Source organism: Aythya fuligula, chromosome 3 (assembly GCF_009819795.1).
Source record: "Aythya fuligula isolate bAytFul2 chromosome 3, bAytFul2.pri, whole genome shotgun sequence".
NCBI lineage: Eukaryota > Metazoa > Chordata > Aves > Anseriformes > Anatidae > Aythya > Aythya fuligula.
In genome coordinates this window covers 93,140,834-93,385,377 of record NC_045561.1, presented here as the reverse complement: position 1 = coordinate 93,385,377, position 244,544 = coordinate 93,140,834, and the positions used below count along the sequence as shown (strand labels likewise).

The 244,544-nt window shown below is 37.2% G+C and overlaps 2 protein-coding genes across 2 annotated transcripts; both read right to left on the bottom strand.

Annotated features, from left to right (window-relative positions):
* Positions 1-3,818: 3,818 nt before the first annotated feature.
* BMP5 (bone morphogenetic protein 5) lies at positions 3,819-57,797 on the bottom strand. The gene is made up of 7 exons (XM_032183494.1): positions 56,618-57,797; positions 33,941-34,133; positions 28,415-28,563; positions 17,813-18,010; positions 10,189-10,265; positions 8,208-8,318; positions 3,819-4,439 (listed from the first exon to the last, which is right to left on the bottom strand). The coding sequence occupies exons 1-7, from the start codon at positions 57,099-57,101 to the stop codon at positions 4,290-4,292; spliced, it is 1,362 nt and encodes a 453-aa protein (XP_032039385.1). The 5' UTR covers positions 57,102-57,797; the 3' UTR covers positions 3,819-4,289.
* A 66,169-nt stretch (positions 57,798-123,966) lies between these two features.
* On the bottom strand, positions 123,967-240,705 carry COL21A1 (collagen type XXI alpha 1 chain). The gene is made up of 30 exons (XM_032185725.1): positions 240,684-240,705; positions 209,226-209,345; positions 206,676-207,227; positions 201,785-201,953; positions 201,435-201,651; positions 199,458-199,631; positions 196,713-196,790; positions 194,378-194,386; positions 192,852-192,935; positions 190,468-190,530; positions 178,368-178,421; positions 177,086-177,139; positions 174,856-174,909; positions 173,958-174,011; positions 172,575-172,628; positions 172,443-172,496; positions 169,747-169,800; positions 150,399-150,443; positions 149,992-150,045; positions 142,128-142,181; positions 140,789-140,842; positions 139,527-139,598; positions 135,525-135,560; positions 134,764-134,808; positions 132,633-132,665; positions 128,557-128,703; positions 128,408-128,462; positions 127,908-128,108; positions 126,093-126,170; positions 123,967-125,367 (listed from the first exon to the last, which is right to left on the bottom strand). The coding sequence occupies exons 2-30, from the start codon at positions 209,311-209,313 to the stop codon at positions 125,180-125,182; spliced, it is 2,874 nt and encodes a 957-aa protein (XP_032041616.1). The 5' UTR covers positions 209,314-209,345; positions 240,684-240,705; the 3' UTR covers positions 123,967-125,179.
* Between the last annotated feature and the right edge of the window lie 3,839 nt (positions 240,706-244,544).

Genomic DNA, 244,544 nt, shown 5'->3' with positions numbered 1-244,544 from the left:
GAAAAGTTGGTAGAGATTGCAAAGAACATAATTTAAGTCTTGGTTATTAGAATCCTCTGCTTATTCCTGAAACAATTCAGAATCTTATGAGTACAGGCCTAACAGCTTTTTAAAACTACCTTAAGAGTCATCTTTGAGTCAAAGACAATTTTCCATGCAGTTGTTTCAGAAGACAAGGCAGTAAAAAAAAAAAAAAAAAAAAAAAAAAGAATAAATGGAACAGAAAAAATATGCAGTCAGCAATTGAGACAACATTTTCCAGGTAAAATGGATGAGAAAAATTTGATTCCAAAATGGTAGTGTCTGACTTTCCAGCATGATAAAAAATAGGAATTTTAAAACAATATAATGATATTTGAAAAGTGTCATGGGTTGCCATTTCCTGCAGTTGCTCAGAAAAGGTCTATAGTGCAGCCACTGTTGTAAACTCAGTTTGTAGTCTTTGCTCAGAAATTTGTGAATTGTAACCCAAAAGTGTAATTCCTCTATGTTGTCCCTAATGAAAGCCTCAGTTCCAGTGTCTACAGTATAGATGTAACAAACAGCACTCAGGTATGCAGCATTTAATACAATGAGGTCCTGAATTGTCTAACATTTGGCTCCTATCATAATATAAATGCTAACTACTGTTTTACAGTCCTGCAGGTTCCAACATGCAAAATAAACAGCTGCACAGTCCTGTGCAGCTATGAAGGACTGGTTTCTTAGTCCTGAAGATAGCTGAAATTCTCAAAAGGCTCTTTTTATATTAACTATCCAGTCACTCAACACAAATGCAAATGTATCTAAAAACCTAAACAGGCCACTGCAGAAGGAAGAGTCACAGGGTTGGAAAGGACATGTTAGTCAGGATAAACTTTCAACAAGAACAACGAATGATCATCCTTTTTGCTTGAAGACATCCATGCCAACGTTTGTCTGAGAAACCTCTAGTTGTTTCACAGTGATTGGATGCACTGCTATGTTGTCAGCTACCAGCCAGCTTTATATGAATTTATTTTTTGGCTAAAAAAAAAGGGGGGCTAATGGAAACTGAAAGAAGCATGTTATTGACTATCAGTAAACCTCTCCCACCTGTTTCCTAATTAATGATTTAAGATTTTAACCTTTTGGCCAACATCAGGAAAATTTGACCCTATAAATACTTTGTGGAAATGGACTTCCAGAAAAAGGAGAGATGCCCATCAAGTTCCAAACTAGAGAAAGCCTATTAATGTGGGTCCACAGCATAGCACATCAGAGAATTTGCAAATGCTCTACACTTCAGTCAGTCAGAGCTCACCTTGCCATCATTGCACTCACAGGACTTCATCAACATCACAATCACAGGACTATGTGCTTTTAAAGGAAGATTAAATAATTCTTGCTGGAATTAGTCAGCACGTTTCAGTGCTGACTACCACAGGGTGAATACTTCTAAGCCATAGAAATGGTCACTGGTAGCATACTGCAAACATGATTTTGGCCAAGAATGTATAGTAATAATGTTAACATTATGAGTAAATTGAAGATTTAGAAGCTCTGACTCATAACGAAACAATAATTTTCAGAGTCATAGAATCATTTCGGTTGGAAAAGACCTCAAAGATCATCAAGTCCAACCATTAACCACGGACTGCCAAGTCTACCACTAAACCATGTCCCTAAGTACCACATCTACACATTTTTTAAATACCTCCAGGGATGGTGACTCAACCACTTCCCTAGGCAGACTGTTCCAGTGCTTCACAACCCTTTCAGTGAATAATTTTTTCCTAACATCCAACATAAACCTCCCCTGATGCAACTTGAGGCCATTTCCTCTTGTCCATTTCCTTGTTCCTTGGGAGACCAACTCCCACCCCACTACAACCTCTTTTGAGGTAGATGTAAAGAGTGATAAAGCCTCCACTGAGCCTCCTTTTCTCCAAGCTTAACAACCTGAGTTCCTGCAGCCACTCCTCATAAGTCTTGTTTTCTAGACCATTCACCAGCTTCATTGGACTCCAGTACTTCGATGTCCTTCTTGTAGTGAGGGGCCCAAAACTGAACACGGTACTCGAGGTGCAGCCTCATGAGAGCTGAGTACAGGGGGACGATCACTTCCCTAATCCTGCTGGCCACACTCTTTCTTATATGAGCCAGGATGCTGCTGGCCTTCTTGGCCACCTGTACACACTGCTGGCTTGTTTTCCTTTTTTTTATAAGAGACTAGATGAAGCTGGTGTAATTTTGTCATGTGTCAGAAGCAAAATCACAGTAGAACAAGATAGTGTTAGAGGTTTATTATGTCTCAAAATATAGAAATATATTCCAACAGCATATTTTAAAGAATAATATAACAATAATCTTCAGTTTCTTATTCTCAAAATGGTACACCATTATTTAAAAATATATTACTTAATGTACCCCAGACTTAGTTTCCATCAAATTCTATTTAGAATAAATCAAGTTCTAAAAAGCATATCCACCTACCCACTTTATACAGAAACAATTACATTTTTTTGAAGATAACTGAGGAATTTAAATTGTTTTATTTAGCTGTTCCAAAATGGTAATTCAACTGGGGACATAGTATTTTGACATAAACCCTTGTGCATGAACTGCAACTAAACATAGATATGTAGGTAAAGTAAGCATAAAATAGAAATTGAAGTGTAAAATGGAACTGTTGTATCAAGGGGAAAGAACTCCCAAGACTGAAATTAGAACTGTTAATTTTTTAGAAAAATGATTGTATGCATAAAAAGATGTATGTAATATTCCAATAGCAAGATAAATCAGTTTCTGCAAAAAAAGGCAGTTGCACATTTGCATGCATACACAGTCACACACACACTGATTTTATCAGTGTCATAATCTGAGTTTTCTGAAATATGTCTTAAATAACCACTGAAGTCAGAGTTTACATGAATAGATTGTCTAAAGAGAAACTGAAATGTCCTATTCATTTTTTAACAACTCTCTGAGAACTGTTTAAATGAAGTATTTTTAATCAAGGCAATTCATGATAAAAGCATATTATACTTAGCCATTTAATAAAGAGAAAACAGAGTTACTATTTTCCCATTTTGATAACGCAAAAACAAAGGGATGTCCAAATATTTTTAATGTGGTAAATTCAAAATAAGCATATGGGTGGTAGTGGTGGGAATGATGATCTGTAATAAATTGTTCAATTTATAACCCCAGGATTTTATTTGAGGCTGAAAATTTAGGGAGGTTAAAAATTATTTGTATGGATTTAAGAATTTTCAAAGTTGTAATAACTGATGTTAAAAGGAAAGATACCCCATCTTGCATGTTATTATTGAAACCAAACCTGTTAGAAAGAAAGATGGGACCAAAAGTAGGCTGCAAATTACCCAGCAGCTCCTTATGAAAGGTGTTTTTCATCTTTCCTTGTGAACAATCACCATCAGGGTCAAGTATATAGTATCTTGTCTTTGTAATGGTAGCGCTTGTGTGGTTTTTGTTTGATTTGACCTTGTGTTATTATAAGAATATTTGCCATGGTAGTGTGATGTGATAGGTAATAGACTGATGTGATTTGAGGTAAGAATGTTGTAGTTCAATTTTTAGTGTTAACTTGGAAAGTCAGAGAGAGATGATAGAGTCTGTCTCCACAGAATTCCTGAAGCTTTGGGCTTTTTGCAAGCCCTGTGACCCACAAGCCAAGAAGTAACACACTCATCTTGTTAAAGAAAATAGTTACAACAATTATGTGCAATCTCTTCACTTCTATTTTCTATCTACTATTTATTTACTTAAACACTGTTCAACATTTCACTTTTTCTAATGGAGCAGAACTTCTAAAAGAAAAAATACATTTAGCCAAGCAGTTTTGTTTATTTTTTTTTTCTGTGCCTTTTTCTAAATAAATACCCCTCCACAGTTTTCATTGGCACAATATGACCAAATGTATTTTAGTTCCTTTAACAATATGAAGCAGTTACAGAAGTTCTGGAGTTTCTAACTTAAAAAAAATTAATACAAAGGTTTTGCTTTAAAGTATTGAAATGGAATGAAATATGTTCCAGTATGTTCAATTGAAAAAATTAGTTTTTGAAGTTCTACTGCATAGTAAGGTGACCCATAATATAAATGGTTTTGAAATTTTGCTCATACAAAAGAAACTATATACTTTTAAATAAATAAAAGCTACTATATACATTATATTGTACATTTAAATGAGAGATGACATGAAATTGAATAAATTTAGGACTGCCTTTTCATCAGCAAGGCTCATATCTTGACTTTATTACAATACTGAATAAACCCCTCTGCTTTAGATTATTATTTTTTTCCTCCTAGTGGCAGCCACATGAACGCACTACCATATTTCTGTATTTTTTTAAAATAACATTGGAACTGTCATCAAAGTAGAGCACGGAGATTGCATTCAGTTTTGTTGGTGCACAGCATGGCTTTGGTACATGATCAGGGAACATCAAATGAACCTGAAAGACAGATAAATAAATAGCTCATATATCAAACGGAGAGGTACAAGGACAACGTCAGTGCAAGATATGTCTTTGCAATTCAGAGAGTTCTGTGGTTGCAGATTTTCCTCACTTAGCAACTTTAAAGCACAGCTTACCTCCAGAATGTTGCTCTGATTTCAATCATGCAGACAGAGTTATACAATAATAGCAGATGGAGAGATAAATGAGGAGGAGCGGCCAAGACACAAAGTTGGTTTTCAGATGAAATTTAGAAAAGAGTTGAAGCTAGGCTGTAGTTCAGGAAAACACATATGTTAGTGCCATCTCTGCTGAGGATGATGCTTAACATGAAGCACATGCTCATGTCCTTGGTCTCGCTGAGACTCCAGCATATGCTAAAATGCTTTCTCTCAGAGTCTCAGCATGGAGGAAAGTTTGTTACAGGCAGCAAAGGCTATGCAGGCAAAGACTCATACTGAAACACTGTTTTCAGTCTACGAAAAAGTAAGATGTAGGTTTTCAGACAGCATGAGTGTATTTTAAGGTTTTATCTAGGTATTTGTGGATCCAATTCTACTTCCACTGAAGTCAAAATCAATTCATAATGTGTGTGCCAGCTGGATAGAAGGTATGGGGAAAGGACGGAGACAGAGAAGGCTTTCTGTACACTAGGCTGAAATATATCAATGAAAGGTTAAAGAGAAGGAAAACAGTTTTGAACAGCATCCCAGAATGAACAAGATCTAGTGGAAATATCTGAAAATGGGGGAAATACAAGTTCTTTGTACTTGAAAGAAGGTTGGATGTAATATTCTACACATGCTGAAGACTTGGAAACTGGGGAGGCCAGAAAAGAGGGAGTTGTAATAGAGAGGGTAAGAGATTATTAAGGCATGGATGAAGTCTTCAGCAGTAATAGGTTTCATTTGTATGTTAAATCTTTGTAAATCTGTTAGAGCCATCTGTCTTGCAGTGATATAAGCCCAGAGACTCTGCCAGACAACAGAGAACAGTCTATCAGGAAAAGATTTTTACATAACTGTTACCATGAGAAGGTCTTTTGAAATGAGCAATAATAAATCCTGAAGTAGCAATTTAGAAAGGGTTTAGACACACATTTAAAAACAGTTTAACAAATGAATAGCAAAGCGCTGGAGAAAAGAATGATTGTGCCTTGTCTAAGCAGATGTTTGCCCCACCATCAGTGCTGGTTCTGCCAGCCCCTGCTACCCCAGAAAGGAGCCCCTTGGCCCTGCTAGCCCTTCACGACAGTGATGCTCACAGCCTTTTAAAGAGTGAGCATCGTTATTAAGGCAGTAATTCCAAAAGCCTAGAAATCAGTGGGTCTACCTGCTGACCCTCTGACTTGAGTGACCATGAGGTCGGTTCTATGCCAGCACCTTTTCAGTGGCTGATGGGAGGAGAAGAAAGCTAATGTAATTTATTAAGTGCAGTCTATCTTGTATTCATATGCATCTGCGTCTTCTGTCTGCCTTAGCTCAGCCTCAGAAAAAGAAGAGAGAGAGGTACTGGCCCAGCATTTCTCCTATGCTTGTTACAAAAGAAAAGAAAATAAAAATGAGTCAGTAATGTTTGGAGGGGTACCAAGGAACAATCACTCCCCAAACCAAAGAGTGGGCTTTTTTAGAATGGTGTAATCAGTATGGCTGGGAGATGATTACATTTGGATTAGGGTGGGGTGTATGAATAATTGTTTCCCAAGCCATCCCCATGTGCACACCTTGTGTAAATCTGAATTGTGCATAATTTAAACCAGAAAGCATACAACTACTGTTATCTCATCTAATTTATGTGCAGTTAAAATTTAATTAGCCTCATGATTTTTTGGCTGCACAACTGAATGCATATACAGTACATGCAGTGGGAGACACACAATTCCAAAAAGGCCATAAAAAGGAGGGAAAATCTAAGTATCCAATTTAAAAATAAAATAAAATAAAATAAAATAAAATAAAATAAAATAAAATAAAATAAAATAAAATAAAATAAAATAAAATAAAATAAAATAAAATAAAATAAAATAAAATAAAGTAAATAAAAAGTGGAGGATCTACACAAATTTCTTAACCATAGTAAATTAAGCATTTTTGGAAAGATTAGACATACAAGAGAAAATAGCACTGGTCCACTTCTTATTTAAAAGCCCATAATTATAGAAGGGAACTCTAACCTGGGGATTGCACTGATATTGGCAAATTTTCTGGGAAATGTTTACATAACACTAAACTTCTGCTTTGCTGACCTATTTCTTTGCAGTTTGGGACTGCATGTATTCTGTTCTTCATCATCTCCTAGGCACATTACTATATTCCTTGCCAAATAGCATTTGATGTTCCACTTCACCTGAAACTCTTACCACGATTCTTCTGTATATTTCCAGACTCTGACTTTTTCCCTTCTTTTTGTGAATCTTGCTGACTTTAGTTCTGGGATAAAGGAATAATGTCACACTGGTGGTTGGACTTGTAGAAGATGCATAAATGAGATGTTGAATGGAAAGGAAAAGGTCTCAGCACATGCTGAGTTTCTAAGAATGTCCATTTCACTTAAGATAGCAACATTCACAAGAAAAAAAAAAATACTGTCAGAAACAAGCAGGGAAAACCAAACTTTCTTTGCTTGGGGGTTTTGTTTTGTTTTCTTGACTTTTCGTTTTGTTCAGGAGGGTAAAGCTGCACACTTTTCTGAAGAGGAAAAGGCTTTTGAAAAGCAAGTGTTTTTTTTTGTTGTTGTTGTTTGTTTGTTTTTCAAAATCAAAGATCACCAACAAGCAACACAGACTCACCAGGATAGTCAGGTGGTCAAGACACTTTTCTATCATCACTTTAAATCAGAGTGAAGCTTAAACCTGTGTTTCTCTATTTGCAGTCAAGTGCCTTGATGTTTCCAGAAACTCATTAATGATGGAAATCTTCTTTCCTGATTTCATCCCCCCACTGCTTTCTTGTGTATCTAATTTCTCTGTTGCATAATCAGTCTGCTAATAGCAATGATGTTCAGAGACTGTTCTTCAGCTGGCACAAGTGAAAAATCATAACCAGACATCAGACCCATAGCATTGCATTCTAAAGGTCTTGATTTCTGGAGGTGCTGTGTTTTCGAAAACATAGCTGAGCACTTCTGGGCTGGAAGAGGAATGGCCAGCTGCTCCAACTAAGATCATCCTTTTGGCTGCTCTGGCTGGTGCACAGGACTAACTGGCAGAGGCAAAAGGCTGGCTGCAAATCTTTTACATGTACCAGGCAGAGCAACAAATCCAAACACACTTATAAATAAGTTGTATTTGTCAGCCAGGCATAACTGAAGACAATTTCCTACATGCAAATGCATCTGTTTGCAAAGAATCACATTAAATTACATTTTAAAGCTCTCTGCCAACAGTTGACAATAGAGGTCCACAGAGTGGCCAAATGTCAACAATTCTGGAAGGTATATTATGTAGATGTTAACATGGAGCTTCAATAACCTACAAAAAACTCAGGGGGAGCAGGGGCCCCATTTGGTTCCTGTCTACACAATTCTCCAATAATAAGACATGGTCTTTTGATGTATTATTGCTTTTGAAATGCAATGGAAACCTATCGCACAGACCATTCTGGACAGTTCATCTGCTCTCCACTGTAATCATCAAATCATGTTTTTGAAGTGGGTAATTATTTATAGAAATAATCAAGGTTCAATAGTAGTAAGCAGAGGAAGAGACAAGCCCTGTCCCAAGACATGAGTGCAAAATAGACAAGTATAACATAGGCAGAGGCATACCAGTGTCTGAACGATGGCGTGGTTTGTTGCGTTCATGTGGGCATTGAGGGGAAAGGAACACTCTCCATCGCAGTAAAATGCAGCATAGCCCTCTGGTGCAATAATCCAGTCCTAAAACAAGAACAAATAAACCCACTCCTTTTTTTTTGTTGTTTTTTCCTCACTCAGAAAATATAAAACTATATCAAGCTAACTAAGACCTGTCCAAGGACAAAATGAACTTCAGAATGTGGCATGTTAAAATATTTTTTTGCCAAAAAGGAAAAAAGAAAAAAAGAAAAGAAAAAAAGAAAAGCATTTGCTTTGTTCCTGCGAAACTCCAATGACAATTAGATTAAACAGAAATCTGTGCTGAATACCAACTAGTGAGGCTGTAACAGGAATTAAAGGCCCAAACATGTTTGTTAAAATAATTTTCCTCCTAGAGTGAAAATCTTGGATGCTTTTTTGTGTAACAAAATTAATTAAAATTTAGCCTCTTTCTTCATCATATTCAATACCATTAATAGTATAATTTCATGAGACTAATGGTTACTACAGATTACCCAGTTGAATGGCACTGAATCATGTATTTTGAGAATGTCTAGCAACACAAACAGCATAGGGAAAAGATAACATGAGGGAAAATATTTTAAAATGTTAATGAAATCTATAAGTTTAATTTGCTGAATTCTTTTGTTAGGCAAAGATAATGGAGTTGCTGTGGGAAAAAGGGAGAGAAGTAAGTACCTATTTCATGTTTTTTTTTTTCTTTTTCTACCTTGAGATTCCACCCTGAATCTCACAGATCAACTATTATACAGCGTAACTTTGGCTCTCCAACAGAAACTCTGAATTTTTCAAGTGCTTTTTGTGGAAGAAAAAAAAAAAAAAAAAAAAAAAAAAAAGATTTTCTTTCTTGACTGACAGATTTAAGAGCCTTGTGCATTGGGGTGCATATCAGAATTTCACATTTCAAAAATGAAAGAACTTGTGATACCTGACAAAAATAGAGGGACAATGGCTCACTTGTTCAGTAGCCTGAGCCCAAGTCAATATGACAAACCTGCTCTGTCACCATGGACAGGGTACTTATACTCTGCAAACCTGGGAAAAGACTATCTGCCTACTTCTTCAGGCTGCTGTGAGAATACTCATACAACAAAATTCAGACAGGGCCTTGAGAACATATGAGAATCTGAGCTAGATGTCTTAAGGATGAGCTTTAATTAAAAAGCACACTTTTTCTTCTCAAGACTATATAGTCTGTTTTGCTCATGGAGATGCCTTTTGAAATAATTCAGAGAAATGTGAAAGCAGATACCTCTGATTTCTTAGCAGCATATGCAACATTTCTAGGTTATAGGCTTCTGGTGCCCTTCTTGTTCTCTCTTTATAGACTGCTTATTATCTTAAAGAAAACAAACAAACAAAAAACTAGACTGATCTCTGTTTTCTTTTCCTCATCATGCCCTATCTCTGTCTTTGTGACATTTTACTACAAGCACCTTCTTTTTCTTGTTACTATACAACAGGGAGAGTTTGTCCCAGGAATTACATCAATTTAGCATCAGTGTAGGGGCCATTGAGCAGTGATCCAAGCTCTCCTTGCCTATGAACCCCAAAGAAGTGAAATCTCTCTGAGTTTTACACTAGAGAAAGGAGAATTTGGGTGCAAATTTCAGAAGTTTCTTTGCTTGCTGTGGGAATTTTGGTTTTATCTACTGCAGATCTACTCAGATCTTGAGTAATGCTCCAGATTTATCTTTTAGTGAATAAATCCAGATCGTAAAGTCAGTCATCTGCAAAATGTTTGAGAGAATAGCAGCCAAAAAAAAGTAAAGAGATAGTGATAGGGTTGTATTGCAGAATGCATTTAAAGAATTTGTCTCTCATCAGTGAAATACCAATTACCATGAGAAAAACAGACTGTAAATACTGGGAGACAGTAAAATAGATTGTGCCATTTAGTGCTAATAGGAAACAGAATTTATAACCATACCTGCCATCCCAAGTCTCGGAAACTCACATAAAGTTCATGTTTCTTACATGCTTGCTTTTGCTCACTTGTGTTATAATCTATAGGAAGAGAATAAAAATTAATAACTTAAAAAAAAAAAGAAAAACAAAAAACAAAATACATTGCTAGAACTGACAAGATTTAGCTCCTGACCAAATTGTAAAAAGGTACAAGCATACTGTCATTTATCCTCCTAGAGTTGGTAATATTGTCAGTATAAACTAGGAAATTCAGAATCACCAGTATCAGCCTGATGCAATTGTTGTACACAGAAGAAATGACACACTCAGCATTAGGGAAAACAGGTTCACACGATCTGTTTGCTCTCTAGCTATGTAACAAATCCTATAATATTCACATAGGTAATTAAAGGAGGACACTGACAGCCTAAGGTAAACTGAAGTCTCCTGCTTGTTGGCACAAGTTTAATCATCAGGTAAAGAAAGTAGCCCAGTTCAAAAGATAAATTAACAAAGACAAAAATTGTCCTGAAACAACAAAACTTCCAAAATTCTATTATTAGCATGTTTTGCACTCATTTTTAAATCATATTTTCTGGAAACATTTACCAGTCAATGATCGTTAGTTTTAAATCTATTAATACACACAAGTAGAATAGCAGCTGCTCTTTCAAGGTTTGAATGTTTCTGTAGTGTCAGAAATATGTCAGGATCAAAGGACATGCAGAACCTTCCATATGTGCTTCTCCAGAACAATCTTAAGCCTTGAGAAAATGTAGTATTTGTTCCCCACTGCCCCTGAGGAACAGGAAAAGAAGGAGGTGTAGACATGCCTTCACCCCATTAGCAGCCCAGAATTGGTTTAGAGAGCTGTTTGAGTGATGCAATCAGTGACGCATGTGATGGAGCAGGGTTCTGTTTAGAGAATGCTTAAATGTGGTTTTTTTTGACCAAAATAACTATTCTGACAGAAAATAAATAAATAAATAAATAAATAAATAAATAAAATAAAATAAATGAAAAACAAACAAAATCTTCATTTTCAGGAACAGATTTTTTTAAAATAAAGTTTCTTAACACTAAAAAAAAAAATGAAGCTGAAATGGGGTGGTCTCTGTTTAAAAGTTCCAGGAAAATTGAAAGAGTGTTCTTTTTCATTTAAAATGAAAAAGAAAAACACCACACAATTTTCATTGCACCCTGTTATAACATGGAAGAGCTTTCTGTTGACTGAACTTCATGACTTGCCATAGAAACTGTAGAAGAGAGTAGAAGGTTCTTCTAGAATTTGTACTTTGATCTTGCAAGGCTTCTTACAGCTTGATTGAATTAAAAGCTTGCATATATGTTTAGAAATATTAATATTCTCATTAATTAAAGCTCACAATTAAGTACAGTGAAATCATAGAATTTGTAGGCTGCGAAAAGTCTCAGTGATGATTTAGTTCATCTTTCTGCTGTAACATGGAATTGTATATATAGAATATTGCTGACAATTGTTTGCCTAATGTATAGTCCAAAACTTCCAAGGCAGTGAAATATATAGCATTTGAGATAACCTGTTGCAGTGCTTCTCTATCTTTGTAGAAAACTCTTCCAAATAACTGTCCTAAATGATCTTTTCTGTGAATTTACCAATGGCTTCTTGTCAACTGTACCATTGCTTCTCTGAGTTCTTCTCACTTTCTCTGTGACTTTCTGAAGATGTGATAGCCAAAACTGAATACAGTGTGATGTAAAGTAAAACAATTATTTCCTATGACTTCTGGATGATTTTCCAGCTGTAGACCACAGAATGGGAATTTTAAAGCAAAATCACACTGCTGAATGATCAACTTCAGATTCCCTTTGTGATGTAATGCTGCCTAGTCATTTTAGGATTGTTTTGTATTTATATAAATCACCAGCACCATTGCAGAGTCACTATCTGACATTTTGAGTGTTCTGGAGTAGTGACTGGAGAATATTTCTCATGATTCAGAAATGGGAAATGTCACACCCATCTTCAAGAAGGGCAATCAGCCTAACCTCAGTTTCTGGGAAGGCTGTGTATCAAACCCTCCTGGAAGTCACATCAAGGCATATGAAGAACAAGAAGGTGTTTGGGAACAGTCAGCTTGGATTTACGAAGGCCAAACTGTGCCTAAACAACCTGACGGTTTTCTGTGATGAGTTGGCTAACTTTGTGGGCTGGTCAGAACTGGGTGTTCACATTGCTTTTTGGAAGGTTTTTGATATGGTCTCCCATAGTATTCTTATAGCCAAATCGATCAGATATGGTTTGAATGGGTAAAGAATATAACGAGTGGAAACTTGGCTGGACTGCTGGGCTCAGAGGGTTGTGATCAGTGGTACGAAGTCCAGCTGGCAGCTGGCTGCTACGGATGTCCCTCAAGGACCAGTACCAGTGCCAGTACTGTTTAATGTCTTTGTTAGCAACCTGGACAATGGGACAGAGTGTACTCTCAGCAAGTTCACAGAGGACACCAGACCTGGGGAGAGTCATCCATCATTCAAATTACCAATAAAATGTTGGACCAAATCAGATCCAGAATGGACTCAATGAGATATCATTAAAAATACCCATCCAAATTTTCCTTTTATTGGTAACATGCTATTTGAATATCTTTTTCTTTTCTTTTCTTTTCTTTTCTTTTCTTTTCTTTTCTTTTCTTTTCTTTTCTTTTCTTTTCTTTTCTTTTCTTTTCTTTTCTTTTCTTTTCTTTTCTTTTCTTTTCTTTTCTTTTCTTTTCTTTTCTTTTCTTTTCTTTTCTTTTCTTTTCTTTTCTTTTCTTTTCTTATCAAGCTATGTATATATCTTCTGTTGAAAACACCTGGGCCCCAAAATGTTTCCTGAGATGGTGTCAAAAACTGTGCACAGGTTGAGATATATCCATTTGCAGTTTTAAATAACTTGTTGTAATATTGTCATGAGTGTTAAGTTAGGCTACCTTATACCTATAGTATCCCAAACCCCATTTCTTTTTAAAGATGAGTACTACTTTCTTTCCTAGCCTTAGCATTTTCCTAGCATTCTCTTAGAATGAGCTATTTGTCAATGACAGTCATTAAAGATTCAGCTCAGTTCTCCACAGGTAACTAGTTACCTGCTGCCACGTCAGATACCCTCTGTTGCCCGGGGCAGGTAGGGCCAAAGTATATGCCCACATCCTATAGAACTCCTGTATCTTTCTGGAGCAGCCACCGAAAGCAAGGCAGGATACTCTAAGACATGATGAGTTTCCGAAAATCTATATGCTTTCAATAAAACCAAGACCCCTTACTTATCCCTTGTGCTGAATTGCCTGTGTCAGGTATGTTCTGCACTTACATTACAAGTAAGGGAAGTGCAAAGGAAATTTAAGTTCAAAAAAATTTGAACTGTCTTACTCTTTCTTTACAAAGATCTGTATACTGTTTTTCACTAATATCAGCATTTGTAGGAGGTAAATATTGAGCTTTTATGTTTCAGTCATTAATAAGAATTTTAAATTCAGTATATACAATGCAAGTCACATTGAAAAAAACAATCTATGACTGAAAAATGTGGGAAAGATATGCATATGAGACAGTTAGGGAAATCAAAATCTGTTTTTAGACTGCACCAAAGCAGTCAAACTAATGTAAGCTGAAGGTTGTGCTTTTGTAAGTTCTCTCAGTCATGACATTTCCATATTTAAGAATATGTACAGAAGTTTTTGTACCAGAATACAGCAGAAGTGTCTACAGTTAAAGGAGAAAGGCTACATAATAAATATGTGCATCACTGCTGAGACATGTTGTCTTGATATTCTGAATTACTTGAACATAGGTTAACCAGGGGTGGATGCACAGTCACACCACGTTACCTGATATGGTGGTCTGCATTTTATATGAAGACGTGAATCGGTAAACCATCTAATCCACACACCTATGAAGAAAGCTAAACTCAGGCAAATGTGTATTCCTTCCTTGAATTCTATCTTTCATACAAGACAAACATTGTGTCTATTGTAACATTGCATGTAAGTATCAAATGTGACATTTATAACAAGGTTTGGTGCCAAGCATCCAATTTCATATAATGCAGCTTCAAGGCCCATATGCTTATTCTGTCAAGAAGCAAAACTATAGGCCATTATGGGTAATTAAATGTTGTTCCCAACATTATCAGGGACGGCAGTTAGGGTCCAAACCCCTAGGTAGCAGAAGGAGTTATGGAAGGAGGGCAAGAAAATGTAATATTTTTTTAAAAGGATTATTATTTATTTATTTTGGCAGGGAAAATAAAGACATTGAGACATGACTACATCACATGTTCTTCATTAATAAGTGTGACATCAACCAATGAAATACAGGATATGCACAGTTAAGCACTGCTTTTTTTTTTAATCTCATTGCATTATGACCAAAATTTATGTAATTCAGATGTGGTTATCCTCTAGTGCCTGATTATATATGTATCAATATATACTTTTTAGTAATGTTCAAAAAGAAAAAATAAAGTCAGACTTTGTTTCGAGGCAGTTATATGAGGTACTTCGGGAACAAATTGTCTTGTTTTGATTTTATTTTTTTTCATTTTATCTTCAGTTTGACTGCGATAGACTGGATAAGTAATAAACACTTCAATCCTCTGTGCAGGCAGGTGAGGTCTGAATGCTAAGTTTAATTTCTGTGTCTTTGCACTACACTGAGGTCATGTTCTTTTGAAGATTTTAGGAACATAGGGATGCTGGCACCAAATATGCTAACATTTACCCAGCTGGTATAATAATAACTGGTGCATATAGATTTTATTTTCTCTATTTTGTGTTTGTCTATGTCCTCATGAATAATTAAAAAATGTGTGTAATTCAGTGGAAGAACTGAGTTGCCCAGCAGGGTTGTCCTTTTTGATGTCCTGAGAATACAGTAAAGCTAATCAGTGGGGTCCAAAAACATAGAAAAGAAATTAGACAAAAAGCAAAAGACAAAAGGCAACAGGAAGGAAGAAGAAAAAGAAGAAAAAAAAATGGGAAAAAGAAACAGAAAAAGATTAAGAGGGAAAAAAAAAAAAAGAGAGAGAGAGAGAGAGAAATTCAAAATAAAAGGAAGTAAGGACTGGAGTAAATTTGGGGAAAATATAACTGAACACTGTGACTTATAAGTGGCAACACACCTACCTGGCTCTGGCTACCTAGATGAGCATTTGTCACTGTCAAAGTCTGAGTTGGATGCTGTAGAACAAGCTTAGAAACAAGCACCTACATCACACAGTGACTTTTGCCCACCACTGTGTCATTTACTTCCACAGGGCCTTGCATCAGGGAGTAAATGATAATTGAATGTGGCATCACAGACCATTGTGAGGAGGAGGATGGGCAGTAATCTTTGGGATTTTCTTTGATGAAAAATGAGGAGAAGGATTGGAAACCTCTGGAAGCTGTGCAAAACTACGAGACTCAGCCTCCTCCCAGAAGCCTGCTACAATGCAATGCATGCAATGCACTTGTCCAGTTCCGGAAGTTGGAATATAGGAGGAAAAGGGCATAGCTTTTCCCTCATAGCAGGCTGTGCTTGTTTGCTGTGAAGATGCAAAGATATGGGAAATAAGAATGTGTTCTCTCATTCACATCATTTTTTCACATTACAACATCTGGATAGAATCTGCACATATTACCTTTGCAGTCATCAATGTCCTCATTCACAGATTTTAATTATTTTTTTTTTCACTTACAGCATGAAAATTCCCATCACTGATCTTTAAGGGCCCACAAACAAAAGGAGTTTGTTTATGTGTGATATGGGGACTGCTGGTGCAAACTGCAAGGCAACAGCATGAAAGTCAGTTTACTGTGGTGCAGAAGCTAGTCCTACAAGCAGTTTTGTTAAGGAGGACATTGCTATGTGAGGCTGTGGTTACTCATCTACATGTAGCTTTGCCACCTATTCCAGCCTGCCCACATCTTGCCACCCCCATCTCCAGTCACAGGTTGCTGCCTCTGCCTTGATGCAACTGCACATGCAATTGCTTCTTAATCTAATTTTGTTCTAACACTAAGGTTTTCTGAAGCTAACAAGCTTTTGGACAGAAATATGGCATGGATCAACATATACAGTGATGCATATCTATGGTTATGCAGGCTGGGGCCCTAAAGAGGTTAGGAGAAAATTTGTTTCATAATGCACATTTCACTAGAGATATTCTGATTTTTCTTGTTTTACAGCAGTTCTGGAGCAAGACTGGATGCATAAATGAGGCTGACCAGTGTTTTGAGACATACATACAACTCTTCATGAGGCAATTCTCATTCTGATGCAACTTGCTGGCATGTGTTAAGGCTGATTTTTTTTCCCAAGTTAAGCCAGCAGGGAGCTTGTGTTCATCTTCCCTGTTATAATCAAGCAGGCTTAACAAACCTGTTCAGTTTTCATTTCCTCATGGACTAGAAAGAAGGGATTCAATTTGAAGTATGATACTTATATTTAGGTACCTTAAAAGTACTGTGCACTTAGATTAGTTTTTCAATACATATATATACATATAATTCTCAAAATTAGTAGAAATATTTTCCAGAAAATGTTAGAAGACTTTAACTTTTTTTTTTTTTCTGTTTTTGTTCAGAGAGAATATTATTTACCCTGGAGCTAACAGAGAGTATTTTAGATTTAATGCAGTTACAAAGAGCATGTTTAACTGTATTTGAAGAAAACAAAACCAAAAACAACACAAGAAAACCTCACGTTGTACTATTCAGTCCTGAGCCCTTTTATGAAAATAGCAGAAGTGCATTGTATGGTAGCAGGAAAATAGAAGGAACGGTTTCTGCAGAACCAAAGCTGATCAAAATAGTATCATCCAAAAGGCAAATTCATTTCTTTTTCTGAAGTGAATGGATCTAGGGCTAGCATAAGCTAGCAAATTTAACTGATGTGCGTTCTTAAATCACATCTGAGTTACAAGACTTCTGAAGAAGTTTAAATAGATAATAAGGAGAGAATGCTTAGTCAGTATCACTTTATAAGTAATGGATAATAATACCTTTTTGATATAGGGCATGTTTTGTTTTGTTTTGTTTACTAATAAGAAGTTAAAATTGCCTAGTTGGCAACTTTTTTGTTATTTATTTCTTATTGCTCTCCTACAATATTGACTGATGGGATTTAAAAGTTAGTTGTGCAGATGTTATAGTTGTTTGTGTTATAGTTACACAGAACACTAGAAAACCTTTCAATATTCAAAAACAAACAAACAAACAAAGCAATTATAAACAGAGATCCATAGTGCCTTTATAAATGTTAGGAGCTTTACAAAACCTAGGATCTTCAGAAGGAACACGTGCATCCCTCTAAGTCACCTACCTCAGAAATAACTATGTTCCAGATCTGCAAATGAAACTAGAGAAACAGCGGTACATTTTTTTCTACTTACACCTCAAATACAAATAAAATTAAGTCATACATGTAAGTGAACCAACTCACAGAAGGTAGATCATGCTCAGAGCCAGCATAACAAAAGAGGTTTAAGCAAAGCTATGGGGGCAGGCAGAAACAGGGCAGGAACACAGTTTCTGACAGCTCAGCCAATGAGCAATGTCTTGTTAAGCTACTGAGACACCACTGCATTTGAGCAGGTGCCCATAACTCCTGTAAACATGGACTAGTAAATCATAGCTTCGTCTTACCCCCAACACTTGGCATCCTAGAAGACTCCTGATGACTACTAGATTTGTTGCGGTTCTGATTTTTCCTTTTATTGTTGGCTGCTCGGACAGAACGGAAAAGTACTTCGCTCGCCTTGAAGAATGCAACCATGAATGGCTGTTTTGACTGAGGCCCTTGTCTTCCAACCAGGCCAGCAGATTTAACATTGATACTTCGACCTATAAAGCAATGGAAATCACAAGTTATATACATTATGTGAAGTTCTGCCCCTCCTGAAGCCACACTGAGATTTCCACCAGTGACTGAAGGAAGGCAAGGATTTTGCCCATAACCTTGAAGTTACATGAATAGAAATCCTAACCTTCTTTTGTTTAAGAGAACTTAAAGGACAAAAAATTCAACAGTTTACAAAAGTTTCAACAGCTTTACAGGTAGTTTGTCATTGCATGAAAGTACAGTCTCCATACACTGTATATATTATTCAATACATGGATATTTTAATTCAGTCTCATGTATACAATTATAGAAATGAAAAAATAAATGAGTCCCATTAAGATCTATAGGCTATCAAAAGGATAATGTAATGCAGTCATCTAGTTTTTGCATCGCTTGGGTGTCAGATGTGGAAACTTATATCCCCAAAGCAAATACATGGCAAAGAGAAGCGTGGATAATAAATATACCTCTGCTTTAAAAACAAATATTGTACAGTGTTACTCAAACTGATGTCCATTCACTAGTAAAAGTAGGAAGGTGTTCAGTTGCTCAAGAGAACAGGGTTTGAAATATGGACTTTATTGATTTTGGTTCGGTACCCAAGGGATGTGCATATTTCTCTAAAATATTTGTTCAGCCAGGACCATGTGGTAGCCTCACTATACTATAGGATCTAAACCTCAGTAAAAGAAAAGAAAGCAAAACAAGTCACTGAAACTGCATCAGTGACATTTTAGCAAATAAACCCTTGCTCTTAACAGAATTTATTTTGGCAGCATAAACACTTTTGTGCATACGTGTATTATGCAGAGCCCTTCAACCGTCAGAAAACGAGACAGTGTCATGTGAAGCTGTGCAGCTGTGCTGGGTGGGGGACACAGAGGTCCTTTAAATGGGGAGGCGCAGGCACAAGCATCGCCCGCGCTGCGGCATCAGGGCATCGGAGGACTCCTCTAAACTGGCTGGAAGCGTTTGTTGCGTAGACAACAAAGGAGCATCTGCCTCGCTAACCTGCAATACTGTTAGCTTAATCACCCTGAAAGAGAACTTACAAATAAGCCTAGGAATCAACCTTATAGAAATAAGCATATAGGTTTCCTTTTCAAACACAAACGTACAGTGGCTGTACGCCAGAGTCTATATTTCTTAGAAAAACTCTATCACTGGCGTAAATGAAAGAGGCAGTTTGATTTGTGGTTAAAGTAGTTTCCATTCTACTTCCACTGTAACAAATGTATTAATTCAGCTCAGACTTCCTCCTTCTGGCAGCCCTTTTGCAGTAAAAAGAGAAATTAGAAGTTCCAGCCAAATACCATACCTTGAACTGACCCACTTCAATACATAAACACTTTTACAACATGTTTATTCAGGTGTAGCACTTTAAATTGGTTTAAGATGTTTCCAGTGACAGAGAGCCCAGCAAAGGCAGGAGAAGAACTGAGAAAGTTAGCAGTTATGGAGCAGAGTAATTGGCAACATATTCTGAACAATTTTGATAATTACTTTTTTGACTGCAAGGGAAAAATATATTTGTTGAAGCTTCTGATTTCATTTTAAATGACTTTTTAGTCTTGTGTTTCTTTAATTCTTCTTTTCATGTATTTATGTATGTAACTATTAAATAATTCAGTAACATTAATTTCTGTATGTTCAAATATTCTGTTGCAAGTCAGATATGAAAAACTGTACAGACTATTCTCTATTCATTGAACATGGACAAACCAACCTCTTACCACAAAGTTCCAAGTTTCCCCTCATTTCTAGAGGGAATATTTTTTATTATTTTTCTTTATTTTTTGTTCCAATGACTTTCAGAATTTTAATTTTATCTGTAAAAGATTAATACCTTACTGGTGGACATTTTAAGAATACTTTTAGATTTATATACTGAGTGCTGTAAAGATGTGTGTAGGTTTTCTGAATTTAAATCTAGGTTCTCTGAATTTACAATGGTGGATATTGTGTGCGAAGCAAAATATCCTTCAAACCAATGTGAACTCCCTTTAAAATAACTTTTAATATTATTAAGTTTCCTCTGGGTTTCCTTTAGACTTCAGCAATGAGATGACTATTAAGATTCCACAAGTTAGGGCTTACTTACTTATTCAGGGTATAGAGATATACCATAAAAATTAAGCCTGTAACCCACAGCCTTTTTACACACAGAAACAGTTTATGTGACTTTATTCCTTTATTTGTTTGATCTTTTAAGCAGCCAGCCTGAGTTTTTAGGACCCGTTTTTTCAGTTCATGAATAGTATATGCACTGAATCTGCTCCTAGTGAAGTTAAGACAAAAATGTTTATTGGCTTCAATGGGTTCATCATCAAATTTCTCTCTCTTGGTTTATCATATACCTTAGCTTAACTCTGACCTTCAGACGACGAAGCAATCAAAATATACACTGCCCTTGAGACACTAAATTTCTTCTGAGGAGGCTCTCTGAACTGTTTGGTTTTGAAGTTCAAACTATTTTGAAATTCAAACTACATATGTCTCCATTTTAGGTTGCTTCTGTGCAAAAGAAAGTTTGTATTTACAGAACTTCTATTGTCCTTTAGTGAAAACCGCTGAAAAACATCAAGCATTTTGCTATAGCAGGAGCTCAGTCAAAGTCTTGTCATAGTCTTGCAGACCACACCTTTTTCTGTAGCATGGATTTCAGGACACAGTAAGAAAAATCTTACCCTAACCTGAACTGGTCTTTGTAGCAAGAAGCATCCATGGGCTTCACTTTTAGTAAGTGGTTGTAGTTTATCATTTATAGTAACCATTTATAAAACCTTTCTCTTGGCCTCAGTGGCAACTGGAAATTCAGGTCTCTCTACCACAGTTGTTCCCTACTGTGATACTTGAGCAGCATTTCCTAAAGTCACCTGAGTGGCTCAGGTTGACCCCATATCTTCCCTGACGGCTTCACCCAACTGGAAAACCAAAAGAGCAAGGTGTATCTCTACCTCTCTTGAGAATGTCTGAAGAAGAATCAAATATGGTCAAGCATTCTGAAACCGGCTTTATTTTTATACTTCTATCATATCTTTAATCCTAAGGATTTCAAAGATTTATTTTTTTTTTCAGACTGTATAGATGCACACAATGTAAGAAACCAGCAGTTGGTGATGCCCACTTCACTGAACCTAGCCACTGCATTTGAGATACACCTAGCAAAAATAAATAAGTGCAATAGATGGACTTTGTGCAGGGACAATCTAGAGCCGTTGTATTCCTCTTATTCTGGCATGTGCTTTTCAATCCTGCTATGATAATTTATTGTCTCTTTTCCATATTGACAGGTATATTCAGGGACTTAAAACTTGTTTAAAGCATTATGTCCCAAATCTGCTCAACTCCTTACTTCTTATTCATATGATTCTGAGTCCTTGGCAAGATGTGTTTGTTTAACTTGGCATTTAAACTTATTTTTGGCTTTTCTTCTATTTGATAGTAAAGTGCCCTTAGCAGTTTGCATAAAAGGTTGTGTGGAAGTGCTGGTCTGAGTGACTGAACTGAATTAATATTATTTCCTTTTTAACATTCTCTTATAATAAAGGAACATCTGTTTCAAAAATAGCTGTGACATTCAGCTTAAAAGGTACTACCTCAACAATGCTATTAATTTCTTTTTTTTTTTTCTTCTTTTTTTTTTTTCTTTTTTTCTTTTTCTTTTTTAAACCTACAGAATAAGAACAGCACTCAGGATAAACACTCTGGAGCTATTTGTTGTGTCACTCCTTTGAATGGTTTTCTGCTGTCACATGCAGTAACAGCATACACCTCCTTTCATAAACTGATTGAGTCCCATCTTAAAAATTCATTTTCTTCCCCAGCTACTCCAAATGGAAATGCAAGAGCGTTTCAAGCTTTCAATAATAATCTGTCTCACAGTCCTGACTTGGAGAGATCACCTCATTTTTCATGGCATTCTGAATCCTGACTTTTTCTGAGATCGCCAGCATGGATGCCAGTGACAGTGGTAAGATTTGTGACCTGGCTCTCTCTCCTCATGCAATATATATTTTATGTAAGGCATTGAGCAGACACTAATTTTGCAAGAGCTTTCAGCCATTATGTGTTTTGGCCAGATTTACACTGGCAACACAGGACAACGAGTGATTCCAAGATCCATTATTTTGTCCTGAGTCATCGAACTGCAGCAAACCACTCATTTTGTTATGAAAAACAAGCACTTATTTACTTTCAAAAGTGTTCAACAAGCCACAAAACACATTTTACAGATTAACCACTACTTCTAGGTCACAGTAGTTATTTTGGTAATAATTTTACATATTTGTAGATAGAATTATGAAATTCAGTGATGTTGGGAATTCATTTCTGGTCTGTTGAAAAAAATACCAAAACATTCCAATGACACATCTATGGTTTTCTTCTTGTGGGGAGTGATCCCCATGAAGACTGGGGAAGTCCTTTTGGAGAAAGACCCTGAGTATACAAGGTCCAATAATGTCTAACTTGAGCAAACACACTTCTAAGGTTCTGAGTCTGAAAGCTCACTAGGTAGTTTCAAAATTAGATAGAAATTTGCTTGATTTCTCATGCTTGAACAGTGTTCTTGTGAGCAATGGGACTTCATGGAAACAACAGAATTGAGGGAGAGTTTGGCTATCAAAGCTTAAATAAAGATTTATTTAAAAAATGAAAAAAGAAAAGCTAACAACACAAATATGATGGTCCATATATAAGGCATCCACAATCTTCCAACTCTGAAGTATTTTATACTCTCTCTACTGGATTACCTCCATAAACTGTTGCACAAACTTTTCCTTTGGTGGACACATTTATCTACATGGACATAAAATACAGCTTTTGAAACAAGTTTCATGTATTTTATTGACTTGTCTGCTCCCTGGAGGCTTTAAGGAATTCTGAAAAATGGGTGGTCTTGGATGGTCTGCTGTGTCATTTTCCGAGGCTTCGCAGCTTTAGTCAAAACTGAAGTTCCAGCCTTTGTTATTAAAATCTTACATTCTGTTGTTTTTATTCTGTTCAGTTAAATGAATTTTGCATATCTTTTTTTTTTTTTTTGTGTGTTGATTTTGGTATTCATAAAGCTCTTGAAGAAATCACTTGGGATAATTTGTGAACACGTTAGGAACCATGGCATGTTGTATAATGCAGCAGGACCATGTATGCTTACACAAAAAAATCAGATGTAATCATACACAAAAACTCTTAAGTGCTTGATTTATCCTTTGTATTTAGTATATTTAAACGGTGAATTGTCTATGGGAGCCCTAAGGCTTTTCTGAACAGTTAAGAATTTGTTCAGGAAGACCATAAAACAAGGAAAGATTAGATTAATTGGTCATCCACGAAAGTATAAAATGGATAAAAGTACAAAATGGATAAAAAAGTTCTGAATGAAACTAAGCAAAAACTCTTACTATTATTATTCCTAAACTACTGGTTTAGAAACTACTGGTTTAGCTTAGATGCTGATGTATTCTTCATCTGCCTGGGAAGCAGGGCAGGGGGGGAGATGCACAGCCAAACAGCCAGGACCAGTATGCTCCAGTGTGCACTGGTGGCAGGGGCAGGAGCCTCTCTCAAGTAAGTGTGCCCGTACTAACACAGAATGTGTTCACGTTGCTGGCTACAAGCAGATGCATGAAAATGCTGATGGTATTTCTGACCCAGCTGGAAACAGGTTACACCTATTTGCAAAAAGTAAGGGGTGCCCTGGAGCGCTCCCAGGTGCTGGAGCTGGACCATCCGCACTTCTTGGGGCCACCCAAGGTGCTGTTACCATGCTCACGGCCAGTGCCAGCTGTCCCCAGGCTCTCCTGTGGTGGCTGCCATGTGGCCACCCTTTTTCTGGATGCTGAGAGAGTCGTCCCTCTGGCTTGTTTCACACCAGCAGAGCTCAGTGCCCCACAGTATTCCCAAGCATGTTTAATTTACTCATATAACTTTGGCCAAAGTCAGCTCTGAACCAGAACTCATGTAGCTGTACTTAGGCAGTGCTTGAGCCCAAGCTAATAAAACCTGCTGAGGGGCAGGATATATTAGCTTGGGTTCAGTGCTGTGCTAACATGGCTATATGGCTTCCAGATGGCTCAGAATTTAGGCAGAGCTATTGCCTGCCAAAGTCCATATATATATCAATATATATATATATCCTAAATTCCCCCACTGTAAGGACGCTAATGAAGGTGAAATCACTCCTGATGATTTTGCCTTGTAAATACCAGCTCCACCAAAGAACTTAAATGTGACAACCCAGCATCATCCTCTGGTCTACCTGCCAGATACTGTGGTCACATAGGGTAGGTGCCAAGGTTGACTGGGGCAACCTCGGAATGAGATTAGTAACACTGAGTGTTGTAAAGGAGAGGTCAAGGCCAACGTGAAAGTGTGCAGCCAACTGCCTGTAAGAGCCAGGGTGTTGCCACAGTTTGTTATGGGTTAAAAGCAATTTGGCCACCTCCTGCAGTGCATTCCCCAGAAGAGAAGGTGGACATGCTGCCTCTAAAAGCTTCATAGGAGAAAAGGAAAGGACCTTGAAAGTCCCAGGCTGAGATGAGGAGAAGGTAAAAAAAAAAAAAAAAACAACCAAACAACCAACCAAACAAAAAAAAACAGGGATATAGGGTCTCCTAGTGTCTCCCCCATGACACCGAAGAAGCAGCTCCCCAGTCTTTCTTGTAGCATGTAGGAGTAGGAGCCAACGTCCCCTTCCAGGGGACACATGTAGTAGTGTACCCAAGTACGTGCTGGAGAAAGACTTGGCCTTCCCCAGCCTTCACTTGGATCAGGGAACCTATTTTTGTTCAAGTTTCCCTTTGCTCTGAGGAAAAGAATAAAATACCTGAAGTAAGAGTCAGTCAGGGAACTGAAGATTGTTGTTGTCTGCCTACCTCAAACAGCAAGGAAGTCTAAGAAAACCTGCCTTAGGACTACATGATAACAGAAATCACCTTAATCAGCTTGGGTTTTTCAAAGTACCAACTCTGTGATGCACAGGCTGATGGAAAATAAGCTGAGAGCCATGGCAGCAGTCCATGGCAGGAAAACACACAGAAGTACAGGCTACGAAGGCTACCCAGGATGTTATATTGAAGTGTGTATATTTGGGATCTGTTTCTTTTTTTTTTTTTTTTTTTTCTTATGGATCAACAGTAATCATAATTACACGCTTTCTCGCTCTCCCATTTTCTGTAGACAACATTAGGTTCTCCTCAGCACTGACATAAACAGCAAAAAGAAGGCTCCTGCAGATTTGTACTTTTCCATTAGAAGTGATGTGCAAATTGCTAACTTCTAATTATAAAAATGTTAAGTGTTAATACAAAGGTGCTGACTCACTGGAACATGTTTTAAGTCGTAGGACACATATGGTATATATACAGGAAAAGCATCACATGGAGCATTTCAAATCGTTTCTGCATCTGCATTGATTTTATGCTGCAATTCATCTAACACCCGCACTTCCATCAGTGTGAAAATGATCACCTCTCATTTTAAACACCATGGAGAGTTTTGGTGTCAAAAGGAGGGAAATGGCCAAAAGGAGATGCTGTAGAATGCTGAGGAGACTTTAAAAAAGAGAATCAAAAAAAAAAAAAAAAAAAAAAAAGAACCTTAATTTACCACAGCCCCAGGGAAACAGTGCATTATATGTTGACAGCTTCCATATGTGTCATGCAAACCTTTATTCTTACTGTTCAAAATAAAATGTCCCATTAAGAGAAAAAGTCTACATTTCATGTGAAAATGATGCGTATGATACCAAATACTGTCTTAAAGAGAAAAGAAAACACATTCCAATGTCATGTGGCTTTTTGTATTTTTTCAGCATTTTCAAAGGGGGGAAAATATGAATTACAGCAACCAGACATTGTTCCAGAGTTGTTTTTATCACACTGTTATATTAAATAGCTACTTTTTTTTTTTTTATTCCTTACATAGACATTATTATTTTATATGTATCTTCTTCAGGGATCACTAGAGAATTTTATCTCCACAAGTAATTGCTTAAAAAGTCACTGAAAGACAACCATAAGAAAGATTACTATTAATGATAATGATAACAACACAGTAGCACCCTGAAGTCTCAGAAATTACCAGGGTCTTATCACAAATATCTCTCCAGTTATGGGGGCAGACCTCCTATACTTCCCATAAACATAATGGGCAGCTGAAGGCATGTGGAAAGGTACTTCAGACCTGCATGGCCTGAAGTTTCCTTGAGCCAATGGCAGGTTTTTCTATTGCTTTGAATGAGTCCCTGGGTTTTGGTAGGGAAGTGGTTGGAGGAAAGGTGGGTGGGGTTCTCTGGGTTGCAAACAGAGTCCACTACAAACTGAGTCATGTACAAAAATTCATGTTTCATCTGTACACAAACATGTCATTCGACTGCTGGTGTTTCTAATAGCTTCCAGAAGTAACAGCAACCCAATAAAAATAATCAAAGCCTTAAGAGCAAAATTGTAAGAGCATGAAAGGATGATTTTCCTTATGCTAAAATGAAGCGGTATAGCACAGGTCTTCCCAATAGTTTTGAGAATTCTAAATTTTGAGAATTCTCTGGAAGGGCATTCTTCTTGCATGAATAAACTGAAAAGGGAACAGAAAGTGAGGAAAGAGGAGAATTCCCTCCTCACTTGAGCAGCTGTGTTGAGAAATTCAAATAAGTGAGGTGCAGAAGGTAAAGCTGCCTGTGGCTTTGGAATTTAAAATAGAAAATTATCTATCACCTTTCTGATCTTGGGAGTAAGACAGAGGAAATATTTATATAAACTGTTCTTTTACAATTTCTTCAGTGTATTAATCTAAAGGTTTCCTTTTATCCATACAAACTTTCCTGCTGTTTCCTGCTGTTTCCTGAATGAATATAAGGTTGAGGCTAGAACCAACAAATTGCTAGTTCCAGGATTTCTTAATGAGTGCCTTTCATGGGTATTTCATTTTCAAGAATTTCTTTTTTTGAATCTCTGGTGGGGGGGGGGGGGGTGCGTGGGGGGGGAGGACTGTTAAGGATGGAGTTTATTCTGGAACAGCAAAACTGGCTGGGAGCCAGTCCACCTCATTGGATGACTGACGGAGGTGTCACCTCTCCAAAATGTTAAGGTCTTAAAACTGGCCTTAACAAAACCATGCCCATGCACAGCTCATGCTCAGGTGTAGGCCATTTGAAGAGTCGAATGCAGCAGCAATGTGGTCAACTTAGTATCCGTGCCTTCCTTTTCTGCTGACTGTATCTGAACTTTGTGAGCAATGTTAGGTGAAATTGTGCACCCCAGTTCAAGGCTTTTCACAGCACTGTGCCTAAAGGAGGACATCAGAGCCCATGGCAGCCTTTTCCATAACTCTCCAGCAGCCAGAGCACTTGCCAGAAAAGTATGAGGGGCTTTGTTCACAGCCCAGCTGAGCCTGAGGGAGAATGCAGATCAAAAACAATGAGAAAATATAGCCAGAACAAAGAAGAAAAAAAATATATATTAATCCTTACACCAGGGTTTCTTCTGCTACTCATTAACATTATGTCAGCTAAGGTTTAGATTAACTGGCATCATAGATCCCCTGACCTCTGACACAGAAAGCTTTTTGACAAGAAAGAGCCAAATCTGAAAGTTTGCTTGTAAAGTAATACAGATTAAGTGAACCATCACAGAAAAAAGGTATATAATTCTCTTTGTATTAGTTTCTAAATAAGTCTAAGAAAGAACACCTCTAAAAACCGTGTTTTGCACTGAGATGCATTTTCACTTTTTAATAAACTGTATAACTGTGAATAATGTAGTAGTCGAGTAAATTTGTCCTATAAAAAACCCACAGTTATTACTTCAGATTTGTTAGAATTCTTTCTAATTTTCAGCAAATAAATTTTTTCAAGATTTCAAAGTTTTGACCCATTTCAAGGTAAAAAAGTTTTGAGGTTAATGTTTTTTTTGAAGGATAGAAAAACAATTTCCAAATTACCCTATTCTTAACCTCTCTACAGCATTAGTATCAGGGTCTAGGAGGTCATTTCTGAAATATTCAGAGGTTGTTTTATACCTTTCTCCATGCTTCAGCCCAGAAAGATATTTAGAAACTTTATAAACTAAAAATTCCACAAATCTGCTAGAATGTCCTAACTGCATGTAGGTAATCATCAGTGGAAGAACATTAAAATGGAACTTGATTTTTCATGTAAGAACTTTTATCCCAAACTTCATTTAATTTAGCTTGATTCAGTTAGCCTTATAATTGTTATATTCTACAGAATTAAGAACAATAAACAGTTTCCAGACCGTAGCTGCAGCAGGACAAGCCTATGTTCTTCATTTATAAACCCTCCATGGATTGCCACCCAGCAGAGTTAAAAAACACCCATCCAGAAAAGGTTCAGGGCAACAGGATGACAAGAGCATATACGGACTTATGATCTATAGTAAATCTCTTACCGTCCCCAGTTTCAGCGCAGAGCTGCAAGCCCAGATTGTTCTGTGGATTAATCACCCAGTGATTGCTGGTCACAGTAATGTCAAACACAAACCAGCCCACATCAGAAGCTTGAGCCTTTCTTGTGTCTAACAGGAACAAGTCTGCATCCCTAAATTAAAGAAAATAGAAAGTTACGACATCCAAATATTATTACTTTTTGCCCTTAACTTCCTTGCTGACAATAACTTCCTCCAGCCCAAATGAATAATCCTTTGACACATCCTCATCATAACGCAGCATAGCATGTGCTGTAGCCAGCATATAATTGTTAAGTATAATATAGGTATTTCCCCTTACAAGCCTATCTGAAATGACTCTCATCATATGAAAGCTGCAGTTCTGGAAAATCTGAAAAATCTAGCTTCCTGATATAAATACACAAAATATGCAATTGAGACTGTGTATAAAGGATTCATCTTTCAGCACCAGAACGTCTCAGGAATATTAAATTTTATAAACCGTCCAGTGCAAAAGACAAAAAATGTCAAAATCACGTTCCAATTTCAACTAAATTCAAAGGAATAGCATTGCTAAAAAAGTCTGTTATTAATAACATATGACAGCAGTTATATCATATAACGAAACATGAATATATGACAGTTTCATATTAGTACAGATGTTTAGAAAATAAGTCTATATATCAAAGTAGAAATTATATATCGATTCAATAACGTAATTATTACATTTTAACCCTTGATTCCCTGGTATATTCTCAGATTTGTTCCCATGAAATTTTCCAGTAATTCAGAAGGGCTGCTCAGGGGAGTTAGTATAATTGTGTTACTAAATGTTTAGCATGGGTCGTTTATTTGTTCTGTTTTCACATATCTCCTGACACAATTGGTTCCAGAACCACATCTGTATCACAAATAATTTACTGCAATGAACATACTAAAAACAAGATATTTAACTCTCATCAGTTTCATTTTACATGCTTCTACAAAGCAGCACGCATTATTAGAAACTGTTTTCACCATTTAAGCCTTTTAAACTTAAATCTATTGTTAGAGAAACCTATTCCTTTTCTGCCATAAATAGTAATCAAAACAACAATACCAAGAAAAAAGTGTTTTACTTTACATTTTGACTGTCCAAAACAACTAAAGACAGACTTGGCTTGCACGGACCTTAAAGCTGAATTGTTACCTTACAGACAGCATGAATATATGCTTAAAGAAGTAGGAGAGATGGAAACAGTCTTTGTGTATAATAAGTAAATTTAAAATTATGACATTCCTGTCACTGTATTCTTATGCTGCTTAATCACAATGACATGGTAGGAATTTACTGTTTTATCTTGACTAACCACTTTACACGTACTACAAGCCTTTTACACTGAAAAAACATCTTGCTTAGCTCTTGAAACAGTGCTTGTTCAACGCTTAGAAAAATAAGACAAAATGCACTCAGACAAGCATACAACATTTGCTTACATGTGAGAAATATCTACATAATCAGGTCAAAGAGCTCAGCAACAATGAAGGATTTTTTTTTTTTTTTTTTTTTTTTTTTTTTTTTTTTTTTTTTTTTAGGTAAAGGAAATTGAAAGAGCTTTCTTTAAATTTGTCTTTTTGCCTTCCTTTAAGGGATAATCTTTTGCTGGGCTCGTACCGTTTGTGTTCTAATAGAACACTGTGAATGACCACACAAGGAGAAAACATACCTTCTCCCTCTGGAGCTAACATGAAAACAGTCTTACGATTTAAAAGAGCCTGACTCGCTACACTAGCACTGAACAAATTAACAACGTACCACAAGCTCATAAATAGTACTCTCTGGAGTCTTAAATGCCCATTTTTTCTCTAATAAGCAGTTTTATCAGAACTTTAAAACTGAATGGTATAATTCTGAATGCGACAGGCTTTGACATGGTTATTTGTAAATATATTGTGTATCATTCAATAAATTTAATAGAAAACTGTAAAACTGTTTAGAATATAAAGTATTGCAATATTACAGTGCCATAATTTCACATTTGTATTGTCTCCTCCTGGAATACATAATCATTTTCCCATATAGATTCTGTCAGCTCCAAACTTTGCTGTGAATAATATAAAAAGTCCTCAAAAGTCAGTGTGTGCAATATCTAAGTGCCAGCTCAGAATAGGGGACTACTAATGGTGCAGCCCAGAAATCTGTATAAAAGATAGATTTTCTCCTGCAGTGTGGCTTTATTATTCTGTACAGCAGCAGAAATTCACACCACTTTGTCTTGGCATTGATATGTCAATCTTCTTGCCTACCTTCCTGCAAGCAGGATCTAGCTATGGTAATAGCCAGCAGACTGTTCTTACCCATTTACTCAGAAAACAAACTAAAAATAAGTTGTGAGCACCTAGAGAAAAATAGAACTGATTCTTAAGAACAGATGGTGAAATAGAGAAAAAGTCTCCAGATCAGTGCAAATGATTTGGTCCACACAATAGTCATTTACTACAGAAATTCAAAATATTACTCAGGACAATAAGTGTTTTTTCGTTTGTTTGTTGGTTTGTTTGTTTTGTTTTGTTTTGTTTTGTTTTGTTTTGTTTTGTTTTCCAGAATTCGTATAACATCAGGTGAAAACCAGACCCTTCAAAAGTCAGTGACAGCTCAGGGTTCAGTTTTCCACCATTATTTGAAATTTCTCATCACATTTTGTGACATTTTTAATTTTAAAAGTCTCTTTTATTCTGTGAAGAGAAATAAAGCAAACAAACAAACAAAAATCACACTTAAGATGAAAAACAGCTGCAAATTTTGGCTCTAGTGTTTTTTTTTTTTTAAAATCTATTTAAAATTACAACATATGATAAAAAAAGCAAGGCATTATGTTGTAAATAGCATGAAATGCAACAATGAACACATTCAGACAGAATACAGCTGATTGTCTTTACCTTTATGGAGGCTGTTTAAGCTTAGTTGGACCCAAACAGCCCATTGTCTACAACAGAAATGCTACCATAGTCAAGAATCTCAGCAAAGAGGCTACGGTCAGAACGTCTAAGAAGCTCCAGATCTCCTGGGTCATTTAAGCAAGGAAAGGTGGAATAAACCATCTATACGTTCCTTGACAGCCAGCAAAGTTTTTGACTAGATCAAATCATGACTACTATTACTATGTAATTGGCCATCCCCATAACGCTGCTTCACCTCTCGCCTCATTCCAGAAAGCTGCTCTAGTATCTTAATGCCACTTGAGGATTCCCTAATGCAGGAAGAATCCTTCGGGTTTAGTTAAATTAGTGGCTAGCTGCCACCAGATCATGAACAAGGATTTGGCCTGTTGGAGCACATTACTTTCGTCATGAGAAAAGATCAGGGCAGGAGTACATTGGCAGGGCCAAGTAGGAAAGTTTGCTTTGCCATTGGCTGTGCTTTACACTTTTCCTTAGAACAAATAGAAAACTTCAATCTCAAAGACTGTCATTTCAGCAAACTCTGAGTGAATTCAATAAGTATGCTTCAGCAGCCATGCTGCCATAGAGACAGAAAAATGTCTGCAACTATAAAGTCAGCAACACAGAAGCAATAAACCATGACCACGTCTTGCCTAAAGGCATAGCAAAATCTGTAGCAGGTTGTAGGACTCCATCGGATACCCACATTTCCCATTCAGAGAAAAGAAAGGTGGATGGCCAGGGTCAAACTGAGCAGCTCTGTTGTGGTATGACACTAGCAGGGAGTGTGGAGCATGGCAGTTGCACAAAAATTTGCAGCTAAATCTGAAAATTTTGCACCTAAAATCTCATGTACACATGTAGGACAAACTCTTGAAGTCTGAGCCCCAAAGCAAAAACTGAAACTTTATTGCAGAAACCAATAATACAATATTTTTGGGAGCTCTTCTGTCTGGAGTTATAAAGAAGCAAGTAGGAAAATTTCCTAATTTCTAATATGAGCACTAGAGAGGCTGTGATCTTCTCCTACCTCAACACATTTACCTCCATATACCTCCATATAGTCCATGTATAAGTACAGACCAGCAAAATCAGCAATAGGAGGGAAACACTTGACGATTAGACTAAGTCTGAAGTTTCCTTAGTTATACTAGTGAAAAGCAAATATTGCACATGCACCTTTCTGGCATCGTGATTCCATCAGAAGACAAGGGGCTTTTATACTTATAAATGGAAATATATATATATTAATATATATTATATATATTATATATAAAATTATGTTTATAAATAGAAATGGTGCTTTTAGAAATGTGAAGAATTAGAAATGCTTAGAAATGTGAAGATGAGATATTGAAAGAAAGTGCTAGTATTCTGCAATGGTTTAATAGAGACAATTGTCATTTTAACAAGCCAGATGCTATTTAAGTTTCATCTTGCTTCAAAGGATTAAGCTGTTTTCCCTTTTGTGAAATAGAACGGAAATCACTCACTGAGAAAACATAAAAACAAAAAAACAAAACCCATTAAAATGGATTAGAAAATCAACTTTTCCCATTAGTTCTTAAAAATAAAATTAATTCTGTTGAGCTTGAAGGTAAAGAGCTTTCATCACCCTAGCCTTGACCTATACTCTTCAAATGGGTATATTTTTTTCCCTTCCTGTTTCATTCCTTCCTCCAAGAAGCTTCTTTGGGGACCTATATCAACCAAAATTTTGTAAGCTGGACACAGAGGAAAAAAATCCTGCACTAATCTAGTAAGAAAGCAGAAGATACTCTGGAAGGATAAGTGCTTTCCCACCTGTTGGTTCTGCTCCATTGACACAAAATAACTCCCTGTTTATAACCATAACGATTTTATAACTTGGTGTTCAGAGATCTCACCTGGAAGGTACAAGCTCAATGTTCTACTTACAGGGTTCTTACTTAAACTACTAAATAGTTTAGCTACTTTGCCTCAACAAATCTGGTAATTTACTAATTTTTGTAGGTTTTGCACAGTCTTGGAAATATGTCACTTGCACTGTTCTACATACTCAGAATCGGAGATTTGCTCATGTGTGACATATTTGCTCTAATTTTAGTGTTATTGTAAGCACCATGTGTCATCTTAAAGACAGTGCATGACTCCATCTTTTAATCATGTTCTGCAGAACATTAAAAGACATACAAAAAAAGCCACACTCCTTCAAAAGTCAGCAAAGTTGAACACTCTATCTGTCTTTAAGGAGCTAGCTGAGTCTTGGCTTATAGTATGTCAGTGTTGGCAAATGGTGTATTTCCCAAATCCAGACACTTAACTGAGTTTACAAATCCACCATTTGCTCACCAAGAACATGAACCTTCACCTCCCCTGTCCATGGGCAGACTGTTTGATGAGATTGGATATGCAACTCTCCATAAACCTGGAATAAATTACATTTAAGATAAGTTTTATTCTTGCTCAGTATTTGTTGTCGTTGCCTAGGACTTAATGCAACACAAGCCACAGCGATAGCAATAATGCCTTGCCAAGGGTACATTTATGGTCAGTTATCACCTCTCTAATTCAGATAGAAACCTGGGACATTGTTTCAGGCATAACACACTTATGCTGGCAAGGTACCTGTTGGGATACTCCTTGATGATCTGGTATATGCTAATCTGAATTGTTTCATTCTCAAAGCGGCTGTTGCTTCGATCTTTGTATATCCTGAATTCAGCTGCTGTCACTGCTTCTCCATGTGGGATTTGAGTAAGGTCAAACCGAAATTCCTTGTAGTGCCTTCGCTGGTGGGAGAAGTCCTTGTCTCTTTCAACTGTTAGAAAAAGAGTTGAATGCAAATTAAAGAGACAAAGTGAGAGACAACACCCATTTCCCATGCTTAATAGAGTGTTCCCCATGCTTAGGAGTAAACAAACAGGACAATATAAAACTGTGCAAATAATAAAACCACAAGCCCAGACATACTTCCAGTTAAAGGAAATTCCACAAGCTAAGTGTCTTCAGTTCAAAAGGAAAAACCCTCAGTGGCTTTTATAAAAATTCCAGAAGCCAGAGTGGAAAGAATATAAAAAATAATAATAATTAAAAAAAAAAAAAAAAAGAAAGAAAAAGAAAGAAGGCATGTTGTAAAGTAACTAGAAATATGGACAAACTTAAAGCTGCAGAAGGATTTAGGACTTCAGTTTAGTTGTAAGCCCAGCAGCAGTAATGCCAGAGATGTAGGTGACTTTGTAAAACACTAATAGCCACTAATATCCAGGCAGCTGAGAGGAAAGTTGATCATTCCCTCTCAATGTAATAAATCCTGAAGTAGTGCTAAAGTGCACTACAACCACTATATATTCAAGAAGTGGTCGCGTATAAATTAACACATGCTGTAGTCTAATGGCATCAGTGTCATCTTGCTAGTGGTCAGAAGGAGCCGTGAATCAGGGCTGAGAGGTTCTGGCACCCCAACAGCAAAGGCAGGGGTGTTCCTGGCTTGAGGCGCCCCCTCAAACAGGAAGGGTGTGCAGGGCAGCTGCCAGAGTTTCTGACACCACAATTTAAAGAACAAAACAAAACAACTAAACTCATTACTGCTTAATTCAGGATCACACGGAATTTTAAAGTGGAGTGGACAAAGCATTTTAGCTGATTTCACTGTACAACTGATTTTGGGCTAATTCAGATGTTTGCTGCGGTTCTGGCCCTGAGCTGGGAGCCACTCCTGCAAAGAAGTATCTGTTTTGATGTGGCAAGTGAACATACAGGCCATAGTTCAGACATAGATTGTCTGAACATATCAGACAATAGAGAATTGTCTGATAACCATTCTCCAGGACAAATAGTTCGATTTAAGAGATGTGGAAAGGAAAATCATCCATGGTTTTCCCTTCTATGGAGTGTAACATTGACCTGTGAAGAAGCTGTGCCTAGTGCCCCGTGGCAGTGGAGAAATTCTACCTTCCTCCTGAGGTGCATTGCCGGACTGATGGTGGACAAAGCCAAACACTCAGAGCTGGGATTCAATTCAGATAACCAGATAAAGATTTGTGACTGCACCCAGCTGCACTAAACGCTCCATCCTACAACCCTTGCTCTCTTACTGAGTTTTGGCATTAACAGTCCTGAGATCTGAGAGAGGAACAACCTCAGTTCCGAAAATGTGTAGGTATAGATTACTTCATTACATGTATAAACAATAAAATATATGTATTATTACAATAGATGTATATTTATACTTATATATTCATGTTTATGTTTACATCTGCATAAATTTACATACATACACAATGCATTTGTACACAATGTGTTTGTACATATATTTAAGTAGTATGCATGTTATAATGCATATGTAGCCTTACAAAACAGAAATCTGCCAAAAGAAAAACCTGTTTTGGTGTTGCCATATAAAGTTATGGTTATGGACATATTAAAATGAAAGCAACTGAAGCAAAAGTATTTACATTATTTTCAGAGCAGTAGTTAGCAGCTAAGTCACCTGTGGCCACAGAGGTATCCCTTACAGTACACTTCCCTTTCATCCCTGCAAAAATGTAAACTATTCTTGTTTTTATAAGCACAGTTTTTGAAAACATACAAAACTGTGTTGCCTTAAGAATCACCAAAAATAAAATATATAGGCTATAAGAACACTTTATCTTCAGTGAAAATAACTTTCTCTTGGCTGACAAAAGGAAAATTGTCTGCTAACTGCAAGGTTTACTTGGCTCAAGTGTGTATTTGGCTTACGTGGGTTTGCCATCTTACACTACGTAGAAAAAGTAAAGCAGAAAAGAGGCAGAAGCATGTAAACGGGCTGCTCTGTACCTGGAGATGAATGGGCTGCTACTGAAGAGAAACAGGATACGGTCTATTTAGCAGCTCCGCTGCTTGGCTCTAAGCTGTGAGATATATACAGAGATCTAACTTGAGGTTTGGGGTCTGTTTGCCTTTTTTTTTTTTTTTTTAAATGTACATTTCTGAAAGGACTTGGCAGAGATTAGCATATGCAAATGCTCTGAACCAGGGAGGATTTTTCTAGTATGAAGAGTCTGCCACAAGTTTCTAATGTTGTAGCTGAGGATTGCTGGGCTAACGTGGGACAGATATGTCAATAATCTGCAAATGAAAGATATATTAAAGCCAGAATTAATGTAGCAGTAATATATTGGGTTTGTGTTTATTCAACAAGTATTTACCAGCATTCATGGGTAACTAAGCACAACTCACTGTGAGTAAGCACTGGAGAATTAGACTGAGTAAAAGTATTAAATGCCAGTACTCCTGGCCTGAGCTGTTTTTATTTGGGTTTGAGGTTTCTTTTTGTCTACTTTCTTACAAGTACATTCTAATTAATAACATTAGTTTGGAAACAGCAGTTGTCTCCATATACACTGCAGTTTGGACACAAACCTCTACAACACACTGCAATAACACCGACGGGATTCTCTCAGGACCACTCACAACTGCTGGAAGAATACTGATAGCCCTTGTCTGTAGAGCCCCAAATTAATTATTACAGCTAACACAGATATTACTTATCCACATATAACCCAGGAAGAGACAGCACTGCCATCTGAAAGGGACAGAATTTCAGATTTTCCTTAGGCCTAGATTTGCCAGGACAGAATTGGCAGGCAAGGCAGGTCTAGAAGTAGCAAGAGACTCCACAAATAAAGGGTTGTATAAAACAGGCACTAAAATTCATGAAAAACTCTGATTCCAGGGAAGTCCCACCCTCTGCATCGGAGCCAGATTCTCAACCCGTAAATTTCTGTAAGCCAAAGCACAAAACATAAAAACAATTTTTATGAATTTAGACAAGTCAAGATCTTGCATTATATAGCAGACTGGAAAACAAACAAACAAACAAACAAAAAAAACAAAACAAACAATGTTGTGGTATTGTCTAGTGACTTGAATTACAAAATATAAAAGATAAATGTTATTTAATGATACTGAGTATTTTAATACAGAAAATAATATACAAACCTAGATCTCTTCTACATCTAAAAAGTGTCTTGTTAGGAAAGACTTTGAATGCACAGTAAGGTGTCTTATCGGGTCCATTGCACTGCTGAAATGACATGGAGTGCAGAGGAGCACCATGTCTCAAGTATTTTTATTTCAGTGCATTAGCACTGGCAGCCCAAAAAATACAGGTTAAGATTTTTTTAAATATTCTGTTCTTTCAGATCATTCTCATGTCATTCCAGCTCTGCTCAGTTCATCTGCCAAAAAGCTTCTCTGTGGGACAGATCACGGCATCTAAAAAATAGTTGACCAGAATATCAGGAAGTCCTTTTTTAACCATCAGAGGCATATCATTTTTGTAATTAAAAAGAACTAGTATATAGTCAGTTCTGATTACAACAAAACTCTTCATTTGCTGTCATTGATCAGGATTCCTAGCACCAGGTTTTTGAACTGATATTTTTACACCACCTGAAACTAATATATTCAGCACTACGGTTACATCAGACAAATCATAGCTCAGGGGAATATCACAAACACCTGTGTGTGTAAGATAGGAAAGAATGATATTTTCCACCCATGTGGCTCACTGATGAAATACTCACACTGTACTAACACTCAGCCCAATCACAAAAAGACTGAAGGCAAATCTACACCACAGAGATACTTTGGAAAAATTAGTCATCTTTAATATGAAGAGAAAGTATTATTCACAAATTTTCATTAACACAAGTATAAATCACACAGATGGATGTGCAATAAGTAATCAGTATATTATCAATTCAGCTATAAATGTCTGACTGAGCTTAAAAAAATGTAAAAAGTGCTGGCAAGAAGTTTATATCACAGTGTATGAGGGACTATTATACGTGTTCCTTCATTAGCAGTTAGCTCCCCACTGACATGTGTTTTGCTTTTCCTGAAGAGGCTGGTATGTGGTGACATGTATGGAAAGTGAAAGCTTCTTTAGCAAGTGGGGAGCAAACCAAAGCCAGGTTGAAACAGGCTGATTTTACAACATAAGGTCTTAGGATCCCAACTGCATTCACAAATAGTGAAGCTTCCCTAATCAACTTATGTAACTGTTTAACTACTACTTATACATGCCAAAGCATGGTCTTACAGACCATGTAATTATAAGGGGCCATTTACACTAATCTCACTGAATTTCACTGTTTGACTCTGGATTCTTTGTATAAGCACTAAGTAAACCAGTCAGTTTTAATCACTTCAAGGTGATAAAGGTTACAGTAAGCCGATACACTACAAACGACACTCGTTTACATCTTGAATATAATGAAATGATAGTTTATCTACAGTGAACACTTGTGCTTATCTGACAGAAACAGGTCAAAGGTTCCAGGCATTTTCTCCTGAAATTACTCAGTGCTGCCTCTAATGACTGATAATTGAAAGCAGAGGCTGGAAATATCAAATGTGGTAGGTGACAGATAAGCAACAGATTAATGCAAGTACTCTGTTACAGGACACTAAAAGGTCAGAGGCCCTAGGAATTAGCTATTGTGCTACTGTGAAAAGACAGACATCAAATAACTATCTACCTCATTCTTGCTCTGTTCTCCAGCATTCAAATCCTGGAAACCCATTCTCTCTTCTACAATTAGACTACGAGAAATGACAACACTTTTTACAAAATATGGCAAAAAGGTTTTATAGGGTGTATTGACAAAAGAAAAGGTCCGATCCCAGAGCAGAATGAAAGATGCTTTGCTATTATAGATGTCAATATGTTAATGAAATGCATTACAGAGAACTTAAGAACATTCAGTAGAACGTGATTCTCAGTTGAGGAAGGCCAGACTTTTAAAAATATACATTTTAAAGCTTTTTAACTTTGTGTAGGCTTTCAGGCTGTAGAATACAAACATTAAGAAAGTTAAATTAAGCTTATCTCAGGAAGTATATCTTTCATATTTTTATTCCTCAGAACACAAATTCTAATTCAAAGTTTGTTGAAGTAAATGGAAGTCTTTTCTTTCTGTCTGTTGGCTTTTGTATAAGAATTAGTCTTCTAAAAAAGTCTTCAATTGAGTGTACTGTTAAAGATCAAGTATGATGAAAAATACTCTCCAAAAGTGATCATTTAAAAAAATGTGCAGACAAAGGAAATACTTGTCTAAGCAAAGCTACTTTAATTGTAAAAGGTTATAATGCTTTTATAAAATTAAAAGAATCCTGATCAAGACTCGGGAAATTTATTTTGAGTTAGATATCAAAATTCACAAAAATAGTCACCTGCGCTCACAGGAATGTTTCGGACACCAGAGCCTGACACAGTCACTGGAGAGCCACTTCTGTTTTTTAAGGGTCAGCTGCCTTGCATCAGTCCATAATAAGAAAAGACGAGTTTATCTACCTTTCTCTTTTGGTCAACTGCAGCTGCAGTCCATAGGAGTAAGAAACAGTCCTTTCTCAACAAACACTTCAACCCATACCAGCTACTTTCAATGACTACATCTTAACTGCCAGGATATGGAGTAGCTCAGTGGTGGGACATCCTAGGCCACTGCACAAAAACAGGAGTTGGTGGTCAAAATGAAAAAAAAAATAAAATGTATATACATATATATCTCAAATTTTGTTCCTGTATTTGTTTTGCTTTTTTTCTTTTTAATCCATTTATTGATATTAGGCATCTACTGGATAATCATTCATCTGAATTTTTTAACTACAAAGCTTTGCAGTCATATGACCACTTGCTTGTTCTTCTTTTAGTACCAAATCTACTGCATTTCTTTCCAAATTGAGATCCATTTTCATCAGCAGAGCAAGTGAGGGCTAGGGCCCCCACTTCTATTCTGAAGCCTGTAGTAAGGGAAAGTGGGTGATTTAGACTTAATATGTCATTTCCCTTCCCATCTCCCTCTCCATGTTGAAGTGGGAACCAAGACCGCATCCTCTGTTTCCTTGGTGAATGGTCTATTAGGCAAATAAAAGGTGAATGAAGATGTGTGAATACTCATCTGTGTGAAGATCAGTGAATACTCAAAGCCCAAGACCAGTCTTATTGGGATACCTTATATCATAAATGTAGGCATTTGAAGATGGCTGTTCCCAGAATTACCTGTATTCTTGAGCTACATTCCACTCATATCCTATCCTAAGCATCAAACTCATCATCGGAGTCTTAGTCCAAATTCTGATTCTCATCCTCTTCCAAATGAAGCAAAATGATTTCTGCAATCAGTGAGAATTTTGTTTAATTAAGGAGGATAAGTCTTCAAATATCTTACATTTCTCATTGTAGCAGTTCATTAAAAAAACAAACAAACAAACAAAAAAAAAAAAACCTGCTTCATTGCAGTGCTGTATATTTGACTTTCTCTGTATTTATTATTATTAGGCTGGTTGTATTTAAAGTAATTACAGATTTACAGATGTGGTTTTGAAAGAGTGATGTAAATTGGTTTTACAAAATATATACTTTCTTATTAAAACACAAAGGCGAAGGCTTGGTAGGTCATACTCTGAGGCAAGTTTCACTACTGTAAATTTAAAGTTATTTCACTAAAGTCTTTATTTTCAAGCAGTTACTGACATCAATGAGCAACATTTAGCTATTTTGGTTAACTAAATTAGGGATAGTTAGAAAATTATTTGATGAAATACTATGCAGTTAGTGGCAGTTTCAATAAATGAAAAATCATCTATTGTTTATTGAATCCAGACTTCTAATGGTAGAATATCCCTTCCATATTTGCACAGAACTACTGAAATGCATGAATTGCGAAGTAGTTCAAGGCAAGATAAGGTCAATGAGAAAACCTTCAGTGACTGCAGCTGAATCTAGAGCAAGAGTGAAAAGGAGAAAAAAAAAGTGCTTTAATATCCCATGCTAAAATGATAATAAAAAATCTAAATAAATAAATAAATAAATAAATAAAATAAATAAGTTAGGATATTCATGGATCTTAGCCAACTATTTAGTATTACATCTTTTGAGAATGACCAGTAAAGCACTCTTCTATTATTGAATTTTAAGTTCTTAATTTTTTTGTTGTAGTTAATAAGATCTGATAGATTTTTACCAATTAACAACAACAGTAAAAAATTGAAAAAGTAAAAACAGGAAAATAGTTTGAAACCCTGAGTTCTTTTTAAGGTAGACTTTCAAATTATATGATTTTTACATTCTAGAGAGTGGTAGGCAGAGACTAGGCAAATAATGGAAAAATTTACAAAGGCATTGTAAAATATAGGAGAATATGTAAAAATGATAAAATTCTTTTTCATTTTTTCTGGAATTATTTTGAGAATTAGAACTCAGTAGCTAAAAGCTTTCAGCATTTCCCGTGAGCAGGAAAAGATTTCCCAGGAACTATAGCGCAGTGCCTGCCAGCAGCTTTTATAAGCACAGACCTAAACAGACGCCTAGACCAAAGAGGCATAACTGAGCTGCTCTTTCTCAGGCACAATCTCCCAGATGTTCTATACACCATGAGATTACCTATGATGCCTTTCTGTTACTTCACACTATTCAAAATATGGGACAAAATATTTGTTTTAATGAAATTGCTGTTTTTCATTCAATAGCCATTGTTCTGCTGAAAATTTCACTGGTAAACATGTGGTATTCATTCAATTTACTGTTTTCAGTGTCTTCCAAGTCAAATGCACTTGCTCAACAAGTCAAAACAAGTGCTACACTGCAGCTGCTCCAATGATAATTAAATGCTGGAAAGCTTGCAGTTGTTGATACAGAACAAGTGAAAAAGCAGCACCCTGCTTTTCTTATGCTGGCCTGATCCTGGCCAATGCAACAGTAGGAACAAATAACCTGAATAAGAGATTGGGTGATTCCTGCTGTAACACAGTTTGTGGAAGTGAACAGTACTGTGAGAGCCTACATCTGCATATTACCACAAACCAAATTTAAAGGGTAGTTGATAAAGCCATTCTTCAAAATCTATTTTTTTCTTAGTTGCTACAGTATAATGTGCTGCATCTCTTCAACCTCTGGAATGCAAAACTTTGACTTCAGACATTCAGATGCAGCACAAAGCACAACAAATGATACACTACATATATGCCCTTTTTAATTCCAGCAATAGCGGTAGAATGTATCTCAGTTGAATCTTCCATAAATTTAGTGGCTGAAAGTCCAGATGAACACAGCTTCTAGGAATAACATAAGAGGTCTTACTGGGTCTAATTTTGGGCAGTCAACAGTGTGCCAAGAGAGGGAAACATCACAACCAAATGTTTGGGGGAGGCGATGAAGAAAGGATCGTGTGCAGTTTGCTGTTTTGAATGGAACAAGTAGAAGCCTGTGGTTCATCATTGTTTTAAGTCACCCTGTATTGCAAAGACATTTTGATCATAAATACCTATGTTAAAAATGCATGTCCACTAGATTTTTGGTTGTGTTCAGTTTCATCAGGGAAAAACAGATTCTTACTTCCAAAAAATAAATAAATAATAGAACAGATAGAGAAAAGATCACTGCATTATGCAGTTCTGAGCTAATGCATAGATAAATTAACTAATCCTTACTCTACCATGACTGAGATTGTTAATTACTTCTGTATTTTCAAGGATGTCTATTTCTCATGGGCTTTAGCAAAACCAGTATATTTTGATACCTTCTGTCAATAGACTTCTACTTTATCTTGTATGTGATTTTGTTTTTCTCTAATCACAAATTGTCGCAAAGAAAACTAACAATTATTCCCAGGTTTCTGACTGTGTGAGAAAGTCAGGATGTCAGATCAACACAACCTCGAGGTTAACAAATGACATTAAAAAAAATCCCTCTTGGGTTCCGCTGCAACTGAATAGGAACAAAAGTTACACCTCTGGGATCCAATGGTCAGAAAATAGGTGTAAGTTATAACTGTTTTGACACTGTAAAAGTATACAGATGGAACATAACTTCTAAGAAGGGTGAAAGGGCATATATCATCATAGGGCAACTGGCAGGGGAGTAAAAGCTAAACACTAAAGCACATTCTATCTTCCCACATCTTCTTAGTTCCTGTTCACGTTAACCCTCTACTCACTTCCAACCCAACAGTTCCAAGCTACTCCACCATTTACCATTCAAACAGGTTGTCTAATAAGCTCCAGCCACTCCCCACAGTGGAATTTGTCATAAGAGCACCCATGGAAGTTGTTTCTGTGTGTCAAACTGGGTATGACCAAACAGGCTCTGTTTTCTGCTTAGCCTGTACTCACATCTGAGTATTTTAATACTACCCATTCCCATTCAATAATAATAAAAAAATAATCAATAAAAATAGGTCCAGCTGTAATAATGGCAAGGAAGGAAACATTCATGATCATCTCACTCAGAGTCAAGGAATGCCTATTACACATAATAATTTGAAATTCATTTTTATGTGCTGTATTTTATATAGGATACACACTTTTGCAAAAAAAATAGCTGATCTCAGGCCATGTTTCTTGCTAGTTTAGCTCTACTTAAATCAGATTTATACTTCGTGCATATTGGGTTAATCACTGTATTGAATGAATCATCACATTAAAAGTTAGAAATGTGAAGAGATTAGAATTTCATCTTATGTAAGTCATTAGCCTTGTTTTGGAGGTTTGCACTGTGCCTGCTTGCTCTTGGCTAACCGCATACCCTGCCTAGGAGACCCTAAACTCTGGTAAACAGAACTACGGGACCAGAAGCACAGTCCCCAGAAGGTGGGGAGGAAGGGGAAGGGGAAGGGGAAGGGGAAGAAGAGCCAGGAGAGTGGGCAGAGGTGGTGAGCTCTGTCAATTTCATAGGACAGGTTTTAACTGCCAATTTGGGAGCTAGCTGTGATTATAACAGCTCGTTACACTGATTCAGGCTGCACCCTCTCCTCTACAGTTCTGGTGGTCTAATCAGATTATGATTCATTCATTGCAAGGAGAGAACATTTCACCTACAAATAATTCCCCATAATGAATAAGTGCCCTCACTGGGAAGGAAAAAGCACCTGCTTTTTTTTTTTTTTTTTTTTTTTTTTTTTTCCCTGAAAGAAGCTTAAATTAAATCTTAAATTAATGATTATTTCAACCCTCTTTCAGCACAGAAACTCTCTGGCTGTTAGTGAACAACTAAAAGATCTCTGGGCTGGCCATCCAGCATTATACCTACACTGCCAGAGGAAAGGGAAAAAAAGCTCAGATTCGCTATATGTAACATAAGAACACGTGGTGATCCCTCGCAGTAGGTTATTTTGGACAAATGCAGAAAGAAAGATACAGGAGTGTCAAAATTACTTAAAACCAACCAAGCAACCAACCAACCGCAAGACAATTTCCGAAGGAGAAAGAAATAGCACAAAACTTTGAACACATAGAAGTGTTAACTCAGCAATTGTCCATGTAAGATTATAACCCCACTTCCAAAATTACAATAAAATAACAACAACAACAACAACAATAAACCAATTAATAATAATAATAAAGCAGAAACAATTAGTGTCAATGTAGAAGACAAGACTAAGAACCTTTGTGATGACAGAATCCCAGAAAGGCTGAGGTTGGCAGGGACTTCTGGAGGTGACCTGGTCCACCTCTCTTTTCAAGCAGCAACACTCAGGGCAGGCTGCCCAGGCCCATGTCTAGATGGACATACTTCAATACTTGCATTCTCACTGTTATTCCACCTGGGGCTGAATTTCTGATATATATATAGACATAATGTTTTATGGTATATCTACTTATTTCCTGACAAACTACTTACAAAAGCAGTATCCTGGGTGATCGCAGAGTTCTAGGACTACTGCCCTAATCTTTGGTAATAGGCCTAGTTTTTTATAAAGTAATTCAGAACTGTCTGTTGCCTATCTACAAAACTGGAAGCGTTATGGCATCTTCTTTTCAGTTTTGTTTTGATGAGACCACACTCCCTGCCTGAAGACAAGCTGAACCAGCAGATTTTAATGGAGCCCAGTAAATCTCACTGACCAAGGTGACATAACATTAATAAAAGAAGCTTCATTCCTGTATGGCAGCAAATGGTAATGCAAATGTGAGATGAGCAAGTCTGGATTTTTTCTCATAACTTATTCAGGAGCTGTCCCCATTGAGCCCAGCTTTCAGCTCATGTGTGTGCCTGTTTCACTCATTTGATGAACATCAGGTTTCTTCTGTACATACACATTTGCTAGTATCTTTGCCTTTCTAATGAATGCGTGTAAATATAGACTAAGTAGAACACAACAGCTGGGAAACCAAAATGGGGGGAAAATATTGTTAATCCTAATGGCATCAGTCCCTCCATTCTGACCCAGTGAATTGCAGTATGAACTTAAAATACTTGGTATTCACTCCTTAGCATAAACTGTCTCTGGATATGTCATTGTTGGAATATATGGCAATATACATATGTATATATATATTATAAAATATTATTTAGACTGTACTTAATATATATATATAAATCTATCTCCTTGTAAAATGTGGTCTATATACAGCCTCACTAACCATGATTAATAATTTAATGTCTTAAGAAGTGATAAAAAGTACCACTTTTTGAAGAGTCACGTGGTTAAATTAGAAACTGATCTCAAAAACTATAAAATGACATTTATAAAGCAACATGCCAAGGAATCAAAGAAATTTATTCTGAAAAAAATACATAATATTAAATTACTTTAATAAAGAATATTATATTGTGTTACAATGCACGTACCTCCAAAAATTCTGAAAAAAATATATCAAGTATTCTTGAAGTTCATCATATTTAATAGTATGATTTCAGTTATACCTACTACAGGATAACACCAAAAAGAATTTAAACGTTATGATCTTTTGGTTGCCTTACTATGATATTCAGCAAAGTCAGTGTTTTCTTTTTAGTCATATAAGCTTGTAATTTAAATCAAGATATAAAAACATCAATCTGTGTAAATGCTACTGGGTATAGCTGAACTGCGGGTTTAGCCTTTGCCCCCCTGAAAGTCTTGGTACAGATTTTGAGCTTTCGCAATAATTCCGTTTACTTTGTGTTGTGAGAGTCATGGGCAGTACTGTATCAGCCTACAGCTTCTCAGCACAGCACCAAGTAGCTTGTTCTTTTTTTTTATCTAGAATGTGACACATGCTGCATGATAAACCTTTTACAATAAATCCATAATTATGTGTAGTTCACAGACAATTAATTCTTCATGACACTTCATTCTCCAGTAAGTCTAATTATCAGTGTTTTAATAAAATAAGAATGAAGGTACATTCCTTTGCCTTGTGTTTTTTAAAGTCTTGGGTCTAAACTTGTACTTGGTATTCATCAGCACTGTTCTACTGACATTAATAGAGTTGAAATATTAAATCAGTTAAGGATATGTATGTGTATGTATGCTTATATACATCATAGACACCACCTGTGTTTTTATTTTATAGCTTCCACTCTTTTTTGTCTTCATTCATTTTAGGAAATGAATTTAATACAATCTGTTTGTGAAAAGTGAGCTATGAAACAACAACAATAGAGAGAGCATTTTTATCTCATTTTTATATATCATTTTTACTGAGAAGACAAGCAATATGGTAAACCCCAAGTGTTTCAAAAGACATCAACTATAATGACAAGCATTATAAAATATGAAGTGTTTGAAGATGCTTTCTGAATCTTTAGAATACCCATTTTCTAGAACTGCATCTGTTTCTGGGTGTTGATTTGTTTTTATTTTTATTTTTCTGCAACAACAGGAGATAATTGCTGCTTTTTAATGAACCCTTAGACGTTCCCATAAATCATCAACTCACAGAAAATCTTGTACCAAATATTATACAACTCTCAAGCTCATGGGAACTAGCAATTCTAGGGAAGCATAAGGAACTCTGAAGTTTTGGAAAACCACAGGGAGATTGCTTGTGGTGACAGAGGCTCATCTCTTTTATCTCATCATATGTGAACTTCAGCCCTTGCAGTGCTGTTGATAGGTTTCTCACTCCTTCCCTGATCTCTTTAGAAAAAGATCCAAGCTGAGATTCAGAGAGGAGAAGCCCTTCTCAGAATAATGAAAATTGAGGAACTTATTCTGAGAAGTACTAAGGATCAAAATGGAGCAGTTTAATGATCAAATTTTGCAATCAATTGGACAAAGCACAGCACTTATTGACCTAACTAGGAGATTACTCAGCACCTCATACCACTGAATTCTTCTGCTGTTTTAGTCTTCAGCTCTTTGGAGCAGATCCATAAACTCTCCTCCTTATTTCAAAATGTTACGACAGGATGTAATTAAGTACAATTAACAAGGAGGTCAAACGGTCATCTGATAAACACTGGCCCAAACAGGCAGCTTGAAAGGTCAGGGCTGCTAAAACCACATAGTACTGATGGGAAAGAATATTATGATTTAAAGGGGAAAAAATCCCAGTGACTAAAACTGAAGAGATTTACATGCTTGCTATATTACATACACACACTCATGCACACACACTGATATGCATGCACACGTGCCTCAGAGAGGCACCAATCTATGATATGGGAACAAGAGCAAAACTAATCACATGCTCGCTGTTCTTTACACCAGGTCTGAAAAGTCAGATTTGGTGCTTTATTTCTAGTATTTGTTTTTCTCTTTCGTTATTTTGCAAAACCGTCTCTTTTAAGAACAGTAAAAAGTCTTCTTGTCCAGGGCTTATAGAAGCCCTAAGATCCTTACAGAAGGACCTTCCCAAAGCAATGTCCCTGCTGTCTCATCATAAATCACCACAAAGACTACAGCTGTCACGTTGTTGTATACTAGGCTTGCTCATGCTCCATGGTCTTTATTATCCACACTACCACTTACTCCTCTTTAAATCATATTCTTTCACATCAATACTATATGTTTTTATCCACACCCATGCTTTTGATTTCTCTGCTAACTTTTTTTGCAAAGCATGCCACTAGAATCCCATGGCTCCAGACACCAGTGCCATCTGGTACCACCCACCTTCTGCTCCAAAATCAGACTCACAAAACATTTAGCAGCCCTGCTCTTTCATCTCCTGCAGACCAGGTTTGCCTGGACTGAACTTAAAATCTCTACCTCCAAAACTGATGCTATCCATATTGTAAAAGTCCAACACAACACTTTTTTGGGAACTTATTTTGAGGTACCTTACAACTGAATATTTCATCTCTACTTCCCTCTCCTTTTTTAAAACATGGGATATTTTAAATGGGTATACCTAGACAAATTATTATTAATTTATCACTGTGCTGGATCATGGCTAGAGATTTTCAAGAGAAAATGAATTAAGTTTCATAAATTTAACTATAGTCAAATTTATGAGAATTAGAACAACAATAATTTAATTCAATAGGCACAGACTACAAGAGGGATTTTACAAACCAGGTTCTCGTGGGGTCTGAATGGATAATATTGCTAAGCCAGTAGAAAACAAACCTAATAGAAATTTCAGCTGTTCAAGTTCCTGCCACCCCCTGATCCTTCTCCAAAAACAAATTTAGGTGAAATTTTGCTTCTGTAGAGCTACCAGTTGTCAGCTATGGGTATATATCATTTGCCATCACTAGCTGTCTGGTTTAGCTTTCTAGGCTGTGACTCATTAACTGTTGTCTCGATTTGCCCTGCATTACAATGGGAACAAAGAGAAGCTGTAGTCTGGCAAGGTACCACACATGCCATTGAATTATATAATTATATAATAGTGGCTGACCTCAATCTATTGCACGCGAGCAGTTGCTCAAAAAAGAGTTGGAAACTAGAAGTTTAGATTCACCTTTTGGAGCACCTCTTAATAATCATAGGAAGTTTCTGAGTGGGGAGACACACTGTAAAACCTCTCCTTTCTGGTTAGTTTACAGTCATTTTTTTATATTGAAACAAGTTCATAATCCAGTCCCAAACAAAGCAGCTCCTGCAAGGTGTACCCCACCCACCAACTCAAATAATGTAGTTGTCAGGGTTGACAAGTTCTGCCTGCTGTAGCACTTCTGTGTTTTATAGGAAATTTTAACCAGGGGTGTTATTTTAAGAGATGAGCAAATGGGGAAACCCCATGGCCTAACCAATAAAATATGAACTTTAGGTGCAATGGAGCACTCATAAATATGACTCAGAACAAGGGGATTCATTGTTTCTCCCGACCCCTTTTAGCTGCTCCTCTGATCTCAACCTCTCTGTGTGCGTCATGGCAGCCCTCATCCTCTAACCTGCGGTTTTTAAAAGCTAGCTTCTACGTTATTTATGGCTGCCAACCTTAGTAGCCCGTCTGTGTACTCCCTGCACACAGGATGGAGGTGGGGAGGGCTGCGTTTTATTTTGCAGGAATGAAAAGTTTTGCCTGGGGAGGTTGAGGTAGTTGCTCTGCCACGAGGGATCATGAAGAAAAGTGTTCCCTTCACCTGCAAAGCTTGCTGGAAAAGGAGACCCAAACCCCAACTCATTTTCTCTTTGATTCACTCGTCATCCATATTTATCATGTTCTCTCTCATTTTCTCCGCTGTGTGTGTCTCGCTGTCTGTTTTCACCTTCTCCCTACCATTAAACTCCCCTCTTCTGTCCCCCCAAATTCTCTAGCATTATTGGCCTGCACAATGCCCTCAGTGCTGCAATACCGTGCCCCATGTGGGGCTCCCCAGTAACACCAGTGTCTCCCAGCCCATGCCATGTCTGTCCCAAAACTTTCTCAGGCCCACTGGCCGCTGCCTGCTGAGAAGAGGCCTCTACTCCCTCTGTGGCCTGTACTGTGCTCTGCCATTTTCTTCTCATTCCTCCACCTCCCACGCCGTCGCCTGGTCTCACCACTTCTCTTCCTTTAATCCCTTCTCCAGCCAAAAGCCACTGACATAAAATTAAAGTTCAGTGATCCTGCCCAGACGGAGGGGGCTAAAGACAAGGGAAAGGACAAGCAGGAGAGGATGGGGGAAAGTGTGGGAAATAATTATTAAGTCTGGTAGCAGCCAGAGCTCTCCTGAAGCCCTGGGGAGCCTTTCTTTAGCTGGAGGCTGCAATTGGCACTTCATAAACTGTTCATTCTCAGCTATGTGGAAACACCAGACGACACCTAGCATGATCAGACTATAATCAATCAATTTTCTGCAAAACTCTATTAGCCTGTGGGCCTGTGAAAGCAAGCTGAAAGGAACTGCCATGGCTAAAAAGAGAAGAGAAAGGAACTGCCCATCTCGTAATTACCCCCATAACTCAGGCAGTAAGCAGGCAGGTAGCCATGGCGAAATTCCTCGCATAATTTAACATCCAGAGAAAAAAATAACAGAAGCAGTAAGTGTTGGAGACCACATATGTGCCAAAGTTGTCCCGTTATCTAAGCATATAAACTGGGGTTTAGGAGGAGAACCAAGAGGATTTCCATCCAGTCCATGGCAGGCCAATTCCTCCCCTAACATCCTCCACACAGAGGCGTCTCTGCAAGCCGCCCTCCTTCTCTTTCATGGCTAGCCAGAGTCACTCCAAGATTGTGTTTTCCTGGGAAAATATGTACTGTACAATACATACAATCCCCACAACCCCACCCAAAGTCTGTGTTTAGTCTGGAAAGCAGTGCTTTCTAAAGAAGCAGCGGAACTGGGTCAGCCATTCTTCCCAATGGGAAAAATATTATTAACAATATATATTTATACATATGCATGCATATATATAGCTTTTCACCATGCACGTCTAACCATCTGCTAAATCAGTTTCTCTTCAGTTATCTGCAATTTCTTTCAAATCTGTCGGCAAGGAAAGTCAGACAGTTTTATGCCCCAGTTAATGGAGAGCTTGACATTTTTTTGGCTGGGTAAATAGAATAATTTACTTGGATTTAAAGTGTTAACTTTGGCAAAAAAAAAAATTAATTGACAGTTATAAAAACATTATTTGGTAAATGATATTCATGGATAGCACACAAATCTATTTTGAGGTAGAACTATATAGTTCATAAAGTTCATGTAACATGAGAGATTTCAAAGGAAATATAAAATATTTCAATAGAAAACAACAAATGTAGTATAATTCCAAAAATGAATATGGAGAAGAATATTTCTTGCTTGAAATAAAAAAAAAAATCCTAACAATGTGTATCATTACACAAATACTGGTTAAATCTGCCTAATGAATTGTAAGAATTGGGTGAGGATTTTTAGGGAATAAAATGAGTAAAGTCTGTGAGTAAAGCCCTTTTGTTCTATAAATGAATAAATAAATAAATAAAAACATGTTCTGTAAAAAGTTATCTTAATATTTAATTTCAGCATAGAGAATGCTTCCATATTAAAAGTTATTTCTAATGACTGATTGGGTACCAATGTGACAACAAATTATTTCATCTCACTGATTGAGTGACTAGAATTTTATCAAGGGAGGGAAAAATCAGGATTTCAAGATACCAGTGAAGTTAAATCAGACCCACTGGATCTAATTTCCTTTAGATTTTAAATAAAAGAGTGAAAAATACTCTCTTACTGATTTTGGGTTGCCTTTAAATAGCTTCAAGAACACACTCTCATTTTTTCTTGGTATTAATCCAACTCCACAAATAAAGACATGGGGTCTACTTTTTATTTAACAAGTTTTATCTCTGTAATAGCATCTCTCTGTCCACAGCAAGATAATAGCACTATTTCTGTCACTTTACTTAAGGCTGTGTCAATATTTTCATTAGAAGTCTGCATTTTACAGACTAAAACTGTACCATAGCCAAGGAAATTCATGTAAGGTTAAAATTAAGACAGCAAGATATGAAATTGAGTGGAAAAGAAAAAAAAAAAAAAAAAAAAGAATAAGAAAGAAAGAAAGAAAGAAAGAAAGAAAGAAAGAAAGAAAGAAAGAAAGAAAGAAAGAAAGAAAAAGAAAGAAAGAACTCATGAGAGAATTCATTCTTAAGCTTTGAGGGGAGAAGTTAATGATCCTGTGGCCTTTTTGCAAGTATCCTTCAAACCCAACTCCCCTTCCACAATTCCTGACATTTTATGGCTTAGCACTCCATATCCCTCACTGGTGATATGTTAGCTGTGAGGGGAAGCTTGTAGAAACTGAATTAGTTTAATTTAGGAAACTAGCTACTATATACGCTCCAGATCTGATTGCAGTTAGCAATCCTTTCTTTCTCAGATGTAATGCAAATATGTTTGTACAGGTATTCAGTGTGGATTGATATACTGTAGGTTTCTTAAAGCACTTCTATAAAAGTTGTGCTCTACCATGTTAGCATTCTCAGCTGAACACAATGGGTTGTAAATCTTGTGAATTTATGTATTTGCTCAGTGTTTTAAAGAAGAACATAATCTTCAAGGCAGTGTATGACCTTGGGGTAGAGAAACTAAAGAAATATGAACGGCTTTCTGTGCCTTTAATAGGCAACATTCCCCTGGATTTCCCTGTCTGATTTAAGAACTGATCACAGTGGGTGTGATTTTAAATTATTAATTATATTAATTAAGATTGCGGGATCACACTGAGTGTGAAGAAGATAAGGTGTCGTTTGATGGTGCATTAATTACTTTAAAAATCTCCATAATATTGGCATTGTTATCTAAATTAGCATGGGTAGGTCAAAGGCACACATTTTATAGTGATCTTCACATTTGAGTCTCTGGGATTAATTTTAGATGCTAAGAACAAAAAGCTTGACAGAAAAACACAAAACTTTTATATATTTATCCCCTATCATATAGAGTACAGATCAATTCACAGGAAAATATGCAGAAAGAAGTTGAGCTGCTTAGCAAATGCAATATGTTTTGAGAAAAATTTACAGATGTGTTGTAAACAAATGAAACTACAGAACATTTGAATTGAATGAGAAGGAACACTTAAGTCCAGTGGATTTAATGATCACTATGATGCTGATGGAAAATTCAGTCCTTGAAATGCTTGAATGTAGTTTTTTAAAAAGTGCTGCTGTTTCTCCAAGTCTCAGGCATATGTATGTTTTTCATACAATCCCTCTCTTTTGGTGAGAGGTGAGGAGTGGGAATGCTAACATTTATCTTAACAAAGTCCTTCCCCAACTAAATTTTGAGTGAGCAGAAAAGTGAGTAGAGCTACATGAGCATTATTCGTCTGTTCTCTGAGGAAAAGGGTATCCTATATATGTCATTTTGGGAGATCAGCCAAAAAGAAGATGCCAGAACTCTAAACAGTCAGGGATTTGCAACAATATAACAAAATATAACAGGATAAAAAACACCCAGTGAGGAAAACAAAGTCCTGAACTTGTAGGTGATATAATCAGATCTTTGAAAACCCCAGTGTATTTAGTGGAGGATTTATTCTTTGACTGCTGGACCAACCCCAGTTAACTCTTCTGCTACAATCATCAATATTTATGGAGAGCTGCCAATGCACACAGTCTTATACAAAATACAGGACAAGGCATAGTCTCTGTCTTGTCGTATCTTTCAAGAAAGAAAGAGATGGAAATTCTGCTATAAATTCCAGTATAAAGAGCAGGTGTTTACAATTTCAACTTCAGGAGAAGTAAATGCAGTCTTGTTTTTCTCCCTGGTTGCTTGACAGTCTTATAATTGCAGTTCCCTTGATGATTATTTTTTAAATTTGCTTTGGAAAGTGAGGTATTTGCAACTCTGACAGGTTGATTTTTATCAAAATTAGCATGTAAGTTCCTATTTTTAATCTTTAATAGAAAAATATTTTTAAACTTCATTTTTAATCTTACTCAGTCTTTTCAATCTAATGCTTCATTATTCTTATCAAACATCTCAGCTACATATTTCTTGTTTAAATAGATTTGTCTTAAATTATTATAACTGGCTGCAATTATATACAAAAGTTTCAATTAAAAATATCAAGAAGATTAATAAAGCTTTATAATTACACCTTATGTAATTAATGGTGTGCAAGTATGAACATGGTGAATACTATTTCCAGAGCAGATTAATTTGATGCAAGTTGACTGAGGCTTCTAATCTAAAACCAGTTGAGTTATTACTGCACTGCACCAGCATTTATTGATTTTAAGGTACAGTGTTAGTATTCGCTTATCACTGCATATTTTCCCCATTCTACATTAAAAGAGCATGCCCTCATCTGTCACAATCTTATATGGCATAAATCATATTAAATGGTTACCTGTTTCCATGATTTATTTTGTTATTATGTTAATTATACTGAAACATAGGATTGTTTAATAAAAATGTTGAAGCTAATCTATGTCAGTCGTCAATATTTCTTATGCAAGCTACATGGTGGAATATGTGATAAACCACAATAACCAATGTGTATGGAAGGGAATTTGTAGTGAATTAAAGTTTAGCCTCACTAAAAGCTGAGGTATATTTTAATTTTACAGAGGTCAAACAAAAACTGATATTTACTTTTTTTTTTTTTTTTTTTGGTAAGTTAAATGAGTCTATTAATCACAACCACTAGAAAAAAATAACACATCTCACCCCCAGTTTTCACAGCTTAGAAACATAAGATGAAAGATAGACTTCAACTTCTCCAAATGACTTTCTCAAGGCAACACTGCCTTCCAAACCAATTGAGACAAAATATTAGAAACTTCCCAGTCAAAGTAAAGCAGTGGAAACTTGTAATCCTACAGTGAGGAGTTTTATCTGGGAAAATGCAGCGGATTCAGGCCAGTAGATATCTGACACTGACCCTTCAGAGACTTATACTCATGCAGTGCAAGAAGTCCTCCTGCAATCAAAGATGTTTCTTGAAATCAAAGGCTAGTTCCCATGTAAATAGCCATCAGTGCCATTGATGAAATGGTCTGAGACATATTTACAGAGGGTTTTTCTCAGGACACTTGAGGTAAATTTTTACAGGATCAGGGCCTTGTCTAATGCTTAAGAGATCAGAGCATTTATCATTTTTCTTTACAACATTGCCAATTCAAATTCAGTGGACTCCAGCTATTATGAGTGAATCAAGTCGTGCAATGATAACTTAAAAGAAATATACAGATAAGGAGTAACTCTTTCTTAAGGATGAGGCACATATTTTCCAAAAACAGGAATTTCTTTTTCTTCTAGTCTGCTATTTCGGAGCAAGAGCAAAAAGCAAATGAATTTAGAGTTTGGACAAATGTTACTCTTAAGGAAAAAAGATCTCAGAATTAAACACCACCTAATCTGCCAAATAATTAATGAAAAGTAATTTTATTGTTATGCCAACTAACTCTAGGGTATCATTTTCCTAGAGTTTCGAGTTGTTGAGGAATTTAGTGTTTGGAAACATTTTTAATCCTTTTGCAGGGATTAAAGACCTGGTAGACATAAAAGATACAGAGTGTGTGTGATAATCTGAAGGTATTTCAGAACATGTGCCATTGTTTAAAAAGTTTCTACAGAACGTATTATCCTGGAAAGCAAGGTTTTATCAGATTTTGTATGAGCTTACTGAGTAACTTCAAGCTTTCAATTAAATCTCCTGCTATTCAGATCAAACAAGAGATTTTTAGATAGCTTTATGAGTCCTGCAGCATTTAAAATACTTATAAAAATAGTAAATACATTTCATGAATTATTAGCAGCTTTCTTAATGAGATTTAAGTTGCCTTCTATTAAAGAAATCTGTAACTGCTTTTTTAACCACAACATAACTGGTGAGCATGTTTAGTATACTCAGAAGCCAATATAATTTAGTTTTATCAGGTTTTTTGTCTGATTTGAAATAATTTTCAAAAGCATTCCTTGCTTGCACGTTTCTGGTGTTTAATACTCTATTTGTTATTTAATTTATTAATGACAAAAATTGAGAACCATTGCAGACTCTGAGCACCATGGCAGTGTAATAAAACACAGCCTGTGGTTATTAAATAGAAATAACAAAGAAACAGCAACAGATTATTTAAAATCCGGCCATCCAACTGAAAAGATAATAAAAATATGACTCTTACAAACAGAAAAAAAAAAAAAAAAAAAAGCCCTAAATAACCTAAGAAAGTTTTGTTGTTTTTCTTTTTTTTTTTTTTTCCCTAGAAATGGAGTAACTTTTCCCTCTTCATAACATTCCGGGCTTTAAAATATTAACAACTGATGTTTGTTCATGTCTGAGCTTTAAACAAAACAGTAAGGGAAATAACTGAGCAATAGGCATAAGTGTTTGAGTTTTTGAGATTTAAAAAAAAAAAGGAGTTAGTTGGCCTAAGGCTAGAATTTTCATTACATCAATGAAAGAAAGAAAACAGAAGCCAGCAGAGGGGAGTTATAGAAACTGACTTTATATAAACAGTGAGAAAAATCTTTTTCCATGGCCACCTACAACGTAGCTACTTTACCATTAGTACAACTTTTCTTTTGCTAGTGGTGCAGCAGCCAGGGCCCAATCCTGCTCTTTTAGAACAGGTTATGCTCCGGCTGAGAGATTTGCCCCTCTGAGCCCTCCAAGATCAGGCTAACAGTTAGTCAAACAGAGCAGAAACAACAAATAAAAAAATTCGACCTACCTAAATTGACAAAGCTCATGACCATGTCAGCATCATTCAGAAAGTTGGTGTCGTGCAGGCTGGCTAAGGGAGGATTCTGTGTGGTCAGGGGGGTCATGCGAGATAATTGTATTCTCCGTGAATATCCATTTGGAGAGGCAGGGTATCCTTTCCGTATCCCTCTGCTCTCCCCTGCCATGGATCCCTTTAGTGAATACTCCAGCTCCTCAGTATCCTCTTCATTTGTCATGGCATTATACAGGTCCAGCATGAAGAGGGGTGCAGATGAAGCCTGCTTTCCTGGTGAAAATGGTCTGGGTCTGTGAGGTAGACCCAGGATAGAGAGAATCTCTCTCTGAATCTCCCTTCTCTCATGGTTCCGCAGCCTCCTGTAAATAAAACTCGAATGGACATGATTGTCTCCTAAACCTCCCTGTGCGTGACCCACCAGAACCCAGCAATTCCAGAGCAAGCCCACGAAAGCTTTGAGCGCAGTTAGGTTCATCTTTGAAAACAAAAAGAACAAGGAAAAAAAAAATCTTTTCTCCTACTTGTTTTGAGTTCCTATGAGGTCTGCTTTCCCAGAGGCTGAAAAACAAAATTTACCTATTCTTCATGTCAATGTCATCTCTAAACGTAACATCTTTGGTGCTTTCTCTCCCCCCACCCTGTTTAAATATTATGGAATGTGTCAGGTTGCAGTTATTTCTAAGAAAGCTGAAATTCAGACTTCCAATTTTCCACTGTTGTTATCGTTTTTTCTGCATTTATGGAGCAGAAGACCAGTATTTTGTCAGCTGACCTAGGCATTCCTATATAAACCTTAGATAACCAGGTCTTGGGTGGGGAGCTGTATTAGCAAGAGCTGTTCTTCTGACACATTGTAGTTCCCAGAGTTATCTTCCCTTCTTATTCTGAGTTCTTCGTACACCTTGCGCTCTTCCCAAGATAAAATCCTGAGTCACAGATTTGTCTTGATCTGTACCTTGGTGGTGTAACACATATTTGTCCAGCAGCCTGGTGATAACTTTAACATCTTTTGAAGCGCTTGAGTGTTAAGTAATTCTAAAGCATGTACTAATCAAATTAATGTGGTGCCATGAATTTACTTGAAAAAAAAACCTTCTGTAAATCCATTCAACCCTTTTCAGCTTCTCAACTGTTATTTCCAACTCTAGCAGGCACAAATATAACAGCTCTCTTCAAGAGAGATCTAAAGACTAATGTAAGCACAACCCTGCTGGGAAAGAAGAGGCTTCTCATTGTAATTTGAAACGGGTATAGCAAAAAAGTCCTTAACCCTTCTGTTGCCAGACAAAGCTTTAACCCCCCCCCCATAGTCCCCCCCCAGCTTACAGTAATATACCTAACTTGCCTATCGACTGCTTCTTTTCCTGCCAGCTTGCAGAATATCCCAACAAACAATTTTAATTTTAGCAATTTTAGGATATGTAGATAGCTGAAGGCATGGCGTAACGTGGAAGCTCCTGCGAGCCTACTTATGAGTATATAGTTTCATAACCTTGAATATGAAACCCTTATAACAGACAAAAATAGCATCCTATTAATTCAAGAAATGTTTATATTTTAGGTAGGTTTAGCAAACGAAGGTGACCTTTTTAATAAACTCTGCAGGAAATTTTGTCGGTTAGGCTTGATTCACTCTTCTCTAAAAATGACGGGAATGCACTCCGAATGAAAACAAATTTATTCAGCAAGTGAGATTTCAAGTTGTGCATAGCCAACAGTGTAATTAAGGGTTATAGTCACAACTTTCATAAGCTGTAATTTGCAATGATAATTTATTCAAAGTAGATTTTGACTCATAAACTGTTAGACTACATTTCCCAGTAAATATCAAAAGCTGAGATTTAATCCCACAACCTGTTATTAACTGGAGAAAGAAACAGCTTGACTGAAAGAAAAAAGAAATATTAAACAGATTTAAAAACTGCTACACATGCAGTTAAGATTTAGCTTAGGATTTTATGACAGCCAGCAACTTGTATTTTCCTCTCTCTAAAACAAAATCACAGTGTTAAATTTCATACTGCTCAGATTGTTTGTGGTCACATTTTCTCACTCCTAAAATTGCCTCAAGTCTCGGGGAGATTTTCCTTTGAAGGGGGTGGGGGGTGGGAGGAGGACAAAAAAAAGTTAATAAAACACACGACGCTGAGGAAAAAAACAGGTATATAAAATGCATCCTGTCGGGTTTTCCCTTACATGACTCGCACCTACTCAGCAAATCACACAGTCCTTGAGTAAACTTGGGAGTGTGACAGCAGTACAGTCACACCCTAAGAAGCCAGGAACAATTTATCTAGTATATTAAGTACAAATGAGCTTTTCTCATATATTGTGAGTCCTGGTCTACATTTGCAGTCCAGTGCAGCTATCGTTAACATATAGCTGATTCTCTCCCATAAATCAGCACATATAAGACATAGACAATGCTTCTACCAAGGAAGGATTTATCTCATACTAGACCTGCTGAATTAACACTGAAATTAATTAAGCTATTTAGCAAAAGTCCTATTATACTTAGTAGAAAATCAAAATATGCTTTCTATCCTCCTCATTAAGGTTTTTCCTCAAAATCCATTTGTTACAAGAAAACTGTTATTTCAAGTTTTGTTTTGCTTTTACTTGTTCTGCACAGACAGTTGTAATGATACATGGGACTTTACCATACATATGTCTTTTTTGAATCAGCCCATCATGTATTTTGCAACAAGGTTTATTTCTCTTTTCCAGCAATGTATTTCCTTTTTTTCCCTAAGCATTCATAAAAGCCAGTGGATTGATTGCTCAGAGGATTTAAGTCCTCAGCCCATCAGTACGTCCAGCAATAGAAACTTCCTATATTATCCCACTAGAGTGTCTGGCGTTCCACATTTAGTTAATCTTTTCGTATTTAAAAAGCCAAAAATGCCCTCAAGTTTGAGGATGCTTTTATGTTGTAAACATATTTCTACACAGAAACTGAGGAGGAAAACATACAACCAAGTAATCATCTGTTTGATGAAAACAGCTCCTGCTATTCTCAGACAGAGCCACAACCAAAGATGCAAACTAAATACAAAGGATTTATTTTACAGCAACCTCCCCTACACCAAACATCGTTGCCTAGAACGTAAAGATAAAAATATTTTTATTAGTATAAACACAATGTCCTTTTGTAATAAACCTGTGTTCCACAAACAATCATTGTTAATGTGGATATCTCATATATGGGAGATATAGCCAGGTCTAAAACTGAAAGCCTTTGCTAGAGAAATGAAAGGACTCTGTAATAGCTGATAGGTCCCATTTCATATTTCCAGTATGAGTCAATTTACTTCTAAAGAAAAACACCACATACAATTTCAGCATGTCAAGATATTTTATTTGATAATACATAAAAACAGATTGGCACAGATATCTGGATTCAGTTTAGGTTGGGGTTCAGTTTCAAAGTCACCTTAGATCTAGGTTTCAAGTTTTACAACAAAAAATTATTTGAAGTTGTTTGCATAATATTAAAACTTTAAAAAAAATATCATGTTCATGCCATTTTCAGATGCACTCAAATCTAAATAATAGTAGAGGTCAGTATAAAGAATTGACCCAGAATCAAACCCATGGTTTTGAATAAGATGCCCCAGAGATTTCGGGGTCTAAAACTGAAGTTCTGGAATACAAAACACACAAATGGATCAACTTCCTTTTTTTCCCCCAGATGCTCAACCTGGAAGCATCATAAGAAATTAAATGACCAGTGCTCATCCAGTCCTTACAAAAGCAAGAAAATAAACAGGAAAAACAGGACGACTGCACAAGTGAGCTCACATTAGGGACAAACCTTTTTGGTAGAGGAGCATGCAACCTTCAGAGCACCTAGAGGCCAGGGGCTCGGAGTCAAGGAAGCAGCAGAGCACCATGCAGGCAATGCAGGCAGCATGAGGCCGAAAGCAGTTGCACCAATTTCTTAAATAATTTAGCATATATGTACAGAATGAGTGAATTCAGAGCTTATAGCATCTGTACCAACCTAAACACTGTTAGAAAAAATATTATAATGAAAGTCGTGAAACCTGGGGTTACAGATCTCACCGGTCTTGGATTGCAATGGATCATAACACTGCAACAGTGAAAAAAAATAATAAAATTATCCATCAGGCTACTGCAGTCATTAAGGGTGCAGTTGTTTGTATGGGCAGTGCCTACCACTCAAAAATAAAATCAGCAGACCAAAGGCAGCATCCCACTAGATTCTCGCTGTCACATCAACCGTGAGTGATTCAACCCAACAGTAGGTCTCTGTAACTGCCTGCCACATGCAGAACAGAATAGAAGGCTGACCCTCTCAGAGAAATCTGCAGCCTGACTCTGAAGCCTACACATGCAAGTTGAGTGATTGTGCTGGCTCTTTCCCCCTTAAAGACCAGCTAAATTTGGCATTTGTACTGTGCATAAACAGATGACCCGGTGTTAAAAATGTGTAAATCTGTCATTGCTGTCTCTCTGGAAGGTTATTTCTGAAAAAGGTATACAGAGAAAGACGTTTATGAAAAAGTTTCATGCAAGCAGGAAAATTATCAGGAGTTCAAATTACAGATTCCCCAGCAAAAAAGCAAACAAGTCTTCTGTACTTTTCCAGGGACAGAAACATTACACAGACATCCTAGTCAGGCATACCTGTTATACTAGTTGCATCTAAACTGGATTTACAATATTATGGACTGCGTGAGCTATACCTGTGAGACTTTGAACATAAATATGCAGATGTTTGTGTGCTCTAAATGTCCAATCCACAAAACATATACAACATCTTTCACTTTTTCATGTTTAATTTATTGAGTAGAATGTTCTACAGAAGCTGTATTCATACCCTGCAAGCATATCACAGAAAAACAAAGATATTTTTCTGTCAATGAAAGATACGTCTCCTAATGCAAAGGGAATTCCACTTATAATTGACAAAGTGTGAAAATTGGCAGAATTAGCTGCAGAAATTGGCAGTTGGAACATAAATTGATTACGATGCTTGTAAATGTAGTTTATCTATATAGAAGCCTTTATATTTATATATATTTATTTATATTATATATATTTATATATAACTTGGGATGATCTTGCCTTGTTTGCTAATTGATAAACAGGAATAATTTCATGTGCAAAAATACTACTGCTTCTGGAACAGAATTTTTGTTCAATGTAATTACTTTATTAAACTTTGTATCGGGACAGAAAGATAGCTGTTCTGTGCTCTTCAACCACACGGCAATTTCAGGGTAATCACTGGGGCTTTACCTGACATCTGAAATCTTTACATGTATTCCTGAGGACTGTTAAGCATTATATAAAGAGAGGGCTTCTATTTTATGCTGCAGGCAGAATGCATTGCAAAATAAAGCTTGCTACGTACAAGTGTTCAATACTCAGATTATAGAGCAATTTATCCAGTTACCAATCAGCTTCCTGGAGCAAAAGAGTTTTTCATTCAGGATTTCAAAAGCTCAGGCAAAATCACAAATCATCCCAAGAGGTAAGTCATCAAGCATTTTATAGATGGCATTTAATAGAACACTGTTTAAAGTTTACAGAAAGACCTCCAGCTTTAAAGTATAATCATCTGGGAAGTTTGTTCTATTCATAGTACACACACAATGTTGTAAAGCTATCCTCAAGAATAGTCTGTAGAGCTAACAATATACTCTTTAAGGTAAAAAAAAAAAAAAAAGAAAAAAAAGAAAAAAAAAAGTAGAAAAATCATTTTGTTTGAAGACTTACTATGTTCAAGGACTGGGAAAAAAAAAAAAAAAAAAAAAAGAACTTGTTTCACACATACTCTTTGGAATACATGAACCACAAAATATACAATTAATAATATGATCCAACATCAGAGTGCTGTCATTTGCATAATTTACAAACCCAAAGAGCTCCCAGAAATCCCCTCTGGTTTACAATAAGCCTCTAATTAGTTAAAGGGAAAGAAAAAAAAAAAAAGGAAAAAAAAGAAAAAAGGAACTGCACTGAGGCAAACACAAAACACTTGGACAAGAGCAACATTTATAAGTAGCAAAGCGTAGCACTTTTAAAGTAGATTATTCTTGGCTCAGCTTGCAGACTGGTTTTATTGTGCCCCACCTGCACACTGGTACTTTCTAGTCTCATTGTTCTCTGGCTAAAGCATTTCCATTGGCATTTTTTGTTGTTAACATGCTGTCCCCAGCACTTTTTCGGGGAACCTCTTCTGCCTCTTGCTGGCTGCCTTTTTGTTTTCAGCTACAAAGAAGTATAAAAAGTTCCCTCAAGTAGCTGCAATGCACTATTGTTCATTTCTTGAAACACTTTACCTATCTAAATTTAGGATTTATTTCTTCCCTCGAGCATTTTGCCACTAAGCTCTATAGCTGTGGCTTTAGCACCTCTACTGGCAACTGTGTGATGCAGCAGTCTTGCAATCTTTTTGTAACTGCAGTTTTGTTTTTATACCTTTTTTCTGTGCCTTGTTTTACACATGCTACCTCTCTCTTTCCTGTATTTTCTCACGTTATGTCTCCTTACTTTTGGACGTGCTGCTTCTGATGCCACATGGCCTTTCTTTACAGCTTTTAAACTGTAAACCTTTTTCATCTCCATTGCCTTACTCCTTCCCTTCTCTTTACATTTCTTCTCTCCCTCCCCACATATCTGTAGACAGATGTTATTTTCTTCTTTTAAAGTGACTTCCTTTGTTTAGCAATATGCTTCCCCTTTTGTAAGAGATCATCTGGCCTCTCAGGCAGTACAAGAGGAGCTGCTACTCCAGTACTTTCAATTAAGTGAGCGCTACCATGAATCATGCGGTCTTTGAGATAGCAGTCATCTCTTTCTGTTTGAAGAGGATTACGAAAGAAGAAGATATGCATGGGACCACTGCAAGACTACATGCACCCTAAAGTCTGTGGTGTATGCCTGCTGGTCTTTCCATGTGGACTTCTTCAGAAGTGGCGATGCATCAGGGAGATAGCCCAGACCCAGCTAAGGAATTGGCAACAGCCCAGCTACAAAATGTCTTCACACAAACTGTGTTTTCAGGAAAACTGACAATGTCAGAATTAACCAGGAATCAGCAATACAATACCTGAGATTTTGAGAACAGTCCAGTACATTAGAAAACGAGTGTTCTGCTGGCAGTACTTTCATACCAGCTCAGTCAGAAAGGACATTATTTATATCCTTTGTGTTTGTACTGAACCACAAGAACACGAAACAAGTTAGTAACCAAGCTCAACTGTGACAGTCAAGCCTGTGAACACATCAGGGAAAAATTTGAACTCTCCAGGGTTGGGTCTATTCAAATAGACAACGTGCAGAAGCAGCGTGGTGGCAATGGCCATGACACAAGTTTTTAAAATAAAATATTGCCTTCCTGAATTTCTCTCATTAGACCATACTCCCTTCTAGCACATAATGCCTTTATCTTTCAAAATGATTACAATTTGCCACAGCTGATGCATTTTTTTTAAACCCACAGTGGGTAATGGTTGCCAAAATTTACTACTATAAACAGCCTGTTCAAGCCAGCATGTGGTAAGCTGGCAAAGCAAAGGAATAAAGTGAAAAGATAGTCCCTGCTGCTGGCATAGAAAACTCACTTGTTTTCCTTAGTGATTTGTTACAGTGGTTGAGAAAAACTGAAATATTGGACAAAGTATTTACCTACCTTACACTAAAATCTGTATATTGGAGTTGAAAGATCTCTTTAGCTGCTAACCTTTCCTTCACGGACCTGGAGGTTTGAAAACAGGATTTGTATGATGTTAAATAGAATAATGCATGTATCTCATGAGACAGGGTTAGGCAAGAAAAGCATAATTTACATCACAACCTTTGCATCCAAAACTGCAAGATAATCTAAACAGGGAAGAGATATACAAGTGGTCCTTCATTTCTGCTTCCTTAGCTTTGCTACCTTCAGTGCCTCTTAGCATTCAGACCTTTAATTTGGAACAAATGGTATTTCCTGGAGGAATTCTAGTTAAGCCATGTAAATTATAAGACAGCTACAGATGCAGACTGGGACTGCAGAACAGTCTTTTCCTTTGGGGAATAGTTTCACAATGATATTTTCATGTTTTTTTACTATTTGTTGTTCAGTGCTACTCATCAAAAACGTATCTGCCTCTCTACAAACTCAGCCCTGGATCATAAAAATAAACTGGTTTTTATTTATAGCTCAGATTAGGATGATAAACAGGGAACTTCTGCAGTTTATTCAGTTGTTATATTAATAATGCTCAACAGGTATAGCTTACTTCATCATAGCCCAAGTACACAGGTATACGATCTCATTGTCATTTTTCAGAGCAGATGTCCAATATACTGCCTGCTTATTTTTTCTTTCTTTTTCTTTTTTTTTTTTTTTTTTTTTTTTTTTTTTTAATCTTTGGTGATAAAATGTGTACTGGGACAAGTTAATGAGAATTTTCTCTGACTTCCTGACAGGTATTTTCCTCATCATCCTGTGAGCACTTCTAGAAAAAGAACAGGCTGCTAAGAAAGCTTCAGCCTTGGTCTTGTCCACCCAAGACCCATGAGAGGCTGTTGCTTCTGGCTCCAACCATGTCTTCCTCTGGCATAAGAAGGTGCTTCAGGTCTCTGCTGGGAGCTGGAACGCTGAGGTCAGTCTCACGGCTGAAACATTGTCCAACAATTTATTCTGAGGCCCATGGTTAGCTCATTTATGTTTGTTCTCATTTCTTCATTGTAATTCAATGTTAATCGGTTCTCACTATTTCTGTAAAGAATGCTGAAGTTTGTTTTCCTGTATTTATGGATCTTTGAAGAACTAAAATCCTCTGCTTCCAAGCAATGAAGGATACTCTTGATACTGATGAAAAAAAAATATATATATATATATGTTTATACTTCAGGATGGCCTGAAAGCTTCAAAACCGTAAAACTTCTGGCTCATTTACTGCTCTCCTAAAAAAGCAAAAAGATGACCAAACAGATTATTTATATTAAATAAAAAATAAGTAAGTAAAAAACAAAAGCAAAACTTTTTGGTCTAAGAACTTCTTTGCCAAGTTTCAATCTAAAATTATTTTTATGGCTAAGTTATAAATTGCTTAAAAATGGGGTTTATAATGGAAATGGTGACAGACTTAACTATGGCGGCACTAGCAGGCGCCAGCATAATTACAGTCTTCTCAAGACATAACTTATTACAGGCTACGCAGCAGAGCCAGTATTTTGTATTTTAATTAAGAAACCTGGATTTTGTTTGTAGTAATTGACTGTTACGCCGCCCCTCTTGCCAGGACACCCTTGTAAAAGAGACTCTTGCCTGTAGTAGTCTTTCTTTGTTAAATATTTTAAATAAATTTTATACTGTTGACTAGAAGATCGCATGCATTTTATAGGTCATTACTAACTGTCTTTTGGTGACTTCAGATGCTCTATATTTTTTAACGGAGACTTTTGTCCCTCTCATCTGTGACCAAAAAAGGTTTACAGGACCAGAAAACATTTGCAAGCTTAAGTCTCCGACGGCCGCAGTGCTGCGGGACCCGCGCTATCTGCCTCGACCTGCAGCGCTCAGGGTGCAGCTAAGATGGCGGCCACGCCGCCCTGTAGCCCCCGCAGCCTCGCCCCGCAGCGCGGCATGGCGCCGCCTCAGGGGGCGACTTCCGGGGCCCTGCCGCTGCCTGTACTGCGTGTACTGCTTATAGTGCTTGCGCTGCTTGCACTCTCTGCAGTGCCTGCACTGCCCGCACCCGGCGACTTCCGGTTGGGATGGGGCGGGAGGCGCCCGCTCCCTGCTGCCACCTGCTGGGGGCACTGACACGAACACGCCCCGGCTCCCTTCCCTTCCCCTACGGCTGGTGGCACGAACGGGCTCCTCCGTGTCTCACAGAGGGGCTTCACGTTCGGTATAGGCTCGGCTGGAGCGGGTATCGCTCCGTGGCAAACGGCAGCAGCTCTGTACGTGCGCGCTGCCGAGTTGTGACAGGAAAACCGCGCTGGCAGTGAGCTGCTCAGTGACCAAAATTAAGCAGGTCACAACACCACTTACGGCATTTAACCACTTGTGCGATTTAACGTCCTGCAGCATTAAAGCCCCCCCCTTTCTCCCCTCCCCTTCCCCCCGGACACAAATGAGATAGATGGAACTGTGTAACATTTTTACCTGAAAAACAACACACAAACTGAAGCAGTTCTAAATATATTTCTCAACAACTTTTTGCAATGCCTGAATTGCAGTAGGTGCAGTGAAGGCTCGGCTAGAAGCACTGCTCATAGCTCCTTTATTTCTCTCCTTTTGGCCTCAGAACGAGACTATTCCAACAAATGCTATTCAGTCATTTTCCCCCAGGGTCCATCTACCAACTGGAGAGATTATCAAAGTTAATTATGTCACTTCCTTGCTTCTCTCCAACACACTCCCAGGCTAAGAAGAAGAGATAAAGGAGTTACCAGCAGATCTCTCCCTTCTTCCTCCTACAGGAGTTTTGCCTCCTGCCAAGAGGACCTTCAACGAGTCTTTGCTGCCTTTGTATCTTGCAAGTGGAGCATGGGGAGAAAAGCACAGGAGATAATCTACCAGTACAAGCTTTGGAAAAAAAATAAATAAATAAAATTAAAATTAACAAGAAAACAATTGCACTGTCTTGTGATTTTCTTTCAGGTCCTGATACAGCTATTGGTATTACATTACCAAAGAGCTGTAATTATGTCCGAACAGCTGAATGAAAATGGAAATACACTGTTTGTTTTTATTTTGTGTCCTTGGAGAACAAATGCAAAGTGGAGAGAAATTTAAGGGAGAAAAACAGCAAGAAAGTCCATATAAAATGCACAGAAATTATACCATGGGCCTTCCTCCAATATCTATATTTGAGGTTTCAAATATCTCAAGTATCACTCTTCACTAGCTATTTATTAGGTGACATTGATTTCAACTGCGTGAGGAAAAAAGGCTGGAAAGTATGCTTCAGTGATAAAGCTCAGGCTGAAAAACTGGTGAACAAGCAATAATCTAAGGGATGACTGGAAAGATTGGAGGGTCTGAGCCTCGGATGCCTGCAACCAGCCAGGGTCCAGTGAGGTCTCAAAGAACAGAAAAATACAATTGATGCAGTGCTATCACTGTCTGGATGCCGACTCCCACTCTGCATTTAAACATGGGAAAGAGAGAGGAGCTTTTAAGGTGAGATTTCAAACATGGCAGTGAGTCACCTCGCAGACAGTTCCAGTCAGGGGTGTAGTGGGAGGGCAGCAACAGCCACAGCCAAGGTGTCCTGGGAGGATGCACCCAGCGCTGCCTGAGCAGGACTGGAGGTGAGACCAAGGAAGGAGGGTGGGGTACAAACATGGGGATTTGGAAAAGACAGTAGATTTGAGGACTGACGATGAAGAACGTCATGAACTGCTACTGTAGGTTCAGTTCTATAATATTTTTTTTCCCCTTGGGTGTATGCTAAAACACCTCTTGATCCTCGCGTATATTGCACCACGCACAAAATGAGAGGGGCGAACAGGCTGTGTGTGACAATGAGAAAGAAAGAAAACACCAGCCCCATCATCTGACTCCTTTATCCAAACTGACTAGACTGATTGCCTTGACATCATGTTTATCAGTTCCACATGTTTTTGGTTTGGGGGCCTTTTTTTAATTCCCAGCAAAGGATACCTACAAAGGTGAAAGCAGAAACCAGTAGAGTCCATCTCCTTGGAGGGTGTATTTGACCTCAGCAGCTTGTTATTTTCTGCTATAGAAGGGAAGTGAATAAGGCCTCTTTAAAACAGCAAAAAAAATGTGAAAAAGAAGATGCATTTCAGAAATAAAATTACAAAAGAAGGTGTAGCAGGAAAATCAAATTAAAAAGGATAATTCTGTCTTCTATGGTCAAGAGAAGGGCTGTATACACAGGAGTCCTTGAAAACCAAAAGCTTTTCCTCTTCAGGTGTCTGGTAATTTGAACTTGAGTTATTGTCAAGATTTAGTCTATTCAAGAACAGAAGAGAGATAATGAAAAATACCATAGGGAGTGTTTGGTAGAAACCAGAATTACATGTAGGTATCAGTTTCTCAAGAATTATATGCAAACAGGAAACTAATGAAACTAAATCTCTGCCACCAGATATTAATAACAAATAACAAATATATATATATATCAAGTGGAATAAAAGATTAAGGTTCCTATTGGAAATAAAATACTATTTTTTTTGGATTTGTTGGACAGAATTTTCTATACAACATATACAAGAGCTAAGAGCAAAAGCTTCACTTTGTTTGCCTAACAGGAAACCTTTTCTTTCTCATGTCATTGTGTAAATAAAAGGGTCATTAAGTCTGAGGGCTCCCCAGGAGCTGAGCAACAGGATTATGTAGTATCATTAGCAATTGTAAATCAGTGTGCAGGTTCTGCTGCAGCCCTCCATTTGTTCTCCAAACGAAATGTGGAGCATGATTACTCCTCAGCTGGAATTATTCTGGTGACTTCTGTCATAACAGTGGAATGATAGAAAACGTTGGCCAAATCATGCAGTCAGGCAGTGCACCTAATTAAGTCAGTGGGAGATTTTTACTTCATGCTAACTGTGGAAATTGGCCTGGTTTCTTTATCCACTCACAGATCAGGATCCCTGTCTTTGTATGGCACTGGCAGATGGTTTGAACACTGTCCGGCTGTTGAATGTGATAATAGTCCAGTCGACGGTGTACTAACTCTATCCTGCATAGGGATGGCTAGTCCCAACTAGGATTTAAAGGTGTGTATTACAGTGTGAAAGCAAACTCATTCTAGTAAGCAGTAAAATGTACTCTGGCAGAGTTCCAGGAGAACACTTAATCATATGCTTATCAGTTAAAAGGATGACTCAAATACTTCAGATTATGAACACGCTTTTATGCCTTGTTGCATCACACCCAGAATGTCTGCACCATTAGCCTGTATTAATATTAACCAGAGACTGAAAACAGATGAAATGGGAAAGTGGGGTTTATAGTGAACTGAAATTCCAAACACTACAGCACACAACTGCGATATTTTGATCCTACTAATATTTTTCAAATGGTTTGTACAACCACCTGTATAACAGATGAGATCTCTGATTAGAAACTTAAGTCTCTGGTCTTCAGAGGAGTATTAATATATATATGTATTTAACAACTTTGCTTTTAAGTCATCCTAAACCATCCCACTTATATTTAAATTGGTGTAATCAGCATTTCAGCTTCCCAAGATGGATAAGAAAATCCTAAGGTCTTTCCTTTTTTTGAAACTATTTCTTTTTCTTGCTATGGATGACAGAGTATTAAAAAACAATCAGAAACCCTTGTAGTTGCATAACATATTCCCAGCTGTGAATGGGTGATGACCAAGTGAGGTTATCAACAGTGCTACTGATCAGGCTTGAGTCTGGCACATTTTCTTTTTTTCCAACCACATGCACATTTTGCCTTCTGAACCACAGGCATGCCCTGCTTTTACATACTGACCTGCTTCTAATGAATTAATGCAAAAGCCTGAGTTTGTTTTACACAATGCAGTAATAAAGAACGAAATACTTGCTATGAATTATATAAAATAAATTGATTTTCACTTACTGTGTTATTTGATGAAAGATAATAAAGGGAATGCATCAGTTCCAGATAACTTCAGGGATTAAGTCTCAAAAGACAATGATTGCACTCATTTCATTGTATATGCAGAAATGCATACACAAACTAGAAATAATGATAAATATTTGGAAAAATGCTTCAAATGAGAGAGAATCAGAAGTCTGGTAAAGCAGAAGTAGGACAACAAAAAAGGGAAGGACTTCAAGGACTTCTAAATGAGAAGATGATATTGCATAGAAAGTTTTTCATTGCAGCTCAAGAAAATACAAGGGAAGTCTGGTCATCTAAAGAATTGCTCAGTGTAAGCTTCTCAGGAAAAAAAAAAAAAAAGTGATATTTTGACCCAAATCTTTGCAGTTGCTATCACTCTGTTATTATATAATCTTTAGGTTAAAAGTGGATATTTTTTACATCCCTGAAAAAAAGGAAAGTAAGCAATAACTTGTAAAAGCAAGTCCCCATCGTCATTCTTAATGGTAGTATGAGGCAGATACTAAGGAGAGTGAGTTCGCTCTCATGCCCAGCAGACTTATTTATCAAAAGAGCCAAGTAAAAGCAAAGACACCCCCACACAATCTTAATTAGCCCAATAAATGACAAGTGAAAAAATACCAGTTGGTTTTTACATGACATTCATACTTCTGAATAAAGTTTGCACATACACCATCATTTGCATTGCCTATTTTACCTCCCTTTTACAGCAATATGAAATACCTGCCATTTCATTTAGATGATTACTAGCTAACTAGAACAGTTGACACACATTGCCCATTACTTACATCTCTTCTTATTTCACAGAGGTGACTTCAACTTGAAACTGATCTCTGTTTCCTCCTGACTTCACCATTACAATGTCAAATACAGTTTGACAGAAACAATCCAGTTCCCTGCTGGTGACTAAGGTGGAACTTCATATCATTCTGTCTAATGACAAGCTCTGCATGAGTCTCAAAACTACTAATCGTGTAAGCTTAAGATCTGTATAGTCAAAAGAGAGAAATGGGTATGGCCAACACACATTTCATGTCCTAGGCACCGTCACCATTCTCAGGTAGGTACAAGGCACTAGCATTCAGTGACGTACAATTCTGCTAAAAGGACAGCAGTGCTCCCCAAATGCTCTTCAGCTTTTCTGTTTAGCAGGAGGTAGGTGTGGGAATGACTATGTAAAAAGTTGTGGGTGGATTTGCAGTATGCGATTCTTCCTTAAGTATGGAGGAGAGGGAACAAATGAAATACACTGTGACAGCAATCTGCAGTAGCAGAAAGCATCCATCTGACTGAGTTTAACTGATACATCTAGAGGTTGTTTTCAACACAGGTGCAGCATTTATTGGTCACACTACAAATATCTATGTGTACACAATGCATCATTTCTCACTAAAATAACTGTGGTACGATTACAAACTGAATATATATATATATATATATATATATATTTTTTTTTTTTTTTTTTTTTTTTTTTTTTCTAGGTTGGAAGAGACCTCAAGATCATCGAGTCCAACCTCTGACCTAACACTAACAGTCCCCACTAAACCATATCCCTAAGCTCTACATCTAAATGTCTTTTAAAGACTTCCAGGGATGGTGACTCCACCACTTCCCTGGGCAGCCTGTTCCAATGTCTAACAACCCTTTCGGTAAAGAAGTTCTTCCTAAGATCCAACCTAAAACTCCCCTGGCGCAACTTAAGCCCATTCCCCCTCGTCCTGTCACCAGGCACATGGGAGAACAGACCAACCCCCACCTCGCTACAGCCTCCTTTAAGGTACCTGTAGAGAGCGATAAGGTCGCCCCTGAGCCTCCTTTTCTCCAGGCTGAACAAGCCCAGCTCCCTCAGCCGCTCCTCGTAGGACTTGTTCTCCAGGCCCCTCACCAGCTTCGTCGCCCTTCTCTGGACCCGCTCAAGCACCTCGATGTCCTTCTTGTAGCGAGGGGCCCAAAACTGAACACAGTACTCGAGGTGCGGCCTCACCAGAGCTGAGTACAGGGGGACGATCACCTCCCTAGCCCTGCTGGTCACGCTGTTCCTGATACAAGCCAGGATGCCGTTGGCCTTCTTGGCCACCTGAGCACACTGCTGGCTCATATTCAGCCGACTATCCACCATCACTCCCAGGTCCTTCTCTGCCTGGCAGCTCTCCAACCACTCCTCTCCCAGCCTGTAGTTCTGCTTGGGGTTATTGCATCCCAGGTGGAGGACCCGGCACTTGGCCTTGTTGAACTTCATGCAGTTGACCTCAGCCCATCGGTGCAGCCTATCCAGATCCTCCTGCAGAGCCTTCCTATCCTCAAGCAGATCGACACACGCACCTAGGTTGGTGTCATCTGCGAACTTACTGACGTTGCACTCAATATCTAGAAGACAGGATAATACTGAATATTATCAATTGCTCATAAAAGTCACTGACAGTTTGATTAAATTCATTGATCAACCTATTTACCAAATATCTCAGTAATAACACAAATAATAAACGAAATACACATTTCAAATATCTAATATCTATAAATAATGATTTTTAAATCTGGCAGAATGTGGGTTAAATATATTATATGATAAATTTTATTCAGCTCCATTAATAAATTTTCTTAAACAATCTTAATCCTACTTGATGGTCATGCTAGAGTAATATATGGCAGGCAGTGGGGCTTCCCTTAGAGTTTGGTTTTGTATAATAACAGAATTCACCTTTGTGGAGACATACAGATTTACTATAAGGAGACAGCTATATGACAATCTTGATAGAAATGTTGGTCATACTGTGGGCAAATTTAATAAAGAAATAAATCAAATATTAAAATAATTCTCTGAGGAAACTTACTTCATTTGAGGGGAGAAATAAAGGTTCACCGGTAACCATAGTGAGCTCATATTATTGCCATTGTTTTTATAAGTTGTTGCCATGACTTTTTTGACTTTTGGGCTAGATTGGACTTAAAACACAACAGATGGCTACAATTATGTGTCTGTAACTTTTTTTTATTTTTTTTTTTAAGAATAACTAAACAGAGCACAATAAAATAAACAGTGTTATATTCCAAAGTGACTCTCACAGTTTAAGACAACTATACACGGTTATTAAAAAATAAAATAAAAATAAAAATAAATTAAAAACAACAACAACAAACACTAGCTCTCTAAACCCTAAACAATAGGAATAAAGCCTAAATGAAAAAACAGTTTCACAAATACGCTGTACGTATAAGGGACATGATCATGCCTGTAATCTAATTTCTTCAATTAGCAATTTCAGGAGTACTAAAATGAAAGCACATTATAATTTTGTGAATATTTGGGCCAAGGGTGTATTCCTTTCAACAACAAAGCTTCCACTGATTTTTTTCTCAACCAGAAGCGCTAGCTTGGGCTCTTAATAAGATTTTTTTAAATGAGTACAGTTTAATTGCAATATTTATTATCTAGAATTAATGCTAAAGAAGACTTTGAATCAAATGCTTTTTACAAAAATAAATTTATTTAATTACCTCATGCTACTTCAATTTCTTTATCAGTGGACTTAGTAAATGAGAAAAAGAGTTTAACAAGCCAAAGGAAAAAGACTTGTGGAAAGGAAGAGCATACTGGCTAAACAACAGACCACTAAAACAGCAAAACAGTGTGATGTGAGCATCCGTACGTATTTAAGGCTTTGTTATGTAACATGGATTACTTTAACAAAAAGCACATTGAAAAGCATAAGTGGTTTCTGCTACTAAAAAAGTATATCTGGCATGGAAAGTCAGCTAAAACATTGAGCTTTCTAGCTATTTTTCCCCCTCTTTGTTAATTTTTACTTTTAAATGTGACTGTTTATTTAATTCTTCTCTACAACTTTTCAAGCTAAGTCATTTATAATCATGTATTTTAGAGACATGGAAAATCTCCTTGAGACTTCAAGTCTTATTGACAATGCCTTGGTCACGCTCTGCCTGGGTAGGTCAGCAAGGAAACGTCAATGGCATGGGAATGAGCCTTTCAGCTTCTTTCACTGCTAAATTCAACCCATACAGCAGAATTCCACAGTTTAGCTACCTATCTCTGACTAAAGCATAAACTGCTTTTTTCAGAATTCACTACCGTCCATTCAGTGACTACATGACTGTATCTGCAAAATTCATGTGTCAGGCTGAAGATGGGCAACCTGAAATTAATAGCGTTGCTCTCATTAACAACATAGTCCAGCTAAACTTCACAGCCTGTGGATCCTGTGGACACATGAAGAGTAGCAGCAACTTAAACCAGTCTGAAGTCCCCATTCTATGTGCATGTAGAATGAAAAGTAGGAGGGATAACTTGCCTAAGAATAGTCCTTTCAGAGATTGGAGACCTAATGGTCTGACTTTCTAAAAGTTAGAAATTATCTAAGATGTGAAAGCGAAGGTGGACAAGCATGAGAAACTTAGAAAGCATAATAAAAGCACAATAAATAATGCACAGGCGAGATGTCCAGTTCAGCAAAGCCTTCCAGCATACACTGCCCTTTAAACACATGCTGAAATTCACTGAGGCCTGTTCCTTTAAGTAATCTATTGAATCTAGTTGTAGAATAGAGTAAGTAGCAAAAAAAGCCAACAGACATAATATTTTTCAAGATTTATTTCCATGCATTTACCAAATCTCTGCATACCAAACGAGGTAAATTTGCCTTCATGGTGTTCACAACTTTCAAAGCATGATGATATCAAACTCAATTTGCTGTAGCACTCTAATTTTAGCTAGAGCAAAATCCTTAGTAAGTCTAAACATAGACAATTTATTCAGTCTGGCTATATATGCGTATTCAGAATGCCAGGGAAAATTGGAAAACACATTTTCTGTATCACTGAGAGTTGTTTCAGAAGTGTCATGGAAAACTACAAAGAGTGAAGGGAAACAGTGCTGTTTAATGCTGGCTAGACAAAGACTGGGATGGACACTGATTAAGTTTAATCACCAATAAAACCTGGAATTTCTAATTTGACTGACATGTTGTGAGCATTGTTTGTAGAAAAAGCTTTGCTGAACGATTACACTGTACAAAGTAATTTTCTGTGTTCAGAATTACAAAGTATAGCATTTGCTTAATTTGGTTTATTTTCAGTGCGATACTGATTTGTAATGTATGGAATATGTTCTGTTCCCTACTTCAATAGTTCCTTTAAAGTCATCTCTTCATTTTAACTCTGGCTAGTTAAATGTTTCCTAAGAATCTTTATAAGCAGTTGAGGACTACATGAAAAAACACAGAGGATGCCACATGAAAAGGAAAACTCTACTGCAGTTCCTTCAAACCAAATTCCATCAGCTTCTGTTGAAATCATGAACTCACCACTTTCTTTACGGGAGTGAAGCTGACACTCTTGAACCCAAACACTCTCCAGACGTTTGATTTAATAAGATCTGCTGAAGGATGAAACAGTGAGGTCTTAGATTTACCTAACAGGTGGAGAGATATGACCACACCAAAGTGTAAAAGGCAATTGCCAGGATGGTGCAAAGAGTTTGAGTTCAGTCGTGCGGAGCTATTTATATGAGATTTCTCTCTCCTACAAGAATCCTGATGGGGGAGTTTTCTACAACTTGCTCAAACACTTCATGGAAAGGAGATTAGTTTGGCTTTAATTTAACCAACTAAATTGAGTGTTATTACTGGAAACAGCTCTAAGCTTTTCAATTCCCCTAATGAGGTCCAAACTTCTATGGATGCTATCACCTGAGACTACTGTAATATTTTATTTGGATTTAAATCTTTAACTTGGCAGCACTGCTGCGTCTCCGTGGACACCTCTCATTTTAGTTTTATATTCTCCCAAGTGGTTGATTACTTATCCCCGTAACAGGATTCCTTTTCATATCGAGGAAGCTCTGACCTCCATTCCAGCACCGTACTGAAATTTTAGCAGACATGGGGTGTTGTTTTTGTTTGTTTTGTTTTGCTATCAGGACCTAACAATCCATTATATTGGATTTATGTGACAGATTTTTCAAGGCACCTTAATTTGCTGAGCTTCTTTGATTCTTAATGTCATTTGGAACTAATCTCTTCTGCTAACATGAAAGCAAACTAAGAGCCAAGATTTTTATGGGAGACAGGAAACGTATATTTAAAGGAGTGTTGTGTTATCTTTTACAGCAACAACAAAGGGAATATAGACCCAAATTTACCCCCAAATGACATAGTTGATTTTTTAAACTGGTTTCAATTGTAAGTCTTCTTGGAATATTTATATGGTATCCATGAGAGCATTAAAACCTTAGAACCACAACCACAAAGTAGAATTACTGGCTACCCTTGCCTTCTGTCAGAGAAGACCTAACCTGCATTGCATGGAGCTCTAGCAGGTCTCAGATCAGTTGGAAATGGCATCAGGAGAAGCCAGTTCACAGAAGGAACTATTAACACTTCCTTTGTCTAACATTTTCCCTCTGTTTCTATTTAGCAATAGAAGAAAAAAAAAAAAAAAAAAAAAAAAAAAGAGAGAGAGAGAGAGAGAAATAATATTGGCAGTAATTTCAACCAAATTGTTCTTTTTTACGTATAAAAAAAAATAAAATAATTAAAAAAAAAAAAAAAAAAAAACTTTTCATACCTAAGAAAGGATATTTTTAGACTTTGATTAGACTATAATACCATTCTGTGTTACAAATACCTCTGGAAAAAGTTCCCTAAAGCAGTGTGGAGAGAAGAAGCATTATACAGTTCAGAAAACCTTCTTCCAATTCTGGAATAAAATGTTTATTCAGCTTAATTGGTCTCTATTAACTGTTAAGGACAAGCTGATTTCTACAGTGCTCTTAAGATATTGATATAGTAATTGTTTCTTGAGATATACAATTTATGAAAGAGTAGACCCGAAAATGCTAGCTGAGAAGACAAGGATGATGTCATTTAAGAAATAGAGTTAACATAAAGCATTGCTTGTACAAAAGAGAAGAGACATCAGTTAAAATAAGGGAAACAAGTTTGACAATGTTTATATTGCCTGCTTAATAAAAGGATGAAGAAAGGAGTGCAAAGAAGCCAACATCCAAAATAAAGGGAGATCTCTAGTAAGTTAAAAAATAACTTGCTTATATCAGCACTCATATCAGTAAAGTAATACAATGGCCTTGCTCAAACTACACTATAGACACAAAGGTACCGCTTGAAAAAACATTTGTGATCTGTTCATGCTTATACAAGTTAATAATTTAGAATTTTGGGGGTAGCATTAAAGTATTTTCACTCTGGGAACATTTTGTGATGCCAAAGTTGTGGAGGTGACTTCATGTACTGTTAGGAGGTCTCCTTTGTCAAGCAAGAAAGGGTATCTGAAATTAATTTATGCTGAGAATATTCACCCTGTTGACATCCAGCCAGCCCCAGTTGCCTTCTCCAGAACTGCATATCCTATTCTCTTACTTGAGTCAACAGATCAGATACATCTAGCTTAGAAATATATATGTATATCTGAGATAAGTTACCCCACCACACCCACTGGCAACAGCTCATTTTATCTTCAGGGTTTAAAATAGATTAATATGTATTGTGCCTAGGAAAGCTTATACTGGTAGCAGCACACAGCAGCTAAAATAGATGCAGGCATCTGAAATAGAGAGTGATGAGTCCAGCCTGCTTCTCTTTGCCTCTGGCCATAGTCCCGTACGTGCCCTCTCTGGCCAGCAGATGCAGTGCCTAACTAAGCTCTCTGGTCATGTTAGCTGCTAAAACCAAGTGAGGTTATGTTGCCTATGTGCAAGGAGTAATTTTGCAAAAGCCTGTAACAGATTTTCCCATGACTAGCAAAGGTCATACTCTGACTCTAAATTGCCTTTTCATACCCATTCCTAACAGCATAATTTCAAACCCTAACTTCAACGTATCAGACAGCAAGAGTCATTCACAGAAAAGATCCCAGATTTTTTTTAAACATGGAATAACTAACTCATTTTCCCTAGGCTTTCTTGGAAGTGACTGAACCTTCTCAGCCAAAAATTTCCACAAAGTTCAGCCTGAGGCAGAGCCAGGATATAAAGCACTGCCCTGAAGAAGTGTTACAGTTCAGAAAATCATAAGGAGCTGGAAAATGGGGTATAGGACTGGCAATATGAAAAGCATGGGTGATTCTATTAGTCTCTGTAATGCACGGTTTACATAACATCAAGAAAACATTTAAAGTCACCAGAACAAGTTCAGTGAATATAAGCTAATTAAGGCAAACTAACTGAACTCCAAGTGTTTTGTTTGGAAACTTTCTACTGATGCTCAGTAGCTGTTCTGTAGATATAAAACAACAGGGTAAATTAAGGGAGTTAAAGTATTTGACACCTTTTTGCTTTCCACTGAATGTTTCAGAACGTATTATATCACCCTCCACCTGAGAGGTAGCTGTGTTTCTCCAATGTTTCCAGCCAGCAGATGTTATTGACGCCAAACTTGTATGGAAAACATCCACAGTAAACAATGGCATTAGCAACTGCAGTGTTTGTCTGACAGTCAGAGAAGCGCTTTGGGAAAAATAAATCAAAGCATAGATACATATTTACATACATGTGTGTACACTAGAGGGAGGGGGATTTCTATGTATATGTGCAGTGCATATTTGCTGCATTATTCAGTGAAGATTCCAGCTGCTGGAACTGCATATGCTCTAGGAAGAGCTGGCAAAACAAGAACTACTGCTCTGTCACAGTATTGTTCTATAGCCACATTGAATTGAATATCCATGAAGATGTTAGTGAAAACAATTATTTGGTAAAAAGTTTGCCATACAACAACTTAGTATGCTACCTAATATAAAGGATTTAAAATACATATAGTATACTATACTATATATACAGTATCAAAACAAGATACACTTTATAATGGAAACACTCTAGTGATAGTACTTGCTTCAAATTATTTGCACTTTTTCAACTTGTTTTGGTTCAGTCTTCTATGTATTTATTTCATATTGAAATTTCTATGACCCATGTGTGGTTTTGATGCCGCATCAAAGGGAATTTTGTAGTCGAACTTTTATGATTAAATTTTAACATTTATTTGCAATAATTCAGAGACAGTGGGCCTACATATTCAAAGGTACCTGGATAGTATATGATTATGTGTATTTGTAAAAAACTCTGCAATGTTTGGTCAAAAAGAGGATTTAAATCCAGTAATTTTTTTATGAGTTGCTGGATATTCTGGCCCAAAGTATCTTCTGCCATCTAGTGGGCAAAATGTCTCACAAACCTCTTCCACATAATGATGAGTGCTTTCAAATACCTGCTTGTAGATTATTACAATCAGAACACCCAATTTAAAATGCATTTACTCCAGTATATAATGCGGGGAATATCTTACAGTATTTAGTCCAAATAAAACCATAAGGTATCAAAGATCATTACTTTTCCTCTTGGGCTTCAAAGTAATTCAATACCTCACGTAAATACATTGGAACTGTCTAACCTAAGAAGCAATATATTACTGTATTTACAGATACAGTCACAATCCTGACATTGAAGCATACCTCTAAAGCCTGAAAAGCTGTATTGAGTACTTTCATTGGAGGAAAGTGGCAGGACTACAGCGAGCTCCAGTAGTGTTTGTCCATGTTTCCACAGTTGCAGTAAGTGAAATTATGTCTTAAATCCAAACAGACACAGCACAGAAGTGTCTGTGCCTTCTTTGAGGCAATGGGTGGTTGGTGGGTCAGGGTCAATGCACAGCAGTTTCTCTCTGTGACTCCCTCCTCTAATTCTTCCTCTTCTTCAGCAAGGGTCCTACAGTGCCTCTGGGGATGTGCCTGGTCCACCATAGAGCATGTCCTACTCTTCTGACCTTCCTGTTCCCTCTTGTTCCCACTCAGTTTTCTCATCCTCTCTCTCCCCTTGTGCCTCACTCTGTGTTTTTACCCTTCCTTAAATACATTCCCCCAATGCACCGCTGTCTCGGCTGCTGGGCCTAGCCATGCCCTGTGGTAGGGCCCTTGGAGCTGGCTGTGACTAGCACAGGGCAGTCCCAGCCTCACAGAGGCTGCCTCACAGTCCCTGCTGACAAATTCTGGACACCCACATACAACACACCGTGGGGCACAGAGGAGTTGATTAAAATGCATCTGGGTTCTAATTAGTCATTACTTAATGTAAGGTTAACTATGAATTGTTATTTTGCTTTCCCTCCACTAGGATCCCTAGTAAATATAAGCACTGGGGGAAGATTTATTGTTCCTGTCTCAAGCCCACTGTTTTTCAAGGGCCATAACGGTCTAAGCATTTATACTAAATCTAGGCAAAGAAATGTAGGAAAAAAAAAAAAAGTAAAACCAAAAAATAAGAAAAACAAATACTCTCATTGAACTCAGTTCTACTGGGTGATAAAATATTTCTGTCTTGGGTATGAAAGGAGTGATCCAACCCTCTCTTCTGACCATCTGGTGAATTCTAATAATGAAAGAGAATGAAAACACCTAAAACTGTCATTTCTGATCTTTTGTCTTTACATCCCTATATGCACCACAGGTGATCCTTCCAGGAACAATCCTGTTTCAGGTGACCAGGTACAGCTGAGGGCAGGCAGGCACTGGTAGCACACCAGAAGATGGCTTTGGTTGTCATCAAAAGCTAGCAGTTGACATTCAGATGAATATTATCTGCCCTGCATGTCAAATCTCCAAATGGAAAGAAGAGATGAAACAAACTGTTCTGTGTTTACATCTGAACCTCACATTGTGTAGTTCTCCTAACAGAAGACGAAGGGGAGAGGAAGGAAGGGATAGCCAAAGTTGCATTAGCTCTGGTCTCAAAGCTGCTGTCCTGTTGAGTCACCCAGGAAGGTACACTTTCCACTAGGGAGCTTCTCAAGCAATTTACACTTACTGTCATTTACAGATGTAACGTTATAGAAAACACCCAATTTGTTAGTGAAGCTCAAACCTACAGGCTTGTTCAGAGCATACTTACAGCCAAAGGTCAGCACAGAAATATTTGGGAGATTCATCTGGCATGTGAATACCTGCTACAGCTGGTACAACTCATGCTTGATTTAGAGCAGAAACTGAACCACCGATCTTCCACATCCACAGTGAGTGTTTATTACTATTTGCTATTTTTCACTGGCTGAAAAAAAAAAAAAAAAAAAAAAAAAAAAAAAAAAAAAGCTAGACTTTAGCTACCTAAGCAGCTGGCCTGAATTAGGATTTTAACTCCAGAAAAAGAAATATAGATGAGGAGAGATCTAGATCTGGCACAAGCAAAGCAGATTGGGACCAGAGCTGCAATATTAAAGTTCTTAAAAATATAGACCAAGATGAATTTATAGCTAACTCTACTAGCAAAGCACAAAAGGGAATTAAAGTTTAGCACTAAGCCAACAGGAAAAAAATAATCAGTATTCTTTACTTTTTTTATTATTATTATCATGAAGAATTTTATTTGCTTGGAAATCGAAACACAAATAAGCTGAACTACCTTGCCATTCAAAACTGATTACAAATCTTTGCCAGACAAGCACAAATAGCCACTACACACAGATAACATAATGAGGTGACTAGATAAGAAGCTTCTTTCCCCCTGAAAACTATGCAGGATAACATTACAGTACCTTTTTCTTTTATTTTTAAAGAATAAAACAATATATATTCCATGATCTTGAAGTTATTTCCATTTGTGCAACAAGATTCTTTATGGACATGTCTTTTCAATTTTCTATGCCTCCAAGATCATTTTAAAATGTAGGTGTTGAAACCACTTCTCGTGCTGTGAAGCTTCATAATATTTTGAAAATGGATTAAAATTGACCAACAAGAAAAGGGTGGTAACAGAAATCAAAACTTCATGACTTCCTGTCTTAGATTCTGTTCCAGATGAAAAAGCAGTTCAGTGAAAAAACAAAATGCATCAATTTATCCCTTGATTAGGTCACTATGATTACACAGTTATGTTGGAAAAACACAGATTGCCATTTTATTTAAAAATTATAATGTGAATCACAAAATTAGAGATAATGTTGCAAACCATCCTGATTAGGAAGCAGAAATAAAGTTCTATACAAAAACATAAAATTGACATTGTTTCTTGATTCTCTTGACTAACCAGACAGTTTTAGTTTTTTGTTTGTTTGTTTTGTTTTGTTTTAACTTAAACTTATAATTAAACAACTCTAACTTATATCATGTTTTCTTTTTTTGAGTTTTCCTGACTCACCACCAATAGGGTACAAAATTTAGTTTAATAGAGAAAAGTTGTCTTGGAGAGATGGGGACCTAGGGAGTCTTCCCTCTTTCATTGCTTTCTTTCAGGAGGTGCAAACACTCACTGTCTTCCCACACTTGTGCAATTGTATCTTTATATCTTCGTACACAGCAGTGACAAGCTTCCCTTGAAACACTAATCATCCCCAAGCACAATTTAGAAAAATCAAAGCAGCTCTAGTTTTCTGAGATATGTGCTAACATATTTCTTTTTGTTGAAAATTACTGGCTTCTTAGCGGTTACCTTTCTACTGCAAGTTTCAACCTGCCTGCAGTGAGCAACTTCAGAATGAAAAATGGGAAGAGGCTTAAAATGCAATTCACTATAACTGTATTTGAGACAATAAATTTTTTGAAAGGGAAAACAAGAGCCATTTTGTAGTTTTTTATTTGTGTAGTGCTTAGTCTAGCATACATGTAATAAATACTAATAACCACTATAAGCAATAGCATAGACTGACCTTTAAGTTCCACAGGAGTCATAGTGAACAAGAGCTAGGCATAACTGTATTTTTAATTACATTCTCTCTTTAATTACCATTTAATCAAACAAATGTCTTTTATAATACAGCCCACATCCTCTTAAGCAATCAGTGATTTTTTTTTATATATAACCTTACCAAAAAGGTCACTACAAAAGTAAGCCATTAAGTTATCACAGATAAGCCTGGAAGTAATTATGTAAAGCCAAACAAATCCTGACAGATAAATTAAACAAATCAAAGTTCATTGTTAGAAGGACTAGAGCCTGACCCAGTAACCTCATGTGTTTGTTCCTCAGATTCCATGAGAAGAGAAAAGGAGGTCTTCAAAAACCTAAGATAAGATTAGTATTAACCATGTTTATTAGCATGGCAGTCTTTCATGACCAAGGATAGCTGAATCCCATTGTGCTAGACTCTGTAAAGGCACAGGGTAGCAAGTCTACTGTGATAATCAGAAAATCACTCTATCAATTTCCTTAAAATTTACTAAAAATAGAATTAATTGGGAAAAAAAAAGAAAAAAAAAAAAGAAACACAACTTTTTCAAACCTCTCTAGTTGTTGGGTTTTTTTGTTTGTTTATTTGCTTTTTACATAAAAGTTCCAAACTGATCCCACAATTAAATATGAAACAGGGACTGTTTCATCTCTCATCAGACTCAGTGTAATTATTTGGGGGTAAGTCATAGACTGGGCTTGGGGTTGTTGTTTCTCTTTATATGTAAGGAACTCACAATTTATTTATTTTTTTTATTAATTATTTATTTTTTTTTGGGTACTTTACAGTAAAGACAGACACCATGAAAAATATATATATTTTTTGTTTTTCTGGTTGCCTGTATTTCTAGTAGAAAAATTGCTGTATGATGCCTACCTTGTCATAAATATAATATTTGAGGAGCCAGTTTTACCAGCTTTCATAATAAGATGGATTAACCTTGATCAACCTTTTATGCAACAGGCAAATATGTATTCTAAAGAGCTACCAAAAACTCAGAGATGATTTTGTGAGATATGAGACCAAATGAAACTACTCAAAGACTGCTGTTAACCACACCACTTTTGGACATGGATGCAACTTAATCAAACTATAAATTAAGAATCAAACTCTTAATCAATGGAGAATCAATGAAAAATTATCTAAAATCTGTAAAACATGGGCTGAAGATCTGTCCCTCTGTTTTCAAACTTCCCTTTCCACAAGATACCACCAGTAACAACACTGCAACTCAGTGCAATGCATATCCTATTGATATGAGCACAGTTTATTTTTGTAGGATTATGATTACTTTCCTCTCTTAAATCCTAGATAAAATAGGAGAGAAATTTAAGTCATATGGGAACTAATAGTCCCGACATATAACTAGTCTCTATAACAATTTAAATTTATTATTTCTGCTGCATAAGTTCGCAAAGGTTCAGAAATCATTTATTACACAGTTGGCATTGAAAGGTACAATAGGTTTTAATTCATTGAGGTCAGTATGTTGATTCCAGGAAGTAAGTTTCAAATGATGGGAGATTTTTCTGCTCAAGGACATTATATTTCAAATAGTAAAGGCAAAGGAATTCAAAAATTTGTACACCAGATGGCAATGTATTCTTAAAAATGGCTGAGATAACTGTTTCATAGGGATTGTTAGATCACTGCTGCTTATGAGTAGTTTACCTGTAAGACTGTACTGATTAACCTATTACTGGAAATGAGACGAACCAGAAAATCCAATTGCTCCTGTCTGCAGGCCTGACCCTTCATCTGACATTCTCAGCAGAGACCTTCTTTTCAACAGGGTAGAATTTTAATTTCATCTTGACTTTTTAAAGAGCATTTTTCGGTAGTACTTAATCTACTCACTTAAGTTGAGATTTCAGATTTATATGAGCAATTATCTTGTGGACACTTCATATGAGAATTTCTAGAACAGTCAAATGGAAAAGGATTCTTAAAGCAAAGGCCTGTACTAAAAGAGCACTAATGTTCAGCTGCAAGTCAGGAAGTCAATAGGGGTTCACCTGAATATATTCAATCTTGTACTAACCCTTGTCATCTCTAAAAACTGTCAAAGAAAGGTGTCTAGCAGTGTTCAACAGAAAACAAGGCATATGTGAAACCCTAACAATCTCCTTATATATATATACCTGAACACATTTCTTAGATTATACTCTAAGATATATAGATCTAATATAGCTAACTGCTACATAGATCTCATACAGCTAACAGCTAAGCTACACTGACACAAGCTTTGCATGGTGGTAGTATGTTTCACAGTCCTATAAATAGAGGTTTAAGCCTAAAAATCTTTTGAGTCTTTACCACACCTCCGTAATATTTAAAACTGTTTCTCACAGAAATTCCTTTCTTCATCTCTGTGCAGTGAACTGGTTTTAGCCTTGGTCTTTCAGTGTGAAAGAAAACTGAAATGAGTCTTTGGACTTAGGAATGAGAATGACACCCTTCCCCATGAAGAAAAATCCAAACAAATGCTTGTTCCAGGAACTGTAGTTTCATCATCATCAGACATAAACACCCTGTTATATATTCTGCGATCTTTATCTATAAGTAGCACGGACTTGTTTGTCATCAGATATTCAGTGTGGATCCAAAATCTCTTCCAGTTTGCTTTCTACAGTGATGGCTGGAAAACTTCCTGATTGTCTCATCCAATGGTCCCATCTTAGTCACCAGCTTGATGCTGCTTTAAATAAATTTTATTTAATCCAGAATTAATCCTCCTTATCATATCTCTGTTTTGGTGCAATTTCAGATTCATGACTCTCACCAACTTTTATCAGCTTCACTCACCTACACTACAGCTGTGCTTGGCACAAATTTTCACCTTGTCCTGTATCAGTGTTCTATTCAAGGTTAAAACAGAATTCTTGCTCTTTCTTTTGGGGATCACTTATCCTCAGTATGTTATCCTGAGTTATAGCATATTCCACAAGCACAGGTTGTATTGATCTTTCTGAGATTGTGTTACTTTCTGGTTATTTCAGGTCCACCTAAAATATACCTTTTCTACCAAAAAAAAAAAAAAAAAAAAGTCAAAAAACTCTTCATCCACTTAAGAATGCAATGGAAAATTGTAGCCCACATTTATTGGTCTTAGCTTTTGAAACTAAAATCATGAATGTGTACTTAAATATAGGAGTGGACATCACTCTAATTCTTATGGAACAAGATAGGCACAGCCATCTGAGAATCTCTAAAGAACTGAGACAAGCCTCCTTCTGAAACTGCTTTAATGGTAAATGTTGGCCTTCTTTCTTTCGAAAGTGTATACATACCTGTTTTCCAAAATCTCTGAAAAATAGGTGTAACCTGAAAGTAGACGGTCATGGCTATAGGAAGAAAAAAAATATTTCAGGTACTTAAATCTACTTCAGCTGTGAAATGTTCTTGTGGTTGGAAGAGAATACAGTGCACCCCAAAAAGTAAACAGTTCAGAAGATTATAATCTCACCATCAGCTGAAGTACTCAGCCACTAGCAGCAAGTTTGAAAATGTTTAAATACGTAAAGGAGAAGCTATATGAGTAATGGATGTTTTTGATACAGCGGCTGACCTCCTCCCCACAGCAGTACATACAGAGCTGTGTACACCATTTGTTTTGGGTCACTCACAGTTTTGTTGTGGATTTTTATTCTCCAGGTTACCCATGTGATTTACAAACTGTCTCGCTCCTGACATGCCTTCAGTGCTGACCAACCAAGTGTCCTTGCTCCTTGGGAGTTATTTGATGGAGTCAGTCTAGAGATGCTGCAAGAGACCCTATGGATGAGGCCTCAGCAGAGACAGAAAGAATATCTCTGCTTGAAATAGTTCTAGGTCATGTGAAAAAACTCTTCCCTTCAGAGGTAGTCCATTCCAGTAGTAATATACCAAGAACCATTGTTAAGGTTGTGATGAAACCTAATGTTACAAAAAATTAACATATACCTTTAAAAAGAAATCTACACAATCTACGCAGAAAGATCTCCACTATATAAAAATAATTAATAATAATAATAATAATAAAACTGGAAATTTCAAAACACATGTTCATTGTTGTTTTCATCAAATATTAACAAACTTTTTTTTTTTTTTTCTTACTGTGTTTCTCCCTCACATCATTCAATTATTAAAAAAGTGGGCTCAGAAAGTGAGTCATATGAGATACCATCTCAAGTTTTGCTACTGGAAGTACTGATTTTACCTGCTTAGTTTAGTTAATAAATAAATGTGTTTCATCAACATGAAGAAATTTGTCATACAACTGTCAATATAAAATGCATTTAATGAGTACATTCTATGTGCCTGAACAGTGGAAAATACATCTTGTTTTCAGCTAGTGTATACATATGTTGCCCATATGGTTAGAAGTTTTAAGTCTGTCCTTAGCACTTACGAATATTTTCCAATAAATTCTGTTTTTCTCCTTTCTAATGTAAGGTCTTCTTGATTATTTAAAAAATAAATAATAATAATAATAAAAAAAAAAACAATAAATAAAGAAATAAAGAAATAAATATTTGTAAAGTTTCAGTTATACATGCTGTTCTTTCTATGCTACAATATTTTCAAGGGGTTTTGGATACACTTTTGCCTTCAGACATGCAATCAGAAATCTACCAAGCCTCAAGGGAAGCCTGGCTTCTGTTTTCATACAAGAAGGAGATAAATTGTTCATAGATTTGGTTTTAAAGGGATAATGTGCATTGTAATATTTACTTTTCACCTAGGTTATTTTCCAAACAGGGAAATAAGCATCTGTTAACAGAGCTTGAAAAAGCAAGGTGCATGTAGCAAGCATTGTGTGGAAATTCAATGCAATTCCACTGATTGTGAAGAACATATGAGGAGCCCAGGTCAAAGAAACAAAAGCTGGGAATATTATTAACCCAGTCCTAAATCCAGTCCCAGCTCCCAAATGGAGATGCTGGAAAAGAGGTAGGTACCCTTGAGATTCTGCCTAAAGCTTCATTTTATAGTAGACAGCTGCATTGTTAATTAGGGCTTATACCAAAGTAATTGCCAACATCTTCACTAGCAAGCAGTGCTGGTTCTAGAGAACAATATTCAGCAATTTCCATTTAGATCAACCAATGTAACATTTCCAAACTAATGTAAAAAGTCTTTATTTAATACTTATTTCATAAATCAGATATTCAAGAGAGGACACAATATAACACTAAAAAAGACTGTTACTTTTCCATTAAATTTTAAACTATTTAAGGATTACAATGTGATGAGTTCTTGTTTATCTACCTGATACCTCTGACCAGTGCAATTTAAAGGAAAAGATTTGTAAGCATGTTTCTAGGGCCCCTAATGCTTGTCACTTGTAAACAGATGACTTTATTGATGAATGCCTTCCAGCAATAAAACTACTATTCTCCTATGAAGCTGAAAAGGAGAACATTTCACTAGAAATGATTTTACATGTGAAATTTAAGTTAACTGGTATGGACTGAAACTATTACACTCTGACCTCCCAAGTTTGCATAAATCATGGCAGTTGGATTAAGTGCTTGAAAAACATCTAGAATGAAGTGAAATTCCTTGTTGACTGATTCCAACAGTCCACATGAATGCTGTAATTTCCCTTGTTTTCACTTGTACACTATTCTGAATTCCCTTACCACCTGCAAAAGAGTTCACAACACTTCCTTGAAGAGAGGCATGCAGGGAGGAAATTCACATCACCAAACTTCAAGCAAGTACCTTTGTCTTAACTAATATCTGTATACAGCTAATAGAGAGACACAGGCACCTCCAAAGGGCAATTCTGAATTAGAGCCATGAATTCCCTCTGTTGTGGTTTAACCCGGCTGGCAGCTAAACACCACACAGCCGTTCACTCATCCTCCCCCCTCCCTCTCTGGGATGGGTGAGAGAAATGGAAAGTGAAGCCGTGAGTTGAGATAAAGACAGTTTAATAAGACAGGAAAATAATAATAACAATAATAATAATAATAATAGTACAATGATGATAATAGTACTACTAATAATAATATGTACAAACAAGTGATGCACAATGCAATTGCTCACCACCCGCTGACCGATGCCCAGCCTAACCCCGAGCAGTCCGGCCCCCTTCCCCCGGCTAGCCACCCCTATATATTGTTTAGCATGACGTCAGATGGTATGGAATACCCCTTTGGCTAGTTTGGGTCACCTGTCCTGGGTCTGTCCCCTCCCAGCTCTTGCTGCACCCCCAGCCTGCCCATTGGCAGGACAGAGCAAGAAGCTGAGACGCCCTTGGCTTAGTATAAGCACTGCTCTGCAACAATTAAAACATCGGGGTGTTATCAGCACTCTTCTCATCCTAAGCCAAAACATAGCATTCTATCAGCTACTAGGAAGAAAATTAACTCTGTTCTAACTGAAACCAGGACACCCTCCTGTATCAGTGTCTTTATTTGATGAAAGAATCAAATTTAAGCTACTCTTTAAATACCCTTCTTTCTCTTTCTGTCTCACAGAGATTGCTGTTCAACTTAGGTACTTGAGTCAGGCATTTATAATTTGACAACACAGAAGGAGCCACATGTCCACCCAATTAGATAATGTATTGATATAGACTACATATTGCCTTTTCATGGCTTTATTTCAATAAACTTTCATACGTTAGTGACACCATCTTTGTCACCAACATGTAAAGCATAAGCTAGTTTTTCTTTTACAGGTAAGTAGGATGTTTCTGTTGTCACATTTTGGCTGTATTCATTGGTAAAATAAGTGTTCAATATAGTGAAAAATGAAAGAGGAGAGCACATCACACTGCAATCAGTTATGACCCTGTAACAATTTTGATCTGGTCTTCTAGTCAAAACCCAGGTGAAATGAATGACCTTCTTCTACTTCTGCAATGACAACAGTTCTTGAATCTTTCTCTAAAAGATTCTAGGATTGCCCTGTAAATATAAGCCCAAAGAACAAACAACATAATGTAATTCAAAATTAACTCACTATGTTACAGGAAAAACAACAACAACAACATCAACAACAAACACAAAAGCCTTTATTTGTCCTAGTCTTCTTTTGGAATATTGCTGCAAGAACAAGAGGATCTAGCTGCTTTTTTTTTTCCTACTCTTCAGGCACTAATTTCTTTATTAATATGGGGTTATTATTCCCTATATCCTTGTTTTGCTGAATAAGTAAAAAGCCTAAGTTCGAAGCAATCAACAATTCTAATTAAATTAGCATATCTTTGGGGGGGGGGGGGGGCAAGGCTTTTTTTACTAAATGAAACCTTGTTAATAACAAAAGTATCAATCCTAGTGCTCAGGAACACAGCCTGATGCAGCTGCTAGTTCTGAGCTCTTCACTAGAAAAAAATGACCACCAAGTTTGTGACAGGTGAAGTACTTTATGTGGGTTACACAGCAACATTACTGTGTTGCAAACATTAGTGTTTAGTGTACGATATATTAACTGTACATTGTTAAATACAGAGCAATGGAAACTTGCATTTAACCATGCATGGTAAATTTCAGTTTATATTTTAGTTCATTTGCAAAGTAAGGGAAGAGGAAGAGCCTACCATAAACACTTGTCCACTTTGTTAAACATCATCAATAAATGACCCAGCAGTGCAGTTCCTATTTAAGTGCATAATGTTTTTACATATAGACTCATGACAGAACAAAGTCAAATAAACTTGGGGCCACTGCACACTTCTCTTTCCTCCTGTCTCTCTTCTTACTTATGTCCACGTATTACCACATTGGCCTACTGCTGGGAACACCTATTGTCCCGGGCGTGATTGCTTCCCAGAGCAGTAGAGAAATGTGTTATATCACTCAGTGGAGAACGCACTTTGCCCATAACAAGTATTTAAGAACCAACAAAAGGAAGTACTTTTTCACACAACACATAATTACATCTTGGAACTCATTGCCACAGGATGTTGCTAAGGCCAAGAGCGTAAATGGAGTTAAAAAAGAGACTAGACAAATTCATTGAGGAAGGGTCCACCAGTGGCTATTAAAATATGATGGTCCAGATGCTGCCTCTAGCTCAGGAAATCCCTAAGCCATTGTTTGCCAAAAGCTGAGTAAAGAGGAAGGGACGTATAATTCAGAAGATAAGGTTCAGTATTGGTCTGTTATTCTTTGGCCTGGATATTTACAAAAAATTATCAGTACTGTATGACATAGTGACAGTCTTACCCACAAACTTTTGATCTCAAGTTAACCAAAAGATAAGCAGATTTGGCAAAGATCTCATGGAGTTGGTATAGGCAGAGCAAGAGATGACAGATTTTTTAATGCCCCAAAGCTGTAGCATCAGCTCAGTTTCTCTTAAATATATACCCAAGACACAAATATGCAAGACATCCAACTGCATTGTAATAGCTACTTGATATTATAATCTATAAATATTACATAACCTATGAAGAATACTTGCAACGGAATGAGTACTGTAGTGAAGCATATAATCAATGTAAAAGTCATCACAGATTTAAGGTCACATGAAAAGCTAAATAATCCAAAGACTAGAGTTAATCCAGCTGCTGAAATGCAGACAATATGTGCCATGAAATAAATCAAGGAGAAAAAAAAAAGAAAAAAGAAAAAAACACCCTTAAAAACAGTAAGAAACAAAGCTGTTTACATTTGATAATCAAAATATACATTTTGCATTACCATTCATTTCCAGTCACATGTCATAAAGTCACATCTGCACCAAATGTTCTACTCCCTCTCTTTGAACTCCTTTCAAATGTTCCCTTGGTCTTTTTAAAGGGGTGTAAAAACGGACTCAGAAAACTAATTCAAGATCTGTTTTGTTTCTTGCCAAGATTTCCTTCCAGATTATTAAAAGCGCCTCAAAATTTAGCTAAACAAAATAATCGTGTTGGAAAAAAATAAAAATAAAAATTAGTGATTCATTTGAAAAAAACATGGTTCTTGGCAAAAAGGAAAGGGAACTAATAGGAGACAAAAGCAATAACTAAAGCACTTCCTTATAGAAATAAGCATGCACAAATGTCAACACTGATTCCTTACAGTCAGCATACATGATATGATATTGTATTTACTCTGTGCTCTATACAATGTACTTATATATGGCAGACAACTATGGGCAAAACCATTTGAATAAGCCAATGCTGGTTCATGACTTAACCTTTTATCCGGTAAAGCATCTTCATAGCATTCCTCAGAGAACTAGAGAGTCTATAAAAGATAGAAATAAAAATCTGTCTTACTAGAAATTATTGTCCATTGGGGAAACTCTAAATGTGAACACAAAGCTTGAGTATAGAAAGACTACAATGCTTGGCCAGAAAACAGATGTTCCTATGGGATTACTTTTTGGATTGACTGTGACTTCAGTATATTTATTTCTGAATCTGAAAATTTCTAGCCAGTAAGAGTCCAAAACCACAATTTCTTCTTTTAGTATTACATCAGAAGTGTTTTACATACTACCCAACTTACAGTACGTTATAAACGGAAATAAATCAATGAGAAAGCCCCGAAGGCCAAATTTATTACAAATGGCTCAATCCTAAAGCTTTTGCTTGTAGACTCACTGAGTTCAACAAGGCAGTTCATATATTGAAGTGCAAAGGCTCAGAACACCGCAGGGAAAATGAAGAGTGGATAATTGTTTCTAACATATCATTTACATGTTGTGAGCTATTCCCAACTGTCCGTGGGGAAGTCTGCACTGATTCATGGCTTCAGACACAGAGAGGTGAGGAATCTGGATACTAACACAGCATTCATGGAGGAGAGAACACTGAGACTTGCTTTGGGATTGTAATTTTTTCATGTTTACAAAGTAATAGAAGTGGCTGACATCTACATTTGTCTGTTATAAAATCAATTTGTCAATACAAAGAAAATTGTTTGTGAAATGTAATACCAAGAAATGGTGATTTTAATTAAAATAATCGTTCTAGTCCATTGAAGAGTCAATGAGTGTATCACTGTGCACAGACTGCTGCATTCCTGTGCTCATACCAGCTCCCCAGCACCTCTGCACAGCAAAACTTCTAAGGCCACACAATTAGAATGAAATATTTAATTAAACCTTGAGTACATCACTCCTTAACATTCAGCAATGGTAGTACTTAGAGGAAAGCACACATATGTCACTAAGATGAATATCTTCTAAGATTCCTCCATATCATTTTACATTGATTTCAAAAGAACTTTTACTTAAGGCAAAAGCCCATCAATTTCCAGTCCTCTAGCAATCTTATAATTACCTAATGTAAGCCCATTGGAGTCTACTGGAGTCTATCCAACCCCTTTAATATGTCTGGGGATAAAATACATCAACTGAACTGACTAGGTAGTACTGCTAGGGCAGGTTTCTGAGGATTCCAGATGAGTTCCCATCAGTTTCCCACATATCTTCTCCCCAGGCAGTTCTCTGATTAGGGAATAGCAACAGCTATAAGTCTGCTTGCTGACTTTGGATGAGGCAATAAGGCTGTGACTACTGTGCATGTAACATCTGAGTCTAAGGCTTCCTTTTGATGTATTTAAAGGGTAAGAGCTTAATTATTTTCCAGGGGCTTATGTTAAGAGTATAAATGAAGACTAAATATGAATAAGAAGAATAGAAAAAAAAAAAAAACAACTATGGAGAGTAAAAGAATAATAAGAATAAAATATGTAAGTCAGAAATTAACTATGTTTTACCTGATTTTGTTTCTTGTATATTTCTCTAAAATAAAAGAAAGCATCTTTATTTTTTTTCATTAATCCAAATGTTTCAATTCACCTGTCTTTACATAGGCAGCTAGCGCCATTTGGGAACTACAGAAATCTCAAATTTAACAGTCTCAACTTGTGCATGAGGAGGTTTAGGTTGGACATTTGGAAGAATTTCTTCATGGAGAGGATGGTCAAGCATTGGAATGGGCTGCCCAGGGCAGTGGTGAAGTCCCCAGTCCCGGAGTTATTTAAGAGACCTGCGGATGTGGCACTAAGGGACAGGGATTAGTGATGGGACTCAGTAGGTCAGATTAATGGTTGGATTTGGTGATCTTGAAGGTCCTCTCTAGCCTAGATGAAGTTATGTCTAAAGTCATTGTGTAGTTTTGGAAGCAAAGGAGTATTCTTCATTTTGCAATAAATAATGCATTTCAGATAATCAAATTCTGAATTACAATAAAAATAATAATAATAAAATTTTATAGTAAAATTTAAGTAAAATTATCATAAATAGGCAAATCTCATCATATGTACCATTACTTTAAAGACTGACATTGCTGAGAAATATGCTGGGGAAAACCTGAAGTACAGGCCACTTGTACTTTCCAGCATATTAGTACTCAACCTGAAAGATAATGTCTGTTTCCCACAGCAGAGATGATTTTGGAAACTATTCCACCCTCAGGAAATCTTTCAGTTAATTACCCAGGCCCCAGTTGAGGTAAAGACTTGCAATGTATATAATGGGTGTGAACATGTGAATAGCAGGGTAAAGTCTTCACTACTAATGGGGAAAAAATATAAATTACACTTTTTTTTTTTTAGCCTGATGGGATTCCATACAAATATTCAAGTGTCTGTATATTTCTGTGTGCATCTATAAAACTCTCTCAAAATTTGTCCTAACGAGATTAAATGTCACTGAATTTTAGCCTCCTAAAATGTTATGTCCTTTTGAAAGGAAATGCCTACTTTATGATGACCATTCATTTCCACTATGTTTGCATTCATTTTCAGTTTGCATCCCAAAGAGCAACTCAAATAAACATTACAGAATATTGATTGAAAGCATATATGAATTACAATTCCAAATCCTTTAAATCTTTTTATATAAGATATTTTGAAAGAAACAGACTTGTCATTATCTCAGTATAAACTGAAGAAACTGCTGTTATCACATACTGTAATCATCTCTGCAAAAGCCAACATTAATTTTACAAAATTACTAAATAAATATTGCATATACATCTGAGAAGATAATATCTTGCAGGCAAATCACAAAGTAAACAAAGATAAAATTTGCATTAAATACATATATAGCGAGAGAGAGAGATCTGTTTTCTGTTTCTGAATTTAACTGTGCCAAGTCGAAGAGCCCTGATCTTGCAGACTTGCTTGGCAGACAATAATTAAGTTATTATGTATGCATGTACTATCTTTATGATCTTTTATGCATTCTTTGGACCATTGGTGTCTTCCATCTGCACTAGTAGCACCCTCTGGAGTGTACTGGACCCCGCTCTACAGGTCCTTGTGCCTGCTCATACCCAAGCCTGCCCGTCTTACTTACACGAGGCACATCACAGACTTTTACACAAGCTACCTTTTAGACTTCTGGTGTTTGTTCTTTTATTTCAGGAACTCTTCACAGGCTCCACTAAGAAGTCACCCAGTAAAGTACCCACAGGCAACAATACTGTGCAATTGCAAAGTCTCAAATTGTCCATCTCTTTTACTTGTCCATGAGAGCTCTCTCTGAGATGGAAACATTTTAACATACAAAAGGTAAACCATTCCAAATGCTGTGTGTGAGAGAACTACATGATCCTCTTCAAAATAGGTCTCAGACTAACCTGTGTTATGTTATTTCTGGATAATATAGGAGCATCATGAAGAGATTCACATTGACATAGTAGGTATACGATATGTTTGCCCCTTCCTACACGGACAAACAGAGCAATTTAAGATCATAGTATGATCTTATTAGAACATCATCTTTGCCAGAAGACTGACTATTATGTTTCAATGGATCACTGAACTTTGTTAATTTTTTAATGTAGAATGGAAGAAAATTATTCATCTCACTCCTTATTTCATGAAAACTGATAGTATTTTTGTTAATATTTTTTCCTTTTTATTCCCCATTAACTTATGTACTCAGATTCCAGTTATATAAAAACATAAATATATAAATATATACAAATGAATACCTATCTATAAATATATATATGTAATCTTTCTTTATAAAACCAGAAATAAAACTCAGAAATAAATCCACTAAATTTTGGCTGAATCAAAGTAAATTTTATATTAATATTGTCCTAAACTATAAATTATTCTAAGGTTTGAACAAAGTCCAGTTTCCAGAGTACTTAAAACTTGGCCCTAACTTGATGGAACATGACCAAGAATCACCAAAAGACTGACAAAACCTAGGGAACCTGGCCTGGGAATACAACAAAAGCCAAAGCCCGGAGAGGTTCACACTGACAAGCAGTCGGTTTATTTTAATGTCACTGAGACACTGACTGCCCCCTCACACAGTCATTTTCTTTCACAGACTATAACTTGCATACACGATAGAAACATTAATGGAAAAGGATCATTGAATGCTATCATAAAATAAAAAGTTTAATCAAAATAAGGTAAAAGCATTAATGTGATAAAAATAAGGTTTGTTGCAGTTATGATTATTTTGATTAAGAATGAGACATCTTTGGAAATATAAGCAATCTCAGAACATCTGGAATCTGAATTACTTTTCCATGCACAGCACTTTTAATAGAAGTTCTGGTTCTGTCAGTTCCCAAAACTCTTTGTGCACATGCCTGCAACTGACACAGGCACTGATGGTGACACCCAAAGTAGCTGCCAGCTGCAGATCAGGCTACTTAGGCATCTTCATTGTGTGACACAAAGCAGCTGGACACAGAAGTCTTATTTTCCATGGGCATGAGTTCTGTTAATTGGGTTCTTGTATTACTAACCTCTTAATAACTAAGCAGGTGTTGTGGTTCCGCTCGAGTGGGTAGCTGAGCTCCACCACAGCCGCTCTCTCACTCCTCCTCCTCAAAGAGGAATGGGGAGAAAATATGTGAAAAGGGGCTTAAGGGTTGAGATAAGGACGAGAAAATCACACAATAATTATTGTAACGGGCAAAACAGACTCGGCATAAGGAGATAGTAAGATTTATTGCCTATTACTAACAAGTGAGAGAAGTGAGAAAACAAAGGAAAAAGCAAACCAAAAGCACCTTCCCCCCCATCCACCCTCTTCCACCTCCTCCCCCCGAGCGGCGCAGGGGAACGGGGGAATGGGGGTTATGGTCAGTCTACAGCACTTCTTCTCTGCCGCTCCTTCTCGGTCACTCTCGTCCCCTGTGCTGTGGGGTCCCACCCACGGGACGCAGTCCTTGATGAACTGATCCGGCGTGGTCTTCCCACAGGCAGCAGCTCTTCCAGAACTGCTCCAGATATGGGTCCGTACCACGGGGTCCATCCCTCAGGAGAAAACTGCTCCAACCTGGCTCCCCTACGGGCAGCAGCTCCTGCCAGGTCACCTGCTCCTGCGTGGGCTCCTCTCCACGGGCTACAGGTCCGGCCCGGAATCTGCTCCGGCAGGGGTCTTCCACAGGCGGCAGCCTCCATCGGTGCAGGGCCACCTGCTCCACCGTGGTCTCCTCCACGGGCTGCAGCGTGGAACCCTGCTCCACCGTGGTACTCCATGGGCTGCAGGGGGACATCCTGCTTCACCATGGTCCTCACCACAGGCCGCAGGGGACTTCTGCTCCGGTGCCTGGAGCACCTCTCCCCCTCCCTCTACACTGACCTTGGCACCTGCAAGCTGTTTCTCACTCCCAGCTGCTGTCTGGCGCAGCATTTTTTCCCTGTCTTAAATATGCTCTCACAGAGGCGCAAAACAACATCGCTTATTGGCTCAGATCTGGAAAACAATGGGGCCCTTCCCAAACATGGGGCAGCTTCTAGATCTTTCTCACAGAAACCACCCCTATGGCTCCCTGCTACCAAAACCTTGCCACGTAAACCCACTACGGAGGTCATGAAGACACAGTGTAGATTTGGTGACTGGGTCAGACTGTCAACACCTAGCAGTTAAATCACCCTTTGTAATTCTTACATACAAACATAATCATAGACAAGTATATTGATATTAGACTGAGGCAAGGAAATTTTAGGTCATGGAGTAATTCCAGAATGGAAATTTAACCAGACTCTCTGAAGTTAAAGCCATGCACTTGACATAGAATTTCTTTAGGGATACTGAGAAAAGTATACATATAAGGAGTATATGCATATAAGGAGTATACATTTTAGGATAGTTCAGTAGTTGGAAGGATGGGAATGGTCAGAAGTTCCACTAGTTTGGAAAAAGAATGAAGTCATTTTATTATGAGTTATTATCACCAAGTGTATCATCACCTTCACCTTTTCTGCTTTTTAAACAAAGCAGAGCAAATATGTGAAATAATTTTAATGCACAAAGAGATGACAGTGTCTCCTCAGTTTGGACAGAGATTAAAAAAAAAAGAAGATATGATAGAGGTCTATAAAAATATGAAATATGTGGAGAAATTGAATAGAGAAGCACTATTTACTGTTTTTCTTAGTAAGAGAATCAGGGAGTACCCAATTTACTCACCAGGCAGAAAGTTTAAAACAAACAAAGGAAGTCATTTTTCACACATAATTAAAACTCATGCAAAATTAAATTGTGGAATTCATTATCATAGTATGTTGTAGAGGTCAAAAGTCCAAAAGGTTCAAAAAGGCATAAAAGGGCATTCTCATGGAGAATAGATCTATCAGAGACTACTTAATATAATATTCCAGATGAAGTGCAGTTTCATCTTTGGTTTCCTAAAATGCAGGAAAGCTTACAAGCTGTTATAAACTTATTCCAGGGAAATGAGCAAGTTAAGCATATTCTATTTCCATGGAATTTATAGTAAGTGTCTGCTACTGGTCGTTGCAAGGCACAAAATAAAAGGCATAATGGACAATTGCCCTGATTCAATGTGACAGTTCTTATGTTCTTTTTTGCTAGGTATTTATACAAATGAAAAGTAAATACTGAGTGTTTGCCATTTTGACTTGGTAGAACCTTAAAAATAAATTGGATAAAAGGCAATACAGGGTGCACAGTTGTCGTGGTTCCGCTCAAGTGGGCAGCCGAGCTCCACCACAGCCTCTCTCTCACTCCCCCTCCTCAAAGAGGAATGGGGAGAAAATATGTGAAAAGGGCTCAAGGATTGAGATAAGGACGAGAAAATCACGCAATAATTATTGTAACGGGCAAAACAGACTCGGCATAAGGAGATAGTAAGATTTATTGCCTATTACTAACAAGTGAGAGAAGTGAGAAAACAAAGGAAAAAAAAAAAACAAAAGCACCTTCCCCCCCATCCACCCTCTTCCACCTCCTCTCCCCGAGCGGCGCAGGGGAACGGGGAATGGGGGTTATGGTCAGTCTACAGCACTTCTTCTCTGCCGCTCCTTCTCGGTCACTCTCGTCCCCTGTGCTGTGGGGTCCCACCCACGGGACGCAGTCCTTGATGAACTGATCCGGCGTGGTCTTCCCACAGGCAGCAGCTCTTCCAGAACTGCTCCAGATATGGGTCCGTACCACGGGGTCCATCCCTCAGGAGAAAACTGCTCCAACCTGGCTCCCCTACGGGCAGCAGCTCCTGCCAGGTCACCTGCTCCTGCGTGGGCTCCTCTCCACGGGCTACAGGTCCGGCCCGGAATCTGCTCCGGCAGGGGTCTTCCACAGGCGGCAGCCTCCATCGGTGCAGGGCCACCTGCTCCACCGTGGTCTCCTCCACGGGCTGCAGCGTGGAACCCTGCTCCACCGTGGTACTCCATGGGCTGCAGGGGGACATCCTACTTCACCATGGTCCTCACCACAGGCCGCAGGGGACTTCTGCTCCGGCGCCTGGAGCACCTCTCCCCCTCCTTCTACACTGACCTTGGTGTAAGGCTGTTCTCTCACTCCCTTGACTCTCCCGGCTGCTGTGTGGCGCAGCGTTTTTTTTCCCTGTCTTAAATATGCTCTCACAGAGGCGCAAACAACATCGCTTATTGGCTCAGACCTGGAAAACAATGGGGCCCTTCCCAAACATGGGGCAGCTTCTAGATCTTTCTCACAGAAACCACCCCTATAGCCCCCTGCTACCAAAACCTTGCCACGTAAACCCACTACAACAGTTATAGTCATATGCTCCCTAGAGCACCACGACTAGAAGTCTGAAGAGTTCCAGTTCTTCTTTTGGTTAGACTTCCTTTTTGCTTAAGAATAAATGAGGGGAAAACTATATTACTTTTGTATTTCTGAAAAGCAACCTGCACAAGGCACGCTTTTATTAACCTATTTTTCTGCCTAATTCCACATTATCAGCCTCTGAGCATATTTTGTAACCTAGTAGTATGATTTGACAAGTTATCTCTATCACTATGAATTGTATCATCCAAATAATTTTCTTGAAAATCAAGTTTTCCTCAAAGATCCTGATGACATTTATGAAATACTGAAGCATGTAGGAGAGAGCCAAAAAACTGAAGACAGCCACATATTGTTACTACTGAAGAGAATGTTTGCATATATTTATAATTACATGTTTAAGAAAGACGGTATAAGTGAACTTAGAGCACATCATCTTAAAATATGGCTGGAGACTATAATAATGTGTCTTAGTAAGGAAGTTTCCAACTCTTACCATGTTTACAGAAAGAAGTGCCATGTTTTAACATTAGGCAGAAAAGTAAGTTTCCATAGGCAATGACCATAGCAATGAGTAACAAGATGCACTTTGGTAGCCAACACATGTGGTAGTTCTATTAGCTCAGTGTTTTCGAGTAAGAATCCCCAAAGATCAGCTGCACACAGGAGCTGCTTAATTTTGTGTCAGCTACATGTACTTTTTTCCAAGTCAGCAAACTGTGCAAATAATTTGGCTAGATATTAGATGGTTCCTGGCTATTTATAAAGCTTGGAAGAACATAAACTAAGTAGCTTTTTAGTCTGTTTTGCCATCAATGTATTTGAAAATTTAAAGAAAAAAAAAGTTAAGAGGAAAAGTAGCAAAGAATCAAATATATCAAAATAAAATCATCTTCAGTGTGGTAAGTAATAACCAATTATGATGAATAAGATTATTTCCAAGTTTAGAGGACTTGGATGACTACCAGTGTTCAGAGATCCCTTTTGATTCTAACAGACTTAAGACATTCTGTCTTGATCTTTCATGATTAATTTGGAGTATTCTATTCCCAAACTACACTACTGTGTAAATTCTTGCAAACTTGGTAGAATTTGCTTTGGTTAATAATTAGAGATATCAAAAGAAAACCAAAGCTTTTTGCTGCCATGTCTCCAGCAGATAGTTTCCCTGGAAGCATACTAGGTATTTGTTTGGACCACCGTAGTTATTAGTTTCAGAAGTAGGTCTGAGTACCCACCATATTTTAATTTGATGCCATGATGTGATGACAGCACAGCAAAAGTAGATGGGAAATAGCTGTACAGAATTCAATGCAACCCAAAGCACAACTATTTCAACCAGCATTAAACATGGGCATGCCCCAAATTAGTTTGTACAAACTTATAAAATACAGATGTTCGTAACAGATCACATACCCCCAAGGCTGTTTTGATGCACATTTTGTACAGGAATGTGTGGAGTATATTGAACCCTTCTCTTTTATTTATTACTTGCCCAAAACTAGGCTCAGTCTAGCCCTTCTTATTTTCTTCTTCCTTTCCCCTCCCTCAAGAATACCACAACTAGAAAATCAGCTTTGTGTGAAGGCGCTGTGCCCTCCAATAACTCAAAAGGTCCATAAAAAAAGGCTTTACCAATCTATCAGCTCCATTACTTCTGCCTCGATTGGTGCTCTTGATTGGTGCCACTGATGAGTAATTTTTATAATAGTAACTCACCTTTTCTGTTCCTATGTTTTCCTGTTGCTCCTGGGTATCTTTCCTGCATTCATTTCTCTTCCCTTCTACATCATGCCTTTAACATATCCAGTACAGCAGCCTCTTCAGCAAACAAAAGGACTCTATAAAAAAATCTATTAAAATGTACTTTTTGGTTCCAGAAAATTAATAGAAAACAATAGTTTCTGTGATTACAGAAATAGGAAGCACTGTCAACAACTAACAGGGCTTAATAAAAGTGCTGATCTTATAGATCAGTAACTTGATATAATTTCAAAGTTGGATATAAGTTCTAAGTTGGCTCTGCTTTCAGCAAGGGGTCAGACCAGATGACTTCCAGAGGTCCCATCCAATCTAAGTTATTCTGTTTCTATGCCCTGCAAAGAGATTCTGGTTGCTAATATTTGTCAAAACTCCCAAATGAGAGACCCATTTATAATAAACACTAATTTGTATGCATTTCCACAGTCATCATGTAGGAACATACCCCAGGCTTCAATGAGCATTTACCTTTCTGCAACCACCTAAATAAACACATGGAAAAGAGGAAAGTGAAGAGGGAGCTGCAAAGGAAGTTCCTGTCAGAGATACAGAAAGGATAATGAAGATCACGAAAATATGCAAGGACAAAAATGATGCAGTCTTCATGTTTCATTGCAAGAATCTCCTTGGCAGATTTTCCACTTCTTCCATGAAAGCTCTATGCAAACAGGAATTCCAATAAATATAAATATATACTGGTCAGGATTTTTTAAGGACTGGATCTTACATCCACTGAAAGTCATGAGGGAAAAGAAAATAAAAAAATACATTACAAAAGTTGCTATTAGTGGAACCTCTCAAGAACAGTAGAAAAGTTTGAGAAGGAAGTGGGCAGACTGAAACTTGAGGAATATACATTTGTATGAAGCAAATTATAACCTGTCAAAACATAATGCAGGTGTCTTTAGGCCGGCTTAAGGAGGATAGAAACCTCCTATGAAGCAGAAGGGCAAAATCATGCTTGATCTTGATTTTCAGTATGAATACAGACTCTGAAAGTGGGGCCTCACTATCCTTCTGACTTTTTCAATCTGGAAGTATGAAGGCTCTATGGCTTCTCAAGCAGCAAGGAATAAAGTGTGTTTTTGGAGATACCCAAAACAGTACGGGGTGGAAAAGCCTTTTTCTGGGCAACAAATGTAAAAATATTCAAAACATAAGAGCTGGTACTAATGTGAGTCCTAAAACAGAGAGGAGTATACTTCTATACTCCTGTGATTTAGTAATATTCCCAGGCAACTGAGTTAGTGACTTTCCCAGGTAACACAGTCAATTGGTATGGAGTTGACTATGTCCAAGCTGTCTAAAACATGGTGTCTCCATGCAAACGACTTGGAAAGAAAAGTCTGTGGAGTGTTTTCATTTCTGAACTGTACCTGGAAATTATTTGGAAGAACATTAATCATCAAGCCAAGGAGTCTTCCTTTTCTGTGTTCACTAACACAGAAACATTCACTGGCAGCGCTTCACTCTCTAGTAAAGATTCAGCCATATCTTGCCTATTTTTAATACACTTCTGATGTAGATGCTACTTCCAACATAATAATCTTTAGTATTCAGTAGATGGAAACAGACATTTTTAGAAAGGATTAAATTTAACCTAATTTGTGCATTTAGTGCAAGATGAGAAAAATCACATTCTATTTTTGATTATGGGTTACAAGTTCAGATACAAAAGTCTGCAATGTTTTTGTCTATATAGGCACAGAAGAATTCCACACAAAGGAGAAACTATCAATGTGTAGTGAGCAATCCTTGTCTACAAAGGAGAATGACTGTCCTTTTATACTGGATTTTTAAAACAGGCAGAAATGAGTCAAGGATAAGAAGCTGGAAACCAAATCTTGTTAGGGTGACCATTCACTGTATTGATTTCAGACTATTCCTGCAGTCTAAAAATATCATTTTGAATTGCACTCATGTTTTCCCTAACCTCTTCCAGTCAGCTGTCCTCTGCAAACATCTTATTATTCTCCAAAGCTACATATGGGCCGCACATGAGAATTTAGAATGGCAGTAGCCCCAGGGGAGACTGGCTTCACCTCACTGATGTCTCCTTGGGAGCCAGCTACCAACAACATCTTTTTGACTACAGGTCTCCACACAGTTTTATAGCCACCTCACAGTCCACCATACTTCCTAACTTGTTCATGACAGTTCCATGTGGGGCAGACCTAAAGGCTAAAAGTCAAGTTGTATTAAAAATGATACTTCCCTTTGTACATTAGACTACTTGCTCTGTCAAAGAAGGATATTAAATTAGTTTGAGAAGACATTTTATTGACAAGTAAAGTTCTGCATTTTTTTTGTCGGTTCAGTTTTCTCAGTAAATGGGTCCCATGCAAAACTACTTTTTCTTCTATGTTTAATTTCTATATCTCTTGCCAGTTCTAAGGGATTCACTTACCATCTGTGAGTTCCCTGAGATCACAATGATTCAGAAATTTCTTCATCTAGTTTTCACCTTACGTAAACTCTATAGTCTCATGTCATGCTTTACTTATTTATCTAAGCATTCACTTACTGACCTTTCTCCTTTCATGTCCCATATTCTTATTAACATTAATAAGAAGAATTGTGATAAACCATTTAATTTTAGTCAAATGTTATATCAATCTGAGTTTTCTTTTATTGTATCTGGAAAATTTTTTTTGAAACTTCACCTTTATATTTCTACACCTGCACACTTATGCCTCATGCTTATGCCCCTTTTAGAGGACAGAGATATGCCTGTTCCTGCTTTCAGTAGTATTTCTTCAATTTTTCAGTCACTGAAAGTACTTTTTATTCTTTTATCTTACTATGTTTCTACTTTTCCTCTGCATCAGAATAATGTTAAGAATATCTTCAAAGCACAGAAAAAACTTATATTTAGAGTTAAATTTGACATCCCTTAAATATATCATTCAAAGTATTTTAAGCTGCACATTGAAATTGAAAAGAAATATGATGGTTTTATTGTTTAAAGATGTTCTCTGAGACACTCATAATACGTTTCACTTGGATGATAACATTAATACTTTATGTGGACTGTGTAAACACAGAAGCCTTAAAGTACCCCATGAAGAAAATCTTGTTTACTATTTTCATGCTTTCAAGAAGTTTATATAACTTAAAGCATGTTTCCGTGAAGAAATAGAGGGGAAAAAAAAAAAAAAAAGGCAACATGAAATTTCGAACAAACAAACAAGCAAACACAAAACACGATATGGTATGTGACCACCAAAGCCTAGGCAGAAAATTTGCAGAAGGAAAAGTAACTATGGAATTTTCTGAGAAATTCATAGAACAAAAATGAAAACACAGCTACAAGCACAGTGTATATATTCAGCATCCTTGTAGAATGGAAAAATACCTTTCCTCTTCCCCCAGATGTACTTTAACTTTAATTTTATTGAGGGAAATGATTAAACAGGAAGACTTCCTTAAATAAATAAATAAATAAATAAATGTCTAAAAGAATTTGCAAGCATGACTTAAAACAGGAAGTTAGGATCCCAGAAAACGTGAAAAAATATGTGTAGATAAATAGCATAAAAGGGGAAAATAAAAATATTTGAAGTAAGAGAATACAGTTTAAATAATTAAATCAACATCCTATTGGAGGGCAAATGTGTTAAAATTGTAAATTTAAAACCATAGCAAGACAACAAAAAATCATTAATAAGTATACAGATAAGCATGATCATTGGAATATAGAATGCCCAATTTTTCAAAGCTTTTCAAGCAAAACTACACTAAAGCAAAGAAGCCATCATTCATTCAGAAAAAAAAAAAAAAAAAAAAAAAAAAAAAAACCTTCCAGGAGATTAATAACTGGTAATAACTGGTTAAGAGACAGAAAGCTAGGCAGAAATAAATAAATATGCTGAGATGGGAAGAACCTATTCTCAGGTCTTTTAGCTACTCCACATTTTCAAAAGTTTCAGAAGTTTTCAGCAAGTTCTCTGAAAAATGGACTAAATGATGAGTTCACAGATGCTGACATGTTCACAGATGACACATGATAATCAAATCTAAAAAATGACTGAAAAGAGCAATAAAAAATTATCATTAGAATGAGTTACCAGGCAATTAAATTGCCTAAAGATGAAAGCCATTATCCAGCAAATGAAAAGCAAGGGTTGTATGGTGGGGATAATTCTTAAGCATAGATATATGAATTTATCACTCCTCAAAGATCCCATAGTCACTTTGAATACAATTTTGAAAACATTAACTCAAAGCTCAGCTACAGCCAAAAAGTCAAATGATTTGAAATTATTAAAATAGAAAAAAAAATATATCAGAAAACATATTATGGAAAAATACTGTGTCATGCCAAGACATATCACAGAATCACTGAATGGATGAGATCAGAAGGGACCTCTGGAGCAGGCCACCTAAAGGGTGTTATCTAGGACCATGTCCAGACATCATGATTTTCAGGACATAACACAACTAGGAAAAGCTCAGGAAAGGTAGGCAATGAGGATAATATGGAAAGGCTCCTGTATAAGGAACCATTAAGATGATCATGAGCTGAAACACAGATATTTCAGGAAGGATGTGAGAGAAATCTACAAAATTATTAAGGGTACAGAAAAGTTGAGCAGTTTAACTTAAAGATTTTAGAAAACGTAAGTTCCATGAGGAATCCACATCCACCTTGGAGAAAATTGGGAAGCTGGACAAGGGAATGAAATAACTGGGTGAGAAATCAGACACAACTCTTTGCAGTTTCCATCAAAGAAATAATGCATTTTATATTCACACATTTCTCATTTTACCAGAGAGAGAGAATTAAAAAAAAAAAAAAAAAAGGAAAAGAATCTACCCAAACCAACTGTTTTTGATTCCATGTGTATTCTCTCTCTTAATTAAATTCTAACATATTTGTCTATATAATTTCTCAGCTAGTTTTTGTGGTCCATTATTTAACAGAAGTTTTGGCTGAAGCAACAAATAAGGCTTTGGGCCTTCTGCCCGCCTTTTTAAATATGTCCCATTTGTATAAACATAAGCATTTTGTTTGATTGTAGTGGTTTTATCTGTCTTGCCTTTTTTTTCTCTTTACTTTTTTTTTTTTTTTCTTTTCATTCGTATCTTTTTCTCCAAAAGCTTTGTTTGATTTGTCATGAATGAATAAACATACCAGGTTGTCAAACAAAGGAAACATAATGACTTAATAGTTCTTATGGATGGAATTGCAGACAAGAAGAATTTTATAGCAGGATAATTATAAACCTCGGAGTGGAGGGTTTTGTCTTTTATGTGTAGAGTAATTTAGCTCATTTGGGCCTGGGCCCGGGCCCAGGACTGGAACCAGCCAAACCCACAAAACAACTAATTGAATGTTTCAGTCAAATCCTGCTATCCCCAAACCCCCTGTCCCCAGCCAGCCACTGCTGGATTCAGAAAGCAGCTCAGCCCCACCAGTGTCTCACCTTCTCCTTCAAAGTTAACCCAAGCATTTATTGCACTGCTTCTTAAAAGCCAACATGAAGTTGATCTGGTGCCTGATTTCAGCCCTGTCTTCACCATCCATGCATGAGCATACCAAGAATAACTTTGGGTCACAAAACAGCCTCACTGGCAGCATGGTCAAGTATTGGCATCCTTGAGCCTGACCCAGATACCTCCAAACACCTCAGGTGTCTCTGGGGGCACACCAGCCTTTTAAGGTTCCCCACTCTGCCCCAGGAGAGAGGAAGAACATACACATACACCCCTTGACCACATGCACAGTCAGTATGAATTGTCCTGGACTAGGTTGTCCTCTAAGTCCTGCTGGAGCCAGGCCTGCCCCTCACAAGCTCCTTCTGACAGCAGGGTCCCATCTGCAAGACCACCGCAGCAGCATCTGTTGCAACCCAGCCACTAGGCTAAACAGCTAGGAATCGAGAAGGAGTTTCAACTCTCTCCTAGGCTTGAAGACACCCAAATTCCCAGCCAAAACACTAAAACACAAGACTACCCTAGAGTGCTGCCACTCTTGTTTAACTGTGAAGTATGGGAGCACAACACCATGATTTAATTGCAAGTACTGCAGTCACCTCTTATTTCAAAGCCAGCTTCTGCAGACAACGAGCATTCAAATACCTGTAAGCTTCACTGGGAGAGGGGGTAGGATGCCTGTTTTCTAACTCTTCAGTCTAGACCAGGAACCAAATGGTCTCATCAAAGTTTTGGATGAACAGTTTCACAATTAGCTTACTTTATAGGAAAAGGCAATTACTATCGTCTTGGTATATATTAAGAGAAAATATTCACCTGGCTAACTTCAGATATGGCTGACAGGATGGCTTTACTTCTCTCATCAGCACTGAGCAAGGTCCCTTCAGGGCAGAACCCAGGGCCATTCAATTCCCTCTCAGCTCACTCCCAACAGCTATTTATTGGCTCAGGAAATCCAGGTACCTCACCCAGGGCTCTGAAGTCAGCTCTGGAGGCCAATGGTTATATGGAACCTGGCTTAATTCCCTTCCACCCAGTCTTCCAAAAAAACAACCCCTGGTTTCCTTTAGTTGTAGCATCTGATTCATTTAATTATGGACTGAGGTTTATACATGTGCTCAAAGATTCATTCTTATTCCAAAGAATTAGGAAATATTTTGTAATAAATTTGCATCCTCCTCTATTATGAAGTAAAATCAGTTAGAAAACCAGTGTAACTGCTTCATTCAGAAAAGCAAGTATCTCTTCAGACCTGGAATTTACCTTTTTCTCACAGAACAGATACTTGCTGAACTGAGGAACCCAGAAACTACGCGTGCAATATTCCTTCAACTATAATTCAGGGAACACTGTCAGTTCTGTTGTTTCTGAATAGCTTTTAGAACATGCTTTTCCTCTCCAAATTCTGTGTTAATTTTTAGTACAGAAGACTATGCTCCATCATAAACATTGTATTGCTTCCCCCTAATTAGAATTATATCTAAAGGGCACAGAATATGATTAGCCCTTGGAATTGTAAAGTACCGTCTTTTAGCCAACAGGACTTCACACAACTCGACTCAAATGGCCTCTTGTGTTGTTAGCTTTCAAATGAGAAAGATCACAAACCTGATCATGCATATTATCACTGAATATATCTTCTTTAGAACCAAATGACTATTTCCAAATTAGTCAGAAATGTCTGCACTTTAATGAGGTGAACATGTTTTCTCTTATGAACAAAAAGAACACTTGGATGAAGCACAAACACAAGACACTATCTTAGACTTCTGTGTATGACTGAACTTAAAACTTCTTAAAGAGCTTGAGGAATGAGTTTCATGACAGAATATATCATTCTGTATGAATATTCACAGCAAGGTGAACTTTTAGTAAAGTTGAAGCTGAGCTATTTATTCACTGCCTAGAGCACAGCATAGAGTAGACATAGAGATGATGTCCAGCTTTATAGCTAAAAATAGAATTTGTAGGCAACATGTACATGTACTCCTCATGGTACCAAAGTCTCTGGGATGAGAGGTATATTTTCTCTGAGCATATTTTTATACAGAATATCATGTTTCGATCATGGAGGAATTTCTCCCACAACCAGATAAGTTGTGACCACTGCTGGAAGTACGAGAAAGAACTTGGTTTTCTCCCTATTGCATGGAAAATAGCTAGAAAGTTGTTCCTGGCTTTATCTAGGAATGTCATCAAACAAATTTGTGGCTTCTTCAGAGACGTAAATCACTGATGACATTTTTGTTTATCCATCCCATTTTTTTCACTGTGACTGTTGGCTTGTAACAGGAAGGCAGATAGAGACAGCCAAAAAGACAGCATTAAAATATGGTACTAACAGCTGCCTTGGGATGTTTCCCTTTGTCTTAGAAATGTTCCGTTAAAGGAAATTCACTCCTTTAGCTTTCAAGTGACTTGTTAAAGGATGATACCAGTAATTTATGGACTGAATTTTACACTCTTACACACACACACGTGCACAAAGAATAAAAACCAGTGCCGCAAGGCAGCAGCCAATGCACTTCCAAACTGTTTCTCCTAACCTTTTTGATTCTCAGTTGTATCACACAGGCTGTTAGTTTTCTTTAAAAACTAGTGGGTCATATGGTAATAAGTAAAAGTTGGTTGAAGATGAGCACGTTCCTAAAATTAATTGTTTTTTCTGTATTCTTCAATTTCAACACTTGTTTCAGAAACCTTACCCAGAGCCCACTGAATTTCTTCCATCTGTCTGATGAACTTAAAGATGTTTTCTTTGCCAATGAGATCATGTTTCTCAGAACTAAATGATTTGGTTCACCAGGAATCATAGCGACTTCTCTTTCCTCATAAAAGTTTGATTAACTTTGTCTTAGTAGCAATTTCTAAACAAAATATGAAGCAAACAGTAAATGTTTACATTAATGGTTAACATATGAGATCTGTACCTCACGTTCCAGGTCACAGTTATTATATCTGTAACAGCTTGAAGCATTTGGATATATTCTTTTCAGTTCCAGCATTATTATTATTATTATTAATTTCTCCTACTTCTCTGAGTAATCTTTATATTGCCTAGAAGTTCAGGGTTTGTGTTTGTTTGTTTGTTTTTCCTTTAGAAAAGGGTCTGGGACTTAGCTGCACTATCTAAATTGATATTTTCAAAGAAAAGTCTTTTTGTACAAAATACTATGTCCCAGAAGTACCTACAATTAAACATTTTCACATAGAGCAAGGCCTATCCTTGGGAAGAAAATAATTTGCTTGTGATGAGCCCATGATAATTTTGTCCCAGCACAGAAGTTTATAAGTTTGATAAAGTTGTTGTTAAACACTGCTTCCTGTGTACAGCTTTGGGCAATATTTATTCCATTATTTAGAAAGCCACAAATGAGTAAAGCACTTATACATGACTAGTTTGAAGCCTGAATGAAAACACTTCAAGTTCTAACAGCCCTGAGGACTTTACTAATCTGCTTGCATGTACACGTGTGCTTCAAAAATTCAGTGATGCAATGAACAAGCAATAAAGAAAACAAGAAAAGGAAGCAAATTCTGAGGGCTCACCTTTCTGATAGGTCAACTACTACACCCTACCTTTAATGCAACCTTTTCAGTTTTCCTCCATAATCATTGCACATGAAGTTTTTATCAATGGATATATTATTTTAAAGTTTTTCATTCATTTACCATTGTTAGTGCAAATTTCCCTTTTCTCTGCTCATAAGTCAATAGCTACCAGACTTCAGCAATTCAAATGCAGCTCTTTTCTGTGGTTTTCTTTTATTAATACACTTAAATATGCTGCAGAAATTTTCAAGTCCTTAATTTTCTTTAAACAACAACAATAAAAACAAACCCACATAGTTATTTATGTCCTTTTATATTATTTCTCATTTTAACATGATTGTATGTCATTTAAAATCCCAACCTGGCTACGACTCTTTTTACACATATATTTACATTTCTTGATTATGTTTATAGCAGTGACTTATATGTCGTGCTTATTTTCCATTTTAAAAAAGGAATTATAAAGAATATGTATACTCTGATGGACAAAATTTAACCTAGATACTTGAACATTTGATAAAAACAAAGCTTTTTAAAAATAAATAAATAAATAAAGTGCTCCAGCATTGAAATATGGCCTACAATAGTTGAGAGAACAGAACAAACACACTGCCTCTTGCAAGTAATGTGGCACTAATTGGAAGAAACTTAATTACCTGAGCAAAATACAAAAATGCAGTCAGTTTTATAATGAAAAACAAGTTTTTGTTTTCTGGTTTTTAGTATGCTTTTGTTTTGTTCCAACAGTAACTTAAACAGCACAGAAGGCAATTTTGGAAGTGTTTGGAAGTTTTTTTTAATGCCCAGATACAGCTTATTTCCATCTTCCTGGGGGAAAAATAAATAAATAAATAAATAAATAAATTTACATTAAAATAACTCTATCTGTGCTCCTCTTGGTGAGATGTGCTTGATACCCAAACTTCTTAAATGTCTCAGATCAAATTCAACAATGGTTTGAATCCATGCAAACTACAGCTCCCAAGCAGTTCCACTGCTACAAGAGACCTCATTCCAGCTCCTCAGACAGACTGCACACCAGATGAGGTTCAGGCACCCATCAACTAATCTTATACAATACACATAGATATTGTACGTGGGCAACCACGTACAGATACCTTAAAGGAGGCTGTAGCGAGGTGGGGGTTGGTCTATTCTTCCACGTGCCTGGTGACAGGACGAGGGGGAATGGGCTTAAGTTGCGCCAGGGGAGTTTTAGGTTGGATCTTAGGAAGAACTTCTTTACTGAAAGGGTTGTTAGACATTGGAACAGGCTGCCCAGGGAGGTGGTGGAGTCACCATCCCTGGAAGTCTCTAAGAGACGTTTAGATGTAGAGCTTAGGGATATGGTTTAGTGGGGACTGTTAGCATTAGGTCAGAGGTTGGACTGGATGATCTTGAGGTCTCTTCCAACCTAGAAATTCTGTGAACCCTAGGTGGTCACAGCCTGTGTGGCTTTCTGAACCTGAACGGATGTGGAAGGCCTCCCAAAGGCCAGGCTGGGGCACTCTGCATGCAAGGTAAAGATTGACTGTGGAAGACTGAGAGAACACCTGACCCTGTTTGTAATGCGGATCTGAAAGCAGAGAAATCATTCACTGGACTTGGAATTTCTCCCTCAGTTCTAAGTGACTCTAGAAAGACCCTGAAGAACCTATGTGGAGGAGAAAAATAAAATAAAATAAAATAAAATAAAATAAAATAAAATAAAATAAAATAAAATAAAATAAAATAAAATAAAATAAAATAAAAATAATCTCCTTGCTTTTATATGTTCAAGGAAAATAAGTAGATGAGCTTGTCTGAAACCAAAGCACACAAGCACACATCTTTCTTTTGATGATCCAGCATGGCAAATGAACTTGCTGACTGTCAGGGGTATGCTGGAACACCTCCCATAACCATAAAAGAATTCCCATTAGTACACTCACTGTCAAAATGAATTTCCATTTGTCAACACCCAGTGCCCAGGGCTCTCGGGGCACTTTAACAGATGACAATTTGTTTAAACATTTGTTTAAAGCATTTAGGTGGAGGAACATTTTGTTATGTATGCATAAAGTTCTGCAGAATACAAATATTTTTACTGGAAATTGAAATTTCACTTCTTCCAAGCACAGTATTTCTTTACTTGGCGTATGGGCACAACAGATGGAGTAAGTATGACAAATTGCTATAATGCTGGGAAAAAGTTCCTCTCGATTTTGAAGAGTTTGGAACTGGTGTTAAGATTTTCCTGTTTGACCACCTTGGAATCAGTGGTACTTTATACCATTAATGCATACATTGCATAAGCTTGCAAGGAATTAACATTCACAGCATCTTTATTGAGGTATAACAGAGCACTCTTCAGCAGATAGTGAAAGTTTTCTCCTTTCCAGGCATTTTAGTATTACACTTATTTCTGAGCTTGCCCAACAGAGATCTCTAACCTGGGGTGTCCACCAAGGTTATCAATTGTTCCCAGAGTAATAACCTCTGGTTTTGAGGTTAAACTGACTGTTTAATCAGGAGGATAAGAAAAGGAACACATGTCTCAAATAATCTGTATTATATGAAAGGAACTTACATTACCAGAAATGAAAGCACTTCAGGACTAGATTCCTAAAGATTAGCTTATAACCAGTAGAACTTAAAAACCGACTTGTGGAGGAAATGTTCTTAATTTCACAGAAATGTAATATTATAAGTTGATTTAAAAATTGAAAGCACCATCCTTTGCCTACCTCATCAGTACTTCAGGAACTGCAGGAACTGGCACAGAAAAGCAGGGAAGACCCTGCACTGGCTGATGTGATCAGTGACCCCAACAGCCCAGAGGAGAATTCAGTTCCCAGGTGGCCAAGAGTTCGTGCCTCTCTCTCACACACACATACAAACGTAGGAACAACACCATTCTTCATCCAGCTGGCGAATACCTTCCCACTCAGTTTCCACTTTGACAGGAGATCTTTTTTTGAACAAACAAACAAAAACCTTTCACTTGAGAATATTTGCACATCCCTGCTTAGGAGTTTACTTTGGTACAGCTCAGCTAACAAATATTAGTAGAAGGAATTCTACACATATAAAGTAAAACATCTGAGTACTGGAGACAACAGGTGGAAGTATTGGTATACATAAGCATAAGATTTATTCAAAGAGGCACTGAGAATTGCTGGAAGCATGACATACAGTGCTGGGTTTGTTCCAGAACCTTGTGGATCTGTAGGCAGTGTTTATCACAAGAACAGCTATACACAAGGAGCTAACAACTACTAGAGGCTCTTCTCCCAAACAGAGGCAAAGCTTCTGTAATTCTCCACCTGCTCTCCATTGCAGCTCACCTGTTGTTAGGTTACACCCATCTACATCTTATACCTAAAGAACAGTAATACTGTCTTTTGACGCAAGTAGCTCTTTTTCCTCCCTACCATTTACCCTGTTATATTTGTAGATTTGCACCATCTGTTTTGTTACACCAGGTAGGCAAGCCAAAGTCTTTAGATTTGAAGGGTGAAAGAGACTGTCAGGTGTCATAAACTGCACCTAGCTATGTCCCCAGTCATCTTTAATTTAATTAGAAAGACAAACATCAAGGCTCAATTTTCAAGCTGTAGCAGGAGGGATACACAGCAAGCTTTTTTGAACCTCATATGTGCTGCATGCACAGCGTAGGAAGCTGAGTCCAAACAGGCAGGAAGTCTTTTATAGAGAGTAACTAAACTAGTTTTGCTGCCAGGATCTTCCAGCCCTCTTCCAGACCTGTTAACAGCTGCATAGTAAAAAAAAAAAAAAAACAAAAAAACAAAAAAAAAAAAAAAAAAAAAAAAAAACAAAAAAACAAACAAAAAAAAAAAAAAACAACAACAAAAAAGCAATGCTTCTCGGAAGATTTTCACTGTAAGATTTCCACTTTCTCAGAGTTTCTTCCTATTCTTCCTACAATGCAGCTAAAGCTCTTCTGCCATGTAGCACAGGTGAGTCCTGCTAGCAGATCCCTTCGGCACCTGCTACCCATCCTAGGCTCCCTTCCCTCTCACGCAACTCAGCAATCAGGAGAGTCAGAGAGGGGAACAGAGTGGGTAATGATATATGGACACAACTCTCAACAGACAGGTTATGATTCCTGTGAGTATTTCCAGTATTTCACTTTATATTTCAGGAACCAAGGCAATACTTGGCTTCTACACCTTCTACTTACAGGCACACTGGAGGAGAGACTGAAGTAGAAGCAAGACATGGACAGACACAGACAGTAGAGTTTCTTTTAAGAAGAAAACAAAGGTGAGACTATAAAAAGCACTTTTCAGGTAGAGGGGGAAAAAATAAAAAATAATAATAAAAAAAAAAAGAAAAAGAAAAAAGAAAACAAAAGTGAGCAAACAAATTCTTTATCAAATGAAAGAAGTGAAAGAATGTATTGTAGATCCCCTGTGAATGGACAAGTTGCAAGTGAGTGCAAAAGCAGATAGGCCATGGGTATGAGTTACTGAGGGGAGAGAACGAAAGAGAGAAAAAGGCAGTAAAATACATGAAACCTCCATGGATCGCACTTTGCAGGACTTCACCATACACATACCATATGGCCTTTTGTAGTGGGTTTACGTGGCAAGGTTTTGGTAGCAGGGAGCCATAGGGGTGGTTTCTGTGAGAAAGATCTAGAAGCTGCCCCATGTTTGGGAAGGGCCCCATTGTTTTCCAGATCTGAGCCAATAAGCGATGTTGTTTTGCGCCTCTGTGAGAGCATATTTAAGACAGGGAAAAAACGCTGCGCCAGACAGCAGCTGGGAGTGAGAAACAGCTTGCAGGTGCCAAGGTCAGTGTAGAGGGAGGGGGAGAGGTGCTCCAGGCACCGGAGCAGAAGTCCCCTGCGGCCTGTGGTGAGGACCATGGTGAAGCAGGATGTCCCCCTGCAGCCCATGGAGTACCACGGTGGAGCAGGGTTCCACGCTGCAGCCCATGGAAGAGACCACGGTGGAGCAGGTGGCCCTGCACCGACGGAGGCTGCCGCCTGTGGAAGACCCCTGCCGGAGCAGATTCCGGGCCGGACCTGTAGCCCGTGGAGAGGAGCCCACGCAGGAGCAGGTGACCTGGCAGGAGCTGCTGCCCGTAGGGGAGCCAGGTTGGAGCAGTTTTCTCCTGAGGGATGGACCCCGTGGTACGGACCCATATCTGGAGCAGTTCTGGAAGAGCTGCTGCCTGTGGGAAGCCCACGCCGGATCATTTCATCAAGGACTGCATCCCGTGGGTGGGACCCCACAGCACAGGGGACAAGAGTGACCGAGAAGGAGCGGCAGAGAAGAAGTGCTGTAGACTGACCATAACCCCCATTCCCCCGTTCCCCTGCGCCGCTCGGGGGGAGGAGGTGGAAGAGGGTGGATGGGGGGGAAGGTGCTTTTGGTTTGCTTTTTCCTTTGTTTTCTCACTTCTCTCACTTGTTAGTAATAGGCAATAAATCTTACTATCTCCTTATGCCGAGTCTGTTTTGCCCGTTACAATAATTATTGTGTGATTTTCTCGTCCTTATCTCAACCCTTAAGCCCCTTTTCACATATTTTCTCCCCATTCCTCTTTGAGGAGGAGGAGTGAGAGAGCGGCTGTGGTGGAGCTCGGCTGCCCACTCGAGCGGAACCACAACACCTTTAAATCTTAAAAAGAAAAAAAAAATCCCAACCCAAAATGTAAATAGTATCTCCATTTTCTTAGACTTCACACTGTAACAGTATTGACAGCATAACATTTTTAATTTTAAGTGCAATTTATCTCTCTGATTTTAACAGCATTACTGCCTTCTACTCTGCCTAAAAGCTTAATCTCTGAAAGAGGTGGCCTAGGTAACCAAGTGGTCTTTTAGCATTTGCTTTTATTCTAACTATATTCCTATGCCACTGTACTACACAGGAACATGTAACAAGGAGAGGAGACGAGAAGGCTTTGGTTATTCTTTCTTCATTTGTCTCTGGTCAACAGGACATGCATTTTTATGCCAAGTATTCTGTTCCTGGACAGATGTCTGCACAGCATTCCCACAGATATAGAGTCTCTATCTATTCCAGATACCTATATATTTATAACAGTCATACAAAATCCACAGACAGTAAGATAGGCGCTAGTTACCTTTTAGCTATTTCTGTGATTGCTCTATATTCTCTAGAGTGCTCTATAAGGTCAACTAGTTTGCTAATAATCCAGAGTTAAAACTAGATGTTTCTCTCCCAGAGAGTATATTGTTGAAGGCAAACCTTCAACTTAAATACAAAGGCAAGCCTCGTATAATATACATAAAATACACATAAAAATTCTCCAGGTGCGGGCATGTCACAAAGATACTCTTTGTTGTCAAAAACACTTTTAGTATCCCCAGATGCTTAGCTCTGACATTCATTATCTAGATTACTGCTTTCTGCTTTTTCCCATTCTAGCTTGGAACTGAGTTTGGCTGCAATTAGCAGCAACACTCAGCCTGCTAGGGATAGATCTCTCACAGGTCTAGTCATCTGCCGGCTGCTGGAGTCCATTCACAGAGTCTCTACAATACATTCTTTCACTTGTTTCATTTGATAAATAATTTGTTTGCTTGCTTTTTTTTTTTTCTTCTCTCTTTCTTTTTTTTTTTTTTTTCTCTACCCGCAAAGTGCTTTTTATAGTCTCACTTTTGTTTTCTTCTTAAAAATATTTTTGGATGTTCTTCCATCTTTGTTACACTCTACTGTCTGTGTGTCTCTGTCCATGTATTGCTTCTACTTCAGTCTCTCCTCCAGTGCTCCTGTAAGCAGGAGGTGCAGAAGCCAGTCAGTGGCTCCTGGAGTCACGAGAATGTTCACAGCTGTACTACAAGCTCCCTCATCACATACAGCTCCAAGTTAGTTCTTGTCAGCTTCTGATCATAAAATATACATTAAATTTGGGCTTTCTCACTCTGCCCTGTTTGTAAGAAAGTGATGTTAAAGTGGCCAGGGCTAAGCTGATGTCCTGGTTTCAGTTAGAACAGAATTAATTTTCTTCCTAGTAGCTGGTGGAATGCTGTGTTTTGGCTTAGGATGAGAAGAGTGCTGATAACACCCCGATGTTTTAATTGTTGCAGAGCAGTGCTTATACCAAGCCAAGGACACCTCAGACTTTTGCTCTGTCCTGCCAACAGGCAGGCTGGGGGTGCAGTAAGAGCTGGGAGGGGACAGACCCAGGACAGGTGACCCAAACTAGCCAAAGGGGTATTCCATACCATCTGACGTCATGCTAAACAATATATAGGGGTGGCTGGCCGGGGGGAGGGGGCCGGACTGCTCGGGGTTAAGCTGGGCATCGGTCAGCGGGTGGTGAGCAATTGCATTGTGCATCACTTGTTTGTACATATTATTATTAGTAGTACTATTATCATCATTGTATTATTATTATTATTATTATTATTATTATTATTATTATTATTATTATTATTATTTTCCTGTCTTATTAAACTGTCTTTATCTCAACTCACGGGCTTCACTTTCCATTTCTCTCCCCCGTCCCAGAGAGGGAGGGGGGAGGGTGAGCGAACGGCTGCGTGGTGTTTAGCAGCCAGCTGGGTTAAACCACGACAGCTGTCAACTTCTCAACCAGTAAAACATATCATAATGATTCACTAGTGAGTTATTATTAGTGTATTATTTTAAGGTTTATCAAGGTTCTGCCAGTGTACATAATGTGAAGGCATCCTCAAGGCAGTTATGTAATTGTGGGGAAATATGATTAAAAAGAAAAAAAAAAGCTATGCCAAGCATTATAAAATCTACCTTCTTGTGGCAGACCCAGATATTTGTTTTATACATCAAATAAGTTGTGTTTTTTTTTTTTTTTCTTTTTTCCTTTGCTTTATTATCTACTATGCCAAGCCACTAAAGGAGCATTTTAATAGCTGTTTACTTTTGCAGACAGGTACTTTGCAGATACCTCTCGTGGCTGCCTTCCTAGCAGCTCACAGGCATATATGCTTGGTGGTATATGGCAGCTGTGCCCAACAAAGAGCAGTGCGCACAAAGGGGTTATTTATTTGATTTATAATTTAGCAGTGATTTGCTCACAATGCAGATCGTAAATGAATACTGAATTTTGTGTCTCTATAGCTTGGTTAAGAAGAAACTGCCCTTGAGAAAGCTGCCGCCTGCTGGGTGCCTGTGTGTGACAGAAGCTGTGGTACAGAGAGGAGGGAAAAGATTTTCTGAAGTTCAGACCCTTCCTCATGAAGGTGAACTAACCCAGTTCCCCAGTTCAGATGGCTTTGTGTATTCAGTACAAGACCTGTCATAACCCACAAAGCCAGGAGTCTTTTATCAGTTCTAGGCTTAGGATCTTATTTCTAAGAAACATTATAAAAGGACTTATTGCGTAGATAAAAAATCTTTTTAAAGTTTCATAACACAGACACTATTGAGTGCTAGTATTCGCTTGCCAATTTCCAGAGTAGAAGTTAGATAATATTAGGGTGGGACAAGTCTTACGATCTCTTGAAGTCTCAGCCAGAACTTAGGTGCCGGCTGCCAGAGATTCCTGATGCTCAGCATTGGCAGAGTCTTCTTGAGCTCTCACCTCTGGGAGGTCTGTCACTTCATATCCAGAAGTGTTATTTTCACAACATATTTCCTCTCTGTCTCTCACTCTCTCTCTTTTTTTTTTTTTTTTTTTTTTTTTTTTTTTAAGGGGACAGGGAGAAGCACCATTCATTCAAAATATATTATGCTAGTATGGAGGAATAAAGTGAATAACCTTTTTCTTCTCCTTCATCTGATATCCAGGCTACTATACTGCTTATGCCACTATTTTTTCTTCAAGATCTTGTCCATATAAAAGGCAGCATTCACTTGCATATCAGTAAGAGCTTTGTACACCTTGAAGAATCATGAGCTAATTACAAGACAGCTTCTTTTTTATTTTCCTTCACCTCTCAGGTATTATTGTATTTTTCAGCACTTCAAGAAAGTTATTTCTTTGAAACAGTTTCTAAGCATTATTTCCTTTTTTTTTTTTTCCTTTTCATATTTAATAAGTGATTTCAATGTGTCACAGAGATACCATGAGTTTTTTTCATGCTTTACAAAAGGAAAAACTGAAAACAACAAATGGAACACACTCTGGAATTTACGAGGTTCCAGCACAAGAAAGATACTTTTTGCAGACGATATGGACATACGATGCCATAACAGTCACACAGCTAAGTCTTCTGATGAATTCACACCTACCTCTTCTTTAAGTGGAAGAATGCTGTGTACTTTTATCAGCGGCAAGAGGAAACTGTCAAAAAGTGTCAGATGACCAACACGGAGCACTTACATAGTTCTATAAGCCTATGGCAGACAACCAAGGAGTCTCCAACCTGCCAATATACCTTCTGGAGAGCTAGCCTAGTGGCCAGACACCGCTGGAAAAACAGCTTCTAATGCTTCCATCTTTTGCCAAAAAAAGGAAAGAATAACACAATACAATACACTGGGCCATCACCAGAATATTTCTTTGTTACCAAAAAGTACGTTATGCAAATACCATGACTACTAGGAGTGGGAAAATGCTTATAAAGAAAATCTCATGAATCTCATAGTAATGATTTCCCCACTGTAAATTGGACTTAGATCCTCCAGGATACATAGACAACATCCTCTATGAGAAAATCTTGCCTATCAACAGCAAAAAATAGCCCATAAGTATTTTTTTGTATCAATGCAAGTTTTAAACATTTCAAGAGCATCCCAAATAGCAGTGGTCTACAATGGTTTACAGTCACTACTGAATATGGACTCCTCAGATGTGCTTTATCATCTATGTTTTCTCTGCAAAGGAAAATATTACTCTCTTTCCACAAGGGTTTGATTCAATCTGTGTGAACTATAAAAGAGAGATCCGGATAGTGTTCATTGCCAGGCCAGTCAGATGCACTGATAGGAAATTTCATTTTATTGCAACTTGATTTTTCTGAGAAATGTGATTCTGTAGTTCTGAAAGATGCACGTCTAACAATTTTCAGCTCCTCCTCTAAGATACCAATCAACCTTGAAATATGCAGCCTACAACTGAAGCTGACAATGACATCTTGGCTCTGAAGCAGCAGTGACTGTGAGAGTTCAGCTGTTACACCAATTAGACTTTTTTTTGTTGTTGTTGTTCCCTAATTGGAAGACTATAATACCTTTCAATTAAATGAGGAACTGAGAACCATACATACATACAAAATACACCATACAAAAACACATACACATATGCACTCACCAAATAAATATGCACATGGAAGCCATCTGTGACATCTGGTATTTTACTAAATTATGTGTATGTATACAGGGACACATCACTGCATGTGTGCTTACTGCAGACTTCCCTAAGAAGTTTGTAATTCTCAGAGGTGAAAATTTTTGAGCTCCACACACCACTAGGCTTTCATGAAGAAATCCAGATCCGACACTAATACTTCGCTATTCTGCATCTTTACATCCAGGGACATACCACAATATATAAGGGTTAATAGCAACTAATAACTGTAATAAAGTGGTAAATGTTAAATCCATTTTACACACACAGAGATATGATGAGTTGAAGCCACACTCATATTACTGCAGTGAATTGTAGTTAGGCATTAGACCAACAAGGAGTATATATTTTTAACTCCATATCACAGAGTAAGATGCTACAAAAAAAAAAAAGAAGTCCAAAAATTCTTCTTGCATCTTGCCTTCAGCTTAAAAACTAGCCCAAGCTTCAGTTTTAAAGACTATCATCAGGACAGTAAATGTCAGTTCTGAGTATTTCTCATAACTGTTTCCAGATATCTGGTTGTTAGGTGGTGACATGTTTCACACTAAATTTTTTATTCACAGCTTCTGGTTGCAGATCAACACCCTCATGAACCTCATACAGTTTGCATGAACAGTATTTAAGACTCTCCTGTGGATCACTAATCTGATACTACTCAAATTTATACCACTTGTTTAACTTCTTACTTCAGGATTAGTTGAAGACCTGGGAAAAATATTCATATTCTTAGATAAAGAAGATATTCAATCAAGATATGATCTTGAATACATCTACATTTTATTCTATAATCCCTGTACACCAAATGAAGTCAGAAAATTAAAGGATTGTGGATTATCAAGCCAGACAAATTTTGTAAGAATTGTAAGAGGCAATAGTCCAAATCACGTGTTCCTAGGCCTCTCTTTGGGATGCAGGATGCTCGGTAATAGTTTCTGGTTATTAGATTGTATTAGAATTAGAATTAGGTTTTCAAAGTGTTTGTCTTCATTTAAATAACCTACATTGTTACTGGCTTTGAAAAAGGCACCTGAACAGGTTAGATAGTTAGCATTTCCTTTGGAAAATGAAAATTTGTCAAAGCCAAACCCTTTTTGAATATATTTAAGAGGTTCAGCAAACTCAAATTTAGAGCTAAATACCAAAGACACAGCGATACTGAAGCTCAAAGCTAAACAGCTCAACAGGTAAAGCAATCAAATAGATTCAGTTTCAAATCTCCTTTTGCAGATCAAGGGATTTAAGCTGGCTTTTATTTACATTCGGTGAAGCCTCTTAATTACTAAGTTTTGAAAGTCAGTCTTTCTTGTCAAGCATCTTATTATACAGAGTGAAATACCTCCAAATGAGATTTTGCCTTGAAGATGTAACAAAGGCAAGAGATTGTACTCTTCATGCAGCAATGTATAGAAATACTCATGCTAGGTCAGAATGAGCTTTCTTAGATACTAGGAGGAGTAGAAAAATAGTAAACGTCATTCTTTTATTAGTATAGACACAAAATTAAAATATACAGGCTTCCAATTAAAGGAACAATGGAGATAAAGTAAACAACAAGGAACAAGGAGATAAAGTAAATGGGAGGAAATACTGTATGATTTTTATTTATTTCCCAGTATTTCACAGGGAAATACTGGGAAAGGTAAATACTGGATTGCTTCAAGAATGTTGTTGTAGTTGTGATTTTTTTTTTTAATTGATAGTACTGTTTTCCGTATTGACGTTTACTCGAGTAGAAGCATATTAATGAAGACCAGAACAAAAGAAAGGAGGATCAGAACAGAGGAGGGATTAGCTTGGAATTAGGACAGTCATAAAGTAATGCAGTGCTACACTGCATTTCATACACTGAAAAACTAATAAGTACAGCTACTCTAAGCTGAGGTCCCCTCCAATGAGAAATACCTTATCCCATATCCACTGGCTTTCTAAAAGATGCCAACAAAAAAAAAAAAATGTTCCTCCAGCCAAAGATAATACTAGCATAAGAATAAAGTTATATAAAATTGCTATTAATAGATGCAGCCTGGAAAGTACAAAAAGATCTTCAGTCAGAATAGTTTGGGAATAGCCTTCCAATAGAACTAATGGGGTGACAAAACCACCAGCTTTTGAAATCAGGTATGTATTTGATAAATAACCTAGATTACCAAAAAATCAGACTGGTTGAACAAATCAAGGCATTTTTACTGGTCAAATGCATTGTGTTAATTTTTTTCTCACACTTGATAAAACTGAAGTGCTAACATATAGAAGGAAATGTTTTGTGTAGATGAATGGGGAAAAAAAAAAAAAGTGAAATATTCCAAAAATTCTTTTTTTTTTCATGATTTTTCTGAGGTAGAAGAACATATGGGTGGTGTTTTACATTATAATAGAAGCAAACACTAGGATTTCCTACAAGCAAGGAATTCTGTTTTTCTGCTTCACTGCAGTCAGAGGTCCTTTGGACTTGCTCTTTTGTTGTTTTTACTTCATCCCAGGACACCTCCCAAAAGGCTCAGTAATCACAAAACCATACATTTTATTAGAAAAAGGTTTCTTAAACATAGACTTAAATTAACACACAGATTGGACAGCTCAGAAGGGTTCTAAAAAGCATGCTGTGGTCCTGATTCCTTCCTGACCTTGCAATGTGTTTTGCTTCCAGCTCTCAAAAAATAAAAAGCATAAGATTGAATGCAACTGAAAAAGAGGTTTCTAGATTCTTTCTTCCACAAATTCAGTCAATGCTTGTTCACATGAGCAAAGCTCCACAGCGTGTGCCAAGGAACACTTGTTTGGGGAGCAGATTTTATGCACTGCTTCATTTCTCAAGTTGGTATCTTTCAAGGATCATCTTAGAGGTTTTAAAACTATGTTTATGAGAGACTAATGCTTGGACTCCACTATGGCCAAGGCCATGGCTTGGCTAAGCTACTCGCTGCAGCTCTCGCAGGCACCCTTCACAGGCTGAAGCCCTGGGCAGGCAGCAGCCACTGGGCACCATGCAGAAAGACATTGGCAGAGAGGTTCTCCTCCTGGGGATGGTGTTTTATCCAGAGAAAATGGAAGGACACCAAACAAAACAGCATAACTGTGTGGTGGAAATATCCCCACCTGTGATGTAGGCATCACTCTTCTGTGACAGAGGACAAATCTTGCAATCGCTCACCAAACCACCACTAGTTCTATACAAAATTTTATTTGACCTTGAATTTCAAGCATATTACCAATCTGATAGTAGGACAACAGAAAAACAACACATTGGAAAAAGCCACTTATAAAGCATTGGATAAGCTCAGTACAACTTTGCCTTAATTTAAAAAAAGGATTTCAAATTCTCATGGAACTGTGCGTTTGCTGTTTATGTAAAAGCAAGCAATACACCTTATTAGCAAAGCATACAATGAAAGCTACACATAGCTTGCTTAAAATGAAAAAGAATACAGCATAGCAAACATTGCAGCTAGTTAGCCAGCAGTTAGACCTTTCGCCTTGTAAACCTACTTCTTCAATTTGGCAGCTGCAGTCCTTGGGGAGAAACAGCAAAGGGTACCTAACTTAACCCATAATTATGCAGAACTGTTACAATGGGGTTGTGCAAACTTTTTTATTAATTATTTTTTGTCAAAATACAGCTATAAGACAGCTATACCAATATTCCATTTGTTTTATTTTATTTTTAAATATTTTCATATAAACTGAATCACCCGCATGGGATCTTTTTGACCTTCTGTAGCTGAAAGTACCATCTTCAGTAAAACCTTGGTCCTTCTTCAATCAGTAGGAGTTCTACCCTTGCATTTCACCTTGGTTTTAGAAAGGGAGTTACATGGCAAAATACTATACTATTTCTATAACTAGTCCAGATATTTCTCTTAATTTATAAAAATCAAATACATGCTTTTGCTCACACAACACTTGGAGCTATGACAAATGAAAGGTACACAAGCCAATGAAATTCACACACACATGAAGTTAAAGCCAGACACATTCTTTCAAAATCAAATACTGTATCTGTTGGCTGCATGTGAAAATTTTCACAGTAATTTACACCTCACCAATACCATTTAAGGCCTAATCCTGCTGCCAGTGGAGTCTGCAGCTCTTTTGCAAAGGACTTCAGTGGCAGCAGGACTATGGCAGGACACTTAAATACTAAATACCAAATATTATAGTTAATTTTATTCCTATTAAAACTGACGATCTCTTTAAAAACACTCAAGACTCAATTTATGCAAGTTATAAAAAAAAATTATTGGAGTTCCTTTTGTAAAGGATTGCATAACCTTTGGGATCCTTATTTGTAATGTTTGTAATGTCAGAGGTCCTTTTGTTCCTGGGATTATTGCTGGTCACCTTCCTGAGACTTGAAAGACCATTAAAGACAAGCACCATTCCTATTCCTCTAAATTATTATATCACAAATTAGTAGTTTGGCCCCTTTCTAAAGGGATCTCTCCCCACAATTACACTAAAACACAGTGATGGGTCACAAATTCCAGGGGGACCAACTGGTCCTGGCATTCCCGGTGTGCCACGGTCTCCATCTTTACCAGGCTGCCCACGCTCTCCAGGACGTCCTTCCTTACTCATACCCGGGGGACCTTCCGGACCTTAGTGACACACATGCAAAAAATAAATATATTACAGAGTATTTTCATTAAAATGGAAACTAGTATAGACACACAGAAGCCGTGCTCTTTGCTGAAATACCAAGACAAAGAAAGTTTTATTTTCTGAAAAGGATACTTCTTGTCACAAACTACTTATATATATGTATAGCAAAACTGTTATCTTATTAAGATTTAAAATAAAAATAAAAAAGCATGGAGAGCACTAAATAAAATAGTTCTTATAAGGAAATATAAAAATCTGCTTTGGTATGCTTATACTTTATGATATAATCTGGAATTACTGGGGCATGAATCAGAGTCCTCTGATTTTTATTTATTTCCCTAGCTTTGGATCAGGCTCTAAACTCTCTTCCAAATACTCAACTTTGCATGTTGGAAGAATACTTTCCTTCTCTAAGCAATGGTTACAAGTCACATGATTATATAAGGGTTCAGTTTTCAGATAATGTCTGATTTCAAGAGCTGTTTGTTTAGAAAAGGGAATCTCAAGTACCAATCTCTACAAGACATGCCTTATATTAAATAATGTGTTCTATGACAATTTAAAAGGCATGTGTGAGATAGGCTCCAGCCATGGAAGATACATGATAATTAAGGTGTAGAAAAAATGTTCATATTTTCTTAACTATACTGATATTTGTATAAACTTTATTAAAAAAAAAAAATAGCATGCACTGAATCTGCACAAATAAGCTAACTCTCACCTGGAGGTCCCGGGGGGCCTTGGATTCCAGGAACCCCAATTCCTTGATTGCCTTTTGCACCATTTTTCCCTGGCAGCCCTGTGGAGTAGCAAACTCATGTATATCTTTGCACACTAAGAATATTTTTATTAGAACAATCAGAAAGTCAACATTCGATAATATTTATTAAATAAATAAATAAATAAAAAGGATGTAAATATTCATTTCCTTGTAACTTGCATGGTGTACCTGAGTTCTTGATTATCCTCGCTTCCACTAAATTAAGAGCCAATTTAGCAACTAATAAGCAGGTGGCCACTGTGAATTGAGTGAATAGATGATGAGGATTTAAGAAATTCGTTAACTGTATTGCCTTTCCATTGGCAAAGCTTTTAAGTTGCATGAAAACGTGTGAAGTATTCACCACAGTCTCTGTGGGATACACACTATATAGGCAATCTTCTGCAATGTAGCGCAGAATTAAATTTTTACCAAAGAAGTACTCTCTGAGAGGGGCAAAATGCTCTCTTACACCCCTACAGCCCAATGAATTCAACTGCTTCATAAACATAGATATCTATTTTTTCCCTTATTTAACTTTATATTTAACTTTAAGTCTGTAAATAAACCCACAGAAATCAGTTGGACTGCTTGTATGGCTGAGATACCTAAAAGTATAATCATTAGCTTCACTAATATTATTAAAAAGAAACAAAAAAATTTTTTTTTTAAAAAAAAAAAAGGAAGAAAGAAAGAAATAAAAATCCTTATGAGATGAAAAGAAAAAAGGAGGAAAAAAAAAAAAAAAAAAACAGGAAGAGGGGTATAAAGGTGTCATATACCAAAAATCTGTCTACAGGTAGCAGACAGTAAATGATCAGCAAATAAACACAGATATTAAAATAGCTGAAATAAAGAAATTTGGAAGAAAACAAACTAGAAAGCATGGAAAATACACTGAAGTTCATATCTAAACATAGCTGATTAAAAATATTTATATATATATTTATGCAGTTTAAAATATCTACAGGGGACTGCGAAGGAAACAAAGATCTCTGTAAAAAGATCAAAGGAAAGTATAGCAGAACTGAACACCAGTTATCTAGTTGTATTCTTGTGTTTTCTCTTCTTCTGATATGCATACTTCAAAAGCAAAGAAACCTTTGAACCGCGTCCTCAGTGTATCAGCTTTGTGATACAGACCCAGCTATTCCCTTTCTGCACTGTTTTCTGCTTCCAGTTTTGAATGGGGCTGGTGCGAAGTCATAAAGGCCATTAGCATGGTGACATGTTGTTCTGGTTTCAGTTAGGATAGAGTTAATTTTCCTTCTAGTAGATGGTATGGTGCTGTGCTTTGGATTTAGTCTGGGAATAATGTTGATAGCACACCGATGCTTTAGTTGTTGCAGAGCAGTGCTCACACAGAGGACTTTCCAGCTCTTGGTGCTGCCCTGCCAGCGAGGAGGCTGGGGGTGCACCAGGAGCTGGGAGGAGACACATTCAGTACAGCTGGCTCAGGCTGGCCAAAGGGATGTCCCGCACCATGCGGAACAATTAAAATGGGGTGGCTAGTGGGGGTGGGAGGAACTGCTGCTCAAGAATGGTTGGGCATTAGTCAGTGGGTGGTGAGCATTGTGCATCACTTGCTTTGTACATTCTATTATCATCATCACCATGATTATTATTTCTCTTCTTTTTCTGTCCTATTAAACTGTCTTTATCTCAAGCCACAAGCTTTTATATTTTTTTTTCCCCTCCCAATTATCTCTGCCATCCCACTGCAGGGGGGAGGGAGAGCGAATGGCTGTATGAAAATACAACACATGCATACATTACCTCTTGTCCCACGAGCCCCAGGGCGACCTGGGACACCTGTCAGACCTGGAATACCATCATTTCCTGGCAAACCAGGAAATCCTCTTGGACCTTCAGGGCCTCTCGGACCTGGTGGCCCTGGAAGTCCCGGGGAAGCACTTTGGGACTGACAGTGGTTGCAGTTTTGTAGCCTTCCACTCTGAAGGATAGCAGGCAACTGGGCTAGGAGAATTCAAACAAAAAATTACTTAAAGTGTTGTAACAGTTAAATATAAAAATGTTTCCATACACCCACTAAAACAAAAGCAGGTTCCTTTCTTTAGGCAATATGGTACCTTTAGGAAACAAGATGCTAAAGTATGGAGTCTGTGGCATGGAAATGTGTTTCTACAGCAGTATGAAAACCAGTGATAAATCAGAACATACTGATTTTGCTTTCAAGAAAGCATCTTTATAATTACAAGGAAACTTCTTCAGTACTTTAAACAAGGAAAGAGCAGTAAAGAGCCTTTCAAACTTACTTCTCAGTACATCTGAACACACCTGTCGAATAAATTCTTCTGAAAATTCTCGTGCCTAAATTGAACAGAGAAGAGTTATAAAAATGGAGAGCATGCATGTTTGGGGTTCTAAGGTACTCAAAATGACAAGTATGAGGTCCCATACATACAGGTTTTCCATCTGATCCAGGTGGTCCTGGGGGCCCTCTGTCTCCTGGCTGACCTCTGACACCAGGAGGTCCAACCAAACCCTGGACACCGGTTTCTCCCTTTTGTCCATTGATGCCTCGAATGCCTGGATCTCCTTTTTCACCTTTCTGGAACGAGAACCAATGAAAAGCCAATCATATCTTTACATGTCATTTGGAAGCTTTGTAGCACCAAGCAAGCACATTCTGAAAAAAATCTTCACTGACAATCTTCATGAAATTAATATAATCAAGTTGTCATTGAAAATTAATTTGATACTGATTAGATCCATTTCACTAAAATGTATTTTTCACTAAAATGTATTAAGTTTTCAGATTCTTTAACATCTGTTTCAGATACAATAATTTACCAAGGACTTAAATTTCCATCTTAAAGAGACTTATTTGACTTACTAATTGATATAAAACAAAAATCTCTTCTTTATTAACATATAGAAGAAAATACTTAGTTAATTTCTCATGAAAAAGTGAGTAATTCATTACAATACATTAACATCCTTCTCAGAAGGCTGGAAAAATTACAAGTGAAATTTTGGCACCACTGAAGTTCTTGGCAAACCTCCCATGTACTGTAGCAATCAAGACTTTTACCCTACCTTAGTGTATAAGACAGAAGAAAAAATTGTTTGATTTCATTTAGGGTCTTTTGTTTTGTTGTTGGTGCTTTTTATTTTTTTAAACTTCACTTACTCTCTTTATGATTAATAGCTGTAGTCCATTTGCTTCACTGGAAAATGTTAAAATAATACTGTATATCTCTTTATCACAGCAATGGTTCTGTGTATGGGATTACCTACTGCAATAGCTCCCGTGGAGCTCTTTTCCTATGCTGAAGCCAACAAACCTTCAGTAGAATGTAATTTGGTACATGCCCAAGATTAAAGTTAGTAAACTGTCTTTACTCCCTGATGAGTATTTTCCTTCCATTTTTTCACAGCTTCTGCATAGTGTTATCAGTAGCTTTAACATTTTCTTTCTCATTTTCCAACTATTTTGATGGAATTATGGAAACAAGGCAACAAGATCACTATATATGACAAACAAAACTTACTGGAGCAAACAATGCGAGTCTAAGAAGTACTTTGGCATATACATGTAATCTTCACAGATTTACGCTGATTTTTAAATTATGCTTTTAAATTACTTTATATCCTTCTGTACAGTTCTTATCAAAACATTTTACATCAGAAAAGTATATGGTTCACTCAAAGCTTTATGGATTGTTCTGAATTAGTAACAATGCCCAGAGTTTTCCAAATAAATTACTACAGGTAGCTCAGTTCAGATTTGGTGTCTGCTTACTCATTTTTATGCAGGGAGCTAACAGACAGGAATTTCACCGTGCTATGTTTAGATGGTTTATATCTCAATACCATGATATGGTTACTGATACCTAGCTGAGGAAAACAAGTCAATGAAAAAGAAAGTACTCAGAACTGCATACCTGGCATCACAAAAGGACCACAGTCTGTTCAGGTTAACTAAGTTCTTCCACTGAAGTCATTTAGCTTTGCTGTAAACAAAATTTGATGCCAGTGGGGCAGTGAAACCCTACTATGAAAAGCCATCACAGAAAAATATACTCAAGTGACTGGTTATCTGTGCATTTTAAATATTCTTAGTTTTTTGTGTGTGTGTGTGTGTTTTTTTTGGTGTGTTTTGGTGTGTTTTTTTTTTTTTGGGAGCGTGGATTTTTTTTGCTTCCACTATTTTTACAAGACCCACTCAAAAAATAAAAGGCATTAAAAGAAAGGGGGCAGTTTTTCCTCATAACAACCAGACAAGTGAGAAAAAAAACGTGGCAGATGTCAATAAAATGCCTAAGAGACTGCTAGAAAGATGCTCCACCACTAAGGTACCAAGCATGAATTGAACAGCAGTCTATATCCTCCTCCCTTTATAGAAGTTACATGCTAATTCAGAACTGATTTGTTACAGGGTAACTGTATTTTACTTTCTTGTTACTGTCAACTTGAATACTATAGTCAAAGAGATTTGATATTCTAGTTACCACCAGATAGATTTGTACTTGTTCATTTCTATGACATGACTGCAAATGTTTTTACACTTCACAGCTATTTTTAAAATACCCTCACAGGGCCAGCAAGGCTCATATGGAGCACATGTAGCTAGCTGCCTGTGGCTATACCAGAAGCTGTACGTGTTGGGATCTGAAAATAATGTCGTTCATGTAGCCAGTTGTTTGTTTTAATTTCAATTACTTTTACAGCTATGGGTTATGTTTACACAGCAACATCTGACTTGCAAGTTGATTTATTTGGAATTAAATGTTAAAAGGGCTAGAAAGCATTAAGAACCAGTGAACTATTGTGAAAATCGCATCTATTGTAGAAAAAACATCACAGGAAAAAATGCTGCCAAAAAAGCAAATGAAACTGCTGAGGGAACATTTTCTGCAGTGCATCACGGTTTTGTAATGTTCAGCCACATCTCATGTGTGGCCTTGTTTATCGACCCTTGCTATTGGCAAAGAAAATCAATAAAAAGGAAAAAAAAGCTCAGTAAATGCTGAGAATTACAGCCTGAAGAAACTTTTTATTAAATCAGGCTGTAACAAATGACAAAATATTTTATAAAAACAGAAAATAAACTAGTTTTATAGGTCTGATAAGTAAACACCATGACACCACTGTATCTTAATGTACAGTAAGAATATTATTGAAAGGATTTTTCAGAATTTTACCATCATTTAAAACATTTAAAGAGGCTACTGCCTCTTTAAGGTGTTACACAAGTAACACCTTAGCAATTTTGGCTACAATTCAGAAAGCACCTATAAGCAAAACTGCAATTTTAAGTATTTCGTAGAACCACTGTAGCATATAGGACAATTTAAATATTTGATGGCACACGATCTTTGAGGAATATATACAATTATTGATATGCAACACTACTTTAATGAAAAAGGGTTGAACAAAGACAACTCTAGGTATAGCTGGAGCAGGATGATATTAATGAGACAGCATGCAACCTGATTTCACTAAGTATGAATCAAAAATAACTAACAAAATTAATCTTTTAAATACCAACACTCAAAACAATGTGCAAAACAAAGACTGAAAGGTCTGACCATAAATATATCTACAGTAGTCAAAAAAAAAAAAAAAAGAAAAAGAGATGGGACTTCTAAAAATAACCCAGAGACCAAGAGATTTAGTTTCTGCCAGACAAGTTCAAGTGGGCTTCCATTTATGCCCCTCAAGTTTCAGGCTGAGTTGGAAATCATTCCTGTGTAAACGTGGTAGCAGAGAGAAAGAAGTCTGCCTTGCATTTTCTGAGTCAGTCTTAAAGACAGAATCCTCTAATAAATAAATAAAATCTTTTTATATGCTTCACCATTCCTTTTCATTACTTTTATTGAAATAAAGGCACACAAAGAAATCTCACTGGTCAAGTTCAAAATTAAGATAAATAGTTCAGATGTGGAAGCCCTTGTCACAGACTTTTAAGGAAGCTAAAAAATACAGTCTGGGTATCATCACAGTTCAAAAAGTTTTAGACAGATTTCTGATTGACATTAAATGCAACAGTTTGGATCTATAGCTTAAATGCCCCTAATTTGTTGACTGCCAAAATCAGTGAAGGTACATAAGAAGGATCTTCTTTATGTATTGTGCTCCATATTTTTGCATTGGCTGCTGCTGAAGGTAAAATATTGAAAAAGAAGGATCCTTTTGATCTAGTATTTTGTAACTTCTGATTTTCCAAAAGTTAGATTTTTTTTTCCTCCTACTATTTGCCTTCTTCAGCCAGCTCCTTTTCTGACTTTTTTATTCTCTTAAATGTATATTTGGCTTTACTTTTTTAAATTTTGCATTTCATGAAATATGCATTTTGCTGTCTGGTGTCTTTTAACTAATACTTATTTCTGTTCTATTTTCTGATATTTTCAAATAATTTCTGTTGTTTATGTATGTGAGTATGGAAATAAGACTTTAAACATATGTTTTACAGAACACAATTTGCAGAAACAAATATAATAATTTTATAATACTCTTTCATTACAAAATACATACCTCTCCTTGTTCTCCACTCAATCCTTCTATTCCCTTCAGGGATTAATTAAAAAAAAAAAAAAAAAAAAAAAGGAAGAAGCAAGTTGAGCCAAGTTACTTGGAATAAAAAAAATATTTTTTTTCCTTTGCTTTCAATAATTAATCACAAAAGTACAAAAGTTAATTTTTAAAGATTCAGTGATTTCTATTTGTATAAAAAAGCAAATTGTATATAAGAATTAAAAATGTATATCATGGTGAATCAACATTTTAGTAATACCCTTTTGGTATACGGTATTAAAGGAACTTGGAATTGTATCATACATATCATATACCATGTATTTTATTAGTGTAGAAGTAGCATACATAGACTAAACCTTATTTACTCTACAAAAGACAAAAGGAATAAAGTTTTTTGCGCTAGCAAAAGGAAACTTTATTTTGTGCGTGCTTCATACTGTCTTACAAGAGAGAAATCAAGCTCAGAGCCTTTGAATACCAACTGAGTTTAGAAGCCAGATTTTGCATGTTGGCATGTTTGCATGGTTGTGGTGCCTTTTCTGCCAAATGGTTCAATGGTGTTATTGATCATTAAATGCCATACAAGCTGGCAGCTTAGTGCAGGTTTTTTCACTTTGCTGATGGACTCTTATGGACAAGAGAATCTGTATTATATCTTGGAGAAGCCCTGAGGGCTTTAGAAACCTTGGAAGGACCTAATACTGTCTAACAAAATATTTGAATGACTGATTTTTTGGTTGCTGGCCAAACTAGATAAGCGTGGGAAACAATTTTAGACTAGCCCTGTATTATTTTTTCAGTTTTCTCCACATAAAACAAAATAAAATAAAGCAAGAAACAGCTACTCAGCTGTATTGTTCTATCTGAAAAGTAAGTGGGTTTTTTTGTTTGTTTTTTTTTGTTTGTTTTGCCTTATAACTAAAATAATAAGTGACCCATGGAAATGGGTCTATTATTTGTAAAGGTATAGACCAGAAAGTTTAATTTGTAGAATGTCAGAATATGACATTGCTTTTTGTTAAAAACAGACACTGGCCTTTTAGTTTAAACTATTTCATTTAAAAAATTTTTGCTCAGCTTTATTACCAGACTCCTGTCAAGCTACATACCCCTGAGAGTGATAAAACCAAGCTAACATACAATCTAGACCTCCTGCCCATGCTCCACTGGAATCAGCTCCTTCTGGCTAGACAGACAGCTGTATCAATATCGTAATTCTGAAAAAACAGCTGTGACTTCCTTCCAAGTCTAGTTTTAGATACGTACCTCTGACAAATACTTTTCTGTTTAGACATGACATAGATTATGTAGTTAACAAGCATTTATAAATACTAACAGTTATTTTCTGTGGAATAACAAGATAGCCAACTATGACACAATCAGAATACATTGGCTCAGAACTGAAAGAAAAGAGAAATAACTGGGTCTCACTGATTTGCAGCTGAAACAGGAAACACCTGTAATTTATGTGCACAGAACATGTCAATAATGACTCTCATTATTGAGAGTCATTACTATTGGGGGTAATAAACTACATGAAAGTGTAGCATGGTACACACAATCTTAACACTTCAAGCATCACTCTTACAACTTTTCACAAAGGCCACTTTGTGCTGTTATCTGTTTTATATTACTTGTAACTGTTTGATGAAAATTTTCCATAACGAACATTTTCATAAAATAATACAGGAAAATGAACTTCCAGTTCCTGAGCCACAGAAACATAGGCTCCAGGATTTCAACCTCCTTTTCAGAGTGGATCTAGCTAGAGCAGGCTGCCCAATGCTGTGTCCAGCCAGGTTCTGCCACAACCTCTGTAAGCAGCCTGTTCCAGTGTTTGACCCACCCTTGCAGCAAAATGTTTTCCCATTGATCAAATTGGAATTTCCTGCACTGCAATTCAAGTCCATTTCCTCTTGTCCTTCCCTATGCGCATCTTTTCTACTTGTATTGTATTTGTTATATTTAAAATACTTAAGGTGTTTAAGAGGTAACTAACACAACTACGTAATCATGTTCTACATAAATATATTTTACACAATAAAAAAATAAATACTTATGCTGATGAAAATAATCTTAAGAAACAAACATGTATAGCTGTCGTGAACTAGGATTATCATTTTGACAGTACCTGTAAGCCTGGATTTCCTTGTCTTCCTTTCTCTCCTTTTCGTCCCTTCAGAAAAGAAGCATGTTTTCTTAAAATATATATTTATTTGGGAGAAATAATTAAACTATCAAAAATATCACAAAGACAAAAGAACTGGGCCCAATCAATCTAAAATTTACTCTTCAAGAACTCAGAGCAGAACCAGTACAGATAGATAGATACAATATCTGTTCTGAAAACACAGAAGTTAGGATATGAGTAGTGATAGTATCATCACCTTTTCTTGTAGATATTTCCATGAATTTTAGATAAGGATATAAGATTTTAGATTTTAGATAAGGAGGAGGAAAATGCCACTGCTTATAATAGTAGTATAATATAATAGTAGGCAGAGGCCAGGTGGCATTAGTGATTACAAGGATTTATGTGGTGCCATGGTGACTGCAGAAGGCAGGGACAGAGCCTGTCCCAGGATGGCGGGTCCTGTCCCTGTGCTCCAGATCAACAATACAACCAATATGCCCAAGCCTGCGTCATCTCTGGAGCCACACAAGGTCTGCACCAAATACCATCACAGCCTGCTCAGCCCAAAAAACGCATCTGGAGAGTCATACAGGGCATACCAGGTAGTTTTGATTGAGGAAGATTTAGGGTTAAGTGCTTCTACTCTTCTTCAATCAAAATTCTTGTAGAGCTTAATTAAAAAAATAATCCTAATTAACTACTAGCACTTTTATTAAGTGTTATCAGATTATTTTGGCAAAAAAAAAATGTTGATGTACCTGGATACCACTTTCACCCTGGCTTCCTTTGTCCCCCTGTAAAATATTAGAAGATAAGTCTCCATTTAACATGATTCATCTCCAAGAACTGTTGTCTGTTTTAATTTAATGCAGTAAATACAAGGGAAGCATCTAATAGCCTCTATTTGTATTGAATGAAAACAAATGTATCCCCATGTACACAAACACTGAAAAAAAAATACAGAAAGTTATAATAAGAAGAGAATCTGCCATAGAAAGAGCCGTCACAAGGAAAATTAGATGCTCATATAACAAGTTAAATGGCAAACCCAGAAGGAGCTCATCTACTGAGTGTATGGGAGGGGAAAGGACACAGAGGGGAAGGAGGGGCAGTACTTCTGAAGGGTTAAATTTCATTTGGATGCTAACCACTAAGTGTGTTTGCCTTTGCCCACAGAGAATAGAGTATAAATAATTTCTGTAAAGTACTATAAACCCATTGATTGCAGAAGTTATATATGACACGGCAAAAAAATTGTTTTTCTTTCTAATCAGAAAAAAAAATATTATATTTGAATTTAACCAAAACTTTGTAGAGACTAAGTTCCACCCACTTCTTTTGTCTTTGATTGAAATGTTTATAGTAAGTTAACATTTATGTGGGTAACTGGTAACCAGATGGTGCAAATGACACTATCAAAGGCAGGTACCTAGGTTTATCAAGTTGTCTGACCACCATCTAATTGTCAATAGAGAGAATCAGTCAGCTCTTGAAAACAATGCCAATTAATGATAGAGGTATGTAATCCCAGAATGTGCCTCTCTCTCATCAATGACTGAAAAGAAAAAAGTTATGGGAGACCTCTTAAATCAGAGTGCCTATTTAAATAGACACAAAATAAAATGGTGGGCTGAGAATGCAGCATTTCATAAAACAAAAGACAGATCAGGGGAGAGGGGAGGGAGGCAAAACTGCATTAAAAAAAAAAAAAAAAAAAGAGAGAGAATGTTTAGTTAAATGTTAAACAGTAGCATAAAGGAGATTTTGGCCAGGGTAAATATTTTCCTAATTGAAAATCCCACAAGAATGTATTTATGCCAGTTGTTGTATTGTACTTGAATGTAAAGTATTTGGTTTCGCTTCAAGTTTTAAAATGAGCTATAGCTGAAGGGCTTCACTTTTATTGTTGAATGCCCAAACTGCACTGGATAATTCAAGACTGTCATACTTCCAACTTGTAACTCCAGTTAACAAGCAAAACATTTTTCTGACTTCCATCTTCATAAAAAATGGGTAAGAGTTACCTATTGCAAGAACTACCATCTTCACTCTAAAATTTAGAGACTTTCCATAAATTTTAACAAAATCTCCCTTCTTAAAATCAGTGTTAATGTCTTGATCCATGATCCTGAGATACTGAAACCGAGCATATATTGATAATGAAATTAATTAAACTTAATTAAATTATGACACTAGCTCAACACCAGTCACTCTTGGGCTTCAGTGCATTCAGAAAGACTGTATTATGCCAGGAAGTCTTTGCCCTTAAGTGTTCTGGAAAATCATCCTTCAAAAGGGGCTCCTTGACATTGCCAGTACTGCTATACACATGTTATCATTTTTATTTTTGACTAACTGCTTACTTCTATCTGACACCCTACCTGAACTTCCTTTGATTTTAAAGGACCTCCTGTTTATTCTGAAATCTGTAATTCAGATATGTAATGGAGAAATCTTTAATCTTTAAGTTGAGTCTTCAGCATTTCCTGGGGAATAGTACTAGGCTTCCAAAACACGTGTCAGATACATCACTTAGACATACTTCATTTATTTTTATTTAAAAAAACCTTGATACATAAAAATGTAAAGCTATTGTTAAATCTGTTCAAATATAATTTTAATTTAATTTATTAATTTAAATTAATTTTAAAACTTTAAATTTGGACTGCTAGCAAATATGGAAGCATTTTTAGCCTTGACAACTTGTTGCTTAAATAAATACCTAGTCTGAAAGGTTTCATGTAAAGCTTGTTAGTCATAATAAGCTATACCTTAAGGAAACAAGCCTGTTACATATCAGATAACTTACATTGCTCCAAAAAAAAAAAAAAAACAAAACAAAAAAAACCAACAACACAACAGCATAACATTAAAAAAAGCCTTATATTTGTATATGCCAATTAAGAATTTAAAAAAACTAATAAATCTTTACCTGACCTGCCATGTTCTCCCTTAAAAATAGAACAAAATACTGAAAGCAATAGCAGTACTTACTATCTTGCAAAGCAATGAAACATTTATTTTTCAGGACACACATTGTTGCTTTTAAAGTGTCCAGAATAAAGAAATCCTAATCAAAATTTAAACTATAAATATAATGGATACAAATAAGAACTTCAGTTACAATTTGAATTAATTGATTTGCAGCAATAAAGTCAGTAATTTGACTTCAATCAATTTTAAACCACAAGAAAGATCTTTAACCCTGAAATCTCCCAAAATCATGCTTTGAAGATCACAAGAACAGCTGTTCCCAGCTGTTTCAAATATACATCAAGTATTTCCTTCACATCTATTTGCTTAATAGCATATGTAAAGGGTAAATTCTTGGTATTTCTCTCCTTGGTTGAGTTACATAGAAGAAAGGTGCCATCCTGAAAAAAAGAATATCATTTAGAAAACACAACTTTAAGTTCTTTGTTATCCACAGGGCATGAAAACTGATTTTCAATTACTACTAATGTTCAGGTTCTTAAATCCAATTCCACAGACAATGCATAGCTGATTTTTCCTCAAGAGATTCATTTCCCACTCCAGTACATTCTGAGAGTTACAACAAGAGATTCTATAGGTATTTTAAAACTGGAAATATTCTGTAGGCTTTCCAGCTTCCAGTCAAATAAAAAGTTTTGTGTTAATGGCTACGATGAAACTGAGAAGTTTCAAAAACACATAAGATTTTTAGAATAACATCTTATAGAACAAAATCTCAAGGAAAGGACTTATTGTAATGTTAATTACAGGTTTTAACATGCAAAAAAATGTATACTTGAATTTCCAAATGTATCAAAGAACAACATTGCCTATAATCTTTCCAACCAGGGACTCCTTAAAGACTCCTTAATATGTTTGTCAGAAAATCCTATACAGCTACACTTTAAAAATAAAGGTTAATATTCAGAAATTCAAACATAAATAACTAAATTTTATGATGTGTTCACAAAGCAGTTCTTTAGCAATGAAGAATATTAGCAAGAACCATGTCTATAACAGTGTTTGATTGATGGAAGGTTGCGCCAAGCAATGGTGAGATCCTGAAGGCATGATCTACCTGAGAACTCAGTATGCAAGAGGAAAAAATACAGATTCCTGCCTGAAAAGAAGAAATACTTTTCAGCCAGGACAGCAGAAGTAGGATTCATCTAACGTTTGCCATCAAAAATTTAGCTAAGCTAAAGCCTTATCCAGGCTTCAGATATAGTCAATGGTAATAGACAAGTACTTCCAGATTTACCCATTCCCCATACCCATACCCCAGGGAGTTTAGACTCTCTCAGTTAAACATGGAGAAAACCTGGACAAGTTGGCTAGATCAAATAGCTCTTAAGGGCTAAGTGTAATTGAGCTGAATCTGTCCCAGCTGCCTGGGATTAATTGCTCCAGTTCTTAGGAGAGATCCACAAAAGACTTTGCACAATAGAATTTGCAGATATAATGATGTAAGACAATATATTATGAAGTAAATATGGAATCACAGATCATACTATTATGTATTATAATTCATAATGAAAATTTCATTAATATACCTATATCACAGCACTTTATGTTAACAGTTTCTCCCTTTTGGTCATTCTCTCCTCCCTAAAAAATGCTGATGGTTTTTCTAGCAAATGGACCTTCCAATATATACTAAATAGTCTCTAATAATAATTACATATTTAAAGAAAAGGAAAATCATTTTCCTTGATTATGACCACTTATAGAAGAAGCACTTCCAATAGAAGATGGAAGCAATATAAAACCAGAAAAGAACTGCTTACCTTTACACCCTGGGTACCAGGAATGCCTGGGTAGCCTGGTTCACCTGGGGCACCAGGTCCTCCTAGATCTCCCTGAGTAACATAACAGCCCCGTAAGTATCAGTGATATGCTGTGAGTAAAAACATACTGCATGTTTTTTCAAGGTAATGTGATATATTTTGGCTATGATATTTTGAAATTTTATAATTTAGGATGATTGAAATGTTTGGAGTTTTTGTAATGGGATGTTGAACACCCACAAGCCACAAAAGACACTCCTAGTTCTTAGTATTCCAGTACCTATCTTTTGTTGCCTTTTAATACATCTGATGTTGATTTTTCAAAGTTACACAAATAAAACTATCTGAAGTTTGCAATGTTTGCAGGTTTGAATTTCATTAACAGGCTGGAAATTATATAACATTTCAGAACATATTGGTCTTATTTTCATCTCAGTGTAATTTAACCCAACTTTGTTGTCTCTTCAGCTTTAGAAGACTGTAATAGAAGCCAGTGTCATTGTGTACATATGAAGCCCAGAAACAGTAAAAGACTGAAGAAAAGATGAAAGGAAGAAAAAGAACCAATTCCTTTCTGCTCTTCCCCACAAAGTGTTCCCAGCACTATTTTTTTGACTAAAGACAGTTTCTCTTTTTTGATCACTGCCTTCTGTTTTAAATGGCTGCTCTTCTGGTGGGGGCTGAGCTGACCACTTAGAGTCCATCCCAGTCCCATCCTGTTTGTGGATCACAGAGTCTTTTTTGGATTGAGAAGATAAACTCCTTGTAGTGCTGCTTCCCCATCCAAACACATGTTTTAGAGCATCTCTCTGGCATCAAGGTTGCTGGTTCTCCTGAGTCCTGGCTCCAACACAGTACCATAAATTCTCTCATATGTGACCCCTGGCCACAAAGCATTACCAGCACTATAGACAGCAAGCCAGAACTGACAGACCAGTCAAACAGCTGTACCTGCCACAGGGGTCAGCAGATCTGACACTGTAAGTGTTGGTTTAACCCCAAATGCATATGAATTTGAAGGAGACAACCACATGATCTAGCTCAACACAGAATACTGTAAAGCAGGTTTCAATAAGACTGCTGCCTTGTATCCCATAGTCTAATACAAAGTCAATAAGAATAACCTATCAAATGGATTTTGATGTGATTTTATGTTCACTGCTATTCTATTTTGAAACAAAACTGCCTTAATCTTAAGAATTTTATCATGGAAAAGTAAATTAATCTCTGCTTTAACTAAATACTTCCAGATTAATATTTACCTTGGCTCCTGGTGATCCTGGTTTCCCCTGTAGTCCAGGTTCACCTTTATCACCCTATAAAACACAGGAACATGACTGATACATCAATATTTTTTATCAAATATGGTATTATTAGCTAATACAAACAGACGCTAATGGATAGCCAGCTTTTAAAAATAAGGTGTGTGATCAAAAGGCTACACTACTGCTCCTTTACAGGAAACTGGCAGGTTCTCAGGAAGATGAAATACCCGTGACAAAATGGGATCCACCTGCCTGTTCTCAACTGTTCCTTCCCCACCTCCCTCATTTTCCTTGCCTAGTCATACCAGGTTTGTGTATACTGACTTCACATTTCCACCATACTATTTAATAAAATTCTGAAACTCCTTGGACCTGTCTGAGCAAATATGTATATATACTGTAACCAATAGAATTAGGCGTATATTCAGCATAAGGATTTTCATTTAAATCTAAGAACTACAGATTCCTTTATAATGCTTTTCTGTAAGCATGAAGTTTTCCTCTGGAAATGCAACTTATATTCTGAATGAGAGATAAATAAATAATAAAATAATAATAATAATAAAAAAACACACACACACATTTTTCACAAATGGAAATAAGACTTTTTTTTTTTGGATCAATCTTCTTGACCATGGCAAACATTAATGACTATAAAGAATGTTGCCTTCAGTACACAACTTTAAATAAATACATATGTAGTTTTAGATATAAATAATGTATGGGTGGAAGTGAAACTAAATGTAAATACAAAGTTCAGGAAATGGATTCTATATTAATACATTTTCTCTAGGATACACAATTCAATGCTTACTAGCCAAAACTCATTTTGGATTAAACTAAAAGGTTACACTAAAAGATCTAGATTTATAGTATCTATTTTGGTTTCTGAGAGCATGGGTCAAATTAATTCTTGCTGTAGTGCAATCAGTAAAGTTACATCTGAAATAAATTTGGCTCCTCGGGTGGAAAAAGCAGCACGTAACTTTATTTAACACAATTAAAATATAAATAAATGTAACATGGGCAGAGAGTTCTGATGTATACTGAGAATTATCTGGCTCCAAGCATTGCAGAACATTTTCCAGGACAGCAAAGCTGAAACAAAGTCTCATGACCATTTCTGCAGCAGTTCCAAACCTCATGGGATGACAGGCACCATTTACTAAACTATATTAAGCTCTCTTGAGACCAAGCTATCATATAAGGTAATATATGGAAAATCATATAGGTATTCACCAGTATTCAGTATACCAGAAATTTAGCTGCAAAATCTGGGCCTTTTGATAAAGCAGCCATTTATCAAAGTCACAGGTAAATTAACACAAATGCTCACCTTAGGCCCAGGAGCTCCAGGTAGACCAAATGAGCCTTCCGGTCCCATCATGCCCTATTTATTTTTGAAAAAGGCAGAGACATTTCTATAGTAAGCTAGAGGAATAATGTCTTAAATGCAGTGTAAATTAGTATTACTATTATATTTCTACAGCAAAATAAATGGATAGGTGATATGATGTTTTTTATCATAATACTACACAGACTATAGCTCTGGGTTATTTAGGCCTCTTACTGCCTAAGGAAGGGCCACTGTGCAATGGAAAAAAACATTCAGGAAAAAAAAGAACGGTGCTGTCATAAAATATTCCTGAGAGAAAAACTTCTGCAAATTAAAACTCCATCTGTATCATCTAATTTTTAACATAACTTTAAAATGTCCTTAGCTATAATTGAAAGTGACACAAGTTTTAGTTTCCACTTAGGGTTCCCAAAACTTAAGAAAGTATCTGTGGTATTTTAGAATTCTCTCTCTTCTTTCTGACTATGTAACCCTCCAAGGTTGCCATGCCTTGTCTCCTCTTCCAAGCCTTGAGGAGATTTATCTGGATCAGTTAACTTGGGGCCTAACCTTTGCTTTTTAACAGTCTTTGAGACTGAACCATTCATTCAAGACCCCAACAGTCCCTTGGACTCCTCAGGGAAATGTGTTGATGAAGCCATATTTAACTGTCTTTATTCCACACATAAGCTAATAACAAAAGGGTATTAAACCATTAAATTTCTGCATTTCCCCCTTTCACTTTAAAGCTACTCTCAAGTATAATTTAGAAAGGAAATCTTATTTTCAAATCATACTTTCCAAGAAGGAATTCCCATTTATAGTGTTTTCTAAATCTGGTGTCAATATATGTCTTTCTCACCACTTTATCTCACTTCTTTTTTACTCTAGAACTGTGTCAATAAAAAAAAAACACAATATATTATTATTGTTTTATTTGGACTTCCATCTATTCTCTGAAATATGATCTGATGTAAGAATGTACTTAACAAGACACAGCATAAAATACAAGAAATAACACAAAGTCAAACAATTAAATAAGGTCACGTAATCTAATTTACTAGTGATTAAATGTTATCAATTCTTCCAATTGTTATTATTTTCAAGAACTACTCTTATTATTGTTATTTAAATTAATCTTTGCTTTCACATTGCTTTGCAACCACTGTCCATTTAGTACTAAATGTTAGGAACAATTCAGTTCAGTGATAATATCCCAGTCCTTCTTCAGAAGTTGCACGTGATCAAAAATAAATGTGTCTACAGTAATTTGTTACACAGACGGTAATCCAGTTGTGACAAAAAAAAAAAATAAAAAAATTACTTTACTAAGACTAAAAGGATGGCTTTGTTTTTGAAAATACAAGAGAAATTTCAAAATATTTAGAATGGGAAGTAATTTTTGTATGCAGGGTTTTCACCATTCCATCACTTTTCTGTTATTTTGCATGTGCTGCTAACTGAGGCAACAGAGGTTAACTCAGATTTCTATCATGCTGTGTTGTAATAAATTATTGGGCACCAAATTAATATATTAACATCAATAAGCACAACAACTTGCTTTTTGGGCCACAGATACAGGGCTGTGAATACAGAACACAAATGGTATCTATCATGAGCTAGGGAGCTATTGGGCTAGGGAGGTGATCGTCCCCCTGTACTCAGCTCTGGTGAGGCCGCACCTCGAGTACTGTGTTCAGTTTTGGGCCCCTCGCTACAAGAAGGACATCGAGGTGCTTGAGCGGGTGCAGAGAAAGGCGACAAAGCTGGTGAGGGGCCTGGAGAACAAGTCCTACGAGGAGCGGCTGAGGGAGCTGGGCTTGTTCAGCCTGGAGAAAAGGAGGCTCAGGGGAGACCTTATCGCTCTCTATAGGTACCTCAAGGGAGGCTGTAGCGAGGTGGGGGTTGGTCTGTTCTCCCACGTGCCTGGTGACAGGACGAGGGGGAATGGGCTTAAGTTGAGCCAGGGGAGTTTTAGGTTAGATGTTAGGAAGAACTTCTTTACTGAAAGGGTTGTGAGGCATTGGAACAGGCTGCCCAGGGAAGCGGTGGAGTCACCATCCCTGGAAGTCTTCAAAAGACGTTTAGATGTAGAGCTTAGGGATATGGTTTAGTGGGGACTGCTAGCGTTAGGTCAGAGGTTGGACTCGATGATCTTGAGGTCTCTTCCAACCTAGAAATTCTGTGATTCTGTGATTCTATGAGTAAAACTCGAGTAATTATATAATTATTGAGTAACTATTACATTTCTATTTCTCTAATATAAATAATACTATACACAGTATAGTAATAATAACACTATATATATACACCACATATATACTATAGACATCACATAATTTCCAACACTATCCTAACTTTGAAGATTAAATCTGCTTGTGCTTACTTAAAAATCAGAGATGATTCAGTTAATCTAGAATAAGCTATTTTTTGGGTGAATGAAGGTTTACTATAGCCTGTGCCTTTTCTTTCATAATTTTGGAATATAAATTACCATTTCCTCTTTATTTGGAGTGAAGCTTCCACAGTCTGCTTCCACTTACAGCCCAAGAGACAGTGTATTCCCATTAACCTTTTGCTTAGGGCATATGTTTAGAATCAGCTTTGTTATGGACAGTGTAATAAAATATCCATTTCATTTTAGAACTGAACCTTGATTACATCAAGGCTGTCTTAATTTACTTGCATATCAGTCCTGCTTCTTCACATTTTCTCTATTTCCATTTATATAGCAAAATAAGCTTTTATACATTTTCATTTCACTGAATTCAGTTCAGCTTTTTAAAAACAAATTTCATATTATCTACTGACCTTCTGAAATAGAGCTATGTAATGTTTTTTGCATTCCTTGATGGCCACTTTCCTTCCCTGAAAACCCTTGTGAAATTATTTTCTCCCCCTTGGATTCCTGTTCTGTGCTCATTTCTAGCACATTAATTAGTAGAGAAAAGGAAACACAAGTTGAGGAGCACAAGTGGGAAAGGATGAGAAATGGAACTTGGGGATTTCTGGTTCCTCTCACATTGCCTGCTCAGTGTGGCCTTGTGATACAGTTCATGTAACATGCTGTTGAGAACCTACCCCCTGCCAACTCCACGCCAGATTTCTTCTAGTTTATGCCCACACTTGGATTAGTAGTAGTTAAATGTTCATCACAAATGTCTCACATTCATTTTATATTATAAGGGAAAAATAAAACCTAGTGCAAGACTTCCTTTCTTGCACTTTCTTGCACTTGAACTACAGGAGGGTAACTACATGAAATCGGCACTCTGCAAGAAGAAAACTTTCTGATGCAATATAAGAAAGGCTTGAGAACATAATCTGAAAACTGGGGCATGTAAAATTACAAGAGAAAAATATGTCCTGAATAAACAATAATTCAATAACATAAAATGTAGTGTTACTTCCCCATTTTCCAGATCTGACACTATTTATGTGGCAGATAAATTAATAAATTACTGATGTTGGCAATGTAATAGGGATAGTTATTACTGAAGAAGAACTTGTTACTTAAGAATTTTCCCGTTATTAATAGCCCATCCACAAGCTTTCCATCTGTTTTTTTCTGGAACAAACATATTCAGTGTGAGTAATACAAGGAAAATCCCACTATCTTTTCTGGCTAGAATTCCCTAATGCCACATAACATATTCAAATATTCCATGCATCAATTTTCTACTTATTTTATCAGGTGACAAAAGATACATTAAATTGAGTTGTCAGGAAATATTAATATATTATTTTCAAGTCTATCACAGAACCAGATGTTATTTATGTAAAGACAATTTGAAGAAAAAAATAGTGAGTTACTTGAATAAATATGTACATTTTGGAATCCCACATGGTTTTATTACAGCTGCTGATATAGCCTCCCCTCCAGCATTTTGTTCAGCTTCATTTAGAAAGAACTGGAGAAAAAATTTCCAGTGATAGCTAATAAAAATGATTAGAGGAACAGGTGAGACCAAATGAGCACGTATTACCTAGAAGTATTTGAACTTCCCAGTTCAATGCTTCTTCCAAATGTGAACCAAACAACTCCAACAACAGGTTATTAAGGAAGTTTATTCTTTCAAAGAATATCTTCAGGGAGCTGAAAGAGTCTTTTAAGTTCATAAAAAGAAAATTAACCAGTGTACTCATGTTATTCTAAGGGGCTTTTGACAGCTATGATGTAGTGGTCACACCTATGGTGGAGTAGGGAAAAAATCCTGCTGGCTGGATGCTGGGTAGCTGTACATTGCGCAGGAAATTCTGAAGTTATTGGATGACAGAGTACTCCAGAATTTGTAAAACACAAAACTAGATTCAGTCTTCCTCTCCATCTTGGAGTGCATTGGTTTCAACTGATCCTATATTCTATTAAGGAACTTAATCATGACAGAAGAGGTGAGATCATCAATACATTTACAGACATCCATGTCTGTATATGATCTATGTAACATAAACTATAATCTATATTATCTGGAAACCAGAGTCAAGTTTTTCTACACCTAGCATTATTCAGAGGGCAAGTTCAGGGTGCTCTTCTCTGTCTTAATTCTTCCAAATCTTCTTTGATGAAAAACAATAAAGCAAAGTGAGAAGAAGAAAAGAAACACAAAGGAAGATGAGATTTGTGGACCATAGGACCATACTAGGTTGAAAAGTCAATTTACAGCTTAATAGCTTCCTCAGCTTCTTCAAGTGATAGTCTGCATATCCCTTTGAATTCCACATGGCTGCAAGTAATTTTCAGCACAATCACAGCATCCTAAAGGAAAGAGTCCTTTATAGAATCAGTGATCTCCGCATCATTCTGACAAATGCAAAATGAAAACTAAAAGACTACCTCAAAAACAGTGACAGATGAGGTGTCCTTATGTTGGAATAGAGATACACTACTGGACAGACACACAGCAAGCGCTGACGTACAGTGAATAATGATTCCTGTTTTGGATGTGCTCTTGATCAACCCACCCAATTATAAATGAAGTTTAGCACATAATTCAAGTACAATTCAGATACAAGATAAAATATAAATTTTGGATGGATCTGAAAATATTTTCTCTCTGAAAAGTAAAGTTAGAATACTATTTAGGTTTACACATCTGAAGTCCATCTACCTTCTGAGTGGACATACAGGCAAACTTCACAGAAAAATAAATAGAAAACAAATATCCAGTAAAAAATAATTTTCCAACAATGGACATAACATATTTTAAATCAAAGACCCTCTCACCAAATAATCATCTAAACAATTCTGTATAAAACAATTACATCCTAAGAAATTTAGAGCAGAAAAAAAATATAGACTTGCTTTCAGGAAGAGAGCAGTGGGAATTACAGATACTGAAAGGACTAACTGATGTACATAATCAAAAAGATTAAAACACTAAGATATAATCAAAAATAGTAAGGATTGAAAGGAATTGGATTTAGATACACAAAGTACACACTTCATTTAGCCCAATAGGTATATACTGCTCAGCAATAATTGCAGAAGAACAGGATATTGTTAGAAACAGCAATGATCCAGCATCCACGCATGTTGTTGGAGTGTATGGTCTTACCTAAACCACAGCATGAAGAGCTTTTAGAGAGCCACTGTTTGATTTTGCAGACATAAGCAGGGTTTTCTTTAAGTTCAGAATGCGCCCTCTCCTTTCTTCTATTTTTTTTTAATGCTGCATAGTGGCCACTGAAACCCCTTCCTCTTTGGGAATGGATAAAATCAAAACTGATAGCTCATGGTGTAAGAGCAAATTCATTACTGATGAAGCCTTTTCATAAGGAAAGATCTTGCAAAGAGATGTAATAGACAAATTAAGAGATAGAAAAATTATGAAACAGAATGACACAATCTGTTAATGATTGCCAAAATCCAAGAATCTATAGCAGTGTACTCTCACCTGTTGCTAAAATATCAAGAGGCAATGTGATGGCAAGGGCAGCAGAGAGAACAGTTCACAGCTTTCACCCCCAGTTTCAAAACTTCAAATATGCCACTGGACTAACAAATTTGCCATAACCTTGTCTTGTGACATTGATATTGTGACTTCTATGCATAGCTTCCCTATTTAGGGATAAATAGATCTGTGCCATCTATACTTACAGACATCACTCAAAACTGCTCAGTCTTCTGTTTGCTAAATGCCATCCAGTTAATTCCAGTGATTTTTCTGAAGCTCTATCCAGAGCATTTTCCTCTTGCTACTATTCAAATCCCTCAGCTTTGTCCAGTTAATTTTAATCTACTGCTTCCTTTTTCACTCAGATAGACTGAACCATCAAGAGAACTATTGTTCTGAAATTATTTTTTGTAAAAAGTGTTTACATGTTAGTCTTGTGTATTAAAGCAATGTTGTCGAGGTATTCATAAGAATCTGATATTTCTTCTTGGTTCTGATATTGGAAACTTTCGCTGTCACCACAATGAAAATCACAGATTTGGACTCTGTGATGATTTATCTTCAAACATATTTTCTAAGCTAAGTAAGTTAAACTGTATCTTATTGTTTCCCATATAATCATATTTATCTCACTAGTAGCGCTATAGAAATGCTGAAAATTCCTGATTAAATATTTTCACTGAAATGCTTTCTTGCCTTTCTAAGAAAGGGAGGCTGTGTATTCTATTTGGATTGAGTGTCAACAAGCTCATTACATGCAAAACAAGTAACAAATCTCAAGATAAAGCAACAAGGTGAGAGAAATGCAAATTTTCTTCTTCCCATTGCTGACACATTAAATGACACATCAAACACACAAAATAGACCATTAACACATTAAAATAACTGCACATCTTTCAGGAAAGTCAGAAGCATTTTAGTCAGCAAAGAGGATAAAATATATAAAGAACAAAAATATTGAGGTATATTAAGGATGATTAAAAATGGAACCACATAAATATTGTTGAACATTAGTGATGTGGTGATCAGGCTCTTCTCCCTAGCACCAAGTGATGAGTGGAAATGGCCTCAAGTTGTTCCAGGGGAGATATACTTTGGATATTAGGCGAAATTTCTTTACTGAAAGGGTTGTGTGGCATTGGAATTGGCTGCCCAGGGAAGTGGTTGAGTCACCATCCCTGGAGGTCTTCAAGAAACATGTAGATGTAGAACTTAAAAGTATTGTTTAGTGGTGGACTTGTCAGTACTAGGTTAAACGTTGGACTAGATGAGGGGTCTTTTCGAACCTGAATGATTCTATGATTTCAATATAAAAAGATAATTATTTTTAAAGCAGCGTATGTTCAACTAACAAAGAAGATCCTATTAATTAATGAAAGAATTCTGTGATTTCTAAATGATTATAAAGAACACAGAAATCACTCTACTTAAGCAGTAACTAAGGTGTGTTAAGCTGGACTGTCCAAAAAGACTAAATTATTTTCAATTTCCTACATTACAAAATAAAAAATTCTTTTTAAGCATTTTGGGAATTTTGTGACCTCAGCTATTCTCACAGTCCTTGTTGAAACTGAATATTATTAGAAAAACATCCCAATATTCACATTCAAAAATCCACTGCACACTATGACAACATATAATCTAGTCTATAATTTCATAATAAATTGACTTGAGTACCTTCAGAGTTAAATCAAAGTTAAAGTAACTCAGAAAGCAAATTCACACTAATGATAATGTGTTTGATGGATTTGTTTATCAAATGTGCAGTCTGGAAATTATCAATTTGAAAATAAAAGTGTGTGTATATTTTGGGGGATAATTTATAAATTAGACATGATCTGATCCTATTTGCAAATGTGAAAATGCTAGGTTGCTACTATATGTGCTTGTTGGCTCATCAGAGGTAGCAAACAACAGTGTAAGAATTATTGGTACTACCTGTTCATAATAACATGATTCTGCAAACTCACAGTTTCCCCTGGTGACCCTTTTGCTCCTGGTTGACCCGGTGGTCCAATTTCACCCTATATTTTTTGCATAAAGAGAATAGTTGTGTAATTAATATATGTACAATTAACAGTTGTGTTAAATTCCCTTTAATTATGCACATCTGTTTGAGTAGGATTCAAAATATTATGACATTAACTTTGTTACTTTTAAATTATGCATTCCTTCTGGAATAGTAGAAATAAGACCTAATAAAAGATGCCAAACATGCCCTAAGCATTTTGGAATATGCCTCCTTTCATTTGCAGCATGATTTGTTGTCCTAAATATCCCCTGTGAAAACCCTCCTCTCAGTACAGGTTGAACCTTTAGCACAGAAACAGTATATATATGCATAGTTTTTAACTGTGTTTTGATTTATTAACAATACCTTTTGTCCTTTTTCTCCTTGATTTCCAGGGATTCCAGGAATTCCCTGAGGGGAGAGGAGGGAAAGAAAGAGTAAAAAAAAAATGTTTTAATTAAATGGAATATCTTACCGAAATTTATGAATATCTTACCGAAAAAATACTATATAAAAAAAAAAATTAAGAAAAAAAAATATATCCTCATAAATTTAACATTTATTATATAATTAGGGTTCCAAATATGGGCAGAAAATGGAAAATTAAAAAAAAAAAAAAAAGGTATAAGAAAAGAGCTTCAGCTGGATACATGCAAACTATTTCATCTGGGGGTACAGCGAAACAGCAAAGTTCAGCCCCTCCCGGGTGCTTTCTTGCCAGAACTCCACATCTGCCCTGGACAGGCTCATGTACTCCTGGTTGCCCACCAAAGGTTGTAATACTGTACTGAAAACCCTGACATGGGGAAAGAAACCACTACCCATTATTCATAAGATTCCCATATAAAATAGAGCATGCCTTCCTTCTTCCAGCAAAAGTCTTGGCCAACAGGACATCAGGTTTGAGTACCACAAATCCTATTTTTCTATTTAAATTACAGTGATTGTAATTTAACACAAGAGAGAGCTATTATCATATGTGATGTATGCTAGCTTCCACTTTCATAAATACTTGAAGATCTCTATCATTTCCTCACCATCGTTGTTCATTTAACTCTACAGTGTATCTCATACTGGTTTCTTACAGCAATAATTTATGTGAATATAGTTTAGCTTTAAAACAAAACTCAATATATACTTAAAACTGTAATCTATATTCAGTTAATCTATTTTTCCTCTTAGTTAAATCCATTCAAGTTTTTTGTACAGATACTGTTCTTACTTGTACCATTATCAAGCTGCAGCAAGGATTTGGTATATAGACTTTGTGATTTAATCACGTTGAAATTAATATGCTATAGTGAAAACAAGTAGACTGGTCTAGACAACACCAAACAAACACATTCTATGGAAAAAAAAAATCAACATGAGTGTAACAACCAGAATAACTTAATAGTTTCCATATGGACTACATTTGTACAATGCTGGCTTGGAAAAGATAGCTCCATTGCTTTGCAGATTATACCCAGCTTCTCGTTAATAATGAGCCCATCAAGCAGAAGCAGTTCATTAGTCTGTTCGCTTGAGTTAACTATGGTATCCTCAGCATCTTGTAAGTCACCTAAATTCCAATGTATGTATCATTAAAAGAAGAGATCAAAGAATATAATACAAATAACTGGAAAACAAAGCCTCATTCTAAAAATTCTACTCACCTCGCATAATATAAGTCTTCTGGCTAAAATTTTGTCCAAAACCATCTTTTGCGCAAATAAACTGATAGGAAATGGAGTGCATTTATCACCATATTAAGAACCTCTAGACCTGTCTGTGACTTCTCAGTATATTTATTTAACAGTTTATTTCTGTAGCTGTAAAACGTAAAACTAAGCTATAAATATCCATACCAGAATTTCACACAATGATGAAAAAAAAATCTCCCAGTAGGCAGGAATCTTCTTTTACTGAAAGGATGCACCAAAGCTTTCCATGTTTACATTTCTAAGGTACTTGCAGGGCTGAGAGAAGACCATTCCACATACTTATCCAACACAGGGAATGATTTACCATTATATAAGCATGCCTAAGAGAAGAAACAGAATGTTCTGCTGAGCTCTGTTGCACTTTCAGGGCTAAAAGAAATCACTGATACAAGACATTTAACTTTACCTTTATGTCAGTGGCAAAGAAGGACAAAACTCAAAGAACAACTGTAAAACTAAGTCACTGGGCCATTTTTTTATTTTCTCATTGATTTTGCACTACTGAAATGCAAGGAATTTAAGCTCTTATTTCAGTGGGAGACTATCCAGATTCTCAAAATTCTCTTAGGGCTCATTGACATTCACTCAGCTAAGAATGAACCTATCACTTATTTTAATCTGAGTGATTCCCAGATTACATGGGGTGGAGATTTTCACAGTTATTCACCACAAGTCAGTTGGCACAGGAGAAGGAGAATGAAGTGGCTAATTTGTCCTTAAAGAATGAGTTTTTCCCGTAAGGATTATTTTTCTCTATATCTCTGATGGTTCAGCAATTTCAAGGACTAGTTTCTGTAGGTTCAGTTCCAGGATGCTTAAAACAGTAAATTTTGTTTCCTTCTCATTGTCTGCTCCAAATCTATTACCTCCTTTTACATGGATAATCCCTGGTCATGCCAACTAGCACTTTCCCGAAGGGCAAAGTTAAAAAGTAGCTTAGATATCCGGAGTTGCTTCCCTAACTTCTCAGTCAAAAGCCAAACCAAGTTTTGGAAATGTATTAGCATCCTTGTTCCTAAACAGAGATTTCATCCACAGTACAAATCCTCAAAATCTGAGCTTTCTTTTTCTTTCCATCCACCATAAGTAATAAGGCACTTTTAACAGGAAGTTATGCTTAATAGGGTGACATAACTACCAAAGAAACTTTACCGCAACTATCAAAAGATGCATTCTTCTGATCATGAGGTGAAACAATAAGTTTCACTCCATTTGTTAGATGAAAATGTAATTTTTGTGAAGTGCAGATTGTAACTAAAATTATCACAAATGCCTGTGTTTAATCAAAACTTAATATGAAACAGATTCATCATGCAATTTTTCTGCCATTAAGGGAAACACAATGTTTGGAACTACTACAAATGGGAAAATTGCCACCCACAGGGAGTAAGAGAATCAATGCTATGGAATAATTCATGATTCACTGAGCTAGGGAAAAAAATGCCTTCAGGGATTTTTTTTTTTTTTTTTTTACAAAGCTTCTAAGCAACATTTTGAAATATGAAATACAGAAAAGGTTGTAATTCTAGATTTTCTTTTCTTCCTCTTTCCAGAAAACTTATTTTAAATGGTTTGTATTTATCATATATACAGTTACAATACCAATAAACATAGCATTACATTTCTAACCAGAATAACTACAAATCAAAGCATCTACTGAGCTTTTATGCTTTCTATCCTTACACACATTGGACCATCTTATCCTTCAGAGTCAGTTCATTTCTTGAGGTTCTTTTGCCTCAAATTTCATGTAAGGCTTAGTCAATTTGGTATTTAAAAAATAAGCTTATTGCAAGTCTTATCACTGCCTTAGTCAGCTCTTTCAGCATCAGCTGTCTGACTTTCTTAACCATCTTAATTTCCTTCAAATGTCTTAATCTTTCCTCTAAATTTTTCCCTTAAATGGGAAGTGTTCCCCTACCCCTTTATAAGCCTATATAAATAATTTTAGCAAGTGCTATAGACACATGAAATGTAAAGCCAGCAAGATATCCTAGTAAGCCAAACTCATAGGTTTAAAACTTTGGCTTCTCTACTGCAGCCTTATCATGCACTACTAAGTTTGTGCCTAAAAGCTAACACGATCAATCACATATCAGTCTGACAGCTAACTATTTTTTTTTTTAATTTGAGATACATCTGTGTTTCCCTTTTATTCATCCTCCTTTGCCTGATGATAAGTTTCTACAGACACAGCTAGCAAAGCCTCCTGAAAGTCTTCACTAAGATTTTTGACTAAGAATCACAATAAAAGTAACTGTAAACTAGGATATCCAAGGGTAAAATGAGTTCTGGGTGTCCTTTCCATGTGGGAAATACCACTGCTTAGCCATTGGTCTCCCTGCTTTACCGCAGAGTGAAGTTTGCCCGGACATGGAACTAAATCCCTTGATGCAGTCTTCCTCAGTAGCAGCCTCCACAGCTGGGAATTCCAGATGCGTAAAAGCAAGAATTTGTTTCAATTATGATGATGAGCTTAAACAATTCTGTATAAATACTCTATGCTATCCCAGTTTTAGCAATTTAAATAAATCTTCCATTATTTGATAATATCTGGCAGATATAACGGATTTAACTGTAAAAGGAACATAGTTTCACAATCCCTGGAAAATCTGTCTTGCAGCTTTCCTTAATCATGAAGTGTCTATTTTTGTTTTTGGATGATATTAAACAGCTGGATTTTTTTCCATGCAATCCAACTAAAAATCCACTACGTTGGCCAAGGCTTTATATACAAATCAACTAGGTGTAAGCATTTTTACTTAAGGTACAAGCTACACTTCTCAAAATATTTCACCCCCTTTTACTAGTGAGCATCATGGGTTATTTATATCTCCCTCATGCTTATGAATTGCAGAAGAAACAATGCATAAAAGCTTTTGCAAGAAGAAAGAAAAAAATTATTTTACTCCTAAAATGAGCATTTATCACCTTATTCTATTATTTTCTGCTACTGTCTTTAATATTTCCTGTCTCTTCAGTGCCTGGTAGAACATCACCCTTTGGCACTGGTCAACAGCTTGTGTAAGGAAAGTTTATAGACTTCAGAAAACATATGCATTATCATAAAACATTCTCTCTAGAAGATACAAGATTATAGAATATTTTCAAATGATTCTCTCTTATGAGCAAACTGTTTTGTGGTCAATTCACCAAGAAGATAGAAAAAGCATTAGTGCAATCACCTTATTTTCTAAAGGTAGGTATACAAAACCATTATATCTGAAGTAGTATCATTTTTTTCTATTAAAAATTATCATGATTGTAAAAGATGGGATTAAAAAAATCAGTTTAAACTGAGACCTTTTGAAAAACAATATATATATATATATATATATATAAAGATGTTTAAGCATACAACTTTTATTTCTGAAGTCATTCTTTGGGAGAAGAAATCTCTCAGCTTCTTTACTACTGTTGTTGAACATTATGGTTTATTTTATGACATAACATAGTATCTGCTTTAATTTCTTACTTTCATATAAGGATTGTCAGTGAAGTTATTTTGTCGTGACTACACGTTATTTAATTTGTATTAATGTTCAAAAATAGATCCATGAATAACATTTAGAAACTTTTGTTAAAAGATGGTCACGTTCTAGTCTGCTGCCCATTTACACCATGAAAATTCAAGCTGTATCCCTAATAATCATTCATAATTCAGGTAGTGGCACAAGCCTCACAAAATACTCCCAGCAAGGCAGTGGGGTACTTTACTCAGAGTTTCAGTCGCACAAAATCCATAGGCTTTTTATGAAGGTTGCCAGATTGGTGCTAATTTTGACTATGTTCTTTTTTCAACAGTGTAATTGTTAATGAAGGACAGCTGAAGTATCATGTTTAAAAAAGATAAAAATCATAACTACTGATAAAAAGATGGGTGTTTTAGCATATTTGAGCTCACTGAAGCATGTTTTAATTATAATATTCCTTCCATTCTGAAAAATCTGTAATTGATTCTGGAAACGCATTAAAGTACATTGCATAAATTATAGCAGTGGCACAAGATTCACAAAAGATATCTATCTACACAGATATTCCCATGATCCCTCCTAGAACCTGAAGAATTCAACTGTTCATGTGTTACTGATCTTTACTTGAACAAGCATACTTCATGATACTTGAGAGATTTAGTGGAGGTATGTAAAAAAAGTACAAGTCAAGACAAAATTTGAATAGAAGTACAGTAACAGTCCAGATACTTTTTAAAAGATTAGAGCAAATCCTTGATAATCCTAAAAGAATGAAATACACAAAACCAACTTGGATAATGGATAAAACTCTTCTGCTGTGGGAAGTAGCAAAATATGTGTAAAAGAAACTCAAAAGTCGCATGTTACTGCTGACTACCTGGAACTGACAACAAATAAAAATGGGCTAAATACAAAGAAGGGTTCTCACATACATAATGAGTATTCACTAGACTAACATTGCAGCTTTAAACTAAATGCAGGAAAGGAGAAAGCATTACCAAGATCCGTAGAGTTATAAGACCAGAGTTTGTAAGCATTTTTTTTTTTTTTTTGGCAAGTTGCTTATTAAAAATGAAACACACATATGTTACATGTGGAACATAGTGACCCCCTGTTGCAATGCCAATAACACAGAACTTGGAAAACTATAATTGGAAAACTGGAAAATTTAATAAAAATGAGAACTGTGCATATTCTCTCACAGGGTGAAACTGATGTTACTGTTTATTGCAAATACACTTCAAAATAATATGAATAACAGACTCATCAAATCTTTGTGGATCCAAAGCTAGCCAGACAAAATCCAAGTCCCCAGCCTCACAGGTGACACTGCAATGTCCTCCCTCTGCCACTCATGCCATGCATTATGGACGGAGCAATCCAAGCATGTCAACAGTGGCTAAAAAGCTCAGACTTCTAACAGGTGACAAACCAAGCCACGTTTCATACCTACATTCAAATACACTAATATTCAAGAAGTTACATGTCTTCGAAATGTTATAAAATTTCTCCACTACTTATAATTTATGCAGAAAAGCTTGTGATTGATCATACAGTCTTGAGCACCTTGCACATCAGAGCATGAGGTCAGGCTGAGGGACACTGATTGTTGCTCTGCTCCTTGCACCCAACCCTCCTGGCTGGCTAACACTACAAGAATTGCAGTTCTTCTCACACAGATCACACTGGTGTGGAAGAATGTAGTTTTGGGCCATCCCCCTCTCCTGTAGTAAGGGGCCACGTATTTAAATTAGCAAGGGGTAGGTTTAACAACAAATCACACTTTTTTCCATATGGTGCATACTGTGACACAGGAAGTAGCAAAAGAAAACAATAAAACTGTGTTCCAAAAAGGACCATAAAATTACTAGAGAATTGGTCCATTGCTGGCTATTAAGTAGGGTGGGCCAGCATGCACTCTTGGCTAAGGAAGTCCCTAAAGACAGTCAGAATCTGGCAGTAAATGACATGGGGGGGAATTCTACATACTGCTACTGGGTGTCAGAGAAAAAGTTCTGTGAAAATTCTTTTGGTCTGTTTGGCAGTTCTTACCTGTGTTTAAGAAACAGCTAAACAAGATTTGGTGTGGAGAATGGGATGAAACCCTTCCAGAGCACAAAGTAGGAAAATCATAACCTGATTCAATTAGTAATTGCTAAGACTATATTTAATTACTAAAACTAAAGCACAATCAAACTTTTGCAATGTGAGTCAAAATTCCTTCTTAAACGGTCTAATATTTCTACAGCGTATCACTTCATGCTTTGTCTTACTGGATCCAAAAGCCTTGTTTTTGCTGGTCCTGTAGTAATTTATTCCACATTGGTCCAGTATGAGTAAAAGGTGTAAAAATCATCAAGACAATTTGTTTTGTAGCTTGACCTAAGAACAGGATCACATAACACTGTTCCACATGCTTTGTTAGCCCAGAGTACTACTTGATTCTGGTATGTCATCATTTTTACAGCAATGGCTAAGAATGGCAGTATTTTTAAGTTATCTGTCTGAAAGGAAATAGTTACTGGCCATTACATACCTAAAAATGAAGCTTTGATACAACAAATGAAAAACGATGTATTTTTACTGTATGTTTTTCCAGTGTGGGAAGGACAGGCCTTATGCCATCACAATATTATCATCTTAGCAGAAGCATTAGTTAAAACCTACAAAAGGATTTAAATTCATTCTGATTAAAGATTGTTTAGGTTTTCATTTCACAGAATCACAAAATCTAGGTTGGAAGAGACCTCCAAGATCACCAAGTCCAACCTCTGACCTAACACTAACCAGTCTTCCACTAAACCGTATCACTAAGCACTACATCTAAATGTCTTTTAAAGACCTCCAGAGATGGTGACTCAACCACTTCCCTGGGCAGCCCATTCCAATGCTTAACAATTATGTATGGAAAGCCAGCCTATATTCAGACAAGGCTTTCCAGGGTTTCAATTCACTGTAATTTTAATACATATATCTGACATACAAGAAAACACAAATTGAAACACATTTCTCCAAATTTGCTAACGCTGTACCTACTCAAGTTGAGACTTAAGTATCAACTTCTCAATTTCACATTTAAAGCTCTTTGTGGACAGTGATTGTCTTCATTTTTTCTTCAGTAGGGGTGAACCAACTGGTCTCACAAAACAATGGTTAAATCCTCTTTATAGCAATAATATTGAGTAGAATAGTAACATCATTTCTCTGATGAAAGGAGTTTTTAGGTTCACAAATACTGCAGATCTGACTTTTTTAACTTCCCAATATCTTTCACTATTCCTACATTACATAATATGTGATGATTTATCTTGAACAATTGGCAGGACTCCAACTAAATATATAGAGTAAGGCAATGCTGCTCATTCTGAAGGGCACCTGGAAAAAGTATAAGAAACTACTTAACTTTAACATCCCAGCTAACACTTGAACACAGAATAAAACATAAAAATGTTTGTTTGCTCTTCTCTTCCACACTTTCTGGAAGGGTTCAGTTCAACAAACTTGAGCCAATCTAAAAACCATACTTTTATTCTAAGCCAATCTTCCAAACTTGGCTTCCTTTACAGTTAATTAAAAAAATAGGCAACTTCAGAAGTGATGATACCTTCTATCTGAGACCACTTTCATGACGGGATGAATAACCCTATATAGATAGAGAAGAGTACAGGGAACCAAAACACAGAGGTGGACTAAATTATGTCTGCTTGACTATATTAGGTGAAATGAAACCTGAACAGGGTAATTATCAGAGCACAGACTGTAGATTAGCTGCCCACAATCAGCATTTAGAACATCGAAGGAGTCATAGCTAGATTGCTTCATATTACCACCTTCTCAAGGAGGCTGTAACTCAGGTCTTCTCAGGACATATGTGCAAGAAATCTTTTCTCTAGCTTGTCCCATATCTTGAAGAAGGCTGAGCCCTAGTAAAAATGCTCGCTACCTTGTTACTACCCTGTTGCCTGCTGAAATTAAATCAGAAGAAGGAAGGTAAAACATCCTTTGGATCCCCCTGTTTCTATTTGTGGTTAAGTAACTCACCATAACCATGCTGAGAAGTAGAGAATACAGCAGCAATGAGAAAAGCAAATGAACTGAAATAATAAATATTTATGACTGCTACATACTAACTGAGTGTCTTCTTCATTCATTGCCTCCTGTACTTACTGCCTGTTTGGTTTCTATGTTTAGGAATCAACTGAGGAAAGACTCTGTTCAGTTAAATGTCTCCAGAGTCACTGGAAATGCCAACAGATACGTACCTTAATTATAAATCTAAATCCTAATTCCTAGTGTTCAAAATGTATTAAGAAAGGATTTAAGGAAATATTCTGGGGATGTGTTAAAGATTCAGGTCTCTCTTCTTTTGATTATTCTCTAGCACGAACATTAACAAAGACAAAATTCACACCAAGACAGAGTTTTCCCTAGAAACCTGAAACACCATGTCCCAGTGCTCTACAGAACATTTAAATACTGATAGGAATTTGCTTATGAGCTACACTACTGAGATTCAAATCGCACTATTACTGTTATGCCAAAATGCAATGATACAAACCACTGACAATGGATAATTGGTGTGCATAAAAGTGAAATACTTTGAAATTGCACACACAAACAGAAATTGCATTATGAAGCATTAGTTCCTATAGCACTGTCTGTGACTAGGTGGAATTACCAACACACAGTTTAAAAAGCCTGGTCTGTTTACACACCATAAATGGTGAAAAAAAATACATATACCTTTTCCTTTTATTCACTATAAGTGATAATCTAAGTTTAAAAAGACTTTATTGTCTGACAAGTATTTAGAAATTTTAAACAGTTTTAACAATACATGTTAAAACAATGCCAAAAAAAACAAATGCATCTCAATTTTCCACAGCTTGTTTCTGTGACCTGACATGATGAAAGACCACAGTAAGCACAGTGTTTAGTGACTCACCACTTAGGGTAAGCACATTATTACTTACATATTCATGCAGCTCACAATCTAACATAGTCTAACAAATATTACCCTTTCTTTCTGTGTGATTGAACACAGCTGCTGAGCAATAGTCATGAACACAAGTGCTGTGTTTACAGATGAAAGCATTAAAAAAATGGCATTGTCATTAATTTAATTTATACGATTGCAAATATGTCCTATGTCTTGCATTTTTGCATAAAATGTACTAACTAAATGATTATTTATTGTTACTAAAAATATTTTTGATTCTATCAGCATAGATACTAAACACTGACATACTTTATATCTTAATTCTATAATATGTTTGAGAGTGGGAGCTTAGCATAGACAAAAACACAAATAACAAAGTTTTCATTGCTACACAATATTTAAACACAAAGAGAAAAAAAAAATCTGCCATTTTACTTACTTGCAACTTCTTAGCCACAATTCACAAATGGGATATTTGTTTCACTGGTTGACAAATATTTTTTTCTTTACAAAAGATTTTTTTTTTCTTTTTTTGTTCTTTTCTTTCCCACTAAATGGCAAAAAAGTTTCTTCAATGATTTCAAATACTTTATCATACCATATTTTGGCTAAGAGGTTGATGTGTATATGACTAAATAAGGCCAAAATCATGTGATGGCACTGCCACCAAGTAGGGACTGTTGGGTGGTTTGAGTTGTCATAAGTTCGTTAAGCATTACTCTATGCACATTCTTATTTTTATGATCCTAAGCATAATGTTTCGGTTGAGGAACATAGAAAATCCATTTTGATAATTGTCGTTTCCAATGTGCTATCTAGATTACAGATTTTACAGGGTCTTGAAGTATTCCTTGAAACATGTGGGCATTGAGAAAACTGTAAGGTGAGAATAATGGGGAGATGTTGCTGTTAGAAGATTAATCAGCAAGTATGAAATATTGTGCACTGGAAGTACAACTTTCCTGGCATTAAAATGGCAGATGTCAGCCCAATACACAACATGGCAAACACCAGTCCAAATATTCTCTGCACGCACCCTGTACTTCAGCAAAGCCTTTCATGGGATGAAAATACCACACAAGTTCAGGAATGTCGTAAATATTATTACTGACATCAGCTGGACCAAAAAGAATGCAAATTAGTCTTCTTTTAAATATCACATGTCAAAATAAGTGAATATTAATCACTTGAGGTATACCTATTTTGCACCAGTTATATGATATAACTTTCAAGGTCTGGAGTGGTTATTCTTTCCTTATTTGGGTAAATTAATGCATTTGCCTAGGATAGATCATTACTAGGATTGCCTAGTATTAGATCAGATCAAATCAAATTAAACAAGTAAACAAGTTCATAATTTAGTAATCCTACTGAGAAAATAAAGAACATTTAAAGAACTTCTGAACTTTCTAACTTGAATCAGAGATACCCAGACAGAGCTGAGCTGGATTGACACACAAAGATTACATATGTATCATTCTTCAATCCAAACCAATTTAGTAAGCAAACACATATTTAACTGATATTTAGAAGTTAAGTAATTCCTGATTAAGAATATAGGATCTATTTACAGTTGTGTGGATTCTTCCATTCAACAAAAATCTCTACTTAAGTCCAGTAATTTGTTAGAATGCCTTTTTTATTTTTCAGTCCAAGCAGTTGTATGTTAGCTAATATATGTATCCATTCATCATTTGTTCAAAATAACATAAAACATCAAAAATATTTTTTACTTATAATCAATTGCAGAAAACTGACTTTTGGCTCCCCCCCCCAAAATCATTAAAAATCAAATTGTATAGCAATAATGTTTAAATACTGAAAAACTCTCTGCAGGAAGGTACATTGCAATACTACTACTAAGAAAATCTTGTTTCTGATACTTAGAAAAAAAGTAGTGACTGCAGTATATATATGCTTACAAACATCACTGTAACTAATATGAAAGACTCCTGTCTCCTAAAAGCACAAACATTTAAATGGGCAAACATTTATATGGATTTTTAAGTCGTATTACCACAAGAGAGGATATGCGATGTATACTGTCTACATCCATACTGCCAAGCTGATTCACTTTTGTTTTCATACCGGATCTCTGCACTCTATCTCACACAAGCTGAGAACACAACAGCTGAAGCTGCAGTATGAGGTAAATATGAGCATTGCCTCAGTGGGAAAAGGCACATATGGAACAATGTGTATCACAGCTCTAACTCTGCAGACTTATGGTCTACACTATAAGCGTATGTCAGGCAAACACTTCCTCTGAGAATTCAGTTCAGTTTCTGTATTAAGTACAATTTTAAGTTTAAAGTCTCAAAATGAAAATTTCCAATAAACACTCAAAATTACTTTAATAAGTAGAAGAGATTATGCTCTTCAGATCTATGGGTTTATGGCTTTGTGTATAAAAAGGACTAGTTCATCTGAATCACTGAATTCAAATAAATAAGCACTACCAATAATTCTGAAGATACTGAAATTAAAAAAAAAAAAAAAGTGCACTTAAACTGTTTGCTGGAGGACAATTCTTACAGAATCATGCTTTTTAAATAAATTTCTTAATTTATAAAAGATTAACAAGCTTTTAAGAGAGATTTTAACAAAAGAAAAATATCTATTTATTGTAATGCAGTTCAGCAAGTCAGTAGGGAGATTTTGAATGATACAATGTATTGGTCAGAGGTATGTCTACCAGTAGGCTTACAAACCAGCTGCAATGGATGGGGAATGCTTGCACGTAAATTTTATCAGCACATGAATTAATAAGAAAAATGCCAGCATAGCTATAAAAAGGTCACTGCATTATACGAGCATAAAACAGAATACTCCTGAGTACTGTTTATAATTATTTGTTTATAATTATTTATAGTACATGCCGTTCTTGTCCATAATAGGCATACAACTACAGCTCCTTTACTACTCCCTTACATGTTTTAAGAAATTGTCTTTGTTAACATTGCATCTATAAAACAATTCTAAAGAAATGTCAGCCGGGTATGCCATCCCTTCTCTGTTTGATTTCCCAGAGTAAGTTATCTGATTTGAAATGTTGATAACTGAAAAATTCCAAAAACAATACTTTCTTTAGTCTTTGTAGACATAACAAAAATAAAAAGATACCACATAATTACAGAAAATGAATATAATTAATCTAATTGCTTGGTGTGCACAGCCAGAAATTTCAAAATTAGAAATCCCAAAGAACAGAAAGAAAGTGAGAATTAGATGGGAGAGAACTGTTATGTTTTACAACTTAGAAATGCAGGAATTATTTTCCAAGTTGCATTAGGTCAGTGGGTCCAAGTCTATTACAACATTTATTGTGGCTCTGGTCCAGACTGAATTCAATGAGAATCCTTCCATTGACTTCAATACACTTCAGATCAGCAAATATGTTGTCATGTCTTACATCATTTTTGTCACCTGGGAATAATAGAGCCATTGAGACTAGTCTGCCTTGAGTTCCAGAAGTCTTTACTCGACTGTTTCTTTACAGCACCATTCTCACATTTATCTTCTTAATAGCAATTAGCTCTGCTGAAAATGCAGGATGGAATGTATGTAATTAACATAATTTGTCAAATGGAATGATGAAGATAAGCTATACTGCAAATAATGTCTGTTAAAAATATATACACCTTTTAAGTGGACTTAAAAGTTATAATTGACAGGAAAACCTCCATTCAGTCTAAAAAATGTGGTTGAGCTTACAGCAAGCACTGTATAATTAAAGCAAGATTATTGAAATTATTGTGTTGTCAAAGCTGTCATCTTTCCCTTCCTCATGTAGGAACAAGAATAACATCTGTTATAGTAGCTCCTGCAATCAGAAAGTCATCAGAAGACTCTGTCTGCCCTGACTACTCTCACAGTTCAGCAGAACCTCTTGAGGAAAAATTAGTACACTTATCTTTTACTTTTTTTTTTTTCTTTTTGGCTGTGGGAAGAAGCAGGAAAGGAGAATTTTTATGATTAGAAAAGCACTTCTGCTTCTAAAGACTTAACTTAGAGGAAGAAGAAATTAATAAACAATCATTACAAAATTAATCTGACTAGCTAAATCTGCTTGTAAAGAAATAATGATGTACGGCATAGAGCCTACCAAAGTCTTACTGCATCAGCTGTTTATGTCAAAAAAATTTATCCCACCTGAACAGCAATTTCACTTTATATGTAAAGGTCAAAGTCAATTTTTTCAAGAAAAAAAGCAGGTATTCTTCTGAAACCCACAGGACAGGACATCATTTCCAGATAAAACACTGTCCTTACTTCCCTTACGATGATAATGTTGGAAAAGGAAGCCAACAGTGTTCAGCCGCCACTACTGAGGTTTCTCAGGCTAGTGTAAAAGCACTGATGTTTGATTTGAAGATAAGAATTTTGATGGACTCACACCAACCAGACTGCTAAGTCTCCTGTGCATGCTGATCACTTTTTTCGTAATGACTGATTAAAGAATCATTTATTCTAAATACATCAATTTTATAGCAGTGCCTACTTCGAGGCAACATAGAACTTGAATAACCATTTAGTACTCAATGAAGCATTGAGTACTAAAGCACACTGTGCTGCTCCTTCTGTTTCTGAAATACAATGATAGGAATGACAATGTATTCACACGTGATGCTGCATCCTCAATTATGTTTGGTATCAAAAACATTTCTGTAAATAATACTGATAAAAATGACTACTAAAAGTACAAAATTTAAGCTATCTTATCAAAGGCAAAATGAATGGTATCTTTCCTCCAAAGAGACTAGCATAGTTCTTGCACTCATCTATCTTCTGCAAAGGTTTTGATTGTGAATTTTAAGTTTTCTTTCACTAATAGTTTGAAGCAATTACCGTTTTTTCCATCATTAACACTCCAACCCCATTACATGGGTAATTGCTTTCCCTCTCATATTGTCTACCTAATCAAGCCAAGTTAAATGAACAGAAATCACGTTCAAGTTATTTTCTGTTCTATCTTAGACATGAAGAAGGATTTGAACTCTTTAAAATGTGCACATTTCATCCAACTATATCAGTTAATCTCAAAAAGAAAATTTTACACTGCATTTATTTCAGATTTTTCACTCAAATGCCATGGTTGGACTATTAATACTCCCTCCTCAGTGATGCTTCCTCCTCAGAACATGCACAAGACTAGAAGCATAAAAGGGTGCAATTAAAGTGAAAGAAAATTTGTTGCAGCAGGTAAATATATGATGAAATATAAATTTCCTCCATATTGAAAATATTTTCTCACTTATATATGTCAGTTTCTGAAATGACAGTGATGCAATAACTGTACAGCTGAACTAGAGAAGAATAAAGTTCAGTAGAATCCGAGATATTTACTTTTTAATAAATAAATGTTATTTCCTGTTATGACTGTCAGCTGCCTGAAACATGCGATCTGTAAGGAATACAATCAGCATACACTTAAAACAATTGGTACTATTTTTGTGTTGTTTTTTTTTTTTTTTTTTTTTGTTTTGTTTGTTTGTTTGTTTGTTTTGTTTTTTGTTTTTTCACAGTTTGAGAAGAAACTGCAAAGAAAGATGAGAGAGGCAATGCTGAACATAATAAAGACTTTTTAACAAGGCATCTTGCCTCAAGGAGGTGTTGCACTCTACGGGTTCCACCACAATTTATTGGTAGGGAGGAAATGTGGAAAACTGTATAGTAAGGGACTGGTAGTAGTACTACATGACAAAGAAGAAAGAAGCAACAAAAATATATTTTGTCTTGCATTCTACCATATCACTAAGTCAGGAATTTTCTCTCCTTGGACCCTGTTTCTATAAATCTCACCATGGCTACAGATGCAGCAGAATTACACTAACCTTATGTCTGCTTTTGAGATAAACAGGCTACCTAGTTATACCATTTTCTGTGCCATATTTTAAAGATTCCTGCTTTATGAAGGAAAATACAGTAAATTCTGTAGTCTGTAGATTTATCTTTAGTTTATCTTGAAAATAATTCTGCTACCATACTCCAGCATAAAACACACATTTTGTGAATATTAGCGACCAAGTTTCAGAGAATCTCACTGATCTAGATCTGACATTCCTGGTGCAGTTATAGGAGTACAATAGACAAACTAGCAGTGTAGGTATAACAGTGGGAGTCAGGTCATAAACTGCCAGCCATGCTGTACTTCTACCCCTGTCACAGACAAAAGACAACATGTTGATCTATTAGAAGAGGTCCAGAGGAGGGCAACAAAGATTACCATAGGGCTGGAGCACCTCTCCTATGAAGACAAGCTGAGGGAGCTGGGGCTGTTCAGCCTACAGAAGAGAAGTCTTTGGGGTGACCTTATTGTAACTTTTCAGTACTTAAAGGAGGCTTACAAAAAAAGGAGAGCAACTCCAAGGGATAGTGGCATCCATGCCCACAGCAGGGGGGTTGGAACTAGGTGATCTTTAAGGTTCTTTCCAAACCAAGCCATTCTGTGATTCTATGACCACATCTGAGGTCTGATGATGTGGCTTAAATATTAAGGGCAAGCTCTATCCTTTTAAGTATTTGCAGCTGTATTTCTGAAAAATATGATTTCTGGAGAATAAACATCAGCAGTTGCAATTGTTCAGACATATTACTTGTGGCAAGACAGCATATGCTAGGCATAGAAGAGTGCTATAAATGTCCTGCCAGCTTCACCCACAGACACTCACTTCAGAGTTCCCATCTGCAGAATTGTAAACACAAGTCTAACTTTGTTTTCTCTGAAACCGAACTCTGACAACACTACCTACATTAGAAAGGAGAACCGGGCTGAAATTAAGCTCAAATACGTATTGATTTATTCTACCCTCTAGACAGCTGGCCCCTCAAAAAACTGTATTTATCAAAACAGCCTGTCATCAGAAAGATGCATGACTAGCCATTAAAGTGTCACTCAAGTGACAGCATGACTGCACTTGGAGCATGGCCTATTTGTCATTAGTAAGCTGAGCTTGATTACTAGCTTTACTAAACGCTTTGTCAAGTATTCTGTCCATAATGTCAAATGTTTTCTTACACAGTGTAGGCAGGACAGGAGGGATGGCCTGGATAACTTCATTTCCATCTAGTACTGCTGAGGAAAAACAACCACATCACTTGGAATTAATTACTTTAACAACCTACTTTTTCCTGCTCATACATCTGCGGATTAATAAGAGCAATAATATACCAGAAAGAATGCTGTCCAGAAAATAACAATCTCTCTCAGATGCTGGAGGCAATGGGAGTTCAGTTCAGCTGTGCTCTCCATTCTAGACAGTTGCTTCCTGGATGTTGTCTAAAGATGCATTTGTTTTGCAACCATGTTCTTTTTATTTGCTAAAGCAAAAAGGGATCATAAGATCGCTATTTTTAAATAGACCAACTTCACAAATTTGCCACTAATTTGGCTGAATGGAAGAAATAAAGATTGTTTGCATGTATGCTTGTGTGGGTGGGGTATCCATGCAACCTACTGAGCTGCTCCAGGGCCACAGCTGCAGCTGGCTGGTCAATACACACTCATACACTTTCAACAGTATCATCCATGGCCTGTCTTGAGTTTAGGCTGCCTATTTCGCTATCTCACCACGTACACAGCAGAGTTTGGTGCCTCTCTCCTACATCAGTGCCCTTACTACTAGGGTACCTCACTACAGAAGACCACACTTAATTGCACAGTGCAAAGTCATGGTGCCAGCAAAACAGCAGAAAGGAGGTACATTATGCATCAAATAAATACTGTAAGAACAACAGAAACAACAAAAGTAGTAGACTGCACAAGGCATCTACCACAAACCCTACAAACTGTCTCACGTTCCATGAGACAAAAGCCTACTACATCCTACTTGAATGGGGGAGCCCACTTATGGCTGAGTGAGGATAGCTTTCCTTTCCCACAGCCCAAGCACACGTCTGCCTTGAAGTGGCTGCACAGAGATCTCCTTTGCTCCCCCTCCAACATTTAAATAGACAGGGACACAACATTTGCATATACACTCTGGTGCTACACTAGCAAAAGAGACAGGCAATCAATGTATATAATATGACTAGGTGTCTTAGATTTCTTAATGGTTACCTTGAGGCAATTTCCTAATCAGCATGTAGACCTTCTGCTCTTCAGAACCTCCAATGATTAAAATTGAAGCATATAGTACAATCTGGCTTGCCACTGTTAGGACTGTGTATATCTTTGGTAGTTGTTTATAATTAATTTTTAAAATTAACTAAAAAAAATGACTATGACAAACTAACATACTCTCTAAAAATGAAAGAAGACAAAACAAGGCTAGGAAAATAATGGAATTCTTGTTATTATCTTAACGATTTTTTTTACAGTGTACTATAACAATATGCTAAAAAACTTCACTTGGATTTTATGTTTCTTAATAAACATTCACTTTCAGTTTTTCTTACATCTGAAGATAGCATAGATTGTAAAAGATTAATACATCTCACAGTTACTTGGGGCAGAAAAAAAAGTAAAAAATAAAGCCAGGGGAGGAATTGCATGTGTTCTTCACTTAAACCAGCAAAATGAAAGGAAGACTTCTTAGAATGATTGCCTTGTATGTTGCCATTTACTTTCAGTGTGTTTATGAGTTTTTGGTGAATATATAAAAAATCTACAGAAAAGAGCTTGACAATATTTCATCTGAGATCGTCACCTCTACCTTGTAGCTAGCAAATCTCTACTGGATTTCAGAATTATATTGCCTCTCATAGTGTTATATTCAGTAAAAGGTTTGTGAATGTAAATAACTGCATCTTCTTATCTTACAATTCAAAATGTAACACATCTGAAAGGCAGTGGTTCAACAGCTGAGCACTATTTACTGCTCTTGGCCTACAGAATGATCACTGATTGTTTCCAAGCAGCTGGCTTACTCTCAGCACTGAAAACCTTCAGCTATTTCTTCAGATGTCATAGCTCCTCTGCTTCAAGCAAAGACCAGAGGCCTTAAAGAAACCAGGAGGACAGAGACTACCTATCACGTAAAAATAGGAGGAACAAATGAGCTTCCCAAACACCAGCAGAGAAAAAAATGTCTTGGGAAACAAGCAAAACAAAAAAGCAGCAACATGCTCCTCAGGTAAGCCAGAAGACCTGAGATTTAGATAACATGGACAATATAACAAGATGCAAGAAAGTGATTGAACAAAGGAGAGGGAAGGTAGAAAAGGAAAAAATAAATGTAAGTACAATCAACTAATATAAAAGAACATATTCCATTTTGCAAAAGCAAGAGTTAAAGACACACAGAATGTAAGTAACACCTCATGTAAGTAACCACCAGTATTTAGCAAAACCATCTTATCAATGGAAAAACATCAGTAATGAGACTTTATATTATCTACAAATATTGATGTATAACAGTAGCATACTTAAAAATATTTTCTTTTAACAAATCTTGCACTTTACAAGCTTGTTTATTTCTTTTACTAAGCCCAAATTTAAAGATAAACACCAGAAAATAAAGAGTCTTTTACAAAAAAAATGACATAGTAACCAATTCAAATCAAAATGGGTGGAACATAAAGTGCAATTTCCACTAACTAAAAAATAAATGGAAAGAAAAGACTGTATGTAAAAATATGCCAGCAACTGAAACACTTACGGGCTCTCCACGATGTCCTTCTTGTCCAGGAGATCCAGGCTGTCCAACTTCCCCCTTTAAAATGAAAAAGATTGTTAGGTACCATATTCACAAGGGGCTTTCTTTTGCATAAAAAATAATGATTTTAAACAGTAAGTTATCATTTTTTTTTTTATAAGTAAAATGTAAAGCAAGCTCAAAGCTTCAGCAAACAAATGTCTTAAAACAGTTTCAAACACACAAGATATGTTCTCAATCCAGAATTCTCCCATGCTGTGTCCAACAGTTAAACAGTTTGCAAAAAGAGATGAGAGCGAGAGAACTGTCTTTTGAAATTTGAGAAGAGTTGAATCAGAACAGCAGTTACTCGTTCAAGGTCATTTAACAATAATAAATTATTCTTGCCTAATTGCAAATACAACTAATAGTCTGAAAACAATTTCAAAACACTTCAGAACTACAGTAGTACCAGATATGATCAAATCTTTATGTTCTTACTCAAAATATGTATGGTCCCTCTAAATATTCTGAAAATTGAAAAAATAATTCAAAAAATAAAAGTATATAAAACAAATGCACAGATCAATTATATATATAAAAACAATCTAGTAATAATTGACATTGAATTACAAAGATATGGTCTTGAAGTCACAATGAGTAGCATCTGAGTAGTCAGCTATGCTTTTTTTCTAAATTCTTTCCCAGAATGAATATTGTAAAACAAAAAGAAAGCTCTAGCAGAAATTTCCTTCAAAGTCAGCCTGTTTGTTACTGCTCTGAGTTTGATTACGGACCCAGAATGAAGCAATGTTTTATAGCAAGCAGATGTTGAAGTCAAACTGACAAGATACTTGAATGAAGAACATAACTTCTGTTAACTATTATATTCTAAAACAAAAACTAATGAGTTGTCATATTTTTGTACTACAGTAATTAGATCAAGAAAATAGTCAAGAAAATGTCTTTTAGTTTAAATGTACACAGGTTCATGAAACTAATATACTGCATTATCTCTACATTGTTTAGAAGCATAAAAACATATCAATACACTCTCCAAATTCATGCTTTATCAACATAATACTCCACTCTAAAGGATGTTAAAGTGTGTGACAGTTAAAATTTTATGTTAAACAACCTTAAGTATTACCTGTCCATGTTATCAAAAACCAGAGAGGAAAACATCAAATTGTTTTTCTATTTCCTATAATAACAGACAAGGAATTTCTCCACCAGCTGAGCAGAGATATCTGCACATATATAGTGAAAATACGGAAGAATTCATTTGAAATAAAGATGTGAATTGCTATCACAACCAGCAGAAGTATAGTCAAAGCAATTGACAGCCTTGATTCAGCTGATCAGTCACCAAGAGATCAATTTCATTGCCCACACACGGACATTTGGTCATATTTGAGATACTCAAGCTTGTCTTGTATAGACATCCTGGGCTTCTACTCCCACTCCAGAAAGCCATTGGCTTTCCATAGGATTTAAGTCATATTTGTCAGCTCCCTTATGATGCTTTGGACACTCTAATGCATCTCAAATAGCACTAGATGCTTTTATGTAGGCTACTAAGCTGGTCTTCCTTTGAGCTGAAATGCTCACCAGACTCCACTGGCATAACTGATTAGGCCTCCAATGGCTTTAATGAAAACACGGTATGTCCATAGAGCCAAATTTAGTGAAATGTTTTAAGAACATCTGTTAAATTGTCTTGGGATGACATATATGCCACTGTGACAGTCATACTGTTGTAGATATACATTAATAATGACAATTTGTATGCAAGTATAAATGGGATTCAAAGACTAAAATGAAATGAATGCAGGAGTTTACCTACTGTAAAATTTAAACTTTATATGTACATATAAAAGGCTGTTATTTTAGATATGTTCTCCTAACAAATTTTTGAATTGCAGAATGCTTAATTGTACATTGAAGTTGGGCAACTTTTAGACTAACAGTGCTGTATTGTTGTATACAGGTGTTAATTTTAAACTGACTCTCCTCTTTAACTTCCAATTAAGACATCTACATGCATTTTTCTACCAGAATATGTTAGGCACCTAAGATCTCATTACAGCCAAGAGGGGCTTGATTCAGTTACCTTGTGCCATTTGAGGTGCTGTAAGGCAGCCAAGGCTTCCACCTTAGACTGGCAGCTACCACCTACAGAAGACCTGCATCATTCTGAAATGGCACTTACAGGTCTCCCGGGATATTCAAAAGCAGCAAAGAACACTGCAGACTTATGAGTGGTCTCAGCAGTTAAAAGTCAGCAGCTGAATCACTCTAAACAATCAATTAGAGCTTGATTCAATTGTAACATATAGGCAATGTAGTGCCATTTCCTGCTGCAATAAGAGTGACATTTTTTTCACCATAAAGACAGTCCATGTTTTCCTTTATGGTGAAAAAACAATCTGCTCAGGGTAGTTGTGTTGTCTCCATCCTTGGCTGAGGATGGAGATGCCCCAAGGATAAGCAAATCTCTGATTATCACTAATACACTCTCAAAACTACTGCTCCGGTTCACAAGCCAACTGAAATCAACGAAGTATGCCCGGTCACTACAGTAAACTTTAGCATTTCCAGCAACATGTATTGTTTCAATTCCCAGTTATTCTCCACAGAATAAGCTGTACATACTGGGACAAATAGGAATGCTATTTAAAACTTCATCAAGATACATATGAATATGTATTTGTATTTACCTTGAAACCAGGAATTCCTGGTAATCCATCTTTCCCACTTCTGCCAGGGTCTCCCTGTGGCAACAGTTAACAGTCATCAGTAAGTAAATTAATAAACAGAAGTTAAAGGTAAATTGTCTTGGCACAACTTACAGATCGCCCAGGCATTCCTGGAAACCCGGTATCACCTTTCTCTCCCTTGGAGCCCTGAGAAATGCAACAAGTGAGAATTAAGTAGTACTAAATGTCTGTGTTAAAAATTCAGCATATTTAATCAGCATATTCATATACATTATTTTTTATGTTGAAAAATTTTGGAAGATGTTTTTCTTCCTTAAAACAAACAGTAGTTGATTAATAATTATGACCCATCACACAAGTGCAAATATGCTGTAAAAAGCCTTTGCAATATTATTATTACTTGTCAACCATATTAAAGGCACGGGCATATTTGCAAAAATATTTATTTAAAGGTATTTGGTGTTATATTAAAATGTATTACATAAATACAGAATGACAGAAGTATGAAAAGGGTTCTCACAATATCTAAATAAGCAGAACGGGAGTCTAATATTACTAGACAAAAGTGTATCTTCAGAAGGATTTCTGAATTAGTTAATTAACTCTGAATTTACGGAATTAAATTCTATATTCTTATAAGACATAAATGATATTGTATTGGTGTCCAGGAGTTGGTAGCAGGGAGCTGCAGAGCAGCGTTTGTGAAGAGAAGCTGGGGCTGCCCCATGCAGGACACAGCTGATTCCAACAGCCCCACCACTGGGCCCAGCTGGGCCCAGCAGCCAAAGTGGTGGTGCCTCTTGGAAACGTATTTAAGAATGGGTAAAAATGCTTCGCAGAAGTGAGAAAAAAATGTGAGGAAAAAAACCTGTAGACATAAAGGTCAGTGAAGAGGAAGGGAAGGAAGTGCTCTAGGCACCAGAGCAGAGATTACGCTGCAGACCATGGAGACGGCCAAGGTACAGCAGATATCTGCACTAAAGCCACGGAGCACCCCATCCAGAGAAGGTGGGTATTTCCTGACATGAACAGCAGCCCATGGGGAACCCTCTTCCCATGGAGAACCCCTGGGGCAGGGGAAAAGTCTGAGGAGGAAGGAGTGTGAAACAGAAACTGACCACAAGCCTTCATTCACCACCACCCTTGTGCTGCTCAGGGAGGTGGGGAAGGAGGTTGAGGGATTGGCAATGAAGGAATGAAGTTGAACCTAGTAAAAAGGTTGATGAGGGAAAGGTGTTTTAATTTTTGTCTCTGTTTCTCACTATCCCAATCTATTTTAACTGGCAATAAATTAAATTAATTTTCCCCATGTTGAGTCTGTTTTGCCTGTGAAAGTAACTGCTAGGTGATCTCCCTGTTTTTATCTTGACCTAAAAGCCTTTTCATCTTATTTTCTTATCCAGTCTTGTTGAGGAAGAATAACAGAGCAGCTGAGGGGGTCCTCTAGCAGCCTGCCATGGTAACTCCACCACAAATATCACCCATGTTGTTGTTTTAATTTATAATTTTACTTGCCTTTTTTCCATATATTCCTGGCACTCCTTGATCTCCTTTAGGACCCCTTTCTCCCTACACAAAATGAATGCGTATAAGTTATTTTTTTAAAATCAAAGTAGTTACAAACAGATATATATACAAAGAAACGTAGATAACAGACATAAAATGAAGGAGGCAAAGAGCTCCTTCTGATATAAAGAAAGAAAACTATCAAGACAGTGAATGCAAATCTTGAATTTTCCAAGCTTTCCTAGGAGCCCAGGCTGTCCAACACCAATGATGAGACAATCCACAGATATCAGGCATAGTGCTTCTGCTTTCAATGGAAGCTGAGCAGAAGGCATTCTGTTTCCAGTCATTTTGTATAGGTAGGTACCTAAGAGAAAATCAGCTCTTTGAAAATTCCTGCATTTTTGTGGAGACCTTATCTGAAAAGTCTGAAACACAAATTTGGAAAAACTAAGAAGTAAACTGAGCTGAATACTAACAAAGAAGAGCAAAAATATGTTTGATGATGTTGTGGGGAACGTACATGTGAAAAAATAAGCTCTGGTCAGATTGAAACTACTTTTCAAAATACTGCCCCTCAAATTGAAAAACTTAAAGAAAATTAAATAATTATTTTTAAGGTCCTGGTACACTACTTGTGATGTAGAAGAGTACTATTAAAATCAAATTTTAAAGTAATTCACATAAAATCCAACAGAACAGAACAAAAATGAAAAAAGTCAGTTTCCATTGATTGATAATCAATGCCTACAGCATGTTTCACCCTTCAATTTCAACATCTTATCTATTCATTTTATGTATTTCAATAAGTACATCAGTATTGTATATATAAACATTCATTTTTTAAAAACTAAACTACAGAACGAGTGGAGATATATGAATATTGGAACAAGTATTTAATTTCAACCTTTGGTGCAGGCATGCCATGTAATCCAGGAAAACCAGGTAGTCCACGATCACCCTGAAAGAACAAACATATTTGAAATCATTATGTCCAAAATAATAGTAATATATACTATAACAGCACTCATAATCTAAACAATCAACAAAATAGAGGAAAAATGTTACATATCATGATACCTACTACATAATATTGGTATGCTGACTGATTAGTTTGTTGATCTTTAGACAAGATTTAAGACAGAAAAGAAAAAAGTAACCAATCACTAAACTTTTTAAAATGAATTTTACTGTAATCTCTTGATAAGGGTTGCTGAGGTTCCAAAGCAGCAACTAAGCTCTTTGACAAGTGGGGGAAAAAAAAAAAAAAAAAAAAAAAAAGGCATGCAAAAAGAATGCACTTTGCTAGAAGCAGTTGCAAGTGAAAACACAAGCCAAAGTAACAGTTTTATCTATTGTCCTCTGCTGTCAAATGTCAGAAGTTCCCAAATTTTTGGTATTGGTACTAAGGATCTTTATCTAACAATTTATCTGCAAGTTCTCTTGAACTATTACAACAAAAGGCTTAATTCTAACTTGGCAGAACCTAACTTGAAACAATAAAAACAAAATAAGTTGCTTATTTTATATAAGTAGACCAGACCTAATTCTCTCAGGACAGAGCCAATCACCAAATTGTTTTTGAACAATAACAGTGTTATCTCTCTGTTAATATAGAACTTTAAATGGAGCAATGTATTTCAATTTGTTTAACATACTTCAGTCACAAGAGAAGAATAGTAAATTATGCTCAGGAAGTTATTTTATATAATGTTTCAAGTTCCGAGCCAAAATACCAAAAATATGGTGGCATTTATCAAAACCATCCATGTCTACAGGGATTTGTAGAGGTCTATCACATTCACAGAAGACAGGGACGTGACCACAGGAATGACAGAATGTGGGTTAATGCAATCAAAGTATCTTTCAACAAGTAAGTATTGAAAGAAGGCAACAGAAATGGAATGCAGTTCAAAAAAAAAATCAGCAAAACTTACAAAATAAACCTTTCATGCATACATTGCTTCTTAATGAAAAAAAATGGAGCCCCAATTTCTGCTCAGAAGTGGTGACTCAATTATTAGATAAAATAACATATTTGGCAATGGATATAGTTTTAAATTAGTTGCTGTAGAAACCTCACAAGTAATGGGATGAAATTAAGAGATGAAAATTTGGGCTGAATCATCAGGAAAAAAAAACTAATGGCAAAACATACTTTACAGTGGAAGAAGTTTTCTAAAACATTGGTGGAAGCCCTATTTCTTGGCACATTTTAAACAGGGCTGGACTGAGCATTAGGAAATATTCTATCTGTCACAACTCTACACTGCCAGGAGAATGTTGCTTTTTGTCAGCAGTACATTTCTTTCTGCATATGGCCCAATACTGACTTATCAATTAGATTAACATAAGATGCCTGAAGCAACAGAATACATAAGTACATTTTTCAGCTTTAATAATGCATTTGAGAATTCTGCTGAACAGTTGTGAATTCAAGGACTTCTAGGATGCTTTTAGGATTGGGAACACTAGAAGAAGGAAATTCTTCAGTAAAATCTGTTTGGAAAACAAGATTTCATTTTACAAAAAAAAAAAAAAAAAAAAAAAAAAAAGTTTGAAGTTTAAACAAACCAAAAAGAAAATAAGTTATATAAGTTTGTATCACAATGGACTTTAAACTTTTCTAAACGTATTTCTCATAGGGCAAAAGTGTGACAGAAGGTTGGACACAAATATTCACATATCAAGGAGACTTGCCAATAGTCAGAGGTTGTGCATATGGGAGATCCAGATTCGAGTTTATCCTGATTACCAGAAGGGACTTTATATATAAGCTTCCACATCTGTCTGCAGTTCCAAGCTACTGGCTACACCTCAGCTAGAATTTTTCCACAAAAAGTTTTGGTTTCAATTAGCCAGTGTGTTCTGGTTAAAAAGTGTCACCCAAAAATTCTTATCTAGCTCATCTGGATGCTCACTCAAAGAGGGATAGGGTGAAAAGAGACAAAAAGAAACCATTCTGACAGATGTCTGTATCATGCTTCCAGGTACACATACTTAGATGTTTTCTAAATATAAAATATTAAGTGCAATAAAGGTATTACTAGCAGTGCTAATAGCTATATAATTTTTATTAAATAAAGCAGACCAGATTCAAAATTGAGGTAACATTTTAAATTTTGGATTCTCGTTACCTTAGCCCCATCTTTCCCTGGCTCTCCCTTGATACCTGGTAAGCCACGTGGTCCCTAAGAGAAGAAAAGAAATGAAAAAAACAGCTCAAATATTAATGCACAGTCCTACAGAATGAGACTCAGAAATGTAATGCAATGTGACCCAGGGAACTATCCCTGAATTGGCTGATCACAGCATTTTGGTAACTGGATACCAAAGCAGAAACAACACGAAATGTATCCAGTGTGAGACTATGCCTCACTGTCATAACCCATGACTGGGGAATACCAAAACAATTCTTTGCTCTGAGAAGCACGCCAGGCAGATACGATTGTCACACAGACTGTACCAATGTCCTCTTCCTTTCAAGTGTCCATCAGAAAGCCTTCACATATGCCATGATGCAGCCTGGCTCTTGGCCCTGGCATGCTTTCAGATGCTTAATTCAATAAATTAACATGTACTCAAGTATTCAGCCAGAACGGATTATGATACATATACATGTAAAATACAGCACTGGTTTGCAGTAACTGTCCTAGTCAGTGCTCCTAAATTTCTACTCTGAAGAAGAAAAAGAAGTCTCTTCAGTCAGTCTTGACTTTATTTGAAATTTTTATTTGGATGTGTGAATTGTGGGGAATCAGAGAATCACAGAATGGTTGAGGATGGAAGGGACCTCTGGAGTCCATTTGGTCCAAACCCCCTGCTGAAGCAGAGACACCTAGAGCAAATCAATCCTCATGACATGGCTTAAGATGACTGTTACTGATCCAAAGAAAAATAGATAGAACCACTGTTTGGCTTCTAGATCAGGATGAAAATGTCCACACCCCAGCTCCTGCTGCTACAGACCTTGACAAGCAATGATTAGATTTGCAGTCTAACTGATAGCCTAACTACAAACCCCAAGGCCATGTGAGTATCAAAGCAATTCGCCCAAAGATTGCCCCTGACTTCATGTAACCCCTTGAGCTTTATCACTCTTCATACTGCAACTCTCATTGATAAACAATGAATACTGAGAGAGTTGGCAGCATTTGGAATCAAAGAACAGCTGCCAACCAGCACCCCCAGGTCCTTGCCTGCTGGGCAGCTTTCCAGCCACTCTTCCCCAAGCCTGTAAGGCTGCATGAGGTTGTTATGAACCAAGTGCAGGACTTGGCACTTAGCCTTGTTGAATGTCCTGTGACTGGACGTGGCCCATCGATCCAGCCTATCCAGATCCCTCTGTAGAGACTTCTTATCCTCAAGCAGATAATGTATCTCAGATTTCCAAACTGCAGGAATGAAATAGGAACTTACTTGAACCCCTGGAGTTCCTGGGATACCTGGAGTTCCTGCTGATCCTTGATATCCCTAAGGAAAAGGAATCAAGACTTGTGACTTTTCAAAAGTTATATTCACAAATTTTCAAACGCTTACTTAAGGAAAACAAACAAACACCACACACACACACGAAAAAAAAAAAAAAAAAAAAAAAAAAAAAAAAAAAAAGCAATCCTCCTAGTTACTGGAGAACTGTAATCACAATTGTGTCATTTTAGATCACAAAAAAATCAGTAAGTGCTATCACAATCTTACTTTTGAGATTTAGATTTAAGAAGTTTTAATATCTGCACCTGAAATTTGCAGCCTCCAAACTTTATGCCAAGTGATTTTTTTCAGGCAAGAAGGAAAATCCATTATTTTAAAATTGTTACATGGGAATGTAACAAACATATTGTTTTATTCACCATTGTTAAAAAAAAAAAAAAAAAAAAAGGAACAAATTAACCCACATATGCAGACACTTTTTCCTCTCTCTCTTCACAAAAGTAGGTGAAGAATGCCAGGACTCTTAAAGGCTTATTTCTAGTTACAGGAAAAAGCTTTAACAAATAAGGCATGTTCTAATACATTATGCAGCTAGTTTTATAATATCTCTAAATAATCATAGAATGGTTTGTGTTGGAAGGGAACTTTAAAGATCATCTAGTCCAACCTCCAAATAAAAATAAAAAATCCAATAACGATAAAAATTCCATTCTCAATACTAAGCATTTAGCTATTAGCTTAAAGGTACATAACAATGTATACGAGTGAAAAAAAAAAGCAGTCTGAATGACTGGGACTAGGAAAAGAAATACTAAATAATTCATGAGTCAAAAGGAGAACTTCAGGAATGCTTTACTAGAAATCAGCATTTGCAGAACCTTGACAGAACCCCAAATATATGCCTGAGGTGTACTGGTAAATCGCAGTCAGTATGTACTGCAAGAATAGCCAGTTTTCTATGCAAAACTAGCCAGTGCTTCAAAAGAATGCTTTAACAGAGGAAGTAAGTGAAGAATGGGGAATTATAGCTAATTGCATTAAGAACATGTCATTCCAATAGACAAAATGAACTACAAGGAGAGGGTTTTTTTGTTTGTTTTTGTGCATATGCATGTGTTTTGAGAAAATATAGTAAATGAGAAGATAAATTGTCCTATAAAATTCTGAGGCTGAGACCTTTCAACAGACAGCCCAAACTAAATGGAAACATTATTGCGTTTGATAAATCCCAGAAAGCAGACTATCCAATTTCAGCTACCCAGAATTTGATCCTGGTTTGACCTGAAAGAACTAATAATCCCATTTCTAGTGAGTGAGCTTCAGTTTTAAAAACCTAGGACAAAATGTAATGGCGGGATTCCCACACTGGTACAGAGGAGCTAATAGAATCTTTTCAATACAAGGAGGGCAACCTGTACGTCTGATTTCTTCTTTAAATCAGTTAGAGCAGCCTGGAAATAATAATCAGAGCTAACATTATTTCCTGGGTTAGATACAAGAGAGTACTTGCTGTGCCCTCTTCCCAAAAGATGTTTGAGCAGATGCCTAAAGAACCAGCTGGTAATGGTTAGTATAGAAGTAAACAGAATTCTAGGTCTCTGTCCTACATGGATTCTTTATCAAGCAATTCACTTTTACTGCTCAAGGCAGTTCTAGCAAAATCAGCTTTAACTGTAAATGGTGTAGCATTCCATGATTGCTTATAAGCCTCCTGGGTAGCTGAAACAATTCACCAAGCCAAAAATGCCTTTAAAAGTTCATCCTTTTATTTCTGCTCCAAAAAAAGCAAAAAGTTTGGATTTCTTCCTGTAGGATATAGTCCTATATAAATAAAACTTTATTTCACATTTTAGATCTCTGAAATGCAATTTCCCTTCCTTCTTCTAACTGAGTAGGAGAAGAAATAGAGGAGGATAATTTCCTGGCTGAACTGAATTTCAAGATTCGCGAGATGAATGGAGGATGGCAGAAGAGTTTGCAGCTTACAAAACCACATCTTTAGCTCAGAGCTAGATCTTGTAATATGATCTCAGAGCAAATCAAGCACGTGTTCAGTGTGTTTGTTCAATGGAATCGGAATCTGCAACAGAGAAGATTCGAAAGGAAATTCGTAGAAAGATACAAAACTGAGAATCAATGTCTGATAAAAATAACCTAGCAATTGTTTGGACAAGTTAAAAACACCTTCTATAATTTATGGCAAACAATTTTCATAAAAACTGATTGTCCTTTTGCATTACTACTTCTTTTTCCAGTTATCAGAGAGAAGGAGTTCCTATATCACTGACAATTTGCATAGCCTCCTTTTGTTCCCTTTCATTAACCTAATTGCACACTTATTTGTCACTCACAACACTCTGATTTAAAAACACATATTCTAAATGGCAAATGTAGTACGGGTCATCAAACTATATGCTAAGACCTACATTTTTCTGCTGTAAAGTCAGATTAAGCCTTCCTTCCTCACAAAGCTCTCAACAGAAGAATGTATACATATGTATGCTCCAAGACCAGCTGTGCCATAGCTGACATTTTGTTAGATGGTCAGAGGTGGAAGTTCACTTTTCATTTGACTGCAGAGATAGTTCAGAACTGCAGACTCACCTTCAGATAAGGTGAAAACACCACATTTGCCACTAAATAGAATTCTTTTTGTCTGGGCTTGGTTTTCTCTCATAAACTCCTCGGAAGTTCAAAAAGTGGTGTGGAAAGCTATTGTTGCTACCCCTGAACTTAATACTAAGTTCTGAATTCTGTGGCCTAAACATAGGCATCTCCTGGCTTTTGATATTCCCTAGACACCTACACAGTGCTAGAAGAAAGAGGCACAAAATACTTGGAAGGCATTCACTCTTTTGAAGTAGCGGCTGTAAGCAAGACAGCCCTATGACACGAGAACCCCATACCTCCTAGGGTATAGTAGTTAAAAATCTGTCCATTAATAGAGGAGTTTAGACACCGAGTGTCACTGCACACACGTAAACACTACATGTAGGTGTGTTAAACTGAATTCGACCTGTAATGTTTCATCAGTGCTGTGCAACAGCACTAATTCACAGCACTTTATGTTCTCATTATTTTTCACCAGTGCAACTGATCACATGAAATCTCCCTCTCAAGCTGTTGTGAACGGGAACAGAACTGATAAATTAAATGTGCCTGAAAACTTGTAAAGGCAAAATGATAAACAGCAAGATACCAAGATCCTTAGGTACCAGATGGTTGGGTATTAAAAAAATACATAAATTCATTTTAGTACTTTAATAGCATGACAGCAATTTATAAATAATTCTAAGGGGAAAAGCTGAGCAGATTACTTAGGCCAAAGAACTTAATAAAGGACACAGACAAATTTGCAATACCAACACTGTCAGTGAAATAAGAGTCTTGCTGGGAAAATCAAGGTGGCTTATTTGTAAGGGAAAAAAATGACCTAGAAGGGCATATGACAAAATTAGTCATTATTTCCAAAGATGTTTTAAATGCAATAGAAGAGTAAATGTCTGAAGTACATCTTCAATGCACTTGGCTGCCTAAGGACAGAAGTTTAGACAGTATGGGTGTATCACATTAGAAAAATAAAATAAAATAAATAAAATAAAATAAAATAAAATAAAATAAAATAAAATAAAATAAAATAAAATAACTGATAAGGCAATGCAATTTGCACTGTGCACTTCCTTACTGAAAAGCTTTTGGAGTTATGGAACAACATAAGTTATAACGGGATTACAACAGGACTACTTGGGAAAGACATGGAAGAAGTAAACAAGCTCCATTTGGCTAGGAAATAAGGAAGGATCAACCAAGGATCAAGTAATGGTCTAAAGATATTTAAGGACTGTAAACACTAAGTAAACAGAACTATTTAGGGTGATGTAACTAATCATAATGGAATTCATTTGTGAAAGAAAATTTTGACTTCATGTTCAGAAAACATCCCAGCAGAGAGGTCTGCAGACCCCTTGTGAAAGTCTCTGCAGAAAATCTTTACTACTTTTAAAACAGGTATCTAAAGTGTTACAAGAAAAGCTTTCAAACCTTATTAATTAAATAGATTACATGTTAAAGGAGAGAAAGTCCTACAGCTATTCAAACGCAACCATGCCAACACTCAAATTAGCAGCCATGGTATGACCTTATTCCTCATTGGCAATATCCCTTCAGCAACTGAAATCCTGTGAGGTTACAGAAATGTTAGAAAGAACTTGATGTATTTGAATGAAATGTTTCATCCTTTCTCTGAGAAATCTCTGTCTATCATCTAAACTTTTTGCCTTAGGTCCTTCATCCTTCTTTTCTCAAGGAGCTTTTTTCCTTTCCTCCCCCCAAACAACCTACTCTAACACTCCTCTTTGCCTGTACTCATCTGCCTACTGCTGCTCTTTTCCTTCCCCTCTGGACATGTTGAATCATAAAGGTTGAAAAAGACCTCCAAGATCATCTGGTCCACCCATCCACCTACCACCAATGTCACCCATGGTCACCAACCATATCCCTAAGCACCACGTCCAACCTTTCCTTGAACACCCCCAGAGATGGTGACTCCACCACTTCCCTGGGCTACCTGTTCCTCTGAGGGACCCAAAACTGAACACAGTACTCAAGGTGTGGCCTCACCAGAGCAGAGTACAGCCAGACGATCACCTCCCTGGTCCTACTGGCTACACTATTCCTGATACAAGCCAGGATGCTGTTGGCCTTCTTGGCCACCTGGGCACACTGCCAGTTCATGTTCAGGTGAACATCAATCAGCAGCCCCAGATCCTTTTCCTCTGCACAGCTTTTGAGCCACTCTCCCCCAGGCCTGTAGCATTGCATGGGGTTGTTGTGGCCTAAGTGCAGGACCCGGCACTTAGCCATGTTGAACCTCATCCCATTGGCCTCTGCCCATCTGTTCAGGTTCCCCTGCAGGGCCTTCCTACCCTCCGGCAGATTGACACTTCCCCCCAGCTTGGTGTCATCTGCAAACTTACTGAGGGTGCACTCAATTCCCTCATCCAAATCATCGATAAAGATATTAAAGAGGATGGGCCCCAACACTGCCCCCTGGGGAGCATCACTGGTGACCGGTCATCAGCTGGATTTCACTCTGTTCACTACCACTATCTGGGCTCAGCATCCAGCCAGTTTTTAACCCACCAAAGAGTGCACTTGTCCAAGCCATGAGCTGCCACCTTCTCCAGAATACTCTGGGAGACCATGTCAAAGACTCTTCTGAAGTCTAGGTAGACTACATCAACAGCCTTTCCCTCATCCACCAGGCAGGTCACCCTGTCATAGAAGGAAATGAGGTTGGTCAGGCCATTCATGAACCCATGCTGGCTGCGCCTAATCCCCAGGTTGTCCCACACACATCAGTTGGTCATCTCTAGCAGACCTGTTTGGATCAAAACAAGTGTCGTCTTGTCTCTATCAAAGCATGAAAATGAAGGGCAGATCTAGCATTAGATCACAAAGGTAACTAAATGCTGCTTTTACTTTCCAACATAAATTTTTTGGTGACTCCTGATCAAAGATCTGTCATCACGTGAACATTATTATGGGAAAAGAGTTTTCATTGCCTCATTCATTGTCTTTTTAATTTTGCTTTGTTTTGTCCTGTTTAGTTCTTTCTCCACATTATTACACTTCCTTCAACTGGCTACTCTGCTATCTGCCACAGCTTTCATAACTCTGAGTCAGTAGCAATATATTTTAACTGAGCATGATGTTGTGCAATAAATATCTGTATGGGCTCAAACTCCATAGAGAAAAAAAATTTCATCAAGATTATTAGAAACAAGATCTTAAATTCTGACTTGGAAAGTTCCCGAGCTTTAGACTGCTGGAAAATGGGATGATGTACTAAGTATAACTTCCTGCTTGCCACTTAGGTGTTTGTCCCCATCATCTGTGTTTGGCCACTGCTGAACATAGTCAGATCGACTTTTGTCTGTACAAATGCACAGAGCTGTTTGATTCATAGCTGTAACACAAGTCAGCAGCAGGCATCACTCTGATTTCAAAGTCGTAGATGTCCATAAAGCCATTACATGACTGTATTAGTCAGAATAGAGCAAACATATTTCCTCCTACAGTAACAAGGTCACAGTATTACTAAGGAATATGTATTTCTCTGGAATTGAGAGCAGCATTTTACAGCAGACTAATCAACTATGTTTGGGAAAGTTTCCTGAGAAAAGTAGCTGTAGAATTTATATCAACTTAAATCTCTAGACAAACCATCCAACAGCACAGGTAATCCTATGCATTGATGAAACTATTACCCACTTTTCTTCCAAGGGTTCTGTAGAAATAGATGGACATTATACTAAATTCATTGTAAAAGATTCAGTCCTTGGTTGATCACCACATACTATTGAACTCTACACATTACAGCTGTAACAATCTTCTAGAGATTTTTAAAAAGAAATATTGGAATGATCAGAAATTACTTATTATGTGACAATTTTGATACCGTATGAACACTGCATCTAGATAAATCAGTAAAGTCAGTCTCACCAGATTATTTTTGAACTGCTTCTTGCTTATGGACACTGTAATATGGATACATGGTAATGGATACATGGTAAACAATTCCAAACTTTCATGAATGAAACTAGATGGAATACTAGAAAATCGTCCAGATTTGTCAGCCATGAGGTTCAAAGTTCAAAATTGACAGATAAGTGTATTTTTTCATTTCTTTCAGCAGGCTGATAACCTATCACCTCTATTAACCACAAGTGATTGCTGCATATACTCTGTTCATTTATTTTCCCTCTTAACTTGAGTTTTTCTCCAGGATGTATAACATACCCTTTGGAATAAAAAATGGCTTTGTGATTGCAGTCAGACTGCTGAGCATTTTCAGAGCCAGCAACTACTCCAGCTGCTTCTTTCTGACAAATAATGCCCATTAAAATGAGTTCCAATTGAGATTCAAACACTATTTTTACACTTATGCTTATTTATCAATGCAATTTCTCTTGTTGAGGCAATTTAATGATTTCAGGTTGTGAATAAAATTTTTAATTAAAATGTGTTTTTATTACATATTAGGCTTCTCACTGCTATGCTTTTCTCCATTTACTTTGATCTTTTCTATATGTATCAGAGTATGGAAAATAAACAGAGGTGGTGATTAAAGAAAAAAAAACCCTACACACAAAGAGCTTTTAGACAAAACTATTTAAAAAAAAAAAAAAAAAAAAGAATGCTTGAAATTGAGTCATGTTTATGTTCACCTCCCCCAAATATTACAGCAAACAATTTCAAACAATTTTACTTGGTAATACCACGTGAACAATTATTTTCTGGTAATATTGCAGATTTTCATGGGAATTGTTCTGAATTTTTCCAGACTAAAACTAACTGTAAGTGTTACAACCATCTAGCCAGCCCACGAAAAATAAACTAAATTTTCTTTGATGTTTGGCTTTAAAAATCAGTTACATATAGTAATACAAATGCATGCCTAAAACCTTTCTCACAGGAAGAAACATTTTGTTGACCAGTTATACTGTTCCAAGAAAATGAATACCAGATAGGCAAACTGGAATAACTTTAGAGAAGAACATAAAAATGTGCTTTGGGAACAAAAAAGATTGACTTTCCAGGAAAAGCTTTTCATGCAAAAGCCATTTGATTAAACAACACTGACTACGCAACTACCTGTAAGCCTATTGTGCTGTGTGAATTAAGAGCTCACTTTTCAGTTCTCCAAGAAGATTCACCAAAAAAAAGATTGATACAAGCAAAGTTATCTCAAACAAAGAAAATCTCTGACAGCACAGATAAACTAATAGTAGTATTAGCAAATAAAGCTAGTAGTATTAGCAAATAAATAAATAAAACAGAGAAAAAAAAAGACAGAGGGAGAGATCTGGTTTTCTACACAGTGTATCTAAAGGGTCTTCTTTCGTTCATAGCTAAAAGCTAGCCTGGAAAGCACTCAAGAATGTACTGTAAGGAACAATAATGTACTGGCCAGAGCTGCAGATGACCTAATAGGCTTGCAATTATGTCCTTACAAAGAACAAGTGCAAAAAGCTACAGCTGATTTTTCAAAAAAATAGTAAATTAATAAAGCTATAGGATTTAACTATAAGCACTTCATATAACGTATGAACTTCAATGCAGCAAAAGGGTAAAATTTCTCCCATTAGCATAGCTTTTAGCTTTTGTCTGAGATACTTTTGTACTTTTGTTAAACTTTTCTATGTTCAGAGAATGCCCATCTATGCATGTTATGACTCACTTGCAGGAAAAAAAAAAAAAAAAAAAAGAAAAAAGAACACATAACTGCCAGATTACAACGTTACAGAAAGACTACAGCATCAATTTATTTCTCCTTTGTGATTCACACAGTTACAAATTTTACTGCTTATGGGAAGATATATAGCACTGAATTGAAAACCGGTTAATAAAACTATGAAAAAGTCCTAGAATCTTGTTTCTAAAGCAATGCTGTTGGCATCTGCCTGGATGCTTAAGAAATAAAATCAATCTATTTTTTAAAAGAGAGAATGGAAACTGACAGTTCCCTACCAATATCCAGTCCATTCTGGCTTCACTAACACTTACACAATATCATTTTATTTTTCAAAACATCAGAGTTAGCTGGATTAAAGACAGTTCTGCTACGCTTATCCATATTGCAACTCTACTTCTAGCAGTCACTATGACTGTGATGCACGCTCTCTCTCCCCATGTAACTCTGGGCTCATGCAGTTTGTATACCTGTTTTTGAATGGGAATGGGAATGGGAATGGGAATGGGAATGGGAATGCTCTGCAGAAACTGAAGCACTGTCAATAATCAACTGAATAAAAAGGTTATTCTGATGAGATCATAACTACCCTGCTCAGTTTCCATCTGTTCCCATTTTAAAACCTATATTTTCATGATTGTCTGAAAAAGTAGTATTTTATAGCACTAACAATTTCAATTCAGAATGTGCTCTGTATTTTTAGTTAAACTCTGAAGACGATAATTTAACTTTTTTTAAGTTCTAGTTTAACTTTGAAGGTAATTGTTATCAAAATCTGTTTAAGACAAAAGCACAAGGAAAAATTTTGCAGCAGGAAAAATGAGGATCTTTACTCGTGGAACTATTGAAAAATTCATGTTCTCTCTGCTTTCCTAGACCATTAGGTCTACCATTCCCAGGTCTCAATATATGAAGTCTGATACTTTAAAATAGAAAAACTTTCAATTTTTAGAATTGCATTTTTTTTGTTGTTGTTGTTTTCAGTGGCTATTTTTTTCCTCCCAAATTAACTATACTTCCAAAAGGAATCACTACCGCTAAGTCAACCATCTGCTGTTCCTAAGAAAAGGCCAAGATGTAACTAAGCAACAAAATAGGAGAAATATGAACTTTTTATAATGTGTACCATGGAGCTTTCTCTTTGTAACTTTGTAAATTCATTGCCCTTAAAACATACACACTTCCAAGTACCCATCTCACTGTTTCCACCTCTAGTTGACATAGAAATGAAATACATGACAAGTACTAAAAATTAACAAAAATAGAACCTTAGGTGTTTTTATTAAGCCACTGAAGTTGGCAGGTAGTGCCTATTGAGACAAAACAGGTGCTGGAATTGAAAAGCAAGGCCGGATTTGGAAAGGACTTGGGTTTAGTTAAAATATCATAATCAATCTTTCCACAGGCCAGAACAATTACTAAAAAAGAGCTAAGTTTAAAGGTCCAATATAGCCATTTGTTGTCCTTCCCTGAAGTCTCTCTGGTTTGTCAAGCATGTATTAAAATGGCTCAGGATAATGTAACATCCCTTCTAAATCTCAACCAAAACCACAGACTATTAATCCAAGCCCATCCATAATGCAATGTTTCTTTCATAATGATTTTGTCTTCTCAATTCATAAATGATTTTGTCTGCTTTTGTCTGTTCAACCATTTATATTTTTTAATTTTGGGGGTACATTTTTCTGTATTTTTTTCCTGATAGCAGTTGGGACCGCTCCATAATTGTGTTTTCTGATTTCAAGACATGATGCTTACCTTTTCTTCTACTTCACCAGGGAGATTTCAAAATAACACTACAAACTAAAGACTCAACCATAAAATTTAGTCCTCACAATAAGAATGAAATGCTACAATTAATTAATAATCTGTAGTTATGGGCTACTTTTCTTTTCCTGCTTTTGGTACCCAAGTATCCAGCAGAGAAATTATACTCTTTTTAGAAGTAAATTATTCATAATGTCTTTTATCTTTTTCTTGATTTATTTTTTTTAATGACTACCTTCTAATTAATACTAATTAATATCAAAGGCCACATTCTGAGAAAAGAAACATGACTGGTTGAGTCTCCCAGCTTTTAGCCTGCCTTCTCTCAACACACCAGAGCACATACACACTACTGCTTTGAGTAGTAGAATCATAGAATCATAGAATATCCTGAGTTGGAAGGGACCCTTAAGGATCATCAAGACCAACTCTTGACACCGCACAGGTCTACCCAAAAGTTCAGACCATGTGACTAAGTGCACAGTCCAATCTCTTCTTAAATTCAGACAGGCTCGGTGCAGTGACCACTTCCCTGGGGAGCCTGTTCCAGTGTGCAACCACCCTCTCTGTGAAGAACCCCCTCCTGATGTCAAGCCTAAATTTCCCCTGCCTCAGCTTAACCCCGTTCACGTGGGTCCTGTCACTGGTGTTAATGGAGAAAAGGTCTCCTGCCTCTCGACACCCCCTTACGAGGAAGTTGTAGACTGTGATGAGGTCTCCCCTCAGCCTCCTCTTCTCCAGGCTGAACAGGCCCAGTGACCTCAGCCGTTCTTCGTACGTCTTCCCCTCCAGGCCTTTCACCATCTTTGTAGCCCTCCTCTGGACACTCTCCAACAGTTTCATGTCCTTTTTATACTGTGGTGCCCAGAACTGCACACAGTACTCAAGGTGAGGCCGCACCAGCGCAGAGTAGAGCGCGACAATCACCTCCCTTGACCTACTAGCGATGCCGTGCTTGATGCACCCCAGGACACAGTTGGCCCTCCTGGCTGCCAGGGCACACTGCTGGCTCATATTCAACTTGCTGTCTACCACGACCCCCAGATCCCTCTCTTCTAGGCTGCTCTCCAGCGTCTCATCACCCAGTCTGTACGTGCAGCCAGGGTTTCCCCGTCCCAGGTGCAGGACCCGGCACTTGCTCTTATTGAACTTCATGCGGTTGGTGATCACCCAGCTCTCCAACCTATCCAGATCCCTCTGCAAGGCCAGTAGTAGTACTACTGCTTTTGAGTACTACTGCAGAGACTGCCAGCTGTTAACAGAATCTTGCTCAACAAAGCAGGTCAGCTGTCACTATATGAGAGGCTTCCAATTAGATTCAAAGATCTAATGTATTTTTTCATGAAACCTTAGAAAATCTTTATTTATTAATTTTTATATGATTTGATTGCAATAAGAATGCTAATCATGAAGACCAGACCAGCCACTGCAAAACCTGGCATTTTTGTTTTAACTACATGTGTTATTCATCTATTTTCTTCCATTCTTTACTATCCATACTAATGGAATGACAGCTTATAAAGTAAAAATAGGGCAAGAGAAAAATATCAATATTTTTTGTTAGGTGTGTTTTAACACATAATGTGTAGAACTGCAAATGGTATTTTTACGTTGTATGCATACATCTGCATATTTTGATTGACTACTTCTGTAGGAGGCACACTAAAAGAAATTAAATGAACAAACCTTAAACATGAGAAGCAATCTCTAAAACAAAATCAACAGGATTTTAGCTGCCCTAAAAACTGCTTTCTCATGCAAAAAATCTAAGCAGTAAAGTTTGAAGGTCAGAAGGTGTTAACTGTTGCAAACTGATACAAAGACCAACAGGAACTGACATCCTGTTCTCTGTTTTATAACAGTGCTTACCTCAACCATCATATTTATATTTTAGCTTGAAACAACAATACTGCAATTCATAGAATTGTATTCATAGATTTGTTACATTCAGAGTTTCATAGAATGGAGACAAAAGCATCTAAATTTCAGAATCTGGTATTAGTGGTACATGTATTTTCTCCTGCTAGTTTTGCATTTGCAATATATGACTAAGTTTTTAGTACTCACAGGCTTACCATCTGGACCAGGCTGACCAGGATAACCATGATTCCCAGGCTGCCCAGGATCACCCTACAGAGAAGTAGTATGTTGACACAAACAAGACATGAAAAAGCATTTTAAAATTAGCAGAGAGAAACCTTAACACTAACACATCCCATAAAACAGTGGCTGCAAGTCCAGATACCTGCTATTGAGGAGTAATTCCTACAGCAAAAGGGAACTGATCTTGTAAGCCCTCCCTGGGAAAATTCTTCCTAACTTCTGGTTCACAACTTGTAGAAGAAAGCCCACACTCACTATTACAGTGCAGGCTTGACCCGTAACCTCATATGACTTCAAGCTTTTCAAAATTGCCAGCAACAGGCAAAGAAAAAAAGAAAAAAGTTTTCATCTAATCTCTATTAAAACCTTGTTATTCCGGCATTTCTACTGGGAGGAAAACTCTCCCCTGTACCACAAAGATTTGGCTGAGCCTAGTTCTTAAAGCAAAAGCATGGAAAGGCATGAGCCAAGATTAAAACCTGGTAAATAACAAACTCTTCTCCACACAATTACTGCTGTCTATAAATATATATATATATTTAGATTTCTTCTTATAAGGCCTTTGCAATTATTTTGATAACCTCTGCCATGACCATAGTAAGGGAAAAGAAAACAGTTTCTCAGGGACCAAGTTGACTGTAGAAGAGCAAAAGCATATCTCCCTACTCAGTATATCCTCTTAGTATATTTCAGTTCTCTATTTATTTTACTAACAGACTTGATCTTGACTTAATTTGGAACCAGAAAAATATGCTAAGACTTCAGCCATAAAAATATTTTATTTCTGCAGAAGCTTTAAGCATGCACTTTAAGCATTTCTTCAGTCTGATCCACCAACAGACCAGGTCAGCTACCACTGCAGAACTGTTATAAACAGGGAATAAATAGGAAAATTTCCTATAAATAGGAAATTGGTTTTCAGTGTGATTGTGAAAAAACATCTTTTCACAAATAAACCACAGAAATGTAATGCTCAACTAAATGGGAAAGGACATAGAACAATGTCTATTTAGAAAAACCACAAACAGTAACAGTTATCATTTTATAAATTAATAGTAGGTTCTTTGCAGTTATTATTGTCCAAATTAAAGAGTCCATGTTTGACATCTAAGAGAAAATAAATCGCTTTCAAATATACTTTCTAAACTATGCAATGTTATGCCCTTAGCTTAAAAAATTTAAAATGTTATTTGTATTTTATTTTTTTAATTAATTTTATTGTACTCTGTTAAAATCACAAACACATAAATTAAGTTTAAATTTATAAGATTTCAAAGTCCAATATTCAAAAGTTGATATGTACTGTAACTGAGATATCCTATAGATTTTAAACTGGCTGTCTTTTCACTCTTTCTGCAGTCTTTTGGGTTAGGCACCATCATGTTAACTGTATTATCCTAAAACAAATATCATACTGCAATGCAATTGGAAGATTGCATGTCACCTTAGTTCTGACATATCATACTCTTTCATGCTTTACAGGATGTACAGGATGATAAGTACTTCCTTCTATCTCTTTTTTCTTTAATATGCTAAAGAAGAAGGAAAGGGTAAAAAACACAAAAAATCTATTACATTAAAAAATAATCATCTCCATCACATGGTTTCCAATTCCCTGATCAGAAACCTTTGTCATTATAGGAAAATGCCCTTTAACTGGAGGTAGCTGCAACAGACTATTGTCCCTTATGTGATGAGAGTATTTTCTTTCAATCATTTGCTTAATGAAAGATATGCATTTCAGGGACTTCTTGTCTAACCTTTAAGCAAAGCTAGGAACTGGGAACAGCACTATTTAGCACAGTAACTGGGGAAGGTACTACAGCAAAATACTAGTGATCTGAGTCTGACACATTAGGCATCTGAAACGCAAGTCTATTTTGCATTTTAATCCTTCACCAATACTGATGAGAGGTCATAAAAATCAGAACAATTAAGGTAGAACTCTCCTTACTCTCCCAGTAAGCATTTAGTCTATTCTTAAAGAAAGACGAAAATTCTCCATTAAAGACTATCCTATTAGCAAACTATTTCATTCTCAAACAATTGACAGTGCAAGATCATGCAAGTGATCAAGTGCAAGATTTCTTGCCAATGCCGAAGATTGGCAAGAAAATACAACTTGCAAGCATTTTATTCAAAAGTAAAAGACATATTTGTGTTATCAGGAGCTAGGGCACCCAAACCTGGCCCTGCAGATCCTAATCAATATATTCATCCAGTGGAAACCAGAACTAGCAGAACTAGTCCCCTACTTTTTTAACCTGATTGACCATGGATAGTCAACATAAAACGTCAAGAAATAAAATAAAGTAGGGTATACTCAAGAAGAAAGAATGGAAACTTACTTTGGGGCCTGGAGGTCCTTGTTTCCCTGGAGGGCATATGCAGGGGGCAGGCGTGGAGCCTACATCACTAGGGCCATTCATGCACTACCAAGAGTGAAACCAACCATCAAAACACATGCCAAAAGCGTTGAACAAACATATCATAACATTATAGGAGGCTGGTTTTCCTTAGGTTGCATAGGTCCTAACTTTCACTCCTTTGTTCACCTGGAACTTCTGCTCACCTGAACACTGCCTTACAACCACTTTGCATGCATGAATTCACCATTTAACAGAGAAGAAAAATAAATAAAAAAGTAAGTACTCATACAGAGTTGGTACCTGAAATTCTATTTGCTCCTCCACAAATCTTTTGTCAAATAGCTTGGTAATTTTCAATCTGGCAACATGCAAATCTGTTCTCCTCAACTAACCAATAACCATCCTTTGAACTGTGAACAATTATTAAATGTAACTATTTAATAAAAGTTTTTAAAAAATAATTAATAAATAATATGTAGAGCATAGTGACCACATCTTACTGCGTGTTATCGTATAACAAGCCTGAAAAGAGTATAAAGCCCATGTCTCCCACCTAGTGGGCATATGCCCCAGCCATTATGGTACTTGAGGAGAGGTGAGGTCTGTCTGCTGCCACTGATTCCAACCAGTAACCCCACAGGTATCTATCATCTAGTTTGGAGAGTTCAGTGAACTCCTTCAAACCACGCTCCCTATACAAACAGCAGTAAACACTAAACCTGGACAGATCATTTGAGGTATCTACTTCCCACCACTGAGTTCACATGAAACCCCAGTGTTTTACTAAGGCAGGCAAAGGGAGAGTTACTAGATCAAATTCATTTGACCAGGGCTAGGCACCCAAAATTTAGGTGCATCTGTACTCAATTTATAAGATTAGATTCAGGTTAGATTCAGTGAATTCTCTTTGACCTAGTTCTTAGAGATGTGGAAAGGCATAAATATGGGAATCCAAGCTATGAAAGAACAGATTTTGTATTTATTATCTAACACATGTTCTAGAACATCTTTTTTCAGATTTTCTACAGTAATGCAGAATTCTATTCTCTGAATAGAATTCTCTCTTAGGGTCAAATGATTGTTTAAAATGCAAATTCATATTTCCTTCATAATGGTACCAAGCAGGAATGGTGTAACCAGGGTGGCTAGGGGACCTATCATACTAAGCCTTCAAACCAGCTCCCTTTCAGGGAGCTCCCATTCGCATCATCCAGGAACCTGACTGTTCACTTTGCAACGGCATCCAGCCCTGAAAATAAGAGCAATTCAATTGAACTGGGAAAAAAAAAAAAAATCAGGCCATTTATTCTAATAAATGTGGGCTTCTACACAAAACTGATTTTGAATTTGCCATTGAGAGCTCAATTAATGGAAATCCAGCATTTTTAAGCTTAGCAAACCTCTGTCCATTTTTCAAAACAAACAGTATATTCCCTAGTATAGTAAGTTATATAAAGTCATATACTACCTTAAACTTAGTTTGAGCAGTTTAGGATTGAGCCTACCTCTCCATTCTGAAACAAGAAGAAACACAGTTTAAGAATAAAGCAATATTTGCAATAAACAAAATCAATTCATCTGTAAACATTACCAAAAACAATCATAAATATGAGGCTGTAAATACCAAGCAACTACAGTTCAATATTTCAGACTTTCTCAGGTGTGTGTACAGCTGCTATCAACATATATGAATTTTAGTATCATTTACGGGTCTTTCAAAAGGAGCTGCCAGTAGCAGTTTTTCAAAGGCAATGACAAAGCTTAAAGTAAAACTGGACCATGTAAATATTTATACACTGAATGTTTAGATTTGGCTCAAAACAGGAGCAAATTCTCATTTAAAAAAAAAAAAAGTAATCCTCTACTTATTCATTGATGTACAAGAATGTACCAAAACATTTCTAAAATCTCTGATTTCTGCCTGAATCCAGCATCTGGTAAAATATATAGCAGCACAGAGGCAAGGCTGGCTTTCTGTTACTTGCTTTCCTGTGTGACTGCATAGTATGTGCAGTATCATAGAACAAACCATCGCCAAATATTTCAGCACATCAAACATGTAACTGACTTAATAATTTAGTAGCCAGCATTACCTGCACTACATGCAGGACTTTTATGATGCACACTGTCACCACAGACTTTACACACAATCAGTGGAGAGAGGTGGCTTCCTCTGTATTCAATTTTCATCTCAGGCAAAGTCTAGAGAAAGTTGTCTTTCCCCAGTGATCATAGTGGGAGCTTAAAATTACGATGCAGCCAGTCGTCTCAGGAAATTTAGGCTGTAATTAGTACATACAGCCCCTGCTTAGTTCAGGAGCTCTGACACAACCACACTCTGATGGAGTACAACCACAAACCACATATGCCTCCAACTTTCATTACCTCCTTGGAGATCATCCAACATTTTTATTTCCTGAAGGAGTCCAGAATTTCACGAGTGAAGCCCAAATTTAATTTACAACAACAGTAAGTGAAACTAAACTGGCAAAATGTGATCTCTCAGACTGCTTGCCGAGTTGTAGAGGATGCAAAATATGATAGAGTTTTTAGCGTTTGCTTTCTTTAGCCACATTTTTTTTTTTTCATTTATTCATTTTTCATATCCTACCTACTCATTGCAAAGAGCAAGAAGATATGTGTTACAGGTAAATAGCTAAATATCAAGTTTACAACAGATTTAAAGCTAACTTTACAATAGTGTTCCTGAACCCATTAGTCACCTACACATACAGTCAGATTTCAGAACAGCTAATAATCCAGACACCTACTTGTTGATTAAATTAAAGGTGTGAGTTTTAAATAAGACTCATATTGAGTGCTGATTATAATAGAAATACTGGCCCTAACTAAATAGCAGCCAAACAGACTAGCTGTAGGTCTATGCAAGTTTGGCAAAAAATGAAATATCTGGATGTTGAAGATTCATGGGCGCTGTTGTCAAATTGGCAAGATGGTCCTAAGTCCTAATATACCAAATTAAAACATGCCGAATATGTTTTTGCAGACTAACACACTGGTGTCTGATTATCTTAGACACCAAACAAAGGATGAAATTCTGAAGGAAACTGTAAATATAAACCTATCTCTTTTGAGATGTGAGTTGAATGCTTTTGAAAATCTAACCCCAACTGTGTATCATGAATGATTTCCAAGTTTGTTTACATATGTTTTACATTTCATTGTATAATTAACTCTATGTAAGAGGGCTAAGAAAGGATCAAAGCCCCATAAGCTTTGTAATTGTGTACGAGAATCCTAAAACCCTGAACTGCATTTTATTTTCATCTTATCCATAACATACTTTGTAAAATCTTGACTTCATTTTAGTCAATGGGATTTTTAAATCAGACTTCAGCATAGATACTTCTGATATGAAAAGGTGATTTAAAAATATAGGTTTTTTGGGTAAATATAGAAATTTCAGATATTAAATGACCTGGCAAGTATCAAGTATAGAAGTATAGCAGATAAGTTAAAAAAAATATTTAAAGTATTTTTTGCACTGCTGTAACCTATCTGTTTTATTTATTTATAATGTTTAAAATCTTTAATTTCTAACAGATGATTCTGAGATTCTTCTATACTGCTGTCAAATTTGCACCATCAAATATCTAAACTTAAAAAAAAAAAAAAGCTTTTAAGATATGTTCATGCAAAACTAAGTTTGAAGGCAGACAAACTCTGGGTCATCTGATATTGCAAAAGCAACAAGCATTCATTTGCACCAGCTGAATCTATGTAATATTATTCATTTTAGGAACTCACTATTAAGTCAGCAGTAAACAGTGATTTGTAAGAATGCCAAGTAGTCTGCAAAAGTTTATCTATCATACTCACAAATCCCGGGATCTCACAGACTGTTTCTCGATTATTTTGCTCTGGGTCACAGTAGATTCGCAGCTTTTGTATATCAAACTATAATTCAAAACATAAAAGACTTTTTTAGAAAAAGTGTTAATAGTTTGACATTAGTTTAAACTAGACCCTTCTTAAATTATATCATCCACAGTTTTTTAAAAAAGAACAAAATATTAAAAAGCAATAGAAACAGGAAAGTCTGTATGTCTACTATAGTTAAAAATCAATTAAAGCTGTAGAAACATCAGGCTTCTCACAATGATTCATACATGCAACCAATTCAAAATTCTGTCGCATAATTATTTAAAGAAAAATAATCAATCCAAGGTTTTGTTTTCTAAAGTAATAGAAATCACCACCCTTAATCCTTGGCAATAAATCCAAACATGCACAGCACGAATTACACCCGCTGCCAACACCATTTGGAAACAGTTACAACTGCATAAGCAAAGCGTACATTTTCCTTTTTACCTTAACAGTGCTGCTGGTTCAATCTTTCTACACTGTTTTGTCTCTACTAGATGTAAGATTACTAAAGTTTGGCAAGGCATCAGAAAGCATCCATGACACTTGAAATAATTTGTTTTAGTTTAGATTTGTAATGCAAAACTGTAAAAAGCAGCTGATAGAAACATTGGCACCAGGAAAGCAAAAGTTTGCACCATTCTGCTCTGTTACTATACTACAAAAGAATGAAATTTCTGAAGTTAGTTTTTCTCTCGTGAACCTACCATGACTACAGAGAGAAAAATGCCCTGTTACACTTACAAGAAATCACAGATCATGAGTTTTACTAGCAGGGAGAACACAGCACAGAATAGTGAATCTGGCATACATAGTAATATATATTTTCAAATTTAATATGTCTTAGCTACAACTTTCAACACTTAAGTATGTACACAGGTTTATCATCACTGTACTGGAAAGCACGTAAGCCAGTAAGACCTTAATTAAATTGAGAAGCCTTGCAAAACATCACTAGAAAACTTCTGAATCAGAGAAAAGAAAGAGAATGAAAATTCACCAAAGAGCTTCTGAAGGATCTTCTATCATACTTTGTCTTTCAAAAACATTTCAAAGGATTCAAAGGAAAAAGGATTCAAAGGAAAAAAGATTCAAAGGAAAAAATATTTCAAAATACATTTTCAGTGAAAGTTGGCACACAGACTCATTAAAATGTTTATAATCATAGTTTAAATAGAAATATTCTGGCAAAGGTTGACTGCTAATGCTTTACAGAATGTGTTGCAGTCTGTGAAACTGAACAAACAGTAAATACCTTTTTTAGATTTTAGAAATCAGCTGGAAATGAGGAAGATTTTCCACTTTTCTTCTAGTCCACTGTCAGGAGAGGATCTTATACAGTTCTACCCTCCTAAAATGCTTTCATTTCTATTTTAGACAACATGTTTGGCTAATAACATTCTTTAATTGAGAAACTGTATTACTGGAAATCTATAGAAGTCCTATTTCTGCAGCAACTTAAGAAAAAAAAAAAAGGCACTAAAATCCTAGAACACACAAAACTATGAAAACTGGATAATCCCTCGCTGAAAGGGAAAGTGTATGAGATGATTGGTTACACTTCCAAAATCTCTTTCCTTGACGTAAGTGCCTGAAGTCTTACCAGAAATCTGTGAGAAGCATTCATTATTTTTCACAAAGAAGTATTTTAGTATACAAATTACATTTCCACCAGAAATGCTGAGTCACGCACACAGTATGTCACCCAAGTTTCTGTGTACATTTTTAGAATATGGTAATAATAGAAATGAAGCCTGGCTACAAATGCACACAATTGAGAGTAATGATTAACAACATCTGAAGAGAGTTAATGAAGATGATGCAAAACACATTAATATATTTTAATAGGAGTAGTAAGGATCATGAAATTAAACAGTAGAGTACAAAAAAGCACAGCTTTCAAAATGACTAAAAAAACCCACCTGCTCAGGTAGTTCAGTATTTCTTAATATTGCTTCTTTATTCTCAGTCTAATTTGTACTGCTATTACCACATTGTTATAAATATAAGGAAACAATCTATTTAGCAAACATCTGGAACACTGTCAATGTTGTAGTCCTCACCACTGCTCTATACATCCTTTACCTACAGAGCCTGACGTTGTTACCAGCTTTTTGGTGTCTCCGTACAGCTGTAGGCAAGAGGAGTACACCTTCCTCAGAACAGAGGAGTTTCAGGGCTTCTTTCCATCACAGCAAAATCAAACAGTGCTAGTTTGTGCACCAAATATCTGCAGTACAACATATCTAGAGTTGACATGCTTCATACTTTCTCAACAGCTAGCGATGAGAAGGAAATTTCCTCAAAATTGTGTTCTCTCTCTATTGTGCCAACAGAACCCATACACTGGAAATTACATGCAACTGTCAAGCACAGAGGATATCCCCTGCTCTGAGATGTTGTTCCCCAAATTTGAGCAACTGCACTGCAACAAATCAGTGCTTTGGCAAAAACAAACACCTGTTGAAGTCAGTGAGACCAAGTAAGTCCTCATCACACAAGATACACCAGTTGTGCTGGGTCCTTCTGACAGTTTATGTTCCCTCTTAACTACTAAAATTTAATATATTGCATTTTAACCTAGAGTATATTAGAGGAGTAGGTTCAGGAAAAGAGAAAGCACCAATGAAATGTTAACCTATAGCAGAACTTCTAAATTAGCCTGATATTTAAATTACTGTGTTTTTAACATAAGCATACCTGTACAGTTTCCTCCTTTCCAGAATACTTTCCTATTTGGGTTAGTCCACTGATGTAAATACCTAAAACAGGATGTAATGGCTTCGTTTCAATTTCTTGGTCATCTATATACAAAGTTACAAACTCTTCTGTTACTAAGAGACGAACTTGATGCCAGCCTTCATCAAACAATGTCTAAGAAAAGTGAAAAAAAAAAAAGAAAAGGAAATGTTTAAAACAAAGTGTCTTTAATTTACATTACAGTAAAACTTATTTTCAACACTGAAACTACCTGTCAATGGTTGAGATGATCTATGTTCCAGGTTTTGTCACAAACACAAAAATTATAACTGTACAGGCAAAACAATAGTAGTCAAGTAATAATATAATTGCAAAAATGGTATTTGCTAATGAGTAAGTTTATACTTCAGAATTACTTTTTAACTCACATAGATTTTTTCAGTCTGCCCCAGAACATGCTGAAACATATTTCTTATAAATATGAAATCAGAGACCTTTTTTCAGCAGCATAACAGGTATAACATCTCAAACACTTCAGATCTTAAATCACGGTAAAAACAAATCGGTACTTAAAAACATATACACACTTAAACAGTATCTCTGTTTCTGTTGTATTTTCATTTGTAGATTGGGATTTTACTTATAATGGCTCTCATTACAAACTAAAATAAACAACAAATCACAAAAAGGGTTGTTAATAATGCAGTGTATTTATTTATGTTTATTTATGTTTATAGATGTGCAGATCTAAAAAAACCATATAAAATTATTGTCCTCCATAATAGCAAATATAAGCATAGAGAAACAAAGAAGAAATAAAAAAGTTGTCTTTGCGGTTCATGGATACCTGGGACTGCAGGAATAAAATTGATTTTTCATTGTAGATCCCCAAAACACTTAAAATATTTCAGATTGACTTAAAAATAAAATTTCCAGCAATTTCCAGTAAAACAAATTTAACACTTTGCTCCTTTAAAATGCATATATTTTACCTACAAATAATTATAAAAAGGCAAGGGAAATTTAGAAAGAAAAAAGCTAAATTCTCCCTTTAATAAAAGAATAAAATACTCCTCACCAATAAAAGCCTGGTAGTTAAGACCTCCTCTTGGAAAGTAGACCTTTCTTCTCCAAGTACTTATACATCAAATTCCTTTAGCCTCAGCCTCATTTGGAGGAAGGTTTCAAATTCAGGCCAACACTTCCCAGAAAATTAGAACCACCTTGGCCACTAAGTGTTCCATCCTTTCCCATTTTTTTTGCTTAAGTGTCACTATCTTTCAAATTAATAAACACTCCCCGAGACAGGTATGGGAATCTCCAGGCTGTGTATTCCAATACTGGTACAAACACACATACAGAGACATTCAATGTCTTTCACAGGAACTTAGATCATCTTTCTTACAGAGTTGAGTACTTCGCTGGAAATTGAAAAAGACTGAAAAGGCAATCTTCAGGTTACACTAGGAGACAGTTTTCACAAAGAGAGGAATCCATTTAGTAAGAAAAACAAGCAGCTGAAAGGAATTTTTACTCAACAGACAACTAGACAAATCTAGGCTGAACTTATTTCTTCTGGAGAAGAAAATAGCTACTTTCATTATGCATTTTCAAGGGAATTTAGATACTTAACAAAAACTCTCTCTAAAAACTGACTATTCTTGTTCCAATTTTCTAGCCTCTACATCAAACACAGAAAATACTTTTCAGTGTATGTTAGGCAAAGTGCTGTGCGCAAAACTTTCTCTGTTATTTCTACAATTACCTGCTGGAAACTGCTGAGTAGAAAGCACCTGTAAAGCATTTTCACTGATGACCACTGTGGACTCTCAGGAAACATGGATGAAGTACTCACCATCTATTTTTAAACATCTAAGCAGCCAAGAATAAGATCATGCATTGTTAAAAAACACAAAGGGCAAAGGAAAGATGTGTATTTAAATGAGTATTCCAACATGATGCCTACCTATTTCTTACCTTTACACGAGGTGCAGCAAAAGTAATAACCTGTGTGCCATTTATTAAACTCGTTGTAGTGAATGATAATGTTTTCTCCTCTCCATTAATAGTGACTGCTATCTGTGGTCTCTTATCCAGGCTTAGAATTCTCCACAAATCCCATGTCTTTTTCACTTTAAATCTTTGAGTGGAAACAAACACATAGGATGGAGGCAGACCTTCTGGAAACACATTCCTAAATAAGGGGGAAGTCGGAAAAAAAAGGACAATGCTTGAACATTTAATATAAATCTTAGAACAAGTCTCTCTTACTTTAAACAATCAATCAAACAAAATCTTTTTAACTTTAGACCTATAAATATATATACCTTGTCAATTCTGACAGATCAACACGGGAGGTTACTTCATAAGCTTTGGCATTAGTAGTTGGTATTTGAATTCTCTTTTTAACCTTTTTCTTCACACCTAGTCCTAGAAGAATGTCAAATCCTTTTTCATCTCGAGCTGCCACTGGAATTCTTGTTGGACAAACAGATTCTGCAAAGTAATAAATGAACATATAGATAAAAATAGGATTTAAAAATTTCAAAAGGTACTCTCTCACTTACCTAATGTTTTTTGTAGCTGCCTTTCAAGAAATAAAAAAGAATTGAGAACCGCCGGTTAAGTACAACAAGAGAGAAGTGATATGCAGTATCCTCTGAGACATCAAGTGTGAATACTGAGATGCCATATTTTGCTGCAACTACATACTTCTATTTTGATTTGTGACTAATTGTAGTAAAAGGTATTACAATATTTGACTAAAAATAATACTAGATTTAATTTCTAAAAATACGTGGTTTCAGGATGTTACAAAATTATAAATGTTAATTTCTATGGTACACTAACAGTTTAGATTAATTCAGTATCCCTCTTTATTAACAACTATTTTTTTCACTTTTCAATCAAAATTTCCCCAATCTATTTTGTTACACTCGAATCTGCTTGAAGCTATTCTCACTAGAGAAATATTGTGTGGAAACAAAATTCTGTGGAAACAAAAGTTGGCTGGATGTCATCTTTGTTTAATTCTTTTTACAAAAAAAATAATCTTAGGCAGTGGACTAAAATGTTTTAAAAAAACCTGCAAGATAGCAAAGTGAAATGTAATGCTAAGGCCAATATTTTTACTAAATTAAATCAATTAAAAGAAAGTAAATATTTCATTATATTAAAATTATGCTAAATTATTTAAGTTTTCATCATTTTCCATTGTTTCTTCAGAAAAGCATCCATTCATAGAAAGAAAAAAACTTAGAAATGCATTCCAAAAAACGGGTGGAGAGTTGTCTCAGCTCCTTCTGGACCAGCCATGGGCTGAAAAAGTCATGTTTCAGTGCCAGGGAATTATCATTTCAAAGGTTCACTGGCTTCACTTTATAATATGAGCAACAGTGCATGTCTTCTCCTTTTAGCCAGTTTAAGGGCAGTCAGAAGCTACCCTGTTCACGGGAAAGGACAATTCACATTAAGGGGAAATGGCACAAGTACTTGGGGCAGCAGCAAGAAGCTGCATAAGTTTCCCTTGGTTTTCTTTTCCTCCTCAAAGCAAAATGTCACCTGACTCCCTAATTAAAAATATATTACAAGTTAATTGTTTGGTTCTAGGAGAAGAATTGAAAGAACTTGCTTGCCTACATTAAGGAAACTAAAATGTCTACCTTCTGAGTGCTACAAGGAAAAAATATACACAACTTTCCTTCTTACTCATCTCAAAACACAAGCCTCCTCTTCTCCAGGCTAAACAGACCCAACTCCCTCAAACTTTCCTCATGTGAGACGTTGCACTCCCTTAATCATCTTAGTAGCACTTTGCTGGACTCACTCCAGGAGCTCCACATTTCTCTCGTACCGGGGAGCCCAGAACTGGACGCAGTACTCCCAGTGAAGCCTCACCTGAGTAGACAGGGAGGATCACCTCCCTCAACCTGCTGGCAGTGCTCTTTCTAATGCAGCACAGGATACCATTGGCCTTCCTGGCTACAAGGGTACATTGCTGGCTCATGGTCAACTTGTTATCCACCCTGACTTCCAGGTCCTTCTCCACAGAGCTACTTTCCAGCAGGTCAGGCCCAGCCTTTAGTGATGTGTGGGGTTATTCCTCCCCAGGTACAGGACCTGGCACTTGCTTTTGTTGAATTTCAAGATGTTCCTCTTTGCCTATCTCTTCAGCCTATCTGAATGGCAGCCCTTCTGAATGGCAGCAGAGCACTCTGGGGTGTCAGCCACTCCTTCCAGTTTTGTATCACCAGCAAACTTGGTGAGGAGGCACTCTATCCCTTCATCCAAGTCACTGATGAATTAGTTAAACAATACTGGACCTACTGACCCAGAGGGGACACCAATAGCTACAGATCTCCAACTAGACTCTGTGCCACTACACACCACCCTCTCAGTCCTGCCATTCATCCAGTTCTCAATCCACCTCACTTTCCACTCATCCAGCCCACACTTCCTGAGCTTGCCTGTGAGATCACAGGAAACATGATCATGGAAAGACAGGATCAAAAGCCTTGGTGAAGTCCAGGCAAACAACATCCCACTGCTTTCCCTTCATTTATCCAGTCAGTCATTCCACCATAGCAATTGAGTTGGTTAAGCATGACTTGCCTTTGGTGAATCTATGTTGACTACTTCTGATCACCTTCTTGTCTTCCACATGTTTAGAGATGGCCTCCAGGATGAGCTATTCTATCATGTCTCCAGGGACTGAGGTAAGACTGACTGGCAAGTACTTCCCTGTGTCCTCCCTCTTGCCGTTTTCGAAGACTGTAGTTGCATTTACTTTCTTCCAGCCCTCTGGTACCTCTCCTGATTAGCCATGACATTTCAAAGATGATCAAGAGTGGCCTAGCAATGATACCACCAGCTCCCTCAGCACTCAAGGATGCATCCCATCAGGACCCCTGGATTTGTGAATGTCAAGTTTGCCTAAATGATCTCTAATCTGATTCTCCTCAACCAAGGGAAAGTCCTCCTCTGTCCAGACCTTCTCCCTGGTCTCCTGGGTTAGGTATTCTGGAGGGCTGGCCTCCACAGTAAAGAAGGCATTCAGCACCTCTAGCTTCTCTGCATCCTCTGTTGACAGGGTCCCTTCTCCATTCAGTAGAGGGGCCACATTTTCCTGTTTTTTTTGTTGATGTATTTGAAGAAGTCCTTCTTGTTGTCCTTGACATCCCTAGCCAGATTTAATTCCAAATTGGCCTTGGCCTTCCTTGTTGCATTTCTGCACGTTCTGACAGATATTCCCATATTCATCCCAAGTGGCTTGTCCCTGCTTCCACCTCCTGTACACCTCCTGTTTATGTTTCCGTTTTGTCAGGAGTTCCTTGTTCATCTTTCTGGAAGACGTATTCAGCAGCTGTTTTCACACTGCCTACTCTAAAACAAACACTGAAGTTCCCAAAAGATGCACAACAGCCTTCCATCTGCAAGGCTCATATCAGCACTACTTGCTAGTAAGCCACAAAGCTTCATCCTTCTTTTTCCAAAAAGTAAACACTGCCCCTATGGTCTTATATCTACGTTCATTAAATAACAAACCTAAAAACTCCGAAGAGTAAAGGCTAGCATTTTTTTCAACATTACAATACAGATGATTAAGTCAGAATTTAACTTTGAGGAAGTTTCATGTGGTTGATCACAGTCAAATAATTGCTGCTTTACCCTTATGGAGTAAGGGGTAAACTTCCTCTCCCAGAATCAAAACGGATCTTAACAACATGAATAAAATAATCTACCACTCAGATATAAAATCTCCGGTTTGCTAGTCTTTGAGTTCACCTGTTAAAAATACTGCAGTTAGAAACAAAGCTGCCAGCTGGCACTGATCACTATTCTTATGAGGCATCTCTGAATGTGAGGGAAGAGTATGACGTAAGGGCATAGAAAGAAAGGGGCACTTGAAATAAAACAGTAAAACACTTAAAACAAGTTAAAGTATTTTGCATGTAAGAGTTGAGTCAAATGTCTTGCTTGAATTTTAAAGGATACTAGTAAACATAAAATAATACAATAATTTAGGTTGGAAAAGATCTTTAAGATCATCAAGTCAAACCATCCACCTAACTTGCAAGCCCACCACTAAACCATGTCCCTAAACTTAGTTCTGAAAGCAGGAAATACATCTTGATAAAATGTCACTTTATCTGAAGTCTATTAAAGGAAAATATTGTGTTTATTTTGGGAAATTTGTCCCTGTATGAAGTTTTATTAAAGAATTTAGCTGCGCTTAGCTGATTAAACTTTTTGACAGACTTTACCTTACTTTACATCAGCCACATGGAATTATTATGATTTTCATAATGTTATCAAGAAATAAACACTATTAACCTCAACATAAATATTGCCATATTTCTTTCAGTGAAGTCAGTACTCAAAGAGAGAACAAATGAAAGCTATTTTTCACTTAATTAAGTACAGGAATATGGTACAACTGAAATACGACTTCCATCAATTATTAGTAATAAAACGTACAACACAGCATTGATGCATACTCGCTGTATAATACAGTCCTTCTGAATGATATAGTTTAGAAGACATTTGCAAGCTTTTTTTTTTTAAGATATTCAGGAAAGCCATTGTTTTACAAAGTTATCAGAAAACTCAATGCAATAACACTGCTAGCATTCTAAAACTGAGAAGTTATTTTACAGTGTTGGTCTTGGCTAATTCTTCTATAAAATCCTTTTTAAAAAGATCGTAACAGCTTGTTACAATTCCAAGCACTTTTGCCAAGTGTCTCTCTTCTGGGTTTTTCAACACATGCTAGAGGAAGAACTCCTGTTTGTAATAATAGGCTATCCTCTCAACTGTCAGGAAGAAATGCTGAATTGCAGATTAGTATCAGCTGAACCTAGGAAAAGGAATAAAGAAAGCCCTACGGTCTCAGCACTCTGAGAATTGCTCAACTATTTTAGGGTTTCCAAAGTCTATCAATGCGAAAATTTTGATGCTTAGGGCAAAATCCCACAGAGTAAAATTAAGCACACACTGGGCTAACATACTGCATCTTTCTGAAGTATATCTCTTTGTTTAATGCAGAAAATAACATTTTGGGAGGGATTTCAGCAAACAATATCAAAATAAAGGAGGATCATAGTATAGTTTATCAAGTGCCTTACACTACACTAATCATGAATTCTGCTTGTGAACTAAAGGAAGATGGGTACAGAAGACCATTCTGCACACCTTCTAAAACATTTTACGATCACTCACCTTCACAGAGTTTCTGCTTTATAACTTCTTTAATTCTTGATATTGCAATATAATCTTCAACATAAAATACATAAGTTGATGAAGGCTTGTTAGCAATAGCTTTAAGTTCATCTTCCTCAATCTCTGAACCAACACCAATTGCAAACAGAGTGATTTTATTTTTCCTTGCTTCTGCTGCTATATCTTTGACTTCATCTTGGGACTTCCCATCAGTGAGAACAACGGCTATTTTTGTTAAAAATCTTGAAGATTTCGCAAAAAGATGGTCATAGGCAAACTGAATAGCTCTTCCTGTTCTTGTATTTCCTCCCAGGTAGTGTATGGATTCCATTTCCCTGATGAGGTTTTCAGTGGATTCATGTGTTCCTAGGGGGATTTCAAGTACAGGGTAATCACTGTACTGGACAACTCCAACTTGGATAAACTTTGGTCCAATGTCAAAATTTCTTGTAATATTGACAAGCCATCTTTTGATTATTTCAAAGTTTTCTGGGCCAACACTGTAAGAGCCATCTAAGATGAAGACTAAATCAGCCGGAGCAGTTCTGCAACCTAAAAAGAACACATATCAAACAAATATTTTAGTGAACGCATCCACTCTTCTCTTCCACAGGATTTTTTTTTTCATTTCAATAGTGTTTGTATTAGAATCTATATCAATAAATACATTCCATTAAAAATAAAATAAAAGAACACAAAACCAATCAGCTGACTTTGTTAGAGAAAACAAGATTGTTTCTGTAAATCACACGGATCCAACTTCATATCTGAAAACCATACCATTTTCTGTTTTTTACATTATCACCAGAAACGACTATGAAATATTCTGGAATTCAGTTCCTTAGCTGCCAATTGTATTTCATGCAATCAGCAGAGAGGAATACATTTTTTTTTCTCCGTATCTCTTTGTCTGCAGAGATTGGTCAACATAAGAACTCGTTTTTGTTAGCAAAATGTTATGGTTTTGGCTGGGATAAAGTTAATTTTCTTCATAGAAGCTCACACGGTGCTGTGTTTTGGATTTTTGATGAAAATAGTGGTGATAAAACACCAATGCTTTTAGTTGTTGCAGAGCAGTGTTCACACAGAGCCAAGGACTTTCCATCTCCTAGTGCTGCCCTGCCAGCAAGGAGGCTGGAGGTGCACCAGGAGCTGGGAGGGGACACAGCCAGGACAGCTGGCCCGTGCTGGCCAAAGGGATGTCCCACACCATGTGGTGTCATGCTCAGCAATAACAGCTGGGGGAAAGAAGGAGGGGTGGACGTTTGGAGTGATGATGTTTGTCTTCCCAAGGAACTATGACATGTGATAGACCCTGCTCTCCTGGAAGTGGCTCAACACCTGCATGCCGATGGAAGTAGCAAATGAATTCCTTGGTTTGCTTTGCTTAGGTGCACAGCTTTTGCTTTACCTAGTGAACTGCCTTTGTCTCAACCCTTGAGTTCTCACACTTTTACTTTTCCAATTCTCTCCCCCATCCCACCTTGGGAGACTGAGCGAGCATCTGTATGGGGCTGAGCTGCCTGCTGGGGCTAAGCCACAACACAAGTCAAACACACTGAAGAGGAAGGCTATAGTCTGCATGCTGCAGAATTCGGTAGTAATATCCACTCCTTCTACAAATATGTTCTAATGCACATCTGAAACTATTACTTGCCACTTACAAAATTAGTTATTATAAAGTCCCGAGTCTCAACTGAACATTGCTAATATTGTATTCTGATTTTATTAGAATAAAAATGATCAGTGAAGAAATCAAGCTCCAGAATACAAATCACCTATTCATTTAGCAAATACAATGCACTCTTCTTAGAAATGTCATCATAACTGCATGATGATGTGGCATGGATTCAGCACCTCTAGCTGTAGCCACTCATAAACAGAGCTTTTAGATCAAATTGCCAACTACAGGCCACAGACAAGTGTTTCTGTGTGTCAGTATTTTACATGCACATCCTCAGATGGAGGGAATAACTGTCTGGAGGGGAGAGCTACCTCCCATCCACTGTGAAAGGATCTGAGATAATGGATACACAAGGTGCCAAAGAGGTGGCCCAAAGCAGGAGAAATTAATCTGATCCCATGGTATGTGGAGTCATGGGAGTTGCTGTGTATAATTGTGCCTTCTGTTTCATGAAAGGCTGGAGCTCCACACTATGAAGAAGAGTTTTGCCTTGTCCTGACTTATGTCTACAGAAACTTCTCATCAAGTCAAGACTTCACCTTTCTTGAAAGCAAGTGGCCACAGCCAGATGCTTTTGCAGCATAGGTGATGGCAAAGAGAAAAGACACTGGGAGAAGGTTCAAGTGGTGAGCACAGCGTCACTTTTCAGAGTACAAGAGAGAAGATAAATAGCCAGGTCCAGGGACACGAATCACTGTGTAGTTTAGGCTGGAAGGGACTTTGGATAGCACTGGACTCAGTGCTTTGCTGAAATCTCCACCATATATTATTTTGTATTTTGTGCATGTGGATCTGAACATGCATATTAGAAATATAAGGCATGCTTTGAAATTGCCTTTACCTGAAATACAAAAATTAAGACTTACTTGCTCTTGTTTCTCCATCTTCAGCTGAGATGTAAACATGAAGTATCAGAATTAACAGTGTCTGAAAAAGTTTTATGATCTGTGCCATGTGTATTGTATTTTCAAAATCTTGAGATTAAACTGGAAAGGGAAGAAATAAAGAGAAATACAGTGCCATTATATTACAAACCTAAATAAATCCAAATTTATTTGTTTTAAAACCTGTGCATGAGGAACAGCTTTGAATCAAATCTGCAGACTCAGTCATGAAGCCAGCCTGCAATGGACCTCAGACCCAAAAAGCATCAGGCACGCAAGCCCAAAATGGAGTTCCGTGGAAGCTCAGTTTTCACAGAAGGCAGATACATATATATATTGTATGTATATTCCTCCTTCAAGATACATACATGAGGAGGTTATGTTATCAATAACAGCTACACTTGCCCACCTGCTATCGCCCTCTGATGACATTATCCATTATGTCCCATAAACCCCAGGGTTATATAAATTATATGCATCTTCAATTTTATATTGTTTTAATTCTGTTTATATCATCTCCTTTGGTATCATGGTCTGTGAACAACACCTCCAAAAGGACATAATTCAAAAAAGCAAACCTGCAATTTTAGTCTCATGTTGCTGTCATAAGTATTATTTAACATATTTACCTAAATTAAGTCACATTTTTAACTTATTATTTATTGTATAAAAAAATCATAATGGGAAAAGATACATTTCTGGAATACTGTGTTAGTGATATATTTCAGAGAAAGAAAAAAAAAAAAGAACTTTCATATCATCTTCTCATCCTTCAGTGCAAAATGATTTTTTTCTAAATACATTCCCTTCCCTTTTCACATCTTTTTCTTCTAGTCATAAGCATTTACTTATGCCTACATCAAACTGACCTACGCTTTCACCTAAGCAGTCAAATATATGTGAAAATATTTATTACATAACAAAATTAAACATCTTTATATTGGAGGGAGGATGAAAGTTGCTCGCATTTGCACTTTTTGTATAGCCCATCTTTAATTTTGAACTCTTCAGGGTAGGCAAGGTGTGTTCTGAAACTTCTGTATGCTGGAAAATACTGTTCTCTAAATATGCACCAAAACAAGATTCAGCATACCTAATGCAAGTGCCTCTTAGGAGAAGAAATAAGTAAATGGAAGTAAGTAATCATCTGGATTTTTGGTCAGCTTCTTTGCTTTTCCCACTGCTTATAAAGCATTCATTCCATTAAGATAAAAAAATATCGACAATCTCAGGGAATGTACAAAAATCAGTTTCCAGGAGATGCAACCGATACCTAGTATAACCCCCCCAAAAAATAATAATGCAAAAAACATGATTATACTATTAAATATCACATTCAGATCATGGATAATTGCAATGTAACACCATACTTTGTTTTCCATATTACCTTACAATAGAACGAGTGAGAAACCAGATGTACTTTGGGATCTATGGGATAGGATATACGATGCGCTGTTCCAATGATGCTATACAAATACTGAGATGTCAACTTCATTTAAATAGATTAAGTAGCAAGTTCTTGTCCCAAATATTGGAAAAAGGATCTGTTTAAACTATGAATTGCATGTATAAATACTAAGATTTTCTCATGTATTACATGCCTCCTATAGTATAAGTGGACAATTTACATTTTTCAGACTTGATGATTCGTAAATTTCATAATTTTAAAATCACTTTCAGCCTTTTCAGCAGCACACATTTACCGAAGGGTAAAATGCACCAAATTGAGCAATACCAAAAAAGAACATATGAAATGAAATCTATGTGGGAATTTGACTAGCAGGTCACCAAGAAGCACAACTGCACTCTTTATCAGAAAAATATTAGCCTATAACTGAAATTTAAAAAATCAACAAAAAACAGACTACTTTACTGTGCATTGATACGTATCAAAACAACACAGTGTTGGCCCCAAAGAACTACAGAATCCCACAAATTCCTCCCACTGATACCCCAACAGAAAAATGTCTAAAAAAAATACTATGGAACAGCTTTGAAAAAGAAGAATGAGTATCACAACAACAGTATCCCAACAGCACAATAGCAAATCTCTGTTATTTATCATCTCTGTGGTTGTTTAAATGGTTACTTACATAAAATACACAAAATTTATGCAAAAGGAAGATGATACTACAGCAATAAAAAAGAAGGAACTTCAATGTATCAGTCTTGACCAAAAACAGTACAATGATTGCTAATATTTCACCTCTTTGAAAATAAAACAGCACACTCAATCTACAAAATGATTTTAACAAGACACTCCCCGTAATACATGACTTGTATGTGCTCCCTGCCGCAAGTGAAGGCATTTCGGATCACATAGGAATGCCAGGATGCTGCTTGTTTCCACAAACCCCTGAAGAAGCCATTAATGCCTTCCTTAAACTGCAACACCCCCTTTCATCTCTGCTCATCTCTCCCCAAACATTTACCCACTGATCCCCTGGGAGATGAAGAGCCCGGTTCAGCAGGAACAAGAGAAGCTACAGGAAGGAGGAAGATGCTCAGAGCATGAGAAGAGTTGGCCTGGTGGGAGAGAAAAGAACAGCTCTGAAACCCTGCTCACAGCTCCTGTACCCCTGATGAAGGACCTTCAGACTCTCTAGCATTTCACCACAGAAGAGGTATGTGTGAAAGCAGTAATTACTGGCTGTCCTAGTGTACAGGGATGGTCAGGGAGTCTGGTTTAGGAGCAGAGGGAAAGCTTTTGTCAAAATCCCTGCAGATAGATGAGGGATGTTACGGGGGAACTAGACATAAGAAAAGGAAAATTATTGGAGATGTGCTGTGGTGTGTCCCAGTCACACACCAAACAGAAATATGTTGTCCCCTGATTTTTTTCAGTACTGTGTTCTCCTTGCTCCTTTCATTCATTTCATATATTTTAAACAACAGGCAGAAATTAACAGCACAGCCCTCGTACAATCCTGATGGTCAGCTCTCATCAAGTTGTCCTAAAACTATGCAAAACAAAAGTCCCAGAAGAAAAAAAAAAAAAAGCAGAACAAGAAAGCAAAAAACATTAATAAGGTCCTCCTGGCCTCAGCCCCACCTACACAAACAGCAAGAAGTTTTGTTCATCATGTGTCCACAGCCTCTCAAAGTGGGGCATAATCAAACTCCTCACTCCACTGGTGAAAAAAACAATGCTGCAAATGCTTCATGAGCTATCAGGCATCAGTGTGGGAAGCATGGGAGAGAATTATATGGCATGCATAATATACATCTCAATTCTCACAGTGAAGAAATTTCCTTTCTTCACTACTGAATGCTACAGCAGCCTTCAGGTTAAGTCTTTAACCTTGAAAGACATTAAAGTAATTAAACTATTACATTAGAACAAGATTTCTCTTGGTGAAACCATGCTCCAACTCATGATATTTCTTAAAAAGAGTCATTAAAATACTTTGCAAAACAGGCTTATCTGATTTGCAGAATTAAATTGTATTCCCTTAGTGGATCAAATTTTCCATCTATTTGTGACAATCCTGTATTTCATTTACAACAAAACCTGAAAAATATGAGATACTGAACTTGAGAAGTTCATTGTAAGTACAAAGCCAAATAAGTACATGGTAGTCCAAAAGAGACTTACTAATAGAAACCAAAATTAAAAGGATAAATCCGAGCCTTAAGCAACCACCCAATGAGGAATCCAGGAAGTATCCAGCATTCAATTTGTTGAAAGAAAATAATAATATAGCACTGCACTTTTAATAGTCAAAAGAGATGCCAAACCAATAACTCTAGAGACCAAACTTCTGTGTCTTGTCAAAACAGTAATTATAACACAGGCAACGGAATTGTACTTGAAATCCCTTAAAGAAAATTCTTGCCAAAGTGCCTCACCACTACCATGGAGAGGCCACCATTAATATTAGCCTAGGACCTCTCCACTGACATTGCCAAAAGACAAAATTAATCCCTGCTGATCCTGTCCTTTCCATCTTTCTTCTTTGGAAGAGAAACAGCAAATTGCCTTTCTGAAAGGTGGTCCATGGAAGTGCTCCCTGCTTTCTTCTCTGCCCCAAAAGAGCTGCTGGGAGAAGTCAGGGTCCTTGTGCCAACTTGCTGCTGCTGGAGCTTAGAAGCTGCCTCAAACTGTGTGGGAAAGCACTGAGGGGTGCTAAACATGCCCCAGCCCCACACAGGCAGAGGGACAAGGGATTTATTCTCGTTTGCTCCTATCTTCTTTGCATCTGCATGGAGCCAAATAGTAAGCAGGCATAGCTCAGCGTATTACAGTAAGCTAAGTGAAAAAATAAGACAAAAAGTAAGCAAACAAAAAAAGTATTTAAAATAAAACTTTTAGCCTCGGTCTTTCTACAAATTATCTGTTCATGTGTAAATTTGTGGTTTTGCCAAAGGTAACCAGGAAAACATATTTATCAAGTTTTCTTCCTACCTCTTTATTATACCAAACCAGTTTTAGTATACAGATCATGAAACAGAATTCTATACAGGGCTGCTAAATAAATACAAAGAAATTGCATCCAGCTGAGGTAAAGTTTTGGCCCTAGGAGAGCATTAGTAGAGAAGTATCATATACGTTATCCTCCTTTCCAGAGCATCCCCCCATGTCTCTTTCATTTTCCCACCATAAGAGGGACAGTGTACCACACCCAGAAGCTTTGCAATTCTGGTGATACACAGGGCAGCACAAGCAAGCCCTTGGCTATCTCCCAGCTCCACAAACCTGTTTAATTTAAAGCCACGAGGGCCTATCAGACATTAACTGAGAGACGATACTGGGCTGAGTGAACGTTCAGTGTGACTCAGTATGACCATTCTGTTCTTCACTGTAAGCTTTTCATCTTGTGGTTGTTTTGTTGTTGGTGGTGGTGGTGTTTTTTTTTGTTTGTTTGTTTTTTGTTTGTTTGTTTGTATGTTGTTTTCCCTTGCCTCTTTGATAGTAAAAGGATGTTTAGAGTGAGTGAAAACAAGTCCCCTGGGGTAAAATGGACTGTCTCACACAGAGCAATCCCAAACATATCATATAAAGGCATCTGCACTGTGATAGAGACGGCAAAAGCATGCAACTCTCAAAACACCTTTGCTACTGAAAAGTGCATAGAGAGCAGCTCAGACAACAGCATCTTCTGTATGCATACACAGCAGAAGAATTTCGCATCCAAAATAAGTTTTCAGCAGGAAATTTAGGTGGCTAAGCAGGTTAGGCACAATTTCCATTCTGCATTTAAGGTGCCTAAAAGCAACACCTTCTGTGTCTCGAAAGGCAGCCTATGGATGCAGTCTTTCCACAGTAGCTTTCCAGCACCCAGATAAGTATATCACTTTACTCTAGGAATACTTTCTGAAGAAACTTTCCATTTAGAGAAACTTGGAAGCTTCCAGAATCAAAAATATTTGCTCTTCAGTGCAGCTCTGTCACTATTCAAACTGGGGAATGGAGAGGGAGATTTCCTTTCTCTGAAACCCTCGCTTCCCTGCCACATAAAGATTTCTTGCTCGAGAACTGTTACAGAGGAGTAATTCCTTTCTTCACTTCTTCCCCTTGCTAGTAACTGCCTAAGAAAGAAGCCGTGAATGGTATGATTTTAACCTTTTCCAGCATTCCAGGAAAATAATCAGACTAAAGGTTATGTATATTATCTCATCTTCCAAGTATAAATTAACACTTCTCTCATATTACATCACTGCACAAACATCTCTTAATTCAACTAGGGATCATTAGGTTTGGCCTACAAAGGTACAAAGATTAAAACATTACAATAACAATGATTACAAGGACATACTGGAGATTTTTTGTATTTCCAAAACTTATGTAATACCATAGAAATTGTACAGCGAGAGAAAAGCCCTGAAAATCCTGATTTATACGCATTAAATAATGTGGCAAAGTAATGCAGTATTATATCACCTTCTTTTTCTACACAGTCTGTGTTTTCAAAATTCATGGGTCTTACAAATAAAATGCTGGGGCAATTTCTATTTAACTGTTCATTCTTATTCCTAATATTACTAGTCCTAGGCATTCAAAAAGTTAATGAGGTTGTTCCAAGTCACTTGATACTTTTTAACAAATAATACATCTGAATCTCTATGTATTTCCACTTGGATTTTTGTCACACTCTGCATTCAAGTTTTCCACATTTTCCATATTGCTCCTCTTCATTTATTTCTCTTGCGGGAAACAACTGATGAGGTTATTGTATTTACGATCATTTAAAAGAAAAACAGCATTGCCTGGGAAGGATGAGGCTGTGAACATAATTTAGGTTCAGTTTACACATAAATAGATATACGTAAATGCAAGACTGTACATCAATAGATAAAATCTCCTACAGTAAAGAGTACATTAGTACTCCCATACCATTTCTATTTCTACGTTGAAATGAACAATTTTGGTACAATCACCGGTACAATTACATTTATACTAGGACTGTTCTACATCACTGAATACATGATTACAGAGTAGTTCAGATGAGTTTTTACTAAGAGGGGTCAAGAAAGAGTATTATGTAAGTTACATATACTGTGAGTTTTCTATATTGTTATTATAGTTAATTCCAGTGCAACAAAAATGAAAAGTAGTTGTATAATGGCTTTTTTCTGGCTAAGCAGTATTTATACTTATTTATATTATGGCTGTTATACAGACACATGCAGTTATAGTACACAGAAACATATTATTTCCTAATCCTGAAATCAAGCAGAAAGCATTGATAAACTCCCTCAAAACACACAGACAAATGGAAATTTTATTTGGACCCTTCCCCAAGTTCCTATCTCCTTTGCCATCTTTCTTTTTACAACAGTGACAAGGGTAGGCAGTGACTGCTTTGTTCCCCCTCTGGAGAAAAGCCTGCCTGATAAATAAATTAAAGAACAGAGACAGAGCTGAAGAAACACATGAAAGAAGCAAAGAGAGATGCAGGCAAAAAAAGCCTGTTGCAGCTGAGTACAGCAGGTCCACAGGTGAAACAGAAGAAGCTGTGCAGTGATGATGGCAAAGCGACCTGGTTAGCTGAAGGTGAATGTCCAAGCACCTGTGGAAAGTGAACAAATATTGGAGAGTTTGGATAAACTGCAGCAGACCATTCAGAAAGGTGAGTGAAGTGGGTGTGCACCCACATCAGCAAGCACTGCTGCAGGGCTTCTGCAAGCCTTAAGGTGACTGCTGAGGCTCACAAACACACAAGCTCCACAGCGTAAAATTTATTCCATTTTTTTTCGCCCAAATGGGATATCGCATGAAATACCAAATGTGCCATAGTAACATCACATCTCATCTGCATTCTCACACATCATATGCTTCTGTGGTCTCTCGAGCACACGCTAGCATGATCTATCTGTTCAACATTTGCTGCTGCTCAAATGTTATTTTGGATTTCTTGCCCATGGTTCAAAAAAGGCACTAACAACTACTTCACATTTATGTTTGATGTTTCATTCACCTATGCCAACTTAAATTTCTCATTAAGAGCATAACACAGACTACTGACAAAACAAACCTTTTAAGTCTTCAATCAAAAAGACATTCCAGGGATAGGTAAGAAAAGAAAACCAAAATAAATAGAATGATGAACCAGTAGTTTAAATTAAAATATTCTGCAAGATAGTTACAATTTTCACTATTAGGAATATTGAACGTACACAAAAGAAACTCATACAAGTTAACACTCCATGGTAAGTTTATACTCTGTATTTATAGCTTTGATAATATAATGCTGCATAGAGTGTTATGAAGAGATAATTATGAAGAGCAGAGAGGATTAAAGAAATGATCATATTTGGGGCGGGGGCAGATTTTGGAAAGTATGCTTTATAACAACAGGCTCTTCAGGAACAAAAAAATTATTTCTCATTGAGTTGGGTTTTAGTACCACAGCTGTACACTACAAGATAAGAGGTGATCCAACCAATTTCATTATAGACTAATGCTGTACATCAAAGACAAAGGTATGTTACTGATACATATTTTAATCCAAGCAAAAACAAGTATTTCTGAAAGCTAAACCGTCCTCTTAAGTAGGATGGGCTGACTGTTCTTTTTCATGTGCTTCAGCAAAGCACAGCAATCACACAGTCTCCTCCAGTTTGTATTCATGTTCCAACATCAGAAATCACAGAAGGGTTTCATTTTTAAATCCAATTTTTTTCTGGCATTTTGCACTTTGCTGGATCTGCTCCCACTCCAAGATGACGCTGTGCCATGTTACAGCAATTAGGTATTATGGGTTAAAGAAAAAAGAAGTTTCACCACAGCACTTGAGCTGCTGGATTGATACACAACTGATTGAAAACAATATAGGATGGGCAACTTATGTAAGCAACCACCACTGGCAGCTCAGCATCCTGGCTGCAACAAATGAATTTGAGGTCTCCCTGGAAATCATGATGTCATCCTGCCTGTGAAAGCCTGTGCTGTTTTCTCTCTCTTTATCAAGCAACTTGAGATTCCACAGAATTTTCCCTCCCTGGACAGATCCAAAGGAAACAAAACAGCTAATCAATAGGATAAAATCTGACACTCAAACCGTACAGTTGAAACTAAAGTCGGATATGATAATAAGACTGTGTAAGAAATGGTTAAACTTACTCCTACTGGAAATCCAAAATTTCTGATTTTAAGTGTACATAAGTATGTGCATGTTTAAAAAAATAAATAAATAAATAATCCAAGTGACAATTTAATCCTGGAGCAATAGCCTGGGAGACAACTCTGTCTGCACTGAGGAATGCAGAACTTAATTGGGCCAACAACAAGTGTTGATAAAGGAAGGGAAATAGTCATTGGGACACACAGGGCAATAACTCAAAATTATAAATAGCTTGGTAATGAAACCACTAGATAAATTGGCTCAAGTCTGACAGAAAGGTACAACAATCTCTAACAAACGTTGATAGAAAGAGACATAATGGTAACATAAAAACTGAACCAATACAAGTAAGAACTTCTAATGCAATTTAAACACTAATTAGGATTATACCCAGTGGACTAGAGATACACAGAACTTTTCATCCACTACTGCCACGTTCTCAAAGTCTGCATAAAGCAAGCAAGCAAAGGATTCAGAAACATTGCCATTGCTGCCAAATTCAGCTGGGTCTTGATATGTCAGAGAAACATTTCTGCCTCACTCTTTCCTTTTCCCCATACTTTTTTTTTTTTCTCCATCTTTTTGTTTTTGTTCTCTACTTTCTATAAAGAGAGCTTAGGGTTGGCTTAGTTAAGACCCATTATTTGCAATGTGATGACTGTAACATTTTCAGTGAAATCAAGAAAGCAACAGTAGGAAATACACAACAGATGATTTAAAACAAGTCTGCTATGCAAGAAAAAGATTAAGTCTATGAACTCTCTCTGTCTCTTTCAAGTAAGAGCATCCAAGCAGGAGTTACATTTTCTGTCATCCTGTCTTTTCCTTGTCCTATTCATTTGTTTTGTTATTCCCTCAAGAAGGCTTGGATTCCAACATCAAGCACAACAGATCCAACCCATTACAGTTATTTGTCATCTTCTAGTTAACACCGTTCTGTGTCATGTAAAGTACAGTCAAATGTTGGAGGGGTAAAAATGACAACACAGAACTCTGCTTTAGCTGTAGGTTTCAAAACTTGATTTGAAATCTTAGCCCTTTCCGATTCTTTCACAGTCTTCCCTCTTTTCCCTCATTTCTGGCAGCATTCCATTAAAGGTAAAACAAATTGCTGTTTTTTGTTGTTTTTTTTTTTTTTTTTTTTTTTTTTTTTTTTTTTATTAGTAACAGTCCATAGCCTAGAGAAAAGCTGGCTAAAGTCTCAAGCTTCAGAACCTGTTTTTTTTTTGTTTTATTAAGTGAAATCCCCCTCGTTAACATCTTTTTCTTTTCGGGACTTTTCATTCCACTGAACTTAGTACAACAGCCTTTAGACTACACAGAAAGGTATCATAAAGTAGATTGGCCTTTAAAACATTTTATTATATCTTAATATTTTGCCAATAATATGTAAACTCACAAACATCAAAGCAAGAAGAATCATATGAGCTAAACAGACAAAAAAGAATTCTAGCTTTTCTAGTTCTTTTTTTTAAACTACACTAGGTTTTTGTTTATTTGTTTTAGCCTAGCCTTTTTCATACCAAAAATAATGACAAGTTATTCAAAGGAGGCTGTGATTGCTGAAGGAATGGAAATAGTAGCAATTCTAGAACTAGCAAAAAAACTTGAAATAACTCCAGTTTTCTTCAGTGGAGCTAAGTCAGACCCTCTACATTTTAAACAGTTTTTTGAGCACATTCATGCTCAAAGAGGAAAACATCTTTGTAACAAAAATATTTATTCTTTCAAGTATATCCAAAATTTGGTGCTTTAATAAACTCTTGCAGGTCCAAATACACTATGACCCCAGGCAAATCTTAAAACACACAAGATTTTCATGCTTAGCTACCTTCCACCTGCAAAAAGACTAAAGATACTCCAAGAAGTATTTAAGCTCTCTTTCTTTAAAATGTGATGACTTTTACAGCTTGTTACGTGAAGATAATACTTTGATTATCTTCATATAAAGATATTATCTTCATATCTTTATATAAAGTTTAAGACTCCTTCCTGGTCCTTACCATACGTCTTTCTTTCAGTCCACCAGACAACTGAGGACACAGAAGCTGTGGAGTTGGATAAATAATGAATGGAAAATGCACACCAAGAAGGTTTTGAGAAGGTGCAGGGTAAGGGGAAGGAAGGCCAGTGCCATCCAGTCCTATATAAACAGTGACTCTGGGTAGCCCCTTCCCGGGAAATTCTTGTGTATCCCCCTCTGCTCTCAGCTTTGTTTCGTGTAGGTAAATAGCATTATGAAAAAAAAACATTCAGTACAAACCATACAAACCTCATCCTAGATGTCATAAATCACTCTGACAACACAAAAAAAAAGTGTTTCCCAACAGCCCGAATGGGTGCCTGAGCAAGAAGCTGTTTTAAGTTGCACAAAACACACACATTTAGTAGAGAAATTCTGTTTTAACACTCATACAGCTAAATGAAAGTTCATCTTCTTTCTCAAAGTCATTGTGCGATCTTGGGAATGGAAAGGATCATCCAGGATATTTTTGTCACCTCGTTTGACCCCTACATGCATAAAGCTGTAGAAACTTTACAATAAACTGGATTAAAATGAGCTTTTTAGAAAATATATATAATCTTCGTTTTAATGACTGAAGAGTGTGTCCCCCCTTTCCCCACTCCCCACTTTTCTACTGTTGAACTACCCTCAATTTTAAGGCATGGCACCGCATTTTGAACACTTCTAAGAAACTGCACCATATTTCAACACTGAATTTGTCTGAACCCCCATCTGCTAGTGCTGTTTGTGACTTTCTTAGCAAAACTAAAAGGTCCCCCTGCTTCTTTCTATCTACGTGTATACACAATCCAAGCCACCACTCAGTCCTGTCCTTCATATACTTGACTCTCATAAGATTCATACTTATGCAATGCTTGTTTTCCAAATGGCTCCGCCTTTCTATTATTTTCCTTTGAGCTCTGTTTTTGACATCATATTTTTGAGGTGTTGACATTGAACAGGGCAGAGTATTCTAACATACTTGCTATGGTAAGATCCCGTAATTCCCTGTTTCCATTCAAGTCTTGTACTTCACACACCCAAACATACTGGTTTATTTTGCCCCAGCACTGTAGCAACAGCACACATTGAGGCAATTATCTACCGAAGAGTAACCAAAAAATAATCTCTGAAGTAACCTACAAAGAGTACACCTCTGACAAAGAATGATTATTAGGGATCATCTCAGAAGCATTATGAGGTATACACTGCTCATGTGTATCCCTCACTGTCTGCTAATCAACCTGTTTCTAATTATTTAAAGGACCTTATTTAAATGTCCTTTGCTGAACAAATGTAGGCAGTGTAGATGCAGCAGGGGAGAATGCTGCATAGCCGCAAGTCTTTAGGAGTGAAATGATAGGAAAACAAGATCTCTGGGGCACTCCGTTGGAGTCTTGGGGCATGGAAGCAGGGATGGGGAAGTTGTGTACAGTCCTGGTAAATACTGTTGTGGGGCTGTAAGGGGCTAAATGAGAGACAGGAATAAAACTGGGGTATCTTTCTCCAGTCTGAAGACAGAGAATGAGAAGGGGAGATCGTTGTGCAGTCTGCAACTACCTAAAGGGAAGGCATGGTGGAGATGGAGAGAGGCTCTTCCTGGAGCCAAGCAGTGGAAACGGGATCATGCTGGAACAAATGAAATGCCAACTGGATGCAAAGGAAACATTGGAAGAGGTGGCAAACTCTCCATCCTTGGGGTCATTCAAACCTGAACTGAATAAGGCCCAAATCAGCCTACACCAAGTCTGCTTTAAGCAGGGCTAGGCTGGACAATCTCAGCAGGCTCAACCTCCATGTTCCTGTGTCTCTGCAATCTCTTTCCAAGGTCTCTCCTTTTCACTCTTGAGTACAACATTCAGGCACTTGCTCTTAAGCTGCATGACCCTCCATCTCTAAGGCACACTGCTCTTCTCCAAGTCATTTGCTTTCCTGAGCTATTCAGTTTTAGGGCCTGTGAAGGTAAGAGAACAGTGAGATGAAGAGCAGACAAGAGGAAGAAATGAAACAGGGTAAGGAAAGCAAGCCCAGACAGCCCTGTTTCCATGACGCCCCAGAGGACAGAATGGGGCTTTAAGAGCAGCCACTGCCACCCGTCATATCTGAGTGCTCAGTAACCAGAAGACAAAGTTTGGCTATTAACTGAACACCATGCCACAACACCTACACTGTACCTCCCCCACCACATGCACAGAACATGCAGCCATAATCCTGAACATGAGGCGTTTAAAAAAGGTCTTCCAGTTTCACATCAGAAATGTTAAAAAAAAAAAAAATTAAAAACTATTATTATAATCACAGAATGGTTGAGGGTTGTGATTCCAATCCACAGCACCAGTCACAGCAACTCTAGCCTATACTTAGATCTTGTTCCCTTCTAATGGTTTCATGTAGACTTCTGACACTTTATTTTCCCTTCCTGAAACATGAAATATTTTTTTTTATGTTAAATCCCATTATACATGCCCAGCTCCCTCAGCCTTTCCTCATGTAAGAGATGCTCCACTCCCTTAATCATTTTAGTTGTCCTTCACTGGACTCACTCCAGGAGCTCCACATTTCTCTTGTACAGGGGAGCCCAAAACTGGACACCAGTGAGGCCTCACCAGGGCTGAGTACAGGGGGAGGATCACCTCCCTCCACCTGCTGGCAATGCTATTCCTAATGCAGCACAGGATGCCATTGGCTTTCTTGGCTACAAGGGCATATTGCTGGCTCATGAACCATTACAGTTTCTCAGAGATGCTCAAGAAGGAATTCATGTGCTCAAAGGCAACATGGGCAGCAGTTGCCTTTTAGTTTTAGCAGACTTCCACCAGCTTTAAACTTTCAAAGTGGCTTTTCATTGCCTATGTTTTTTTAACAAGTAGTGGTGGCCTTCCTCCTTTCACTCATCTTTTGCTTTTGAAGGGTCAGTGTTTGTATTCATGTATGTTAAAGTCATTTCACAGAATAACAGAATCACAGAAACTCAGAATCGTCTAGGTTGGAAGAGACCTCCAAGATCACCAAGTCCAACCTCTGACCTAATACTAACCAGTCCTCCACTAAACCGTATTCCTAAGCTCTACATCTAAACGTCTTTTAAAGACCTCCAGGGATGGTAACTCCACCACTTCCCTGGGCAGCCTGTTCCAATGTCTAACAACCCTTTTGGTAAAGAAGTTCTTCCTAAGATCCAACCTAAAACTCCCCTGGCGCAACTTTATCCCATTCCCCCTCGTCCTGTTGCCAGGCACGTGGGAGAATAGACCAACCCCCACTTCGCTTCAGTCTCCTTTAAGGTACCTATAGAGTGCGATAAGGTCACCCCTGAGCCTGCTCTTCTCCAGGCTGAACGAACCCAGCTCTCTCAGACGCTCTTTGTAAGACGAATACAAATGTCTTTGTGCGGGATTTTTCTCATGTGATACCTCCTAGTTGGATACATAGTTCCACACTCTTGTTGTAATGAGCTGTACCTTGGGGATACTGGGAAGTGATTGCCCACTTCCAATCTATGAGAACCACAAATATCACCTCTCTCTGTGAAAACGTCCCTGCACCCTGATATATCCATTTACCTCCAACAACTCTGCTTTCCCTTTTCTCTCACTCCAGACCATTCATGCTACTGGCCATCTGTTTAATCTTCAGACATTCACTAATGAGGATTTAATAGTACAATAGGAGCATATTTCCAAATCACCAGGATACTGAGAAGAGACCTACCCTCATGTCAGAGGTGTTTATCATTACAACAATGACAACAGTCAGGGCCACACAGGTTTGTTATGCACTTGGAAATTCTCAGAAATCTCAATGTCCAAAACTCTGGAAAATTTTTCCTCGGCTGTTGCAGACAATTCCCCACAAGCTGGCACTGCAAGGATGGAGCGGGGGTGGAAGGCAGCATCCTGTTCCATCTTGCCAGGTTGCAGCACATGGGAAGAAGGCAAATTCCTTCCTCCCACTCTTTGTCTATGAAGCAATCTTCAACATATGGGTCAGAGTCATCTAGGACCCAGAGATGATATTTCCTACCATACTCAGCAGTGATCCCAAACAGTCAGGAGCACTCATCATCTGCATAGGTTTCAGCCAGGGACTTTTTTCTTTTTTTGAGCAATAACTGAATATGTTAAGCATCCTACGTCAAGCTACTCTGAAAGATATTATCTAGTACAATATTATAGCCCATACAGTAACTAGCTGAAGAATTTCCTATTCTATCTCCTTCATACCTTTCCACTTGCACCTTTTCTGTTCAAAAGATCAGCACAAACAATTCTACCCACTGTCTCCCTTTGGCATTATGCAGCTTAGAATTTTTTAATAATAAAGTTGTACTTCATACAGGAGCATCATATTTCTGAATCAGCCAACTTGATTTAAATTAGCAATTAGCTAGAGCAATGTAGACAACTTTTTATTTCAAAAGCATTCTCTAGAAATACTTTAGGAGTTCCTGTGCTTTTTTGAGAAGAGCTTGGTAAAATTATTAAAAGAAGGAGAATATAAAGAAACTAATGGCTTTCTCTGTCAGAACCATAGAAAGAAACTCTTTTATTTACCCCCAGAGCTCTCAACAGTACTTCTGAGCAACACTGAGAGGAACAGATTGTACCAAGGGACAAGGAATTTAACAAATTCTTTTAGGAAGATATCTCTTTGCTTTCCAGAAGAATGTTCACCCCTCCAGTTCATATCACATAAAATTAACCCATTTGTACTACCAAGATCCTTTCAACAACAAAATATAAGTACTCCCAGAAAAGTATAACACTCTGAGTTTCTGCCACACAGTCTCAGAAATGAGCACAACATCCATCTTCAAACAATTTTTTGTTCATACCATACAGCTAATCACACAATAAACCTGGCTAAATAAGATGACATTTCATAGTACCAATATAGAATCATAGAATGGTTTCTATTGGGAAGGACTCAAAAGATCATCAAGCTCCAATTCCCTGCTGTGGCTAGGGACACCTCCCACTAGACGAGGTTGCTCAAAGCCTTGGCCTTAAAGCAATTCCAGGGACGGGGGGCATCCACAGCCTCTCTGGACAATTGGTTACAGTGCTTCACTACCCTCTGAATAAATAATTTCTTCTGTATAAATAATCTAAATCTTTCAGTTTAAAACTATTTCTCTTTGTCCTATCACTACACGCCCAGACAAAGAGTCTCTTCCCATGTTTCCTGTAGGCCCGCTTTAGGAAGGCCACTCCTGAGGCTTCTAGTCTAGGCTTTTAGTAAGGTCACTCTTGAGCCTTCTCTTCTCCAGACTGAAACACCCCAACTCCCTCAGCCTGTCTTCACAGGAGTGGTGCTCCAGCCCTCTGGTCATCCTTGTGGACCTTTTGTGGATCCACTCTAACAGGTCCATGTCCTTCTTGTGCTGGGGGCCCCAGACTGGGTACTCCAGGTGGGGTCCCACAAGAGCACAGTAGAGGAGGACAATCACCTTCTTTGATCTGCTTCTTTTGATGATAAAATGCTTCTTTTGATGATAAAATTTTATACTTAACTGATTCACAAACTGATGTGATCGATCTTTATTTTAACAATATTAAATTTTAATTAATTAATTAAATTTTTTTTATTAAAAAATTTTAACAATCTCATCTGAGAAGAAAAGAAAGGAGGAAAGAAAACGGTCTCTAGGCTATTTCTACAGTATCTTGTATTGTGTTATACAGTATCTACAATATTCTACAATAAATACCACATCCATATTTCCACCTACTTTAGGCAACTAGCTCTGATGACTTCATATACAAAGCAGTCGACAATAGAAGCCATTAGAATACAGTTGCAAAGTCAATTCTTTTAGAGTTTAAATAGTGACCTAAATCAAGCAGTTTGTGAGAGACTATATTAGATAAGAGTCTTACTATAGTGAATGAGTTAACTATATATCCTTCCCACAACACTGCATTTAGCAGCGCTAACAGCACACTCTTCATACTCTAGATTTAGACATTTTTCAAAACACTCTACTGCAGATTAATTTTCCCAAATCATTCACATACCTCAAATCATACAAAACACATGTAACATTTTCTGAAGAGTCCACATCACCAAAGAAGGTTCCAAAAAAAGGATAAAACAACATAGCCTACTTGCTAGGACCTATGACAAGTTGGTTACATTGCACATTGATGACACTGAAGAGATTACAGATCATGCTTTCTTGTATAAGCAGTTATACAAGCAGGTATACAATACATTTCCCAGATTAAAAGAGCAGGCTTTGTATCTTCATAGATTCTAATATATAGTTTTCAAAAAAAAAAAGTGAAAGGAATTAAACATGCTATTATGCATGACAGAAATTTGACATTTCTAAATATGCCAGATGGATTTTCAGACATATTCCAGAGTTCATTCAAGTTCAGAAGGGCTCCCTCTTTTTTTTTTTTTTTTGTTTTGTTTTGTTTAATGTTATACTGGTGCTCTTAGAAAAAATGGTAAGGAAAAAAAAACAAAAACACACAAAATACTGAACACATATATAAAGGAGAATCCTAATATATTGTGTTCTCACTGCTGTCCAAGAACAGAAACTCCTGAGCATCACTTAGAGTGTTTCAGAGCAAAAAGTGTTTCCAAGGTTGATTCTGGCACTGGAAACTAAGGATTATACAGCTGGACAAAAACACTGAGCATGCAGTCTTAGTGACTTCATTTAAAGAAGACTTGTGGAGATAGTCATCTGTTAAATGTCAGTTCCAATTTTTATTTTTTACAGTAAATGGAAAGTCATGGCTTAAATGCATTACTAGCACAGATTCTTCAGACCATGGTGTTCCGCAGTCTCCCTTTTGGGAGTGATCCATTTTAATTATATCCAATTCTTAGCCTCCTGCAAGCATTTCTAAACAGTTTGGCCATTTATCACCAGAACACTACAGATGGTGGAGGTAACAATAGCAGGATGGTTTTGGTTTTTGTTGTTATCTTGGTAGTTTTGTTTTTGGTTTTGTTTTGTTTTGTTTTACGTTTTTTTGGCCCCAGTTGATATTTAAATACTTGGTATAAAGGAGTTAGTTACAAGAGGAAATGCTGCTTTTCACAGCAGAAAACAAAAGCCAGACTCAGAGTTCAGTGCCTACATTTATGTCCTGAAATATTAACACAAAATTATGTTTTTGATTTGCTCTCCATGCTGAACAAGATTTCTATTAATTTCTGTAGTATATTAGAATACATCTATTAGGATTTTAATTGTTGGATTAATAAACTGTTATAACTATAGCAATCCAGCAGCATGAACACACAGTGTTAAACACAGAACATGATAAAGAAGCAAAGAAAGAATGTTCTATACCCAACAGAAAACAATAAATAGTTTATTTTAGCCAACATACACAAATACAGATCAAAACAGATCCAGGTAAAGAATTTCAAAACATATTCCATGTTATATCAAGTTCCCCATCCATAACATTCACTTCATAGTGAAAGTTTTAGTAGGTTTAATTAATATGAATTAAAAAGACAGTTTAAAAATACATTAAAGCTTTGTTTCTACATTACAGTCCTCTAACACTGTCCTGGTAAGAATGGGATACTACTAATAGGTGTTGAAGCCTCTAACAGAAGGCAATCTTCTGATTGTGAAAGGCAGTGTGGAGTCAGGCACAGCCTTTGCTGGCTAAGTCTTGTCCAGCAGTGCTGCAAAGCATCACTGAGTATGTATCAGAGACATTTATTCAGTTCTGCTAGAGGTATCTTGAATAGGAAAATTCTAAAGAAGAAGCTACCAAGCGTGCTATTGTTTGTAGCAGTAGGAACAATGCATTCATGTGTTTTACTTTTGCAAGTTTGTTCCTAATACAGCCACCCCCGCCCCATGTCTGCCATTATCCTCAACAGAATCCTTAACTTTTCACATAGCTCTCATCTTTGCCTAGTAAGAAGCATAATCTCTACCACACATATATACACAGTCCATTTGTACCAGCGTAAATGCAAATGCTTACTGAGTGATGTGGCCTGCTTTCAGAGGTCTAACACCTAAAATGAATTGAAGTTCTCTGGTGTTGGCACATATCTGTTATGCCACAAGAAACACTTTAGAAACTGAGAATGCTGACACCTGTATTTATGGCTCTCCACAGTACTGGCAAAAAAAAAGGTCTTGAAACATGCAACACCACCCATAATTAAACCAGCCCTCACACCTCTCTCCTCCCGTGCCACCTCTGACCAGAAATTCGCCATTTAAACATTTACCAGAAATGTTGAGGTAAATGGTTCAATCTTCTCCAGATTAAGGAAGAACTAAATACAGGTCTTCAAGTCTTCTTTATTCTGTTTAATGCTCTAGCTACACAGCATAAAGAATTAAAAAAAAAAAAAACAAAAAACAAAAAAAAAAAAACCACACCTTTCTATTCATGGAACTTGTTCTAAAACAGGTTGTAAAAAATCTTGCTGGATCAGAATTCATAGGTGAGACAGGGAATTTCTGCCTTGTAAATCTTTCTAGGAACAGGCTTGTGTTATGTACCTACCCTGCTACATGGTCTGGGCATGCCTACCATCAGACGTGTAGGTGTACAGGAATTTTTACTGACAGAAACTTACACATCATGACTTCATTTACCTCTTGGGTTGAGTAGAAGCAAGAGTCTCTCTGTCATTTAAATGCTTGACCTAGGCACCTAAAGTCAAAGTTACACATCTAAGTCCTTAGGTCTTTGGGGAATGATATAATTTAGCCTCATTTCTGTACCTGAGGGCAATCCACAGGTAAGCCAGAACATCCAAGTGATGCAAAATGCAGATGGTTTGCATTAGTTCTGTGCTTTGAAACAGAGAAGCAAAATTTAACTCAAGTGCTGCTTGCTGAAGGTGCATTCCCAGAAATACTCATTTCATGGAATAAACCTCCTCAGGTTCATTCTTACAATTATTTCTAGGTTCTAACATGTCCCACTAACACCTGAAAAATCAAGTTTTTAACACTGTGACTTGGCAAACATTCATTCAATTTCAAATCCACCACTATGGCCCTCACTGTCCACCCACCCTTAAGACTTGTTTTAAGAAGCTCAAGCTCATTCACCCAAAGCACATGACTTGTTTTAATTCTGTACAGATTTTGATGGTTCACTCATCAATGCTTCACTTATTACAAGAAGCTACTAGTAGTATTACCCCATCTGCATCAAAACTTATAGAAAGTTTTGTACAGAAATTAATACTAAGGGAAAGGTGGACAAACTCGTTTTCAGTAAAGTTCAATGCATTTTTATACAGTAAATTATGTTATAGTATAAATTCTATGTTTAAATATTTTAAAAATATAAAATAAATAAGGCATTTACCCACAAGCTGCAAAACTATCACCTACTGGTTTAGACCAATACAGTCATTATACACAGACTGCTGTTCCCACTCAAAAAGAATCCAGAATAAATTAATGACGATCTCATAAAATCAGCACCTGAACTGTAATTTGTTGTATTCAGACATAAACTATTCCAATGGATTCAATGGGATTACCTACCTAAATAAACAGCACTGCCTGTACAACAGGACTTCTAAATGAAACAATTGAGGAAGTCATCAAAATAAGTGCACAAATTCATCGGGGGTCAGTATTGGGACCAACCCTGCTTAACATCTTTGTCAGTAACATAGACAGTGAAATTGAGTGCACCCTCTGCAAGTTTGCCAATGACACCAAGCTGTGTGGTGCGTTCCACACGCTGGAAGGAAGGGATGCCATCCAGAGGGACCTGGACAGGCTGGAGAGGTGGGTCTGTGCAAACCTCATGAGGTTCAACAAGGCCAAGTGCAAGGTCCTGCATCTGGGCCAGGGCAATCCCAAGCACAAACACAGGCTGGGGGGAGAAGAGATTGAGAGCAGCCCTGAGGAGAAGAACCCAGGGGTTCTGGTTGATGAGAAACTCGACATGAGCCGGCAATGTGCGCTTGCAGCCCAGGAAACCACCTCAGTCCTGGAGTGCATCAAAACAAGTGTGGCCAGCAGGGTGAGGGAGGTGATTCTTCCCCTCTACTCTGTTCTTGTGAGACCCCATTTGAAGTGCTGCATTCAACTTTGGGGCCCTCAGCACAATAAGTACGTGGATGTATTGGAACAAGCCCAGAGGAGGAACATGAAGATAATCAAAGGGCTGGAGCACCTCTGCTATGAAGACAAGCTGAGAGCTGGGGTTCACCCTGGAGAAGAGAAGGCTCCGGGGAGACCTCATTGCAGCCTTCCAGCACCTAAGGGGGGCCTACAAGGAAGCAGAAGATGGACTCTTCGTCAGAGCATGTAGTGATAGGACAAAGAGAAATGGTTTTAAACTGAGAGTAGGTTTACATTAAGGAAGAAATCATTTATTCTGAGGGTGGTAAGGCACTGAAACAGGTTGCCCAGAGAAGCTGTGGATGCCCCATCCCTGGAAATGTTCAAGGCTAGCTAGATGGGGCCCTGAGCAACCTGATTTAGTGGGAGGGGGGGATCTTTAAGATCCATTTCAACCTAAACCACTTCATGATTCTATGATTACATTCTATAAATTGAAATTTTAAATAATGGCTATTCTATTTCCAGTTACAGAATGATATGCCATGGCCTACCTTCCAGCTAATGCTCCTTTCCACAAAGGATGCAATCACAATTCAAGAGGTATTCTTTGATGTTCTATTCGCCCCAGTTTTGCTGCTACATTTACAAAATACAAAACTACTGACACATTCAATACTATGAGAATACTGACTTAGTACATCTAGGCATATTTTTAGAAGCTATATTTGCCAGTGCAAAAGGAATGGTATTTAGAGGTACACAAGACTTTAACAGTTACATAATTAGTTTGTGAATTCCAGATATTCTACACTATAAGCTAATTCATAAGTTTCTTCATCACTTCAGAATCACTTTGCATAAAAATGTCTTCTCCCTAAAAAGAATCAGATTTGAGGAATCTCTGATTAATAGTATCAACATCCAAATAAGCATGTAGAGTATCATACACTGCTCACTTAATTAATAAATTGATCCACTGTTTGACTAAAATGTATATTTCATCTGAACTTTATTTCAAGATGTGCAATTACATTCTCTGCACAGGCTGTGTAATGATTCACAATTACTTTACAAGTAACAGAGTTTAGCTATAATAACTATATTGTAATCCATAAGCCCTCAGCTTGATGTCAGCCGCAAACTTACTGAGGGTGCACTCAGTTCCCCTGTCCATTTCACCAACAAAGATGGTATCATCCACATTTGAGTTCTGTTTTGTTGTTAGTGCAATGGAGTTTCCAGGGTGAAACCACCATGTAACAACATTTTCAAATCACTTTGAATTTTGAGCAAGATTTCATAGTATGCAGTTGCTTATGAGGGCAGCCCAACTTTTCAAAGACACCCTGTAAATACAGGAAACAAAAAAAGTGCATGTGGTCCACTCTTGAGGAGCAGAGAGAACCATGTCTCCTGCAAAGTACAGAGACGTTTGCAAGTGAAATGCTCGGGACTGGACAGCTCCCAGGACGGTTTTGTCAGATGTCTTTTTCTTGCTATTGCCAGGTAGCATAAAAGCACAAACTACTCAGTAACAGTAGTGATTACTTAGCATAAAGTACCTGTGCATTCACAAAATTAAAGTTCTCCTTTGCTGGCAATACCTCCTTTGATAGTAAATACTCTATTTAAACCCAGGCCAGAAAAGAGAAAAATTGAATGCTTTTACTCTTTAGGAACTCAAAATTAAGCTATTTTCTTTGTACTGTTTGATTTCCTCAAAGACAACTATGCGCTTCTGAAAAATTAGGTGCAGCTGTCCTCTCTTTTGAGATCCTAAATGAAATCCTCTGCCTCTTAGCTTCCCTCCCCTTTTTGGCAAAATTTGTCCATGTTCATTTCAGCTGAGTCATGAGCACACCACGGCCATGTGGGCCTCTTTGCACAGCAAATGGACTTAATCACAGGGGCATACAATTACATTCCTTCCTCCTCGTTTCAAATTCATCGGGGAATAAGAAACATAAAACTCTATTGTCTAGGACCTTAAAAAAAAAAAATCAATGCTATTCCTATTCATCAAGTCTTCCTCCCCTTCCCCACCCCTCATTCTTTTTCACAGTAGTAAAAAACAAAAACAAAACAAAACAAAACAAAAAACTCCTTTATTGCTTTATCTTCTATTGTATTTCAGTTTATTTTTCAGCTTAATAGATTGCCAGCATTTTGATATATTATATCAACAACGATTTGTCATGATTTGTGTAAGTCTACATAGAATGTGGAGGATTCTCAATTTTACTTCTCAGGGATAGGAGGAATCTCCTCCAAGTCTCTTGTTGCCATTATTTCCCCATTGTTTTACTGTCAACTTCCAGCCAGAGCTATTTAAAATGTCATTTTATTTATTTGGCTGGTTTCCTTAGGGTTGCCATTTGATCCTCACTTTTCTCTGGATGTTCCTGAAGTACAAAAAGGACTCCATTTCAGTAGGTGAAACTTTTAGTTTCCTTTCAGTAAAGAAACATAATTCGCCACTATGTAACACCTTTTAATTCTCGTATTTCCACCTAGTGGTTCTTTTGTTTTCAATTGCTATAAAATAAGGAGGATCCACTCTTTACATAGCTCCATTTTCTTGGCTGCACTTTTCCACATTGTTTTGCTTCATGAGTTGACAGCTGTGGTTTATCTCAAAACTCCTCTCACTTTTGCCTGCCTAGGTCTGCTCCCTCTGAATGGGAGGCCTTTTAAACAAAATGTGGAAACTCTGTAGAAACATTCTTCAGTAAGTAAGGAACTTCTCCCAATGTGCTGACACGCACTTCAACTTCAAGAGTGATCTGCTTTATCTTGCAATCATGTGCTATCAAGGCTAAGATTTTAAGAACTGGAGACTCCTGTGTCTGTCTCCCATAAGTAACCAATGCCTGGATTAAATGGAAGTGCAGTATTATATAACTTTCCCAAGGGTTTTTGCCTTGGACATAAATTCAACTCTCAGAGAGCCACTCCCCACAGAGTGCTTTTTTGTTTTGAAACACTTCCCACAGCTGAGAAAGGAATGAATCCATGACCCTAACAATCCAACAATGGTCCACACTCATTTCTTCCAACTTCAAGCCATGTTTTACAAAATTCACCCACCCTGTAAGTTATTGCACAGATGTGCATTCCTCCTCTTCTCCACATATTACACTGTAGCTACACTTACTATTTCCTCCTCTGCCTTTTTTTTTTTTTTTAACTGGGAATCTGATTCCATCTTCTTTACTTGCAACGCAAAGAAGGGAAACAGTAGAAAAACAGGGTCAGATTCCAAGTGCAAGAGGTAGGAACATGCTGAACTGGTCAAAGGGAGCCGCAACTAAAGGAAGAGATGTTCACTTTTGACAGCTGTGCTTAGATCACTGTTTAATGGAGTCTATCTGGGCCAGAGCCACACAGGACATCCCAGGTGGTTAAAAGACTAAGAAAAAGAAATTATTACACTTGCAGACACTAAAGGCAGCAGGTTCTTTTCTAATTGCACCTATATTTGAACATTTTCAGTGTCTGGTATCACAAAAGGAATTAAAGTACCACTTTGTACATCTGCCTTCAAATGTACTCTTTACACTGATGGTCTAGAAGGCTCACTGCAGGATCGTGTAGTAGATCCTGGCATTCTGTGAGTTTCACCAAAGTTCACAGAATTTTGCACACCTGAGCAAAGCAAGGGTTATGCCACAACATTTTACACTGAAATCAATAATCTGGTATTTTAATAAATCATGTTTTTACAACTATGTAGTGTTATCTTGACCTCTCCAAAAAACATACCACGGGCTGTTGTGGAATTAGGGAAGCAATATTCAAAGGTGATGGGAACTGCAGCTACCTACTGAGATGAACAGAAGCACAAGGTATTCTTGATAATAGGCAGCTGGTAAGTCTTCGTGAAAGAATGAACCCATGGATAATTCATTATTGCAGCAACTACAGCACCCTTCTCTTACATGGTTTCAAATCACCTTAAGTGGGCTCAGCAAATACAAAATAAAAATGCTGCAACAGCTTTGGCTAAAAATAAAACTTTTGGAAATCGTTAACTCTGCTTAATGAAGAAAGTACAGATTGTTATAAAATAATTTGGAAAATACAAGCTGGCATGCTTTAAAAAATGTTGGCTTACTCTCAATCTAGAGCTTGTTTTTTTTTTTTCCAATTTTCTGTTGATGTAGGATATAAATCATTTCAGGCAAGTTAAAACATGTTTTATCATCAACATGGCTCTAAAGATTTACACAAAAGAAAGGGGAAAGTAATCAAGACATTGAATAACGCAACTCAATATTGTAAATTTGATAAATTGGAATAAACACCAAAAAAAAAAAAAGACAGAGCTTTGGTTATTTTAAACGCTCTTTAAACTATACAAAAATGTTCTGAGCTAACCAAATATCAGTGTTAATGTACGCTTTAACCGCAGAAGTTGGAACACTCTTCATACCAGCAACTCAATTTCTTCCCTTCAAAGGCAGCTTGGGTACATACGCATTTCTAGCATGTTTCAAAGATAAAATCTTTTAAAAAATCCCCCAAGTTCTGTCACACCAGCAGATGTGCAGCATTTTACAGCCATCACGTTCCATGTTCAGACAGACACATTCAGAGCTATCCTAGAAAATCTTAACTTTCAAATTAAAACATACAAAAACCCAACATTCACTTTTTTGTTCAGGGCATTTCATAGCCATACATAAACCTGCACATATATTAGCAACTAGAACAGTACAACCGGTAGAATTTACCTATACTGAAGAAGATGGGGATGGCAGAGATACATCCCACATCACTGACGATGATCACACAGTCACACAGTCCCTAAGTACTTCTGCCACCACTGCTAAGGATGGTAACACATGAAGCATCAGCAGGAACTACCCTACACCTCTCCCATATATCTCTCTCATGTTAAGCAGGATCACAAGAGAAGCAAGCCTTGCTCTTCAAAGTCACTGAAGTGCATCATCTCTGCACAGTCCCCATATCCTACCTCCTTTCGTTGCCATCCCAACAGGCAGAACAAGTGGTGCTAAGACCTTAAACATCTTCCCAAAGTCTGGGAGGGGGAAAAGAATTGCAGGGGCCAGTGAAGAGAGAAAGGAAAACTGTTAGCTTCAGGAAAAAAAATGTATGGCTGCAAAGGCACTGAGAGGTACCCACACCATTGGACAGTGGAGAAGACTTGGCATTAAAAGACTTGACATTAAAAGCTTGACATGAGCCAGCAATGTGTGCCCAGAAGTTCAACTGCATCCTGGGCTGCATCAAAAGAGGATTGGCCAGCAGGTCAAGAGAGGTGATTGTCCCCCTCTGCTCTGCCCTTGTGAGGTCCCACCTGGAGTGCTGCGTCCAGGTCTGGGGCTCCCGGCACAAGGATGTGGGGCTGTTGGAGCAGGTCAAGAGGAGGACCGCAAAGATGATCAGAGGGCTGGAGCACCTCTCCTGTGAAGAAAGCCTGAGAGAGCTGGGGCTGTTCAGCCTGAAGAGAAGGCTCTGGAGTGACCTTTCTGCAGCTTTCCAGTACTTAAAGGGGCTTATAAAAAAGATGGAGAGCAACTTTTTGCTCAATCTGACAATGACAGGACAAAGGGAAATGGTTTTAAACAAAAAGAGGGGAGATTTAGGTTAGATATTAGAAGGAAATTCTTCACTCAGAGGGTGGTGAGGCACTGGCACAGGTTGCCCAGAGAAGCTGTGGATGCCCCATCCCTGGAGGTGTTCAAGACCAGGTTGGCCAAGGCCTTGACCAACCTGATCTAGTGGGTGGCATCCCTGCCTATGGCAGTGGGGTTGGAACTAGATGATCTTTAATCACAGAATCACAGAATTGTCTAGGTTGGAAGAGACCTCAAGATCATTGAGTCCAACCTCTGACCTAACGCTAACAGTCCCCACTAAACCATATCCCTAAGCTCTACATCTAAACGTCTTTTAAAGACGTTCCTTCCAACCTGAGCCATTCTATGATTCTATGAAGTCAATGAGAAAGACTAGTCTGGATGAAAAGCATAAGGGAACAAGAGCTCCTGCTGTCACAATGCTCCTACAAACCCTTCCTAAAAACATCCCAAACCCTTCTCAAATCTCTGTCCCTTTGTCAGAACCCAGAACACTCCTGCTCTCCAGTCCCACACCCAAAGCCAGGTGGTTCTTCCAGCCTCTTCTCAACCCCTCCTGCCCCAAAGAGTGGCAATTCTTTCCAGCCCCTCCTCCTCTTCCCTCACAATCTCCAGAACCCACTCATTTTGCCACATCACTATTTATTTCTGTTTATATTGCTATGAAGCTTCCAGCTTCTCTTTGTTATTAGTGCAGTGTCTCATGCCTCTAACCAAAGCTTCAGACCAAGCTACTGGAACTAATCATGGGAGAGAGAAAAATCTTGGAATATAAAAGTCTGAATTATGAAGAGGCCTTAAAGTACTAACATACAAGGAGGAAATTTAGATTTCCTATGTGCTAATGCAGCACTCTTTAAAGGCTTACTTTGAACTGAAAGAGAATTCAAGGAAAAATGTAAATCTCTTGCTGGCATGAAAGGTAGTTTTATTCTTCACCACACCAAGTTCAAACAAACTTCCCTGCAATTTTTGCATGTTCTTTGTTAGAGAGAACGTACCTCATTCCAGTGCCTGTGTGTTTTACTTAGAGCAACTATTAACTTCTCACTATTTAAACCCTGTTTTATTACAGCGTAAAACACGCTGATAAAAAGACCAATTATTCAATCCAACTTTGAAACGAAATAAATCACATAAAATTCCAAAAACGTTGACATATATTTACTTTGTACTCCTATTTCCATTCATAATATTATTCAGTGTGATCAACACTGCTCATCTCCCTGGTTTCTATCTCCTTTAATCACCACTAGCATGCCTGACATCTCCCCTGGAAAGCTAAATCAATCAGCACTGCTTTACAACAATGTCTGTGCAGATCAAGGGCAACTTAGAACTAAGTTGGTTTTATAAATCTCACAGTACCCTACTACCACAGAAACTAGAGAGAGGAAAAAAAGCCTCTCAAGTCATTTTGTGTGCCCATACTGGTTAAGTTTTCTCCTACCATATACCGCTTTTTTCCACAGTCCAGTTCTACATGAAGCAACGTGGAGCAAGGCTCACCCTATTTTCCCACGCATGGGCAGAAAAGAAATGCCAAGCCTTGATTATTTTTTTTTTTAACAAGGCAGTACACATGGTAACAATCCAATAATCTCCTCAATTTTCTGCTTGTCCCTAAATTGCACCAGTAGAGCTGGCCACTCACCAGCCACAAAGCATGGCCACCACTGATGCTTGAAGAGCTGCACTGGATCCTCTCTGGCAGGGGATGCACGGGGAGCGTAACATCCCACACACTACAACATGAGCAAGCAAGGGACGTGCTTAACCCCAGGTCTAGACCATATGAAACACTTGTAGAGGGTTTGTGTAATGTGGGGAGATAAACTCTCTAGCATTCTCCTTGTTACTCTCACCCTGGGATGGATGGCAACATTGCCTTCCAGTCTCTGTAGGCTCCCTAAAGACCACAACTTCAGATAGTGTGCTAATGGGTAAATTTCATATGTTTCCAACATAAAACTTGGATCAGTGAAGCTTTGAAACACATCAGGGCCTTCACAGGACTTTACCGGCCCCTTCCCATAGCCTAGGGCCCCATGTCTGGGGCTGTCAGCCTCTGCCTCAGCAAGGCTGGGCTCCAGCTCCCCACAGCCTGGCCCTACCTGGCCACAGGCCCTGATGGTCCAGGCCCCCAGAAAGATCCAAATACCTTGGGCTGTCCCCATCCCCAGCGAGGTGCCTGGGGCTTCCCAGGTGCCCCCAGCTGCCTGGGATGGGGCTGGCCCTGCCACTGCCCTGATAGCCCCAGGGAGTCCCTGCTGCTCCCAGCCCTGACAAAAGGTGTGATTCAGAGAAACTCAGACAACGCACACAATAGCAAACTGGAATTGGGAAAGCTAAAAGCAAGACAATGTATCTTATAAGCCATATTTTGATCTCTTCCAGCATTTTGAACTAATTCTACCCAGTGTCACTGGCTGCTCCCTCAGTGCGGATATGATGGAAAGCAAAGGGAACAGCAAAACAGGAAACAGTAGAAAACCCTGCATAAATAGTGGCTCTTCTACGGGATTACCGGTTCAACTCTGGTCATGCCAGCTCAAAGAAGATAAAACATACATCTTGAAAATACAGATGACTAAGAGCATAAAAAGTCCTGTGTTATAAAGAGGCACTGGGCAGATTAGTTTTATTCAATGCTTCTCTAAAGCAGCAAGGGCAAAACACAGATGCATAAAGTAATGAATAGCCTAGAAAGACGGATTAGGCCTTGTCTGCTCTCATTCTCTTTCAAGAAAATAAAATGTTATCCTTTTTTTGGCCGGTGAAGCTAATTTCACAGGCCACCAGTAGAAGCAAAGAATGCAGCAGAATTTTAACCAAAACTAATATGTAAGCTGATAACAACAACACAGTAAAAAAACAAACAAACAAACAAACAAACAAACAAAAACCCTTGAGCAAAATAGCAGAAACCTCAAGGTAAAGGAGGTAAGGCAAGAAAAGCACAGAGAAATCCCTTTTCAGCTAGCTATTTCCATAATTAGTGGGGCTAAATTAATTGGACTGGGCAAAAAATCTTGTTGGATTCAGTAGGACAAACTACACTTTTCAAGTACGTTTAAGAACTGAATTATAATGCAAGCAATTTCAGATTGAGATAAATTGAACCAAAGTACTTCAGTTTTGCCGTGTAGACTTGCCAGAAACATGCTTGTGTTACCAAGGACCTGAAGGGAGCAATGCAATACAGTTTACAGAACTATACTCTGGAATTGAGCTCAAATTTCCTAAACATTTACCAATAAGCCAATTTACTGGTTGATGGTGCCAAACCAAGATGTTCTTTAGCAGATCATTCACCACTGTTCTTAGACCTCAGCTGGAAATGTGGTTTGAGCTGAAGGAAAAAGGATCACAAAACCTAGTATAATAGTTAGGCATGTGGGTGAAATACAATAAGCGGATTACTGAGCAGTGTTTACCATATTAAGCTGCCTCTTAGAAATGCATGATTGTCACCAGAAGTGTGAGTTCACGGGCTGGCCCTCTGGTAGCCTCTGCCACCCCAGGAGCCTGTAAGGCTCCTGTAGAGGTCATGTGTGTCACTCAACCTTTGCCATGGTCACCCTTGCATTCATCCTTTCTAGTAAATGTTTATTAGATGAGATCTTAAAAACCTCCAGTGACAAAGATTCCACACCCTACCAGGACAATCCAATGCTCAATCACCTGTGCAATTAGAGAGGACTTTCCCTGCCATTTACCTAATCTCTCTTGCTACCATTTAGCATGCTGGTTCTTGTCACAACTTCATTACGTGTGAAGAGCAGTTTATTTCTCTCCACTCTGCAGTAACCAATTACACACCCGAAGATTTTTATCACATCTCTCATCAGTCTTTGAGAGAGTGACTATAAAAATCCAGTTCTTTTGCTATTTTCTCATAGGTTGTTTTCTAGATCTCCTGACTAAACTGCCTGCTGGAGCCGTGGTGTCCAAAATCACATACCGTGCAGACACCAGACACTGAAGCTGTAACTACCATAAGATGACATCATATGTCTACAACACTCCAGTTAAGCATCCCAGAACGATGCTTGTCTTGATTTTTGTTTAAATATAAACGCCTATACAATTTGTAGGTTTCTTACTGACTGCTGTTCAGTTTCTGATCAGCAGCAACTCCTCAATCCTTCTGCAGAAACTCCGCTCTGCCAGTCTCTGTCACCTCATGCTCAGACATCATGTTTTGCATGTATCTGTAATATACTGTATCCTATCAGTCTTCCTGGTTGAAAACTACATTTCTTGAAGAACATACTTAGCACAATTTTCACAATTCTTCAAATGCATACCTTGTTCCCATTCTTTAGATCAGTACTACCTATTTGAGAGACATAAAATAAGCATCCCCACAATCAGTAAGGTTTGCGGAAAACTTTTAGGTAAGTTTATTAAGCAAGTCTAATAAACCTGCAATGTTTTCTCAGGTGCCTGGAAGTTGGAAGACTTTCAGAATCAACCAGTGACTAGTTTTCCAGCCTGTGACATCCTTGAATCAGAGACCAGATCCTTTCAGCACTGTAAGTACCATGTACATCTAAGCATTACACAACTGTACAGGAGTAATCGGAAGTGGCCCACGGAGCAGATTTCTCTTTCTAGGTATGGAAACAAATATAATTGCAGTTATTATGAACACCTCTACCCTGCTCGTTATTGTAATGCCTGAACTCCAATGCCACAAACTATCAAAGGAGCTTAAATACATATATGTAAAGCCAGCGATCCATCTCACCCCTGTATCAGGATAAGGCAGATTTCTGTATGACACAGAACGATATAAGGTAACATAAATGATTTCATCTTGTCCCAGCTAGATGAGCGAGGGTATCAAGCCAGCACAACCTGCCCACAAGCACTGAAATCACCCTGCGAGCAAGCCCACAAACACCACACCAGCGACACATTCCGCTCGCAGCTCCCTGTCAAAAAGAAGGCACGACACTTCATTATCTCAGCCCCACGGCTCCGCTGCCTCCCACCAGCCCGCACTGCAGCGGGGGCAGCTGCCTCGCATCCCATCCCATCCCATCCTCATCCCTATTCCCATCCCCATCCCCATCCCCATCCCCCCCTGTCTCCCCCCAACTCCACCGCGACCCCCGAGCCGAGGCAGCCCCGCGGGGGCTGCGGGCTCGCCCCTGCCTGCCATAAGGGGATCCCTTCGGCTTCCCCCCCGGCCCCAGCCGGCCGGTGCCGGCGGCGCTGCCCCACCTGCGGCGGGCTCGGCTCGCTGCGGCGCGGCTCTGCCCCACGCCAGCTCGGCGGCAGCACCAGCCCCAGCCCCAGCCCCAGCCCCGCGCCGCCGCCGCAGCCGGCCCGGGCCGCCCCGCCCGCTGCACCGCCCCTGCCCGCCTCCTGCCCGCCCGCCCCGGGGGCTGCGGGGCCCGGCGAGCAGCCGCGGAGCTGCTCCGTGCCACCGGGGCGCTCCGGTTGCTTGAGGCAGCCCGGTGATGGCGCACCTGCCGTGTCAGCAAGTTGGGGGGTGGGCTGGGTGGCCAGGGGCACGCAGCGCTTCAGGTCTCTGCAGCGCCGCTGTCCCACAGACCGCCTGTGATCGCCACGCTGCCCTTTCCTCAGCCTGTGGTACTGCCAGAGCTCAGATGAGAAGCCTTTTTGCTGTTCATGCAAAACTATTGGTGTTTGTTACCCAAACGCCTCCTTCCCCCTTGGCCTTCTGCCCAACACACAGAACCACAGAATGGCCGAGGTGGTTAGGGACCGCTGGAGCCCGTCAGGTCCAACCCCTGCCCAAGCAGGGCCACCTGGGCAGGCTGCCAGGGACCATGTCCAGGTGGCTTTTGAAGATCTCCTCGAAGGAGGAGACTCCACAGCCCCTCTGGGCTGCCTGTGGCACTGCTCAGTCACCTGCACAGTAAAGGCGTGCTTCCTGATGTGCAGATGGCACCACCTGTGCCCCAATTTATGCTCTTCCCCCAGATCTTTCAGGCTTGCCTAAAACCCATGCTTGTGTACAAGTTTGTGTTCGCACAGTTCAGCCAGGAGACAAATCTAGGTTCAAACACATCTCAGGTGTGCTCTGAGATGTAGCCTGTTTTGAGGATCACTGAACAGCAGCATTTTTTTGTGGATGAACAAGGCACTAAGTGTCCGTGTTATACACACTCATACACAGAGACACAGTCCACAAAAGCATCCCACATTTGGTAGAAAGAGTTATCACCTTGCAGTTAACTGCAAATAGAAAATAAACTAAAAAAAAAAATAAAAATAACAAATAAAAATCAACACAGTTGTTGTCTGGCTATCCAGACACAACAAAGAAGCAAAAGATGGGTTTCGTTCTAAATCTTATTCCAGAAATGCACTATTTAGGCACCTGAGAGGTACATCTTTGGCAGCAGCTCCTTGTTTCTTATTCTTACTCTGACCACACATTCAGAAAACTGATATGCTCAGCAGTGAAGCGGTGTATATCTCAATTTGTGATCATGCAGTTTGATTGCTGTCAATGAACTCATTCAGTTATGTGCGTGTGTATATTTACATAAACACACACACGTCTTTTGTGTACATGTTTTTTTTTGTATTGAAAAGAAGAGCCCATAGAAGATAGATGTTGAAGGAATTCTGCATGTGAACTATCATAGAGTAGACAATACCTATTTTTGCCAAAAATGTTAAAAAAAAAAAAAAAAAAGGGTAACTTTTAACTATACCACTGACGGCAGACATAACAGCAAATGCAATCTCTAAGAGGGCTTAAATCTAACCAAATAAATATTTTTCAATATGTTGCACCTCTGGGCTGTTGTTTGTAGTAAGAGACCATCTCTACTGATATCATTAACATTTTCCACCCTGCCTTCAAGACTAATATACTGTGAACCCTTAAATGTGAATCATTTGCAATTTTTTTGGTGTTCTGTTTAACAAATATGTTTCCTGGGAATTTATTTCGAAACATTATAGCACTACATGCATAAACATGGCCTTTAAGAGAATCTACAATGAAGCCTGAAAAATTATAGCAGTGGTCCCAACTGCAATTAGCCACCATATGACTTAAATCCAGCAGTGATAACCCAGATTTCACTAATGATTTTGTTTTTAACTTAAAACAGTGAGATACAAATGTAAGTTATGCACAAAAGTGGATGTGAACATAGACCCCAGTAGATCACTGTTGTGCCATTACAATGTTTTTTCACCCATTAAGACTCTCCTACTGTTAAATTATGAAAATGGTGAGTTTTGGCTGATTATTTGTCAATAATATTTGATATTTAAGAGGGAAAAGAATAACATTGTCATGTAAAGCATAAAAAAGATATGGTGCCCAATGGGATCATATGAAATAGAAATGAAATGAAAATCCAGTCTGAAATCTAAGCATGAACTATGCAGAAATTAGTCATTTTGAGGTCCCTGCTACATTTCCCATCTTGCTTCAGGCAATCAGAAATTGTGTCATCCTCCTCCCACACTGTGAAAGTTCTCCATGTCTTTCCTTGTGTCAGGATTCTGTGGTTTCAAATTAAGTTTCTGGTTATTCTACAAACAAGTTACAGTAGCCAAGTCTATGTCAACAGAAAACTTTCCTTGTGGAAATTCTCAAGAGTTATACTAAACCCATAATACCTAAATACATTTAAGATTCAAGTTTTACTCACTGAAATTAAGACAACTACATTTAAAAACCTATTCTCACATGTCTGTGTATCTCCTCCTGAAAAACAAATCACATTCTGCAGCCCTTATTCTTCTTTGCTAAAGCAAAATTTTAATTTTGCTACTTTTTTCTCAATGAAGTTTGAAAGGACAGGATATTACAAGTGAAACAGAAACAAACAGAAACATAGCTTTGTGGTTTTAACTGAAAAGCTTGGAAAAGATAAAATACACATTAATGTACAGTTCTTTCACAGGTCTGCCTCTGTAACAGCTTGTACAGGAGTATCTTTACTCAAAAGAATGGCACGGTGTATTGGTTTGCATATTAGTGTTTGCAGGGAATAGTCCTAAGGATGTGAGTAATGGGGGGTAAGCATGACTCATTCATGTAGAAATCTTATGAAGGTCAATCCTCCCAAGACCCATCTCACCAACCACAAGTTCTCCACCTCCTTTTCTCACAGCAGCAACACAGGGTCTTCTCCCATGCCCTTTGGTTTGGGACAAACTCTTTGCATGACATGATTGGGCAGGAAAGACTGGTTCATGAAATAGTATCTTTTAAATTTATCGACTGTCCTGTTCAATAGTTTAAAACATGTATCCATTTAGATTATTTCCAAAGTAATACAGTGTTCAGGTAATTTGAGAGATTTACATAAACTTCTGCGTTTGTTACTAGTAAGTACGTGTAAAACAGTAACATTTCAGTGTATTACAGAATGGCTGGTATCAATTTTACATTCAAGCATAAGGATCTACTGGTTTCAAATGTAATTTCTAGTTTTCAGATTTAGCCAGCACAAACTTTCTGTGTCAATGATTTCTTAACTTTTGGCCAGACTTAAAACCAGCCAATAAATAGTAGGAAGCCAGCCAGGAACCAGTAGGCCCAGAGATAAGTGTTGATGCTGAACCAGCCAAATTTACAATTGCATATGATAATTTCCATGGGACCAATACTTCTGTTGACCTCAGCAGATACCTAATGAATAAAGAGCACTACACTCCTCATAAACATACACTTGCCTGTGAATGGCAATATTTAGTAAGAGTTTAGGCTGTACAGGATCACACCTTCCACCCAAATGATGCATTTTAGACAGATGTAACTTTAAGCTGTATATGAAATCACAGTACATGTAAATTCACAAGTTTCAGTAATCACACTGCTTAGAATTTACACTATAGAAAACTAGCAATGCAAGACATTTACTTAACTCTGCTGTCAGCAACCACACCACATTCTTTAAATCATCTCTGCAAGATCAGATTATTTTTTAAGGGACAGAAGCTTGACAACTTGATTGCATACCAGTGGTTCTGTATTTTGCATTACCTCTCCAATAAATATACTTTGGTTTACTATATAGGCACAGCCAAGACTCTGAAATGAATTCTGCATTATCATGATGAGAGCAGGGGCTAGGGCTGGGAAAA

Excerpts from the sequence above, each read along its gene's own strand:
- BMP5 (XM_032183494.1), bottom strand. The coding sequence starts at position 57,101 with ATGAACCTAACTGCGCTCAAAGCTTTCGTGGGCTTGCTCTGGAATTGC. Across the intron at positions 28,564-33,940 it reads ATCAAGGAGTATCCCAACAG|GGATGCAGACTTGTTCCTGT; the intron begins GTACCTTGCCAG and ends TCTTTAATTTAG. Across the intron at positions 10,266-17,812 it reads TAGGATGCCAAGTGTTGGGG|ATTATAACACAAGTGAGCAA; the intron begins GTAAGACGAAGC and ends CTCTTCCTATAG.
- COL21A1 (XM_032185725.1), bottom strand. The coding sequence starts at position 209,313 with ATGGCACAGATCATAAAACTTTTTCAGACACTGTTAATTCTGATACTT. Across the intron at positions 128,704-132,632 it reads TGAGTGGAGAACAAGGAGAG|AAAGGTGAAAAAGGAGATCC; the intron begins GTATGTATTTTG and ends TTCTCGTTCCAG. Across the intron at positions 126,171-127,907 it reads TGGGGCTCGTGGGACAAGAG|GGCTGCCAGGGAAAAATGGT; the intron begins GTAATGTATGCA and ends GCTACTCCACAG.